This window comes from Schistocerca piceifrons, chromosome 4 (assembly GCF_021461385.2).
Source record: "Schistocerca piceifrons isolate TAMUIC-IGC-003096 chromosome 4, iqSchPice1.1, whole genome shotgun sequence".
In the NCBI taxonomy this organism is placed as follows: domain Eukaryota; kingdom Metazoa; phylum Arthropoda; class Insecta; order Orthoptera; family Acrididae; genus Schistocerca; species Schistocerca piceifrons.
In genome coordinates, this window is record NC_060141.1 from 794,872,576 (window position 1) to 795,160,933 (window position 288,358).

The 288,358-nt window shown below is 43.0% G+C and overlaps 1 protein-coding gene and 1 pseudogene across 2 annotated transcripts; both read left to right on the plus strand.

Annotated features, from left to right (window-relative positions):
• The first annotated feature begins 30,255 nt into the window (after positions 1 to 30,255).
• Positions 30,256 to 30,373, plus strand: LOC124796899 (annotated as a pseudogene).
• Positions 30,374 to 78,412: 48,039 nt separating this feature from the next.
• LOC124796302 (FK506-binding protein 2) lies at positions 78,413 to 219,049 on the plus strand. Of its 2 annotated transcripts, XM_047260427.1 has the most exons (5): positions 78,413 to 78,631; positions 207,363 to 207,526; positions 215,824 to 215,936; positions 216,181 to 216,270; positions 218,543 to 219,049. In XM_047260427.1, the coding sequence occupies exons 1-5, from the start codon at positions 78,438 to 78,440 to the stop codon at positions 218,723 to 218,725; spliced, it is 744 nt and encodes a 247-aa protein (XP_047116383.1). In that variant the 5' UTR covers positions 78,413 to 78,437; the 3' UTR covers positions 218,726 to 219,049. The 2 variants fall into 2 exon arrangements, with proteins under 2 accessions (XP_047116383.1, XP_047116384.1); XM_047260428.1 differs by lacking the exon at positions 216,181 to 216,270.
• The last annotated feature ends 69,309 nt before the right edge of the window (positions 219,050 to 288,358 follow it).

Below are 288,358 nucleotides of genomic sequence, written 5' to 3' on the forward strand. Positions count from 1 at the left end.
TATGCACAATGCTGGTGACTACGTTGAAGGTCAGTAAAACTTTCAATCACGTATCTATTCTGTGCGAGCCGTAAATAAATAGTTGCCACTATTAATGTTCCAACCCTCATATAAAAGACCTTCAAATATCTCATTATCTTCCAAATGTGTAAAAGGGCTAAATATCTGTCGTACGTTGCTATAATTTTGCAGGTACGTTGATTGGTACAAGTGGATACTATCTGCAAAATGTGTTGCGAATAGAGTTAGTAATACAAAAGTAATGAATTAAAACGCAGTGCCTCACGCTGAAGTTTTATAGCTTGAACAGCAAAACTGTAGGAGACGATATTTTTTTCATTATTTTGTGGGGTGTTGGGGGGGAGGGGGGGGATGGAGTGTGCAACTGAGAAAAGGGTTTCAAATGATTCTGAGCACTATGAGACTTAACATCTGAGGCCATCAGTGGCCTAGAACTTAGAACTACTTAAACCTAACTAATCTAAGGACAGCACACACATCCATGCCCGAGGCAGGATTCGAACCTGCGACCGTAGCAGTTGCGCGGTTCCAGACGAAAAACATTTCAAATTATGTGTAAAGTTTGTTAGAAGTTGGTAAGTGCTCTCGTTCTCGAATACTATACGATTATAGTCTTGGTAATCTGCGTAACGTGATTTACTCTGTCTCATTTTCAAAGTAGTTGCCTTGACCTTCAACTTAAGATACCACCAGACAAATAGACACGTTACTACAACAGTGAAAGTGGAACATAAGGAAATACGGCGTACAATGGAGCTCGGAGGCTCCTCTATAAATTTCTCGGACTTTAATATATCTGATTATTTTTATGGAATAAAGCAGATCTTGTTTCTAATTACATACTACACACGCAAATTCAGTTTTTATTGCAAATATAAATTCTTGATTATCAATCTGCTACAAAAGATCCTTTGATTTTTTTTAAATATTACAGATTAATTTTTCATCTTTATGTATCTTATGCTCCATGGAAACGCTCGTGAAAGGTGCAACATTGTTGACAGATTTATCAAAGCTGAAAATCGAATGCGGACGACAAACGTGGCCGGCGACCACTGTACCACAGAACCACGCGGCCCATCGAAAACAACGACTTTGCTTTAGGATATTAAAGACATTCGTAAAAACTGGTAGTCAATTTTCCCGAGAATTTTTTAAATTTGTGTAGAACTGCTTTGGTGAGACTGATATTTGAGTTCTGAACTTCACATACCATAAATGTAAAAAAATACGGAAATCTGATTACCGTGTGGTCTCCTTGCGAGCGTTGTCTCATTACTCTGGGCTTTGTGTTGTTTGTTTTGGCGACTGCATATAACAGGCTTTACATTTCTGAGAAGGTATTTTCACAGGAACAAAAGTTATTTGGGGTAACAAATCGAATAAATCATAATTACGTTTCCTTATAGCAAAATACTCAGAAAATAAACCCGAAATGCCTAATAAATATTGTCGTCTGAATTCAGGGTAGTACATTTCTGGTACGTTGCAGTAGGGCTGCGACATTCGACACTCTCTTACTTCCAGGTGGACCATCACAGGGCACGGAGAGTGGCGGTCAGGTGGGGGTGCGTGGGGACTCCCACGTCGCCCGCCTCTCAGTGTGTAAGGCCGCAGTAAACACGGCAGCAGCGTGACCTTTGTCGGCTGCCATCGCAGCCCGCGGGCAAATACGACGACATAATAGTGCAGCCTAGACACTACTGCTCATCAGACGCTTTCACGCAGAACAAACCAGACAGGGCAGTTATATTTTGAACACCAGTGTCAGTTTACTTTGCCCTTTGTGGTGTTCACTCAGCCGGTGTTGGTTGAAATGGCTCTGAGCACTATGGGACTTAACATCTGAGGTCATCAGTCCCCTAGAACTTAGAACTACTTAAACCTAACTAACCTGAGGACATCACACACATCCATGCCCGAGGCAGGATTCGAACCTGCGACCGTAGCGGTCGCGCGGTTCCAGACTGAAGCGCCTAGAACCTCTCGGCCACACCAGCCAGCTCAGCCGGTGTTATCAGAATTCGAAAAATAATTCGTTAAAATGTGTTCGGGCGTTGACTGGAGAGGTGTAGTGGCTCTGTAGACGTCAGTCGCTACTATTCAAGTTACCGTGCTCCCATGTCCCCATTAATACATTCATTCGTTCATTCATGATATTTTGTGGTATCCTGCCCACTCGTCTCTTACAGGGTGCCTAGGAAGCTGTTTTCTCGGAGAAACAAGCAAATCATATTAATGGAGTTTATTACAGTAACTGAATTGACAATAGTTAACTTTCGTTTCTACGTGATAGGTCGAAAGCAGTTGGCTTCATGCAACTAATCATTGTCCTTTGATAAATACAATTTCCTTGCAAGCTAATCACACAAGTTCATAAGTCACTGCTGTCGGGCCCTTCTAGTGCTCTCTTCTAACCCGGGTCAACTAGTGCGCCCGAGACTAGGTGGCGCCTAGATTTTCTTCGTGTGGATGCCGCTCCTGTCGTGGTGACGTCCTAGTCAGCGTGCTATTGGCTGACGTCGCCTCACAGCCCTCTCTGCTGTATCGCTCTTCAACATCGTGCCGGCGCTTGTCGTTACGCCGGAACAATTTTAATGGTAAACCACACAAGGTTGCAGAGAAGTCTAATGAGGGAACGTTGTTGTAAACAGACTGGCCTTATATTCGGAAGGGTGAAGGCTCCAATCCCATCCATAACACGGATTCCTACACCTTTTTCCCCTCCGCCGGTGTGCCCCAAGGCTCCATCCTCTCCCCCCTTCTGTACCTTTTGTATACGGCGGGCATGCCGCCGCCGTCACCCCCCGTCCACCTTCTCCATTTGCCGATGACACCACCTTCCTTGCCCTCGCCCCCACCCTGCAGCGTTCCCAACACCTTCTCCAATCCCATCTTGACTGGTTCACCGCTTGGTGCAACCAGTGGTTGCTCAAGGTCAATCCCTCCAAAACCCAGGCGATCATTGTAGGCGAAACCACCCCCTTCCTTCCGCCTCCTTGATTTCTGTCTAACCATCTATGGCCATCCTATCGGCCCCACCCCCACCCTTAAGTACCTTGGCGTCACCCTCGACGGTAGTCTCTCCTGGACGCCCCCATCTCCGGACAAACCAAGCCGAGGCACACTCCAGACTCCGTCTCCTCAAGCTCCTTCTTGGCCGTACGTGGGGTCTGGACCCCTCCACCATCCTCCACACCTATAAATCCCTCATCCGCCCTATCCTCTGTTACGCCCATCCTGCCTGGATCTCCACTCCCCCTACCTTTTACAAATCCCTTCAGATCCTTGAACGCCATGCTCTCCGCCTCGCCTATCACATCCGTCTCCCCTCCCCCATGCGGATCCTGTACAACCTCATTCCGTTGCCCCCACCTCCTCCTTTTCCTTGAATGGATATGGATCCTGTACACCTCCCGAAAACTCAATCCTCCTCATTTGCTTGTCTGCCCCATCCTCTCCCACCCCTGTACGCTGCCGCGCCTGTATTCCCACGTCCCACCCGATCTCCATCTCTCCACCCTCCTTACCCTCTCCCAAGGTGGCTTCTGCCAGCTCCCTGATGATGTCCTCCTCCCCTCCATCTACCCCTCCTATCAACTTTCATCCTCCCCTCCAACTTCCTGTGTCTATTCCTTTGGGCACCCTCCCTCTCTTCTCTCTCCTTTTCCCCCCATTCTCCCTTCCTCCACCCCTCTTCCCCTGGGCTTCCCCTCCCCATTCCTCTCCCTTAATCCCTTCCCCCTATCTCCCCTGCCCACGGCATCTCTGCTCTCTCCTCTCCCTCTCCCACCCCCCTCCTCCCCTCTTGGCAGGTCCCTGGACTTGTACATGCTCAGTGGCCATTCACGCGCCGGAGATCATCGCCATCAGTGTCTCGTGTGTGTGCCTTCGTTTTGTGTTTAGTGTTCTTTCGCCGTCACGCCACCACTGTTCACCTGTGCCGTCGCAGTCGTCCGTGTTTTGTGCGCCGTGTCAACAGGTTTTAGTGTTTTTTCTCATAGCGTGAAAGGCTTCATGTTTATTGTTTTTCATGTCTACCGTTTTTGCCCGCCATTTTTATTGTATTATCTGTACCACCTTTCTGTCATATTTATTGTACCACTCGTGGCTGAAGAGCAGCGTACTGTGCTCCTGACAGTCCACCTTTGTATAAGGTGATTAAAATAACAATAAAGAAAAAAAAATGGCTCCAATCTTCATACGGCCAAGCTCATTTAGGTTTTCTGTGTTTTCCCCAAATTATTTCAGGCAAATGCAATGACGGTTCAGACTACTAAAGGCCACTCTCGAGTACCTGTCCCATCCTTATCAGACTAGACCTCAACCTATATAAATGTGTGTATATGTGAATTACGTTATTTCTGCTGTTCTTAAATTGTAATACCAAGACACATTCCTGTAAACGTGGTCTACAGATGAGCACAGCTATTGTCACTACTTCTAAATCACGTCATGAAAAAAGGCCTAAAGGGACGTGGAACAAGGAAGTCTGTACATCAGCATGCAGAAGCATCAGCTGCTGCGGTGATCTACTCACATTGATAATTAAATGAATTGCTTCTATACATGTTCATGTGTATATCTTTTTAAATCTACTTTACCCTTTTACCACTCAACTGCTGGTTTTTTATCAAACAAAGCATATCTGCAAATATTTAAATTTCCCATTTTGATCGAACGCGGGAACGCAGTCGCATGACAGGTTGAGATGAGGAACAAATGTGTCTCTGACTGCAAAACTGATCAGTTTCTTCGCGAAAAATAAAAAAGAAATTGAAGTTCAGTTAGTAGTCAAAAGCAAATTTATTCCTAGCCCAGCAGTTGCGTAACTTCAGACATACCGCTGTCAGCGTCTAGACAGCGTGAGACAGAAAAGTCAGTCCAAACAGACATATTCAGAGTAGATAAATCGAGCTGTGGTTCCCAATAACGAGGAAGACTCGGCAAATGCCATAACCCGATTTCCCAGAAACTTTTCTCAGTGGAAGAGTGGTCAAAATAAGGGAACAAGTGTCTCGGCTTATGCGTAGACACTCGATCGTCTCTGAGAAAATGACGGTCAAAGTTTTCGACATACCTGATGCACCTTTTAGGAAGTAAACAGCGTAATCCAAGCGTTGGCACAGTGGCTAGCTTCCCAGATCCGCACTTTTTTTCCACGTGTTCGAAACCCGATTATCACTTTTAATTTTTGTTCCATTTGCCTACCAATGTCGATAGAAGATTACTGTACGAATGTGTTCCAGTGTACACCGAAATAATGTTGACTTTACTCGTCTACTAATTGTATGTCTGGTGAAGTAATCTTAAGAAAGCAATAAATGAATGAGAAAACTATTTGAAATTGTTTTCGGTGAAATTCATTTAGTGTATCTAGATCAATAATCAAGTTTTGGGAAAAGTGATCCGTTATCCGTGGTTTGCCGTGGACGTATGGCCAATACGTGAAATCTTCAGCAATGTTAACCACGTTCCTCGCCAGAGTCAGATTCATACGAGGAAATATCTTCACGAGATGTTTTTGGTGTTCGGAATTTCTATCCATCGAATGTTTCTACGATCGCTACCGTCCAAGGGAATGCACGAAATCTTCCTGAAGAATAAACGTGAGAATAAAATATAAGAATGAATATAAGAATCGATATAAGAATCAAATATATCGTCACACATCTGTTATACAGGGTGAACGTTAATAAAACCGACAAACTGCAGTGATGGATTCCTGACTGGAAATGTAGGAAAAAAGGGTCTATGAACCTTTGTCCGGAAATACATCGTTGCCACTGTAGAGAGCGCTGGCGAATAAGACCTACTCTCACTACGTGCCGTGTCTGTAGCCCACAGATAACAATTATGCAGGTTAATCATGAAAGTTCTGGTATGCTTCGTGGGTAAAGAGGACGGATGACAAAAATCCCATACTTGTGATGGTCTGGTGCAAAAACCATCGACAAAATCCTTCCTGTAGAGGTAAACCCGCTGCTGATAATCCTGGCACTCGTTGCAGGTGATAGGGATAGTAGCGGTTGTCATGCAGGAAAAACATAATCGTACTTTGGCTTATACTTTGTTGATCTGGCCACTTGCCTGGAGCTTGTACTAGGGTTCGTCTCAACATCTTGTAGAACCCGATCCTCCAAATCTGGTGTACACACAGTCCACCGCCTCCCTCACATTTGTCATTCTGAAGGGACCCATGATCACACACACGTCCAAAAAGGACATGAAATGTTGTGTACTGTGATTTTTGTCTGTGTGGCTACTAGGTTTGGAACAGCCGTGATGCCTCTCGACCGCTTCCACCTGTTTGTCCGTACACAAACACCATTTCGGCCTATTCCCGACATGAATACCGATTTATTCTGCCTCTTACAGTATGCTGCGTCAGTCGGCAAGCCGTGCAACCCTCCAGGAACACACTGCACGTGGTCAGAGGAACTTTCGCTCCTCAGCGCCATCTACCATGGCAACGATGCATTTCCGGTCAGGAATCCGTCCCTGCTGTTTGTCAGTATCATTAATGTTCACACTGTATAAAAAGGTATGACATGGTGAAAACTAGTTGCAGTTTTACAGTTAATGCGACGCCCTTGTATCCCTTAACTTGATATGACGCATTCGTGTAGTAACATTCGACGGACACGGGGTGGGGAAGAAAAAAAAAAAGAAAGAAAAACAGAAAATTAAATAAATATAAACAATAGTAGAGTGTGGAAAATGGGGTGGAAAAGTGACAGGCCGCCACACTGGCCACTGTGCCACCACTGCCCCTGAGAGGAATGCGCTCAAAAAGGCGTCTAAATTACGTCGAAAAATGTGATCGTCATTTTCTCAGAAACGGTCGAGTATTTACGGACAGAGACGCGTGTTCGTTTATTTTTACTCCCCTTCCACTGAGTGAAGTTTCGGGAAAATCGGATTATGATATAGTTGACAATGTGTCGAACGAGCAAGTAATTTATAACATTTACAGCTGTCAAATTATTACACCGACCTTTTCATTTGAATGACATACGTTTTCCTGTGGAATAGCACAGAGCCATCGAAGAGGACTTCAGCGACATAACACGGGTGGAGCTTCACCAAATTCTCTACTGGCCATTAAAATTGCTACACCAAGAAGAAATGCAGATGGTAAACGGGTATTCATTGGACAAATATATTATACTGACATGTGATTACATTTTCACACAATTTGGGTGCATAAATCCTGAGAGATCAGTACCCAGAACAACCACCTCCGGCCGTAATAACGGCCTTGATACGCCTGGGCACTGAGTCAAACAGAGCTTGGATGGCGTGTACAGGTACAGCTGCCCATGCAGCTTCAACACGATACCAAAGTTCATCAAGAGTAGTGACTGGCGTATTGTGACGAGCCAGTTGCTCGGCCACCATTGACCAGACGTTTTCATTTGGTGAGAGATCTGGAGAATGTGCTGGCCAGGGCAGCAGTCGAACATTTTCTGTATCTAGATAGGCCCGTACAGGACCTGCAACATGCGGTCGTGCATTATCCTGCTGAAATGTAGGGTTTCGCAGGGATCGAATTAAGGGTAGAGCCACGGGTCATACCACATCTGAAATGTAACGTCCACTGTTCAAAGTGCCGTCAATACGATCAAGAGACGACCGAGACGAGTAACCAATGGCGCCCATACCATCACGTCGGGTGATGCGCCAGTATGGCGATGACGAATACACGCTTCCAATGTGCGTTCACCGCGATGTCGCCAAACACGGATGCGACCATCATGATGCTGTAAACAGAACCTGGATTCGTCCGAAAAAATGACGTTATGCCATTCGTGCACCCAGGTTCGTCGTTGAGTACACCATCGCAGGCGCTCCTGTCCGTGATGCAACGTCAAGGGTAACCGCAGCCATGGTCTCCGGGCTGATAGTCCATGCTGCTGCAAACGTCGTCGAACTGTTCGTGTAGATGGTTGTTGTCTTGCAAACGTCCCCATATGTTGACCCAGGGATGTGGCTGCACGATCCGTTACAGCCATGCGGATAAGATGCCTGTCATCTCGACTGCTAGTGATACGAGGCCATTGGGATCCAGCACGGCGTTCCGTATTACCCTCCTGAACGCACCGATTCCATATTCTGCTAACAGTCATTGGATCTCGACCAACGCGAGCAGCAATGTCGCGATACGATAAACCGCAATTGCGATAGGCTACAATCCGACCTTTATCAAAGTCGGAAACGTGATGGTACGCATTTCTCCTCCTTAACGAGACATCACAACAACGTTTCACCAGGCAACGCCGGTCAACTGCTGTTTGTGTCTGAGAAATCGGTTGGAAACTTTGCTCATGTCAGCACGTTGTAGGTGTCGCCACCGGCGCCAACCTTGTGTGAATGCTCTGATAAGCTTATCATTTGCATATCACAGCATCTTCTTCCTGTCGGTTAAATTTCGCGTCTGTAGCACGTCATCTTCGTGGTGTAACAATTTTAATGGCCAGTAGTGTAGTAACACGATAACAGCGAAGCAGACTACCCTCCGACCGTCAGGAGAAGACGTCACACGAATATGTCTACCCTACTGCACCAAACTGAAGGAAACTCATAGATCAGATATGGTATGTGTATTTACCTCTGCGCTAGAATCCCCTTAGGTTGTGCGATCAGATAACCTGCTCGTGAAAGTTTCACACTTTCGCAATGTATGCGAGTGCCACAGCGAAAAAGTAAATATGATCTCCTTTAATTCGTAAGTCGCCAGACTGTTACAGTAATGAACTGAGAGATTTTTTATTTATCTACATTTATTATCTGCTGGTTTTGCATACGTCCTTCCTCGTAGACTCTATTACAGGCGTGTTTCACAGCTACTGTTCTTATTAAAATCCACACTGTATTAACAAATCAGAGAAATTGTAGCTCATATAGAGCTATACCGACAGTCATTTTTCCCAACGCCACTTTTGAAGAAACAGGAAAGCGAGTAAAGAAAGTGTTACCAGCAGTTCTCTCCGCCAAGCAGCCTATGCTGGCTTGTAAAGTATAGACGAAAATACAGGTACTGAAAGTTACCCTGATCGTGCCAAGCCCTCACTGTCTGCCCGTTAAAAAGCTGGAAGAATTAAAAATTAAAGTACGCCAACGAAAAACAACAGCGACTAATGAGGGAAGTGCAACTGACATTTACAGCGGTAACACATAATTCACATGTCGCTACAAACCTGCTTGAATATGCGAATGGGACAAGCCAAAGGAGTGTTCTGGGAATATTATATTCCAACTCATTCCATCCTTTCCCCATTTCGTTCCGTCAACAGCTTCATGGCAAGGACCTTCAGAATAAGTTATAGTTGTCCGAATGATACCTACGAAAACTGCAAAGTGATGCACCGATTCTACTAGGGGCCTTCAACAAGTAATGTAACACATTTTTTCTCGGACAATTCCGACTGGAAAATGCGGAATTTGTTGTGGAACATCGTGGAGTATTCCCGTTTCAGCCCCTACATTTTCACGAAGTTCCGATAGATGGTAGCGCTATACGTAGGCTTCAAAATGGAGTCTGTAGGGAAGATGTTAAGTTGATGACAGTTCTTCTTCACGTTGAGGAGAGGGCATTTGATTTGGCAGAACTTAAATCAAAAGTCTTTTGGTGATATGTGGATGACACGTTTGTGGTGTTGCCCCACGGTGAAGAAGAACCGTCACGCTTTTTGCAGCATCTGCATTCTATCCACAAGGATATCATATTTACGATGGAAGAGGAGAAGGGCGGCTGTCTGCCATTTATTGACGTTTTGGTCAGACGGAATGTGGATGGATCATTGTGGCATTCCCTTTACCGTGAGCCCACACATACACACCTGTATTTGCAGGCGTCTCGCTGCCACCATCCATCAGAAACTATGGGCGTCTTTCGAACGTTGATTCGCCGGGCATATGTTGTGTCTGATGGAGATAGCCTTGCACAAGAGCTGAAACACCTGCAATCAGTGTTCAAAGATAATTGCTATTCCCCATATCAAATCATCACAGCTTTAGGGAAGAAAAAACGTGACCACCGACGCCATCAGGAATAGAAAGAGAGGTTCACGTCCATGACTTTCGTTCCGAACGTCGGCAATACTTTGTCGAAATTAGGCAGAATCTGAAGAACACATCAAGTCAAAATAATGTTCCGCCCACTTACAAAGACGTGATTTCTTCTCAGCAAAGGACGATCTGGGATTGCGGAAGGATGGAATCTACAGAATACCTTGCTTGTGCGGCAAGCCTAAACTGATCAGACAACGCGCACAGTGCCCGAAAGATGCGTCTAACATGATCGCCACACTAACATTCCGCAGCCCACTAAGTCAGTCATAGCGGAGCATTGTATCTCCACAGGACATTCCATGCATTTTTCTGCCATGGAAATCGTGGCCTTGACGAGATCTTTCTGGGATTCAGTTACAAAAGAAATAGGTGGAAATAGGTTTAGCGCAAAATGTTATTAATCGTGATGGCGGATTTCAACTGCATAAGGATTGGGACCCGGTGATTCCTTTAATTTTATGTCCAGTGACACGTCTAGTGACAATTAATTTTATTCATTTTGATATCTGAGATTTAACTCAGCGAATGCGTATTCCGACAGTGTGTCTCATTACATAGGCGCCTGTGCGCCATAAATGGAGCAATATTCGAAGATGGCATGTAACTCGACAGAGGTCGCTCTTGTAGCGGCTGTCTTTGGGGATGCGTTTTTGCGCAAATTTGCTGTATAAAGGTAGAGATTTGAAGCAGCAATCTCCAGTGCATCTCCACCTCAAGATGGCTGAATAGTTGTCAGCCGAAATATCGTGTCAAGAAGTCGACGTTACCCGGCTGCGGTCCCGAAACTTCATGGAATAGATCAGGCATTGTTTATAAACCAAGGACAAATCAGTTTTCAAAATATAAACTACTGTTTTGTTGAAAATCGACTGAGTCTGAGAGAAACGGATATAAAACGTCTTTTCGTAGAGTCTGTTATGTACTGAACAGCCATCAGGACATTCAGCTTTTATTTATTCACTTCAGTGAAAGACAGTCTATTTACAGCAGTATTTTCCATTTCATTTTGATGTTTATCTCATGTACACACAATCGATTTCAAGTAAGGACTGGAAGACAAGACAATATTGTCTTTAGATCCATTGTCCATCTGAGAGATAAACGTCAAAATGAAATGAAATATTCAGCCTTAAGGAGACTGACTATTACGGGAATAAACACTGACTTCAGTCTGTTAACATCTGGCACGTGCTTTTCAAGAATCGCTTCGTTGGTCCCTGATTTATTGTTCTAAACAGCCTCAAGTACCTGTACTTCCTAAGAGATTTGATGCCCACTCAATATAAGGCAATCCAGATAGCACCAACATCCTAGATGTCCCGCCCACTCCACACACATAATTATAGTGCGTTTAAAATTAGTTGCGACTTTTGAAGTTTGGCTGACCCGAGGGGAACGAGACTCCGTTGGCGAGCCGACTTTTCCTACAATGCCGCCAGCGGTTCGGCTGGTAAAGCGCCCCTGTTGCACGCATTAGATGCATCAACGTTTGTCAACTCTCGTTGTACAGTCGTATTTTCGCTCACTGAAATGTTCTGTAGCCGTCAGGTATTGTGAACAAGTGTTTTGTGTTGGCTTTGTATTAGTAACAACAGTGTAGTAATCTGAGTACGAGATTTGCAATAAAAATTTTGTCCAAGAACACGTTCACCGGCCGAGAATACAACGTTCTGTTGCAAAACATTTTTCGGAATTCGACAATAGTAATAGACAAAATGCCATGCTACTCTGTACGTCGTTATCAGGAGAAAGAAAACTGGCGTTCTACGGATCGGAGCGTGGAATCTCAGATCCCTTAATAGAGCAGGTAGGTTAGAAAATTTAAAAAGGGAAATGGATAGGTTAAAGTTAGATATAGTAGGAATTAGTGAAGTTCGGTGGCAGGAGGAACAAGACTTTTCGTCAGGCGAATACAGGGTTATAAATACAAAATCAAATAGGGGTAATGCAGGAGTCGGTTTAATAACGAATACCCCCCTGCGGGTTCGGGGGTAAGAATAGGCCCGTGGTATTCCCGCCTGTCGTAAGAGGCGACTAAAAGGAGTCTCAACTGTTTCGGCCTTTAATATGATGGTCCCCTAAGGGGTTTGACCACTACATTTCAAAATTTTCCGTTAGTGAGTACCATTTGCGGAAGGACGCCTTACGTGGTGCTTCTTACATCCATCTTGCCCTAAGATCTGGCACACCCAGTCTTGTCATGGAGTTGGATGTACATCGAGCTTCCGGCCACGTCTGCTGAAGTGTGTTCCGCATAGCATACATTCCCTCCATTGTGCACTTCCATCTTTGCCCTCGTGATGTACATGGATGTTTCGACACCCGACATCCAGCACGGTAGCCAGTCCGTTGTGGTGGGGATGTCATGCACTCTGTTGGTGGTAGCCCCCTGACTACACAGGGATCGCACTGCTGATGCCTGAGCTGCTACCTCCCCACGTATGCCGAGAAGTAGATGCCTATCCCTCTGGGGCATCGGGACTCCCGGCAAAGGCCATCCCGCCAGGTGGTCTTTGCTGTGGCCGGGTGGCGCCCGTGGGGAGAGCCCCTGGTCGGAGTGGGTGGCATCAGGGCAGATGACCCACAATGAAGTGTGGTACATCATCTCTCGCTGGTGGGCCTCCCCCAGCAGTCTCTAAGTGATCGTGGTCTAACCTCAACGGCAAGCAATTCAATCGCCGATCATTTCCCTCCCTGGCCACTCCATGGGAGGAACGCATGGCTAAAGACAGCAGTGGAGATTATTCACCTCGGTACCTTGTCTGTATGCGGGTCGATGGTGAATCTTTTATGCAAACCAAGCCTCAGTTTTTTGTGGAGCATTTAGAGGACAAGTTCGGGGAGGTGGAGGGCTTGTCCAAAATGCGCTCTGGGTCGGTTCTCATCAAAACAGCATCCTCTGCCCAGTCACAGAGGTTGATCACTTGTGACAAGTTGGGGGATGTTTCCGTCACCATCACTCCCCATAAAAGTTTAAACATGATCCAGGGTATTATATTCCACAGGGATCTTCTACTTCAGTCCGACGATGAACTACGTGCCAATCTAGAACGACGGGGTGTTCACTTCGTCTGGCGCGTCCATCGGGGTCTGAGGGATAATCAGGTAGCCACCGGTGCCTTTATCTTGGCCTTCGAAGGTGATGTTTTACCCGAAAAGGTCAAGGTGATGGTTTACCGCTGTGATGTGGAGCCATATATCCCTCCTCCAATGCGGTGTTTTAAATGCTGGAAGTTTGGGCACATGTCATCCCACTGTACTTCCGGCGTCACATGTCGAGATTGTGGACGTCCTTTGCATCCCGATACTCCATGTGCTCCACCTCCCATCTGTGTTAACTGCGGAGAACACCATTCCCCCTGCTCGCTGGACTGTAGGATCTTCCAGAAAGAACGGAAGATAATGGAATATAAAACCCTGGACCGCGTGACCTACTCTGAGGCTAGGCGGAAATATGAGAGGCTCCATCCTGTGCCAATGACGTCAACGTACGCCGCTGCTGCAACGACGGTTCTTCCATCTCCTGTGTCGTCCCGTACGGTTGGTTCTATGATTGGTCAGCATCCAACAGCCCCCTTGATTGTGGGGGGCACTTCACACCCTGTTGCTCCTGCTCCATCTTCTTCAGGAGCAACACCCTCCCAACCATCGGGGACATCAGCTCCCCCTTCCCAGCCGGAGAAGCGTAAGACTTCTTTGGCTACTCTCGCCCGGAAGGGATCCCTTGGGGACCTCCCTTTGCAGGTTCCGACCAGTGGAAAAGTGGACGCCCGCAAGTGGTTGAAACAACCACCAGTCCCTGATCGTAGGGCCTCACGGTCGTCGTCTGTCCCTGAGACTGACCCAGTGAAGCCCATGAAGCCTGAACCACCGAAGGCACAGCGCGACAAGCAGAAGAAGAAGAAAGTCCCCAAGACCAACGATATTGCGGTGGCACCCGTTCCACCGCTTCCTACCAGCTCTGCCTCTCAGGACGAGGTGGAGATTCTGGCGTCCGCTGAGTACCTCGATCTCGCCGGTCCCTCGGATGCACTGGATCGCATTTGCATGGGTGCTCCATTGGAGGCAGCAGGTGACCCAGTGGCGTAATCTGCCTTCCCAGTCCGATCACGCCATTCACAGACATGGAAAATACCATCCTCCAGTGGAACTGCAGCGGTTTCTTCCACCATCTAGCTGAGCTCCGGCAACTTATCAGCCTTCACCCTTTCTTCTGCATTGCTCTTCAGGAAACTTGGTTTCCAGCAATGTGAACCCCCGCCCTCCGCGGCTCTCGGGGTTATTATAAGAACCGAGCAGCTTATGAAAGGGTGTCTGGTGGCTTCTGCATCTATGTCCTTAACTCTCTTCACAGTGAGTCTGTCCCTCTACAAACAGCTTTAGAGGCTGTCGCTGTTAGGGTGTGGACGCCACAGGCTATTACCGTCTGCAGTCTTTACCTTCCACCGGATGGTGATGTCGCGCAGCATGAGCTGGCTGCGCTACTAGCCCAATTGCCGTCACCTTTCTTCTTACTGGGCGACTTCAGCGCCCATAACCCTCTGCGGGGTGGGTCAGTGGCAACAGGTCGAGGCGCCACCATTGAGCATTTATTGGCACAGCTCGATCTTTCACTCTTAAATAATGGCCCCTTCACCCACTTCAGCGTGGCGCATGGCACGTACTCGGCCATCGACCTTTCGATCTGTAGCCCTCGCCTCTTACCGTCTGTCCAATGGATTGTGCATGACGACTTGTGTGGCAGTGACCACTTTCCAATCCTTCTGTCACTGCCACCACGTCACTCTTCTGGTCGCCCCAGCAGATGGGCTATGAATAAGGCTGACTGGGACTTGTTTTCCTCCACTGCCGCTATTGAGCCTCTTTCTAGTGATGACATTGATGCGGTGGTTCAATCGGTCACCACCGGCATCGTTACTGCCGCCGAATCTGCCATTCCCCGTTCTTGTGGGTCCCCTCGGCGGAGGGCTGTGCCTTGGTAGTCGCCTGAGATCGCTGACGCGATTAAAGATCGCCAGTGGGCGCTCCAGCGTCACAAGCGACATCCCTCCATAGACCACCTTATCGCCTTCAAACGGCTGCGTGCGCGGGCCCGCCTCCTTATCCGCCAAGGCAAGAAGGAGTGCTGGGAGCGGTATGTGTCCACCATTGGCCTCCATGACACTCCATCGCAGGTTTGGGCCAAGATTCGACGCGTCTACGGCTGTCGGACACCTGTCAGCGTCCCTGCGCTCTCACTGAATGGAGCAGTTTGTACTGACTCCGACGTCATTGCAAACCACTTAGCAGAGCATTTTGCTATGAGTTCCGCTTCTGCGACTTAACCCCAGTCCTTCCGCTCCATTAAAGAGCGGATGGAACGTCGGAGCCTTTCTTTTCGCACCCACACTTCTGAATCCTACAATGCTCCATTCAGTGAGTGGGAATTTCACAGTGCCCTTGCCACTTGCCCTGATACCGCTCCCAGGCCAGATACCATCCACTGTCAGATGCTGAAACACCTTTCAGTGGACTGCAAGCGACGCCTCCTCGACCTGTACAACTGTCTCTGGGTCGAGGGTGAGTTCCCGTCGCAATGGCGGGAGAGCATTGTCATCCCCGTTTTGAAACCAGGCAAGAGCCCTTTGGTGGTGGACAGCTACCGCCCCATTAGCCTCACCAGCGTTCTTTGCAAGCTTCTCGAATGGATGGTGAGCCAGCGCTTGCATTGGGTACTGGAGTCTCGGGGCCTTCTGGCTCAGTCTCAGGGTGGGTTCCGTAAAGGCCGCTCCGCCGCCGACAATCTGATGAGCCTGGAGTCGGCCATCCGTACTGCCTTTGCCCGCCGTCAGCACCTGGACACTGTCTTTTTCGACATGAGGAAGGCGTACGATACGACATGGCGTCATCACATCCTTTCTACGCTTCATGGATGGGGTTTTTGGGGCCCTCTGACGATCTTTATCAGAAATTTTCTGTCGTATCGTACCTTCTGCGTGCAAGTCGCGGCCTCATATAGTTCCTCCCACGTCCAGGAGACCGGTGTGCCACAGGGTTCTGTTTTAAGTGTCTGCCTGTTTTTAATAGCCATTAACGGGCTCGCTGCGGCCGTGGGAAATTCTGTCTCCGCTTCCATGTATGCTGACGACTTCTGCCTTTACTACAGCTCTACTGGCATTGCAGCTGTTGAACGTCAGCTACAGGGCGCTATCCGCAAGGCGCAGTCTTGGGCTGTAGCTCATGGGTTTCAGTTTTCGCCAGCCAAGACCTGCGTTATGCATTTCTGCTGGCGACGTACTGTCCACCCGGAGCCGCGGCTTTATCTTGCCGGCGAACTTCTTTCAGTGGTGGAATCACACAGGTTTTTGGGGGTGATTTTCGATGCCCGGTTGACTTGGCTGCCTCATATCCGGCAGCTTAAACAGGCGTGTTGGCGGCATCTAAACGCTCTGAGATGCTTGAGCCACACCCGCTGGGGCGCCGACCGATCTACCCTGTTGCGGCTCTACCGGGCGTTAATCCAGTCCCGTCTGGATTATGGGAGCATGGCTTATGGCTCAGCATCCCCATCTGCATTGCGGGTGCTGGACCCAATCCTCCACAGCGGTATACGCCTTGCCACTGGTGCTTTCCGCACCAGCCCTGTGGACAGCATACTAGTGGAGGCAGGTGTCCCTCCACTGCGGTTACGACGCCAACAATTACTGGCTGCTTATGCTGCCCGTGTTTTTAGCTTGCCCGGGCATCCAAATTACCGTGTCCTGTTCCCACAGTCAGTCGTCCATCTGCCAGAACGTCGGCCCCGGTCGGGTTGTCCGATCGCCGTACGCGTCAAAGAGCTCCTCTCTGGGCTTGGGTTTTTCCCTGTTCCACCTCCTTTCTGGGCACATCTGCATACACCCCCATGGTGTGTGCCTCGCCCTTGCCTTCGGCTCGATTTGGCACAGAGCCCGAAGGACTCAGTCCCTCCGGAGGCCTTCCGATGCCATTTTTATTCCATCCTGGCCACGTATCAGGGCTCTGGAGTTGTTTACACCGACGGCTCGATGGTTGCTGGTCGTGTCGGGTATGCGCTAACTCTATGGCACCATTCCGAACAATGTTCCTTGCAGGATGGCTGCAGTGTTTACACTGTTGAGCTGGTTGCCATCTTTCGTGCCCTGGAGTATATCCGCTCCTGCTCAGATGAGTCCTTCGTTATCTGTAGCGATTCCCTGAGCGGTTTACGATCTCTCGACCAGTGTTTCCCTCGTTCTCGTCTGGTGATGGCTATCTATGAGTCCCTGCATACTCTTGCCCGTTGCGGCCGCTCTGTGGTCTTTGTGTGGACCCCCGGTCATGTCGGTATCCCGGGCAATGAACCTGTTGACCGCCTGGCCCAAACAGGCCACCAGTGAACCCACCCTGGACATTGGCCTCCCGGAGACTGATTTGAGGGCAGTCTTCCGCCGCAAAGTTATCTAGCTTTGGGACGCTGAATGGCGCGGTCTGACCACCCCTAACAAACTCCGTGCCATCAAGGAGACGACGACTGTGTGGCACTCCTCCTTGCGAGTCTCTCGCAAGGAGTCTGTCGTCCTCTGCCGACTGTGTATTGGGCACACGCGGATGACCCACGGCTACTTATTGCGCCGTGAGGTCCCTCCTCTCTGTCGCTGCGGCTCGGCATTGACAGTGGTCCACATTTTGTTGGACTGTCCACTTTTATCTGCGCTCAGGCAGACGTTTGCGCTGCCTGACGCGCTCTCTGCGCTTTTACTAGATGACTCTGCCATGGTGGACTTAGTTTTGCGTTTTATTCGGGCAGGGTGTTTTTATAATTTAATATGAGTGTTTATGTTTTATTTTATTGTCTTGTGTTGATTCTGGCCTTCAGCCTACGGTTTTAAACTCAGTTTTTAATGTGTTTTCGGTGGTTGGCTTTTCCTTTTTTTGTTCTAATAGTCGGCCAACCACCGTCACACTCTGTGTGATTTTATTTCGTTTTGTCTGGTCCTTGTTTACGTTTCTTTTGTTCTGTGTCGTCTGTCTCCTATTCTGTTGAACGTTTTTTATTCTCTGTGGGTGTTTTTAGTATTTGGAAAAAGGGACCGATGACCATAGCGGTCTGGTCCCTTTAATCCCACAAACCAAACCTAATAATGAATAAAAAAATAGGAGTGCGGGTAAACTACTACAAACAGTATAGTGAACGCCTTATTGTGACCAAGATAGACACGAAGCCCACGCCTACTACAGTAGTACAAGTTTATGTGCCAACTAGCTCTGCAGATGACGAAGAAATTGAACAAATGTATGATGAAATAAAAGAAATTATTCAGATGGTGAAGGGAGACGATAATTTAATAGTCATGGGTGACTGGAATTCGGTAGCAGGAAAAGGGAGAGAAAGAAACGTAGTAGGTGAATATGGATTGGGGGTAACAAATGAAAGAGGAAGCCGCCTGGTAGAATTTTGCACAGAGCACAACATAATCATAGCTAACACTTGGTTCAAGAATCATAAAAGAAAGTTTTATACATGGAAGAAGCCTGGAGATACTGACAGGTTTCAGATGGATTATATAATGCTAAGACAGAGGTTTAGGAACCAGGTTTTAAATTGTAAGACATTTCCAGGGGCAGATGTGGACTCTGACCACAATCTATTGGTTATGAACTTTAGATTAAAACTGAAGAAACTGCAAAAAGGTGGGAATTTAAGGAGAAGGGACCTGGATAAACTGACTAAACCAGAGGTTGTAGAGAGTTTCAGGGAGAGTATAAGGGAACAATTGACAGAAATGGGGGAAAGAAATACAGTAGAAGAAGAATGGGTAGCTTTGAGACATGAAGTAGTGAAGGCAGCAGAGGATCAAGTAGGTAAAAAGGTGAGGGCTAGTAGAAATCCTTGGGTAACAGATGAAATATTGAATTTAAATTATGAAAGGAGAAAATATAAAAATGCAGTAAATGAAGCAGGCAAAAAGGAATACAAACTTCTCAAAAGTGAGATCGACAGGAAGTGCAAAATGGCCAAGCAGGCATGGCTAGAGGACAAATGTAAGGATGTAGAGGCTAATCTCACTAGGGGTAAGATAGATACTGCCTACAGGAAAATTAAAGAGACCTTTGGAGAAAAGAGAACCACTTGTATGAATATCAAGAGCTCACATGGAAACCCAGTTCTAAGCAAAGAAGGGAAAGCAGAAAGGCGGAAGGAGTATATAGAGGGTCTATACTAGGGCGATGTACTTGAGGACAATATTATGGAAATGGAAGAGAATGTAGATGAAGATGAAATGGGAGATGCGATTCTGTGTGAAGAGTTTGATAGAGCACTGAAAGACCTGAGCCGGAACAAGGCCCGGGAGTAGACAACATTCCATCAGAACTACTGACGGCCTTGGGAGAGTCAGTCCTGACAAAACTCTACCATCTGGTGAGCAAGATGTATGAGACAGGCGAAATACCCCCATACTTCAAGAAGAATATAATAATTCCAATCCTGAAGTAAGCAGGTGTTGACAGAACTGAAAATTACTGAACTATCAGTTTAATAAGGCACAGCTGCAAAATACTAACGCGAATTCTTTACAGACGAATGGAAAAACTAGTAGAAGCCGACCTCGGGGAATATCAGTTTGGATTCCGTAGAAATATTGGAACACGTGAGGCAATACTGACCCTACGACTTATCTTAGAAGAAAGATTAAGGAAAGGCAAACCTACGTTTCTAGCATTTGTAGACTTAGACAAAGCTTTTGACAATGTTGAACGGAATACTCTCTTTCAGATTCTAAAGGTGGCAGGGGTAAAATACAGGGAGCGAAAGGCTATTTACAATTTGTACAGAAACCAGATGGCAGTTATAAGAGTCGAGGGACATGAAAGGGAAGCAGTGGTTGGGAAGGGAGTAAGACAGCGGTGTAGCCTCTCCCCGATGTTATTCAATCTGTATATTGAGCAAGCAATAAAGGAAACAAAAGAAAAATTCTGAGTAAGTATTAAAATGCATGGAGAAGAAATAAAAACTTTGAGGTTCGCCGATGACATTGTAATTCTGTCAGTGACAGCAAAGGACTTGGAAGAGCAGCTAAACGGAATGGACAGTGTCTTGAAAGGAGGATATGAGATGAACATCAACAAAAGCAAAAAGAGGATAATGGAATGTAGTCGAATTAAGTCGGGTGATGCTGAGGGAATTATATTAGGAAATGAGACACTTAAAGTAGTAAAGGAGTCTTGCTATTTGGGGAGCAAAATAACTGATGATGGTCGAAGTAGAGAGGATATAAAATGTAGACTGGCAATGGGAAGGAAAGCGTTTCTGAAGAAGAGAAATCTGTTAACATCGAGTATATATTTAAGGGTCAGGAAGTCGTTTCTGGAAGTATTTGTATGGAGAGTAGCCATGTATGGAAGTGAAACATGGACGATAACTAGTTTGGACAAGAAGTGAGTAGAAGCTTTCGAATGTGGTGCTACAGAAGAATGCTGAAGATTAGATGGGTAGATCATATAACTAATGAGGAGGTATTGAATAGGATTGGGGAGAAGAGAAGTTTGTGGCACAACTTGACTAAAAGAAGGGATCGTTTGGTGGGACATGTTCTGAGGCATCAAGGGATCACCAATTTAGTATTGGAGGGCAGAGTGGAGGGTAAAAATCGTAGAGGGAGACCAAGAGATGAATATACTAAACTGATACAGAAGGATGTAGGTTGCAGTAGGTACTGGGAGATGAAGAAGCTTGCATAGGATAGATTAGCATAGAGAGCTGCATCAAAGCAGTCTCAGGACTGAAGACAACAACAACAACAACAACAACAACAACAACAACAACATCAATCTGTTGTGATGCATAAAGCTCCAGCAGTGCAATGGAGTAAAGCTGATTTTTTGTTCTGGGTACAAGGGAATGTCCCATGAGATAAAATTTAATCTAGCGTGTATAAGGCGAAGTTAATGGATCTTGTAGTGTTGTACAAGTCAAAACTCCACGGTACCAGGTCGATGAACTCGCTACCGGTAAAGGGCATAGTTTAATCAAGCTTCCCCCGTATCGTGTTCATTTAAACACGGCTGAGAGTATATGGGTCTGGATGAAATAGAAGTATTCATCTCATTAACATTTTAATGCAGTTGAAATTGCGACAGAATCCTGAAATAGTGAATTATTAAACTAAGAACTGAGTGCAAGTCATGTCAATAGTTTACGAAAGAGCACATTCTCAGTATAAAAATAAACGTGTAACTTCATCACTTACATTGTTACAAAAACCACAGCAGTTCTTGTTTCACAGGCTATCGATCGCCCTCAATAATTACATTATTTGATCGAAAAATATCTGTAGTCTCTTAAATATCACGGTAGATTGGAAGTTTCGCATATTAATCATATGGCAAAACACTGTCGTCTTTGCGCGCTATCATTTGCCAAAATCTTGTTTCGATATCTCAAAACATTTATAAGATACGAAGAATTTATGAAGAGCTCATTCTAACTTTTTCACTGACGCATGAGTTCGTGACGGAGCACTTTACATCTATTCCATTTTCTTGAGATTAGAAGTAGACACCTGTATCCTTCCAAATTATGTAAATGTCGTGTGACTAGGGCCTCCCGCCGAGTAGGCCGTTCGCCGGGTCCAAGTCTTTCGATTTCACGCCACTTCGGCGACTTGCGCGTCGATGGGAATGAAAGGATGATGATTAGGACAACACAACACCCAGTGCCTGAGCGGAGAAAATCTCCGACCTAGCCGGAAATCGAACGCGGGCCCTTAGTGTGGTGTCACCGCCAGACACCACACTTGCTAGGTGGTAGCTTTAAATCGGCCGCGGTCCATTAGTGCATGTCGGACCCGCGTGTCGCCACCGTCAGTGATCGCAGACCGAGCGCCACCACACGGCAGATCTCGAGAGACGGACTAGCACTCGCCCCAGTTGTACGGACGACGTAGCTAGCGATGCACACTGACGAAGCCTCGCTCATTTGCAGAGCAGATAGTTAGAATAGCCTTCAGCTAAGTCAATGGCTACGACCTAGCAATGCGCCATTAGTAGTTTATTGCCTGAATATACAGAGTCTCAATTGTATCGTCAATAGCGATGTACAACAAGGATGGATTAAAGTTAAGTATTGCAGCAGCTACGTACTTTTCTTTATAGCATTCATTACGTATCCTGTTTCAAGACACTCTTAATCATTCCAGACCTATCTCTAGCCTGCGTGAGTTAACGCGTGCCTTTTGGCTACTTCCGAGTGGCGTGGCTGTTAATCTACGCCACAACACTTAGGACTGACATTCTGTCGCGCTGACCACTCAGCTACCGGGGGCGCACATCCTTTCAAGTTTAAAGAATAGTTCAATATATTACCTACATATAATCCGCAGCAACATCTAACCTAACACGCACCGAACACAAATCAATAGCAACACCTTTTTTTACATTGTAAAGCAAGAATTTCTTGGATTAGTTTATCTATTATCGAAACATCGCAATGACTATGACCGTTAACGCAATGATAGGCCGTTCATCACGAAGCTGACGAATTTAACTATAAAATTGAAACGTCCCCTTAGAAAAATTAATGAGTTACTGTGCTGGTAAACCCCCTACGTTATTTGATTTTCAAACAGCTGAGCAGAACTGAACGTACTCAGAGATTTCGCTCTTTGCTTATTCTGATCAACACTAAACTGACACACAATATTTCTAGTGCAACGCAATCTGACTTTCAAAAATCCCTACAAAAGAATGGCCCTCATTAACAATAACGTATACCTTTCATGAATCACTTACCTCACAAAAATCTTCGTTACTCGAACTACTGCAATACAGTGAGCGCCACTACTGCCAGCTAAATAAAAGATTCTAACTACTGAACGGACTAACTACTGATAGGCATAGTTAGCAAATGAAAGATTTTGATAGAGAACAAACAATGTATTTACCTTAATAGTGTTCAAAGGTGATTATATATATATATATATCAGTTCATGACATCCAGTCTTACAAACTGACTGTCTCTGATGGATACACGTCCAGATCATCCGCTCTCAAAACTCCGCCATCTCTCTGACCACGTCCACCACTGCTGGCGGCTCACCTCCAACTGCGCAACGCTACGTGCTGTTAACAGCCAACTGCCCAACACTACAATAGCAAATTCCAACAATGCAAACCAGCCACAGACTGCACACAGCACAGTCAGTGATTTTCATATAGAGCGCTACATGGCGTTACCAACATAAAAACCTAAACAGCCTACTTACAAAACGTGCGAGAGTGAGAGACAACTACCGAATAGTTTTTTTAAAATCGTTTCAAAAAAAATCGCAGATCGACCGGCTTGCTGTTCACGCAGGCAAGCGATCCAGCCAGATTCTGCGCCGAATAGGAGTGACATTATACTGTGGTCACCTGCTGACGATCGCAGTACACGGTGGCAACTACACTTCCCTCCATCGCACTGTACTGAGCCGTCAAAAGTCGAAACTTTTTTTAAACGCACTACACATATCTTCTCAGCACAACATTTGGAGGTCGTTCGAGAAATAAAAAACAGCCTAAAGGTTCTCCAAAAATTAACAGTACTGAATTTTTAATTACGAAGAAAATTAAAACAAGAGGTCTACAACGAAACGCGAACGAGGACTCGCGCGCATCCGTCGTTCTCCAAAGCAGTCACGACTCCTAAGCCCAAATATACAAGGATGAACCAAAAAAAAATGGATCTGAGCACTATGGGACTCAACATCTTAGGTCATAAGTCCCCAAGAACTTAGAACTACTTAAACCTAGAATGATATTTTCACTCTGCAGCGGAGTATGCGCTGATATGAAACTTCCTGGCAGATTAAAACTGTGTGCCCGACCGAGACTCGAACTCGGGACCTTTGCCTTTCGCGGGCAAGTGCTCTACCAACTGAGCTACCGAAGCACGACTCACGCCCGGTACTCACAGCTTTACTTCTGCCAGTACCTCGTCTCCTACCTTCCAAACTTTACAGAAGCTCTCCTGCGAAACTTGCAGAACTAGCACTCCTGAAAGAAAGGATATTGCGGAGACATGGCTTAGCCACAGCCTGGGGGATGTTTCCAGAATGAGATTTTCACTCTGCAGGAGAGCTTCTGTAAAGTTTGGAAGGTAGGAGACGAGGTACTGGCAGAAGTAAAGCTGTGAGTACCGGGCGTGAGTCGTGCTTCGGTAGCTCAGTTGGTAGAGCACTTGCCCGCGAAAGGCAAAGGTCCCGAGTTCGAGTCTCGGTCGGGCACACAGTTTTAATCTGCCAGGAAGTTTCATATCAGCGCACACTCCGCTGCAGAGTGAAAATCTCATTCTGGAAACATCCCCCAGGCTGTGGCTAAGCCATGTCTCCGCAATATCCTTTCTTTCAGGAGTGCTAGTTCTGCAAGTTTCGCAGGAGAGCTTCTGTAAAGTTTGGAAGGTAGGAGACGAGGTACTGGCAGAAGTAAAGCTGTGAGTACCGGGCGTGAGTCGTGCTTCGGTAGCTCAGTTGGTAGAGCACTTGCCCGCGAAAGGCAAAGGTCCCGAGTTCGAGTCTCGGTCGGGCACACAGTTTTAATCTGCCAGGAAGTTTCATACTTAAACCTAACTAACCTAAGAACATCACACACACCCATGCCCGAGGCAGGATTCGAACCTGCGACCGTAGCAGTCCCACGGTTCCGGACTGCAGCGCCAGAACCGCACGGCCACCGCGGCCGGCCGGATGATGAACCAAAACATTACGACCACCATCTTAATATCGTGTTGGTCCACATTTGGAACGGAATATAGTTGCAATTCTACGTGACATGTACTCGACAAGTCCTTGATTAGTTTCCAGAGGTATATGGTGCAAGACGTTTACGAAAAACCACGCAATCCATGTGAATTACGGTTGTGGTCGTGGGAGCCGAGCTGGCGCCCCACAGTGTCCGAGATGTGCTCCATCGGATTCAGATCAGACGAATTTGATGCCCAAGGCATCAAGTTGAGTGAAGTACCGTGCTCCTCAGGATTATTCTCGCCTTGCGACATCGGTAGTTATCCTACTGGAAGGCCGGCCGGCGTGGCCGAGCGGTTCTAGGCGCTACAGTCGGGAACCGCGCGACCGCTACGACTGCAGGTTCGAATCCTGTCTCGAGTACGGATGCGTGTGATGTCCTAAGGTTAGTTAGGTTTAAGTAGTTCTACGTTCCATGGGACTGTTGACCTTAGAAGTTAAGTACCGTAGTGCTCAGAGCCATTTGAACCTACTGGAAGATGCTATCATCGTTGGAAAAGATATCAAGCATGAAGCGACTCAGATGGTCCGGAATGAGGTTCACGTAGCCCACAACTGTTACTAAGTGTCCCATTCATACCACAGGTGCCATAGATGCTAAGGTGAATGTTCCCGGTAGGATAATACTGCCTCCACCGTCCTGCGTTAAGTAGCGTCGTGCACGTTTCCAGCAATCAACGCCTGGATGACGGCGTGTCCGAACACGACCATCGATCTTGTATAACAAGAAACTTGAGTCTCCTGACCAGGCGACATGTCTCCACTGATCCATTGTCCGATGTTTATAATCCCATGCTCGTGGGAACACTTCACGCATTAAAATAAACCAATATGTGATGATATGATGTATTCATTGCCATACTTTATAAAACATCAAGATGTTCAGAATGCTTAACTGGAATTTTTATATGTCTTGATGAAGCTGTTAGCAGATTAATAACATCTGAAGACGGCAATCAAGTGCCGAAACCGGTAATGTGAATACTGTTATAAGTTTCAGTGAGCTTAGTACTGTTCTCCTGGGGTGGTCACGAATTTGAAGTTTGTAAATGCCACGTATTGATAATTATTGTATGAATAGCTGGCGATGTATGCCAGAGAGTACACAAATAGATTATGTTGCAATGTATGCCTTGATGAATATTCCATGGACATCTGAGATGCTGCATCTGAACTTTCTATTCTGATCGACTTTTTCTGTTCTTGGACTATAAGAGGAAAGAACGATTATCTGACTTCATCGTGCTGTAACAGTCTATGTAAGTTGTAAAAGAAATTAAAATATAGTTGTTCATGGCTTCAGACTTGTGTATGATACATAATTATTTGTAAACCTAAACCGTGCTTGTCCAGAGTAGACGTGGCCTTAACGGAACATTCACCATTGTTAGGGGCCATACTAGAAAATAATTAATAATTTTCTTTCAGCTCATCTTCGAGACGTGCCCCTGGTTAGGACACTAAACTTTCTTTCAGATTCCACGAGCTACGCGGCAGCTTGGAATATTTCAATATATTTCACTTTCAGATTTTCTCAAGGTTGCGAGATAACATACCAGGCAGATAGGCCTGGTCACTCGATTCTAGTTCTAGTATAAGATTTCATCTGCCAAAGATTATGCTTGTTATCTTATATTGGTATTCCAGACGAAACCACGATCTGGAGTTACGGGTTTTATTACTTCACATTGAACTGACTACGAAATATTATGTGGCGTTACAAGTATATGAGTTTTAACTATACTTTTGGTATATATTGAGGAATATCTGAGATAATTCAAGAGAGAAACAAGTATTTATAATCCCGTAACCACCCTGAGTACTGAGCTAGTTTGCCGATTGCTGATCAGCGTCGGGCTAATAGTAATGTTGCGTTATTAATCATTGAGAGACTTAGTGCATAATTATTTAACAGAACTATAATCATAGTATTATTAGAGTTATTTCTCTTTTGTTTTGACGTCACTTTATTACAAGCTATCAAAGCATATTCACCGTTTCCAGTCAACGTGCTTAGGGAGTCAACTCTCATTCACACTAGAAAACTAATTTCAAGGACAATACATAATTAATTGATAAGTCGTACATCTAGCCTCTCTGGCAAAGAAAGAATTACTATTATTAATATTCAAATAATAATTATTAATACATTTTTTTAAATTACTATTATATATATATATATATATATATATATATATATATATATTATTAAGTTACACTACAGCCTGGGCTTTATAAGATATTATATAAACATCAAAAGGTCGACAACTTACGTATGGGAATATGTCAAATTCTAGTAAAAGTACCCATCGTAGGTGATGCTGGAAACCGTGATTCAGATGCACCAGTCGGTTAGAGTCACATGTACGCGCATGCGCATCGTCCGCATGCTCTGCCGTATCATTACGTTTGAGTGGGTGAGAGAAGCAGGAGTGTTTAGTGAACAGCTGAATGGAACACAAAATGCTGCTCACGATAAGACACCACGATTTTATTGCCAAGTATTACGCGAAGCACAGTTCATGGAAAACGTGTGCAGAACTGTTTGCGCAAGAGTTTAAGACTTGAAATGTTTTTGCAAAACCTTCAGCAACGTCTGCAATGCAAAACTTAGTGGCAGCCGGCCGTTGTGGCCGAGAGGTTCTAGGCGCTTCAGTCCGGAACCGCGCTACTGCTACGGTCGCAGGTTCAAATCCTGCCTCGACATGGATGTGTGTGATGTCCTTAGATTAGTTAGCTTTAGGCAGTTCTAGGTCTAGGGGACTGCTGACCTCCGATGTTAAGTCCCATAGTGCTTAGAGCCATTTGAACCATTTGAACTTAGTGGCAAAATGACGAGAAACTAACGATGCTGAAGTGAGTTCGAATACCAGAAAACAATGGTCGAGTGAAGGGAAGCCTGATAGGAAGTCCGACAAAAGCTCGACGCCGTCCGCTTGTGCAAGCGGGAATTAAGAGATCACCATGTCGAGACATTATCAAAAAGGAAGTGCATCTGTCTCCTTGCAAATTTACTGTTGTGACTGAGTTTAAGCGTCCAGACGAACTTTCGTATAGTGATTTCCGCCGGTGCTTTCTGAGTGAAGTGGAATCAGAACAATTGGGTCCTCATTTTTTTCGTTCTTCAGATAAGGCCATTACGAATCAGAAAATCCCCAACAGGCTTTCGAAGAGGCGCAGGACAATATTAAAATTCATGTTTGGTGCATAATGTCTCTTGTACGCATAGTAACACGATTGTTTCATCAAACTGTTAATACTAGCCGGTTATCTCCGGTAAGTGTTCAATCCGTGTATCAACTCATGGAAGAAAACTACTATATGGATATTTTCAGCAAGACGGAATAACAGCACTGTCTTCCCTGACGACCTTGTCACTAGTGAACGAGGTATTCAGTGAAGAGAGTATAATCAGCAGAGATGTACAATCTTTTGGCCATCTCAATAGACTTATCTCTCTCCCTACGGTTTTTACGTGTGGGTCAAATTGGAGCGTCAAGTGTACTTAAACAATCGTCACGCACTGGAAGAGCTACAGCAGAACCTTGAAAACGCCACTGCTGCTGTCCCTCAGGCAAAGTTGCTGCGCGTGTCTCAGTTTGATAAATGGAGCACTGCGCTACACTGAAGTCAACGGTGGAGACATCTCGCATCTTCTATCAACATCCCGCAACAATCTTATTGTAAATAGTTTCCAAGCCAGTTCTATTTTGCCCATCCTGTAGCGTAAGTAGGAAATATCGCCTTCTTTCAAGAAAAAGGACATATGGTGTTACATAGTTTCCCCTCTCCCAAAAGTGTTTCCTTTGTAGCAACAAAGTACAAAATTATACCGAACTCAGCGCCCTATGCAGTCTAATGCTCTCTCAACATCCGAAAGAATGGCGTCGTATTTCATCTCCGGATAGTTAGAGAACAGTGTTCGAAGTTCTGTGTCCAAAATCGCCTCTCAGTATCAGGCAAATTTTCAACAGCGTCTGCCGCCATGCTGGTAGTATTGAGTTGTATACGGGAGAGAGCCTGACAGAGGAGGAACAGTAGGGGATAATAGAAATAGGGGATTCACAGAACTTGTAGATTAGAGCTCAGCTACCCGGGCACATAGCTTAGTGAAAAGCACTACTCGTGGAAACCAGACGTTCAGTTTTAGTCACTGTCCGGCACACAATTGTAATATAGGACGCCAATTTCATTAAACGACGGGACTACTACTCATGTTAATGCGACAGTGAAAGCAAGTCTTTCTTTCTCTCACACAAATGCACACAAGTAAAAGCACAGATCACAAAGATAGGCATGTTTCCTTTCCACGCCGCGTTTACGTCGATCCATTATCTGTATAGGACACTAAGTTAGAAGTCACTGGTTCTTTACTTATGCGCCATTCTTTGCTTCCGCCTTCATCGTGCCGTATTGTTATCATTTTCACCGCCAAATTAATTGCGTTATACACTGAAGAGCCAAAGCAACTGGTTTACCTGCCTAATACCGTGTAGGGCTACAGCGTGCACGCATAAGTGCCGCTATACGACGTGGTATGGACTCGACTGGTGTTTGTTGAAGTAGTGCTCGAGTGAACTGACACCATGAATCCTGCAGGGCTGTCCATAAATCCGTAATACTACGATGAGGTGAAGGTCTCTTCCGAACAGCACGTTCCAAAGCATCCCAGACATGGTCAATAATGTTCATGTCTGGGAAGTCTGACAGCCAGCAGAAGTGTTCAAACTCAGAAGAGTATTCATGGAGCCACTCTGTAGCAATTTTGGACGTAGGGGGTGTCACATTGTCCTGTTGGAATTGCCAAAGTACGTCGGAATGCACAATGGAGATGAATGGATGCAGGTGATCAGACAGGATGCTTACGTACGTGTCACCTGTGAGAGTCTTATCTCGATGTATCAGGGTTCCCATATCAATCCAACTGCACACGCCCCATACCATTACAAAACCTCCTCCAGCTTGAACAGTTCCCTGCTGACATGCAGGGTCCGTGGATTCAAGAGGTAGTCTCCATACCCGTACATGTCCGTTCACTAGATACAATTTGAAACGAAACTCGTCCGACCTCGCAACATGTTTCCAGTCATCAACAGTCCAATGTCGGTGTTGACGGGCCCAGGCGAGGAGTAAAGCTTTGTGTTGTGCAGTCATCAAGGGTACACGAGTGGGCCTTCAGCTCCGAAAGCCCATAACTATGATGCTTCGTTGAATGGTTCGCACGCTGACACTCGTTGATGGGCCAACACTGAAATCTGCAGTAATTTGCGGAAGGGTTGCACTTCCGTCACGTTGAACGATTGTCTTCAGTCGTCATTGGTCCCGTTCTTGCAAGATCTTTTTCCGGCCGCAGCGCTGTCGGAGATTTGATGTTTTACCAGATTCTTGATATGCACCGTAGGGCAACGGCCTTTCCGCAGTGGTCACACCGGTTCCCGTGAGATCACCGAAGTTAAGCGCTGTCGGGCGTGGTCGGTGCTTGGATGGGTGACCATCCAGGCTGCCATGCGCTGTTGCCATTTTTCGGGGTGCACTCAGCCTCGTGATGCCAATTGAGGAGCTACTCGACCGACTAGTAGCGGCTTCGGTCAAGAATACCATCATAACGACCGGCAGAGCGGTGTACTGACCCCATGCACCTCTTATCCGCATCCTCCTTGGATGACACGGCGGTCGAATAGTCCCGACGGGCCGCTTGCGGCCTGTAGACGGAGTGGTGGTTGATATGCACCGTATACTCGTGAAATGGCTGTACGGGAAAATCCCCACTTCATCACTACCTCAGAGATACTGTGTCTCATCGTTCCTGCGCAAACTATAACACCATGTTCAAACTCACTTAAATCTTGATAATCTGTCATTGTATCAGCAGCAACAGATCTAACAACTGCGCCAGACACTTGTTGTCTTATATAGGCGTTGCTGACCGTAATGCCGTATTCTGCCTGTTTACATATCTCTGTATTTCAACATGCATGCCTAGACCAGTTTCTTTGGCGCTTCAGTGTATTTTGTTGGAGCTTGCCCGCTCGTCGCTTATAGGGTGCCTAAGGGATGCTGCATTCTCAGAATGCTATACTACAGTTCAAGGAAATGACATTAATTGTTTTATTTCTATAAAGCAGATTAACAATGCTTAACTTCGGAGTTACATCGGTGTGGCAAGTGACATGCAAACAGTAATAATGTTCGCTATAGACAAAGTCAAAGTAATCACTTGATACAGATCACTGCAATCAGATCTGCGAGTGCCTGTCTACAACCGTCCACTAATGTCCGTATAAGGAGCCGATCTGAGCACTATGTCCGGTGGAGGTGGCAGGGGCGGCGCTTATATTCACTTCTTGCAGATGTCGCTGTCGGTCCTTGTCAGCGGGCTACTGGGTGACGTTTGGTCACCGCCTTCTCTGGTATTCCATCCTTCATCTACGTTCCGGCGCTTACGGTTACGCCAGAACGTACTTGTTCACTTAACTGTCTATGTAACTGTTACTTCTTTGGAGACAATCTATATCAGTAAATGGCTAACCCGGTGTGCAGTGCACGGTCCCAGTTCCAAGTTATCCATCTAACGGCTTTCAGGGGAAACAAAAATTCGATTTTCGGTATTTCATATAATTATTGATAGCGTTTAAAAATATAAAGACCTCCCACAATCTACTCACTATTAGGTATAGACTAATGGGATTTAACACAGTAAGCCAAGTATTACAGTTAGAAACTGTTTCTGTGCCTTGACGCAACATAACTCAAGGCAGGCAAATTTCTCAAACTATATTGGTCCAGTATTTTGAGAATCAGAGCACTGAGCAATTTTTAACAAACTTTACAATAACTTTAAACCCTTACGAAACATTTTCTTGCTGACGCGCTCCTCAAAAAAGTGAAAGGAGAAGAGTTTATCGTTTACCAGGGTCATGAATGACGTTTTAATTGCCTGCTTCTTGATTACTAACGCTATTCGCAACACATTTTGCAGACAGTATCCACATAAACCACTGAATGTCTCTGCAAAATTATATCATTGTACGACTCATAGTTCAGGAGATATTACGTCATAAACACTGAGATGCGTGAAAAACTGGCTTTTGCTTAAAACGGTGCTCACATTACTCTCACTATAATCACCCAGCGCATGATAATGAGAGCGCGTAGTCACTTCTATTAAACATAGTTTCAAACCTTCTCTAAACTTTTCTCGCCAACATGCTTCAAGTCAATATAAAGTTATCAGATCTTCTATACCTGTGAGTTCGATTCTTTAAAGAATTGGGGTTGGGATAGTGTAGGAATACCGATATATAATACATAATACACTACTGGCCATTAAAACTGCTACACAACGAAGATAACGTGCTACAGACGCGAAATTTAACCGACAGGAAGAAGATGCTGTGCTATGCAAATGATTACCTTTTCAGAGCATTCACACAAGGTTGGCGCCGGTGGGGAAACTCTCCAACCGATTTCTCATACACAAACAGCAGTTGACCGGCGTTGCCTGGTGAAACGTTGTTGTGATGCCTCGGGTAAGGAGGAGAAATGTGTACCATCACGTTTCCGACTTTGATGAAGGTCGGATTGTAGCCTATCCCGATTGCGGTTTATCGTACCGCGACATTGCTGCTCGCGTTGGTCGAGGTTCAATGTCTGTTAGCAGAATACGGAATCGGTGCGTTCAGGAGGGTAATACGGAACGGCGTGCTGCATCCCAACGGCCTCGGATCACTAGCAGTCGAGATGACAGGCATCTAATCCGCATGGCTGTAACGGATCGTGCAGCCACGTCTCGATCCCTGAGTCAACAGATGGGGACGTTTGCAAGACGACTACCACCTGCACGAACAGGTCGACGACATTTGCAGCAGCATGGACTGTCAGCTCGGAGACCATGGCTGCGGTTACCCTTCACGCTGCATCACAGACAGGAGCGCCTGCGATGGTGTACTCAACGACGAATCTGGGTGCAAGAATGGCAAAACGTCATTTTTTTCGGATGAATCCAGGTTCTGTTTACAGCATCATGATGGTCACATCCGTGTTTGGAGATATCGCAGGGAACGCACATTGGAAGCGTGTATTCGTCATCGCCATAGTGGCATATCACCCGGCCTGGTGGTATGGGGTGCCATTGGTTACACGCCCCGGTCAGCTCTTGTTCGCATTGACGGCACTTTGAACAGTGGACTTAACATTTCAGATGTGTTACTACCCGTGGCTCTACCTTTCATTGTACCCCGACGAAATCCTACATTTCAGCAGGATAATGCACGACCGCATGTTGAACGTCCTGGACGGGCCTTTCTGAATACAGAAAATGTTAGACTGCTGCCCTGGCCAGCACATACTCCAGATCTCTCACCAATTGAAAACGTCTCGTCAATGGTCACCGAGCAACTGGCTCGTTACAATACGCCAGTCACTACTCTTGATGAACTGTGGCATCGTCTTGCAGCTGCATGGGCAGCTGTACCTGTACACGCCATCCAAGCTCTGTTCGACTCAATGCCCAGGCGTATCAAGGCCGTTATTACGGCCAGAGGTGGTTGTTCTGGGTACTGATTTCTCAGGATTTATGCACCCAAATTGCGTGAAAATGTAATCACATGTCAGTTCTAGTATAATATATTTGTCCAATGAATACCCGTTCATCATCTGCATTTCGTCTTGGTGTAGCAATTTTTTACGCCAATAGTGCAGAAATTCGGTATTTCATCGTGGTCTGCATTACAAGCTAGACTTTGAATCTGCCATTGTACGGGCGAGTAAACTACAGTGATGTGCAAAACTTGTGGACGAATGCAACTTTCACATGATGTCTCACTGCAAAGTAATACAGCTCGATGAAAGATGGAACTGCTACAGTATAATACAGAAGATAACTGAAAGAAATACCCAATGAGACGAATAGAAACGACACCTTCACTCAAAGAAAACAAGTCACCACGATTTTTGATGGTCACCTGGACGTTACAAAAGCCTGGACTTTGCCCTTAAAGCGGGCAGTGGTGGCCGAGCGGTTCTAGGCCTTCAGTCTGGAACCGCACGACCGCTACGGTCGCAGGTTCGAATCCTGCCTCGGGCATGGGTGTGTGTGATGTCCTTAGGTCAGTTAGGTTTAAGTAGTTCTACGTTCTAGGGCACAGAAGACCTCAGATGTTAAGTTTCATAGTGCTCAGAGCCATTTGAACCATTTTTTGAACATGACCCTTAAAATGGTGTGCGATCACCAAGGACGGCAGTGCGTGCTCTACAACGTGTTCCCACACTGGCCTCAAGGTTGGTTAGGAGTTCTTGTGGTAGGGCGCAGTTCAACTGTTGAGTGGTCGTTGTCTCATGACGACGTGTTGCAACCGCCTCCCCAACGCTTCCCACACGTGCTCGGTGGATTTAAGTCGGGGGAACAGGTAGGGCAGTCCGTTCGTCCAACTGCGCTCCTACACGGCGTCACCCCTTAGACGCAGCGGCAGTACTCCACGGCATTCTCGAGTGCCGCAACCATAATCTCATACACATATTCGATACGCGCCCGTCAAATGAAGTATAAGCTGAACCACAGAAGCTGACTGCACCTGAGAATATTAGGCTGACTTCGGAATTTACAGGCATGTCACAATTGACTGATGACCAGAGAATGCTAGACACACTCGTGGCTACACCTTCTGCAAGTCACAGCAATTAAATATATGTTGGGCTATCCAGGCTGGTTACACTTCAAAATTTTAGGTTGCCACCGGAATTTACAGACCTGTCTAAATTAATGGATAATAAAGGTTCTATGATGACCATCGAATTTTAGTCAGGCACTCGCAGCAGAGGCCTGCAACAGTCCTTACACTTTCCAATACTTCTGCCAAGTTAATTATGGTCCCCTGTACTTCAAATCTGCATACCTGTCTGACCAAGATAATATATAACTCGAAAATTTTAGGTACCCATCCCCCTCCGCTAACGTCAAGGGATCACCAAGATGACGGCCAAGGTGGTGGAAGGTCAAAGCGTCACAAAGATAGTGGGATCTGCCTTCAAGATCAACCCCCCTGCAGACACCCATATAATTGATGATCAAGATCAAAATGGTTAAAATGGCTCTGAGCACTATGAAACTTAACATCTGAGGTCATCAGTCCCCTAGAACTTAGAACTACTTAAACCTAACTAACCTAAGGACATCACACACACCCATGCCCGAGGCAGGATTCGAACCTGCGACCGTAGCAGTCTCGCGCTTCCGGACTGAAGCGCCTAGAACCGCTCGGTCATAGCGGCCGGCTGATCGAGATCCCATCAAGACCTCTGCTCATTGATAGTTGTGCAATGTACAGTAATATTACACCTCGTCATTTACCGTAGCAATAATGATTTTATACACTGGTTAGTATGTTTTGAATAATGTCTTTAGATGAAACAGGGCGTAGAGCACGCACTGACACATCTTCTACAATCATTAAGGGCGAAATATCGTGACTGTTGTCCACTTTGGAAGAAACAGTGACTACCTCATGTGCAAGGACGTGTAAAACACTGCGGGGAAGACGAACCATATACTGCAGTTTCCTGGGAGAACACTTAAATGATGCAACTACTAAAAGAGGCTGCCTACATCACAGCTCTTCGTTCTATTCTAGAGTATTGCTGCATAGTAAGGGATCATTACCAGGTAGTGGACATTTAAACAGTTCAAAGGAGAATAGCTTATTTTGTATTATCCCGAATCTGACGAGAGAGTTTCACGGACATGGTGCGTGACTTGGGAAGACAATCTTTTCCCATGTAGGCCTACATCCCATTCAGTGGATGATTTGCTTGATCGTACTGGACTGTTTAGCGTCAAAAATACACTCTTTGGGTCAGATATATGAACTGATTCTCTAACTTTCTAGTAGACAGAAAGAGTGCCACAGTGTTAGTTGCTGTACTTCGAAACGGCTCTATCGATTCTGATGAAACTTTACATGTATATTCGGTAGGTCTGCGAGTCGGTCGTAATCTATTTTTCATACCCCCAAGTGATAAGGGTGATCCACCCCAAAAATTTTTCTTCTTTTTTGGACAGAACTTTTTATTTATTTTTTTATGTTGTGGGATTAAAAAATACACACAGCCCTAAATTTTCACCCTTCTACCACCAACCCCTATTTTTAATAGCGATTTTAGTAATTTAATAATTTTCAATCCCGGTCGATAACCATCAATTATCACTTGATGAACGGCTCGATCGATTCTGATGAAATTATACATGTGTATTCGGTAAGTCTGAGAATCGGTCGTAATCTATTTTTCATACCCCTAACTGATAAGGGTGGTCCACCCCCCAAAAAAATTTTCTTTTTCTTCGGACAGAACTTTTTATTTTTATTTTTTTATGATGTGGCATTACAAAATACACGCAACTCTTAATTTTCATCCTTCTACCACCAACCCCTATTTTTTAATAGCGATATTAGTAATGTAATAATTTTCAACCACGGTTGATAACTCATGAGTTATCCCCGCCAGGTTTCTACCGGTGATAGTCTTTCACTATTCGATAGATAGGTAATTGAAGAAAACGTACCAAAAGCAACGACTCGAATATCCCTCTTTGAATCTACGTAACTAGACCGAGAAGTTTAACTAGGTAGCCAAACCCACATTTAGGCCTAGCGCACACGCATCAGTTATTATCGTACGGAAATATATCGTACGATCAAATTCTTTTAGTGGAACAAAGAAGTTCCTATGCTCTCCTTTGTTCCTCTAAAAGAATTTAATTGTACAATATTTTTACGTATGATAAAAAATCGATGCGTGTGCGCTGGGCCTTATTCATAATGCTGGCGAGCACGTTTCGACACAAAATTGCCGCTATGTTTGTATGCTCATGGACGAGCCGTGTATCGGCTGCAATTGTTAAATCCGCGCGATCCAACGTAGAAATGCTAGAGCTAGTAGTGGCCGATACTGCCGGACTTCCCCCTAAGCCTTTTCTCACTCCCTACACAGTTTCGGGCCATTATTATTGAGTCACGAGCTCCCGCCAACAACGGCTATTGTGTTACACGTATACATTGTGCTACACGTATACATTATTCTTATAGACTAGAGATAGTTTTATGGCAAAACGTTTGCCGGGTCAGCTATAACATGTAAAGATTTTCAGAGGCGGAACGAAGTTCGCCGGGTATAGCTTGTATATCTATACATACTTCGAGGCAGACTATTGTTGTAGGCTTCGTTACTGTTAACCGTACGGCCTTCCCAGACAATATTATTGTTTATACAAAGACTGTATCGAAAAGCAGTTGCACAACACAGATTTCATCCATTCCATTAAGAGTACAGTATACCCCCTTGTCACTCGTGGATTGTGTAGTGATTTCTCCATCTGAGTTAATACTAATTATGCATCATTTAGGGGTTTTCATATTCTAAGTAACATCAATTTTTGAACGACAATGACACAGATAGGAAGCATGTCACTCGGTAACCCTCGTGATGCGACAGCACCATCCCTTTAGACGGAAAGCTGTTTCGACCTCATTCTGCCACTGACTATGTAGGTCACTATCACAGCGAGAAAGTAAACTGATAAAACTACATATACAAACATCACAGCCACAGTGACACAGTTCCATAAACACAACGCACGTGCACATGCAGACAGGCAACCAGTAAACAGATAGAGGCTAAACAAACACCTATACTTCGAGAATAATGGATAACGAATAAAACCAAGTCTAATTACAAAACTTTTTCATCGTGCAGTTGCTATAACTCAAAGACACACATAAGAATAGGATGGTGTATACGACTTACGATTAACTAGTACCACTATAATAACAACCGCACAATTGCATGATAATTTCTGTAACATGCACGTTGCAACAATTAGGGGCTAAAGAAATTTATGAAGGGAGTAGCACACGCAGTGGGTTCCACTTCACTCATACGTGTCTCTTCCATAACTGAATCGTTGACTGACTGGCGAAGTGCCTCGAGGTGGCGCACTCATTACAATATGGAAGCTGTGTGGAATTTTGGCTCACAGACCCGTGTTCTGGGCTATGTAGCATATTTAAAAAAGGTTGTTGTGCAATGCCTTACAAGAATCAATGTAAACCATTCCCAATTTAACATTTATGGACTATTGGCACCCTGCGACTAATTCTTTTGCTTATAAAAGCAGTAATAACTCTGTCTTTTAAAGGAAGATGTTGGCGTTGAGTTTTTTCTTAAAAATTCATGCACTTACCGTCCCTATGTAGTTTCCAGACAACATACAACAACGCAGTTGTAATTTTCAAAGGTTATAGCATTCTACAAGAAAACCCTAAGGTTTTCAACCTAAGATTTTACTGCCAAAACGTAGGAGATCCACAGAATTGCCAGACAAGTTATGGTAAATGTCGGTGGAGCTACTTCAGCACAATTTCGATGCTTGTAGGCGTTTAATACACGTGAACAGCCTTCCAAAGGGTTACAATCAGCATTTTTTTCTTCTGTAGAGTAATATCCTTAAGACATTTTAGGACGGTAAAAGTGCCTAGCGATACAGGATAGTTCAAATACATATGACATTCAGCTCGCTCGGATTCAGAAAGAATACTGCACCATTTAGAATCCAATTAATACGCATCTGACAGAGGCAGCTTGTACACTTCAAATCAGAATCCACTAACAGCGGCAAGAAAAGGACTTGAGGGAATAGGCCATGGGGCAATTTGTTAGAATGTTGCTGTAAACAGGTGACGTACGGGTCAAAATGACAAGTAGTCTCCTTTGTACGACAGTGTAAATTAGCAGCAGGTGACAAACGTTTTATTGTGCAAGGCGATTTTTTCTCCTTGGCATGGAAGTCACTACAACATATGGTTGACTTTGATGTCGTTTTTAACCAAACTAAGACGAGTTTTTGACAAAAAATATAGAAAATGTAGATTTGGTAATAACCTTCTCTTACTTTACTACGAATATCAAACTATTCTCGTCTACAGGTGCACTTTAAGCTGCAAGTTAGATCAACATTACTGCCGTGCTATGTATATTTTGTAATGCTGCAAAGAATAATACAAACAATTTCTTCATTTCTGTAATGTGTTATTCACAGATCAAACTAAGATCAAAAACAAGTGTGGCTTAACCTTTAAGTTGTACCAGTAGTGTCAATATGTGAGTCATGTGTAGTTTTTTACTGTTACAGAACAATTAAGTTAGAACAGTAGTGCTATACGTGTGTTTTGTACTCAAAATCTTACATATTTTGAGAAATAATACAAACAATTTTTATTTTGGATGCAGGACTGAATTTTTTCGTTTGTGATCAGAGATCTATAATCATATTTGCATATTATGATAAGCAACCAGCATGTGTTTTGTATGTACACTATTACTCTTTACCCGAAAACATCTACATAGGAGGGATTTAGGATTTACTTATCTATATTTTTTATATATATTAAAGCACATATCAAAAAATGAAATGTTTTAAAAATTATTGCTTTTAATTGTAGACTGTGTAGAACTAGGGACAGTACATGGCAGCCTACTAAATTTGTGGGACATAGCTGGAAGTGACGTCACGAACACATGACCAAAAGTGCTCTTATCCCGGACCATAAAGTATGTGAGAAACCTCGATAGATGCTCTCAAAGTCTGCGTCCGAACTGCACCCGACCAGCAACGTGCAGATGGTTAAGTGAGCGCTGACAGAGGGAGGGGAGAGGGGGGAGCTGAATTCTGTCTTGCTGGCGGTGTGGCGCTGCCCGCTCTTTCTATTGGTGCATGTGTCAGTGCCTCGTTGATGCTGTTTCGCGGCGCTGCGCTGGTCGGTGTGCAGTCGATGATGTACAATTGCACATCCCTCCCCGTCCCCCCCCCCCCCTCCCCACAAAATGCCGCACTTTTGTAGTGTAGGGAGCCATCTTGTGACGACGGGGGGAGGGGGAGGGAGGGAATTCAGGAAGCTGTGTGGCGTGAGGGGCCAGGAGCCGCAACTGGGACCGATGTCGAGCTTCCATCTACGCCCCGACATCTGTCCTGCACTCCGAGGGGAGCATCTCGAAAGGCGCTCACCCTCTTCCTGAGCCGGTTCGACGAAAAATGGAGAGGGGAGACGGCGGCGACGACGACGATGCCGGCAGCGGAGACGGTTCGGGCTCCGGGAAGTTCAGCTGCTGCGGGGGTGAAGGCGATGTGTCCAGCTCCATCGGTTCCACAGGCGGTGCCGAAGAGGTATCCGGGGCCGCCCAAGCCGGCCGCAAGATCCCGGGAGAATGCGAATCTGGGGGCGGAAAATCTGCGGGAGAATCTCGCAGTCGACAAACTCGAGTCCTGTTCTGATGGTGGCGCAGCAACCCAGCAGGAGTTCAAATTAAATACACCGTGCGTCCAAATTTTTAGAATCGTTCCTCTCTTCCAGCGCCTGGCGCGACCAAAAAACTCTGAAAATAATAGAATCGTTGGGCGCAAAGCGGAGCAGGGGAGGCGCCGCGCGCTGCGATGGGTGCAGCAACTGGAGCAGCGTACGGTGGCGCCAGCCACGAACGACTAGAAGCCAGGATGGACCGTCGAGGGGGCGTTCGCAGTACGTTGCGAGCAAGAGCAGCAGCGCTTGCCCCCGTGTGTGGGACGCAAGTAGTGTACTCACCTGTTGCTTGAGCGTCCACACCTATCGTTCAGCTTCTCCTTTGGACTGACGATGAAACGGAGCACTGGTAAGGTGAGTGATACTATTGGCTGTACAAAACTGTTCAACGTCCTGACCGTAAACTGTGGGCCGTTGTCTACCAACACTTCAGGCAAACCTTCAAAACTACTAAGCAAAAAATACACGACAGAACCTGAATGGTACTACTTGACATAGTCGAGCTCATGCGCGCTTTAACGAATATTTGCTACAAGAGTCCTCAATAAAAAGTCGACGAGTGTTCCAAAAGGGACCAGAAAAGTCAATATGCACTCATTGCACACGGCGATTGAGACTCTGGCCACGATTTTCAGCAGCAGCGCGACACTGTAAAAGCGGTGGCTCGTTTTTATTTCACAGGTTACTATTCCTTGCTGTAGGTGCTGCGGTTTTTGATATTTTGTCTAAACCAGCAAGGTGAAATAGAGGCCACTACTTCCACCACATCAAGTGGATTTAGTGCTCACGTACTCACACTGAGCCGTGAACACTTCCCAGTTTGCGAATGGGGAATAATTGAACAAGATTACTACTGTTGTTATCGGTGCCATGCGTACAATGGTCGTGCCAGGCGTGAGATATGGAATCTTTATACTATCATTAGTGACGCGAGACCTGCACGACCTTATAGCAACCGTTATAGTTCTGCATTATTCTGCTACACTAGGGGAGATTTCACGTAATGGAAGAGAGAGAATGTAAGATTAAAGGACTCATTTATTAAACAGTTGAAAATTAAACAATAATACAACCAAATGGGGGTGGGGAGAAGAAAGATTCGAGTTCAACAGCCTGCCCCAACGTACTTTCATAACAAGCCACGAGAGCAGGAGAAAAGGAATTTTAGTAACGATCGCCGTATTATCAAACAGAATCCCATTTAGTAAAGGAAGGGGTTGCGGGCGTGCAACGACCACCACCGGGAATTAGCCAAGACTAAGACGATGCTACTGTGCGTGAATCGCTCGGTAGCATCCCGTACTAAAGCAATAAAACCCGCAAGACGCGAAACTATTCACAATGACCTATAAGGTTCCCTCTGGGCCGCAGGGCGCGTATCTACAGTGCACGTCGGCGCTCATGCTTACCGAACTTCATCTCCTGGAAGCGGCACCTCCGGCCTCAGGCACGGTCACACTAGGACTGACTACTGCCCCTTCGTCCACCATCCACCCGCGGAGGGCGGTTGGCGCCCGCCCGCGAAAAACGGGCGCGTACCTGAACTGGCCAATCAGAGGGCCGGAATCTCACAGGGAGGTGACCTCGCGACGTTAAAATCGAGCAGAAATAACAGTTACAAGGTTGGTAAGACAGACTGTTGAACTGAGGACAGGAGAAACTTTGACCACTACTGAACTTTCAAACGGCACCACGTGCTACTCTGGCGATCGGAAAAAGGATGGGAAACGGGAAGCCATCATGGCTGCTAGGAGGACTGCTGCCCTCGCCCATAAATAAAGAAAATTCATGGCACCAAGCTCCTCTCACAGATCAGTGTGAGACAAGCTGTAAAAATCGTCAAATAAATCAGGCAAATCACAGAAATTATTAATATTGCCTGAATTATTATTTTACCGAATATCAGAATGCTGGGATTAGAAATATGAAATACGAGCACTGAATGGTGAATGAGGTGCGCGTCTTTCAACTGTGACGTTCTCTGTTCAATGTGGGCGTCCATGCCCGACCAAGTACACCGCAGACGCACTAGTTGTTTTGTGCGTACAGTTCGCCAATGTCCTTGGTGTAGCAATCGCAACACATCTCTTTACAACACTTTAGGAATAAGCACACGCCATTATCCGGAGTCATTTTGCAATAACATCACACCGTGCTGGACGGAGAGGCTATGCCGACGGCGCTCAGAAGAATTCTGAATATTTTTCACTGAACGAGGCCAAGCAGTAAGGATGTAGTGCAACAAAAGGTTCAAATCGGGGTCTGATTCCGTAGCCTGTGCTATTTTTCTATGGTACAAAGGAAAAGTCTTTAGAACTTCAGTGTCCTGCGCAACGATCTGACAGCAAGATGCGGCGGCGGCATCGAATTCAGAATCAGGATCAGAAGGAAGGCGAGAAAGGGCGTCAGCATTTTCATGCTCCGACGTAGGTCGATACAATATTTCGTACCGATACTGGGACAACAGCAAAGTCCAGTGTTGCAGTTTCTGAGGCGTGACTGGGAGAACAGGTTTGAAAGATGAAACAAAGACTGAAGTGACTTCTGGTACGTCACTAGTTAAAACTTCCGGCTAAACAAATAATGGTTCAAATGGCTTTGAGCTCTATGGGACTTAACAGCAATGGTCATCAGTCCCCTAGAACTTAGAACTACTTAAACATAACTAACCTAAGGACAGCACACAACACCCAGTCATCACGAGGCAGAGAAAATCCCTGACCCCGCCGGGAATCGAACACGGGAACCCGGGCGTGGGAAGCGACAACGCTACCGCACGACCACGAGCCACAGGTAATAGCGAGCGCTTCCTTCTCGATTTCGGAATAGCTACATTGAGGCATGGGAAATAACTTGGACACGAAAGCAGTCGGCCTGTCCGGTGAACCAAATCTGTGAAAGAACACAGCTCCGATTCCGTACGAAGAAGCGCCCACTGCCAAAACCCCAGGCATAGCGGGATCGAGAAGAAAAAGGCACCTGTCACTTGGCAAGGCATTTTTAAGATCCTGGAATGCATCCTGACACTCTTTGTTCCAACCAAAAGCCACATTCGCCCGGCGCAGACGATGCAACGGACCTGCGACCTCGTCTGCGTTGGGTATAAACCGGATGTAATATGTCAGCTTCCTGAGAAGTGGCTGCAATTCCGTCACGTTCCGCGGGGCACGGAGATCCCGGATGGCCAGCACTTGGGTGAGTGAAGGGGATGAACACCATGTCTATTAAGCACATGGCCTAAGAACTGAAATCCAATCTGAAAATAGGCGCATTTATCCAGGCACTTCAATCCTGCAGCTGAAAGTACTTGATGAAGCGTACGAAAGCTACTGATATGTTTCTCCGGTGTACATCCTGACACCACAATATCGTACAAGAAATTTGAACAGAATGGAACTTATGCAGTAAGCCGTTCTAAACAGAGTTGGAATATGGCAGGCATGGAAGCGCTGCCAAAGGGTAAGCGGAAGGATTTAAACCCCACATGTGTGTTGACCACAAACACTGCAAGAGGTCGCTTCCTTTATCATAAATATACGTCCAAGTGATGCTAAATGTTGTTGTCTTCATATGTAGAAAAGTGTTATCTTCTCAAAAATCTTCAAATCGTGAGCTTCACCCTCAATTATTATAAATGAAATTAGTGAATTTACTCATGGCACTTTTGTTGACATTGTCTCCGATCACTTTCAGAACTCAAATTAATCATCAAGTTACCTAATTTAGTAGCAGTGCATTCTGAACTGCCGGTGTGTCCAAGTATCACCACAATGAAATAAAAACACCGAATAGCTGGGGGGAGTGTGAACGAGAAGAGTGGCGTATTTCTACATCCACATCTACATTGATACTCTGCAAATCACATTTAAGCGCCTAGCAGAGGTTTCATCGAACCACCTTCACAATTCTCTATTATTCCAATCTCGTATAACGCGCGGAAAGAATGCCTATATCTTTCCGTACAAGCTCTGATTTCCCTTATTTTATCGTGGTGATCGTTCCTCCGTATGTAGGTCGGTGTCAACAAAATATTTTCGTATTCGAAGGAGAAAGTTGGTGATTGGAATTTCGTGAGGTTCCGTCGCAATGAAAAACGCCTTTCTTTTAATGATTTCCAGCACAAATCCTGTATTTCTGTGACACTCTCTCCCATATTTCGCGACAATACAAAACGTGCTGCCTTTCTTTGAACTTTTTCAATGTACTCCGTCAGTCTTATCTGATAAGGATCCCACACCAGGCAGCAGTATTCTAAAAGAGGACCGACAAGCGTAGTGTAGGCAATCTCCTTAGTAGGTCTGTTACATTTTCTAAGTGTCCTGCCAATAAAACGCAGCCTTTGGTTTGCCTTCCCCACAACATTTTCTATGTGTTCTTTCCAATTTAAGTTGTTCGTAACTGTAATACCCAGGTATTTAGTTGAATTTACGGTTTTAGGTTAGACTGATTTATCGTGTAACCGAAGTTTAACGAGTTCCTTGTAGCACTCATGTTGATGACCTCACACTTTTCGTTATTTAGGGTTAACTGCCACTTTTCGCACCATTCAGAAATTAAGTTTACAAAAATAGTGATAAGTTTTCATTCATCCTTTTATAACTACAAATGAGCTGATAAACCTTTAAAAAATGACAAACGTAAATCAGGAAAGGAAGAGTGCATTAATTGGGGTGGAAACTATACAAGTTTTCCCCTGGATTAATCCCTTTTATAACTCAATCAGACTTGGTTTACATGAGTCCATTGTGAGGCCAAATTCTATTCAAATGGAATCAACTACGACCAGACACACCACAAACTATGGTTCACGATGAACAGGGAGCTGTGAATATCATTTAACAGCCCTACGCCGCGCCGGTGCAGGTATACATTACTCTTTCACCTTGATTCAGGTGTCAGCAGAAAACAGGACTCTATGGGCGAGGAGCGGAGCACAGCGGCAGCTGTAATGTACTGACACGTCCACGAAAACTACGCGGACTGGCGTTCCTATTATAAGAACGCAGGAAAATTCCCTATCAGAGCCCAGAAATCGCGACAGATATCAATGTGAGGTGCACCAATTCGTTGGTCTGGCCAAACCAATTCGACTCGCAGGCAAGATAGCACATGCTGGGGTTGTCAAACGCCAGACGGCCGACTCGGGTGTAATAAGTTCACCCTCATGACACACAACGTGTCCAAGATGATATGCAGTTCCACCGTCGGTACAGTTGGAAACTGCTATTGGCTCTTAGTCGACCACAAGTTGCATACAACTAGTCTCACCCACTAGGGAAACACCTGGGGGGACCGGAAGACGAAGAAGGCAAAGAATCACAATCACTTTCCACCAAGGCTCTAGCGGGAGCCGAATTAGCAGAAAAAAACCTGCCTCCATGTTGTACAAACCAATCGAACTATCCTCCACTCATTGAATCTCCCCTCTTGACTGTTCTGCTGGTCTGGTAGCCAATTCAGACACAGCACAGGGGTTCCCACGCTGGGGGAGCAAGTGTCTGCTCTGCATATCCTGAGCGGAGCCTACTAGTGACTAGAAATCTCTTTTGTCCGGAAAAAGACTAGGGACGCGTCGTTCTCATGGTAAGCACGGCCATGTTTCAGCAAAAAGCATCTACCTAGATTATACCACAGTCCCTGATTTACAAAGAGATATTCCAGGTTGACCATGTATGATTTCTGGAAGTTGGCTGGTAAGCCTTCCAGATAGTCGTGCCTGTGCAATACGTGTGTTTTTTTCCACTCTCTAAAAGAAATTGGTGAATTTCTGGCATCAGGATAGTCTTGCCTCCACTAAACACGTACTGCAGCCACTCCGATCGTATCGGCCCAGCTTCTAACATGAGAACGCTTATAGTTTTATGACTGTCCTGCCTTTTGCACATAAGCTCAGATTACAGCAGTCTCTCTTCAATGGCTTCCTTCACCCACTTTCCACCATCTGACGACGTTTGCAGTGGACTGTCACCTGGCCCAAGTAAAATGTTTTGCGAGCCGAAACTGCAGCAGTTTGCTGCAACGCTACACATAAGCTCCGGTATTGATACTTCCAGGTATCCACAGACAAATTCCAGTTTGTATACTGGTAGCAATGACTCGTGTAATACTGTACTGTACTGAGCAATCCATGTCTTCAGGTGTAATGAGCTGTAATTTTCTTTGTAAACATGAAAATTCTGAATTGAGAGAAAAATGTTTTATGTCAAACTATTCGTAACTTTGTACCCCTGAACTTTCTCTAAATTCCAGCACGCATGCGCCGACCAATCCCTGTATGCTGTTGTACCCTCACTTCGTGTCATCAGAATCATGTGGCAATGTTTCTGTACGTCTGTGTCGTGCGCAATTGTGGTCTGGATCAGTGCTTTGTGTACTATGCGCCGTTGACTGTGCACGCTCGGAGGAGCATTGTACCCCGTTAAGTGGACGCTCCTGCTGTATATCGGCCCGAGTGGTAGTTGTGGCTCCACGTTGTCTTTCTCTCTTTTGTCTTTGACAACGATCTCACGGCGACGAGCTGTTGCTTCCGGCAGAATTTCTACATGAGCGTCCCGTTCGCACATTTGTCTCATCTCATCTGCCAGCTTATTCTGCTGGGTAGTGAGACGTCTATGCTCGTCTTTGATTTGTAGCATTTCTTCCTGTGACTTTTCAGCTACTCTCTGTCCCTGTTTTTTAAGAGCAGAAATAGCCTCCTTGGTTGTGCTCACTTCGATCTTTGCTAGCACTGCCTGATCTCGCGCAATTTGGGCATTTTTCCGCACGTCTCATACAACTAATCTGGCTGTCTTAGCCTCACGTCTGAAATTTACCGCTATTTCTCGCATCTCATCCGACGTTTTCCTAATGCCTTCAACCTCTGCTTTTACACCCTTTACTTCATTTCTGGCCTCGTTTGAATTTCCTAAATTTGCTTCATTACTTCGTCCTGTCTCTCTTCCTCCTTGTCTTGTCGCTTCTGAATTTCCCTAATCTCATTAATGTGGATCTTTTCTTGTCTTTCCTGTCTCTGTTTTTCGTCCTCCTGTCCTCTTCTCTGTCTCTTGTACAAACTGAATGATCGATTCTACAGAAAAGCGCCAAAGAAACTGGTATAGAAATGTATATTCAAATGCAGAGATATGTAAACATGCAGAATACGGCGCTGGGGTCGGCAACGCCTATATAAAAGAACAAGTGTCTGGCGGCGCAGTTATTAGATCGGTTACTAGTGCTACAAATGGCTCTGAGCACTATGGGACTTAACATCTGAGGTCATCAGTCCCCTAGAACTTTGTACTACTTAAACCTGCTAACCTAAGGACATCAAACACATCCATGCCCGAGGCAGGATTCAAACCTGCGACTGTAGCAGTCGCGCGGTTCCGAACTGAAGCGCCTATAACCGCTCGGCCACAGCGGCCGGCACTGTTGCTACAGTGACAGGTTATCAAGATTTAAGCGAGTCTGAACGTGGTGTTATAGTCGGCGCATGAGCGCTGGGACATAGCATCTCCGAGGTAGTGATGAAGTGGGGATTTCCCCGTACAACCATTTCAAGAGTCTACCTTGAATATCAGATCTCCGACATTGCTGCGGCCGGAAAAGATCCTGCAAGGACAGGACCAACGATGACTGAAGAGAATCGTTCTACGTGACAGAAGTGCAACACTTCTGCAAACTGCTACAGATTTAAATGCTGGGCCATCAAAAAGTGTCAGCGTGTGAACCAATCAACGAAACATCATCGAATGGGCTTTTGGAGCCGAAGGCCCACTCGCGTACCCTTGACGACTGCACGACACAGAGCTTTACGCCTCGCCTGGGCCTGTCAACAGTGACATTGGACTGTTGATAACTTTACATGTCGCCTGGTCGGACGAAGCTCCTTTCAAATTCTATCGAGTGGATGAACGTGTACGGGTATGAAGGCAACCTCATGAATACATAGACACTGAATGTTCAAGCTGGTGGAGGCGTGTGCAGTTTGAGTGATATGAGACCCCTGATAAGTCTAGATACGACTCTGACAAGTGGCACGTATGTAAGCATCCTGTCTGATCACCTGCAGCCATTCATGTCCAATGTGCATTCCGACAGAGTTGGGCAATTCCAGAAGGACAATGCGACACCTCAGACGTCCAGAATCGCTACAGAGTGGGTTCAGAAACACGCTTCTGAGTTTAAACACTTCCGCTGGCCGCCAAACTCCTCATACATGAACATTATTGAGCTTATTTGAGATGCCTTGCAACGTGCTGTTCAGACGAGATCTCCACTTACTCGTACTCTTAGACATATGACCGCTCTGCAAGATTGATGGTGTCAGTGCCCTCCAGCACTACTTCAGACATTAGACGAGGCCATGCCATGCCGTGTTGCGGCACTTCTGCGTGCTCGCGGGGGCCCTACGCGATAGCAGGCAGGTATACCAGTTTCTTTGGCTCTTAAGTGTAATTGTGTGCTTCCAGTAATGTCGCCAGGACTAGACACTCGCGACTCAGCTACTCTATGGCGCACTGCCTGTGAAATCGGATGTTACTTTCCCTGACTACTTGTCTCCTTATTTACACACCCTACACGACTTGCAAGCTTGGCATCGTTATTGTTGTGACTTGGCAAAACAGCCAAGCCACTAGGAGGTGAAGCCGAAAGGCACGCGTTTAAGCTCACGCAGGCTGGCGTGAGGTCTGGAACAGTTAAAGGATTTGTGTCTAGCAAATAAAGTACGTAGCTGTTGGAATACTTAACTTTAATCCATAATTGGTGAACATCGGTCTGACGGTACATGCATCACAAGATAAATAGCAAATGATAATGGCGCCTTGCTAGGTCGTAGCAAATGACGTAGCTGAAGGCTATGCTAACTATCGTCTCGGTAAATGAGAGCGTAATTTGTCAGTCAACCATCGCTAGCAAAGTCGGCTGTACATCTGGGGCGAGTGCTAGGAAGTGTCTCTAGCCCTGCCTTGTGGCGGCGCTCGGTCTGCAATCACTGACAGTGGCGACACGCGGGTCCGACGTATACTAGCGGACCGCGGACGATTTAAAGGCTACCACCTAGCAAGTGTGGTGTCCGGCGGTGACACCACAGTTATCACCTTCATTTCCTGATTGAACTGAACTCTCGTCATTTGAATATTCTGCATTTGACATTTGAATCCCATTTGTAGAGTGATTTAAATAAACTTCTTTTTCTTTCCTTTCTTGTTCTGCTTCAATGACTGGCTCGTGTTCTACTTTTGACGACAATAGTGCACAGTCTTTCTCACTACACTCACAGGCTTTGCATCTTGTAAGTATTCAGATAAACTGCTATTTCTGCAAGCTTCCGACTAAAATGCATCATGTGCCACAACTCTACTTTGACCTTTACTCAAATAATGCACACATTTATGCCTAATCCCATGAAATAAAACCTACTCTTAAATACAGTACACCTTCCTATCAACAAATTTGTTCCACAAAAGCTTGCACAGTGCTGTTACCGATGACGCATCAGACAAGAAGCACAGAAGTCACAGACAAGACACAATGAAAAGCAAAATAGATGATGCAGACAATACATATACTGAAATAAAAAGACTACAGCATACAACAAATTACTGAGATACAACACACAGCGCCACAATCGAGTCCAAATCTTCTCAGTGAATCATAGTTTCACTTTGAAAAAAAGAAAAATATGTGCTTGTTCCACAAAATAACATGCTAACTGCCTCACAAAAGTGCCATAAATCGAGATCCTGGCAGGGTCGCCAGTTGCAACTGGTAACTTGCTTTATCAAGATTATTTGTCCAAGTGATGCTAGCTGGCCGCTGTGACCGAGCGGTTTTAGGTGCTTCAGTCTAGAACTGTGCTGCTACTACAGTTGCAGGTTCGAATCATGCCTTGGGCATGTGTGTGATGTCCTTAGGCTAGTTGGGTTTAAGTAGTTCTAAGTCTAGGGGACCGATGACCTCAGATGTTAAGTCCCATAGTGCTTAGAGCCATTTGAACCAAGTGATGCTAAATGTTATTATCTTTACATACAGATAGGTATTATATTGTCAACACTCTTCAAATGTTGGGCTGCACCCTCAATTTTTATGTCTGAAATGAGTGAATTTACTCATGGCACTTCTGTTTCCATTGTCTGCAGTCTTTCAGACCTCAAAGTAATCATCAAGTTACCTAATTTAGTAGGAGTGCATTCTGAATTTCTGGTGTATCCATGTATCACCACAATAAAATAAAAACACTGAATAGATGGGGGAGTATGAATAAGAAGAGTGGCGTATTTAAGTTTAAAAAAATAGTGATAAGTTTTCATTCATCATTTTAGAACTACAAATGAACTGATAAACCTTTAAAAAATGGCAAACAAATGAGGAAAAGAATAGTGCATTCATTGGGGTGGAAACAATACAAGTTCTCCCCTGAATTAATCCCTTTTATAACGCAATCAGTCTTCGTTTACATGAATCCACTGTGAGGCCAAATTCTATTCAAATGGAATCAACTACGACCAGGCACACCACAAACTATGGTTCACGGAGAACAGGGGGCTGTGAATATTATTTAACAACCCTACGCGGGTGCAGGAATACTTGACCCTTTCGTCTTGATTCAGGCAACAGCAGAAAACAGCATGCTGTGTGCGATGGGTGGAGCGCGGCCGCTGAAATGTTCTGAGATGTACATGAAATCTTGCAAACTACGCAGACTAGCTATCAGAGCCCTTCAATCCCAGCAGATATCAGGATGATGTGCACCCGTTTCTTGTTCTGGCCAACCAATTCGCCTCACAGCCATGATGGCACATGCTGGAATTGTCATACGTTAGATGGCTGGCTCTTAGGCCACCACAAGTTGCATGCAACAAGTCCCACCCACTAGGGATACACCTGAAGTTCTCCATCAGGGGAGGACCAGAAGACGAAGAAGGCAAAGAATCACAGTTTCCACCAAGCCTCTTACAGGAGCCGAATTAGCAGAAAAAAACCTGCCTTCATGTTGTACAAACCAATCGAACTATCCTCCACTCGTTGAACTCCCCTCTTTTCTTCTGGCCGGGTAGCCAATCCAGACACAGCACCGGGTTTACCACGCTGGGGGAGCAAGTGTCTGCTTTGCATATCCCGAGGGAAGTCATCAGCGACTCAAAATCTCTCTCGTCTGGAAAAAGGAGATTTTACGTGAGGGAGGTGTCGTTCTGATGGTAATCATGGCCACTTTTCGGCGAAAAGCATCTACCTAGACGGGACCGCAGTCCCTCATTTACAGAGAGATTTGATATTTCCAGGCCGACCATTTCCTGTTTCTGAAAGATGGCTGTTAAGCTTCCCAGACAGTCGTGCCTGTGAAATATGTTTTTCTTTTTCCCGCTCGTTACAAGAGCCTGGAGACCTCCTGGTATCAGGGAAGTCACAGTCTTGCATCCATTAAACATGTGCACCAGCTCTCTGCTTCTAACATGAGAATGCTAATAGTTTTATGACTGTCCTGCCTTTTGCACAAAAGCTCAGATTATAGCAGTCTCTCTTAAATGGCTTCCTCCACCTACTTTCCGCCAACTGGCCGCCTTCGCGACATTCTTCTTTCTGCGTATTCCCCGTCGCCTCCACTACGACCCCTCTGGTACAAGTTCTGTACAGGCTACACAGGCAGTTATGAGAACGTTCTGCTCACAATGTCCTCATGTAAAAAAGCCATAAGCCAGACATACCAAGTGTAATATTGGGGAATACGAAGATCATGACCTAAATATGAATATTAATCCGACCAAAGACAGATTGACTTGCCACCTTTCAACACTTTCTGAGACTTCTCATGTAGCCTAAGTTGCGATTATACACCGCGTATGGCAGTTTTTGAGAAACACCCAGCTGCACCAAGCCTGTTCATTAATTTCACAGGACGAGGCAAAGGATAAGTATCAATTATTGATTGAGCATTCACAGTGGATTTATAGTCAACACAAAGACGAAGTCTTCCAGAAGGCTTTGGTAAGATTACTAAGTGAGAACCCCATTGACTAGCTTGTATAGGAGCAATAACACCATTGTCTTCCCATTCTTTAAGTTCACTTGCAACTTTGTCTCTAAGTCCATGTTGGAGGTGACGTGCCCGAGAAAACTAGGGCGCACATTCTCCTTCATTGCCATATGCGCCACAAAATTATTTGCTTTGCCGGGTTCTTCAGAAAATAAATCAGCAAGCTCCTCAGTCAGTTGAGTAACACTGTACTTTAGGTTGAAAGACAAAACAGCAAGTACATTGTCCTGAACACTAAGACCAAACAAATAAAATAAATCTAACCGAAAAATATTTTCACAGAGTCGCGAACCCAAAATTATAAATGTCATTGTTCTGTTGTGAGACTGGAATGTGGCAGGCAAACTACAAGTACCAAGCTTTGGAATGTCCTGACCCTTACACACAGTAAGTTGAGTGCAAGATTTTGTCAACTGTGGCAAGCCCAACTGTTTGTAAGCAATGTAACAGAGGAGCCAGTGTCTATCTCAAGTCGCACGCAGCGTCGGTAACGAAGTTCACAAACAGTTTGTTTGACATTGCACAGCACTCGGGCGGGGTGAAGGCTCATCCTGAATTTGGTCATAGTACCGGTAGCCGGTTAAAAAAAAGAACTGCATTCACTGAGTGAGAAGGTAGAACGCTTACGAGAGCCAACGTGGGTAGAGTTCTTTTACTGTTGCAAGCACACAGATTGTGCATGACCTGGCTTTCCACAAGCAAGGCGGGTTGCATTCCGCGAAAGGCAATGTTGTCTTTTATGCATTGAAAAACAGTGGGGACATGATTTCACAGCAGACACATGCGTTGACACTTGTTTACTCTGGCCACGGTTCAGCAGCCCGTTTGCACGCGGCGGTCGGTCACAAGGCGGTACTGTTTGTGGCTTTGCGTTACACTGCAAATGGGAGCTACTTCAGAGTTTTCTGCGGCGCCATCAAACGAGCCCTGAAGTTCACTTATTTATAACACTTGTTTCAAGGTCGTATCACAAAGTTTGAGAATTTGTTCACAAATCCTACTGTCTGACACACTGTAAGTAATTACATCAAGGATCGTTGCGTCACTATAGTACTGTCCACAGCTACATTGAAACGACTCTGTCGTGTCACACCCTGAAGTCCAGTGACCCCCTGACGGTATGTGTGTTCTGGCTTTTTCCGCGGTCAAAGAACTTTTAACAGGCTGCAACAACCTGTACCTGAGCCTCGTAATACTTAGTGAGGGCGGAAAAAAATCTTCAAAATCTAGCAACTCAGGCTGTAAGTAGGCTGTTTAGGTTTTTATGTTGGTAACGCCACGTAGTGCTCTGTATTAAAATCGCTGACTGCACTGTGGGCAGTCTGTGGCTGGTTGGACTCATTGTTGGAATATTCGCTTGTGTAGTGTTGGGCAGTTGGATGTGAACAGCGCGTAGCGTTGTGCAGTTGGAGGTGAGCCGCCAGCAGTGATGGATGTGGGGAGAGAGATGCCAGAGTTTTGAGAACGGACGATCTGGAAGTGTGTCCTCCAGAAAAAGGAAATTTGTAAAGATGGATGTCATGAATTGATAGATATATAAATGATGACTTTTGAACACTATTAAGGTAAATACATTGTTTGTTCTCTATCAAAATCTTTCATTTGCTAACTATGCCTATCAGTAGTTAGTGCCTTCAGTAGTTAGAGTATTTTATTTAGCTGGCAGTATTGGCACTCGCTGTATTGCAGTAGTTCGAGTAACGAAGATTTTTGTGAGGTAAGTGATTCAGGAAAGGTATAGGTTATTGTTAGGGATTATTGAAAGTCAGATTGCGTTGCGCTAAAAAATTATTGTGTGTCAGTTTAGTGATGATCAGAATAAGTAAAGAGAGAAATGTCTGAGTACGTTCAGTTTTGCTCAGCTGTTTGAAAAACAAATAACGTAAGAGGTTTACCAGCACAGTAATTCATAATTTTCCAAAGAGGACGTTTCATAAGGCCTACTAGTCGCAAATAACGTCTGAGCCAGGCGGTAAACTCCAGTGCTGGCCGTTGACAAGAAATAAGAAAGCTTCCACTTGATGTGCAGCACAATAAGCGTCGAACTGAGCTCGTTCCACTCCGCTTGTTGTTCATCGAAAGCTCGGAAAGATGTGTTACAGTGGATGTGTCTGGCGGTTGTGGCGGAGCTGATGCAGCAGCGGCTTGTGCTTTACTGACCTGATGGACTGCCGTCATCAAATGCGACATTTGGTGGTTCTGAAATGGATAAAGTGCGTTAGATCAAAGCCATCAGCAACCGCAGGCTGAGGCGCAGGTGGTGTAGGAGGCGGCTTAGAGGTCATTTTAATGAGAGGAGCGCCGCAACAAAGTAATTATACACAAACAGCGGAAGCGTTGCGGCCACTCTGCAATAAAGAACACAATCAGTAGGAATGCGCCTCTGAAAGAAAATGGAGATATATTAGTGACGCACTGTGGCGGAGGGCCCAAGAGTGAAGCAGCGTTGGTTCTGGACTCCTCGTACCGAAATGTTGCGTCGGCTAATGTGGGAATCAGCATCGAAACAAACAAGGAAAGAGAGAAGTTCCGATGGCCGGCGGCAAGAATCCAAAATCATCTGTAAAAAAAACACTTTCTAATGAATAGAAAACTTTATTTCAATTAAGGGAACGACATAAGTTGATTCCTATGCTTTCTGTGCCTTCTGCATACAATTCCTTTATTCTCTATTATCACTCGCAGAATGCAAAGTAACGTCTTCCTATTACGCAATACTGATACTCTCGAAGTCTACGACCGAAGTGGGTCTGACCAGCGATGGGCGGCTGGTTAAGTCACCGCTGGCAGGGAGCGCTGAGCTCTTGTCTTCCTGGGGGTGTGGCGCTGTACCTCTTTCCATTCGCGCGCGGGTCAGCGCCTTCTCGATGCCGTTTCCCAGCACTGCGCTCGACGGTGTGCAGTCGATACTTTGGGACTGCTTAGTGCCTACTAGCAGGTGTCCAGGTACTATGCATGATGTCGATCACGCAGTGCACTTACTGCAGATGAAAGGGGAGCAACTTCATTGTTACTGGAGTACTGACGACTCTAGGTATCAGAGGATTCTACGCTGTAAATCAAAACACAAATGTCCCCTTTCTGGCATTAATTTATACACCAGTAACAGATTAACACTCTGCTCACAAAGACACCTTCATTGGAATGAAATGTAAATAACTGACTTCTTTATAAAATGATTTTTATGTTACTTCCTCCCATACACATCTCGCGAAATGGCCACAATGGAAAACAAAAGGTATTATATGGGTTTACAATCAGACATTCTTCCCATCCATCATTCGCAAAATGATGAGGGATGGATGTTAAATAATGGTAGTAGTTTAAGTTCCGTGTTCGGAACTTAATGTAAGTAATGGACTTGTCTATAAAATAACTTCTAGCACTGCTGGAGACCCATGGCCTTGATGGAGGTACCTATGTCGTTACTGAACAGGAGTTAAATGACTGTTTTGAAGTTCACAAGCAAAGTGTGTGTGTGTGTGTGTGTGTGTGTGTGTGTGTGTGTGTGTGTGTGTGTATATGTGTGTGTATAGCTCGACACTGGGGAACTTTTTCAGGGATTGTATGTCAGGGTGATGGAATGTTGATGCATCTAATGCAACTGCCATGTAGTGCGCTCCACTAAGATAAAGTGGAAGGCTCTGCAACTCAAAATTGTCTGTGGCAGGTGCCCTTCAATGTCTGTTTGTTTAACACATATTCACATTAAGTGAGTTGCGAGCTACAAATGACAGTATTCGAAGCCAGTTCATATCTGACTGTACCACAATGTCATTGGCATAACAGTCATTACTTATTTAAATATAGTACATCTGACGTTAAAATTTTTTCTGTGCAGGACTTCCCATGAAGAAAATATGTCACTGTGATTGAAGGTTAATAACGTCTAATTTCTGGAAATATCTCCAACAGTGAAGAAGCCGAGCTGTAAAATTATAGTGCGTTTGTGACTGAAGCCCACTAACTGTGAATACATACAGTGTTCAAAGTGGACACTGCCTCATGACTAGCGGGCAGTGGGCAGGAATAAGTGTTATCTAGTCTCTGGTGTTGGAGTGGGGGCTTAATTGTTTGTACACACGTGGTCCCCCACCTGCTCCTGCATGTACTGGGCCACTGTACGCTGGTTGCAACATGACGTAGGTGCCTAGATATCTTTTTCACATAGTGTACGCAGAATGCAGATCAAGCTAAAAGCTGCTAGGAAGAAAACAACTTCGCACAGCACACTGCTCAAATAAGTAATTAGAAATGGTTTTGTTATACACTCCTGGAAATGGAAAAAAGAACACATTGACACCGGTGTGTCAGACCCACCATACTTGCTCCGGACACTGCGAGAGGGCTGTACAAGCAATGATCACATGCACGGCACAGCGGACACACCAGGAACCGCGGTGTTGGCCGTCGAATGGCGCTAGCTGCGCAGCATTTGTGCACCGCCGCCGTCAGTGTCAGCCAGTTTGCCGTGGCATACGGAGCTCCAACGTAGTCTTTAACACTGGTAGCATGCCGCGACAGCGTGGACGTGAACCGTATGTGCAGTTGACGGACTTTGAGCGAGGGCGTATAGTGGGCATGCGGGAGGCCGGGTGGACGTACCGCCGAATTGCTCAACACGTGGGGCGTGAGGTCTCCACAGTACATCGATGTTGTCGCCAGTGGTCGGCGGAAGGTGCACGTGCCCGTCGACCTGGGACCGGACCGCAGCGACGCACGGATGCACGCCAAGACCGTAGGATCCTACGCAGTGCCGTAGGGGACCGCACCGCCACTTCCCAGCAAATTAGGGACACTGTTGCTCCTGGGGTATCAGCGAGGACCATTCGCAACCGTCTCCATGAAGCTGGGCTACGGTCCCGCACACCGTTAGGCCGTCTTCCGCTCACGCCCCAACATCGTGCAGCCCGCCTCCAGTGGTGTCGCGACAGGCGTGAATGGAGGGACGAATGGAGATGTGACGTCTTCAGCGACGAGAGTCGCTTCTGCCTTGGTGCCAATGATGGTCGTATGCGTGTTTGGCGCCGTGCAGATGAGTGCCACAATCAGGACTGCATACGACCGAGGCACACAGGGCCAACACCCGGCATCATGGTGTGGGGAGCGATCTCCTACACTGGCCGTACACCACTGGTGATCGTCGAGGGGACACTGAATAGTGCACAGTACATCCAAACCGTCATCGAACCCATCGTTCTACCATTCCTAGACCAGCAAGGGAACTTGCTGTTCCAACAGGACAATGCACGTCCGCATGTATCCCGTGCCACCCAACGTGCTCTAGAAGGTGTAAGTCAACTACCCTGGCCAGCAAGATCTCTGGATCTGTCCCCCATTGAGCATGTTTGGGACTGGATGAAGCGTCATCTCACGCGGTCTGCACGTCCAGCACGAACGCTGGTCCAACTGAGGCGCCAGGTGGAAATGGCATGGCAAGCCGTTCCACAGGACTACATCCAGCATCTCTACGATCGTCTCCATGGGAGAATAGCAGCCTGCATTGCTGCGAAAGGTGGATATACACTGTACTAGTGCGGACATTGTGCATGCTCTGTTGCCTGTGTCTATGTGCCTGTGGTTCTGTCAGTGTGATCATGTGATGTATCTGACCCTAGGAATGTGTCAATAAAGTTTCCCCTTCCTGGGACAATGAATTCACGGTGTTCTTATTTCAATTTCCAGGAGTGTATGTCATTCTGGAAGTACCAGCCTTTGTTTAGATACTGCCCTGGACAGTACTGTGTACTAGGATAACGGGCTATCTGTTATAACTATTGCTGGATGGAGTGAGGCAACATATTTCTTTACTCGTCATGTGTCTGCCAACACTGGCCTTTCGGCATGCATATATTTGCACTTCTGGCTGTATAATAGTGCTTGTTGCAGAAGGATAACGGCCATAGCACGGAGGAGCTATGGCGCTATGCACGTAGAATGCACGTAGCTGACCATGGAAGAAACTTCCGCTCAAATTTTTGGTTGTTTGTAGTAATGATGTTATTCGTGTCTTATGTCAATAGACTGTGGAAATTTGTTTAAAATATGTGATATTAATATTAATTGTACATAGACAGACTATATCGTTCAACATTAAAATTCTCATATTTATGTGTATTTAGATGTCGATCCTGAGAAGTGGGTATTGGACTATTTGCAGAAAATTGGCAACACATTGCCCCGAAACTGTAACTAATTCCCCCAAAACTGTATATATAGCAATGGAAAGTTGTCATACATTGGAAAGCGAGATATAATCGTCAAAATTGCAACACATCGCCCCAGAATTGTGACTAATTGCCCCAAAATTGCAAATATAGAAGTGGAATGTAATCATATGTTGGTGTGACAGAAAAAATCAGCAAAACTGCAACATATTTCCCAATATTGTAACTAACTGCCCAAAAACTCTAAATACTAAAATGAGAGGTGCTCATACAATCCAGAAAATGTCGTTGCGTAGTCACAATATTATTTTGGGGTTATAAATTATAATAATTAATATAAGAGTGATTTAAATACAAAGATATCCATATTTTGATAGTTGTCATAAATAATAGTAAAATAATATTAAGATAAGAATAACATACTGGGTCATAATTTACCGTGATAAACTTATTGGGCGATAAATCGTAATAACTTCAGCAATAATTCAACCAATAAGATAATGCTCCACCATTTTTCACACATCCACTGTACTTTAAAAGTGTCTGACATCATAATTCATAATAACTCAGGCTACCATGTCATTTCTATGCCACTCAAGTGTCCTACAGAAGAGTGGGTAGGGTGGGGGGGGGGGGGGGGGGTTCGGAAGGAGAGGGAGGAGGGAGCAACTTGAAAGGCCTCAGATAGAAAAACATCTGGGACTTCAATAAAAAAGCATTGAGAGCCGAAGTGAATGGTTTGTTTACATTTTCACAAATTACGCTTGCATAAACATAACAGCGATCTCTTTGTTTACATTAGGAAGAGCATACATGTGATTTGTTTCCATAAGAGTCAAGGCCAAATGAAATTATTGTTTACATAAGGTGAATAATGGATCCCTTGGTGCAGTATGCAGTTAACCCCTCTACTGATAGGACCATAAACACCTGGTCTTCCTCTTTTTGTTTTGCTAAAAAAACATGTAATAGATTTGACCTCAAAATTAATCAACTAGGAGTAAACTCGCGTTACTCATATATTGATTTTTAACAATACGAGACCATGTACATTGGTCTGACATATCAATTAACCTGCAGTTATGCCAAATCCCAAGCTAGTGGTGACTGGCAAAATACTAGAAATTGTGCCTCAGATTTATAGCTCTGAAGAAATTATTGGAATGCTGACTGTGTATGGGGTTCTCAGTACACTGCATCTGTGGTGAATGTTTGAGCTCTGCATACATGCTGTAATATCGATGACTGGTTTGTTGAATACATGTGAGAGTGGTAGAGGAGCTCTGGTTCAAAATTCTTCTGAGCGCTATGGGACTTAACTTCTGAGGTCATCAGTCCCCTAGAACTTGGAACTACTTAAACCTGACTAACCTAAGGACATCACACACATCCATGCCCGAGGCAGGATTCGAACCTGCGATCGTAGCAGTCGCGTGGTTCCAGACTGTAGCGCCTAGAACCGGTCGGCCAGAGCGGAGCTCTGGAAAAAGAAAGTTACAACAATGGTGCAAAAATATTCTGGAGTTGATATATCGTGCTAGAGTTTTACCCCTTATGGTTTTCGTTACTGTTTCCAGGTGCGTTTAATGTGCCACCTTTAATTATGTGTGCCGGCCGCGGTGTCCTAGCGGTTCTAGGCGCTCAGTCCGGAACCGCGGGACTGCTACGGTCGCAGGTTCGCATCCTGCCTCGGGCATGGATGTGTGTGATGTCCTTAGGTTAGTTAGGTTTAATTAGTTCTAAGTTCTAGGGGACTGATGACCACAGATGTTAAGTCCCATAGTGCTCAGAGCCATTTAATTATGTGGATGGCTATGTAGAGGTGCTTGCGTAGTTGAGATTTCTGTGTGTCCAATTTAGTGCGTCGCATTTCCTTTCAAAAAGAAAAATTATGCCCATTTATCATGATACCGGCTTCAGTAAGACAGACAGCTTTGGAGTGGATGTACGACCACATCCATTGTGAAGCGAATGCTACAGGACCCTATCGAAGAGAGGGCAATGATACACACTCCTAGGACTCTCCGGAGATTTGGAAGCTACAATGGCTGAAGTGCTGTTCGTGATTCTTGGCGTACGTCCAGGCTGTGAGATTCATTGTTACATCGTGTTTGCTATGGCGAAAAGACGTTAACAGGGTCTACGAAATTACTGATTCTAGAATCATGGACGAAGGAAGCTTAAGACTCTAACGTCAGACCATGAAATATACTCATCAGTGTGCAAAACTACATGCAGAGTTTTCAAAATACAGCCCATAACATCCTTTCTTAATTCTTGTTAGTGTTATACGTTTGTTTATATCTGTTATCTGAATGTATTTGTTTGTTTTACATAGTTATAAGTAGGATCTACAATGTAGTACTTGAATTAGAATGTCGGCAGTACACACGGGTTTACGAAGACTCGCACCAGAATACACGGAGTTGATTAGATGTACCATAGTCAGATAGGCTAGGATGCAATTAGCAAGGCTCACTGTCTCTGCGAGATAGCCATGCAACCTGTAACATGTATGGAATAGAAACAAAGCAGTAGTATACAGTTGTAGTATAGTTCCATATCTTTAGTTGATAGTCGGTTATACCACTTTCGTTTTACTCGGTTTTCCTCTAATCATTATGCTACGTTAGACATTTTGTCTTTGTACAGATAACTATATCATTGTCATTTTAACAATAGTGCCACTTGTGAGTGAGGCGGTTCAGGGAGGCAGATCACGATTAAACAGCAATAAATGATTGCCTGTAGCAAATCTTGCGCTCTGAGTGTGAATTAGAGGGGTAGGACTGACAAGAGCGATCTGTAACATGGCTCAGTCGGCTGGCCGAAGGAAAGCCGCCACGCTGCCCTGCTTCGTCCTGTGCCCTAAGACAAAATTGGATGCCGGTATTAGAGGGGAATGTGGTTAGCAAAACGTCCTCACGGCCCTTACTGTCGGCTTTCGAAACCACCGCCGCTATTTCTCCTCTACGTAGCTTGTCGATTGTTCTAATCAGGTTGCGAGGCTGAGAGCACCCCCTGCCACATCTCTTACAGACGTGCCCAGGATCCAACTAGGGTCCTCCTTGTGCCAAGAAGACACGGTGACATTTCAGACTGTAGCTGTAACTAAAGAGCATTGGCAGTAGAGTTCTTGAAACGCTATTAGAACTCCATAGGAACGAAAAACATAAGCATTATACTCTTCTCTTCATCAAACAGTAGTGAAATATATGATCTCAGTTATCCTAATTGTACAGCACAGTAATAATGAATTATCGTTCATAATAGCTACAATTCGTGAATTACAAATACTTGCAGCTAGTTGACAATCCACTTGAATCAATAAAATTACATCCTCTTTATCCTTTTTATATCCTTCGAAATCGTCTGCTAGATTAAACTGTTTTCGGTTGGTGCATGTTTGCACAACTACTTTCAATGCATTATGGCCACATAAAATATACACATCATCAACACTCCGTCTTTCATGGTTGAAAGATGGTGATTCATGAGACAGTTCTCTTATCAGTCTGTCTCCATTTTTCCTGCTCTTCTGCATCTCGGAGTAGCTGACCCATGTTTCGTGTGTCTTCTACTTTACCTGAGCTATCCATTGTCTCGGGGTCTTCGCTGCAATCTTTTCCCTTTGACCTTGCCTCGGATTATGAACTTTTCCAAGTTATCCTCGTTTCGTCGAACTGTGTGGCCAAAGAACAGCAGGATTCGCTAGAAACAAATACTGATCAACCTCTTCTCCACCATGAATTCTTTTAGGATTGATTTGTTAGTCCGTTTGTCCGTCCATGATATTCTCAGCAACCTCCGATACACTGAGGTGACAAAAGTCACGGGATATCTCCTCATATCGTGTCGTACCTTCGTTTGTCCGGCCTAGTGCAGCAACTCGACATGACATGGACGCAACAAGTCGCTGCAAGCCCCATGACAAAATAATGGGCCATGCTGCCTCTACAGCCGCCCGTAATTGCGAAAGAATTGTCGGTGCAGGATTTTGTGCACAAACTGACCAGTTGATTATGTCCCATAACCTTTCGATGGGACTCATGTCGCGCGATCTACGGGGCCAAATTATTCGCTCGAACTGTCCAAAATGTTCTTCAAACCAATCACGCACAATTCTTGCCCAGTGACATGGTGCATTGTAATGCATAAAATTTCCAGCGTTTTTTGGGTACATGAAGTTCATGAATAGCTGCAAATGGTCTCCAAGTAGCCGATCACAGTCATTTACAGGTAATGAACGGTTCAGCTGGACCAGAGGATCCAGTCCATTCCATGTAAAATAGCCCACACCATTACGGAGGCAGCAACAGCGTGCACAGTGCCTTGTCGCCAACTTGGGTTCACGAGATCGGCGGCACATTCCAAACATACCAACTGGAATCACGACTCGTCTGACCAGGCCACGATATTCCTGTCGCCTAGGGTCTAATCGATATGGTCAGGAGCCCAGGACAGGCACTATCAGCAGAAGCACTTGCGTCGATCGACTACTACCGTAGCCAATTAACTCGAAATTTCGCCGCACTGTCCTAAAGAATAGGTTCGTCATACACCTGACGTTGATTTCTGCGATTATTTCACGCAGTGTTGCTGTCCGTTACCACTGACAACTCTTCCCAAACACCGCTGCGCTCGGCTGTTATTGAAGGCCGTCGGCTACTGTGTTGTCTGTTGGTGAGACGTAATGCCTGAAATTTGGATTCTCGACAGACTCGACGCCGTGGATCATAGAATGTTGAATTCTCTAATGATTTCCGAAATGGAATGTGTCATGTGTCTAGCTCCAACTACCATTCCGCATTCCGAGCCTATTAATTCCCCTTGACGTCGGAAACCTTTTGGCACGAGTTATCTGAGTGCAAATGACAGCTCCGCCAACGCACAACCCTCGTATACCTTGCATACGCGATATTACCGCCATCTGTGTGCGTGCATATGGCTGGATCGTGATTTTTGTCACCTCAGTGTATGTTCACATCTCAAAAGCATCATTTCTTTTGCGGTCCCCTTTAGTTGTTGTCCATGTTTCAGCGCCATACAGGAAAATTGGAGACACCAGAGATTTCACCACTCTCAATTTACACTACTCGCCATTAAAATTGCTACACCAAGAAGAAATGCAGATGATAAATGGGAATTCATTGGACAAATATATTATACTAGAACTCACATGTGATTACATTTTCACGCAATTTGGGAGCATAGATCCTGAGAATTCAGTACCCAGAACAATGCCCTCTGGCCGTAATAACGGCCTTGATACGCCTGGGCATTGAGTCAAATAGAGCTTGGATGGAGTGTGCAGATACAGCTGCCCATGCAGCTTCAACACGATTCCGCAGTTCATAAAGAGTAGCGACTGGCGTATTGTGACGTGCCAGTTGCTCGGCCACCATTGACCAGACGTTTTCAATTGGTGACAGATCTGGAGAATATGCTGGCCAGGGCAGCAGTCGAACATTTCTGTATCCAGAAAGGCCCGTTCAGGACCTGCAACATGTGGTCATTCATTATCCTGTTGGGATGTGGAGTTTCGCAGTCAAACATTTTCTGTATCCAGAAAGGCCCGTACAGGACCTGCAACATGCGGTTGTGCATTATCCTGCTGAAATGTAGGGTTTCTCAGGACTCGAATGAAGGGTAGAGCCACGGGTCGTAACACATCTGAAATGTAACGTCCACTGTTCAAAATGCCGGCAATGCGAACAAGAGGTGACCGAGACGTGTAACCAATGGCACCTCATTCCATCACGCCGGGTGACACGCGAGTATGGTGATGACGAATACACGCTTCCAATGTGCGTTCACCGCGATCTCGCCAAACACGGATGCAACCATCGTAATGCTGTAAACAGAACCTGGATTCATCCGAAAAAATGACGTTTTGCCATTCGTACTCCCAGGTTCGCCATTGAGTACACCATCGCAGGCGCTCCCGTCTGTGATGCAGCGTCAGTGGTAACTGGAACCATGGTCTCCGGGTTGATAGTCCTAGCTGCTGCAAACGTCGCCGAACTGTTTGTTCAGATGGTTGTTGTCTTGCAAACGTCCGCATCTGTTGACTCAGAGATCGAGACGTGGCTGCACGATCCGTTACAGCCATGCGGATAAGATGCGTGTCATCTCGATTGCTAGTGATACGAGGCCGTTGAGATCCAGCACGGCGTTCCGCATTACCCTCCTGAACCCACTTATTCCATATTCTGCTAACAGTCATTGGATCTCGACCAAACGCAGCAATGTCGCGTTACGATAAACCGCAATCGCGATAGGCTACAATCCGACCTTTATCAAAGTCGGAAACGTGATGGTACGCATTTCTCCTCCTTACACGAGGCATCACAACAACGTTTCACCAGGCAACGCCGGTCAAGTGCTGTTTGTGTATGAGAAATCGGTTGGGAACTTTCCTCATGTCAGCACGTTGTAGGTGTCGCCAGCGGCGCCAACATTGTGTGAATGCTCTGAAAAGCTAATCATGTGCATATCACAGCATCTTCTTCCTGTAGGTTAAATTTCGCGTATGTAGCACGCCATCTTTGTGGTGTAGCAATTTTAATGGTCAGTGGTGCAGTATGCCTGATTAGGACTCGGTCTTTCCAAGTCACTGTCAGCTTCGGTGCAGCATCCCGACCCAGAACAATTCTACGTCATATTTCGTGTGTAGGGCCACCCTCTTTCTGAATCACTGAGCCCAGATAGGCAAAATGCTCAACTTCTTCATATTCTGATGGTACTTCTGTTGATGGTAGTGACTCATCTCTGACAGTTGTTATGGTCTCGGGCTTTTTATTATTAAACGACAATCCAAGTTTCTAGCTTTCTGTCTTGAGTCTATCCAGTAGGGCCTTCATTTCCACTTGTAATTCTGCGCACAGTGTGGTGTCAGCAGCGAAGCTTAAATTACTGGTTCTTCGACCGCCATTTAGGGTCCCACCAGTCTAGTCATGAAGACATTTTATGATCACATATTCTCCATAGATGTTAAATAGAATCGGTGATGGAATACGCCCCTGTCTAACTCCTTTACATGGTTCAAAAGGTCCTGAAATAGTTTAGTCTAGTCTGATTATTGCCTTAATATCAGAGTAGAGATTTCTGCTAAGGATAATAAGATGAACAGGAACGCCTATTTCTGCTAGCGTCCTCCGCAGTTCTTTCTATCGACAGCAGTAGAAATCCTAATCATAGTCCAAGAAACGAAGAACTAATGACGTACTGAATTACCTATATTTTTCAATTAGCTACTGATTGATAAATGAAAAGCGCAGACCGAGCGAGGTGGCGCAGTGGTTAGCACACTGGACTCGCATTCGGGAGGACGACGGTTCAATCCCGTCTCCGGCCATCCTGATTTAGGTTTTCCGTGATTTCCCTAAATCGTTTCAGGCAAATGCCGGGATGGTTCCTTTGAAAGGGCACGGCCGATTTCCTTCCCCATCCTTCCCTAGCCCGAGCTTGCGCTCCGTCTCTAATGACCTCGTTGTCGACGGGACGTTAAACACCACTAACCTAACCTAACCTAACCTAACCATGAAAAGCGCTACTTTGCTTTTGCTATACAGGAATAATTTATTGTGTTAATGGGTTTTCGCCTTACAAGGCCATCATCCAACATTTATTATAATGTTGTTCTACCAAGAACCGACGGAAGATTCAGTTAGCTGTCTGACACTGAGGATCTACTCTTGTGTACCTGTATTATGCACAAACCTAGCTTGCTCTGGTGGTGTTTCTTTACCTAAGTAAGTTATCAGGCGTTCATGAACGACATTTAGAACAATCCTGCTGGCATGTGAAGTTAGTGAAATCGTTCTGTGGTCCTCACAACGCTGTGTGTATCCTTTCTTATGAAACGGAATCATTACCGACATGGTCCAGTCCTCTAAACACGTTCCGCTATTACATATACTGTTACACATCTCATTCATGATTTCCAAACTAAAATTTCAGCGGTAATAATATAAGGTCGGGGCGTTTCATTATTTTTCAATTTACGTACAGCTTTGCGGACTTCTTCTTTTAAGATATTAGGTTCCTCCTCTACTGGAATGTTTGCACGACCAAGTTTTCCATTTTTATGCTTGTATAACTCGTTGCAGTATGTTCTCCACCGGAGTGACCACAGTCCCTTTCTCCCCCCGTAATACACTACTGGCCATTAAAATTGCTACACCACGAAGATGACGTGCTACAGACGCAAAATTTAACCAACAGGAAGAAGATGCTGTGATACGCAAATGACTAGCTTTTCAGAGTATTCACACAAGGTTGGCGCCGGTGGCGACATCTACAACGCGCTGACATGAGCAAAGTTCCCAACCGATTTCTCATAACACAAACAGAAGTTGACCGGTGTTGCCTGGTGAAACCTTGTTGTGATGCCTCGTGTAAGGAGAAGAAATGCGTACCATCACGTTTCCGACTTTGATAAAGGTCGGATTGTAGCCTATCGCGATTGCGGTTTATCGTATCGCGACATTGCTGCTCGCATTGGTCGAGATCCAATGACTGTTAGCAGAATATGGAATCGGTGGGTTCAGGAGGGTAATAAGGAACGCCATGCTGGATCCCAACGGCCTCGTATCACTAGCAGTCGAGATGACAGGCATCTTATCCGCATGGCTGTTACGGATCGTGCACCAACGTCTCGATCCCTGAGTCGACAGATGCGGACGTTTGCAAGACAAAAACCATCTGCACGAACAGTTCGACGACATTTGCAGCAGCATGGACATTTCAGCAGGATAATGCACGACCGCATGTTGCGGGTCCTGTACGTGCTTTTGTGGATATAGAAAATGTTCGACTGCTACCCTGGCCAGCATATTCTCCAGATCTCTCACCAATTGAAAACGTCTCGTCAATAGTGGCCGAGCAACTGGCTCTTCACAATACGCCAGTCACTACTCTTGCTGAACTGTGGCACCGTGTTGAAGCTGCATGGGCAGCTGTACCTGTACACGGCATCCAAGCTCTGTTTGACTCAATACCCAGGCGTATCAAGGCCGTTATTACGGCCAGAGGTGGTTGTTCTGGGTACTGATTTCTCAGGATCTTTGCACCAAAATTGCGTGAAAATGTAATCACCTGTCAGTTCTAGTATAATATATTTGTCCAATGAATACCCGTTTATCATCTGCATTTCTTCTTGGTGTGGCAATTTTAATGGCCAGTAGTGTATAACAACATGGCATGCTATCTGTGTGTCGATGCTGTAAGTGAGTCCGAGTCTGTGTCAGTATGGGTTAAAGGTGCTCTTAATTGTAGTAAGAGTGAAGATGTTGATGATGTCACACATTATCATAGAAATTGAAATCGCTTTCTGTGTAGGGATTAAATGCGATGGAGCGGAAGGGGAAGATACTCGGCGAATCGTCTCTCCTGGCCGCCCGATTTAAGTTCCATCGAACACGCGTCGGATTCGTTGTCGAGATATAGTACTGCATCACGTACACACACACACCAACGACCGTCTAACAGTTGTCAACAGTGCTGGTGTAGGAACGGAACGACGTCAATGCGAACAAGAGGTGACCGAGACGTGTAACCAATGGCTCCCCATAACATTACGCCGGGTGACACGCCAGTATGGCGATGACGAATACACTCTTCCAATGTGCGTTCACCGCGATGTCGCCACACGAGGATGGGCCATCATGATGCTGGAAACAGACCCTGAATTCATCCGAAAAAATGACGTTTTGCCATTCGTGCACCCAGGTTCGTCGTTGAGTACACCATCGCAGGCGCTCCTGTCTGTGATGCAGCGTCAAGGGTAACCGCAGCCGTGGTCTCCGAGCTGATAGTCCGTGCTGCTGCAAACGTCGTCGAACTGTTTGTGCAGATGGTTGTTGTCTTGCAAACGTCCCCATCTGTTGACTCAGGGATCGAGACGTGGCTGCAAGATCCGCTACAGCCATGCGGATAAGATGCCTGTCATGTCGACTGCTAGTGATACGAGGTCGTTGGGGTACAGCACGGCGTTCCGTATTACCTTCCTGAACCCACCGATTCCATGCTAACAGTCATTGGATCTCGACCAACGCGAGCAGCAATGTCGCGATACGATAAATCGCAATCGCAGTAGGCTACAATCCGACCTTTATCAAAGTCGGAAACGTGATGGTAAGCATTTCTCCTCCTTACACGAAGCATCATAACAACGTTTCACCAGGCAACGCCGGTCAACTGCTGTTTGTGTATGAGAAATCGGTTGGAAACTTTGCTCATGTCAGCACGTTGTAGGTGTCGCCACCGGCGCCGACCTTGTGTGAATGCTCTGAAAAGCTAATCATTTGCATATCACTGCATCTTCTTCCTGTCGGTTAAATTTCGCGTCTGTATCACGTCATCTTCGTGGTGTAGCAATTTTAACGGCCAGTAGTGTAGGACGATAAGGCTTTCGCGTCTGACAGTGTATAAAGCTGTCGATAATGTTGCCCAAGAGATTTTGCCTGGACCTTCAGTGTTTTGCGGATGTGTTCTGAATTTTACGCTTACGAACGCAGACCGAATCGATATGGTAATGGTTGTGTTATTGTGGCTGTAGTACGTGGTCCTAAAATAGACATTGTAGCAGGGCTTGAGACTTTTAACAGTCGAGAGATTATTGCTTTATCGGACATTTCGGCGGATTTGTGGGTTTGCAACAGAGATATGGGTACATCTTATTATATATCTACAATGACGTTGGTTCGAAGGATGAGGAATCATCTCAAAATAAATGAGTCCGAATCTGTGTCAAGTATGGGTTAAAGGTGCTCTTAATTGCGATAAGGCTGAAGTTTTTAGTGATGTCAGACATTATTATAGAAATTCAAAACGCTGTCTGTGTAGGGCTTCAATGTATTTTAAAAGACAAATTGTATTAAAATAATAGCATACATCAGAAAAAGAGCCCTTTTGGGTCGTGGTTAACGACCCATCCCATACATCCCATTAATGATTCACCAGAACATACTGATTGATAGACAAATACAGGAGGAGAACCCATCACAGGGAAGCGGTGGGCTTGCCCCCGTCTTCGATTATACATACGTGTGTTTCACATATCTTTACATATAATCTTCGATAAAACGGTATACTATGTATACGTATGATATGTTAAAATATAAGCTTCCAATGCAGTTGCGCATTGCCGTCCATAAAAATGAAGTTAAGGATGAATGCATCCCCGAAAGGCGCACACATAGAAGGAGTACAGTGTCACAATAGCGTTGGCCGATAAGCGTACCGCGTTCAAAGATTTGGACGTCAGTACACCAAATGACACATTATGCTTCTCCACACCATAGCACTTGGACCACGAAAACGAGTACGCTCGACAATGTTCCTGGGTGCATTACCTGTTCCCACCTCTCGATATATGTACTGCGCCCAGGATCATTGTCGAACACTATCGTTCTCGTGGTCCAGGTGTTATGAAAGGGAGGGGAGGGGGGCGCTCTGACCTCGAAACTTTTGACCACGCTGCACTCACCAGTCATCATCATTGTAGCATTGCAACAGTACTCCTGATCCATGTTCATCTATTTGGGGGTGCATTCAAAGATGACTTCATTTTTGCGGATGACAATGCACGACCGCATCGAACAGCGCACATGTACGAAATCTTGGGACGAGAAGATATTTGACATTTGACTCGCCTGCCCATTCCCTCGACTTTTTTTTTTTAGTACATTTAAAATTAGTTGTGACTTTTGACGTTTGGCTCGCCGGAGGGGACGCGACGCCGTTGCCGGGTAACAAAAATGGCGAGCCGGCTTTCCCCACCACGCCGCCAGCAATTCGCCGTCGAGAAACAGAACCATGACGTGTCGCGCGATGAGTGCACCTTCATCAGAACTCATTGTAAAGTAGTATTTTCTGGCGCTGAAGTAATCTGCGGTCATTAGGTACTGTGAAGAAGTGTTTTGTGTTGGCGCTACATTATAATAACAGTGCAGCACAAGTGAACACTAAATTAAAGAAAATTGGCCGTCCAACAACACGTTCACCAGATGTGAAGATAATATTACTCCGAATTCCAAATAGTAAGAGACAATGCGCCGTACGACCCTGTTGTGACGTACAGAACTACAACGATGCAGTGAACGAAACCGCATTTTTGCTCTTGTTGGAAAGAAATGTTCTAATGGGTAAGGTTGAACGTATCATGTATAACGAAGGCTTAGTGGAACTCGTAGTGCTGTAGAAGGCAAAAACTCCACAGTACCAGGTCGACAAACTGGCCGACGCTAAAGGACATAGTTTAAATCAGGTTTCCTCCGCATCGCGCTCATTTAAAACGGCCTGAGAGTATATAGGCCTAGGCGAAAAGTAATGTCGCGAAAAATACACCACTGGCAATTAGAATTGCTCTACCACGAAGATGACATGCTGCAGACGTGAAATTTAACTGACAGGAAGAAGATGCTGTGATATGCACATGATTAGCTTTTCAGAGCATTCACACAAGGTTGGCGCCGGTGTCGACACCTACAACGTGCTGACATGAGGAAAGTTTCCAACCGATTTCTCGTACACAAACAGCAGCTGACCGGCGTTGCCTGGTGAAACGTTGTTGTGAGGCCTCGTGTAAGGAGGAGAAATGCGTACCATCACGTTTCCGACTTTGATAAAGGTCGGATTGTAGCCTATCCCGATTGAGGTTTATCGTATTGCGACATTTCTGTTCGCGTTGGTCGAGATCCAATGACTGTTAGCAGAATATGGAATCGGTGGGCTCAGGAGGGTAATACGGAACGCTGTGCTGGATCCCAACGGCCTCGTATCACTAGCAGTCAACATGACAGGCATCTTATCCACATGGCTGTAACGGATCGTGCAGCCACGTCTCGATCCCTGAGTCAACAGATGGCGACGTTTGCAAGACAACAACCATCTTCAACAACAATTCGTCGACGTTTGCAGCAGCATGGACTATCAGCTCGGAGACCTTGGCTGCGGTTACCCTTGACGCTGCATCACAGACAGCGGCGCCTGCGATTGTGTACTCAACGACGAACCTGGGTGCACGAATGGCAAAACGTCATTTTTTCGGATGAATTCAGGTTCTGTTTACAGCATCATGATGGTCGCATCCGTGTTTGGCGACATCGCGGTGAACGCACATTGGAAGCGTGTATTCGTCATCGCCATACTGGCGTATCACCCAGCGTGATGGTATGGGGTGCCATTGGTTACACGTCTCGGTCACCTCTTGTCGTATTGACGGCACTTTCAACAGTGGGCGTTACATTTCAGATGTGTTACGACCCGTGGCTCTACACTTCAGTCGATCCCTGCGAAACCATACATTTCAGCAGGACAATGCACGACCGCATGTTGCAGGTCCTGTACGGGCTTTTCTGGATACAGAAAATGTTCGACTGCTGCCCTGGGCAGCACATTCTCCAGATCTCTCACCAATTGGTCCACTGGTGACCGACCAACTGGCTCGTCAGAATACGCCAGTCACTACTCTTGATGAACTGTGGTATCGTGTTGAATCTGCATGGGCAGCTGTACCTGTACACGCCATCCGAGGTCTGTTTGACTCAGTGCCGAGGCGTATCAAGGCCGTTATTACGGCCAGAGGTGGTTGTTATGAGTACTGATTTCTCAGGATCTATGCACCCAAATTGCGTGAAAATGTAATCACATGTCAGTTCTAGTATAATATATTTGTCCAATGAATACCCGTTTATCATCTGCACTTATTCTTGGTGTAGCAATTTTAATGGCCAGTAGTGTAACTAGAAGTTTACGCTCAGTGAGGTTGAAAAGCTGACGGTAAAAGTCATTGCAAACGTTACACCATAGGACAGGTCTCGAGTTGGCAGCCATACCAGGAAGGTGGTTGAGGAGACATGGAGTCATGAAGGACTCAAAGCAGTTTCGAGTAATATGTAACTTCTCCTGTTGCCATGTTAAAAATTGCTTCTTTCGCCAAAACATAGCAGAATTTACAAATATTCATCACATTAATATCCTAATGCAGTAGAAATTGCTTCAAAATCCGGAAACACTGTGTTATTAAACTAGCAACTGAGGGCAAGATAGGTCAATTGTTCACGAAAAAGTCCATTCGAGGGAATAAAAATAAACGTGTCACTTCACTTATAGTGTAGCAAACGCGCAGAAATTCTCGTTCCATCGGCAATCGATGACCCATAAAAACTGCATTATTTCACTGGAAAAAAAATGTAGATGCTTGAACACCTCGGTAGATAATGAAGTTTCGCATATTAATCATATTGCAAAATACTCTCATCTTTGTGCGCTACCATTGGCCAACATTTTGTTTCAGTACCTCAAATCATTTACGAGAACGAGGGTTCAAATGGCTCTGAGCACTATGGGACTTGACATCTGAGGTCATCAGTCCCCTAGAACTTAGAACTACTTAAACCTAACTAACCTAATGACAACACACACATCCATGCCCGAGGCAGGATTCGAACCTGCGTCCGAAGTGTCACGCGGTTCCAGACTGAAGCGCCTAGAACCGCACGGCCACACACGCCGACCGAGAACGAAGGATTTATGAACCTTTTTATATTGGCTTTTTTCCTGGCGCGTGAGCTTGTGATTGAAAGTTTTACAGAAATTCCATTTTCTCGAGATTAGAGGCAGATAGCGATATCCTTCCAAATTTAAAGCATAATTCAATATGTCACCTACATTTTATAAGCACAACAAATGAAACGCAAATTCATAGCGACCCCTATTTTTGACTCCAAGCTTTAAGCATTTCTTGTTGTAGTTGACAGAATACGGAAATATCGAGGTAACTATGACAATTAAAGAAATGGTAGGCTGTTCATCATGAAGCTGACGAATTAAGCTATAACATGTGCGGGAATCAGAGTTTATTAGTGAGTTGTTCCTTTAAAATCGTTTGAGAAAGACTGTAGACTTGCGCGACTTGTATTTGACGCAGACAAGCAAGGCTGCAAGATGGCGGCATTATCATCACCTGATGACGCGCTTATCACACGCTGGCAACTGCGCTTTCTTCCACTCACTTCGGACTGAACTGTCAAAAGTCGCAACTAATTTTCAGCGCACTATAAATCCTATCGAGTGCGTGTGGCATGCGTTGGGGAGACGGACTGAAGCACCACCACATGTGCCAACGATTATCCAGCTCTGATTGAGGAATGGAATGCTCTACCACAAGACCTCCCCCTTTCCCCCCTCCCCCCCCCCCCCTCCAAACGAACTTTGTGGCCATCATGGGAGCACGTTACAGAACTTGCACTGCTGCACTGCTGATCACACGGCCTAAACCATGTTCCACCTTTTTTAATGTCCATGGGACTATCATGAATCGAGGTGACTTCAACCTATTTATTGTCTTCGAATAAAAGAATCACTTCTGTTCCTCTCGTTGAGTGTTTCTTTCAGTTACGTTCTGTCCTACACTGTAGCAGTTCTTTCTATGTACGTCTAAGATTCATCGAGCTATGTTACTTGGCAGTAACGCATCACGTGAAAGTTAGTTTCCTACTTAAGTGTTGCACACCAGCGAATAGCACTGACGGTAACTGTACAGCGAATGGCTTTTGACTAGAGTTATATAATTACAGTGTGTACGAAACCAGTGGCGTTAGGGTGTGGTCCACCGAAAATCGAGACAATCAAGTTCTCTTTCTGTCTAGATTGGATCTTTCACTGTTCTTGACTATTTGTAGATCAGAGCAGGGCAGCAATCGTCAAACGTATCTGCCCAAGAGCGGACGCCGATATCGGACGGTTTGGAGAGGGGGAGGGCGGGGGATGAGCACACAGGGCCGCATGTCTTCCGATCTCATTATTAATTGTTGAACTACACAAATTCGTGTTTTATGAGCCCCCAATAGACCACCTATAGTGAAGAAGTGATAAAGATGGCCGCCGCTTTCCTGGTACCGATCGTTACAAAGTCGGCACCGTCCGCAACACTTGATGGCTACTTTGTAGTGCAGATTGCTGCCTCACTAGACGATCTCAAAGTTGTGAGACTGTAACAGCCTGACGAAGTGCTGTGTTGTCTGTGCCAGCGGATGATTGACTGATTAATAACAGTAATTGTACTTATATGTAAATACATTAAGCGATACAAGAAACGGTCTCAAATGTCTATTAAAAGTTTTGAATGTGATTTTTGTTCTATTCATTGCCTTTCACTACAACTGTTGTAGTGTAATTTAGTATTCCGTGCTACAAATATGTATCGCATCCGAACATGGCTGTGTCTGTAGTGCGCATTCACGTATCAATATTATTTCCGTTTGAAGTTTGCCGGCCGAAGTGGCCGTGCGGTTATAGGCGCTGCAGTCTGGAACCGCAAGACCTCTACGGTCGCAGGTTCGAATCCTGCCTCGGGCATGGATGTTTGTGATGTCCTTAGGTTAGTTAGGTTTAAGTAGTTCTAAGTTCTAGGGGACTAATGACCTCAGTAGTTGAGTCCCATAGTGCTCAGAGCCATTTGAACCGTTTGAAGTTTATACCACAGCATGTGATCTGCACGAGTGGCGCACGCCTTTGAATTGCCAATACTAGAAGACAGACTATGAAACATTACCCCTCTCACATCCTCTAATCCCGCAAGGGACGCACAACCCACCCCTCTGCCCCTAAGGTAAGAAGAACTTTACATAATTCACGGACGAATCACCAACGCCAATTAAAATTAAGCACATCTTCAAGTATTACTCTCTGTGTAAGTATTTTTGTTTATTTACTGACCAGGGAAACTAAATTCTGAAGAAGATGTTGGCGTTGGTTGACGTTTTCGGATTTGACTGTTAATTGCCAGATGCACATTGTTGTAAAATACGGATGAGAAGCGAGGGCCGCATAAATACTTGAATCGGGCCGCAGGGAAGCACTTCGACGACCAATGGAGTAGAGGAATCCAGTAAGTAAAGGCGTTTAGAACTACTGTAGCCCCGTCTGAAACTTATCTACTACATGGTACGACTTCCATTGAAACATTGTAGAACAGTATCTACCAGAGGCTTTTCATTCCTCTCATCATTAAGGTGGTCCTCCTTATTTCCTCCTTACGCTAATATTTTCGACTCTACGTGCCAAACTCCGCAGCTCGTGGTCTCGCGGTCGCGTTATCGCTTCCCGAGCATGGGGTTCCGGGTTCGACCCCCGGCGGGGTCAGGGATTTTCACTTGCCTCGAGATGACTGCGTGTTTGTGTTGTCCTCGTCATTTCATCATCATTCATGAAGGGGGCGAGATTGGGCTGAGCAAAGGTTGGGAATTTGTATGGGCGCTGATAACCGTGCAGTTGAGTGCCCCACAAACCCAACATCATCATCGTCTACATGCCCAAACTACCTAACGCTCTTATTTTCCTACATTCGTCTTTATCTTCCCCTACAATTCCTACCCCCCCCCCCTTCACATTTCTTAAATGAGCCTGCCGTTGTGACCGAGCGGTTCTAGGCGCTTCAGTCTGGAACCGCGCGACCGCAACGGTTTTAACTGCTTCTAAATCTCTATGCCCGATTACTCTGCCTCCTCGTCTGGCCAAAGCAGTGGAAACATGCCATTCTTCTTCTGTTCCCTAATACCACATTCAAAGCTTAGTGAATGGTTCATCCCATGGAAAAATTCTTTGAAGCCTTCCACACTTCCAGTCACGATTATGTCACCTGTTAACATTACCATTGACATCTGGTTAGTGTTCTGGATTTTTCTTTCACGTGCTGCATTGCTTCTTCGAAATTCATGATAAACGGCAGTGATGACAAATAGCAACTCTTCCTTACAGCTCTATTAAGAAGAATTCATTGCCATTCATTTTATATTGTTTTAATGTAGATTATTTGTTATGTCTACATTTCATTTCTAATTCTTGTTGGAATTTTGAACATCTAAAGCCACCTTACATCGTCGAGTGCTCTCTGTAGGTCCGTAAATACCATTAAGATGTCTTCGGTTTTCTTTACCCGCACATCTATAATAGTACAGAAGGATAAAAACGCCCATCTAGTACCTTTACATTTTCTAGGAGTAACTAATCTTCAAACGGGTATCATAGGGAATATCATTTTGTCTTGTGCAGAAAACTAATATCAGAAATTTTTTTTCGTAATCACAGGCTACATTGTTGATGACATCGAGGATTATCAATCGAGTGGTAATGTCATTTTGAAGTGAGTTTTCCACTCGTCGTTTTCAAGATAAGACGATGAGCAGGAAATTCGTTCGAAAGCAGCTTTAAGCCAACACTACCAGTGGGCTAATAATATGAGAAGATTTCATCCGTGAAATGCCCCGAGAAACGTACCTAGACTGCTACGACGTTTATTAAGATCATTACACTTTTTTATCTTCCATCAACAGACATCGGTAAATAAATCTTACCATTGTGACTCCTGTAGACCTGCAACGAGGTGATTTCGAAATGATAGAATGTTGGCTTAGAGAGCCAGAGATGGTTTTATTGACAAATCACAAAGAGATCCAGCGGAAAACCGCCAGGGTTTAATCGTCCAAGGAGAGTGTGAACCAGGCTAAACAGGATAAGAACGAACCGCAGAAGATGTGCAGACTCCAAGTGTAAATGGCATGTAGTTACTTCTCCTGAGTGATTTCGGTGCTGAAAGACATGCCCTATTAGAAGGCAACTCTAACTGCCGATTTCCTGAAGGCGACCAAGAGGACACGCCGGCGCGGTAGCTCAGCGTGTTCGGTCAGAGGGGTAGTTGCCCTCTGTAATAAAAGAAACTGAGTTAATGGATCAAAAACGAACTGAAACAGGTGTCTTTCGACGTCCGCCCAGAGCAGATAAAACGAACAAAATAAGATTAAAAGTGTGGTGTCACCGCCAGACACCACACTTGCTAGGTGGTAGTTTTAAATCGGCCGCGGTCCATAAGTACATATCGGACCCGCGTGTCGCCACTGTGTGATCGCAGACCGAGCGCCACCACTAGGCAGGTCTCGAGATACGGACTAGCACTCGCCCCAGTTGTACGGACGACGTAGCTAGCGATGCACACTGACGAAGCCTCGCTCATTTGCAGAGCAGATAGTTAGAATAGCCTTCAGCTAAGTCAATGGCTACGACCTAGCAAGGCGCCATTAGTAACATTGCATGTATCTAAAGAGTCTCACTTGTATCGCCACAATCTCCAGATGTACCAAAAGGATGGATTAAAGTTAAGTATTCCAGAAGCTACGTACTTTTCTTTATAGCATTCATTACGTATCCTGTTTCAGACCTCACGCCATCCTGCTTTAGCTTGGCGCGTGCCTTTCGGCTACTTCCGTGGCGTGGCTGTCTTGCTACGCCACAACAAAAAGAAAAAAAAAAGTGGTTAGCGTTTAAGTCCCGTAATCGCTGGGTGGCTGGATCGAGTCCCACTAGTCAGTTAAAAAAATAAAATAAAAAGAGGACATCGATTATGTTAGTAATATGGACGTATGTTCGCCATGTGCATCTTATTTTGTTATAGACTAAGGCATGTGCCTTCATACGCATATTTATATCTTTATTTATACTTATTTTTATATTTTTCTTTGTATATTTGTAATCTGTTCGTAACTTTTATTTGTATTCTTCTTGGCTATTTACGAAATTATGTACTTTTATGCTGCCCTTTATAAACTGTGGTTTGTGCTATACACTAAATAAATAAAATAAATATTTTCTATTCACGTAATCCAAAGATGATTTTACTGGAAGTTTTGCTCACAGCAACGTTGAAGCAACAAATGTAGTACGTTTGCGTTTACCCGCTTTATCATGACAAGTATTAGCAACTATGGAATAAGAACAAGAGGTTGCCATCTCCCTGCGGCGCGTATATCTTCACATGTTTCTTTAGCCAGTGTAAATATTACGGAGCACTACGAGCAGCCGCGTCAGGGAGAGGTTCCGGCTGTGAAACAGCTGAAAGAAAGCGGCGCCCGACGCAGGAGAAATCTTTCTGGGAAGCGGCGTGCCGCCTGCTAGGGAGTTTGGGCCCGCGCTGTTGGCAGCGCCGGGGCGCGGCTGGAGGCCGCGTGGCAGCAGGGATCGCTGGCGCCTCGTGTCTCAGTCTTCCGGCGACATGCAGCGAGTGAGCGTGCTGAGTTTTGCGTTGCTGGGGGCCCTGCTGGCCGTGGGCTGCCGCGCCAAGGAGTCAGACCTCAAAGTGGAGAAACTGTTCGTGCCCGATGAGTGCACCGAGAAGTCCAAGACGGGCGACATGCTCACCATGCACTACCGTGGCACGCTGGACGACGGCAAGCAGTTCGACTCCAGGTCAGTTCTTGTCCCAACATATGCGCTAAGCCGTCGGTCGTATCTTTGAAGCGTCAATGAGCAACGCAGCGGCCATCACGATTACAGGATGTACAGACAGCAGTACTTTCATTTACCTCTGAACAGTCACAATTTGTTCAGTTACTCGAAACGGGCATAAAAACATTAGAGGGTTTACTTGTTTTAGTTTAGTCAATCCAATGTCAAAATTTGTTTTAGGAAGAGCAATCTGAAGTACTGCCTGAAGCTACAAGTATGGAACACGTATCTTTCAAATGGAATGAAGAACTCGCAAGATACTGCTAACAGCTACCTGTAGCACCTTCTTCCATCGTCACAAATGGTTTCGATCCATGGCGGGTTATTGCTTTCCACACACAACATAAGATTCTTACTTATTTCCTCGTAAGGCGCGTTGTTCATTAATTTACCCTCAGGTTTAATACTTCGACTACATAACTTCACAGGTTCAGGTTAGTATTTGCACGTGGTGATGTTTTCGTGCAATATGACAAAGCTTTAGAAGCGTAACAGTGGAGAGGCTCGTGCACCGATAGCTAATTGTTAATTAGAAATAAGTTTAGTAATAAGTGTTTAATATACATTCACCAGTGAAAACTTGTTTTAGGCGCGCAAATGATGCGAACCAGTGCCGTAAATGTGTTAATACCACATTATCTGCGTCTCTGTGGAGCAATGGATGTAAGATAGCAAACTAAAACGCGGCCGATGACGACGTATTGTTGTCGATTCCCGACGATCTGAAACAACGAACGAACTTCAGTAGTGACGTATGCAATTCGATGCTCGTGAGTGCATATCCAAATTGAATACGAAAATGTTAAAAGTGATGCCTTCTCTTATTCGCAGCAGGTTTACCTGACAGTGTGTAAACTCGACCGCCATCGTTCGTGACATCGTGTGTTCTAGCTACAGCATAGGTGGGAAGTACGAGAACCGGAAATGCAACTAAAATGTCATTATTGTCTTTGTGATTTCAGTACATGTACACGTATTTCATTGTTTGGTGGCCATTGTTGCTCGCTACCAACCCGTATTGGTTCGGAACTTCAGTGGAACTTGCTGTTTGCCGGCCTCGATGGCCGAGCGGTTCTAGGCGCTACAGTCCAGAACCGCGCGACTCCTACGGTCGCAGGTTCGAATCCAGCCTCGGGCATTGATGTGTGTGATGTCCTTAGGTTAGTTAGGTTTAAGTAGTTCTAGGGGACTGATGACCTCAGATGTCAAGTCCCATAGTGCTCAGAGCTATTTGAACTTGCTATTTGATAAGTACAGAACCTTCATTTCGTGATAGTGTCAGTGTTAATATTTTACGAATGTCTCGAGTAAACAGTACCACACTAAAGTCGTCCCATTTTCTTTTTGCATCTTTCAGGTTAGAACAAATGTAATTCCGCAGGTAGTAATAGTCAGGCATTGTTGACCGCATGACGTCTGTTGCGAAAGGTACCGCTGGAACATAACAGTATTGTCAAGCCACTTACAATTTAGTGTTGTCAGATGTTATAACCCTGTAACGGACGAATCTTGAGTTCGGCAAAAAAAAAACGGAATTTCATTTTTTTTACCCGGGACAAATGAATCACCTAAATTATTTTATGTGATTTATTGATCTTTATTGAATGTTAATGAATGTGTCGGTTTTTAAATGCTTTGTTTAATTTTTACATACTCCATCCAGTTATAATCATAGTCGAAATTGGTCATTAACTTTTTATCAAATTCGGGGTACATTTATTTGGTGCATCAGTCCATTTTAATGCTATCTGTGAAGTAAACACTTTATTATAAAGCAGTTGGAACTAGGGGTACTAAAGATGCACCATAAGACATGAAAAATGTTACATACTTATTTCATTCTTGGAAAACTCTTTCCTTCCATTTCTCAATCGCACCCTTATTTTTGTCATTAAAAGCCCGTGCCATGTCCAGACTTGTTTTAATTATTTGAAGTTCTTCGTGTAAGGAGTCCACATCCACTTGATCGGTTCTTAAAAGCATTTTAAAAATGGTCGTAATGTAGTGGTGATTTTAAGTTTAAAAAAATAACGTAATGGACAGGTTGTTATTTGCTGAGAAATCTTATCGCAGTAACAAGTATCCTACATAACTGGTGTAGAACTGTAGAAATTCGTCCCGAATATATCTTTTGCATTAGTGCTTATTCACCCATTATTTCTCTAGTCTTACTTTCGAAAAAGTTATTTTATTCTGTGCTCAGTCTTCTCGCGAATCCCGTGCATTTCAGCATGCATCTCAACAATTGACAATCTGATTCAATTTTCTTTATTCTTGTTTCTACCGAAAACATTACGTTATGCAGAAACGACGAAAGCGCCAAAGTTTTTTCTCTGCCTCTCCACATGTGATTAATTTTTCTAACACGCGAGGACATTCATTGCAGAATTGCATCCAGAAAATGAGATATAAGTGCACGCCATATTTTTAATACTCTTTAAACAGCCGGACCAAGAAATAAAAATCTCGTGACGGAATGTTTTATTATTTCTTCGCATTGCATCTCATTCGCTTCAATTTGGAGTTGAAAGTCCGCCCTTCGTTTTCCAGGTCTACTGAAGTGACTGCATGTTTTCAGTATCGTAATTTCAACATCCGCTTCTAGTTTTAACAGTAGTGTATTTTGCAGCATTGTGGAGAATACGGACGGGGCAACTAGCTTTGACAATCTTATCATTTTCAGGTAATAGAAGTGTATAAATGGGATGGTTTCTGCCGAAATTTACAAAAGCCCTTAACGCACGAGGTGTGGTCTCAAACAGCGCGAAAATGTTCGAACTCGCTATCCAAGGTCTGTTCTGGAGGAGTGCTGCTATACCCCCCCTTCCCATCTTAAATTGCCAAGCCTACGATGTTTTGTTGTCGGTTGCGTTATCGCCTTCTGTGTTTATTGTTGACACGTTTTATCGATAGGTGTTGCGAGTCTCCTAGACATGCTATCGAACAAGAGGAACTTCAGAAAAGTTGTGATGGGGATCAGCCTCCTTCGTCAATGAAATTCGTAGTGTCTGTTAAAATCTAACGTGTTCTGATTGGTGGTAAAAATATAGCTCCCAGCAATGCGAATTTGACACTTTCTTTTTGTACCTATCGGGTGGAATTTGTATGCGCAAATTTAAACCCTGGAATTTATTTTACTTTGAAATTTCTTTGCTACAGAGATCGTATAATTTTTCAGAATGTAAAATTCAGTACTCAAACTGCCCGTTTGTGTCTACTATTTACAAGAATCACACAAAATTATATGCTTTTGTGTGATTGATAGTAAAATGCTGCAGGCTTTGTTCAGTCCAATAAATAAACGAGAAGCATTTAAAAACGCTTAAATAATTCTAAAAATAAATGTTATATAGCATTAATTAAAAATTTCACATGATTTTTGCCTTAAATCTCGGTTTACACATAGGGGTCTTAGAGACCCCACCTCGTGGTATACGTTACTGAGAAGTCACCTCGTGAGTCAGGAGTTAAGTGTTATCAGCAACGAATGTCGAGACTTCATTTAAAGACAATCTATTCTTCTCCAATTTGTCTCTTAATAACTTCGAAACTTGATATGCCCATTCATCGTTACATTCAGCAAAGAATCTTAAGCAAATTGGAAACATTTTTCCGTTTTTTTTTTTTTGTTAGGCCTAATTGCATCTGGCGCTACAGAAAAGTATAGTTTTTTCCTTGGATCGTCTTTAAAATACTTATAGCAAATTCTTTGGCCACTACTTCGCATAGCGTAGTTTCCGCTTTTGCTCTTCCGCAGCTAAAACTTTTGAGTGATTTAAAAATCACTGCAAATATATGGTAATAATTGGTGTGAACAGTCCATTCCATTGTAAGTAACAGAAGGCTCTGCCGTGTGATAAACAGATAAGAGTTCTCAAGCTTAATCTTATCTGTCTCCTAGGCAGATGGTTCAGGCTTCGAGAAATATTTCAATAAGGTACTTGGTGTTCTGTTGCTAGCAACAGTCACGCTTGATTTGGCAGATGCTTGTTTTACTTCAGGAACGTCTCTATGAGCACACGAGAAATCTTCATTGCACAGGTGACAGTACGTCTTTTACGAGTTGTTTTATATATGTCTCAGCCAGGAATAACTATTTTCCCAGTTCAGATTATACTTAAGTCTTTTGGCTTTCTTAGAAGGTATTCCACCGCTTCTAGACGAATTATCTGTGTCACTATCATTTAAATCACTCATTTTGTCAATAGTTTTAGAAATAATTCGCAAGCATAACACGTTCAAAACTCAGCAGTTCTCCCAAAACAATGAACGCAGTTTTAAACTAGAATGACGATCAAGAAAGAATTTAATGCTACCAGTTTAACAGGCGTTGACATACCATATAAACCAGTTAGCAAACGAACGTAAATGGAACACACAAAATCGTAGAAAGGAAGTGAGATGGACAGTAAACAAGTAGAAGAATGTAAAACACAGAGCGGCGCGGCGCGAGAGGGTGGGAATCGGTGAATATCGGCCCCGCCCGGCACTATGATAAGGCAGACAGCCGAGCTAGTCGCATCTTCATGCGGTACGTGCGTTGGTAATAGGCAACGGCCCAACTGTGGCGCGACAGATTGCGTAATGATGGTCGAACAAGGTGTAAGTACGGGACAGAGCGTGTTTCGGTGGGACATTTAAAATTATGCCGGAAACACGGGACGTCTGGCAACAATAGTCAAATATCAAAAAACATTTCAGCGTTCCTAGAATTCGTCTGTGAAAAAAAAAAAAGTTCGTGAACAGCAAATAAGTTAAGTGTATTTTTTGTAAATATCATTGCTCTGCGTTAAGAAGATATCAGTATTACAATACTGGATATAACGCCGCAATGGTTTTTCGGCATTTGGGCTGGATAAACATTTCTGCAGTGTTTTCTTGCCCATATCAACCAATATTAAGCAAATCATGTGCAGCTTGGTTTTCTTGGGCCGTATGGTGTCACCCCTATTTGTCTCCAGTGGATATAAGAACTTCCAGTTAAGGATCCTTCATTATGCTGCAGAAATCATCGAGAAGTACCCATTGTTGCAAGTCTGTGGATATCAAACGATCTTATGGCATTAGTGGGGTTGTGTCGGCCGCCTATGCAAGCAGGGGCAAGTGAACAGTTGCGTATATTAAATGCGCAATTACAGACGTACTTGTCGTCTGATGCAGCAGCCTTTTAAAGTTTCTTCTCGTCTGTAACCTGCTTATAGAACACTGAGCAGCTCGTATTTTGTTCGAACAAGAAGTTCATTGCGCTTTGCTCACAGGAATAGAAAAAACAAATTTCAGCATCCTTTATAAGTTTGGGACTGCAGTTTTACTAAAGAAATGAACCCATTTTTGGTCTGTTGCTGTATCGAAATTTTAAAACTTTAAGTGACGCTTCTTAGCACTATGAACTCATTCTACAATTCGTAAATTTTTATACTACGGTCATTTACAGTATTTATAAGGCTATGAGAGGTCATCTCGTCTTTCATCCTCAGGACAGCGAAATCCTTAAAAAGGGAAGTCTTCGGAATTAAACTATTGATTTACATATGAATCAGACATCAGAAAGCTGCACTTCACTCGGTCATTCCATAAATACAACTGCCTCTTCAACATAACTGTTATCAATACGGGGCGACGAAATAATTAACTTCGAAACTTTTTGTTTTCGTAACAGATTGGCTTTGCCTAACATGAATGAGATGATGAACTTAATTATGCGAAATTAAAGTTATGTAGTATGATAAAAAAGTAAAACTCTTAAATTAAACCAAGAAAGTAGGGGTTGGAGGGTGTCCCGTTATACTCACGTAGGGAGACGGGACAATTATAGAAGAGTAGGAACGATTTCGATAAAATGGGGATACCTGGTAGCCGTAGATGCAGATATTTCTGTTTGACGCCATTTTAGTGATTTGGGCGCCGTACTGATGGATATGAGATGCAGTGAGTAGGGCAGCAGAAAACACCCAGTCCGTGAGCGAAGGAAAATTGACCCGGTCGTGAATGGAATTTGGGACCACGAGCTGTGGACATTGTGGGGCTGGATACTGCGTGATGGTTCCAGGGCACAGAAAGTATTTGTCTTCTGCCATGTCGTCGCTGTTTGGCATTGTAACGAAAAAGATCTGGTAAAGATAAACATCAAAACTATTGTCCATTGTGGGTTGATGTCTACAGTATCAGATACGTAAGATTTGCTGTATAGGCTTGAGGTGTGGTGGTTTCTTCAAGGTTGGTGTGAACTAAAATCTCAATCTCAAATGTAAGGAGGTTTTTCGAAAAACTCAGGTGTAAACATTAGCAGCTTTTTATGAATGTTTCATTGTTGTATACCTGACCGGTGCCTGCGTTTTACACGCATTGGTCAGAAGTATCAGGATAACGACCTGAAAACTCAATTCGGTTTGGTTGAAGAGTGGCGATTGTTATGGAAAACCTGGAATTCTCGGGTTATTACATTTTACCTAGAATTAACGTTGCACCGAAACTGAATTTTGAGTTTTATAAATCACAAATTTTGAAGTACGTAATATTTAAAGTGTGTTAATTATATGAATATTATTTCACATAAATTATTGTTTACAAACTGCGGTTAAACCACTACTAATGGCTAATATATAACTTAGCTGAGAGGAAAGAAGTCATTATTGTGGTATGCTGCCTCTTTCCCACCATCCACCCCCCCCCCCTCCTGCTCACCATTTATTTCTATAACTTATCAGGAACTTCTTGACACCGTCTTCTGAGATTTGAAACTATCGGGGACTTCTTTTTTTCCAAGTTTGAGTAACCCTCCTGTGTTGTCACGTAGTAACGTCCCTTATAAAACAGTGTTAGTCTAGTTACTTTAGCGAACGTAGTGGTAATCAGATGGCGATAGGTTTCTCACTTCCTTTGAAGAGTTACGTCGACGTTTTGATGTGGTTCTGTATGGCCTGTCACAAGCTGTTTATAACCGTTCAGTCGGTGCCAGAACCAGGCCCCTAGCAGGAAGCTCATTACTGGCAAGTTTGACGCGAAACCACTTCTCAGCAGACCCTAACGGCCGTTGGATGGCCGCGCTGCCATGTTCAGTCAAGCATTCCTCTACGGTAGTGGCTCCCAACCTGGGGAATATTACCCCCTGAGGGTTAGAATGAAATTTTCTGAGGGATAAAAAAAGGGTCTAGTAATGTTAACCTCGAAACTGAACTATTTTCAAAAAAATCATTATCACTATTTCGTAAAACTGTAATACTGATTACATTACCAAATTTACATTATTTTTTTTTTTAAATTTCAAGTACTAGCGTTAACGCGTGAAACAATGTGGTGTAGGTTACAGCTTCTGAAACGAATGTATGAAGACCTATCTTGTTCCTCACAGAGTCCAGCTACTGCACATATACTTAATATCGCCCACCTGTGACAGTAAAATTCATACATATATGCTTAAGTATCTCATGAAAATGCTTTCTGAGTTGCATGTCGTTCCCACAGCGGAGCAGAAACTGCTTCATTATCCACTTCGCTACAATAAGCGAGCTACTTGAAATCACAGCGCAGTAGTAATTATGTAATGGCTACATTCGTATACTACAGTGGTCAGACGCAGAGGATTGGCAGCCTGAAGTCTTGCGATTTGTGCCATTTCAAGGGTAAGGATACCAGGAATGTAGTGGTAGACAAGCAGTAAGTATACTGTACCCCGTTTGACTTGGTATCATCACTGTGGATAATCAGCTTTCTTTTCCGGGGAGGAGCTGTAGGTAGCACTCGCGATGCACTGAGAATTACTTCATCTTTGTATAAATATAAATAGAGTGTTGTTAGAATTAAGCTGTATCAGTTGTCTCATTGACTTGTTATTTTAAACAACGGAAAATACAGGGTGGAATTTAACAATATTATGAAAAGGATAGTTCCTACTGACCATTACAGCGGAGATGTTGAGTCGCAGATAGGCACAACAAAAAGACTGTCGCAAAATAAGCTTTCGGCCAACATACGTTTGCAGCTTATAAATATTTTCATCTAATCTAAAACGAACCCATCTTCTATTTACTCTAAAACGTTCTCATTAATTGGCTGTGTGTAACTTTTTCTCATCTCATCAGGTATTGACACGTGTCTTCACTTCTCAATAAATGATTTGAATCCACCTTGTGGATTGGAATTCCTACTAGATTAATGCCATGGTAAGATGAGCACTGAACTCATTCCACAACCGCTGCTTTTCACATTCTGAAACGAAGGCATGTATCACAGTAATTTGCTGAGGTTTCGACTTGTAAAATTCAGTGTTCTTTAAATATGTGTTTGTTCTGGCTGCTTTAAATTTACGTTTGTTTTGGACGTTCTGGTTTATACTGTTTCTTTCATGCTAGTCATCGATTGCAATATATGTACATTTAGAGCAGAATGATGCGAATGGCTTCGATAAATTAAGTGTTGAATTCTTCAGAATGTGAACACAATGTCTCCTCAACCTTCAGCATGACTTTATTGTGAAAAATTCGCTCTGATAAAGCAGTGACATGGCCAACAAAGCGGTACGCAAGTCGATAGATTGTAATCGTTAAATCCATGCCAGCACTAACTGAATTTAAATTTCAACTGTTGGCAGCATCATTCTTTATATCTTGACTGTTGTTGCTGAGGTTGACCATTGTTGCCAGGGATATGAATAATTACTGGTGTATTCCATAAATTATACTTAAACATTTATTGATAATGGTTGACTTCTGATAAAACAATCTTAAAATCCTGTTCTAGAAAAGAAAAAAATTGTCAAATCTATTAAAAGCCCAGATAAAAATGAGGAGAAAGTTGCTTGAGCATAGAATAGAAGGAAAAAGGTGCAAAATGTAGTAATCTCACAAAAATGTGCCTATTTTGCTTAATTCATGCCCTCAGATGCATATATTGATCTGCCTGTGTGAAAAATAGTTATGTTTTTAGTGATTAATAATTTCGCACAACGTTGTACCATAGTCTATGGCTGTCACTTTGCCTACCGCTTGATTTAGCCTGGAAGAATCTAACGGTGTGATAACTGTTCACCATTGGAATAGAACTCCCTCTACTCCCTGCGTTATGGATTCAGTAGCCAGGTCTACGTCTAAAGTTCATATTTAACGGACCCTGACTTTGGGGATCTTGTTTTAAAATGGTTTGAGGACGGTTTAGGAAGTGATGCTGGATCAGACAGTGACAAAGAAATTGAAAGTGAACATAGTACAGTATAGGACCAGTGCGAAAGTAAAGAAAAAAAACACACACACAGTGTGTATTGATAATTCTTTACTTAAGACCCCGACAACCACTGCGCCACCTCGCTTTGTCTGGAAAGTCAGGTGAAATAGTGGGTTCATCGCGAGACTTCTGCCATCGTAAATAGTCTTAAGTTAATAGATTCCCGTATCATCAGTCAAGTTCCTGCTGCGACCATCTCAACCTTTGAGTTTTCCTCCCGAGAAATAAACTTTCATCCATGGCTGAACTCACCGATAAACCACCCCATGCACCGGGGTTGTTTGTCAGTAGAGGGACTTCTATTCCAATGGTGAACAGTTATAACACCGTTAGATTCTTCTCAGCTAAATCAAGCGGTAGGCAAAGTGACAGCCATAGACAATGGTACAACGTTGTGCGAAATTATGAATCACTAAAAACATAACTATTTTTCACACAGGCAGATCAATATACGCATTTGAGGACATGAATTAAGCAAAATACTCACAGCTTGTTGCACATTTTTGTGAGACTACTATATTTTGCACCTTTTCCCTTCTATTCTATGCTCAAGCATCTTTCTCCTCATTTTTATCTGGGCTTTTAATAGATTTGACAATTTGTTTTTCTTTTCTAGAACAGGATTTTAAGATTGTTTAATCATAAGTTTACCACTATCAATAAACGTTTAAGTATAATTTATGGAATACACCAGTAACTATTCATATCCCTGGCAACAATAGTTAACCTCAGCAACAACAGTCAAAATATACAGTATGATGCTGCATCAGTTGAAACTTAAATTCGGTTAGTGTTGGCATGGACTTAATGATTACTATCTATCGACTTGCGTACCGCCTTGTTGGCCGTGTCACTGCTTTATCAGAACGGATTTTTCCACAATAAAGTCATGCTGAAGGTTGAGGAGGAGACATTGTATTCTTACAGATCTCTAGCACGAAAGCAGTAATAGTATAGATCCATGTCATATGCGAGCGACTACTGACAAAGGAAACCACGACATCTCCGGGAAAGAGCAACTACACAACTTTGTAACCTCCTAGCCCACCGTTATCCATTATCAACAGAGTAACAATAAACGCTAGCGGTCTGTGAGATCGCACCTGGGACATTAAGGGTTAAAGGAAACTGGTTTTCGTCAACTCTCTTTGCATGCTGCATGCATACGACATTGTTCTAATAGCCATCTTACCTTCATGCACTATCAGTTGGAGTGGGTGATAGAATATTTATTGAGGACAATGCCTCAGCATTGTGTCCTTGTAGGACCCAAAGGGACATGCGTTCCAATTTCATGCTTACTGATGAAAACTGATTTGCTCCTGATCTTAACCTGTTATCGGGCATGCCGTGATTTTGGTCCTTTTATCTATCATTGAACCAGAAGTGGAAAACATGCGGCCACTGAAAGAACTTCCAGTTGCCTGAATGACTGTGGAGCACGAGAAACGCACGGTCTACGGCCGTTGGTGTGCAGCCTGCGATAAGCCAGATAAGACTATCAGCGGGAGCGGAAGCTCTCGAGTAGCGGTAAAATGAGGCGGCTCATCACAGTTCTTGCAGGAGCCTAGCGACCGAGCACCTGGTTTGGCTTGGGGGTCTTACTCAGTGCTGCGCTGTTTTCACGAATTGTACGACATAACTCACTCACTGTTTTAATTACCCAGTATGTCCTTATTTCACCAAAAGTTAATTACTGGAAATTTGTAATAATCACACAAACAAAACTTTGCTTTGATATGGTCAGTGTTAGGTCCTCTCCAGCGTAGGTTAACACATCATAATCAGGTTAAAGAGAAGACATTCACATCCCCCACTAGATTGTCAGTTAATGGGCTTGCTTAAGTTAGCCTTCGAACTAACTTCTAGAGAAGAGCTGGAGTGATCAGTTATAAAGTTGAAGAAGTAGTTAGATGGGAAACCGCGACACATAGTCCGCCCTCTTCATACGAACGATTCCTTTACACGCACGCGTGAGCTCCTTTTGCCAAATATTGTTTTTGTTGTGTCTAGACAAGACAGCCTAGACACAATGAGAGGAAGCCGAAAGGCACGCGCTTAAACTCACGCAGGCTGGCGTGAGGTCTGAAACAGGATGCGTAATGAATGCTATAAAGAAAAGTACGTAGCTTCTGGAGTACTTAACTTTAATCCATAATTGTAGAACATCTCTTGTTACGGTACATGCTTCATAATATTAATCATCAATTGAATACCGCGCCTTGCTAGGCCGTAGCAAATGTAGCTGAAGACTATGCTAACTATCGTCTCGGCAAATGAGAGCGTATTTGTCAGTCATCCATCTCTGGCAAAGTCGACTGTACAACTGGGGCGAGTGCTAGGAAGTCTCTCTAGACCTGCCGTGTGGTGACGCTCGGTCTGCGATCACTGACAGTGGCGACACGCGGGTCCGTCGTATACTAGCGGACCGCGGCCGATTTAAAAAGGCTACCACCTAGCAAGTGTGGTGTCTGGCGGTGACACCACAGTTTTCAATTAGGGGTCTTGAGCGAAGATCACTCTTAACAATTTGTGTATTGTTGGGTGTGTGCTAACGAAGGTGTGGGCAAGGTAAAACTTGGTACCGCCATGGAACTCCGTATACATATTTTGAGATGTCAGTACTGGGATGTCTCCTGTTTCGGGAAGCGTAGGTTTCCTTCTCATAGCACAGTGCGTACCAGTCGCGGTTTTCTGACATCTAGCTGTTTTAACGGTTCGCAGCAGCGTTGGCTTGATTTCAAGCTTTCCAAGTTGTTGGTGCGAGAACTTCCGAATATAGGTCTTACTGAATTATGATTTTGCTGCTCTTAATTTAGATTGCTCCACTGCAGTTGCACTCCGAAAAAATTCCTCACATTTTAAATAATTGTGCATTTATGCATTTAGGCATACATGCTGTCAAGAAGCTAATTTCATTTCGTCTCAAATCTTATTCGAGCTCGGAAACGTCCCTGAAAGATTCCTAAACGTTTGTAATAAATGTGCTTGTTGATAATTGAAACTTGAGTGCCGCTTTACACCAAAACAAGATATAAGCGAGGCGTAGTACTAGTGTAAGTTGTGAAAGGTAAGTTTTTTATCGCATGAATGAAAAAGGAATCTTGTTAAGGTGTCAGTAAAATCCGAAATAAGACGACGAGGGTAGACTTTCTCAGAGTGGTAGTGAAAGACTTGTTTCTTTAAGGTAAAACAAAGCATATTTCGACGTAGTGTTGAAGACACTACCGTCAATGTTTTTCCAACGAGTAGATTCCATTCCTGAATTAAGATTCTGGGAGACATGCAAAATAGCCATCTACAGTTCCCATAAACTTATTTAGCTCAAAACGTTCTCCCAACAACAAATTTGTTTAGGTGTGGAAATTGGTGGAACTCATTGTCAGATCAGGAACCGCGCTGCTGCTACGTTCGCAGGTTCCAATCCTGCCTCGCGCATGGATGTGTTTGATGTCCTTAGGTTAGTTAGTTTTAATTAGTTCCAAGTTCTAGGCGACTGATGACCTCAGAAGTTAAGTCGCATAGTGCTCAGGGCCATTTTTTTAATGACCTCCGGTGTTAAGTCCCATAGTGCTTACAGCCATTTGAATCGTCATTGTCAGATCCGGTCAATTAGGGGTGAATGCTGCGACAGTTATACTTAAAAGATACCTTTGTTTTCTGATTGCCAAAGTACGTTGTTGCAAGTGCTTCGCCCTGGTAAAAAATTAACCCTTTGCGAATCTGGAATCTATTTGCGTATATAAGATTCACTAGTTATTAGTTTGATCTGGCTTAATTTATGGCGTAGTATTGGACTTGCATCTAATTTACATTAACACACTCGGTAGTTGCATTCTAGCCGTTGGTAGAGCGTCCGTCGCAATGAAAACATGCAGCATGACTTACGGCCGTTTGAGTTCGCAACCGTTTGTAGCTGTGCATGTACAGTTAAAGTGTGGCTGTGGTTCAATACAGTCCGTTGTAGCTGTTCGCCGTTATGGCAAAAATTAAGAAAAAAGAAGCGGAGGTGAGGGTTTAATGTCCCGTCAACGACTTAACACAGACTCGGATTGGGGAAAATGAGGGAAAGGAACAGCCGTTTCCTTTCCAAAGGAAACACTTGGGCATTTGCCGCAAGAGATTTAGTGAAACTGCTGAAAATACCAAGTCAAGAGCTGTAGTCCTGGAGCAAAAAGTTCTAATTTTTTGTTAAGTGGCTTCTCGTTTCATGACCGTACAGCCAACCACAGTTTGTGCAGATAAGAACTGTCAGTTTTGACTATTATTTACGTACAGAATTGAAATCTATTTCTAGTAAAAAAAAAAAACAGCGTAAGTTTTATAAAATTTGTAAATATACACTCTGCTAATCTATGTACAAAAATTAAATTACGTTGTTATAACAGACGGAGTATTATTTTCGGAAAACTAACATATGTACGAAACACTGTGTCGGATGGGTGTTCTCACGTGTTAGGCAGTTGGAGTCGGAAAGAAAAGTTGTCTAGCTGTTGCGTCAGATTCCGGCTAAACTGCAAGCTTCAACGATAACTTCCATTTTCCTCGTCAGGAGCTAAGTCTGTCTCGAATTTAACTACAGACGATGATGACGACGAAGGCTATACTTGAAATCTGACGCGGAAAGTTATCCAAATCTGGGTCGCCAGATGGGAATTAAACCCACAGGCATCACCAAAAAAATGGTTCAAATGTCTCTGAGCACTATGGGACTAAACATCTGTGGTCATCAGTCCCCTAGAACTTAGAACTAATTAAACCTAACTAACCTAAGGAATCACACACATCCAAGCCCGAGGCAGGATTCGAACCTGCGACCGTAGCAGTCGCGCGGTTCCGGACTGAGCGCCTAGAACCGCTAGACCACCGCGGCCGGCAGGCATCACCACGCCATCTCGCTTGGTAGATACGAACAAAGCAGAATGTTGTAATAAAAAAAGAATCGTGACATTGTTCCTCGGATCGGGGCGATTGCCCAGTCTGGCACAGTGGGCCACCTCTTGATTGAAAGGGCTAGGCGTAAACCGAATCCAAATCATCTAGAAGCGGAAGATACATAACAAATTATGCCCATGACAGGTGTATTGGCGAACGAAACAAATGAGACAAAATGGTACGGATTGTCGTTTGGGACCAAGTGATGCCTGCGGCGCCGCACGCGGGACGTCCTTGGGGTGCAGCCGGCCGGGCTGCTGGAGATCTGGCAGAGAAGCGAACAGAACAGCTGCCGATCGCTGGCCGCTGGGCGGGGGCCGTCCTTGTGGAAGGTCGGCGAGCGGTGGCGAGGTCAGCAGGTCTGACCAGGGGAAAGCTGCTCCCCTTTCTGCCCGCGCCACGCTTTCCAAACCTTCCCACTCGACGGTATACTGCTGGAGAAGACACTAATAACCCCGCGGTCCACATCTCTACTTCGCAAGCCAAAAGGCTAAGGCAAAGCGTTCTTCATCTACCACTATTACTCCTCGTTTCCTCTTCCAGCAGTGAATAGTGCGCGATAAGAACGACTACTGGCAAGTTGTTGTTGTTGTGGTGGTGGTGGTCTTCAGTCCTGAGACTGGTTTGATGCAGCTATCCATGCCATACAGTAAAGCTGGATGCCCTCGAAAAATTACGGCTGTAGTTTCCCCTTGCTTTCAACTGTTTGCAGTACCAGCGCAGTAAGGCCGGTTTGGTTAGTGTTAAATCAGGAAGCACATGTTTGTCTGGTCTCTCTCCCTCCGTTGTGGTTGCACCTACGGTACGGCCATCTGTATCGCTGACACACGCAAGCCTCCCCACCAACGGCAAGGTCCATGGTTCACGGGGGTGGGGGGGGGGGGTTACTGGTAAGACTCCGTTCGAAATCGGCCTCACTAATTTAACCTTCATGGTGCAGACACCAGAAATTCTTTCCAACATATTCTTAACTTTGTTGAAGTTTTGGGACGAATTCCACCTCTGAAAGTTTCGTCGGAATTCGGGTTCACCCTAAATTTACAGAAGAATTGAAAAGTTTGACAAACTGATCTCGGGGAAGATCAGTTCGGTTTCCGGAGAGTTGGAGGAACACGAGAGGTAGAGCTAACCCCGTCGTCTTATAAGACAGGTGAAGAATGGCAAACCTACACGCATAACGTTTGTAGATTTACAGAGAGCTTTTGGTAATGTTGGACTACTCTTTCAAATTCAGAACGCAGTAAGTATAAAATACAGGGATTGAAAGCTTGTTTACAACTTGTTGAGAGACCAGACTGCAGTTTTAAGAATCCAGCATCATGAAAGGAAACATTAGCTGAGAAGGGCGTACGACAGGGATACAGCCTACCCCGGTTTTATTCAATTTGTATCCTGAGCAAGCAGCGAAGGAAGCCATGGAGAAATGTGGAAAGTGAATTAAAGGTCAGGGAGAGGAAATAACAACGCGTGATTTGCCGATGATATTGTAATTCTGTTAAAAATGGCTATAACACAATAAATCAAGAGGCTGCAAGCTGCTATGCACAAGAAATCAAGAACCGTTTTTTCTCCCCCTAGAGTTATTGTTCACAAGGAAAAACGGTAGCCATTTAACGAGACACTATAAAACCTTAACATCTGGACATGGCCGCGCGGGATTAGCCGAGCGGTCTCAGGCGCTGCAGTCATAGACTGTGCGGCTGATCACGGCGGAGGTTCGAGTCCTCCCTCGGGCATGGGTGTGTGTGTTTGTCCTTTTAAGTCCCATAAGATTTCACACACATACATCTGGACGTGTTATTGTTCCACAAGCGTATTGCATGACATTTCAGTCCTGATTTGTAATCTGGGAATGCTAGGAATTTTTACTTCATAGTAAATATGTTACTCTCCCACACACACACAACTTGAAAACAACCCTGATTTGTATCAGCCAATGCTAGGAATTCGTGCTTCTTCTATCTAGAGAAGACCTGTGACAGATTAAAATGGGCTACAAAATGATGGAAATTCTAAAATTGAAGTTGGTGAACTGGAAGAATAGGATACTAATTGAAGCAGTTGCAGAGGGCAGAGCAACCATGAAACTAAGAAATCGTATGACAGTTTGAAAATGGAAGAGGAGTAAGAGAAAGTTGTGTTTCAGCAACTCTGACAGGGTGATGACGCTAGAAGGAAGGAGTAACGTTGGGAGGGCGGAAGATCAGAGTTGCTGATGACCAGTTACTACTTGCAGATAAAAACTCTCCTCAGAAAACAGTATCCGGGCTTGAAACAAACAGATAAGTGATGGGAGTACGTGACAAAGAAGATATGAAAGTGAAAAAGGTCAAATTTAACAGGTTGTACAGTACAGATATTTGGGGAGCGTGTTAAGTGTTAACTGGACTGCTGAAACAGAAATAAGATCAAGGTTTGCAATGGCAAACTCTCCAGAAAAATAAATGCTTATTATGAAAAGCTGGCGTTGGAGTTAAGAAAAAGATAGTTTAGATGCTTCGTATGGCGTGTTTTTGTGTACTGCTGTGAAAGCTGGATATTGATGAAAAGAGGGAGAACTGAAGCATCAGAGAGGTGGGTTTCGAGGAAACTGGAGGAAATAAAATGAGTTGTTAAAATGAAGATCAGTAGAGTACAGTGAAGGGTAAAGTAGCAAGGAACTTATTTAAACCTAGTTAAGAAAATAACAGGATAAAGATGGAGAACGCAATGATTTCACGACCCAGCTAATAGACAGAACACTTTACGAAGTTGAGCGCTAGGGAGATACGGGGGACATTCAGATAAATTAAGAGGCCTGAGCGTCGCCGACAGTGGGTGTACAGTTTCGTGCCATGTCATGTTGGAGCCGAACGCGGAAAGAGTGGCTGCTCCTTGGTTTAAGGAAAACTGTTGTTTGCAACACGACCAAATCTCGCCGCTTTTTCCTCCGGTCTTACATAAGCTCACCGCAACACTCGAAAGTTCTGTTCATATTTCTAGATTCCAAGAAACGCAGTTCCATTGTAGGAAGTTTTGCGTTTATAGCTCGCTGTTAACACTGCACAAATTTTCTCACCATAGGTGTTGACGATCGTCAGAAACTCCGTGAGGCTGAATGCAGTTCACACTGCTGTATTATCTACGAAAGCTGGAACCACAGTAAACCATAGCGAAATGCTGGAAGACCAGCAAATGATAAACTTTATGCGGCGAGTGACCATCATAAATTAATTTATTGCAAACAAATAGATGAAAGAGCAGTTAGCGTTAATTGTGCTGATGTCGTCGCCAGTGAAGGCTGGTCTGCTGCAGCTCTCGGCAAGCTTCATCATCTCTGCGTATGTCAGTCTATATTCATTCGAAACTGCGCAGTGCAATCAAGTCTTGGTGTCCTCTACAGTATATACTACTCAGTTACGCAGTTGCCAAGTTGTCAATTCCTTGACGTCTCAAAGTGTCCTGTCAACCAAGACCTTCTTTTAGTCAAATTTTGCCGTGAACATCATTTCTCCCTAGTTCGATTCATTACGTACACGATAAATCATTGGAACAGTCACAACCGTAAAAGTTATAGGTACCCATCTGTATCGATCTAAAGTGGAACTACTACTTAAAACTGTCGGAAAGGCAGATGCAAGACATATTCAGTGGAAGATTTCGAAGAAAATGAGTGCCCTTTTAACCTATAAAGTGTGAAATTAAGATATCTATCCTAAAAGTAAAGTATTAAAAGAAAAATGTTTCAAAAATAACTGTATTGTGTTCTAATTCATAACTTATAAATGAAGAAACAATCAATCGCCGCCTTCTTGGAGTCAGGTAACAGAAATGTGCTAGGAACCCTGTGGTTTCTTACACATAACCACGACGGTCAACTTTGAGAATATAATTTGCGACATTTTGCACCCAAATACAAAACCGAAGTGGGTCCCTGTCATTCGTTTTCAGTGTCTCGATGTATTTCGGACATATAGAGAGATTTATCTGCAGGTGAGACATTGATAACGTATTTTTATCTTCCACGTCAGTTCAGCCTGTAATATAACGTCCATTCTTGTACTGCAAGACTATAGATACGGAAATGAGAGGTTTGCCAGAGATGTACATGAATTAGCTCACTGACGTGGCACAACTGTCTTGATGTACCACCTTCACATGCAGATATCTCACAGAACTGTACTGTGAATATTAAAACCATCTCAGAGGTGACTGTTCGCTGTTTTATTTGAAATGCCAGCGGCAGACAGTCCAGTTGTTGAAAGGCAAAGCCGCGAGACCTCCTGGTGGCTGTAAAACTGCTGGAAACAGGTAACAGCTGTTCTGAGATAGTATCAGTCATTAACCAGTGTGCCGTGCTGCCCACATAAAATTTCCAAGTCTTCACTCGTTACACTGCACGGAATGTGTGAACGGTACGGGTCGCTGACAGTCTGTGCGGAGCCTTCATCCCAATCAATACCTGTACAGACATCTTCGTTTTATGCAGACGCGTTTGTTCATATTTCATTATGGTTGTTGCCCGCTGTGTTCGATTAAAAAAAACCACACACACACACACACACACACACACACACACACACACACACACACAATGTATATATGCATATCCTACATCACACGAGAGAGGGGGGTGGGGGGAAGAGGCTGTTTAGACCATGGTCAACTAAACCTCACTTTATGCAACAATAGTTATTGCCGTTAAATTATCCCATGTCAAAAAAAACCGCTAATATGGCAAAAATGGTATTTCAACTTACAGCGTGTCCACATAACTCAAGTCGAGCGACTATTATTCGATGGAACTACCAAAAACTTAAAAGTTAGTGCGTATGTAAATAAACATCCTGAGGTACGGAAAATCGACAATGATTAAATACAAAATTGGAGCTCTGGGTTTTCATGAGGTTATAAATGCGCAAATATTTTGCAATAGCGTAATTTATATAATCGTAAAATGGTTGTGATTTAGTATTTCCTATCCAACCAAAAATAATTTTAGTGATGTCCGGAACTGAATCTAGCACAAAACACAGTATACTGTATTAGAAAACCGTATTCTGTTAAATGCTGGCGTCAAAACGCTGTTCTTTGCGCCACTTTGCTTCGACCGGCAACATGTGCTGGACGATTTCTGCCATGGACGTTGACCTAAAAATTGGACAGTTTTCTCAATCTTCCTTCGCACATAGTCGGTATTTTCGTCCATAATAACGTTGTGGGTTCTGTCAGCTTTAAGACTTTTAGGTCAGTAACACGGTTATAAAGAAAAGACCGTGAATGATAAAATGGTTCATTTGACTGTATGGTAAGATACGGAAGTGAATTCTAAAATTTTGAGAGACTGTATCCCCCCGTCTCCATCCACGATTTAGGAGCTGCAGAATTATTCTGCAGTCACCTACGCGAGCGTCGTGCTCACTTCTAGGAACCCTCATTTGAGTTTACCAATCATCTCCAATACTCGCGCGTTGATCGAATCTACCGATAACAAATATAGCAGCACGCTTCTGAATTTCTTTGAGTCATGCTTTAATCCGATCTGGCGATGATGCCAAACACTCCAGCAGTTTTCAAAAATGGATCGCAGAAGTGTTCTGTAACGCGATGTCCATTGTAGATGGGCTTTACTGGCCTGAAACTGCCCCATAAACCGAAGTCGACCATGAGCCCTGTTCTCTCTTCTGTGCTCGTTCCATTTCATATCGCTTTGCAGCGCTTTAACTAGATATTTAATCGACATCATTTTTCCAAGTTGCACATCACTAATGTACTATATTGGAACGTTTGGATTGTCTGCGTTGTCTTCTTTCTACATTTAGAGAAAGCTATCATTCGTCACACCACATAGAAATTCTGTCTGTCATCCTGTATCGTCCGGCAGTCTGTCAGCTACGGTACTTTGCTATATACATTATTGTGTGACGAAGTATTGTCATGTGATCACTAGCATGCCTTGACGCAACGTTGTTCGAATTCAATGTTAAACTGTATCCCCCCCCCCCAAGCTATAACTAACGAAGCTCGAAGGCAGCAGCATACCACCAGCAATAGAACCATGCCTAGTAGCACCGATATTCAGTACAATCTAAAAGTGAACAACAGACATCCTTTTTATGCCACGTATTATTTATATTCCCCGAGAGTAACCCTAAAGTTCTGCTGAGAATATCCTTTTCTGGCATACTGAACACACAATTAAAAATAACGTTGCACTTAGTAATAAGTAACTTGGAAAAGAAAGCTCCACAAACTTTGCAAATTTTATTCGACAGCCGCAGCCCTCAACGAGATTGCATAGAATCCAGCATAATTTCCGGTACTCTTTCCTACTTATGATCTGGAGGGAAGGGGAGTACTGCACGCATTATGTTAGATAAGATACGTGAATGAAAAGTGGGCAGATTGTCCGTTGGAGAAAACCGGTACTGCTGAAATATCGGTTTTTTTTTTTTTTTTTTTTTTTTACTGCAGTGATAACCGGTCTCACATATCATCTTTGATCAGTAGTACTGGTAGTTTCAGAGCAACTAGTGGATTTCGGGTATTACACTCGGCGTTAATACTCGTAAATCATCAAAGTGTAGCACCTGAAATGAACTGGTTGCTGCGCAACTACTGTAACGGAACAAGACTTGTTTTTATTGTGGAAAAGCTGACTGAAATATGGGATAACGAGAAAAATGAAAACCTGAAATGTGCCCAGCCCTAGGGATACGGTATCGAACGAAAAGTATCGACATACTAGCCATAAATAGTGAGAAAGATATGGATACCTTCATGTATCGTTGCGGCATCTTTTTCTCTCTTACCTTGTTAAGTAAATAATTTTACCTTGCTGTTCTGGTGGGGTGTTTTCTTAAATGGTGCATTTCCCGAATACTTCGGCAATTTTTTTTAAACCGGTGTTGCATCTCACGTCATTGTTATCAATTTTATCAAAATACAGCCAAGTTTCACTTTTGGCAGGCGCCATTCTGTCAGCTGATTCAGTATTTCGTGCACTTAAAACTGTTCAAATAATAAAACAAAGATAAACAAGTCAGTCAGTCGCGTAAACAAAGGGATCCAGATGAACGAACTGCGAACGAAACGTTGACGAAGCGTGGCAAGTGGTTTTTTTTAATATTCTGTCACTCGTACGCAAAGTGCTCATCTAGTTGATAGCGTGGGAACTGCGCTGCCGAAATTTTGGGATAAACGATAAAAATGCAATGAATCGTTATTAGGCTCATTCGTATGATACTACAAAGTACTGATACGAGTGAAAGTGTCAGTTGAAAAGTATAGAGTAAAAAAAGTGTGTGTTTCGAAATGAAATTACCCGATACCAGGAAGTATCGTTATTTTTTCCCTGTCCGTACCCTAGCTACACGGCACATTAAGACTGTTGTATGGATATTATTAGACTAATGAAAACTGTCTTTCAGCGATATTATAGTCAGCCTTTAGCTTGGAACATTCGAGCTCGACGTAATGTTACAGAATCGCCGTCGTACACGGTACATCTCGGATCATTTGCAGGCAGTAACTGAATTACACGGCTCTGCTGCATGAAAACCAGTTGTAGGAGTGAAGCTGGAGCTGGAGGCACAAGCTCTGGACAGCGAGGCGAGGAAACCGAGCACCACTTTGCGGCCGGCACAGCGGAAACAAGTGGCGCGGTCGCTTTGATCTCCCCAGCGGAAGGGGTGGCTGTGTGTGTGTGGGGGGGGGGGGGGGGGGAGGGAATGGTCAGACGAGGTCGTGCCGCACCCTCCCCCACAGTCCCGCCGGTCTCTCCTGGAAAGGGCTCCCACTCTGGAGTATCCAGGGCGCGTTTCTTCACCTCTGCTTTTTATTTTCGTTACACCTCTCAAACCTACGGACAGGTAGTGGGAGGTACAGCTGGTTCCTGACTCCAAGGTAGGTAGCGGAGTTAACACGGGTTTTAAGCGTGTCAGATAAATGAGGGAAATTCGGGAAAATATCCCAGTGGAAAATATCGTTTTTGGCTCAACGGTTGAAATTGTTTACGGAGACGCCACGCATCGTCGCCGGCACACAACTTAGCTGTTTACTTACGCTTCAGTTCATAAATCGTAAATTTGCTGTTTTGAAATGAGCTAAAAGTACCTTCAGAAATACAGAATTCCTTATATTTATCAACAGCTGTTCCTTACGCTTCAGAACTTAAAACTGACCAAGGAAATCAGGGAACTGTGAGACAACTTCACTGTGGGAAACTTGTGGCAGTCTGTGTATCTTAGCAGATACACGGAATTTGTTGAGTAAATTGACCGACGAGGGGGCCTACCCCTACATTGACCTGAAAGGTGTTAGGGATACCACGGGAAACTTAGATCTAGTCGCCGGAACGGGGATTTGAACCCTTCTCCTACCGCATAAAAGGCTAGTTCAAAATGGTTCAAATGGCTCGGAGCACTATGGGACTTAACATCTGTGGTCATCAGTCCCCTAGAACTTAAAACTACTTAAACCTAACTAACCTACGGGCATCACACACATCCATGCCCGAGGCAGGATTCGAACCTGCAACCGTAGCAGTTGCGCGGTTCCGGACTGAGCGCATAAAAGGCTAGTGCTTGCACCAGTCTACACAGGGCAGGAAACAAGTATTTCTATTTTTTGACTTCTGTCGTTTAGCATTAAAGTGCCAAATTGCGGATCCAAAGGTCAATGGTTCAGTCTGCGGTCACCCCAGGCTATTTGCCTATTATTTCTGTCACGTCTGGTAACGTGGAAAATGCCGACTTGGACCGTGGTTGGTAATTCACGTTAAACTTCGTTACCCTTCAAACTGGCTTGGTAAGTCAGTACACGGATCGGGGAAAAGCAGCGGCGTATCGCTTCTGAACCTAGCCGATAGTCGGCGAAAGGAGGTCCCTGACAGTTGTAATGGGTTTGTCACCGGCGGCTTTCCGCCTCTACCTCAGTCGTACACTTATCGCGATTTTACAGTCTATGGCAACACATCACTGCTATCAGCTGTCAGGGATCTCCTCAAAAAAATGTTCAAATGTGTGTGAAATCTTATGGGATTTAACTGCTAAGGTCATCAGTCCCTAAGCTTACACATCTGAAAAATTATCCGTAATGAAAATAAACATCGCTTGGTATAACATTTGTATTATTCTGTTCAAAATGTATGAAGAATGCTACCCCCTCTATTACAGATATATTTTAAAGACAAGAGCTCGACAAAATTGGATCCAATAGTATCCACCGCTTTTACCAAAAGAAAATATACATTAGACTCGCGCTAATCCGGCCTCTCAGTAATCCGGCGCACATCCAAAACCACGTCCACAATGAATTATCGTGCACAACAATGCTTAGTTAAACAATGCTTTACATACTGTATTTGAAATTGTAACTTTCTTTACAGTTCGGGATCATGTCTTCTAAAAGGAAACTCGTTACGCTAGACCTCAAGCAGAAACTCGAAATTCTAGATACGTTAAATCGAGGATCTTCGCAGAAAGCCATTGCTGCTGGGTTCAGTGTTGGACGAGCTACTATTTATGACATCAAAAAGAAAGATGTTATTCGACAATGAGTTGAGAAAACGGAAGGTTATGCGAAAGGGCGAGGGTGAGAATGGAGAACTGGACGTACCTGTTTATAGGTGGTTCTTACAACAACGCAATAAAAGAATTCGTCAGTGGCCCGATTATAAAGGAAAAACCAGCTGCATTTAAAAAAAAATCAGCTTGGCGGTAGTAGCTCGTTTGCAGCGAGCGAAGGTTGGCTATCAAATTGGAAGAAATGACATGGCATTCGGCAGCTGACGGTCACCGGGGAAAGTCGCTCAGCTAACGATAAGAATGCTGATGAGTTTGTAAGCATGATATGAAAGGTAATAGAGGAAGAAGATTTAACTGCTGATGTATAATGCTGATGAAACAGGACTCTTTTAGAAGATGCTTCCTTTAGCTGCCAAGAACGAGAAGGAATCTCGTGGTTACAAGCAACAGAAGCAGCGCGTAACATTAATGGCGTGTTGTAATGCAAATGAGTCATAAACTACCGCTTATGGTGAGCGGAAAATCCCAACACCCACTTTGTTTTCAACGCACTGACATAAATAATCTACCTGTACAGTATCGCGCTCAGAAGAAAGCATGGATGGACAGAAAAAATATTCTCTCGGTGGTTCCATGAAACACTTGTACCAGCAGTGAGAAAAGAGCTAAAGAAGAAAAGGCTTCCACTGAAAGCTATTCCCATAATTTACAGTGCTCCCAGTCATCCTTCAGATGTTTCTCTAAAGTCCGATGGTATACGTGTAGAAGCACTCTTTCTCGCACCCAATGTCAGCCCTAATTCAGCCCATAGACCAGGGAATTTTGGAATCAGTTAAACATCATTATCGACATTCACTTCTCATCTCCTTGCTGAAGGCGTAGAAAGCAATTAACATACCTGATGTTTTCAAAGCAGCCGAAGCATGGGATAAAATGGAGAGAGGTACCATAATGGAGAGCTAGAGAAAATTGATGGCCAGTTGGATCCAGTAGTAAGTGACAGCTTTGAGCCAGTCAATTTGGGATTATCAATTACTTTGTACACTGACATGTTCCACAACCTTCCAGGAGGAGAAGAAATTGATGGTGAAGATGTTACTAAGTGGCTGAATGAGGTAAACTGTGATAAGGACCAAACTTCAACAGACGAAGAAATATGTAATCAAAAGCGTGCAACAAAGTAATGATGAAAGTGATGAAGGAGACACAGTAGGAAAGAGCATGGAGATTTCTCACACTGCTGGTACTGAAGCTGCCGAGGTCTTCCTGGAGTATATTATGCAACAACCAGATACATGCAGTACCGATTTAATGCGTGTAAAGCGGTTGCGTGATAAAGCATGCCACCGTCGTGTATCATCATTGCGACAATTAAAAATAAGGGACATGTTTCAGAGCGAGTGATACGACTGTATAATTATGCATTGTATACACCCAAGGACTAAGTTTTATTTGAAAATTAATGTATTTCTGGATTTAATAAAATACATCCTCTGTTTTAAAATTGTATGCTTCGGTTTAATAAAGTACCCCTACGTTTACAAAATAAATAAAAAACAAAATAAATGAGTAAAATAAATTTCTGACTGTTAGTAATCCGGCAACCATATGTGCCAGGAAGGAGACGAGAAGTGAAGAGTCGATACCTTAAGGTATTGACACTTCTTCGATAATTTTGAGTTAAATACGTTTTAATTTCCTTTGATATCTTGTCCGTAAATACGCCAACTAGCTCCACTTCTTAGGAAAAAGTCCTGTGGTGATATAACGAAATTCCTGTTCTGAGAGCAGACATAAATACAGATGTACTAATATAATTTTCTAGGAAGATGCAACATTTCAATTAGTGAATCGCTTCAAAACAATACATTGTTTACAAACCAAAAACAATGCGTACTTTCATCCTCGGTGAACATTGCGTGGAATATGTGTAATATGCTTCAGGGAGTAGATTCTCTGATACTCAGTATTTTAGCAGTTTCAGCAGTCATCCGTAACTGTCTTTCAGGTAACAACCCACTACAATATATAGGTATTGGGCGAAGCGTACCGTTACAGCATGAAGGCACTGTATGGTGTGTGGCGAAGGATACTTCCGGCACCGTTGTAAAGCTTATACTTTCACGGCCGCAAATGTCACACTTGTTAGAATACTCTGGGCTATTACGCCGTGGTGGAATGAATTTCTGGGAGAAACTCAACGCTTTGCCCCCATCTGCAGAGGACATACGCAGTTGGTCAGGGTGTAAATCAGACTCATAGTAGCTACCATCCCATGGGGATGAAACCTTCGGACTCTTCAAGAAATTCTTTCGACCACAGCATAATAACCCAGAGTATTAAAACAAGTGTGACTTTCGGGTACTACTGTTACTTCTTCCGGCCCCTATCAATTGACAATGGTGCGTGGAGTGAAAAGCTGAACTAACCTTTAATATCTCAAGATTTTCTCCTCATCATTTTGCAAGACGTGTGTGACTGGAGGAAGTATGCTGGAAGAATCTTTTCATCTTACACTGTAGGCTAGCTCTTTCGTCAGTTCACCACAGTGAGGGTTTCATACTGACGAGCAGCACACAGAATCGGTCGAATAGTATTTAGTAAGCATTTCATTCGTGGGTGAATTACATTTCCTGAAGATTCTTTCGACCAATCTCAACCTTTTTTTCTGTAGCTAGTTTTATGCCCACTCGCATAAGTTTTCCGTCCCGTGATTGTAGGGCTGATAAAGCGAAGCTTCAGGCCGTACTTGGCGCACGAGTGATGGAGAACCGCTGTTGTAGCCTGTCGGTGACCGCGAACCGCAGAAAAAACCGCAGGGTCGTGGCTGCGCGGCACCACCACGGCCATTGAACACGACGCTCTGAGCGGAACCACCAGCCACCGGAATGCGCCGGCCGAGGGGACGACAAACTGCTCTCGTGGGTTTTATTTTCCCTCCACTTCGAGAAGTAGGGCAGGCTGTTTTAGATCCAGCCCATCAGTGAGTCACGGGTCCCTTCAGCCAGCACCAGATGTCATGGTAGTGGAACAGATGTGTTCCAGTCGGGAATAGATAGGTGTTCCACCTGACAACCAGTGGCAAATTGAAACTACAGGGCTATTACAAATGATTGAAGCGATTTCATAAATTCACTGTAGCTCCATTCATTGACATATGGTCATGACACCCTACAGATACGTAGAAAAACTCATAAAGTTTTGTTCGGCTGAAGCCGCACTTCAGGTTTCTGCCGCCAGAGCGCTCGAGAGCACAGTGAGACAAAATGGCGACAGGAGCCGAGAAAGCGTATGTCGTGCTTGAAATGCACTCACATCAGTCAGTCATAACAGTGCAACGACACTTCAGGACGAAGTTCAACAAAGATCCACCAACTGCTAACTCCATTCGGCGATGGTATGCGCAGTTTAAAGCTTCTGGATGCCTCTGTAAGGGGAAATCAACGGGTCGGCCTGCAATGAGCGAAGAGACGGTTTAACGCGAGCGGGCAAGTTTCACACGTAGCCCGCGGAAGTCGACGAATAAAGCAAGCAGGGAGCTAAACGTACCACAGCCGACGGTTTGGAGAATCTTACGGAAAAGGCTAAAGCAGAAGCCTTACCGTTTACAGTTGCTACAAGCCCTGACACCCAATGACAAAGTCAAACGCTTTGAATTTTCGGCGCGGTTGCAACAGCTCATGGAAGAGGATGCGTTCAGTGCGAAACTTGTTTTCAGTGATGGAGCAACATTTTTTCTTAATGGTGAAGTGAACAGACACAATGTGCGAATCTGGGCGGTAGAGAATCCTCACGCATTCGTGCAGCAAATTCGCAATTCACCAAAAGTTATCGTGTTTTGTGCAATCTCATGGTTTAAAGTTTACGGCCCCTTTTTCTTCTGCGAAAAAAAACGTTACAGGACACGTGTATCTGGACATGCTGGAAAATTGGCTCATGCCACAACTGGAGGCCGACAGCGCCGACTTCATCTTTCAACAGGATGGTGCTCCACCGCACTTCCATCATGATGTTCGGCATTTCTTAAACAGGAGATTGGAAAACCGATGGATCGGTCGTGGTGGAGATCACGATTAGCAATTCATGTCATGGCCTCCACGCTCTCCCGACTTAACCCCATGCGATTTCTTTCTGTGGGGTTATGTGAAAGATTCAGTGTTTAAACCTCCTCTACCAAGAAACGTACCAGAACTACGAGCTCGCATCAACGATGCTTTCGAACTCATTGATGGGGACATGCTGCGCCGAGTGTGGTAGGAACTTGATTGTCGGCTTGATGTCTGCCGAATCACATATCAGGGGCACAGGGGCACATATCGAACATTTGCGAATGCCTAAAAAACCTTTTTGAGTTTTTGTATGTGTGTGAAAAGCATTGTGAAAATATCTCAAATAATTAAGTTATTGTAGAGCTGTGAAATCGCTTCAATCATTTGTAATAACCCTGTATTTTATTTCTGTAACAGATTTCCTTCATTGTCCCAGAGAAAAATTAAAATGTTGTGTATATACATTGTGAATGTATATTGTCATGTGTGATGGTGTACATGGTGCCTCTTATGCTGCACAGCCCAACTCTAAAAAAAAAAAAAAAAAAAAAAAAAAAAAAAAAAAAAAAAAAAAAAAACTGGTCATCATTCACAGTATTTAGAAAGGCTGTGATGTGGAGTACTGTCAAGTGGGGGGGGGGGGGGGTGCCCCAGGGATCAGTGTTAGGGCCACTCCTGTTCCTTATTTATATAAATGATATGCCCTCTAGTATTACGGTTAACTCTAAAATATTTCTGCTTGCTGATAACACTAGCTTGATAGTAAAGGATGTTATGTGCAACATTGGCTCCGCTTCAGATAGTGCAGTTCATGAGCTAAATTCAAACGGCTCTGAGCACTATGGGTTGGTTGGTTGGTTGGTTGTTTTGGGGAAGACCAGACAGCGAGGTCATCAGTCTCATCGGATTAGGGAAGGACAGGTAGGGAATTCGGCCGTGCCCTTTGAAAGGAACCATCCCGGCATTTGCCTGGAGCGACTTAGGGAAATCACGGAAAACCTAAATCAGGATGGCCGGACGCGGGGTTGAACCGTCGTCCTCCCGAATGCGAGTCCAGTGTCGAACCACTGCGCCACCTCGCTCGGTAGCACTATGGGACTTCTGAGGTTATCAGCCCCCTAGAACTTAGAACTACTTAAACCTAACTAACCTAAGGACATCACACACATCCATGCCCGAGGCAAGATTCGAACCTGCGAGCGTAGCGGTCGCGCGGTTCCAGACTGTAGCGCCAAGAACCGCTCGGCTACACCGACCGGCTGCATGAGCTAAGTTCATGGCTTGTAGAAAATAAACTAACATTAAATCACAGTATGAATCAGTTTTTACAGTTTCTAACACGCAATTCAACAAAACCTGACGTTTTAATTTCACAGAATGGGCATATGATTAGTGAAACCGAACAGTTCAAATTTCGAGGTGTTCAGATTGATAGTAAACTGTCGTGGAAAACCCACGTTCAGGATTTTGTTCAAAGGCTTAATACTTCCATTTTTCCTATTCGAACGGTATCTGAAGTGAGAGGTCGTTCGACACGAAAATTAGTCTTTTGCTTATTTTCATTCGCTTATGTCGTATGGTATTATATTTCGGGGTACCTCTTCATTCCATTGACACTGGCCTCTATATATTCATTTCTTAGTCAACACTATTAGCTTCTTTCCAAGAATAAGCAGCTTTCACCCAGTCAATACTCGGCAGAAATCAAACCTGCGCTTGGATCGGACTTCCTTAACTCTTGTGCAGAAAGGTGTGCAGTATACTACTGCATCCATTTTCAATAAGCTACCACTAGAATTCAAAAATCTAAGCAGTACTCCACGCGCTTTCAAATCGAAACTCTAGAATTTCCTCATGGGTCATACCTATTCTGTCGAAGAATTTCTTGAAAAATTAAGCTGACTGTTGTTGTATTGTTGATTGATTGCGTTTACTTAAATCTTGACTTTTTTCGGGTTCATAAATATTTTATTTTGATCTGTTATTACTTTAATGTTGTAATTTAATGTACTAACACGTTCCATGACTTTGGAGATTTGCTCCTCAATTTGGTCGTAAGGAACTTGACGTTTAAACAAATATAATAAATAAACTTGATTTAAAAAAATCGGTCAACAGAGGAAGATATACTACACTACAAGGAGGACTACCTATGATTCATCGTTATAACTGCATTCTGCAGTGCTCGACAGATCCTGTCGGTCTGCCTGTCTGGTCTTTATTTCGCAATGGTTGTTTTTTCGATTCTCCGTTTCACTCACATCACCAACAGCTGACTTGGACAGATTTAGAAAGGTTGAAAGGCCCTGATGGATTTTTTTACTTGGACGACATCCAGTGACTAGGCCACGTTCCCCATAAATGTAAATAAATAACAAACATTATGAAAAATTTATTGTTTGTTGAAGCTCACGCCAAAATTTTTTCAGCTTACCATTGATCAGCTGTTCTTGGGCCTCATTTTTTAAAGCGCGAGTCTCTCTAGCCGCAGTTCTAACCTCGACGTTGCTCTAGAACGAGAGGGGTTCCGAAAATTTGAGGCGCTTCTTGCTCCTTTTTGTAGCGAATGATCAAGATATGGTGTCGGTAATGACTCCGAGTTTCATGTTATGCAGGACACCAAAATTAATGAATCCATTGTTTCATCGTTCTGCATATCGACTCAAGGAACCTCTCCCCCAAATTGTCGTCAGTCAGATGATCGTGCACATCAGCAATAGCTTGAGTAATTTCACTCCTCAGTCGTGGCCTGTATCAGAAGGATCCAGTGCCCCGTACATCTTAGCTTGCTTCCATTTACACCAACTTTCAGAACAGCAACCGTGCTGCAGATTGTCATTCGTTGAACTCCTTTGCTAAAGTGTCGCCATAATCTCTTTTTTCATCTCACTTTTGTCTAAAGCATCTATTTGAGACATATCGATGTTTTCTTCAGCCCAGAACGTTAAAATAGCTCTACAAAGAAAAAGATAATAGGAGTCTCAAACTGCACAAGCGCCGAGAGCGACTAGAGTGGCCGATGCACGCTTTCGTTGAAACGTGATTTTCAGGTATAAAGAATTATTCCGCAACAAAATGCTTCTGATCACGTATTCTCCAGACTGAGTCAAAATATGACAAGGAACGAGTTGTTGAAACATCGAGACCGGAAAAGTCCCCTCAAGCAGTTAACTTGCTTCCTCCGCATATCTCGCGAGAAGACTATGACTTCACCGTAAGGTGTCTATTAAAAAAGAGTACGAAATATACAGGACTATTACAAATGATTGAAGCGATTTCATAAATTCACTGTAGCTCCATTCATTGACATATGGTCACGACACACCACAGATACGTAGAAAAACTCATAAAGTTTTGTTCGGCTGAAGCTGCACTTCAGGTTTCTGCCGCCAGAGCGCTCGAGAGCGCAGTGAGACAAAATGGCGACAGGAGCCGAGAAAGCGTATGTCGTGCTTGAAATGCACTCACATCAGTCAGTCATAACAGCGCAACGACACTTCAGGACGAAGTTCAACAAAGATCCACCAACTGCTAACTCCATTCGGCGATGGTATGCGCAGTTTAAAGCTTCTGGATGCCTCTGTAAGGGGAAATCAACGGGTCGGCCTGCAGTGAGCGAAGAATCGGTTGAACACGTGCGGGCAAGTTTCACGCGTAGCCCGCGGAAGTCGACGAATAAAGCAAGCAGGGAGTTAAACGTACCACAGCCGACGGTTTGGAGAATCTTACGGAAAAGGCTAAAGCAGAAGCCTTACCGTTTACAGTTGCTACAAGCCCTGACACCCAATGACAAAGTCAAACGCTTTGAATTTTCGGCGCGGTTGCAACAGCTCATGGAAGAGGATGCGTTCAGTGCGAAACTTGTTTTCAGTGATGAAGCAACATTTTTTCTTAATGGTGAAGTGAACAGACACAATGTGCGAATCTGGGCGGTAGAGAATCCTCACGCATTCGTGCAGCAAATTCGCAATTCACCAAAAGTTAACGTGTTTTGTGCAATCTCACGGTTTAAAGTTTACGGCCCCTTTTTCTTCTGCGAAAAAAAACGTTACAGGACACATGTATCTGGACATGCTGGAAAATTGGCTCATGCCACAACTGGAGACCGACAGCGCCGACTTCATCTTTCAACAGGATGGGGCTCCACCGCACTTCCATCATGATGTTCGGCATTTCTTAAACAGGAGATTGGAAAACCGATGGATCGGTCGTGGTGGAGATCATGATCAGCAATTCATGTCATGGCCTCCACGCTCTCCCGACTTAACCCCATGCGATTTCTTTCTGTGGGGTTATGTGAAAGATTCAGTGTTTAAACCTCCTCTGCCAAGAAACGTGCCAGAACTACGAGCTCGCATCAGCGATGCTTTCGAACTCATTGATGGGGACACGCTGCGCCAAGTGTGGGAGGAACCTGATATCGGCTTGATGTCTGCCGAATCACTAAAGGGGCACATATCGAACATTTGTGAATGCCTAAAAAACCTTTTTGAGTTTTTGTATGTGTGTGCAAAGCATTGTGAAAATATCTCAAATAATTAAGTTATTGTAGAGCTGTGAAATCACTTCAGTCATTTGTAATAACCCTGTAGATGTAGATGAAGTTCTTATGCAGTGTAGTGTTGGGTCAACAGTATATTATAGGTGGTATTGGGAATGAAAGGAAGGGGAAGAAACTCGTTCTCGTAAAGCGCCAACCCGAACTTAATGTTCCTAAAGGATTGATCACCTTCACCAGTATCAGACACACACCATGAGTACCGTAATGAGAGCGGAAGTAGTGGCGTGTACAGTCAGATGATTTGGGATTTGAATACTACCACTGCTGCTTTCGCATGCCAACTTTCGCTTGTACATAGTATCTCAAGGATGTTATTTAATCGAGTAACATGTTAGGGGCATGACGATGCGGGTATTGGTGACATACGTAAAAGAAGTCGACCCTAAAGGAGAAGTCTGCATATCCTTGATTAAGATATCCGATGCTTGTGATTAAAGTAGTGGAAAATTTGTTACAGCTCTTGGCTTTCTAGCGGATGAGCTGGGTTATGGAACACGCCCCCGCGGCATTCCTGCACGAACGGCCCTGTAGGGCACACTTCGCAGATTTAAATATCCTAGTCTTATTTCCCGGCAGGAATTCCCGAGTTGTGAAGCAGCGCGTGGCGGCTGGCGGCGTTTGTCCGCTGTCGCTGTACCCCTGGGAAATCACGTCAGCCGGCGCGCCGCTATACTGCACTTCTCAGAGATATGAAGCCCAACATGGGAAGGTGTAAACGCTGCCCACGACTCGGCCAAGCCGCTGTACAGGCAGCACCAGCGAGACGCTAAATGCAGGACAACTTAAATCTGTAGCTGTCAGCAAGTAAAAAGAGGAAACTGCGGCGTTTAACACGGATAGTGCCAAGACGAATTGTGACAACCGTTACCGTCACACTGATGGAATACCACATGCTACAGATTTCATGCGTCGCGATTAAAACTTGCTGACTATTATATCACACAGGGTGTTTCAAAACGCACTTTACGAACTTGAAAATTCATATAAGTTACTTCGTAGTATCTACAGAGGTGATTATAGTGCCAATTTGTAGGGAAATACACAAAGTTTTGTCTCGCGTGGTTCGCTAATGCCGAATCCTACCGTAAGGAGCGCTAGCGGCAGTTTCGTTGAAGATTGCTGCCTTCACCGGACCCGAGCGTGCTAGCTGTGTGTGTTTTGGTTTGAAGAATCGAAATCGGCGACAACAGTTGAGCTTAATTTCCGTACCATGTAAGTTAAAGATCCTCCTAGTATGCCTACAATTTATGAATGGCATAATGTTTTGTAGAAACAGGGTGCTCGGTAAGAAATGGGAAAACATCAGGTCGTCCAAGCACATCGGACGACGTCGTTGAGCGAGTGAGATAATGTTTTTTTCAGATTCAGATTCTTTATTAGTCATTCAGCATTGTTACATGCAATAGACTTCGTCAGTTCACTTAACTTATTAATTTTACAAAAAAAATTTTTTACACATTTAAGTTGATATTAGGCATTTCTAAAAATTCTTCTAATGAATAGAATGGATTGGTTAACAAGAAGTTATGAACATTGTCTTTAAATAATTTGTCAGGTTTGATTGACCCATTTTTAGACAATTTGTTATATATTTTAATTGCCATATACTTATGACTATTGTTACTTTTGGCTAATCTATTTTGTGGCAACAGCAGAGAAGTACACGTTCTTGTATAGTAGCCATGTCTTTCATTTGTTACACTTAAATTAGGTAGTTCAGCAAGTATGTAGTTAACACTGTCAAGAATATATAAATTAATTACTGTTAAAATTCTATATTTAGTGAACAATGGTTTACAATGTGTTCTATTATCTACCTTAGCCATTACTCTGATTGCTTTCTTCTGGATCACCATAATTTCATTTATTTTTCTGCTGTTTCCCCAGAGTATTAACCCATACCTTAAAACAGATTGAAAAAAGGCAAAGTATGCTGTCCTTACGTACTCAAATGTCACACAACACATCAGTCTCTTCAACAAATATATAACTCTTGACAACCTAACCACTATGTGATCTACATGAGAGTTCCATGTTAGACTGTTGTCAAGTACAATACCTAAAAACTTTGCCTTTTGTTTTTCTATTTTTGCAGACTTTGATAGACTGAACCACATATTCTGGGTCTTTTCCTCATTTAATAGCAGACCATTGGCATTAAACCATGATGTTGCATTTTCTTTTGCCAATTTCATATCACTTACAAGGTTATCAAGTACATGGTTTACAGATAGAAAAGTTGTGTCATCTGCATACATATATGTCTTTACATCTATATTTCCTGGTAAGTCATTTATGTGTACAAGGAAAAGAAGTGGTCCCAATTTAGATCCCTGTGGCACTCCATGTTGAACCTCGAGTATGTTTGACAGATGACTTCCTGAACTCACCACCTGGTTCCTTTTATTGAGGTATGATTTGATGAGTTTTAAACTTTTATCACATATTCCATAGTACTCAAGTTTAGAGAGCAGAAGTGAGTGGTCAACACAGTCAAAAGCTTTGCTCAGATCACATAAGGTTACCTGTGCGTGCGCATGGTCCTCAAATGCTGCTAGAATGTCTCTGACTAAGAGCTCTATGGCATGTATAGCTGACCTTCCTTTTCTGTAACCAAACTGTGATGCACTTAACATACCATTTAGTTCTAGGTACTCATACATCTGCTTATATATTATGCCTTCAAAGACTTTTCCTAGTACTGGAATTAGTGAAATTGGTCTGTAGTTTGCAGGATCTGATTTGACACCCTTCTTAAAGACTGGAGTTACCTTGGATAGTTTGAGAGGATCAGGAAAAAACCCTTCTATGAGACACAGGTTTATAGAATACGTTAATGGTGCTGCAATGTAATGTATGATTTCTTTCAATAGATTGTTTGACATATTAAAAATATCTGTACTGTATGAATTTTTCATTTCTTTGACTATTTTAAGAACTTCATGTTGGCATACCTCTCTGAAGTGTTTCAATGATGATCCGGCCCTATTATGATTTAGGTTTGCTCTCTTCAGATAATCTATATATGTTACATTCGGTTTACTGATCAGCTTTTTGATATCATCAGCACAGCTTACAAAATATTTATTGAATGTATCTGCTGGTATTGGGACTGTCTTGTCGAAGTTTCTGACTTCACCTTTAACAGTATTAATTACTGACCAGGCTGTTTTGCATTGGTTTTTACTATTTTTTTATGAAATTTGTGTTGTATCTTAGTTTCGCTAATTGCAACTCTTTCTTATACAGTTTCTTAGTGATTTTTTCAAGATCCTTAATTTCATTAGAATTGTTTACTTTGGCAAGGCGCTTCAACAGCAGTAGCTTATTTTTTAGATTCTCCAGTTCTTTGGTGTACCAAAATTTACCTTTTCTTGTTTTATGGTATTTCTTTTGAACAAGATGGGCTTTTAAAATACCTGTTAAGTAATTGTGGAATGTTTCATAAACTGTTTGGGCACTGGAATCACAGTTTTGAAATAATTTGTCCCAGTTTGTTATGCTCAACTGGTTTGTTAGTTTTATGAGATTGTGTTTTGTTAATATTAAGGTATTAGATTTTGTTAACTTTTGTCCAGCCTTGCTCTCATCTCCTTTTATAAAATGTCTTAACTTTACTGTTAACATGGAGTGGTCTGAGAAAACAAACTCCTTTACCTTGGTGGAGTACATATCACGAGCACAGTTGACAAAAGCATTATCCAAGCACGCTTGTAGTCTTGTTGGTTCTGAATTTACATGATGGAAGTTGTGCTGCCTCAGCATATTCAGTAACTTATTTACACTGGGTTTGTTACATGTTACATCAAAGCTTGAATTAAAGTCTCCCCCAATTACAGTTACATACTGTTTCCATTTCGTTATGTAGCAGAGTACACTGTCTAAATTATCTAAAAAAGTTTTATCATCTGAGTCAGGGGAATGGTAGATACATACTATGATAAGTTTCATTATATCACATATGATCCCGGTAATTTCAAAGTGTTTCTCTACACATGCCCAACCAAGATCTAGTTCTCTACACTCTATTTCATTTGAAACATAGATAACAGTACCACCATTACGGTACTGAGATCTGCAAAAACTGTTTCCATATTTATAACCTTCTGGTACATAGTATTGTATTTGTTCTGGTTTAAGCCAATGTTCTGATATACATAAGAAAGAATACTTATTCTGTGGCAATGACTCATCCAGAATTTCAACTTTATTTTCAAGACCCTGAATGTTTAAAAATAGGATGTTGTTGTGACTTATCTGTGAGTTAGCAGGCTGGTTTTTCACATTTTTATTTTCTTCTTGGCTTGAAACCATAAAAAATTATCACTGAATGACACAGATGTATTTTTCCTTTGGCTCCTCCTTAAGCATTGCTGTGTTGCTGCTCCAGTCGTTGTTGGTTCTGTTACTGCTGCTGCTTCTGCTGATAATGATGGTGCTGCTGCTGTTTCACTTATTTCTGGTGTTTGTTGTTCCATAACTACTGTGCCTTTCTGTGAATTATTAACATTTGGAGTGTTCACTTGCATTAATAAAATTTCACATTTGTCTTGGTGAGGTGTAGCTTCACTGATAGCAGATTTCACATTGGATTCTACAGGATACACACACTTCCTGTCCATGAGAGGTATGACTTTTCTATCATCACACTGCACATTTGAGATTTTATTTACAAGTTCTAAAATTTTGGTTACTATTACGTTTTTTCCCAGTACATTTAGATGGGAACCATGTGTTGTGTGAAATCTTTTCCCTAAGTTGCTGATGTTCACAAATGTTACATTTTCAAACCGCTTGCAAATATTTTGCATCTCTTTATTTGCAGTTTCAATTTCTTTATTTAGACAAGACCATTCTATCAAGTCGTAACGGTGTGGCACTGAAAAAACAGCCGTACGAAATCGACCCGGCGTGCATCTCGCAAACTGCAAATCCCACACACGATTGTTTGGCGTGTATTGAGAAACCGTTTGCATTTGAAACCGTACAGATTGACAATCGCACAAGCAATAAGACGCTGATAAAATTGCTCGCAAAAACTTATGTGCGGATATTTTATTGCGATTACGTAAAGATGAAGATTTATTGGACAAAATCATCTTTTCTGACGAATCGACTTATCACTTACAAAGTGGCGAGGTTAATACAAACAACTGTAGGATTTGGGGCAGTGATAATCCACATCAAAAAATGCAAATGTTCATGAACTTTTTTTGTGCATTGAGCAAGAACAAAGTGTATGGCCCTTTTTTCGTGAGAGAACGATCAATGGGATAGTGTACCTGGCTATGTTACAACCATTGAAAAAAGAATGAGTAACTTGCTAGACATTTGCGGACTTAAGAGGAAGCAGCGCTTTGAGATGGATGCAGAACTGTGAATACGAACTTTACGCCGATAGGCGAATACTCGAAAAACCAATTTGACATAAAGTAACAACCAACTGTGGCCAATAAATGTAGAACAATTGTAAACTAAGAATAGTTTCACTTCCTGCTGACCATTCTGCATGTAGGAGCATTGAAAACAAAGGCGAAAGTAAAATTCAGGGCATTACAACTCCAAGGGAAATCTGAGCATACTCGTCATAGTGTTAAAGTGCATTAAACTTTAATAAAAGTACCAATGATAGAATATATTCAGTGGAAAGCTACCAGTCAAAACTGGGACATACGGGGAATAGTGAAAGCAATAAAGGAACGGTATAAACTGGAAAACAAAACTGCGAAGGTTTCTATAGGAGTTAAAGCTTAATCAGTTGGGTCATAAGTATAGCGTTTTCTTATGTGCTGTTGTGGATAACATCTGAGAGACCTTGTCACCCAATACAAGTGACAAGTGGAAACAAAAAAAATCAATGAGGAAGTATTAATGTAAATAAAATGAAAGAATTAAGTAAGAAATAAGGAGGTATAAGAAGAAACTTGCTCTAAAAATCCGATAGATTGGTGGGGCATTTGCTGAGAGTTGTTAAGGCGTTAAGCTGTACGGTGTAAATTGACTGTTCTCTTATTGAAGGATTTTTTTAAATTTAGGGTATGACATTAAATGTAAATTTTATATACTAAGATTAATTGCAGTTATCCACTCAAGGCACATGGGTATTGTGACAAAGAACTCCACTGGGCACGCCCTCCGTTCACTTTTCTACGAAAAGGTGGCGGCGGACTGTCTTGGAGCTCCACAGTGACTGTTTGGCGTTCGAAGTTCTTAAACCACTGGTCATTTCCGATGGATCTATTACGTAACAAAGATAGCAGGGAGTAGTTTCATTCCACAGTACGGATCATTTAGGTTTTACATTGAAGCTGCCACCATTGAACTATTGAATAAGTTGCCGGGGCGTAAGTAACCGTGCTACGCTGTGGAAAAATTATTTGGTTACAGAAAAACGGATAGTAAAGGTATTTACCAGTGTGGTCATAATCCGACTTGCAAGCGCTGTGACGTCCTTGTTCTGGCATTGATCAGAGAATAATTCTCGAGGCCTAACTAACTACCAATTGGCACAAGATTTCGCCAAACGATCACATTGTCATCAAGTGTGCCGCTGAAATCACTAATGAAGAGGGAAAGCACGTGTCTTACCTCCACATCGCCCGTTCATTCGCTTTCGGAAACTGGGTACAGGTGTAGGGGACCTTCTATTGTTGCGCCGTCGGATGTATGCGCCCGGGAATGCGTCCAGTGGATAACGTGGTTAGCAGCCAGTTCGTTGATCCTGTGCTGTATCTTTTTTTGCATGTTAATTAATCAAGGAGCGGGCTCCAATGCCTTGCTATGTTTATAACTTGTTCCTGACTCGTATTTCAATCGATTCTTTTGACACAGTTCCAATTGTTCGAAGTCCGTGCCAGATTTTCTTGGCTGTTGTGGCCGACTATGCCGCTGGTGTCGGTGGCGGCGATCTTCAGCTGTGCGTGGCCGTCTGCCCTATATTCGTCATTTTTTGTGGCAATAGCTTGGCGTTTGAAATTCCACGGACTTTCGTAGGCAGTGGTAGTCTTTAACACGTGAAGTAGATCCTGTGTTTTCGTAGGTGGCAGAAAAGTTTTCAGCGTTGTTTCTTTAGAATTCGTCCCCTTTTTTTGTTTTATTATATATACGTGCGGAATTAATCCGGAGAGGACCGCATTGTTTAGAGACTGATACTGAACGGTAACGAAAAAACCTTTATTACTTTATTTAAACGTCATTGAACAATGTAAACATAGGCTTTCGCGGTCATTATCACATTAAATAAAATATTTCCGAGTTTGTGACATTGTCAATATGTAGAGCTACCGACGTTTCGCTCCCTGTTGCAAGCTACCTTCTTCAGGGTGTATTTGTTAAAAAAAATATTGAATGTCGTTGAACAATGTTTCAATATGCAGCGGGAAATAGTTACTTTTGCGACGTGCTTTTTCGAATATTTTTTTTTTTAAGTATAGCTGATAACTAGAGCTCAGATTTAATTTCCGTAAATAAATAGTCAACTTCTTTTCTATTTGCTTACTTACACCTTTTTTCAAACTCTTCAGTGTCCGGAACTTATGCAGAGCGACGTGTTCAGTCACCATTCTTGTCATACAGCTTCACAAGCACAGCGCGATACTGCATTGGGACAGTCATGGCGAACATCGCAGACGCGAAAGGAGGCGTATTTATATCAACGTCAATGGACCGTGCGCATGACTGGTGTTTTCATTTACATACAGCGCCATCTATTGATAAATTTTCACACTACTTTTTCTCTTCTGCCATACGTTTTCCCCCTTCTCCGATGATATTCCGTTGTAATTCGTCGTCATTCTGACCAGTGGTGTTATTCCTATAGCGTTTTGGAAATTATAACTTTTAATTTTAATCACCCTGTATATTTAATATATATGTAATTACCACGGAATTTCTCAGCTCGTACACACCAAAATCCAACAAAATGCCTATGATTATAAAACAGTACGTTATTAGAACCAGCCCAGGGAAGGAGAGGAACTCCAGTAACTTGAAATCTAGAGTTCTCCTCTAGGTATAAAATAATTCTTACAGTTGATTACAATGGTGGTTTTCGCCTTCGACAAGAATACATGTTAGGTGCATTGGTTTTTTCTCATTTCATTATTCTTTGACCCAGATAAATGTACTTGTGCATTTTTAAAACATGCGTTTCTTATGTCGTAATTCCCTCGCGTGGCAACTTGGGAGATTTACCTTGGTGATCGATCGGCGTCTCGCGTCGCGTACAAAGTAGCAGCACAGAATGACGTTTCTCTCGTATTAAATATGGGTCGCAGTAGAAAACTGTATGTTAGTGTTCGTTCTCATCAGCTAAGGTACACGTTGTAATGTTATGATATTCCAAAATACAGCAATAAAACTGAAGTTAGGTATCCATTGAAATGTATCCGCCAGCAATCGAAACAGAGAAATGACAGTATAATGAGCAATAATAAAGATACACTCCAATGGAAAGCTAAAGTAAAAGCTCCAGTATGTTAAAAATCTGCTTAGTCGTGATAGAGCGGTTCATTAGTGCTTCCCAACATCCGCGCCACTACGATATCACACTGATGAAAGCGTGCGAATCTGATACTGTAAATGAGAACACAGATGATGCAAAAAGCTGGGGGCAGGATTTCATTTTGAACCGAATTACTTGGAGACGTATTACCATCCAGCAACAACCTAACACTGCTGGTATTAAAGGTATGCAGCTTCCACTCCTGTTCAATACCGCCGCAGAAGCATGACCATTTTTGACTTGCGGAAGTGTTAGTTAAACGCTTGTCGAAAGTGAGGTCAGCCGATTTCTTCATTTCACACAGAACGTATACTAAAGTGAATTTATTGCAGTAGCTTTTATTTTGGAGATGTTTATAGGATAGGAACGTGTCTACTTTCAGTAAGGTCCATGTTTGCAGTTCGACTTCATCTGCAACAGCCAGATACTAAGACATTGAGGCTAGTTGGTTGAAAAGCTTGGGTAATGGGAGTTAACGTACTTAAGTTGTCCTGTGTAACTACACAGTAGTTAGAAGGCTGGTATTTGCGAGGTTAATGGTGCCCAGAGGTCGTTTCAGTTAACGACTGCCAAGGATAATTAAGTATACCGTAAACTGTTCTCCCAGGTAAATAGATTCATAGGTACTGGTTAAAGCCAAATTACTTGGGAGATGCAGCCAACCACCCTTCACTACAAACTATAGCTTTGCAGATACTTAAAATTCTGCTACGTTGATTGCTTCACTGAACGGATAATTCGAATTGATGGCGACAGATAATATATTCGTAAAGGTGCAGCGCCCACCCCGTCTTAACGTCATCGGAAGTCTGTAGTACATTCGGCCATTTATGCAGAAGTTACATAGAGCCATAAATATGATAGTAATTGCCTCACTAAAACACTCAAACGAGGTAAGATGTGGCAATCGAAGTTAAGTAATTCACGTTGCCCAAATACAACTGCCGAAAGAGTTGTAAAAATTAGTTCGGCACGAATTGGCAATCATGCAAGTCCTCTGACGGCACCAGCCCATCCGTGCACGTCCATAACTGTGGCATGAATGGAAGACGAACTAGAGGTGTGCGTGGCCATAATCCCACTGCTTGTAACCGGTTCGCAACAGTTCGTGGTGGCACGTCTGGGCTCACAAACCCCCTTATCTTTGCTGTGGTAGCTGTACGATGTAGTGTCCTTAAGACACGACGGTCCTAGCAGGCGTCTGTGCCGCGTGGACATTCAGAGCCTCGTGTACGGGTGTCACCACTGATAACAGCATCGTTGCAAAACCGACGCCACACGTCCAACTTGCGTGGCAATTCTTAGAAGGCCACAATTTGACCCCTTTCAGATTCGCTCAGTTGGCTGTAGGAAGCGCTAGTGAATCCATGTGGCATGGTTGTCTGCTCGCTTTACATGTTTGCATCACACTGAGCATTCCCTGTTAAAGGGTAGACACAGACGGCACTCTAGCAGCCGTGCCAGTACGCCATCTGTTCGCGGACGACCTTAAAACCATTACCATTATATCTACTGTCTCCCAGGTGGCATATGCCACCATCAGATCAAAATCAATATCGTATTTCCGTGGGTAACAACTTTTTTTTCGGCAGTGTGTATTGTGAAAAGTAATGGCCCACGCTAGTGGTGTGTAACAAAATGTATTCCCTGTTGGTAAAAGCTCTGGCGTTGCGCTCGTAGTCGTGTCTTCACTTTGATTTAAGCGCTCACAATCTGAAAAGCGTGACCCATGTAGAGAATCCGTAAGTGTTCCTAACAGATGCAAGTCTAAGGACGCCAGGTCTGGGCAGTAAGGTGAATGAAGCAGTGGCGTCCAACCCAATTTGGTGATGTGTTCCCCACTCTTGAGACTTTGTATGTTGGCATGCATGGATTCTTGTCACACCGAACATGCCGGAATTGATTCTCTAGTTTTTCACACATACCTCCGAATTGATGGTGGACGATTTTGGCAAGCCATCTCCGAGAATGAAACAATCACTATCCCAAGAGACTGTCACTATGACTTTAACAGCGCAGGGAGCTGCCTTCGATTTCTTCTTTTTTGGTGATTGCTGTTGGTGCATATCCAGTGACTGCCCATTCTTCCCGCCAAAAGTGATGCATGCACGCTCCGTCTGCTGCAACGATTCGTGACAGAAAGGCCAACATTTCATATCAGTCCTGCCTGTGGTGTGTGGTTAGCATTTTGAGCATACCTTTGTGTATCCAAGTGTCTTGTCTTGCACACTGTGTCGTACAATGATACATTTGTGGAGGTGCATTGAGTGGCATAATTATGTGGATGCTGTCTGCGAAATATGTTGCGAATATAGGTTTTCGTAAAGAAATAATGCATGAAACGGCTGTTTCTTACGCACCTCAGAGTTTATGACGCCATATCTTCTGACTGTGGTAGGTGCTTCTTACCCCACAGTGATTGTCACCTAGCAGTAAGGGATGTGTGTACTAAGATTGCTTAAATTCCCTCCACTGGTTTAGGACCGCACGACCGCTACGGTCGCAGGTTCGAATCCTGCCTCGGGCATGGATGTGAGTGATGTCCTTAGGTTAGTTAGGTTTAAGTAGTTCTAAGTTCTAGGGGATTGATGACCTCAGAAGTTAAGTCCCATAGTGCTCAGAGCCATTTGAAGCCAAGAAATGGGCCATTATTTGTCAATCGACACCTCGTAAAAAATCGAAACAACTGTTTCCCCAATCTTGTATATCCTCTTTAGCCCTTTCAGACCTGAATTTTTTTCTCGAGGAAGGATAATTTTTCTTTGTGCTCTTACGTGATTTTTTAATGATTTTAGATGCAGTATTTATGCAAATATATGTACTCATTTTCAATATGTATTTTGTGTACTTGGTTCTCTTTATGGACTAAAATAATTTTGAAATATTCAGTGTTGTAATAAATACGCCGATAATTCAAAAGTTGCCATGCAAAATAACAAGAATAATAATATTCAATTATACAGTGGAGTATAATTAACCAACAACTTCCGTGAATTCTGGCGGTCATAAGCAGCTGCTGCACTGTTACATTCACTTCCATTATAGAAATGAATTTCCTGCTTTCCGTGTCATTTTAATGTTTGTGTAATTTGCTTTGTTTTTGTGACACACTGAGGAGATTAAATGGAACCCTCTGTTTCTAGTTAGTTGGGTTCCCGGGTTCGATTCCCGGCGGGGTCAGGGATTTTCTCTGCCTCGTGATGGCTGGGTGTTGTGTGCTGTCCTTAGGTTAGTTAGGTTTAAGTAGTTCTAAGGGACTGATGACCATAGCTGTTAAGTCCCATAGTGCTCAGAGCCATTTGAACAATTTTTTTCTAGTTGTTCTCTCCTACAAAAAAGACAAAATACCTGGTTTTAATGGAAATTTCGGCGTATTGGGAGTGTAGGGAATATACCACACGACCTGTGACAAGAACTTTATTATTAATTCTGCTTTGTCTTTCATAAAGGTTGTTACCATTGCTTGTTGGTTGGTTGGTTGGTTGGTTTGTGGGATTGAAGGGACCAGACTACAATGGCCATAGATCTCATTGCTTGTGCCTATATCTCGTTATTATTCACTGAAGAGGCAAAGAAACTGGTACACCTGCCTAATAGCGTGTAGGGCCGCCGTGAGCACGCAGAGGTGCAGTAACACGACGTAACATTAACCCGACTAATTTCTGAAGTAGTGCTGGAGCGAGCTGACACCACGAATCCTGCAGCACTGTCCATAAATATGTAAGAATACGAGGGGGTGGAGATCTCTTCTGAACAGCACGTTGTAAGGCATACTATATATACTCAATAATGTTCATCTGTTTAAACTCAGAAGTGCCACTCTGCAGCAATAATACTGGGCGTGTGAGTTGTCGCATTGTCCTGCTGGAATCGCCCACATACGTCGAAATGGACATGAATGGATGCAGGTGATCAGACAGGATGCTTACGTACGTGTCACCTTTCAGAGTGGTATCTAGACGTATCAGGGATTCCATATGACTTCAATTGCACACGTCCGATACCATTACAGAGCCTCCACCAGCTTCAACAGTCCCCTGATGATATGCAGGGTTCATGGATTCATGAGGTTGTCTCCATACCCGTACACGTCCGTCCGCTCGACACAATTTGAAACGAGACTCGTCCGACCAGGCAACATGTTTCCAGTCATCAACAGTCCAATATCGGTGTTAATGGGGCCAAGCGAGGCGTAAAGCTTTGTGTCGTGGAGTCATCAAGGGTACACGAGTGGGTCTTCGGCTCCGACAGCCCAAATCGATGATGTTTCGTTGTGTTCACTGCGGCCCAGCATTGAAATCTGCAGCAATATGCGGAAGGAGTAGAAGAAAAGGTTACAGGAGAATATGGGCTTGGGACAAGGAATGAAAGAGGAGAAAGACTAATTGAGTTCTGTAACAAGTTTCAGCTAGTAATAGCGAATACCCTGTTACAGAATCAGAAGCGGAGGAGGTATACTTGGAAAACGCCGGGAGATACGGGAAGATTTCAATTAGATTACATCATGGTCAGACAGAGATTCCGAAATAAGATACTGGATTGTAAGGCGTACCCAGGAGCAGATATACACTCAGATCATAATATAGTAGTGATGAAGAGTAGGCTGCAGTTCAAGACATTAGTCAGGAAGAATCAATACGCAAAGAAGTGGGATACGGAAGTACTAAGGAATGAGTAGATTCGTTTGAAGTTCTCTAACGCTACAGATACAGCAATAAGGAATAGCGCAGTAGGCAGTACAGTTGAAGAGGAATGGACATCTCTAAAAAGGGCCACTACAGAAGTTGGGAAGGAAAACATAGGCACAAAGAAGGTAGCTGCGAAGAAACCATAGGTAACAGAAGATTTCAATTAGATTACATCATGGTCAGACAGAGATTCCGAAATAAGATACTGGATTGTAAGGCGTACCCAGGAGCAGATATACACTCAGATCATAATATAGTAGTGATGAAGAGTAGGCTGCAGTTCAAGACATTAGTCAGGAAGAATCAATACGCAAAGAAGTGGGATACGGAAGTACTAAGGAATGAGTAGATTCGTTTGAAGTTCTCTAACGCTACAGATACAGCAATAAGGAATAGCGCAGTAGGCAGTACAGTTGAAGAGGAATGGACATCTCTAAAAAGGGCCACTACAGAAGTTGGGAAGGAAAACATAGGCACAAAGAAGGTAGCTGCGAAGAAACCATAGGTAACAGAAGAAATACTTCAGTTGATTGATGAAAGGAGGAAGTATAAATATGTTCCGGGAAGATCAGGAATACAGAAATACAAGTCGCTGAGGAATGAAATAAATAGCAAGTGCAGGGAAGCTAAGATGAAATGGCTGCAGGAAAAATGTGAAGACATCGAAAAAGATATGATTGTCGGAAGGACAGACTCAGCATACAGGAAAGTCAAAACAACCTTTGGTGACATTAAAAGCAACGGTGGTAACATTAGGAGTGCAACGGGAATTCCACTGTTAATTGTAGAGGAGAGAGCGGATATGTGGAAAGAATACATTGAAATAGGGGATCCAGTATTGGAATTTAAAAGAGCTTTGGAGGACTTACGGTCAAATAAGGCAGAAGGGATAGATAACATTCCATCAGAATTTCTAAAATCATTGGGGGAAGTGGCAACAAAACGACTATTCACGTTGGTGTGTAGAATATATGAGTCTGGCGATATACCATCTGACTTTCGGAAAAGCATCATCCACACAATTCCGAAGACGGCAAGAGCTGACAAGTGCGAGAATTATCGCACAATCAGCTTAACAGCTCATGCATCGAAGCTGCTTAGAAGACTAATATACAGAAGAATGGAAAATATAATTGAGAATGCGCTAGGTGACGATCAGTTTGGTTTTAGGAAAAGTAAAGGGACGAGAGAGGCAATTCTGACGTTACGGCTAATAATGGAAGCAAGGCTAAAGAAAAATCAAGACACGTTCATAGGATTTGTCGACCTGGAAAAAGCGTTCGACAATATGAAATGGTGCAAGCCGTTCGAGATTCTGAAAAAAGTACGGGTAAGCTATAGGGAGAGACGGGTCATATACAATACGTACAACAACCAAGAGGGAATAATAAGAGTGGACGATCAAGAACGAAGTGCTCGTATTAAGAAGGGTGTAAGACAAGGCTGTAGCCTTTCGCCCCTACTCTTCAATCTGTGCATCGAGGAAGAAATGATGGAAATAAAAGAAAGGTTCAGGAGTGGAATTAAAATGCAGGGTGAAAGGATATCAATGATACGATTCGCTGATGACATTGCTATACTGAGTGAAAGTGAAGAAGAATTAAATGATCTGCTGAATGGAATGAACAGTCTAATAAGTACATAGTATGGTTTGAGAGTAAATCGGAGAAAGACGAAGGTAATGAGAAGTAGTAGAAATGAGCTCAGCGAGAAACTTAACATCAGGATTGATGGCCACGAAGTCAATGAAGTTAAGGAATTCTGCTACCTAGGCAGTAAAATAACCAATGACGGACGGAGCAAGGAGGACATCAAAAGCAGACTCGCTATGGCAAAAAAGACATTTCTGGCCAAGAGAAGCCCACTAATATCAGATACCGGCCTTAATTTGAGGAAGAAATTTCTGAGGATGTACGTCTGGAGTACAGCATTGTATGGTAGTGAAACATGGACTGTGGGAAAACCGGAACAGAAGAGAATCGAAGCATTTGAGATGTGGTGCTATAGACGAAAGTTGAAAATTAAATGGACTGATAAGGTAAGGAATGAGGAGGTTCTACGCAGAATCGGAGAGGAAAGGAATATGTGGAAAACACGGATATGGAGAAGGGACAGGATGATAGGACATCTGCTAAGACATGAGGGAATGACTTCCATGGTACTAGAGGGAGCTGTAGAGGGCAAAAACTGTAGAGGAAGACAGAGATTGGAATACGTCAAGCAAATAATTGAGGACGTAGGTTGCAAGTGCTACTCTCAGATGAAGAGGTTAGCACAGGAAAGGAATTTGTGGCGGACCGCATCAAACCAGTCAGTAGACTGATGAACTTTTTCCGGCCGCAGCGATGTCGGAATTTGATGTTTTACCGGGTTCGTCCAGTCGTGAAATGGTCGTACTGGAAAATCCCCACTTCATCGCTATCTCTGAGATGCCGTGTCCCATCGCTCGTACGTCGACTATAACACAACGTTGAAACTCACTTAAATATTGAAAACCTGCCATTGTAGCAGCAGTGACAGATCTAACAACTGTGCCAGACCGGCTGCTGTGACTGAGCGGTTCTAGGCGCTTCAGTTCGGAACCGCACTGCTACTGCGGTCGCAAGTTCGATTCCTGCCTCGGGCATGGATGTGTGTGATGTCCTTACAGGGTGTATACTACCTGGGACAACCGGGAGATCTGGAAAAAGCCCGGGAATTTTTTAGAATTCCGGGAATTTTTCGTTGTTTCAGTTTTCAGTTAATTTTTTTTAATTTTGACTGGTAAGAACGGATACTCTAACAAAGGATATTACTGTATCCCGCTACTGCAGAATAATACTGCAGTATTAAAACATGAATAAGAGGAAAAAACGAAAATAAACCTTAAATTGCATTATAAAATAACGCAGTCCTCGTACAAGCGTCTGCCAACAGCAAAATGTGTCAAAGGCTTTCGGAAGACTATACAATGCTGCATAACAACAAATTGCCCTCAATGAGCGTGACGTCACAACTGTTTACATTTGATTCATTTAATCAGTTACGAGCGGGCTCGTGCTCACGCGCAGTTGAGTCGCGTATGAGTAGTAGCCTACCTTCTCCCGCTTCTGGCTACAGAAATGTGACTTGGCTTTGTAAGCAGCAGTAGCAGCAACCAACCACATGGTACCCGGAAAAATTTTACTGGCGCGCCCAAGCTGCCAGATTCACGGTTGTGCGGCAGGCCCGGATCTAGTGGCGTGTGGGGGCAAACCAGGGTATCTGAACCAGGTGGCAATTTCGGTGGGAGGGGGCAAATTCATATTCTTGAGGAAAAAAACCGTGTTTCACAAAGCACCTAGCATCCAGCTCACATCCGTCTATCGATTATTCATATGATTTTCAAACGCACCCCTGCCGGTTTTTGAACACATTCTAAGTTGATTTCTGAATGAATTATAAGATGATTTTCGAATGCGTGCATAGTGTACGTGATGTCTCTCCCAGATGAATCTTCGTCACATCTAGAAATAAACTTTCCTGCAGACAAAATGGGGCGGGGCTATACGAGCTGAGCGGAATAAAGCCGAACCGGTGGACGCCAACTGCTGCTTGTTTATGTGGTTGATTCGGTTTGCGAATGTTCAGCGTTGTTATAATTACTAACGAAATCCATAGATTTAGACTACCAGAGTGGAAATAAACGACTAACAGAAATAACAGGTATGAAAGGTTACGTATTATCTTCTCGGTGTATCCAAGAAAGTGAAATTTTGACAGAAAATTTTTGCCCAGATCGCTACACTGCACAGGGCGGAGAATAATCGCTGGATAACTAAACCGGTGATTGTGGCAGGATTAGTAGAGTTAACCGGAGAATCAGTTTTGTCAGTGGTAGGAATAGTTACAGAATTAGTGATGAAAAGAATACTTGTTAGAACGAGGAAGGAGAAGAAACGGGGACATCACACAAATTATGGAAGAATATGACGATTCCAGATTAATACAAAAATTTCGTTCTACTACTTTTCGGTCTCGTGCATGAGAAACTGGAGCGTATGAATGAAATGTGAAACTATTTCCGAACGTAAAGCTTTTTGCTTGTAGTAGGCCAAATAGGTATTTCGTATTGGTACTTCGTGAATTATATTCTGTCGTTTTACAAAAATGATCATTATTGCCAAGACAGTCTCTCTTATTTGGTGTGTTACAATTGCTGCAATATTAGAAAGGCCTATTTTGTTTTATCCAGCACACAGTGACAAAATAGATGTAATTAGATCGAGAAACCACACCAATCTTGGGTACTGTTTGTATCAACAGCTTTTTCAGTATTAGACAACGGCATTTCTATTTTTCATGTAGCAAAACGTTTGACGAAATTTGATAAGGTAATAGTTCTTTCGCAGACGGAAAGCACGCCATGTAAAGCTGCAGCAAGGTTAGAGAGAAAATTCGCTAGGAATTAAGGCTTGAAGAAATGTGTACTGTCTTGCCAGTCTCTTGTCATTACTGGTTTTAAGTATCCTATATTTAATTTGTCACACAGAAGAGCAAGTTAGTAGCTAATAGGCAGTAAAGAGTCCAGATTTTCTGAAGAGTTCTTGTTCTCCTGGTTACTAATAATCCTATCCAGTATTAATTGCGAGGGTTAAAAAAACGGGGGGGGGGGCAGGATGTCCAACCGACCGACTGGGAGCAGGAGTGGCCCTACAGGACATTTTAATTTCCACTGTCCTGAAATAGTTTCATGGCATCCATCACAAAATGTACACGTTTGAATTCCGCAGAGGGAAATACCGTGACGTGCGGTGTAACAATGTTTGAAGATGCGTCGCACTGCCTTGCACACTTAAGACCAAATAACGTGTCTTATATTTCCTCGAAGATATATGTTTTATGTATCAGACTCTTCAGAAAGATGTGCGCTACAAAATGAACTTCTTTTTGAAAAGTTTTTGTAAGTTTTTGACGTTCTGATGCGCAGAGCTGTCTGAGTTATAGTGGGAGGGGGTCTCCACGTGACCCGTTTTTACATTTAGTGATTTCTATGTTTCCTCTTCGTTTACTGCTCTCACGTCAAATGAAAAGACGGATTTCTGTGGCTGGGAGCTATCAAGTGAATTGAAATACGTTCACATAATCACAGAAGGCTAAAATATGTTACTAGTTTCAGATTTCATTTTATTTCCACTTTTCTGACAGGCAAGCACTAATCACCTTGTAGAACAATAAAGTTATTTTTGTCGGTTTGCTAAATACATTTGGCTTTTATTAAGCTTTCCTGCTGAGGCAGTCAATTTATTCTACACTATTGGCTAGTTTCAAAAATGGTTCAAATGGCTCTGAGCACTATGGGACTCAACTGCTGTGGTCATAAGTCCCCTAGAACTTAGAACTACTTAAACCTAACTAACCTAAGGACAGCACACAACACCCAGCCATCACGAGGCAGAGAAAATCCCTGACCCCGCCGGGAATCGAACCCGGGAACCCAGGCGTGGGTAGCGAGAACGCTACCGCACGACCACAAGATGCGGGCTTGGCTAGTTTCAACTGTTAGCTGCATTTCCGGTGCAGATTTTCATCTTCTAGCGCGTTTGGCATTACGCCATAAAAAAGAACCAAACAAGAGACAACACAGTACTGGTACTCAAAGAACATGTACGTCCCGAAAACCACACTGGAAAGCTTCACATCTAGTGGAGGGCTACGTCATTGGGACTCTGGACATACGAATGTGCACTGTAAGGCGAACTATGCATTTTAGTATGGTTAACGAAATTCCGACGCTCTTGGATAATCCTCTGATGTCTTGTTTCTTTTATGACATAATGTAAAATCTTTTAATGTTTTGAAAGTACGAACATACGGGCTTCCTACGTCACCGTAGCTGCGCAGCCGCGGTGACGCCTATTATCTGGCAACTGGTGAAATGAATCTAACAGGTCACGGGAAAATATTGCGAATTGTTCGAAAAGCGTTATTTTCAAAGTAAATTTCCTTTTACGCTAGATGAACTATGTGCGGGAATGTACGATGAATTTCTTAAATCACGGAGCGTTTGCTCTCTTTTAAAAATCAACTCTTTGATGACGAGCCATTTAGAAGAATTTCTAGCCCAGAAGATCAGAGATTTATGTTGGTATTAAAAATTTTACTGGCGTATTTGTGTGGTGTATCTTAAGGGGAGACGGTGGCAGAAATAATCACAAATTTACAAATTATTTTTATTTGCTTATTCGATAGTAAATATAATTGAGATTATTATCCCAAGTTTTTTCCTTGAAATTGGAACTACAAACGGCGTAAAAAAATTAAAACACTAAGCAGCGTAATGCGCCAAGCCCGCTTTTCAATGTATCAAATGGAGGAAACATTTTATTGCAGAATTTGGCCTGTGAACCTAGAAAATATAGCTTTAGAAGGCTGTGATTTTTTGTATACACAACAGCAGTGTTGTAAAGAAGGCTGTGGAGCCATTTTCTGGTTCAGTCAGTGTGGTATAAAAGGCTGTGGAGTGTTGTAAACAAGTTTCGTGCTGTTCAGTGGAATTCGAGTGCCGCTTGATTTATTGTGCCATTCTTTGTGCAAGGTTGAATCTGTTGATCCCTTTTTACAATGCCTAGGCCTGGTAAAGTATTTAAAAAATATAGTAAGTCCCATATTTCCAATATAAAGCGAAAAACTGACATTGAGATTAGGGTCGGGCCTGCAGATGCAAACATTAGCTTGTCTCCAAAATGGCACAGATATGGAGTTACAAAAATATCTGTGCAAGACTGCCACCGTCTCCCCTTAAAGTGTAACATGCGCTAAACAGATCAACATTATATGTAAAAGCTTAGCTTCTCTTGCAGCTTATTATCTTCGAGACAAATATTATATGCGAAAGCTTTTCTTTTCTTTTAGCAACACTAATATGTCTAGAGGACCGATGACCTCAGATGTTAAGTTCAGTAGTGCTCAGAGCCATTTGACCATTTAACTGCACCAAGACACTGGTTGTCTTAAATAGCCGTTGCCGATTGCGGCACCGTATTCTGCGTGTATTCTCTCTGTATTTGCATACGCATGTCTATGTATACCAGTTTGTTTGGCGCTTCAGTGTATTTAGATTTTTTTGTAACGAGGATAGCCCTTCATAACCTCACTTACACATTTCAGGTGCCAAACTGCACAAGATACCGCTCTCAATTTGACGCTAACGTGAAACGAAAACGACCACTCGCAACAGGCGGGACTTAGTATCGGAATAAAACGCCAGGAGCGCTGCAGTAGACCTGCTTGTCCTCTTCTCGGCTAGTCAATTGAGACAGACAGCCGATCGGTGCTGCAGATAGGACGGCCGTTGCTTGCTTGCTGGCGGCGGCATCGGCTCGGTGGCTGCACGCCGAGGTCAGGGCTGCGGCCACGTGTTTGCCGCCAGCGCGCACGCCGGCTGCAGGCGTAATTAAATCTGCGCGCGACTCTGCCGCCGCCGTAATGAAACGCGCTGCAGCCGGCCTCCTGTAATTCGCGCGAAATTGGCGCGCCCACGCCACGCCGGACCAATCGCCGACGCCTGCTGTACGTGAATCCCACTGCAGTCGTCACGCGCCCCGCGGGAGACAACATGTTACCCTACCCTTAGCGTTAAAAACAGCTTCCAGTCGTCCCTGAATGAATAAATACGAGTCCTGTACGATTTTCAAGGGAATCGTATACCATTATTCGTGCAAAATAGTGGCAACTATAGGTAACGACGATGGTGGATAACGATCTCGCAACCTTGTGTCCGAAGTAGACCACAAAGGCTCAGTAATATTGATATCCGATCATTAGCGGCCATGGAAGATGCTACAGTTTATCCTCGAGCTCGCAGAACGAGTCCTCAAGCGACCCCTGTGAACAGCTGCCCCGTCGTCAGTTGTCACCATTGGGGAACAACTGTGGTATGGATTTAATCTACCAAAACTAACAACATAATTGTAGGTAGTATTGCGACCCTGCAGAGACCATAGAATACCACGATGTGGCTGCCCAAATAACAACCGATCCCCTGCCATGTTTCTCTCTTGGTAGCAAGCAGTCTGCTTCGTAAGTTTCGGACGGCTTAAGTCAGACGTAAACTAGACCAAGCTGTGGAAACAGTCGTCCGACGAAATGACTCTTCCAATGCTCCACAGTTCAGGTTTTATTGCTTCGGTGCCACGTTTTCCCGTTAGCTTGTTGGAGGCATTTAATCAGTGATATTACAACACCCTCAATGGCATTGTAGCGAGAAGGAAGTGCTTCTCTGGGCGGTATCACTAATCTGGCGTCTTGCTGCTTCGGTAAGTGTCTCGTCGCGCAGTAGAAGCGCTCAGTCGCCAGGTTCCATGTAGGTGGTGATCCTGCTGAAGTTGAGTGTTTTGGGATGCCATTTGTTAATTGTCAACAACGTTTGTACTAGTTTTAATACAGAAATGGCTTTCTCACACACATCACAATATGGTGGTTCTGGACTACGCCGTTATATTCGACTCTTTACACCCATTAACACAGTTCACTGACTTTACATAATGATACACTGCTCACGACACGCGGCGTTCTCAATACTAATAACTTAGCTTTCTAGCTTGTTTAACAGCTGAGATATGCACTCGCGGCCGTTTTTTATAGCCGCCCCGGTTACTCGACCGTGCGTTTTGAGTGGCTCCTCGTGACTAAATCGCCCTGTCTATCCGAAGGACAAGAGAGAACACCCCTTTCTCCCTCAGCCAATAAGGACACTTCTCTCGTTTCCTACACCCTAATATAATCTCCAAAGCCGGCCGGAGTGGCCGAGCGGTTAAAGGCGCTACAGTCTGAACCGTACGACCACTACGGTCGCAGGTTCGAATCCTGCCTCGGGCATGGATGTGTGTGATGTCCTTAGGTTAGTTAGGTTTAAGTAGTTCTAAGTCTAGGGGACTGATGACCTCAGAAGTTAAGTCCCATAGTGCTCAGAGCCATTCACCAGTCCTCCAGTTCTCTCCATTTCTTGATGCCGAAGGATGTCCTGCTAACCGAACCCTTCCTTTGGTCGTGTTGTACTCTGTTAATTGTTCTCCCATTATCCATTCCGTTCAATTGCTTTTTCATATGCTTTACAGTTCGTCGTCGGAAATCCTTAAAGATTTTATTTCTTCTCCTAGAATTGTAATTCCCTACCTAAATTTCTCCTTGGTAACCGTCACATCTTGCTCATTGTTCAGACAACCCTGCTTCACTCTTCTCAGCTACCTTCTACCTTTCACGTCCTTCCACTCTTAATGACTGCGTCCTGTTCGAAAAACTTTTCGTTCCTCCAATTTTGCACCCATCTCCCGCCCCCTCCCCTTACGTTCTGAATTTCAAAGAGTATATTCTATTAAACATTGTCAAGAACATTCTCCCAATCTACAAAGCGTAAAAATGTAGGTTCCCCCATTCGTCAGTCTGTGTTCGAAGATAAGTCGAGTGCTCCTACACATGCTTGTAAACTGATTTTTTCATAACAAATAACTGCCTGCAGCCTGTCGTACCGATCTTGAAAAGCGAATACACAATTCTCCCTGATGTGTCCACCATGCAGGTTACCACTGTTTACAGTTCATGAAATTAGCTCGTCCCCTGAGTTTACAGTGATCCGGGAAAGCTACCGAGAGTTTGTTAGTGAGTCGCTCGAGAGCACGGATGGCAGAAGCTGGAGAATTCGTTCATAATGAATGTTTATACAGGATAAAGTTTCACCCAGGCCATGACAAAATGTTTCAAATGGCTCTGAGCACTATGGGACTTAACATCTATCGTCATCAGACCCCTAGAACTTAGAACTACTTAAACCTAACTAACCTAAGGACATCACACACATTCATGACCGAAACAGGATTCGAACCTGCGACCGTAGCGATCACGCGGTTCCAGACTGAAGCGCCTAGAACCGCACGGCCACACGGGCCGGCAGCTTTTGTGAAATGTGCAGCCTTTGAGCTTGATGCAGTGTAAAAAAAATAGTTTTTGTACCACGTGGTACAGGAAAACAGCCGGTCGGGACGGAGAACTAGTAAGGAAAAGACAAATCGTTACACAGAAATATACGTGTGTCTTGAAAGTGTAAGTAAATTCAATTTACTGATGTTTACAAGGTGGTCTGGTCCTTACTTTAGAATAGTTTAAAAAATATTTCTCACTTATTTTTGAAGTCATTCTTTTGATATCTTTACCACAGATAACATTTACCAGAAAAGCCAGTAGTCAGCCGTAATTTTCACACCATGTCTCAGTATTTCCCCATGATTTTCGCTGCCCCAGAAGAAACTGATCAGACAGATATGCTTGAAACAACTGGTGTCCTCCAACGACAGTTTGACATATTAAATCTGGTGTTTTCTTGAGTCACCTGCGCACAGATTTAGTAAATACGAATTCATATTGCCGTTTATCCTACTTGCATTTATCGCATCCATTTATCAAATTTTAATAAACAGTGCGATATGTAAGCTCCTGTGTACTCGTTGAATACTAAATTTACGTAATTCTTTGAGTGGTTGCTGTTTTACTTGTTCATGAACGTACACTAGATGCGTAATAATCATTTGTTCACAAAGATTTTCTAAATATTTCAGTGTCAGGACTTTGATGCAAGAGCCTTCAAACACCGAAAGTCTCATTTTTAACACACATTTATTTTCAGTTTTTTTATTTATTAATGTTTTTTTAAGAATCTCATACCTATGAAACTGAAAATGCAGCATTATTCATCTACAACAACCAAATCTACTCTGTCCAGGATGTGTCTCTGAAATTTTTTTAGTTGCCCAATTATTTGCAACCTAGAAAAGTGCTGAAAATATGCAATTATATGAGCGATTTTGGTTGTGTATGTAGTAGAAAAAACAAGATTTATCAGGATAAGTGTTACAGTACGTTCAGAGGAAGGTACAGGTACCACCAACCATGAATTGTATTAAGAACTTCACAGAATTTGTCAAGTTATACAGAATGTCATGAGCACTATGACTCGGTTCTTACAACGGGTGTCGGAGGCAACAAGTCTGAGGAGGAAAAACGTTCAAAACGTTCGACCATGAAATAATAATTTCAATAAACTATGCGCTGTCTACTATACGGCGCTCGTCGAAAAATAAATGCAAAGCTAACGCAGGTATTTTCATCAAAATGACGCAATATCAGTGAATCATCCTGATTTTGAATCGGTTATTGAAACCTGTCGTATCGTATGGGGTCAGAACTCGGCCGCAACCTGCGGGACTTCAAAGATTACAGCGTGTTTTAACTCACAGTTCGACTTGGAGGACGTCTGTTCACTGCGTGAGGGGTTTTCTTTAAAATTTGGATCCTCCTCCCCACTTGATGAGATGTTATTTGATTTCCCCCCTCCCCCCCCCCTCCCCCCGCGCGCCCCTCCCCCCGCGCGCCCCTCAATCTCCCACAAGTGAGGTTTACCCGATGGTCTGAGAAAAATGAAATTTAATAAAAACTGTTTTAAAACGTGATTAAAAACACGGTTTTAAACATGCCAATGCTGAGTATATTCGGATAGACACAGATAAGGACAAAAAGGCTGAAAAACTGAAATTTTAACCTTTAGTTACTTTGCAAATGAAAGACAACATTGTTTGTACTTTCCTTTAAACCGTATGATTACGTACCTTGGATTTTATGATGCTGTCGTTGAACTTCAGCTTAGCTTCCTTCCGCAAACAATTAACTTCTTGCTCGCACGCGTATTTAGACATGTCGGTATGCTGCTGAACAAACGCATTGTAAAAGTTTTTATACAAATTCATGTTAAACGTAACATCAGCTTTATAGGCGTTGCAAAATATCACGACTTACTGACACGCAGTGATTTCGAACAGCCTGGGAGGGGACTCCCTGAAATCTGCCACTTGTTTCAAATCGGGGAATCCCGGGCATGCACACATGAAAAAAAAAAAAAAAAATGTTCAGTTAGGCCATGTAGATTGGTGGGCACTCTAATATTGTCTATACTCGGGATTAATTAGGTAAAACATAATGTTACCGTTACGATAGCGTACATTCCCTGAAATAAAAAGTTGATGTGATGTTTTCGTAGCTCGCTTCCCTAAATGAGACTTTGTGAGATTTTGGCGGACCTGCCCATTATGAGCTCACGTTATTAGTGGACGTCCTGTGTCCCCTTGGCGCGGCAGCGGCTCGGTGACGTCACGCGGGCTACCTGTCAGCTGTCGCAGGCCGTGGGAGACGAGGGCAGGGAGCAGCCAGCTACAGCTTGCTAGCAGCGGCCGTGGCCGGTGTGGCTCTCATCTCCGCGGTCAGCCGAGGCGGAGGCGAGAACAACGCCTGCGTATCGACCCACTTTCTGCAGCCGCCGTAGCGCGATACACCCACACAGCACGTGACGCGCCAGCAAGCACGCGTTTTAATAATTGCTCAGGTGTTGCGCCAGAACGGTACGAAAACATCTCACCTGCAAAAACACCTTTTCTCTAATCACCGTATTTGACTTCTCACGTTCTGTGTTACCTGTTGTTCGTGCCTCTGAATTACCGACAGGGCAGACTAAAGTTCCGACCAGGTTGCACGCACAACCGACAAAGCGAGACACGCACGCAGCGACAGCGTACGCCCCCAGTAATCTTGCAAACAGATCAGTCACGCCCAAAATGACACGACGTTCCGTCATTTGCCAGCCGAAGTGGCCGTGCGGTTCTAGGCGCTACAGTCCGGAACCAAGCGACCGCTACGGTCGCAGTAGCGGTCGCAGGTTCGAATCCTGTCTCGGGTATGGATGTGTGTACTGTCCTTACGTTAGTTAGGTTTAGTTAGTTCTAAGTTCTAGGCGACTAATGACCTCAGAAGTTAAGTCGCACGCTGCTCCGAGCCATTAGCCATCCAACGTCATTTATATACAACAACACGCCGCTCACTCCATTACTTGGCAGATTTACACTACTGTCCATTAAGATTGCTACACCAAGAAAAAATACAGACGATAAACGGGTATTCATTGGACAAATATAGTAGAACTGACATGTGATTACATTTTCACGCAATTTGGGTGCATAGATCCTGAGAAATCAGTACCCAGAACAACCACCTCTGGCCGTAATAACGGCCTTGCTACGCCTGGGCATTGAGTCAAACAGAGCTTGGATGGCGTGTACAGGTACAGCTGCCCATGCAGCTTCAACACGACACCACAGTTCACCAAGAGTAGTGACTGGCGTATTGTGACGAGCCAGTTGCTCGGCCACCATTGGCCAGACTTTTCAATTGGTGAGAGATCTGGAGAATCTGCTGGCCAGGGCAGCAGTCAAACATTTTCTGTATCCAGAAAGGCCCGTACAGGACCTGCAACATGCGGTCGTGCATTATCCTGCTGAAATGTATGGTTTCGCAGGGATCTAATGAAGGGTAGAGCCACGGATCGTAACACATCTGAAATGTAACGTCCACTGTTCAAAGTGCCGTCAATGCGAACAAGAGGTGACCGAGACGTGCCACCAACGGCACCCCATACCATCACGCTGGGTGATACGCCAGTATGGCGTTGACGAATTCCCGCTTCCAATGTGCGTTCACCGCGATGTCGCCAAACACGGATGCGACCATCATGATGCTGTAAACAGAACCTGAATTCATCCGAAAACAATGACGTTTTGTCATTCGTGCACCCAGGTTCGTCGTTGAGTACACCATCGCAGGCGGTCCTGTCTATGATGCAGCGTCAAGGCTAACCGCAGCCATGGTCTCAGAGCTGCTGCAAACGTCGTCGAACTGTTCGTGCAGATGATTGTTGTCTTGAAACGTCCCCATGACTGCTAGTCATGCGAGGCCATTGGGATCCAGCACAGCGTTCCGTATTACCCTCCTGAACCCACCGATTCCATATTCTGCTAACAAGTCATTGGATCTCGACCGACGTGAGCCGCAATGTCGCGGTACGGTGAACTGAAATCGCGATAGGCTACAATCCGACCTTTATCAAAGTCGGAAACGTGATGGTACGCATTTCTCCTTACACGAGGCATCACAACAACGTTTCACCAGGCAACGCCGGTCAATTGCTGTTTGTGTATGAGAAATAGGTTGGAAACTTTCCTCAGCACGTTGTAGGGGTCGCCACCGGCGCCAGCCTTGTGTGAATGCTCTGAAAAGCTAATCATTTGCGTATCACAGCATCTTCTTCCTGTCGGTTAAATTTCGCGTCTGTAGCACGTCATCTTCTTGGTGTAGCACTTTTAATGGCCAGTAGTGTAGTTATTCTGCAGAGAACTGTAATGGAAATAAGTATTCATACACTAGAACGTGGAAAAGTAAACTGCCTTTATTGACAATACGAAACCAAAAACACTAATTGGATATGCACTGTACATATTGGCCAGTCGGCAATGCAGCAATGCTGGTATATAGAACGAGAATGAAAAAGCCTTTACAAAAAAAAAAAAAAAAAAAAAAAAAATACATAAACGTCTACCAAATTCTCTACTGCGCTGGGAATTAAGTATTCATACACCAACAGAAAATGACACTTCTAACAAATGCAGAACATGTTTCATACTTCGTATGCCTACGCTTCCGATGTGTTACTTCTCGCAACCTCCGTGGCATGGAATGGACCAATTTTCTTGTAGTTTCCGACGTGATACCTTCCCATTGTCGAAGGAGAGCCTTACTACGGATGTCGTGTTTTCTCACTCGTGTTTCCAGCTCACTCCACAAGTGTTCGATGGGATTCAGGTCCGAACTCTGATCTGGTGTTTTAAGAGTGTGTAGAATGTTGTTGAGCAACCACAACTGGACAATTTGCGCCGTATGTTTGGGATCATTGTCCTGTTGGAAGTAATAATTTCTAGGAAGACCCAAGGCGTCAACACTCTGTTGTAAGTTCTGGTTGAGAATGTTCATATACACAAATCTGCCCATGATACCTTCCACAAACACTAATTTCCCGACACCGGAGGCTGACATACAGCCCCATACCATCACTCCATCACCTCCGTGCTTCACCCTGGGTTGAATGTTGTTTCGGTCGAGGTCTGTATTCGGTCTTCTCCAGACCAAGATCCTACCGTCACTGTGCACGATATTAAATTTGCTTTCATCACTAAACAATACAGTATCCCAGAAGTCTGCTGTCTTGGATACATGCTGTTTCGCGAATTCCATCCGCCACTTCCTGTTCTTTTTGCTGATGTAGGGCTTTCGTCTCGGGACCCTGGCTCTGTAGCCCGAACGATTGAGAATGGTACGAACTGCCCTTGGAGTGATCTCCTTTCGGAAGTGGTCATGTACATATGCGGATAGTACCGACGCTGTCGTTTTCGAGTTTTTCTTGATGATTTTTAGTAGCATTCTCGGATCTCTTGTTGTAAGCTTCTATGGACGACCGTGTCGTTCACTGTTTATTACTACATTTCTGTCCTTATACTGTTTAATGATAGATTGCACAGTCGCTCGGCTTCGTCTTATGATGATCGCAATTTCGGCATACGACTTGTGTTGAAGATATTGGGCGACAACGATGTTTCGTTCCTCAGTGGTCGTCTCCTTCCCCTTGCGGCCCATTCTGCTGTTCCACGGTAGCCACGTCCGACGTGCTGTTGCTTCACGGCCGCCGCACGACTACACAAGTGTGGCATGCACTCCGGGGCTGCGTCAGCCGTTTGTTTGGTTGAAAGTAGTCCGCTGTATGAATACATTTTGCCCTGCCGTAGACCGTGCGGAGTGTAACATATTTTATTTTCCCAGAATAAGATTCATGGCATACGGGAAGCTTCATTACCAAGAACATGGTTGTCTGACGCTATATCATCGTACTTGTTCGTATCGGCGCTGTGGGTGATTTACTACCCTATCGTAGTTTGTCACCACCTACTGTGTGACTACTTATTTCCATGACTGCATGTGGATCTACGTAATTAATTAACTTGGCATTTGAATTCCGACGGATCTTTTCTTCACGAAAAGACAAGAGTAATGTCCGCTATTTTATTATGGTTCTCGCCGCTCTTTCGATTTGACACATTTCAACACGAAATTCCCTATAATGTTTCCTGGAGCGTTTCCTTGTCGATCAGTTGTGCCAGAATTAGTGTATTCTCCTTACAGCGTTTGCAGTGTCGCAAGAAATTCCTTCGTAATAACACAGTCAGTGGATGCTAGGGTGAAAACTGAGCACAGTAAGTATCCTTTCAAGCAAACAAGAAAGTACTCGTGAAGAGTAAAAGTAAAAATAAAAAATTGATAGACACAATATGTGGAAATCATGGCCTGGTAACGAAGCTTGTGCTGGGCGGAAGCAGCCCACAGTGGTGGCGCTGTCTGTACTCGCTTAGTGGCTTCGTTACGCTCGGCCTCCGTCGCTGACTCACCAGGAACATTCCACGGTATTTTCCTCCAGACAGGGCGCACCTGCTTCTCGCTCGAGAGTCCGGTGCTGCTTACTTTCACGATGTTGCATTAGGCAGGGCTATCCTCTTACACAGGACTGAAATTAGATACCGATGCGCAGCTAGGCATATTCCAGAATTCAAGATCCTGGCATAGCTCCTAGCGAGACATACCGCAGTCTTGCACGGTAGATAGCGTTACTCCGACACGTGATGGACAGTATACGTGTTCTGCATGTGTTCGTTGTTTGCTTACTGCTCGTGAGGTGCAGATAGGAAACCAGATCAGCATCTACCTAGACAAATGAGGGAAATGACTCGTTGACGTGCGTATATTGCCTAATTTGACCTAAACGGTATTGCCAGTTGAACAAAACATGACGGAGACTTGCTAGCAACACAGTAAAACGTCGTAGCCATCCTCTGCCACAAAGTGCCGCCTTGCATAGCGGAAGGAAGGGAAATGCCGGTCTAATGCGCCGTCGATGCCAAGGTCATTACAGATACATTGCACGCTCGTATTAGAGATGGAAAAGGACGGAAATGGGTTCATATGGTTCAAATGGTTCTGAGCACTATGGGACTTAACATCTGAGGTCATCAGTCCCCTAGAACTTAGAACTACGTAAACCTAACTAACCTAAGGACATCACACACGTCGATGCCCGAGGCAGGATTTACGTAAACGTAACTAACCTAAGGACATCACACATATCCATGCGCGATGCAGGATTCGAACCTGCGGCCGTAGCAGCCGCGCGGTTCCGGACTGAAGCGCCTAGAACCGCTCTGCCACCGCGACGGAAATGGGCCTTAAAAGGACATACCGGCCTTCACCTTAAGCTATTTAGAGAAATAATGCAAAATCTAATTCCAGGGGATTTCAACCACCTTTCTCCCGAATGGGAATGCCGTGCCTTGCGACTGCGACATGTTGCTCGGTTTTTTGGTAGAGCCGGCTTGAGTTGTCGAACATCGCTTACCTAGCAAACCGTCCGATGGGAACAGGTAATGTGATCCGATAAAGCAGTTTCCTGTCGAAAGACGTGCTCATGTAGAGAAAGCGTATGTAAAGACGTGCCATCTGAGAAACGTGGCAAAGGTTACGTAATATTTTGGCTGTCGTGAATGGATTGTAAGGCCACAGTGACACACAAGTTAACTTGTAAGGTCTATAAAATTTGCTCAAAGAGGGAAATTGGAAGACTGTTATTTTCTAACTCTCACGAATGAAAGTCAGATTTGTTCGGTTATGGAATATCGAGCATTCTATCGCTTTCTGAATCTTCAGCTTTTAATTTGATCAGGGCCTCATGTACCCTCCCTCATCTTTTTCCCTCCATAATTGTAGGATTTGTAATTTAGTGCTCGTAATTGTTCCCGAAAACAGTACGACGCAGTTACGCAAAAAGTGAAGAAATCACCCTTGAAAATCAGATTTCCATCAGCTGTAGACTATACGACATCTAAAGCATCTTAAGTTTCCGGTACTTATGCAGCGTAAAAGCCTAGTTGTCACAAAGTCATTGGGTCTAATCTCGTGGGTAGAAACTATTTTTTACTCTTGGTTAAAATTTCATAGTTTATTTTTAACAAATAGAGAATTAAAAATACTGAATCGTACATTTTGGTAAAAATAATATCTTTCTATTTTTAATAACTAACTGTATGAAACTTACGGGTATTCACAAAAAACTGCTCCCTGCAATGGGCGGCCTTTGCATGAATGTTGTGTGTTCCATATTGAATTACCGTTTGGTGTGAGGTGTCATGACAATGATGGGAGTACATTGTAATGTAAATACTGTTTACAGTGTAAAAGCGCCCCCCCCCCACACACACACACACGCGCGCGTTCGCGCATGAGAGAGAGAGAGAGAGAGGGGGGGGGGGGGGGGCGGACTCAGTATGTATCGGAGGCTTGGTGGGGTGGCAGAACAAAAGAGAAAATAAGGAAAAGGACGCGTGATGTGCATGTGTAGCTCGTGCTGCAGCACTCCTCTTGTGAAGCTTGGCACGCACAGTGGTGATGCATTCTTTGTCTTAGACCCTTGATGGCACACTGCTTCGCCGCGCAACACGTTTGACTAAACGAAGGCAGAAAGCTGAAACTTACCTGCTGCAATGTTCAAAGAATGCTGCATGTAAACGAAACAAAGTTGCTGAAGTAGATTTCTGGAAAACGTTCTACTTGTTGCCTAAAGCAGGCCGCTGTGGCCGAGCGGTTCTAGGTGGTTCAGTCCGGAACCGCGCTGCTGCTACGGTCGCAGGTTCGAATCCTGCCTCAGGCATGATTGTGTGTGATGTACTTAGGTTAGTTAGGTTTAAGTACTTCTAAGTCTAGGGCACTGATGACCGCAGATGATAAGTCCCACAGTGCTTAGAGCCATTTTGTTGCCTAAAAGAAAAACAGCACATTTTCGATTAGCATGTTTTTTCCCTACGCTGTAATTGTTGTCAAACGATTGCTTAAAAATGGTTCAAATGACTCTGAGCGCTATGGGACTTAACATCTGTGAACTAAGAACTACTTAAACCTAACTAACCTAAGGACGTCACACGCATCCATGCTCGAGGCAGGTTTCGAACCTTCGACCGTAGCGGTCGCGCGGTTCCAGACTGAAGCGACTAGAACCGCTCGGCCACACAGGCCGGCACGATTGCTTAAAAATATTTGATTATTTCAGATTGTAAGTCTCATATGCCAGCCTGATGATGTGATTATCTTTCCGTTGTTGGTTGAATTTATTACGAAACTTCTAAGTTTAGTAACTCAGTGCCCGACGTTCGAAGAATTATCAGGTAATTGAGTGTTGATTTCGAAATGCGTATGTGCATTGAGGTGAATGCTACGTCAAAAAGCACGACATCATAGGGATTGGATACCAAACTCTAGGTTTCCAGCCACAATTTATACCTCTAAATAGATCACCAGAACAGATGCGAAATACATTCCATTACTACGTTCTCGTGGTACAGGTGCTATCTCGACTTACGTCGGCTGTTCGCTAGATGGCAGTGGCATCGTTTTCACAACTTAAATTCGTCGTATTCAGACAGTTTCTACGAAATATTTATAAATTATATACAAGACCCATCCCCGTGAATCAATGAATCTACGAAACTATTAAATCCAATGAAACGAAGATTTAAATCTGATAAAACAGAGGCGCGTTCCGAATCGTATTACCTTCTTCCGAGTAATGTATAAAACATTATTCCCTCATTTACACCTATCACCATAAGCACACAGCTATGTCAAAGAGCTTTAAATATTTTGTACTTAACAGAGGTCGGCATAAAAAAAAGCGTCTTGCAGCTTGAGTAAATTGATGTCAAAGTGCTGACCTTCAAATCGTTTGAATATGAATGAAATCGAAGAAGGCAGAGCATTCCGTAAGGTCCCGTTCAGTGTCAGACAGTGGTCTGGACCATAGTGATTGCTTCACGGGATGGCTGTGACAGCTCTTTCGGCACGGATGTCTCCCCGTTCTGGGACACGTTTCGTCGCCAGCCTGCTTGCGCGTGGTGTGACGCACGCGTTCGGGTCACAGGTGCTGCGTGGGCCTCGGGTGTTGTCTCGCCGCACCGCACCCAGCTTAGCGGCTTCGGCTTAGCTCGGCAGCAGGGACTGCTTAGCGCCGTAGCGCGAGGTCGCACCCACCTGCGTCTGGCCCGGCATACGTCTCGCAGGGCGCTCCGAAGCCTATTACCCACACCCGTAATAGCGCGCAGGCAAAACACAGCATCGCAGACAATACCTCTCCATATTTCTCTATTGCATTCGGCCTCCAGGCTTCATCTTACACCAAGTTAGACACTGTAATAGCATTGTGGTTCAAATGGCTCTGAGCACTATGGGGCCTAACTTCTGAGGTCATCAGTCCCCTAGAACTTAGAACTACTTAAACCTAACTAACCTAAGGACATCACACACATCCACGCCCGAGGCAGGATTCGAACCTGCGACCGTAGCGGCCGCGCGGTTCCAGACTGTAGCGCCTAGAACCGCTCGGCCTCCCCAGCCGGCCCCTTGGGACAATGTAGCTTGCGGGCTACGGATAAAATGGAAACAGACATATGTGGAGGCTAGAGTGAATTTAAATGTAGAAAATCGTAGAATTGACCTTTGAAAATTGAGAGAGTAAATAAACTTTTTCTATACCTCCGAAAGGTGTGCTGCTTTCGCCAATTGAAGATATGTTCGTAATCTAGACGGTTATCACAAGAATGGTTGCTATTGCGTGTAGTTCGAAATGAATTCTTCCCAACACCAAGAGTATTAGATGCTTTGGTCGTGTGCAAAGATTTTTTCATCAAACTCTGAGATCTACAGTCTTTTGCACTAGTTTGTAGTCTCTTTAACTCAAGTACCAGGTGCAAACATAGGGATAAACAGACAACCTTCTTTCTTTTCTTTTTTCCTGGGCCCCTACGGGGTTGCCATTGCTATACATTGGTTATGGTAGAGTTTCACCACCTCCGCCCGGAAGGAATCTGTGTACCACATTTTTTCTGCATCTAATGTAGATCTCACGTTCAGGCGTAGCGCGAAATATGGGACACACAGTGCAGTGGTTTGAGAGAGAGAGTGTAAGATTTTGGTTGTTTTTTTTTTTTTTTTTTTGGGGGGGGGGGGGGGGGAACAGTTTGCATGAACGTCGTTTCGCTGACAGTAGCGAGAATGATACGCGCCTGCGTGTAGTATGACAGGTCAGTGTCGATAAGCGGCTCGGCTGTCAGTGGGCGTGCGCGCGGCCGCGGCTGCACATCACTTATTTACGGCTACAGGCAGCCCGGCCAGCCTGTGGCGCGTCTGTCAGCGTTGTCACCGGCCTCCCACAGACCGGTAAACGCTCACCTGTTGACGGCGCTCGTCAATCTTCCACGTCCACGTACTGTTCTTCAGCAAGCAGGCGGCGCAGATCACACGCTAGCGTCCTTGTTTGTTTCGCGCGTCCTGTCCTGAAGGGGATCCGGAACTCTGGTCAGGCGTACTAAAATTGGTATTTCAGCGTTGAAGTTGAAGAACTGAAGCAACCTGCTGACAAGGGGACTAAGCGAGAAACATTTCACGGGTAGACAAATACCAAACACTTCATTAGAAATAAAGTAAGAGAAACTTTTCGTTAGACCACAGTGGCTGCAGTGAATTAAACCTCAAACGCAAGGCTACTGTGATCAAACTGTCAAACAGTAAGTGACTTGTGTGAAATTGAAGGTTAGTAGTGGAACATATCACTGTGGGCCTAATACGCTAGTAGGGTATATATTGTGTGTATACGGACGACTGTTAGGATGGCTGTCCAAAAGTTACCATCACAGAAGTAAAAGGCCATTGGGTCAGCTTCAACTGGCTTGGCTGTTTTTTCCACAACGGGAGCGGCCTGACAACGGACAGAAACCGCTCTTCATCCAAAGGTTATATATAAATCGTGTTCAAAGATAATTAAAATATACAAAAGGTGACAATAACAAATGATTTTGTTTGGGTGGACGATATTTACGGGTTTCACGCAAAAACAAGCGTCAATAAACGAGGATTTGTCAAATGCGCAGAAATTGAAAATACCGATGATTTTTAAAAGTCGTTTGATGAGTTTATATTGCAGTGAAAATACAGTCACTAATGAATGTGAAGCGCATTAAAAATTGTCTTGATGAAGCTATGGTGATGAGTATGTCTATGGGGCCCTGCAGAACCGCAGGTTGCGACTACAAGTCAGCAAGCTGGAGGAAGGGGGAAGAAGAAAATTGAAGGATGATGTGAGATGGAGCGATTTGGTTAGGGTTGGAAGACGGGTATATCTCGGGACGGATTGCATTGTTGGGGAGTGCGAGTTGGTTAAAATTCCGGTGGGAGAGGATGGGTAGATCGACTATGGATGCAGTGGCGCAGTAGGGTAACTGAACTGGTTATTAGTGGTTGGGAAATTGGGTGCTGGGACTGGGTTTTGCGATGAATGTACCGGATCGTAAGATGATCTAGGAGGAGGAGAAGGTGCAGGAAATGGATGAGTTGGTACAGGACGCGAGTTGAGCAAGGTAGGCGGACGCGGAAGGCGAGCTGGAACGTATGTCTTTCCAAAATTTCAAAGGAATTACAGAATTTAGCCAAGGCAGAGATCCAGACAACGCTGGCGATTAGAATGGGGCAGATGAGGGATGTGTTGGGAGGCGGTGGGGAGGGGAGGGGTTACGTTGTCCACTGACAACGAGCTGTTCTTTTTGTCATATTGCGGATTTTTTTACCCCTTCCCTCACAATGCCGTGGCACCTATAATGCCGCCTTTCGGCCACCCCTCTCACTGGCCCGTTATGCTGGTGGACTAGACGTTCCCGACACAGCTGCAATGTTACACGTACAGCGCATTGTACAAAATTCCGCAACATTCATCTTAGTTAATACTCGCCACCAACGCACACTTCTGTGTTGGCGATCGACGCAGAAAGTTGCCGGTTCGAATCCTGGTGGTGGATGAAATTTTCGGACATTTTGTGAGAGCAGTACGATCAGGTCTCGAACCCAGGTACGCCCTCTTCGCTGGCAGTGCAGGTGATTTTGACAGAAACCAGTGACCAGTTGAAGATAGTGCTGCAGTTTGTCAGATACATTCTTGATACCTACTTGTTCATGAAAAGTGCACTGTACTCTAACTTTCTGACATATCTAAGACGACAGCTATTTCTTACACCTTTATTCGTCGGTAGTGCAATATCGTATTTTGCATTCCCTCGATGTTTCCATTTGTGGCTGTAACGCCGCGCGTGATTAGCCGAGCGGTCTTGGGCGCTGCAGTCGTGGACTGTGAGGCTGGTCCCGGCGGAGGTTCGAGTCCTCCCTCGGGCATGGGTGTGTGTGTTTGTCCTTAGGATAATTTAGGTTAAGTAGTGTTTAAGCTTAGGGACTGATGACCTTAGCACTTAAGTCCCATAAGATTTCACACAAGTGGCTGTAGCTCCGTGGTCAACTGGATTAACATAAAGAGAAGCACTCCATGTTTAAATCAAGTTTCCAAATTGTTGAAAATGTAGAATCAGGTCGTCTTGTGTAACTTCTCTAACTTTGGTAGTATTTCATTTGGCGATTTTTCGTAACTGAACGGCATAGAATTTTATCCATCTGGACTAAAATACACAATACGACAACTCTGAATGCCTACAAAGAAAACTATTCCACTTATCAAAATTATGTTAGTAACAAAGTTGTCGAGTGCTCCAAACTCAACAAAAATTCGTGTTAACGCTTGACTTGTGTTATAGCACTCGGATATCAACAAAATTTCATTGATATCCAACACGTACTCCGTCAGGCAAAGGAATTTCTCACTGCCCAGTCAGTAGCCAGCTGTGTTAAACTTCTTACCATCAGGAGTCTGTTACCTAAAGCGTTATTTTGTGCAAATAATTTCAGAGGCGTTACACAGTAAAACCAAAGTAGGTACAACCTGTTGGTAGCGTTCGGTTGGACTTGAACGAGACATTGGATACTCGCTTCCGGCCGTGTTTGGATAGTGCAGCAGCAGCAGCACCCCCACAAACACGCGACTGCTCAAATTTCCTGCTGAGGTGGTCTGTTGCTCCATATATTCCCGGCCGCAGCTACCTGCTTCACAAAGCAGGATGCAAAGTAATCAGGAAATCATTTGCAAATCAGTACATGGAGGCCTTTTGTTTCGTGTTAACGGAAACCGTCATACTATCTTGCACAAGCAAACACTACATGTCATTAAAATATAAACTTTGGTATCCTGCTATATCACTCGGATGCTTTAATGTAGTCACCCCCTCCCCTCCCACTTGTTAAAAATTATATCTTTGAATTTGGGATTCTGAGTTCGTTTCCAGTTGCATGTCCATTCAGTGCTGTAACACTTAATTTGTATTGCTGACGTCGTACTTTCACTGCTGTGTGTCTTCTTTTGACCATTTAGCGTTCATGTTGTATATCAATGACCTTGCAGACAATATTAATGATAACTTCGGACTGTTCGCAGATGGTGCAGTCATAATAAGAGTACTGTCTGGGAAATAAGCACAAATATCGAGTAAGTTCCTGATAAGATTCAAGCTTGTGCAAAGATAGGCAACTTTCTTGTAAATGTTTTCAAATGTAGAATTGCGCAGTTCTTAAAATTCAGAAAAGTAGTGGGTACAAGACTAATAAGTCAAAATTGGACTCATACAAATGCGAGGTGACGATTATTGGACAATATGAAATCGTCACAACTTCTGAATGAGTGGTTTGCGTTAGGACATTCAAACTGCACGGTTGGTCGCGGGGCATGCATGCGCATGCATGGGTTTGGTTTAGCGACGAAGCCCACTTTCATTTGGATGGATTCGTCAATAAGCAAAATTGGCGCATTTGGAGGACTGAGTATCTGCGTGAAGGTTTTGGAATATGTGACCTAATTTCGACGAGATGTGGTTCATGCAAGACGGAGCTCGACCCCATCGAAGCAGGAGAGTGTTTGATGTCCCGAAGGAGCTCTTTAGGGACTGCATTGCGGCTCTGGGGTAACCAGATGCCACTGGCACGAGCCTCGATTGGTCGCCATATTCTCCGGATCTGTATACATGCGACTCCTTTTTGTGGAGCTATATTGAATACAAGGTGTACAGAAGTAACCCCAAAACCATTGCTGAGCTGAAAACAGCCATTCAGGAGGTCATAGACAGCATCGATGTTCCAAAACTTCAGCGGGCCATGCAGACTGTCGGTATTCGTCTGCGCCACGTCAATCGCCAACAATGTCAGGCACATCGAACATGTCATAACCTAAATCCGAATACTTTTAGTGACATTTACATGTTGAATAAAGTGTGTGCACGCTGTGGTTTCTAAATAATTTACGTTTGTTTTCGTACAGTTCAATAATTGTCACCGTGTACTTTGTGTAACAAATAGTAGAGATATGAAACGGAGTGATCACATGATCAGTCGTAGGTGAGGTGATGCAGGTGACACACTTCATTTCTTTGGCAGGACACTAAAAATGTAAGTACAGTGAGTTTGCAAAGAAGACTGTTTGTGAAACACAGGTGTGCGTGTGCTGCTGCTGCCCGAGTCGTACCAAGTAGTACCAGCAGGCTAGATTGATATTGGTGCCGTAAGGGATGCGGAGACAAGATAGGCGAATTATAGCAGCTTGTTAAAGCGTTCATTCTTCCCGCACTACAGACGCCCATGGAACGGGAAGAAACCTTAACATCTGATACAATGCTGATTATAGTATGAAAGCTTTCACGACCGGATGACATATCTTCTGGTAAACCTTCCGGGATGTAAGGTCGTGGTCCATGAAACTCTTCAGCTCCTAACGTTTCGTCCAGAGCTCCGCTGGACATCTTCAGAGGGGTGTTTCTCCTCCGGTGAGTCTTGCCGACTGACGGGTCGGACGTCTGAGAGCGACTTATATATCATAGAAAGTGGGCGTGACCAGAGTTACACGTGATATGCAGAGATAATCTTTGTCAAAGATAAAACTTAACTATCGATCGTAATCTCGTCACGGATAAAACTGTCTAGCAATTCTGTAGTGCTACTGCCCTAATATCACTAAGTTTCATGGTCTCTTCTTTCCGATTAAAATTATCCCTATGTTTATATATTTCAATTGCTTCTCTACAAAGCCGTGGGTAATAGTTCGTCGTCGTAGATAAAATTTTTGTTTCGGAAAACTTCACTTGATGATTTCCTGGCTGAAAAGCGTGTTCTGCTACAGCCGATTTATCTGTTTTTCCTAATCGGCAAAGACTTTTGTGTTCTTTTAACCGTGTATTTACGCTTCTTTTTGTTGTTCCAACATAAACTTTACCACATGTACACGGAATTTTATATTCGCCACTGGCTGATAGAGGAGCGCGTTTATCTTTTACAGACCGAAGAACATGACAAATTTTCTTCGTTGGTCGAAAAACAGGTCTAATATCATGTTTACTTAAAATCTTTCCAATCTGATCCGTTACTTTCTTTATAAAAGGGAGAGAGACTATATTCTTTTTTTTCGGACTTGTCCTTAAGCTTTTTGTTGTTTAGGTGCAGAATTCTGCTTACTTCTTTCTTTGAGTAGCCATTTTTCTCAAAAGCGTGCTTCAGGTGTTTTAATTCGTCGTCTAAATACTCCGGCGTGCAAATCCGTCTGGCTCTGTCAACGAGACTTGTAATCACACCTCTCTTTTGTTTTGGATGGTGGTTAGAGTTTTCATGTAAGTATCTGTCTGTGTGCGTTATTTTTCTAAAAATCTGTTGTTTCAATCTTCCATCTGTCTGTCTCATAACTAAAACATCCAAAAACGGTATTTTGTTATCATTTTCTCTCTCCATGGTAAACTGGATTCTTGGATTTATATTATTAAGGTAATCAAAAAATTCGCCTAAGGCTTCTCTACCATGTGGCCAGACCACAAATGTATCGTCTACATACCGATACCAGCGAGATGGTTTCTTATCTACTTTTTAAGTTTTATCTTTGACAAAGATTATCTCTGCATATCACGTGTAACTCTGGTCACGCCCACTTTCTACGATATATAATTCGCTCTCAGACGTCCGACCCGTCAGTCGGCAAGACTCACCGGAGGAGAAACCCCCCTCTGAAGATGTCCAGCGCAGCTCTGGACGAAACGTTAGGAGCTGAAGAGTTTCATGGACCACGACCTTACATCCCGGAAGGTTTACCAGAAGACATTGCTGATTATCCTCTACTGTGCGTCTTGCTGTGGTTTGCAGAGTCTCGTTGTTATAAACGGCCAACCCTTTAGACGCGCTGGTCTGCTGTCTTACGGCTACTTGACATGCAGATGTGAAACTAGTGATTTAGAGACGTAATAATGAAAGTAATTTTCGGAAATACAAGGAAATTCTGTTCCAGTTACGATAAAGAAACATTTTCACCGTAGTTCTGATCACAAGCCGGTTGAAGTTAGAAATCTTCATGTGGATTGCAATTACTACCAATGTTTGCTATCCAACAGTATCGTAATTATGTTACCTACATTACATACATACTCCACAATTAACCGTACGGTGCGTGGCAGAGGGTACGCTTTACCACAAGTAGTAATGTACTTTCCTGTTACACTCGCAGATAGAGCGAGGGAAAAACGACTGTCTACATGCCTCCTCAAAAGCCCTCGTATCTTTTCTTCGTGGGCTCTACGCAAAATGTATGTTGGTAGCAGTAGAATCGTTCAGCAGTCAGCTTCAAATGCCGATTCTCTAAACTTTTTCAGTAGTGTTCTTGGAAATAAATGTTTTCTTTCCTCCAGGTATTCGGACTTGAGCTCCCGAAGCATATCCATAACACTTGCACGCTGATCGAACCTATCGGTAACAAATCTAGCAGTTCGCCTTTGAATTGTTCGATATCTTCTTTCAATCCGACCTGTTACGGATCCCAAATACTCGAGCAGTAGTCACGAATAGGTAGCACTTGCTGTCTCTTTTACAGATGAACCACACTTAACTAAAATTCTCCCAATAAGCCGAAGTCGACCACGTGCCTTCCCTACCACAATCCTCACATGCCCGTTCCATTTCATATCGCTTCGCAACGTTACGCCCAGATATTTAAACGACGTGACTGTGTCAAGCAGTACACTGATAAAGCTGTATCCTAACATTACGGGTTTATTTTTCCTACTCATCCGTATTACCTTAAATTTTTCTACATTAAGAGCCAGCTGCCACTCATCAAACCGACTACAAATATAACTAGTTTACTTTGATACCATATACACTGCTAAAAGTAAGAACAACATTTGAACATGGCCGTCTCTATAATGGGGTTCCACGAAATCTTGTTACTTTCTACCACAGCGGCTGATTGGTACAAATCAAGATGTGTTAGTACCAGACGCTAGGGTGGAAGCAGCTTCCTTGCCCTTCGTCGCCCCGCAGCGGTCATTATGCTCATTCCGTTCACACCCCACCCGCAGCACAGGAAGTTCTTTATAACGTGGTTGTACTGTACTGTCTGGCCGCAACAACTTGGCCCACGGCTCTGGTCGGCACTTGTAGGTGGACGTCGAAATCATTAGCGCTGCATTATTAACAGCGTGTTTTATTAAATTGTGACTCAAGATGAGAAACCACAAGTGAAGGTCAGTCGCTATCTGTAACTTCAATGAGGTCTCATACGCCTTTTATTCACAGCTAGGCCCTTAAAGTAATACAGAATGTGGCAAAATATTGCGGCAAGAAAAAAAAAAAAATTTAGAGCATTGCAATCTTTGACACAGCGTATGGTAGAATACACTGAATGTATGTAGCAGCAAAATGAAATAAAGTATTCGGCAGTGTCACCTGGCAAGAAGAGACGAGCTTTAATTCAACTGCCGGCCGCTGGTGGCCGAGCGGTTCTGGCGCTACAGTCTGGAACCGCGCGACCGCTACGGTCGCAGGTTCGAATCCTGCCTCGGGCATGGATGTGTGTGTTGTCCTTAGGTTACTTAGGTTTAAGTAGTTCTAAGTTCTAGGGGACTTATGACCTCAGCAGTTGAGTCCCATAGTGCTCAGAGCCATTTTTTTTTTTTAATTCAACTCAATTTCTTCATTCGACATTCATCATCTTCGTTTCCCCTCTATCCAACATCTGGTCGAGTTGTGGTATCAATGGTACTTCCCCACTTGACTCGGTCTTTTCCACCATTCTTCTTCCACAATTTGGTTCCGTAGCAGGTTTCTCCTCCTTCAACTCATCTTTATTGTATCAATCCATCTTGTTCTCAGTCTTCCTTTTGGCCTCAGTCTTAAATTTCATCTTTCTTTTCTTGGTATTCTTCCCTCTCCCATCCTCTTCACATGCTCAAACCATTTTAATCTATTCTTTTCAGTTTTCTCAGTCAACTTCTCCACTCCCAATATCCTTCCTAGCATCTTCGTTTTTCACTCTCTCCCCTCGTCTTCCCTAGCATACTTCTCAGAAACTTCATTTCACTGGATTGTATCCTACTTCTCAGAAACTTCATTTCACTGGATTGTATCCTACTCTCCTCTCTTCTAGTCATAGTCCAAGTATCTGAGCCGTAAGTTAGTATGGGTGTGAAGTAAGTCTTGTATAGCACCAGCTTGCACCTCATTGGCACTCCCCTTCCCCACACCAAGCCCCTCACACACAGGTAAAATGTACTTCTGTGTTGTATTCTTTTGCTAATTTCTGTCTCCAAACGAGCATTCCCGATTAATACACTTCAAAAATATTTAAAGTTGTCCACTATTTCAACATCCTGTCCATTAATATGAATTTGTCCCTTGCCCTCTCTATCCCCTCTGGTTACCAACATGGTCGTGCTTTTCTCCACACTACATTTCATTCCGTATTTCTCGACCTTATCGTTTAGGATGTCTCTTTGTTTTTGTACCACCTTACTGCTTGTTCCCCACACCACAATATCATCACCAAATAGTAACAACTTCATCTCCCTTCCTCTGTGGGTTTCTTTTGTCTCCTTTAATCCATTCATCACCATTATAAATAGTAGTGGTAGTATCACACTTCGCCGGCCTGAGTGGCCGAGCGGTTCTAGGCGCTACAGTCTGGAGCCGCGCGACCACTACGATCGCAGGTTCGAGTCCTGCCTCGGGCATGAATGTGTGTGATGTCCTTAGGTTAGTTAGGTTTAAGTAGCTCTAAGTTCTAGGGGACTGATGACCTTAGACGTTAAGTCCCATAGTGCTCAGAGCCATTTGATATCACACTTCCTTGTCTTAGTCCCGTAACATTCTTAAACCATTCGGTTCCTCCAACTGGTGTCTGAACACAACTAGAGCTTTTTTCATACATTGCCTGGATGATGTTAAGTGTCATTCGACATTGCAACCTGGTATTGTTACATTTGTTTCCCAAATTCAGAGTCAAATGTCACATTAATTCTGTGATTTGTAATTATTTATATTTATAATTATTAATGAAATCTCAAATATGACAAATTAATTCCGTCTTGCTTTTTTAGAATAATGAATCAGCAATTCTAAACTATTAAAATTTATTAAATATCTACGCCCGACCGTCCCTACTATATTTTTCAGTGTTAAGTATTTTATGTGGAGCCCAAAAATACTAGTCTTCTTCCAATGTGGCCTAAGTAAGCGTAAATGTGGGACACCTTTCGTCTGGAGTTGAGTCCAATAAAGTGCATTCCTATTCCTGAGTAAAGCGTGTGAGGTGTCACTGTGAAGGGACAGAATGAGCAATAGACGCTGGTTCACTGAAGAATTCAGTTACACAGTTTCTCCGTCTTCCCCTAGTCTAAATTACAATTGAACGCTAAGACGCCACTGTCGGCTGGATCTTATCCGCGAAAACATTTCATTGTTTTGGAAACAAAGCGGCTTTTTCCTTCCTTTCAGAATTAACTTTACATGCTGTACATAATCATGCTGAGGGGACAGTACAACAGAATTTACAAGTTCTTCATTATGCAAATAAAGGCTTACTTATGAATATCCTAGAAGAAATCGAGATATATGCTCATTCGAAAACCAAATCATCAATGCTGCTCAGTGAACAATTAGATTTTCGCGAAAAATATTATTACGACCTTTTTGACGAAATTTTATAATAAAAGCATCTACTCTTTTGTTTTTTAAAAATATAAGACTAGTTATACCCATGGCAAAAGCAATGTATGTAAAATATGCTGCACAACATTAAAAAAATTATTAAATTGACATTGATTATTATAAAAACTATTAGATCGATGATTTTAAAAAATTTAATCAGCAGTCTCATCAGTTATTCAGATATACATAATGTGGAACGTACTCTTCGCTGATACCCTACTGCTATAAAGAATATTGCTATAAAAACTACAGTTAAAATAAGACGATTCTGCAGCATCCAACAAAGATGCAATTGTGATGTAGGGGACTCGGTATAATCGATACATACCACAACGCCAAGGACTTTCACATCTTTGATGTAACTGGCACTGTAATAGTATTAAGGTTGCCCATAGAGGGCACAACGGTTACACATCGTAGTTCACTGTTTTTATCCAAAATATAAATAGGCTGTAGACATACTATCTGTTAATCAGACATTTAAATGAATCAATTTTATGTTATTAGTGTATTTCCTACTTTTATACTTTGACGATGGCGTCATATTATGAACGCTGATTGGCAGTTGTGAAGTAGTGTGACAGGAAGTAGGCGGAGCCTCTGCGTATTTAAGCTCGTGCTCAGCACTCATAACCATCAGTTGACTGCGTAGCAGCGAGGAGAGCTCCGCCTACCATCCTAAGGGAGCCATGGGTATAATTAATTTTATTTTATCTTGTTAAATTTTGACATCATTAGACACTTTCATATTATTTAAAGATTGGTATCTAGTATTTCTTAAAATTTATCCACAGGTCTGATGATGGTTTTGTAGAAAGAACCGAAACCGGTTACCTATATCATTAAAACATACATGATGTGATCAAGACTGAACTTTAGTCAAAATATAACTGTACATGATTTGCCTTCTGCCCGGAAATAATAACCTTAATTTGTGGAAAAGAAAATTAAAACTTTGTTTAGACAGGCCACCTGACACAGAAAAAAGTCTTCTGGACAATGTTGTGGCTACCGAAACTAAAGTTTTCGTGTCGGATTTAGGAGGAGTGGTTTTGGTGTCGACGTGACGTCAGATAACAAACGACGACTGTTGTGGACTAGGAAGCGGTCTGGCGTACGTGGACTTGGTGCCCTGCTCTCGTAGAGTAGCGTGGGAAGCTCTTTTCTGTACGTCATCAGTTATTGAACATTTTGATGCAGTCGCGTCTAACGCAGTTCGCAGGCTTTACTCCAGCCTGTTGTTCAACCAGGCTGTTCAGTAGACAAAAAGTTTAGAAATGGTTGATTACCAGAGAATCGACAGCTAAAAAGATACAAATTTACTGTGTTGCTAATGCGTCACATGCATGTTACACCTTTTTAAAAAATCAAAATTCGTGCCCATGTTTTTACGGTATAATTTTACATTCATTTTAATTTAGCAGGATAATGCGGTCTGTCAGAGCTCATTCTATCGCACCGCTGTCGCCATTTTCACGGAAACCGAGCGGTAAGTGAATTACGATGACCCCAGCGTTGTGTCAACTCTGCCGCGCAACCGTAATGTTTGCATATTTACCCAAAGAGAACTCCAGAATAATTCTCGAACAATCCCGTTGTGTAGAAAATTATGGACGTTGCATCTGAAATCAGTTTCTGGTCACCATCGGTTACGCGTCTGTTCATCTGATTGCCGGTAGTTTAACGATCCCTCTGGCATCGATTGAATCGCACACATTTCGTATTACCGCTAAAGGTCGCACGCTGCTAACGGATGTTTGTCTGCTGTGGAGAACGGAATTCAGCGTACACATTCGGTGTTTATACAGTGAGATATCGTCTCCAGTAGTGTTTCGTTACACTTGAATTCACAATGACGTTTGATTGATTGTGGAACAGATACCTGCTTTGCAGTGCTCTTTCTCCAGTTGACAAAGCGAAAAGAGTGTACTTCAGCGTGGTTGGACAAAGCGTAGAACATTGACGAGGAGGTGATTCATCAAGTGAAGAGGTGGCAACATACTGCCAACCAAGTTATTAGTCCTGCTTCGTCTGATTTAGAAAGATCTAAAGAGTTGACGTAGAGCTAAATATTAGTGATCCGGTGCATTAGTCGGAGGATAGTAGAACAAAGCAGTAGCTCAGTCAAGATCAAGGCAATGGCACGAATGTGAGAATTCTGTATTTTTATGCAGTTGTCACACATCTGGAACGCTGTCGACCGCCAACTCCTCACCCACAAACTGACGGTGCGTAGTTAAGTGTAGTGAGTGCGCTTAGAAACAGTGTTATGTAATTTATAGCATAACTCACTTTCATAACATTTGGATGGGATTGTTTTGTTTTAGTATGAAATGAAATTGTTTTGCGATATTATGAACGGAGTAGTTCGGACGTCTGTCGTAGGCTATACGGTTGAGAGACTACTTACCGACGCACGTAAGAGGGTGGTCCAGTAAGTATCCGAGCCAACAAAGAAAACACAAAAATTCTGAAAAAAAATATTTATTTTTCAGCATAATCTCCTTTCAGCTCTGTACACTTCTGCCAGCGATGTTCAATAACTTCGATACCCTTTTTGTAATGAGAACTGTTAAACTCCTCGTAAAGCCATTAACTGCCGACATCACGTCTTCGCTTGTTGCAAATCTTCGATCACGGAGCCATTTTTTTTCGATTTTGGGAACAGAAAATAATCCGAGGGGGCTAAATCTGGCGAAGAGGGTGCATGAGATAGCAATTCGTACTTTAATTCATTAATTTTGGCCATTGCAATGACGGACTTGTGAGCTGGTGCATTGTCCTGAAGAAACACTTTCTTCTTGGCCAAATGTTGCCGTTTTTGCTTGATTTCTTCGCCTAAACGTTATAATAAGTTCCCCATAATACTTTTCGTTGATTTTCCTTTTTCAAGGTAGTCAATGAAAATTGTCCCACGCGCATCCCAAAAAACCAACGCCATGACTTTGCCTGTAGATGAAACGGTCTTCGCCTTCTCTTATTGATTGTTCTTTTGTCTCGGGAGTGAAGTGGTGTACCCATGTTTCATCCGTGGCTGTGAAACAGCGCAAAAAGTCAGCTTTGTTGCTGCGAAACTTCGTTAACACTCAATCTTCACGACACTGTTTTTGCTAGAGTGTGAGCAAACGCGGCACAAACCTTGCACTGTTTCCTCATGTCCAAATTTTCAGATAATATGCGATGTACCACACTTTTTGAGATGCCTACTATGTCTGCTAGCTCGCGCACTTCCAGTCGACTATCATCCAGTACCGCTTTGTGGATTTTCTTCACCATTTCTGGAGTCGTCACCTCATTTGGTCGACCACTGCGATGCTCGTCTTTTCAGCTCGTACGGCCCCGTTTAAAGTCAGCTACTCAGTATTTTACTGTTGTCAACGAAGGAGCAGACCCTCCCAAAGCATAATCTAGATCAGCTGCGCTGAGGCCTTAAAAAAAATGTGTATCGCATAACGATGACCAGTTTTCTCCATTTTCACGAGTTCACTCACACGTTCACTATTGATTGCTGCCAAACAAATACTAAACAGTGTGGCATCTTCAAACGTGAAACACATGCTCCATTGATCGTATGCTTTCTAATCCAGAGATATTTTTCGACGACGACTGTCATATCTCGGTCAGGTCGGGTACTTATGGGACCACCGGCGCACCGTGGGATAAATTTCCCCCTCAAGGAACTGGCTAATCTAGGTGTCCGATGTCTTTAAAAATATCAAACGGCCAGACTGAAACATTTCCAAGGGGTGCTGCTCACACGTTTCACTGTGGGTATTAGGTGAAACACGACACGGAAAAAGACTACTTTTGTTCGGCTACTTGGAGAACATTTGTAGCCATTCGTGGACTTCTGTTCCCGAAGGATGGAATTTTTATGGATTACAGTGCGGCATGTTACAGGGCTATAGTTGATCCAGACTGATTTGAAGAATATTCTGGAAAGTTCGAGCGAATTGTTTGATCACCAAAATCGCCCGATACGTATCCCATTGAACGTTCATGGAGGAACATAATAGAGAGGTCAGTTCGTGCACAAAATCCTGCGCCGGCAGCGCCTTCGCAAATTTGGATGGCACAGGCCTGCCAACATGTTCATACCACAGGTTCCTGCTATTCTGCAAAGTCTAGCATCCGTGGACGGTGGTTTGTTACGAGGGCCTATGAGCTGGTTTGTTCACTATCCCACACCACATGTTTACACTCCATGAACGCAGACGTTTCACCAGACGAAGCCAACGAGGATTGTCAACAGCAAATGGTGCATGTTTTATGACGATTTACAGGTGGGCTATGATTCGTAAATGTGGCTTCATCACTAAACACAATACATCTGGTGTATCCTGTCGTAATGCTCGTATATAGAAGTTAACACGATTCCGATAATCGTTTCAGTGAAGCTCTTAATGGAGAGATGTGATTCGGATGGAACCTTTGTCGACAGTGAATGCGTAGGACACTCTTCTGACTCACGCGACACCCTCGTGAGATTGCGCAGGAGCTAACGCGCTGATCAACTGCAACAGCACCAAGAACATTAATTTCTCCCTCTTGTGCCGACACTTGTTTCCTTCTGTTGCGTTGCCTGGGTGTTGCACTATTCGGTTTCACGTAACTGGTTGAAGAGGTTGATAAATATGTGCCCAGATGGTCGCACCTGTTGGGATATCTTCCTCATATACTGTACAAGCAAGAGCTCTCCATACACCATGAGAATGTTGGCTTTTTCTGCATTGGTAGATCCCATCGTCCACTCGCGACCTACTGCTTGGACTGCAACAAGTCGCAGTACACTCTAGGAATCACGCAAGCACATTCTAAGCAAACGTAACTGCATCGTGCCTAGCAACTACGCAGGTTAAATGACACAATTATCGGGGTGGAAACTCTGCACAATATGATAGCTCGTACACCCAAATAGCTAACAGATTGTACAGTACAGAGAGGACTCCTGCGCAGTTTCGCTAAACTCCCCTACATCACGCCAAGCAGTGAGGTCTACCGAACAGACAAGATAGAACCATTCCCAAGCTAGACTGGTCGAGCTACGAGCACGATACGGCACAAACACACAGAACAAAAGGCTCGCCAAGGAAGACATCTCCCCGAATCACAGCACCGACGAAAACCCAAATTCAAGTATATAATCGCATTCAAGTATATATATATATATATATATATATATATATATATATATATATATATATATACACACACACACTCCTGGAAATGGAAAAAAGAACACATTGACACCGGTGTGTCAGACCCACCATACTTGCTCCGGACACTGCGAGAGGGCTGTACAAGCAATGATCACACGCACGGCACAGCGGACACACCAGGAACCGCGGTGTTGGCCGTCGAATGGCGCTAGCTGCGCAGCATTTGTGCACCGCCGCCGTCAGTGTCAGCCGGTTTGCCGTGGCATACGGAGCTCCATCGCAGTCTTTAACACTGGTAGCATGCCGCGACAGCGTGGACGTGAACCGTATGTGCAGTTGACGGACTTTGAGCGAGGGCGTATAGTGGGCATGCGGGAGGCCGGGTGGACGTACCGCCGAATTGCTCAACACGTGGGGCGTGAGGTCTCCACAGTACATCGATGTTGTCGCCAGTGGTCGGCGGAAGGTGCACGTGCCCGTCGACCTGGGACCGGACCGCACGGATGCACGCCAAGACCGTAGGATCCTACGCAGTGCCGTAGGGGACCGCACCGCCACTTCCCAGCAAATTAGGGACACTGTTGCTCCTGGGGTATCGGCGAGGACCATTCGCAACCGTCTCCATGAAGCTGGGCTACGGTCCCGCACACCGTTAGGCCGTCTTCCGCTCACGCCCCAACATCGTGCAGCCCGCCTCCAGTGGTGTCGCGACAGGCGTGAATGGAGGGACGAATGGAGACGTGTCGTCTTCAGCGATGAGAGTCGCTTCTGCCTTGGTGCCAATGATGGTCGTATGCGTGTTTGGCGCCGTGCAGGTGAGCGCCACAATCAGGACTGCATACGACCGAGGCACACAGGGCCAACACCCGGCATCATGGTGTGGGGAGCGATCTCCTACACTGGCCGTACACCACTGGTGATCGTCGAGGGGACACTGAATAGTGCACGGTACATCCAAACCGTCATCGAACCCATCGTTCTACCATTCCTAGACCGGCAAGGGAACTTGCTGTTCCAACAGGACAATGCACGTCCGCATGTATCCCGTGCCACCCAACGTGCTCTAGAAGGTGTAAGTCAACTACCCTGGCCAGCAAGATCTCCGGATCTGTCCCACATTGAGCATGTTTGGGACTGGATGAAGCGTCGTCTCACGCGATCTGCACGTGCAGCACGAACGCTGGTCCAACTGAGGCGCCAGGTGGAAATGGCATGGCAAGCCGTTCCACAGGACTACATCCAGCATCTCTACGATCGTCTCCATGGGAGAATAGCAGCCTGCATTGCTGCGAAAGGTGGATATACACTGTACTAGTGCCGACATTGTTCATGCTCTGTTGCCTGTGTCTATGTGCCTGTGGTTCTGTCAGTGTGATCATGTGATGTATCTGACCCCAGGAATGTGTCAATAAAGTTTCCCCTTCCTGGGACAATGAATTCACGGTGTTCTTATTTCAATTTGCAGGAGTGTAATTACTTGAACCAACACAGTACCACGACCCTCTCAAGGAGCTCCTGCTTGCTCTTTATAACAGCACATTGTAAATAGTAATGAAGACTCTACTCGTCAATGTGTATCACTCTCCCTACATTAGGCATAAGTTCACCTCAGCCTTCCCTCTGCCTATCGCTCTCCATCCTCTCCAGACTACCATTTGTAATACCCAAATGGAATATGCACTAAAAAAAAAAAACGGCTCGCATTAGAATCCTGCAACAAACACCAGTGACATGCTAATGTTTACTAATTTTAGTTTTTTATGTCAATAAGCATTGTTCCACATAAAAAGTATGTTTGCACAACAAATACACTTTTTAAGTATTATTACAATCTGTTGATTGGCTAACACTACCAGCTCCTGACTACCAATCCATTTCCATAATATTTGTGGCGCAAGTTTTAGGTGGTTCACCACACACACACACACACACACACACACACACACACACACACACACACACACACGAGACTGGCGCCCGGTTATTTAACATTGGGACTGGGTGAAATACGAGCCAGAATTTTTGTTGATTGTGTTTGAGTATTCAGCCTTGAGTTGCACTTACGTTTAGGTAAAATCACGATTAAATAAAAACACAGTAGGGTTAAACAGAAAGAGTAAGGAGCATTACGAAGAATAGGGTGGCCGGCTTCGGTTACCATCTTCGGACCTCTACGCCGACGGCTTACTTCGCCCTCCTCAACGTTGTCATTGCCAGATACACTCAGAAAGGTGTTGTGAGATCGCAGATCTTTGTCGCAGTGACACTGCTTCTGAGGAAACGCTTGATTCATTAAAGGCACACCATCATATTCATCGCCTTAAAGTATCGTACCGTACTTTGTTGTTGTAGCAGATCCCTTACGGGTTCAGGAGCGTCTTTCAGTTGGATAACTGTTGGAGAAGACACGGCAATTGTTCTTGACGAAATCTTTTTACTCCTTTCCTGTTGGTGATATTTTACCACTCACCGCGCCCTTTTACTTCGGTCATTTAGTTACTTTAATTCCAAGATAAAAAATTCCTGCGCTGTATTACGTGCATTTAAGACAAGCTTTTTGTGGAAGTTAGTATAAGCACTGTAATAACTTTATCGTTGTGCTAATGGTGTTTCTTTATTTGCAGGTAAGGAAACGGGATCATCTTGTCTGCATGAGACAGCGGCGGCGGCAGCGCGAGGTTAGTAGCAAACGAGCACGCCGAAATTCCAGTGGGAGGGGAGATTTTGGGCTCGACATGCGCCGCGCTCCTGCCGGCCGCTAGCAGAGGGACGCGAGAATACCACGAAGCCGCAGCGTCGCGTCCCCCGCCTTCGTAGCGTCTTCGTGAAACTGGCTGGTAGCTGCTACAGCACCTCGGCGACCGTTATAAGCCCGCCGAACATCGGCTTACAAGGAGCGTGAAACACATTAACCACTGACCGCTGTTATCCAGAACTAGGCCTGCCCACCCCGTACAAAGACTTCCAAAATCGCGGACACTTGGCTCAAATTGGATTATTTTCACGGACACGTAGTATGTTGGCGTCATTCGCGTATTGGCCCTCTTGCATCCGGAAACAAGAAATAGGCTGTTGTTACTGGGGTTCAAGGCGCTAAAAAATGTGAATACTAGCACACCTACGGTTAAAATAAATAGACAAGAGATACATATAAAACCACGGCGAGCTAAAAAATTTTAACGAACATGAAAGGTTAAAACTAACTTGAGACGCTGTACTGCAATATCTAAATACGGTTGCGACACGGATGTGTGGAGTGAAACGCACTCTTGCACAATCGACTGCTTGCTCAGCATTGTCTGGCTGGCGCGTCGGCAGCGTGGTGCATGTGATCTTCGACTGTTTGTTTGATGTAGGAAAAATACGTGTATAGGAGAGCGTATAAGTGCGGTTTGATGCTTTTTTTTTTAATATAAAACGAACGAAACTCTCAACACGCCAGTTCTCATGTAGTGAATTTTAAATTCCGTCCGAACAGGCCTTGGAAGGTATCGACCGGCCGCCGTGTCATCCTCAGCCCACAGGCGTCACTGGATGCGGATGTGGATGGGCATGTGGTCAGCACACCGCTCTCCCGGCCGTATGTCAGTTTACGCGACCGGAGACGCTACTTCTCAATCAAGTAGCTCCTCAGTTTGCTTCAAAAGGGCTGAGTGCACCCCGCTTGCCAACAGCGCTCGACAGACAGGATGGTGACCCATCCAAGTGCTAGCCCAGCCCGACAGTATTTTCTCGCGTCAGAGTAGCAAATTTGCTGTGATTTCATTTGTCCACCTGGCAAGAAATAACTGTAGAGGCACCTGGAACACGATGATGTCGGTGCTGGAACGGCGCGGCAGGTCCACGCTGCGCCGCCGAGGTGAGCGATATTAGAGCGCCCACGTAGTCTCTCTAAGCGATATGTGAAGACCGCGCCACTCATGGTGAGACGGGCGCGGAGTAAACTCCCAGGAGTCGTGTGATTCAGAAGGCCGCAACGGTCGCATAAAAATCACCACATTCAAAGTATTTTTACTATATACTTTCTTGCCAGGTCGGTTAAGGATTTATATTACTGAAATTGTCCTCTGCATATTGATAGCTTACGAGCTAGAAAGTACTCTCTCTCGTTTTGGCGTCTTTTCTCACAAGTCCATTATTTCACCATCAGTAAATGCTCCATTCCTTAACGAATCGAACTCCCGTATATAAAACAGCTTCAGACGCCTGCTTACTATAGAGATGAATTACTGTCTTAAATATTTACCCTTAAGCGTGTAAGCGGGAGGAAGGTTAGAAAAGGTTTGAAATTACTAACAGAACTGGGCAATACCCGTTCCACAGGGTTACAAGCTAGAAGTAAACCAGCATGCTGTTCAGTATCCCTAGTGTTATGTTTCGTAATAAGTTATTGTCATAAGGTGTCTGCGCTGTTTGTCTTGTGACTTAATCTTTGGCTAAAAAAACTGCTTCCATAAAACTTCCTAATCAGTGTGCACAGCGCACTTCTACTAAAGTTTTCGGCACAGATTAAAGTTACCAAAATTAATATTGTCAAATATAAGAAAAGTGTATTAATACACCGAACGTACTGCATTGCTGTAAGTAAAGAGAACACGCAATATCAACTCTTAGTGTTAACTTAACGCTGTCAGTTTTCTTGGCATGTCATACTGTGTTGGTACGTCCATGCTTCCTAACTGTATGCCCTTGCCTACTGACAACTTTTTGACCGACTGTGCTGCAGCTTGCCACTCTACGCATAAACATACCGTTTCCAGAGGTGAATGAGGCAATAAGCATAAGAAAAAAATCTTGCGCTCCATTTAATAACTGTTAGTCTGTGGTTTCATTGAGTTCTCTGACTATATAAGTCGTGTATCGCAACCGTATGAATGATATTTTGATTGAGAGTAGCTATTGGTTTACAGGTTGTTACATGTGACGTAATTAGCATTCATTAGAATAATTTTCTTAAATTTCTTTACTTTCAAACAACGTGGCTGCGTTTCAGCAACGATTAGAGACTGTAAATGAATCCAGAGCAGCCAGTCTGTTGCAATAAAAGGTGGTTTTAATCAACCTTTGACCGTGGTTTCTACAGATGTAAAAACGTCAAATGGCTCTGAGCACTATGTGACTTAACTTCTGAGGAGGTCATCAGTCGCCTAGAACTTAGAACTAATTAAACCTAACTAACCTAAGGACATCACACACATCCATGCCCGAGGCAGGATTCGAACCTGCGACCGTAGCGGTCACGCGGTTCCAGACTGAAGCTCCTAGAACCGCACGGCCACACCGGCCGGTTTAAAAACGTCAGATCGCTTCATTATTTGGTGTTTTTCCAATATGAAATTTTACTTACATGGACTCCTGAAGGTGGCGGCTTTCAATTCTTTGAAACCGGGTCAAAACTTGAATAAAACACTTTTTCCCCCAAATGGCTGGCTGCTTTCGATCCATCTAGTTTATCACTCTGTCATCTAAGCAGATCTCTTAAAATTAATGTAAAAGGAAAAGTACAGTTTGTCTGCTTATTACACTGTAAGATATTCTCCGTCTAGGCGAACGTATTGAATTAAAATTTTATCGCTAAATTTGTTTCACGCGACTTCGGTCATAAAGCGACAAAAGAAGATACCGAACTGGTCATTGGGCGTACGACGAACTTTGAGTTTCGTAACTAAAAGTTTAGCAGACGTGTTTTTGTCTTTGACTGTAATGGAATTATAAAGAATTTACATATTTAGTTGCAGTCCACTGAATCATGATCGAAGATCCGAAAGCCATAGTGTTGACTATTTTTAGTGGGTGACTTTATGCGAGTCGTTTCAGTTAAAGTTATTTTTCTGTAAGTCACAGTGATACTACAGTATCAATATGGCAGCAAATTTGGTAGGGTTTCCACCTATAATTTTGCCTAACTTATTCGCGTCCGTAACTGCCTACGACAAACATAACAGTGTGTTATAAAGTATTTCCTTTATAAGCATTCTTTGGCGGGAGAGATTCACGATAACTGGTAGGTGTGGAGTATGATTTCGATGCCTTCAGTGATTATTTTACGCATAACCTTCCGGGTGTACATTTCTTACCGACCGTGTTTGTGCGAACCAAATCGGAAACCTTGTCTCAATTGCCAGCGTACATCATACTAGCTAAAGCAGACTTGGGACTTCCCAGATCGACTTTAGCAAAATTCGTGTTTTATCATGTGCTTACCTACTAAGAGCCTCGATACAAAATTTTTAATATAACACGTTTTAAAAAAGAACTCTAAAATAGTTTTACTTAGTCCCGTATTGATTCCTAACCGCATACATAATCCTGACAATTTATGATTGTGTATTTTTAATAGCTATGACAATCATTGACAGTAGTTGTAAGTATGCAATACATAATTGGTGCAAGAATAGTTCACCTTGTGGCTATCATCTGTTGCGTGCACCCCACGTTTTTCGTTATAAATCTTAAAAGTATTGCCGTAGCTGTTAAAAATTCACAAGCATAGATTTTGAGGACCATTCGCTTGGGGTTAGGAATCTGTATATGGGGCTAGGATAAATTATTTTATACTTTTTACTAAAATTTAAAAATGTGTTCTATTAAAAATTTAGCTTATTTAAATAATTTCTGCTTTTTAATCTTCTGTGTGTGTAGAAAATTCGAAATGAATCTTACACATTTTGAGATTATATTCACTAACTTTTTATCCACAGCAACATCTGCTGATGCGTGTCACATAATGATGCTCACATCTTCCCCCCCACCCCCTCTGGGTTCATTCGGAAGGACGACTATTCAATCCCGCGTCCGGCCATCCTGATTTAGGTTTTCCGTGATTTCCCTAAATCGCCCCAGGCAAATGCGGGATGGTTCCTTTCAAAGGGCACGGCCGACTTCCTTCCCCATCCTTCCCTAATCCGATGAGACGGATGACCTCGCTGTCTGGTCTCCTTCCCCCAAAAACAACAACCACCACCCTTTGGGTTCATCTCCTCTTCCCCCCTATACCTACTCAGCTGTGTCCATCCATTCGCATACCGCCTGGAACATACTCCGATACTACCCACACAGCACAACGGCCCTGCAGTGCAACTAAAGTGTCGGGTACTCCTAACCTTTTTCACCCCCCCCGTCCTCCTATAGCACACAGAGCGACAAAAAAAGCCAGATAATAAATTTACAGTCTCTTGCTCATCATGAAATTAGCACAAAATCAGTTGCAAAACTCGTACCGATCAGACTAATAAAAACGTGTTAAAAATGTCACCATACACTGCTGAAGGAAGACGGGACTTTCGGATAGCCGCTGTGATCAACACATAACCAGCTATCACTCCTTCACCCTCGTAAAGCACAAATTTAATGAAAGGAAGAGATGTAGAACATGTCATGCAGGTCCAGGGTTCCCCATTACACAGGTGTCTCTTGGTATTGTTTACCATTGGTGTAGTTATTACGCTGTAGAACTACCAACAGCAACTGAGCAGCTGTAAGACGGTGTATTCTTGGAAGTCACGAGAGTGAGGGGAAGGTAATGTTTGCGCTATGGCTTCAGCACTTAACTGTGGGAGCGCCATTTAATTGGAAAAGGAACTCCGGGAGCGCCATTTAATTGGAAAAGCAGCCCTGCTACCTAGTGGCTAGAGTAGCTGCCGGAGTATTCAATCTCACATCTCAGCATGTTTCTTCGAGCGGACTTCTTTCATTATGTACAAAGAAATTGTCATAATGCCATATTCAGAACTGTGTTAACTTTCAATACACGTTATTCGGTGGAACCAAAGGACTTTAGGGTGTGGTAGCAGTTTTTACCGCTCACAGCATAGGGAATTACATTTTACGTGGAAAAAGCAGGGAATTTCATAATATCACAGGGAATTCTGCGTTTTAAACGTAGCATTGAAACTTGAGTTTTGTAGATTACATATTTTGAAATAATGGTTCAAAGAGTGCTAATTTTAATTATTATTCCATGTAAACTACCTATGTTTAAATGCTGTGGTTAAACTACTACATATGATTGGTATATAGCTCAGCTGAGAGGAAAGGAAAGTCATTATTACGTATGCCGCCTCCCCACCCCTGAACATTAATTTCCATTCATTTATGAAGAGTTTCTTGACACCATCTTCCTCCTCCACACCTGGAATTCTCAGGGTTTTTTCTCGTTTTCCTCCAAATTTGAGTACCCACCCTGGTGTATGAAAATGTTCTTAAAATGATAGCAAACTGAATGGAGACGATCAAACACCATCTTCGGCTGCTGAACTGGGTGCTTCCCCGTAAATCGCGCCACGAGGGGCAGTGTAAAATAGCACATATGAACACCAGTCGTGGAGAGACATTTCAAATGTTCCGATCCGGCTCTGTAAATCAGCGCACACTGGTCCAGCCATTATCGACAGGAGGTTGACATTTCGAATCCTACTCTAGAAAAATATTTGACTGCTAAGGAGAAATGTCAGTATTTGAGTGCTTAGGAGAAGTGTCAGCGTGCAGTTTGATAAAACCCCTGTGCAGTGCTTCATGTGGCACTGTAAATCTATCTGGCATGACTACGTTTATGAATTCCTTCTCCATTTCGTTCATCTGCAACCACACTCCGCAAGTTCATTGCAGAGATTACTTTACAGTGTGCCATTTATTATGGCTTCTTCCATCCGCGTATTGCGCGCAGGATGTTTATACGTTTCTATACGCGCTGTAATTGACCTAATATTGCCCTCGTGAAGCCTGCGGGAGTTTAATCACATAAAACTGGTTCTTATGACGTATTTCAATTCGCGTCCACTTCTCTGTATACGTTACAAATCACCCGTTTCTGCGTCAACCCCTGGCAGCTGAATGGTCAGCGCGACGGAATGTCATGCCCGGGTTCGATTCCCGGCTGGGTCGGATATTTTCTCCGCTCAAGGGCTGGGTGTTGTGTTGTCCTTATTTCATCCCCATCTACACGCAAGTCGCCGAAGTGGCGTCAACTCGAAAGACTTGGACCAGGCGAACGGCCTACCCGACGGGAGGCACTAGCCACACATTTCCATTTACCCGTTTGTCCTATTTGGTACACTCACACTCTTCAGCAATATTCTAGAATGAGACGTACGACTGTTTTGTAAGCAATCTCCTTCAGATGGCATTTCCCTGGTATTCTACCAATGAACCGAAGTCTGCCACCTGTCGTCCCTACGACTGGGCCTGTGCGATCGTCACATTTAAAGTCACTACCAGATTGTCACACTCAAATATTTGCAAGAGTTAACCGACTCCCATTTTGAGTCGTTGACATTGTAGTCATGCAATACTATGTGTTTTTTCTTAGATTTGTGAAGTGTAAAATGCCTTTTTTCAACAAAGATGAGCCAAAACATTATGACCACCTGCTCAATAGCTTGTTTGTCCATCACTGATCCGACAGTTTATTGGTAAGTTTGTGGACGTATGTCGCATTAGATGTCTACGGAAAGGTCATGTAATTCGCGTATATAGTAATTCCATCGGATGTACATCAGGCGAACTTGGTCGCCGAGACATCAACGTGAGTTCACCATAATGCTCCTCAGACCACTGTAGGACGGTTCTGGCTCAGAGGCAGGAACAGTTACACTGCCGAAAGATGACATTCTTGTCAGGGAAGACAAAAAGCATAAAGGGATGTAGGTGGTTCGCAACTGCCACTTGTCTTCGAGTACTGCCACAGGTCCCGCGCAAGCGCAGGAGAACGTCTCCCATAGCATAACAATGCTCCCACCGATCTGCGTCCGTGGCGCGCTGCAGTTTCGAGCCGCGGTTCACATCGATGACGGCGTTCATGGAGACAACCATCGATCTAGTGTAGCAGAAACGTGACTCAGAGCCGATACGTTCATATTGTTCGACGGTCGAATCCCGATGGTCCGTTGCCCACTGCAATCTTAATTGACGGTGAACGGTGCGCTCCGAAACACTTGCGTGTGCGTCAGCAGAGTGCGCTTTCGCCAGAGATGCGACAGATCATACTTCGAGAGCAAACAAGCCTCAGAACCCCATGTTCTCTGAAAAGTCGTGAACTTCCATTTAGCGCGCCGTGGTACTTCTGTGCCCTACCTCTTTCCATAGATGCTCAACACAGTAGCACGGGACATTCGACCGACTTCGCCGTTTTCGAGATACTCTTTCACAGACTGCGCAATAATAACTTGCCCTTTGTCGAAGTCGCTTATCTCAGTGTATTTCCCTATTTGCAGCCCGTATCTTCGCTAAGGTGACCCCCTGTCCGTGTCTGCTCCGCTTTACATACTTTTGTTACCGTGTCACGTGATCGCAACGCCACCAAGCGGCATCCAACGTCGCGGTCGGCAGCGGTCATAATGTTTTGGCTGATCAGTGTATCTGACAGTGCTTGACACTTCTGCAACGATGAAGTGCTGGGTGATTTAAGTGGCGCCGCCAGCAATAGTACGGTGCTATTAAAAAATCAAACCACTTTTGTGTTCAGAGTGACCTTACGGGTCGATGTTCTCAGTTTTCTATTTTAATGTACGGTGCAAAGTTCCAGGACAGTTTTTTTCCTTGTTTTTTGGCTTCTGAGCTTGCAATACTACAAAGAAACAAATGTTGTTTTTATGTTACCTAATATGTGTGCTTCCTTGAAATGACCTTGACCATGTTTCCGCGCATACTCACTAGGTGGCAGGGCTGTGCGAAGCAACACACTATTTTGGGTTCTTGGCGCATTAGTTACTATGACACAATTTATGCCGATTGTAAGGAGTGAGTTTGAATGCAATTTTGGGTTAAGCTTGGAAAAGCCGCTAGTGAAATGTGGACAATGATTAAGAAAGCATATGCAGGTGAGGCACTTTCAAGAAGTCGTGTTTTCGATTGACACAAAAGGTGTCGTGTCAACAAGTCGTGTTTTTTATTGAAGGCAGAGCTTCAGTGCAAGATGTTACCAGAACTGGTCGCCCGTCTACAGTGCATACCGATGCAAATGTGGAGCGTGTTAGGCAGTTATTGCAAGAAGACCGTCATGTAGTTGTGCATGGAATATCAGAAGAACTTAATTTGAATCCTGATGTGTGTCATAAGATTTTACAGCGAAGATGTAGGGAAACCGAAGTTAAATGCAAAACTCGCCCCCTCACACACTAATAGACGAACGGATAGAGGAAGGGCATAGAATTTGATCACACATTTCTGTCAAAGATTGCTGCGGATGAAAGTTGGTGCTACCAGTGTGACTTTCACAAGAAGTGTCAAAAGTACTGAATGGCGGAGTCCTGTGCCACCAGCCTCGAAAAGTCATACGACAGCCTTCGAGAACAAGGACAATGTTGATCATATTCCTTGATAGTACACGATTAGTTCGCCATGAGTATGTTCCTCTAGGTCAGTGAACCAAACTCTTTACATCTAAGTCTTGAAACGTTTGCGACAAGCAATTAGTTGCCGGCCAGATTTGTGGTATTCTCACAAGGGAACCTCCCCATCGCACCCCCCTCAGATTAGGCCTTGAAAAACCGAACACAGATCAATCGAGAAAACAGGAAGAAGTTGTGTGGAACTATGAAAAAATAAGCAAAATATACAAACTGAGTAGTGCACGCGAAGATAGGCAACATCATGGACATTCCGAGATAAGGAACGCCGTAGTCCCGTGGTTAGCGTGAGAAGCTGCGGAACGAGAGGTCATTGGTTCAAGTCTCCCCTCAAGCGAAAAATTTTTCTTTATTTTAGCAAAGTTATGATCTATCCATTCGTTCATTGACGTCTCTGTTCACTGTAATAAGTTTAGTGTCTGTGTTTTGCGGCCGCACCGCAAAACCGTGCGATTAGTAGACGAAAGGACGTGCCTCTCCAATGGGAACCGAAAACTTTTGATCGCAAGGTCATAGTTCAACCGATTCCTCCACAGGAAAACACGTCTGATATATTCTATACGACACTGGTGACGGCATGTGCGTCACATGACAGGAATATGATGTCGACCCACCTAACTTGTACACTTGGCGAATGGGTAAAAAGATTCTTCTACGTTGCCCGATTTAGGTTTTCTTGTGGATGTGATAATTACTCCCAAAAAAAGTGATGAAAACATAAGAGTTTGTCACATAAACTACAACAAATGAATCCAAAAGTCTCACACTCGCACACTTTTCCCTGTGCTCTGTCAAAACATATGTTTTTTACGTTTTCAAATTTTTCCGTGTGTAGACCGTCAAATCCTGCATATGTCCAAGCAAATTTGGTCCTGGACTTTTGGAGAGCGAAGCCGATTATGTATGAGTGCCTGAACTTTGGTAATTGTCTGAAAATAAAAAATTAAACTTCTTGCTCGAAGGAAGACTTGAACCAGGGACCTCTCGTTCCGCAGCTGCTCACGCTAACGACGGGACCACGGCACTCCTTATCTCGGAATGTCCATGATGTTGCCTATCTTCGCGTGCACTACTCAGTTTGTATATTTTGCTTATTTTTTCATAGTTACACACAACTTCTTCCTGTTTTCTCGATTGATCTGTGTTCAGTTTTTCAAGGCCTATCCACTGTGCCAACTTATAACTAACTCTGAGGGGGTGCGATGGGGAGGTTCCCTTGTCAGGACTGGTTCTTCTTGCATGACAATGCAAGACCCCATACTGCTTTATCTGTTACAGAGTATGTGGCCAGATATTCTGTTATTGCCATCCCACATCCGCCATATTCGCCCGACCTCTCGCCTGGCGATGTTTTTCTTGTTTCCGCGAGTGAACATGCGATTGAGAGGAAAGCTTAAGCGAAATATTGCAGACATCCAGCAGGCTGTCATATGACCTCCAGGAACGTCGGCAACTGTGCGCAGACAGCGAAGGGGCTACTTCGATAGGAGGATTACTTTGGAAGTGCAATTTTGTATTTTTTTTTCTTTTCTTCAAAGAAACATTCCTGGGAACTTACTGACAAAGAGAGTATTAACGTCTCATACAGACGCACACAAAACTAGCCCGAACCTGAATGCGAACGAGCGTGAGTAGCATTACTAGCTTGTTAGTTTCTTTGCCACCTTCCAACAGCAGTAGCGTGTGAGTAGTTCATACGGAAAGTAGTCGTTATAAACCGTGTACTTCATTGTTGAAGAATATGTGCTGCCTGAATCCATTAAAGTTGTCCGTGACACTTTTCATTAAAAGTTTCCTGAAAGTAATATTCCTTCAAAATCAACGATTCAGGATCTAGTGACGTTCGACAGGCAGTGTTGTTAATTCAAAGAGAAATAAGGCGCAGACTGTACATACACCTGAAGTTGTGGCAAACGTGACGGCACACATCGAAAGAAGCCCCTACAAGTCTTCACGACGATTATCACAGCAACGTGGAATATGTCGCAGGTCATGCAAACGCGTCCTTCATGGCTTAAAAATGAAACCTTACCGTGTGAGTGTTGTTCAGCAAATAAAAGAAGCGGACAAGGATAAGCGTACACACACTACTGTAATTAGTTGCTGGAAAATGTCGCTGGGGGACATCTTTATCCGTTCCTCCTTTTTTTGGACGGATGAAGCTAGGTTTCATCTGTCGGGTTACGTTAATTCACAAAATACAAGACACTGGGCTGCAGAGAACCCCCCTGGCATACTGGAAAAGTCGTTACACGATTTAAAAATTGGTGTATGGTGTGCTGTATCTGGTAAGAGAATTATCGGGCTATTGTTCTTCAACGAAACTGTCAACACATGTGTACTTGCAACTCTACAATGAATTTTGTACCCTGTTACCTCCAAACGAAAAATGTTGTGCATATTTCCAGCAAGATTGGGCAACTTCTCATACGTCGGATTTGTCCTTAGCTCGTATACATATTGATTTTACAGAAGAGAGGACCATTAGTAAGGGCTTGTGGCCACCCCGCTCTCCCGACTTGTTACCATGTGACTTTTACCTCTGGGGATTTCTAAAGGCTAGAGTCTACCGCAACAATCCCAGAACACTTGACACATTAAAAAACAAATATGTGAAGAAATTTCGAACATTCCTCAAAGAGTACTGGAAAGTGTTTTCCTTAACAAACTTCGACATGCACAACTTTGCTTGGATGTTGGCGGAGAACATTTTGAACACAGACTTTAAGTTCCTTTCTAAAATATGCTTATTAAACTAATAAAAGTCAATCTGTTAATTACACTGTTAATTACATAGTTAATAATGAAACTGTACAATAAAAATGTAAGAAAGCTATGATATACGTTGATTTTCTTTATTCGTATTCATTTCAGCGCAGGGACTCGTTTTATGTGCGTCACTAAGTCTTACAAAGGCTTCTCTGAAAGTATTTGGCTGTGGTGTTACGGCATATGTTGGTTAAAAGGAGGGATCAGTCGATGGGACACAGCCCGAGGCATCGAAGAATAGCCAGTCTGCTTATGGAACAGAGTGTGAGGGATAAAAAGTGTGGAGATACGAATACAGTAAGTAGGTTCAAAAGTATGTAGGTTGCAGTAGTTATTCAGAGGTGAAGAGGCTCGCAAGTATAGATCAACTTGTGAGGTGCATAAAACCAGTCTTCGGACTGAAGACCACAACAACAACTACGACAGAAGATAGTACCGTGCATGCGAGAGCTTTGCGCGCGTCTGAAACTCGAGCGAAGCACCGCGCTGTCCAATTGAAGAAAGCAAATATTTGTCCCTGCGAGACGCGCACCAGCTGTGTTCCGCAGCTTAGTCGTTTCCGTCTCCTCGCTTACAAGAGAACGTGGAAGGAGGGCATCCATTCGCTTGAAATCAGAACCAAAATTGCACCATTCAGTCGCTCCACTAACCAGCTAACAGCTCTGCTGGAAACTTAAGTACCCTAGTAATGAAATATACACACAATCTATTTGACTTAGTGGTGATTTAAATTGCAAGACGATGAAATTTCGGTATTCTAGAATGACATTTACTAGTAAATTTGGAGAAAAATTCAGCTATTTCGATGTTTTTAATTTTTTCCTGAGTTGAAATGATCAATGTTGTCCACTGGAAAAAAAAAAAAAAAAAAAAAAATGGCTCTGAGCACTATGGGACTTAACTTCTGAGGTCATCAGTCCCGTAGAACTTAGAACCACTTAAACGTAACTAACCTAAGGACATCACCAACATCCATGCCCGAGGCAGGATTCGAACCTGACCGTAGCGGTCGCGCGGTTCCAGACTGAAGCGCCTAGAACCGCTCTGCCACTCCGGCCGGCTCCACTGAAAAGATGGATCTGGTAGCACATTATCCAGTCAATATTGATTAAGTTTGGAATAAAACTGGTACAGAGGAGAACTATGAAAGTAGTCTGTGGTAATATTTATCCTGTACCCAACATTTCCGTGTGAAGTTGTGCTGCTATTTGGAACAGGACGCAGCGAACCGAAGTAAGTGTGGCAACGCGTTGTCTCGCCGCTACAGAGACCTCCTTTTACGAATTTTCTCTCACAGCCGCTCCTCAGAGTCGTCTGAGAAACGGCGCACGGTGCGCACTAGAGCACTGGTAATCTGAGTGTGGCGTGTCATCAGCTGAAGCCTAAGGCGGTTGCATCGTCGTTCCCATTATTTGACAAGCTATAGTTCCGAAACAAAATATATTTCACTGTCTATGGGGGTTCTCAGTGGTGTGGTGGACACAGTGCTGCCAACTCTACACCACTAGAATGTTTTGTTGCTATATAACCAGATCTCGTATACATAGGACGTAGCGAACTGTGTTGCCACAGTTTTGCTTGTTGAGGTTTGGTGTAGCACCAATCTAGTAAAAACACATTCAACTTTGCACATGCACACATTTTTTTTCCGCAAGTTACGGTACGGCTGTAAGAAAATTGAACTATTCAGGTACCATTTTCATCTTGTTCCTTTCGCAAGTTGTACACACGAATGATCCAGTATCGCCCTGTGTACCCCAAGGGCGCCAAACCAACTAATCATAACCAAGAACTGGTCGAATGAAGAATTTTCTATCATTAGTGAGGATTCGTCTTCGTTTCACTCTGTCAAGCAGCTATGTCTTCTGTGGTTACTGTCCCTGTGTTTTGTCTTATCAGCCGTCAACGAAGCACATTATTTCAGTTGTAGTGCTCAGTGTTCTTTGCCTTGGCATTAACTTAAGCCCTGTATTACCGGACTCGTTTCCTCTTCTGTTCCTTCCTCGCATCAATCCACCTTTTGCTATTATTTCGTTTCCGCATTTGTTCCAAACTAAGGTGCTCTAGGAGTTTCCACTTGAGCTAAATGCTGTTTGGAGACCCTCCCGTGTTGTTCTCCATTTCTCGTAGGTCTTCTTTCATCTCGGTGCATCGCGCCGCGTTAGTATCATCGTTGAGAAAACAGTGGGGGCTCAGATCGCTCATCTCTGTGGGACTCTTCACGGTCACCTGGACTTCTGGATTAACCACTTTATTTGACTGTATGTAAGATTTTGAAGATAGTTCTAATTTCTAGATCAGCTGTCTGGGATTAGGGTGATGTTCTTATTTTTCCTCAATTTATGAAAACCGTTTTTGGACCGTGTTTCGCATTCGTGACAAATGAAGGCGTGCTGAAAAGTAATGCCTTAGAATTTATGTGAAAACTCTTGTTAAATAACACAAATGTTATTCTTCGTGTCTCCGTATGCATTATTCAACAGTCACCCTGGCAACGAAAACATTTCCTCCAACGAGAGACCAGTTTGTTGCTTGCGCCGCTCCGTTACTATCGAAATGAAGTCCTCGAAGGTGTTTTGGGAAGCCATGAACAGTCGGATGGGGCAAGTCGGGACTGTATCGAGAATGATCGATGACAGTGAATCAAAGGCACCGGATTGTTGCAGATGTCTCAGCGCTCGTGTGTGGGCCGGCACTGTCATGCTGATGGACAGGGAGCCCCAAGTGCGGACGGACTCTTCGATACTCGATTACAACATGCTGCTTCTTACGCTCCGATTTAGTTCCTTCAAAACAATGCCGCGTTAAACTGTACAATTCGGAGCCCTTTAGCTGCAGAGGACTGACTACAAGTTTGTAGAAATGAAGAATAAATATTTGGAATGTTAGTGATATTTATTTTATTTAAAAGGCTTTGAGTTTTTGTATTAAAAATTCGGCTTCATTCATTACTTCTCAGCACACCGTCACAGTTGTGGCCGAGTTGGGTTGCCATTTCTGTAGTGAATGTCGTCACTCGTGAGTGGTAGGTTTGGACCTCTCGACGAACCTGACCTTCGAGACTGTAGCCAGTCGCAGTGGGTAGGACGCGGCACAACGAGGCGCGTCCACGGACAGCGCGTGGGCGTCTGTGTGGGCCGACCTTGGCGGACCACCCCAGCCAGCCGGTCCAGCTGGGCGCGCAGCCTAGGAATACCAGTTTTCGGTTTTTTCAACGCCTGTTTAATCTTACTATTAAAACCTCTCAAAATAGCCGGTTTCTGAAGTAACCGATTTTGGAAGAAATATTGAAAAATTTTTACTCCTTCAATTTCATGATACGTAGTATCTAAATTATTAAATAGGCACATAAAAAGAAAACTTAATCCGTCCACTGTTTTTCTCGAAAAGTGGTAAGTGTTGAATACTGTAAAATAATCAGTATTCTATCAGGGTGTATACGACCTGGGAGATTCGGGAAAAACCCGGGAATTTTTTCATCCGGGAGAAAACCGGGAAAAACGCCGGAATTTTTTTGAATTCCGGGAATGTTTCATTCTTTCAGTTTTCAGTTAAATTTTAGTGATTTTGACTGGTAAGAACCAATACTCCAACAAAGGATATTACTGTATCCCGTGTCTCCAGGATAATACTGCAGCAACAAAACACTAATAAGAGGAAGGAAAAAAACGAAAATAAAACGTAAGTCGCAAAGGAAATCCGCCATATACAACAACAAAACACAGTGCTCATTCAAGCGCCTGCCAACAGCAAAGTGTGTCAAAGGCTTTAGAAAGACCTTCTCCCGCTTCTGGCTACGGATGTGTGGCTGGACGCCACTATCTAGTATTGCCCGCTTCGTAGATCCGGGGCTGATGCACAGAGCAGTCAGAGTTGTGGTGGGGAGGTGGGTAGTCTCCACCTGACCTGTGTTTAGGTTTAGCGATTTTGCTGTTTCCTCTTCATTTATTACTCTCATGCCAAATGAAAACAAAACGTATTTCTGTGGCCGGGATCTATCAAATGAATTAAAATACGTTCGGATAATTACGGAAGGCTAAAATATGTTATTATTTCCAGGTTTTATTTTCACCTCTCTGACAGTTAAGCATTAATCACCTTGCAGAACAATGAAATTATTTTTGTCGCTTTCCTAAAGAGATTTGGCTTTTATTAATCTTTTGTGCTGAAGCAGTCAATTTATTTGAAACGAAGTGTTTATTTCACACTGTTGGCTAGTGTCAACTGTTCGCTGCATTTCAAGTGCACGTTTTCCATCTTCTAGCTCGCATGGCATTATGCCATAATAAAGAACCAAACATTAGATAATACAGTACTGGTTCTCAAGAAAATTTACATCCGAATCCGGACAGAGGAATGTGCACTTTAAGCCCAGTTATGCATTTTAGTATGGTTCACGAAATTCCGATGAACTTGAAGTGACATCTGATGTCTTGTTACTTTTGTGACATAGTGCAAGATCTTTTAATGTTTTACACGTACGAACATACGGGCTTCCTGTGTCATCGTAGCTGCGCAAGAGCAATGGCGCCTGTTATCTGGCGCTCTCTGGCAACTGCTGAAACGAATCAGTTTCTAACAGGTCACGGGAAAACATTGCGGGTGGTGGTTTGAAAAGCGTTACTTTCGAAGTAAATTTTCTTTTACACAAGATGAACCGTATGCGAGAATGTTCGATGAATTTCTTAAATCACAGAGCGTTTGACTCTCAATTAAAAATCAACTCTTTGAGCACGACCTAGAAGAATTTCGAGCCCAGATCTGACGTTTTCGTCGTTACTAAAAATTTTACTGGCACATTTGTGTGATATATCTTAAAGCGTAACATTCGCAAAAAAGATCAACTGTTGAGTGGTACTTAAGTAAATAAATTAGTGAAATCAAAGTGAACTAGAAATTAGAATATAAATGGAAAACTTGGTTTAGTTTAGAGAGTTACATACTGGCATTCAGCGGGCAGAACAGAAGAAACAATGACCATATGAAGTCAGCAGTTCCACATAAGCGGGCGCTGTCGATTCAGCCTTCAGGGCATCGCCCGACCGGCTCACGTGTTTCTCAGTTGTCGCATGTGAGCAAAGGCCCTCGCCTACATTCCAAGAGCCAATCACCGACGTCAAGAAGATTCTTCGAGAAGCTTTTCAACGTGACGGAAGAGACAATGACCGGCTCACGTGTTTCTCAGTCGTCACATGCGATCAGAGGCCCCCGCCTACATTCCAAGAGCCAATGACCGAGGTCAAGAAGATTCTTCGAGAAGCTTTTCAACGTGACAGAAGAGGCAATGGCCGTGAAGTCGTTCACCTCCAGTGAACTGAAGTGAATAAATACGCGAGACGCGGTGGGCCCGACAGAGGAAGACAGATGAAGACAGAGGAAGACAGAGGAAGACAGATGAAGACGGGGACGAAGACGAAGACGGAGACGGGAACGGAGACGAAGACGAGAGACTAAGGAAGAAAAGAAGAGTAGCAGTAGTGTTCAGTCAGTTTCGCTGCTGAAGACCGTCATGCAAGAAGAGACTGCTGCATCATGCACAGACGCACCAAGTCCGCCGCTGTAATGGAATAGCAAGCAGCAGCCGCGGCGCCAGAAGACAGAAGTTAAAAGGTATTGGAAGTCTGATTTTTTACATACCCGGGTGACTCGTGAGGACGGGAAGGAGACGGCCTCACATCAGTAGTCACCTGTGAGCTGGGATGAAGACCTGACAGCTGAAGACTGGCAAGCGGGGGTCCGTGGTTCGAGTTCGGGACACTGGCCTTCCCCCGCCGCGCCGCTCCGCTGGTCGACGCACAACACACGCGGCCGCTTAGAGAAGAGAAACACTGGGACGCCACACCCAAGGTATCATCCGATGCACGACTTCGCTCGCAATAGTTAAAACCGGCCACCTCGCGCTGCGCGTCTCCGGTCAGCTGGGCGAGACGGCGACACGAGATACACACCGCTACGCGTAATCAGACGCCGCTGCCGCCGCCGCCGCCGCAGCAGAAGGCTACGCAAACGACACGGCTGCCGCTCTCCGAACCAGAACGTCCCAGTAAGATACAGTTGTACGAAACTTCTATTAAAAGTTATTTTATGTAAAAATGATGTTTCATTCGACCTCATACCCGAGCCAAGGGAGAACCCACCCTGCCCACATGTTGTAAGAGAGAAAAGTTAATTTATTTAATATTTTCACCGTGACAGAATGCTTTAGAATGCTCATCCTGACAATTGACAGCATCAAAAGAGAAAACACAGTTACATTGAGTGACAGAAGTGTCACATTTAGTAACAGAAGTGTTACATTTGATGTCAGAACCCGTTGAAGTTGTTACACAACATTATATGTGGAAGCTTAGCTTCTCTTGCAGCTTATTAATCTTAGAGACTAAGATTATATGTGAAACCTCTGTTTCTCTTGTAGCAACACTATGTATATTAATTTAAACCATCAACTTTTCTTATTTGTGTGCTCGCGCTACTGAAGAGTGATCTTGCTATTGGATGACACATCACGTGTCCTGTGCTGTCATCAGCTGGCGAGATCACATGACTTGAGGTGCGACTGGCTTACAAAGCGCGTCGTAATCTCGATTTCTATGTCTTGTAAAGCAACATGCGGTGTTTGCTGGAATTCTAATTTATATCTTCGTAACACGAAAATGTGCAGCGTACATGTTGCTTCTGCCCATCAAAGATCTTTCTAAAACGTGTCCCCACCCCCCCTCCCCCCACCCCAGAGTTTCGTTTTCTAAAGGGCCGGGAAGTTCTACGTCGGCGTATAAAACTATAAACATTCAAAAGACTGATAAGTTTTACAGCGCCGAGGAAAAATATACTCTCACATAACATGGGGAAAAGTGTATTTTCGACCGAGAAATCTGGGATTTTTTTTTTCCTTGTCCAAGTATACGCCTTGTCTATAGACTGTAATGTTTTGGAACGGAGTTAAAAAAAGTCACGCTGTAATCGAGGGACATACCGCTGTTTGGGCATTACGAATATTCAGTGCTAAAGGGTGAGAACTGAGGTTGAACAATTGCGTTTTTCGTATTAATTTGCCCATTTTCAGGGGCTACAAGCAGATACAGGCATATTATGTGCACAAAGGCAGTAAAGGAAACAAAAGAAAAATTTGGAGTAGGAATTAAAATCCAGGGAGAAGAAATAAAAAATTTGAGGTTCACCAATGACATTGTAATTCTGTCAGAGACAGCAAAGGACCTGGAAGAGCAGTTGAATGGAATGGACAGTGTCTTGAAAGGAAGATATAAGATGAACATCAACAAAGCAAAATGAGGATAATGGAATGTAGTCGAATTAAATTGGGTGATGCTGAGGGAAGTAGATTAGGAAATGACACTTAAAGTAGGTGATGAGTTTTGATACTAGAGAGCAAAATAACTGATGATGGTCGAAGTAGAGAGGATATAAAATGTAGACTGGCAATGGTAAGGAAAGCGTTTCTGATGAAGAGATATTTGTTAACATCGAGTATGGATGTGAGTGTCGGGGGGTCGTTTCTGAAAGTATTTGTGTGGAGTGTAGCCATGTTGTTGTTGTTGTTGTTGTTGTGGTCTTCAGTCCAGAGACTGGTTTGATGCAGCTCTCCATGCTAATCTATCCTGTGCAAGCTCCTTCATCTCCCAGTACCTACTGCAACCTACATCCTTCTGAATCTGCTTAGTGTATTCATCTCTTGGTCTCCCTCTATGATTTTTACTCTCCACACTGCCCTCCAATACTAAATTGGTGATCCCTTGATGCCTCAGGACATGTCCTACCAACTGATCCCTTCTTCTAGTCAAATTGTGCCACAAACTTCTCCCCAATCCTATTCAATACCTCCTCATTAGTTACGTGATCTACCCACCTAATCTTCAACATTCTGCTGTAGCACCACATTTCAAAAGCTTCTATTCTCTTCTTGTCCAAACTATTTATTGTCCATGTTTCACTTCCATACATGGCTACACTCCATACAGGTGCTTTCGGGAGCGACTTCCTGACACTTGGATCTATACCCGATGTTAACAAATGTAGCCATGTATGGAAGTGAAACATGGATGATAAATAGGTTAGACAAGAAGAGAATAGAAGGTTTCAAAATGTGGTGCTACAGAAGAATGCTGAAGATTAGATGGGTATTGAATAGAATTGGGGAGAAGAGAAATTTGTGGCACAACTTGACTAGAAGAAGGGATCGGTTGGGAGCACATGTTCTGAGGCATCAAGGGATCACCAATTTAACATTTGAGGGCAGCGTGGAGCGTAAAAATTGCAGAGGGAGACCAAGAGATGAATACACTACGTAGCTTCAGAAGGATGTAGGTTGCAGTAGGTACTGGGAGATGAAGAATCTTGCACAGGATAGAGTAGCATGGAGAGCTGCATCAAACCAATCTCTGGACTGAAGACCAAAACAACAACAAGGCAGCAGGTCAGCTATTTTCTATTTTTATCGTAAGCTATGAAGGAATGTTAAAAGTTTCATGTTTTTCTCTCATATGATGTCGCAAGTTTGTAGTGCCTTCTCCAGTTTTTAACATTCTAAACCAAATGTAGCTTTGTATTTCATCCATACCGCACTTCGTAAAATAGTTGCAGACTGTGGATGGTGCCATTTGTAATACAACTCATGACCGCGACGTACCAGATGGGACAAGTCTTGCACACTCAATGTTCTCGTAGTCTACACACCTGTCATCTAATAGGCCACGCCACATGATAATAGGTACATTATTGTCTCAGCAACACCGTTCCATTTCTTATGCCATGTGTATGTTGCTCGTCTCTGTCTGCATTATTATTAAAATTCCATTAACTACTTCCTACTTTTTATTATAACGCATTATTTCAAAGCAGTAGAAATTTTGCGAATAAAACATTCTTGTTTTGTAAAGAAGGTTTACTCAACCAAATATCTTGGTTCTGCTGCTATAGCTAATAAATATTTAGTTTTTTTACTCGCTGATTAGTAAAAATTAGAGAATATGTATTACTAACTGTTGCCAAACAAATACCGAAAAATACCTGTTGTTATTCAGAACTAAAATACCGGTATCAGTGTGGACCGGTCGGTTTTCTTCCCATCCCTAACACAGCTGCGCGGCGGGACGGCACGCTAGACACCCCCCTCCCTCCACCACGCACACAGACACACACACACACACACACACACACTCACACACACACACTCCCGCTTCAGACTTCGCCTCGCCCAGCCCTAGCCTGGGCTGAAAATTCCGTCTCGTTTTCTCACCTCTCGACACACACACACACACACACACACACACACACACACACACACACACACACTTGGTTTACACTTCGCCTCGCCCACCCCCAGCGTGGGATGGAAATTCCGTCGCGTTTTCTCCTCACCTCTCGGCGTGCGGCGGTTCCAACTTGTACTCTTTTTAGATCGTAGGCAGGGGAAGGACGACGACGTTGCTTTAACGCTACTGCTGTTAAGGCTATGGAAAATCTATGCAAATAAGACTATGGATAAATTATTACATCAGATTTGAAAACTGAAGTCTATTGCGGGCATCTACCAGGTGACTCTCCTATGGGTCTTCAGGTGCATTTTCTCCAATGTTTGGGCAGATAGTTGTTACAATGTGTGTTTGAATCAGCCCAAACAAATACCGCACATTGAGTCTCTCATGCGAGGCCCATTTTCGGTTGAAAGCGTCCATGTATATCCCGTTACAATCTAAATTATTTTGAAATCGGAATTTTACATATTCATTCGACAAATAGGCCTCAAATTAGTCTAGTGCGATATTCGTTATATCGATATGTGCCCAAAAGTGCGATATTCGTTATATCGATATGTGCCCAAGGGACAGTAAAACCGAAGAAAAGCTGAAACTCCAGCAGCGATGGAGGAGCTCAGCTGCATCGCGGCAGCAGTTAGTGCGGCCCAGAGCGGTGCTGCGATGCTGGTGATCCTTCGTGTTTGGCTATTCCTGTCAACACGTATCGATAAAACGAATATCGCACAAGCCTAATTTGTCGATGGGCATGTAACTTCAGATTCAGATACCGTCTTTTTTTAACGGGCAACAGACAGACGCGTTCCGTCGACATTGAGCGTCGCATGAAAGACGGGACGAGCAGTATTTGTTGGGGCTGACTCCAACTACACTTCGCAAAAACGAAACTTCATATTCCTGCCGAAATGCCAGGTACAATACACCAGAAGACTCTTAGTTGAGACTCGTAGTTGAGACACGCTGTATTACAGAGAGCAGTGTTGGCAAATACACACATCAACAAAAGTTTTGCATCACTCCATTATTTCTAAATTCATGGCACAAGAAACAAAAAATGGCGTTGAATCATGCGTATACAGAGCGGTCCAAAAAAAATGTATCCACTGTTTAAAAATCCGTAAGTGGCAAACTAATTGACGGAGTTGTCTCGTCTTTGGTAGTGTAATAGTTTGTAGTTCCGGCAATCGCCACACAAGCGTTGTATTGCGTTGTTTTATTTTGTCAGATGACAGTCGCCAGATAGTCAGTGTTTTGTTCGCAGTTGTTCTTAGTTACTCGAGTAAACATTGTTGGCGCAAGGCTTACATTCGATGAAAGGAAGTCAATTTTGAAGTAGTTTTTAAGTACGAAAACATTGAGGTTCAATGGGATTGGCGAAATGAGTATCAAACAGAGCCACCGACACGTTTAACGATTCGTTGCATTCGAGACAAATTTGAAGCCGAAGGCTGTGCTGAAGATGTACACAAACAACTATCTGGACGACCTGTAACGGTAACAAGTCCAGCTAACTCCTGTCATGTATTACAACAGTTCACTCGCTCACCACAGAAGTCTGTGAGACAGTGTGCCCGTGAAACTGGAGTGAGTCGCTCAAGTGTTCGGCAAATTTTGAAGACAACAAAGTGGAAGTGCTACATCACACGATTACTACACGCAATGAACGAGGACGACCCTGCTGTAGAATGGAGTACTGCGAGTGGTTTACTAACATGGTGCGCAACGATGAAAGAGTTTGCAGAGATGATTGTGTGGTCTGATGAGGCACAGTTCAAACTCAATGGTAGAGTAAATCGCCACAATTGCATATACTGGGCCGCCGAACGTCCATGTAAACAAAGCCGTGAATTTGCCAGGAGTAAATGTGTCTTACCGGGGCTTGATTGGGCAATTCTTCATTGACGGCACAGTTACCGGTGAGGTGTACCTTCAGAAGCTTCAGACATCCATTTTACCTGCCATCCGAGACTTGTATGGAGACGGAAGAGTTTACTTTCAACAAGATGGTGCCTCAGCCCACTACCAGAATCGTGTTAGGGCGTATCTCGTCGAAAATCTACCAGGAAGATGGATTGGCCGTAGAGGTGCTGTGGAGTATCCACCACGTTCCACAGACCTACTCCTGTGGACTTTTACCAGTGGGGAATACTAAGGGACGTCGTTTATCGACAAAAGCCACGAACATTGGATGAACTTCGAGAATCCATTGTACATTAATGTGCAAATATCCAACTGAACACGTTGCAGTCAGTAGTTTGTGCTGCAGTTCGGCTGCATCGTTCGTTTTAATCGACACCACATATTCGGTTGGGTTCGTGTCTGGGAAACAGACATTCCACTCCGTTCTTGTGATCCTGATATGCTGAAGGAATGTGTTCACAAGAACACCACAATCCGCATGAGTTACCGTCCATCAAAATGACAGCGCAATTTTATACCTGTTCCCCGGAGCAGTGAGATTGCCCTAAACAACCTCGGGAGGTGTAAAAGCCCCATGTAATGCCACACCTTAGAACTACACCACCACCTTCTTGCACATATGGGACGCGGTGTTGGAGGCGTTAGATATTAAAGGGTTGTCTCCAAACACGTTGTCTGCGATCATCAGGGTACAAACAGACTCGAGTGTCGTCCGTAAACAATATGTGGCGTCAAATCCGGTTTATTGCTCATCTTTAACGGAGCTCATGTTGTTGTGGTAATTGCATCATGCAATCGTTTGATGTGATACGGGACGTCCTGCCTAACCCCTTCGAGCGTCGAACTCAGTTCTGGAACACTCAGCTCACGGTTCCTTAGACTGACTCAAATGCAGATACTGATCGTCCTGTACATCAGTAGAGCGTTAACGGCTGTGCGGTGTAAGTCCTCAACACTGTACGTCAGTTGGAACCGATTCCATGTCCGCGGCACACCACTTTTTCTCCTGTGCACGCCATTGGACAACTTCCCTGGTTGCCAAGCCGTCTTCGCGTAACGTGATAAATTGCACCGAATAAATGATCGCGATTGTACTTCGTGGCTTAGTAGATATTCACTACACTGTTCCAGATGCTGTAATATGTCTGCTGGTGCCTTACTTTCAACTGAAATCAGAACTGTTGAATTCTACACATAGGTGGCGGTCGCGATAAATGTTTGTGTGTTTAGAGTCAATGTCTGGAGTACACGATCGTGACAGGAACACTCACAATAGCAACACACCTGCGCGACGTACCGAGGTGATACAGCCCTTTTCTTAATGTGTGTATTTTGGCCGCAATCCAGAATTGATCGCTGAAACTGATGTCGTTGATACGATGATATGTGATTTAGAATTGTAGTCAGTAAATTCGTTTCTTGGGATTACTCCTATAATATTGCAGGTTCCGATTCTTTTCTTCTGTTGGGGACGCCTCGAGTGACATCTTCGCGAATGCCAAAGTCTCGGAGCAGCTCATGAGCAGAGTAGAGACAGTAGTTGCACGCATGCTGCTATTTATGAATGTCGGTCACATGAGCAGACACGCCCTTGTGATGTAGAGATGCATAGCGCTTGAGTGCACTGCAGTCGACCTTTGTGCATCGATTTGACAGTAGAAGCTTCGTGATGCGTGTTAGCTTACTGTTACTGCTAAATCAGATCGATGCGATCACATAATTCCGTGTGGTAGCATGCTTTCTCATTTCTGAGCTCATTGGGAAGTGACTATTGAACTCAGTTCACGTAATTTTCATGTCACCGAGCAGGAACACAGTCGCACTGCGTGTGTACAGAAACGACGACAGAGCGAGGTACCGCAATGTTAGCACGCTAGACTCGCATTCTGGAGGACGACGGTTCAAACCCGCTTCCGGTCATCCTGATTTAGGTTTTCCGTGATTTTCATAAATCGCTTCAAGTAAATGCTGGGATGGTTCCTTTGAAAGAGCACGGCCGATTTCCTTCCCCATCCCTCCCTAATCGGAGTACGTGCTCCGTCTCAATGTCCTCTTTACCGGCCGGAGTGGCCGAGCGGTTCTATGCGGTACAGTCTGGAACCGCGCGACCGCTACGGTCGCAGGTTCGAATACTGCCTCGGGCATGGATGTGTGTGATGTCCTTAGGTAAGTTAGGTTTAAGTAGTTCTAAGTTCTAGGGGACTGATGACCTCAGAAGTTAAGTCCCATAGTGCTCAGAGCCGTTTGAACCATTTTTTTTTTGTCGTCTTTGTCGACGGGACATTAAACACTAATCGCCTTTTTCAGAAACGACAATAATGGATTAGGTAATATTTCACAGAGGCTGGAGATATGTGTTCCAATATTTGTATAACTTACGCAAACACTGCCTAAAATAAACTTAATCCTCGAGTGGGCGCTCAGATTTTCATAACACGAGCGTGCGCGGGGCGTACTTTGTGCACACGTGAAGAACAGCTGGGGGTTGTTTGGGGAAGGATACCAGACAGCGATGTCATTGGTCTCATCGGATTAGGGAAGGACTGGGAAGGAAGTCGGTCACGCCCTTTCAAAGCGACCATCCCGGCAGAGATAAATTCTGCCGAAATTTTTACAAAGGTACAGACGGTGTTTAGAAAGGATAGATTGCATGCAACCGGTGGTGGAGTGTTCATCGCTGTTAGTAGTAGTTTATCCTGTAGTGAAGTAGAAGTGGATAGTTCCTGTGAATTATTATGGGTGGAGGTTACACTAAACAACCGAACTAGGTTAATAATTGGCTCCTTTTACCGACCTCCCGACTCAGCAGCATTAGTGGCAGAACAACTGAGAGAAAATTTGGAATACATTTCACATAAATATTCTCAGCATGTTATAGTCTTAGGTGGAGATTTCAATTTACCAGATATAGACTGGGACACTCAGATGTTTAGGACGGGTGGTAGGGACAGAGCATCGAGTGACATTATACTGAGTGCACTATCCGAAAATTACCTCGAGCAATTAAACAGAGAACCGACTCGTGGAGATAACATATTGGACCTACTGATAACAAACAGACCCGAACTTTTCGAATCTGTATGTACAGAACAGGGAATCAGTGATCATAAGGCCGTTGCAGCATCCCTGAATATGGATGTTAATAGGAATATAAAAAAAGGGAGGAAGGTTTATCTGTTTAGCAAGAGTAATAGAAGGCAGATTTCAGACTACCTAACAGATCAAAACGAAAATTTCTGTTCCGACACTGACAATGTTGAGTGTTTATGGAAAAAGTTCAAGGCAATCGTAAAATGCGTTTTAGACAGGTACGTGCCGAGTAAAACTGTGAGGGACGGGAAAAACCCACCGTGGTACAACAACAAAGTTAGGAAACTACTGCGAAAGCAAAGAGAGCTCCACTCCAAGTTTAAACGCAGCCAAAACCTCTCAGACAAACAGAAGCTAAACGATGTCAAAGTTAGCGTAAGGAGGGCTATGCGTGAAGCGTTCATTGAATTCGAAAGTAAAATTCTATGTACCGATTTGACAGAAAATCCTAGGAAGTTCTGGTCTTACGTTAAATCAGTAAGTGGCTCGAAACAGCATATCCAGACACTACGGGATGATGATGGCATTGAAACAGAGGATGACACGCGTAAAGCTGAAATACTAAACACCTTTTTCCAAAGCTGTTTCACAGAGGAAGACCGCACTGCAGTTCCTTCTCTAAATCCTCGCACAAACGAAAAAATGGCTGACATCGAAATAAGTGTCCAAGGAATAGAAAAGCAACTGGAATCACTCAATAGAGGAAAGTCCACTGGACCTGACGGGATACCAATTCGATTCTACACAGAGTACGCGAAAGAACTTGCCCCCCTTCTAACAGCCGTGTACCGCAAGTCTCTAGAGGAACGGAGGGTTCCAAATGATTGGAAAAGAGCACAGATAGTCCCAGTCTTCAAGAAGGGTCGTCGAGCAGATGCGCAAAACTATAGACCTATATCTCTTACGTCGATCTCTTGTAGAATTTTAGAACATGTTTTTTGCTCGCGTATCATGTCATTTCTGGAAACCCAGAGTCTACTATGTAGGAATCAACATGGATTCCGGAAACAGCGATCATGTGAGACCCAACTCGCCTTATTTGTTCATGAGACCCAGAAAATATTAGATACAGGCTCCCAGGTAGATGCTATTTTTCTTGACTTCCGGAAGGCGTTCGATACAGTTCCGCACTGTCGCCTGATAAACAAAGTAAGAGCCTACGGAATATCAGACCAGCTGTGTGGCTGGATTGAAGAGTTTTTAGCAAACAGAACACAGCATGTTGTTATCAATGGAGAGACGTCTACAGACGTTAAAGTAACCTCTGGCGTGCCACAGGGGAGTGTTATGGGACCATTGCTTTTCACAATATATATAAATGACTTAGTAGATAGTGTCGGAAGTTCCATGCGGCTTTTCGCGGATGATGCTGTAGTATACAGAGAAGTTGCTGCATTAGAAAATTGTAGCAAAATACAGGAAGATCTGCAGCGGATAGGCACTTGGTGCAGGGAGTGGCAACTGACCCTTAACATAGACAAATGTAATGTATTGCGAATACATAGAAAGAAGGATCCTTTATTGTATGATTATATGATAGCGGAACAAACACTGGTAGCAGTTACTTCTGTAAAATATCTGGGAGTATGCGTACGAAACGATTTGAAGTGGAATGATCATATAAAACTAATTGTTGGTAAGGCAGGTACCAGGTTGAGATTCATTGGGAGAGTGCTTAGAAAATGTAGTCCATCAACAAAGGAGGTGGCTTACAAAACACTCGTTCGACCTATACTTGAGTATTGCTCATCAGTGTGGGATCCGTACCAGGTCGGGTTGACAGAGGAGATAGAGAAGATCCAAAGAAGAGCGGCGCGTTTCGTCACTGGGTTATTTGGTAACCGTGATAGCGTTACAGAGATGTTTAATAAACTCAAGTGGCAGACTCTGCAAGAGAGGCGCTCTGCATCGCGGTGTAGCTTGCTCGCCAGGTTTCGAGAGGGTGCGTTTCTGGATGAGGTATCGAATATATTGCTTCCCCCTACTTATACTTCCCGAGGAGATCACGAATGTAAAATCAGAGAGATTAGAGCGCGCACGGAGGCTTTCAGACAGTCGTTCTTCCCGCGAACCATACGCGACTGGAACAGGAAAGGGAGGTAATGACAGTGGCACGTAAAGTGCCCTCCGCCACACACCGTTGGGTGGCTTGCGGAGTATCAATGTAGATGTAGATGTAGATTTGCCTGGAGCGATTTAAGGAAATCACGGAAAACGTAAGTCAGGATGGCCGGACGAGGGATTGAACCGTCGTCCTCCCCAATACGTAAAGAACAGCTGTCTTTATGTTACCAAGGTAAACGTGTGAGAGCAAAATCATAGTTTAGTTTTAGGTTAACCAAACAACGATAAAATAAACTTGCATGAGATGAGGTAAAGTTCTGTTTAATTAAACAGTAACGAAATAAACTTTCATTATATCACACTGTTGCCACGGACACATGCTACCCACAGTAATGACCCGCTGGAAGCATTAAACAGAAAAGTTGCATCAGATCCCAGCCAACCGCTTATTCAATTACTCATTATCTCGTAGACAAATGAGTCATTGTGGGATTGTGCTGCTACCTCGTAATGTGGGCCATTATCTTGCACTGATCGTAATTTTTTTCTGATGTATCTGCATCTCGCGGTTTATTTTACATTACTGCTGCTGACTTGGACGTATGACAGCATGGTTTATCACTTCCAGCAGAAGCAATAATGAAGGAAAAGGTACGAGTTTGCAATTTTGAAACAACAATGGAACGGTGCAAAAATATTTTATTTGTCTTTGGCGCACTTTATACATAGGTGCGCCAGCTCGATGATTAAGTTGTAAATAACTGAAAATCACGGCGCTCGGCTATGGTTCTATATCTCGCGATATTCAGTCCTGAATTGTCTCTAAACTGTAGTAGCGGACTTGCATTCATGAAACCATAAACAGCGCTGCGCACGCTCTGCACAGTTATACGACACTATGATGACTGTTGCTGTTGGAATAACTCAGTAAAACAGGCCACCTAGCGGGAGCGTCGGAACTAACAGTGTTAGGCGGGAGTAGAACTTGAAGAAATGCTGCATTCAGTGCTTCATCAAATATTTCTGTAAGTTATTTACAGTTCTCACAGTGACGGGCGAGTGGGCGCGGAGCTGGCGTCCGATGGCGTCCCACATGTGTTCCCACTGTCTCAAATCAGGCAAAGACCGAAAATGTGAATTTTATCATCATGCACCTCAAACTACTATTGGTCGATTCTGGCTTTTGTCACACGAATAGTTTCCTGCTGGAAGATGCCGTCAGCTTCCGGCAAGACAACGATCACGAACGGGTGCAGGTGGTCCGCAATAATGCTCATCTAATCCGCATCTGCCATAGTGTCTTAGCTTACTCCCACACGTCCCACGGAAGTAGTATAAATACTGCCCCCATTGTCTGCATGCGTAGCGTGGTGTATGTTTCGAGTATCCATTTGCCTGGATAACGGCTTGTGTTTCATCCGACGAGCCGAAAAAAGTACATGGATCCACGGTCCATTTTCGATGATCTCGTGCCCACTGCAGTCGTAGTTGACAACGACGTTCGGTCGTCTGCTGCAGAACCTCGTGTTCAAAACTGTGCCCCGAGATGAGTGTTAGGAAACACTTCTTCCTGCTGCAGCCAAGTGTACCGTGTGTCAACTAACCAACTTTCCGTACAGACGGACAAGTCTGAGACCTGGGCGTTGTGCGATTTAGCGTGCTCATCAAACCCCTTGCACCGTCATTCAGCCATTGTACATACACAATGTGATCAAAAGCATCCGGACACCCCCGAAAACATACGTGCATTGTGCTGCCACCTACTGCCAGGTACTCCATATCAGCGACCTCAGTAGTCATTAGACGTCGTGAGAGAGCAAAATGGAATGCTCCGCGGAGCTCACGGACTTCCAACGTCGTCAGGTGATTGTGTCACTTGTGTCATACGTCTGTACGCTAGATTTCCGCGCTCCTAAACATCCCTAGGTCCACTGCTTCCGATGTGATAGTGAAGTAGATACAAGAGCGGACACCCACAACACAAAAGCGTACCGGCCGAACTCGTCTGCTGACTGGCAGAGATCGACAGTTGAAGAGGGTCGTAATGTGTAATATGCAGACATCTATCCAGACCATCACACAGGAATTCGAAACTGCTTCATGATCCACTGCATGTACTATGACAGTTAGGCGGGAGGTGAGAAAACTTGAATTACAGGATCGAGCGGCTGCTCATAAGCCACACATGAAGCCGGTAAATGCCAAGCGACACCTCGCTTGGTGTAAGGAACGTAGACATTGCACGATTGAACAGTGGAAAAACGTTGTGTGGAGTGACGAATAACGGTACCCAATGTGATCATCCGATGGCGAATGCCCGGTCAACGTCATCTGCAAGCGTCTGTAGAGACAACATTAAAATTCGGAGGCGGTAGTGTTACGGTTTGGTCGTGTTTTTCATGGAGGGGGCTTGCACCCCTTGTTGTTCTGCGTGTCACTATCAGAGCACAGGCGTACATTGCTGTTTTAAGCCCCTTCTTGCTTCCCACTGTTGAAGAGCTACTCGGGGATGGCGATTGCATCTTTCAACACGATCGGGTATCTGTTCATAATCCACGGCCTGTAGCGAAGCGATTACACGACAATAACATCCCTGTAATGGACTGGCCTGCACGGAGTAATGAACTGAATCCTATAGCACACCTCTGGGATGTTTTGGAACGCCGACTTCGTGCCAGACCTCACCGACTGACATCGATACTTCTCCTCAGTGCAGCACTCGGTGAACAATGGGCTGCCATTCCCCAAGAAACCTTCCAGCACCTGATTGAACATATGCCTGCGAGAGTGGAAGCTGTCATCAAGGCTAAGGGTGGACCAACACCATATTGAATTCCAGCATTACCGATGGAGGGCGCCACGAACTTGTAAGTCGTTTTCAGCCAGATGTGCGTATACTTTTGATCACATAGTGTAAGATCGACGTTCCCCTTCCTAAGCACCAGGCCATAAAAATTTGACCTATGTCAAAATTACTTACGTCAGTGGGTTTTCCCATTAGCTGCCCTTATCGTCGCTGGAGTGATTGGCCATTTGCCTATGCTCCGCTTCTGTACTTTACTTAACGCGTCACGTGCTACCAGAGACGGCCTTCAGTATCGTTATGATCAGAGGTCATGTTCTGTCTCACCGGTGTATGTATGACGGGAGCGGACCACACTCAGAACGCTTGTTGGCTTGTAGACTTGTGTAGATCTCGTGATCTTCCGGATGATTCTTTTAATCTCTTCCCGCAGTGTCATTGCGAAGTTTATCTTCCTGTCTATAAGGAACAGTCAAAAGACTGGTAGATGAAGAAAAAGTAAGTAAACTTGTTTATTGTTTCAAAAGTAATCGCTGTAACTATTTGTACCTTTATCCCACTTTGAAATAAGGCGGTCAGTTCCTTTACGGAAAAAAAGATCTGGACTGAGGATGTGTAGGGACGTTCAGTGAACTTCTGCGCCGCAGTCCAAACAACCTTGGCAACATGTAAGCGGGCCTAATTTCTCCCCAAGCGATCTCTATATCTTTGGAGCTCTAACAAGGACTTATTTTACTAAGGTTTGAAGCTCCCCGTGATATTTTTCCGTGTTAGCGATTTGAAAATTGTGTTTTGAAAATCAGCCATAAGCAAACACATTTTTTTTTTTTTTTTTTTTTTTTTTTTTTAATTTTCATATTTACCCAGACATGTTTCGACAAATGTCATCTTCTGTGGGTCATTTTTTTTTTATTTCTGTAAAATATAGTATCAAATTTATTTATCTATTGTAGGCCTAAGAATTCAAATATGTGCATTTTGTTTTGTTTAGACGCCCAGAACTACCACACACAAAAAGCAATAACACAAGGAAAAATAGTCCTGAAAGAAAATACAACACTGTGCAACCAAATAGTGAATTATACAAAGGCACTTCCCCACATAAAACAACATTCAAACAACCCTCTTTCCAGCTCTCTCTCTCTCTCTCTCTCTCTCTCTCTCTCTCTCTCTCCCCCCTCCCCCTGTCATACATTCTGCCCTCTCCCAGCAGCCACACCAAACTAGTTCTGACAAAACGGTCAAAATCAACGCCACAACATATACAGGACAAGCAATGAACAAGTTAGCAGCGACAATAACGTAACACTTCTCACTGCACTGAGTATGGAGTCAGAAATATCTGCTCAGAACAGAACCCTGGATACACCCCTTCCACATAACGTTGCAGCACATATGATTTTATATCACTGCAGGCTATAGATCCTCCAATTAGTGTCCGCAGCTCGTGGTCTAGCGGTCGCGTTCTCGCTTCCCGAGCACGGGGTCCCGGGTTCGATTGCCGGCGGGGTCAGGGATTTTCACCTGCCTCAAGACGACTGCGTGTTTGTCTTGTCCTCATCATTTCATCGTCATTCTTGAAAGTGGCAAGATTGGACTGAGCAAAGGTTGGGAATGTGTACGGGCGCTGATAACCGCGCTTTTGAACGCACCACAAACCAATCATCATTATCCAATTAGAGAAGGTGTCATTTATCCAGATCCTCTTGAGGAGGTGGACAGAGATGTTGTAGCACTGAAGGGGTTATCTATCGTATGGGAAGGGAGACTGGAATCCGCGAGACACGGTCCACACACTCCAGACTGGGCTGCGACGCCGTGATTACGTCCCCGGCGTGTGTATTATTCACGGGCTGGCGCGCTGCGCCACGGCGCTTGCCGACGCCCCGAATAAAAAGTGGCTTTGATTCCGCTGGAAGCGACGTCGTTGCAACCCGCGACAGACACCAGGATAGCGGGCTATGTAGCAAGCAGCTCATTGCGGCAGCTGCTTGCCCTGCCGGTGGCAGCTGCAGTCTTCTCTGTCTGTACTCCGTTAACCTAGTCAAGAAATATTATTCGTCCCCCCAACCACAGCACCTCCCAGTTCTCCGCTTTCTGTCCCATTCACTGGCGACAGACGGGAAGGAGGAATGTCGGCAATGTAACGTTACGAGGGACATGCCAAAATTAGAGAGACAAATTGATGTTGAAATATGAAAGTTTTGTACTTTAATGGCTTCAGGTTGGCATCACTGGGATGAACTGGGAACAGCTGACGGGTTATAAATTGTTTTGTTTATAACCTGAGCATTGCATTTAACGATGACGTGTCTGCTTGAAGTTTCCACGTTAATTGAACAACATTCAATGACCCGTTTTGTACTTTCGGTGGGCGAAAAACTGGCTAAAGTCTTTTCCCGAATGATTTTATAGTTTGGCGAAAAATTGTATCAACCGCGAAAAATATTTTATTATTTTTGAGCTTTTCCTCATTACAGAGGCTTATCTCCAACATAATAATTTACTTGGAAATTACAATACAAACAGTAAACGTTCTTAAATTATATTCTCAAAATATTCCTCCAGGTGTTTCGATCTTGTGTGTCTTCTTCCACTGCGCCCATTCTCCTCATTGTCTGCTGTACATTTTGGAGCCAGGTAGTCATAGGTCGTCCTCTTCTTCTTCTCCCCTCCGGTTCCCACTCCAGTATCAATTTTGGTACTCTGGTTTTCTCCATTCGTCGTACATGCCCGTACCACTGTAATTTCTTCCTATCCATTACGTCATATTCTTTCTTTTATTTCCATTCTCCTTATTATTTCGGTGTTCCTTATTTTTTCTTTCCTGGAGATTCTTGCTGACCTTCTCCAAAAGTCCATCTCTAGAGCTTGTAATTTTTTAATGTGCTTCATGTTAATTGCCCAAGTCTCCGTTCCATACAGAACCACACTCTCTAATACGGATTTGTATATTAATTTTTTAGTTCTGCTCATTACATTCGTGCTCCATAAGACTGAGTTAAGCATCCCAATGATCCTCCGTCCGCTACTAATTCTTTTATTGATTTCTGACCCTGATTTTCCCTCGATTTCTGGAATGGATCCCAAATAACAGAAAGTGTTTATCTTTTTGATTTTCTTTCCTTCAGTGTATAGCTCATCTGAATCATTAGTCAAGTATTCTGATTTTTGGTAATTAATCTTCAAACCCCAAGTTTTGTATGCTACTGCTAGTTGATTGAAAAATATTTAAAAGTCGGTAGAACAGTTCAAGAACAGTCGAATGACAGTGACTTACGGGCGACGTCCTGGCCGGCCTGTCAAAATAGCAACCCCTTCGCTTGAAACCCGCGCTGACGACATTAACGTGAAGACCGACGTGTTATAGTTGAACATACTGGGAAAACAGTTGTATTAAGTATTGGCACAGTAAAAAGCTGAAGCACAGCAGAAAAAGTGCAGGGTGTGACCCGAAAGAGTTAGCGTAACGTCGTCTGGAAACAAGACCCACAGCGTATGCAGACTTGAAAGAATGCTATGAAAGGGAAGGTGGCCCTTTGCTAAACCAAATTTTAACTTGTGATGAAACTTGAGTTCACTATTTTGAACCAGAGTCCAAGCGACAAAACATGGAATGGAAGCACACCATTTCACCTGTCCGAAAGAAATTCAGAACGCAATCATCAACGGGAAAAGTCATGTTGATCGTCTTTCGGTATGCCCAAAGTGTCGTCTCTTGTGATTGTTTGGAAGACCAGAGTACAATAAACAGTGCCTGCTAGTCGCTCATGCTGATCAACAAAGTAAATCGAACAATGAGAGAGAGAGATCTGGAATTCCAAAGAAAAGACCTGGCATTGTGATATTGCTTGCTACGCAATGCTGTCAGAGTCGTATCTAGACGTATCAGGAGTCGCATATTACTCCAACTGCGCACGCCCGACAGCATTACAGAGCCTCCACCAGCTTAAACAGTCCACTGCTGACATGCAGGGTCCATGGATTCATGAGATTTTGTCCATACCCGCAAACGTTCATCCGCTCGATATAATTTGAAACGAGACTCGTCCGACCCGGAAACATATTTCCAGTCGTAAACAGTCCAATGCCGGTGTTGACGGGCCCAGGCGAGGCGTAAAGCTTTGTGTCGCGCACTCATCAGGGCTACACGAGTGGACCTTCGGCTCCGAAAGCCCATATCGATGATGTTTTGTTGAATGGTTCGCACGCAGACACTTGCTGATAATTCAGCATTGAAATCTGCAGCAATTTACGGAAGAACCGCAATTCTGTCACGTTGAACGATTCTCTTCAGTCGTCGTTGGTCCCGTTCTTGCATGATCTTTTTCTGGCCGCAGCGATGTCGGAGATTTGATGTTTTACCGGATTCCTGATGTTCACGGCAATCTCGTGAAATGGTCGTACGGGAAAATCCCCACTTCATCGCTGCCTCGGAGATGCAGTGTCCCATCGCTCGTGCGCCGACTGCAACACCACGTTCAAACTCACTTAAATCTCGATAACCTGCTATTGTAGCAGCAGTGACAGATCTAACAATGGCGCCAGACACTTGTCGTCTTATATAGGCGTTGCCGACCGTAGCGCCGTATTCTGCCTGTTTACATGTATCTGTATTTGAATACGCATGCCTATACCAGTTTCTGTGGCGCTTCAGCGTACACTACCAAGCGACAAAAGATGAAGCGACGTCATAAAGAAATATATTAAGCGATCTAGACGGATTTATTCACAAAATATCCACAACAATCGCGGACTGATAAAGGAAGTAACTTTTTTCTTGCTATAACTAAATGACTGGTTCCAGAATGAAATGTCAGTTGCTTCCGCAGAATAATTCCTCAGTTTACGTTGTTGTTGTTGAAGGATGATGGAGTCCTCTGCTATCCGTTTCAGACAAGTCTCAGATACAGATGGAAGGGCTTTTACTTCCATTATTAGAAACGGCAACCCTGTTTATCATACTGTCAAAGAACGTCGGCGGAACGCGCCAGGTTGCTGGTCGTTATGCACCGATAAAGGTATCTAAACATCACAATTGGGAATTTTGTAGGCAGGTGCGAGGGCACCATAAGCATTGCTTGTGGGCATCAGACAGAGGTTGCCGAACTGTTGCCACTGCACCAACTACGCAACATTAAAATATTTTATTGGTTAAGGAGATAAGTGAACGGTGTAAACTTAATAGGTGGCATTCAGTGGAACAGTGTGCAGGAGTGTTTGCTCACCTCGTAAGTACACGGGGCTTCAAAAAAAAAAAAATCATCCGCTTACACAACTCTTAAATCTTCCACAAAAAGTAGTAATAGGTTCGGCCATTGCTGTCATGATTCTGTTAAAAAATACAATAAAACAACATTAGAAAAAACTAGATAACATTAAGAAACAACTGGATATGTAGATTACTATATACCAACTTTACGAGTGCTTCTTCCAATAATTTGCATCCAGCTAGATGTACAAACCATGCAGAAGTGCTGTCTGAGATAGAAGACCCATAGTTTAATGGAATGTGGCTGCCACTCCGAGGTGCGGTTGGTGGGGCAATAACATTGTTATCCTTAGCATATAATTACACTGAAGCTCAAATTGGTATTGGTATGCGTATTCAAATACGGAGATAACGTAAACAGGCAGAATATGGCGCCACGGTCGGCAACGCCTATGTAAGACAAAGTGTCTGGCGCATTTGTTAGATCGGTTACTGCTGCTACAATGGCAGATTATCGAGATTTAACTGAGTTTTGAACGTGGTATTACAGTCGGCGCACTACTTAAACCTAACTAACCTAAGGACATCACACAACACCCAGTCATCACGAGGCAGAGAAAATCCCTGACCCCGCCGGGAATCGAACCCGGGCGCGGGAAGCGAGAACGCTACCGCACGAGCACGTGCTATGGGACACATTACCTCCGACGTATCGATGAAGTAAGGATTTTCACGTACGACCGTTTCAGGAGTGTACCGTGAACACCAGGAATTCGATAAAACATAGAATCTCAAACATCGCTGCGGCCGAAAATATTCTACAAGAATGTGACCAACGAGGTCTGAAGAGAAGTGTTGAACGTGACAGAAGTGCGAGCAACGCTTCCGCAAATTTCTCCAGATTTCAGTTCCGGGCTATCAGCAAATGTCAGCGTGCGAACCATTCAACGAAACATCATCGATATGGGATTTGGGAGCCAAAGGCCCGCTCGTGTACCCTTGATGACTGCACAACACGCCTCGCCAGGGCCCGTCAACACTGACATTGGGCTGTTGAATCCATGGAGCCTGCATGTCAGCAGGGGACTGTTCAAGGTGGTGGAGGCTCTGTAATGGTGTGGGGCGTGTGCAGTTGGGATCATATGGGACCCCTGATACGTCTAGATACGACTCTTGACAGGTGACACGTACATAAGCATCCTGTCTGATCACCTGCATCCATTCTTGACCATTGTGCGTTCCAGCGGATTTGGGCAATTCCAGCAGAACAATGCGACACCCCACACGTCCAGAATTGCTATAGAGTGGCTCCAGGAGCACACTTCTGAGTTTAAACACTTCCGCTTGCCACCGAACTCCCAAACATGAACATTATTGAGAATATCTGGGATGCATTGTAACGTGCTGTTCAGAAGAGATCTCCACCCCCCGTACTCTTATGAATTTATGGACAGCTGGTAGGATTCATGGTGTCAATTCCTTCCAGCACTACTTTTATTAGTAGAGTCCATGCCACGTCGTGGTGCGGCACTTCTGCGTGCTCGCGGGGGCCCTACACGATGTTAGACAAATGTACCAGTTTCTTTGGCTCTTCAGTGTAAAACAATTAGGTAGCTGTCGTAATATCATTACAGCACAGAACAGTGAATATTAAAATAAGTATGTAATAATGTTGCCAACGGCCTTGCCACAATTGTAACACCAGTTCACTTGGCGCACCCAAGTGCTGTCGGGCTTAACTAGTACTTGTATGGATGACCGTCCGGGCCTGCTAAGCGCAATTGGGAAGTGGGGTGGACTCAGCCCCTGAGAGGCCAATTGAGGAACTACTTGACTGAGAATAGCGGCTCCGTTCACGAAAACTGACAACGGTCGGCAGAGCTGTGTGCTGACCACATACCGCTACATATCCGCTTTTCGATGAGGTTGACACGGCGGTCAGTCGGAACCGTAGCGCCTTCCGAGGCCTGTTCGGAGTTAATTTAATATCTTAAATCTTACTCCGACTATATGCGTGGAGAAGTGACTTTCTGAACACAAAAACATTTCGCCAAAAAGTGTACAGCAAATGAATAAAGTTGTAAATAAACCATTAAACTTCACTGTATATTAGTAGGCATTTCCACGAGTAATTTGTCACGCATTAATTTCCAATGTTTCTCCCCTAGTTTCTTCTCCCTTTTATTTGTATACAAACTAAGAAATAAAGGAAAAGAGAGACGACGTAGAACGAGCAGGTTAATAGGAGGTAATCTGGTGCAACACTACATTTCCCCAATACTTGGCGCCTTCAAAATTAACGCTGCACGCACGATATGGAAAGAGAATCGTTGATGGTCGCTATAAAGAGAATCATAAAGCAGCCTCGTAGAGACACCAACCACCCCTCAGGTCCAGGTGGCTCCTCCACAAGTTTCCGCCGGTGCATCCGATTTCCTGCGACCTATCTTTTCTGCTGAATTCTTTGTCGTATATTTATATATTCTGTGTTAGAAATCTCCTGGGTAAGTGTCAGTTGAGTTAATTACCATTTTGACATTAAAAATTAACTGTGAGCTAAGTTAACGACTATCGTTTTCGCGTCAAGCGTGCAAACAGAAAAAAACCAACAAATATTTTGAAATGATTTGTAAATGAGAATAAAAAAAATTTGATAACCTCCATTAAAATAGGAGTCTACTATGTAGGTAGATTCTCTGTGACCTCTCTTCAGCCGTTCTGTGCTGGGCCACCTGCACTTCGATGAACAGCTGCCAATCGGAGAACGCAGCCGTCCTGTACCTATCAGGACTGTTGATATTTTTAAAAAATCGGAAATCCGCAATATCTACATTTAAAAAGTATTATCATCGGTCCTAACCATCGAAGAAAGTATCGATATATCGATCAAAAAAATATCGACGCACATGCCAGTAAAAATATCGGCTCCACATTGTAAATATGCTGCCAGTTTTAGAGCTTTATATTTAAGTATTGATTTATAATTAGATCAACAGCAGGCTAGCGGCCTGTTGTGTCCCCCTTAGAGCAAGAATTAAAAGGAAAACTATGCACGATGACGCTTGGCGATAATCACATTGCTAACAGGTGTCCAGTAAGTCGGCCGTTCGGTTTCGTCACGCATCTCATTTGTCCGGAACACTCAATGTCGCCTTCCAATGTTTTCATTTCTGCCAACGACAGTGACGTAGCAGTTGTAGTGTGAAAATTGCATAGTGAACTAAACGTTGCAGTTTGTGTCGGTAGTGCCGATTAAGTCAGCATTTCCCCTTACACGTCTCCGCTCACCGCAAAAATCAATCTTGTCACATATTTGAAGAATGTCGATGTGAAGAAATAGCAAAATGGTTCAAATGGCTCTGAACACTATGGTACTTAACATCTGAGGCCATCAGCCTCCTAGAACTTAGAACTACTGAAACATAACTAACCTAAGGACATCACACACATCCATGCCCGAGGCAGGATTCGAAACTGCGACCGTAGCAGTCGCGCGGTTCCGGACTGAAGTGCCTAGAACCGCTCGGCCACAACGGCCGGCGAAGGAATAGCACACCAGTTGCGTTAATAATGGTTTTTTAACGCCACTGGTGTGCTGTTTCTTCACTTCGGAAATAGTGGTATGCCATTCACATAGCCATCGGATTTCTTTTGTACCACGTATACTTGGTTCACACAGTCAAACTGAAAGACCGTACGTGATGAAAGCTCAAAGTAGTAAGTCTCCTGCACATCTTTCAACGAGATATCACCGATGTGGTCCTTCGGAACCCAAGGCCCACTTGTGTACCCTTGATGACTGCACAACACAAAGCTTTATGCCTCGCCTGGTCCCATCAACACCGACATTGAACTGTTGATGGCTGGAAACACGTTGCTAGGGTGGGACGAGTCTCGTTTCAAATTATATCAAGTGGATGGACGTGTACGGGTATGGAGACAAAACCTCATGACTCAATGGACCCTGCATGTCAGCAGGCGAGTGTTCAAGCTGGTGGTGGCTCTGTAATGGTGTGTGGCGTGTTCAGTTGGAGTGACATGGGCCCCTTGAACTTATAGATACGACTCTGACAAGTGACACGTACGTATGCATCCTGTCTGATCACCTGCATCCATTCATGTCCATTGTGCCTTCCGACGGACCTTGGGAATTCCAGCAGGACGATGCGACACCCCACACGTCCAGAATTACTACAGAGTAGCTCCAGGAACACTCTTTTGAGTTTACACACTTCCGCTGGCCACCAAACTCTCCGGACACGAACATTATCGGGCATATCTGCAACGTGCTGTTCAGAAGAGATCTCCACCCCGTCGTACTCTTACGTATTTATGGACAGCCCTGCAGTATTGGTGTCAATTCTCTCCAGCACTTCTCCATACATTAGTCGAGTCCATGCCAAGTCGTGTTGCGGCGCCTCTGCATGCTCGTGGACCTGTGCAAGCAGAGCTGATGTTGCGGGTCCTTGAACATAGTCAAACATTCTACAGTGACAATATCAATAAACTGGTCTCTTGTTGGCAGAAATGTGTTCGTCGCTAGGGTGACTATTTGAGAAATAAATATACAGACACGAAGAATAAAGATGTAGAATGTTAACGTTTGTTTTACTTTAAAAACTTTGAGTTTTCCTATTAATAATTCGAAGTCATCCAATGGTCGCACCTCGGAATCTTCCCTGAAAGTAGTGGGGTAGCTACATTGCTTTCGATTATTCGGTTTGAAGTTGTAAAGTTTAACGCTATTTCGCGGGTCAAAGCGAAGTTGGCGACCAATATGGTGATTTCATAGCGTAGAAGAGCAGATAAGTAATCCGCGTCCGGCAGTAAAGGTTTCCGACCAAATCCGTGGAGCATTAAGTTCTGCAACTTCTCTCGCGCGCCACATCGCTCTGCGTGTTGTGTTTTCTGGCCATAGCCGCGGCCGTGGATGTGACTACGCGCGTCGCCCGCCATTGAAGCTCCTAGCCACGACAAGTGACGTTTCAAAGGCAGTCCAGCGTTTTCATTCCATCGTAAAAATAGGCTCTGTCGAACTCTGCAAAATATTTATTGACTACAACTGTCGCAAATTTCTTTTCAGCAAACCAAAGTTTTAAGTTACGGAACAGGAAGAAGTCATTTGGGGCTAAGTCTGGTGAATAGGGTGGTTGAGGAACCAATTCAAAGCCCAGTTCACGCGCTCATGCTGTTATCGCTGATGTAGGATGATGCATTATCCTGTTGAAAGAGCACTTTTTGCGTGCCAACTATATTTCTTCAGCCATCGCAAGTTACAAACGATCCAACAATGAAGCATAATAAGGTCTAGGCACGGGGATTACTCCTTGGGAATCACACAAAAAACAGCTGACAGAATGGTCGTTGCCTTACCCGCCTTTGTTTTGATTGCCGTTTCAACTCTAGTGTCTAATGATGGATCCAGGTTTTATCAGGAGTCACAGATCGGCGCAAAAATTCTTGCGGATTGCGACTAACATCGCCAGACATTGTATTGAAATGTTGCGCTGAATGCGTTTTCTATCGACTGACCAATCACGGTACCCACCTTGCACACGGCTTCTTCATAGCTACTTCTCCGTATGGATATTATGCATTCGCTCAGTTGAAATGCTTACTCAGTAATCTCAGGAATTTTTATTCAGTGGTCTTGCATTGTCTGCCCTAATTGGACAGACATGGTGAGTCCAGCAAAATTTGGAAGGTTGTTTCGGGATATTTTCTTTGTATTTTGGTATGAGGGACTCATGTTCACTCCTGGCTCACTAGTGTAATTATGTAATTATGATTAAGTTGATACCCCAAATTACCATTTTTTTTTGTGAAAACACCTCCACAATAGTGAATAAACCTAAAATGTAAAGGACGTTGCAGGAGGAATAGTAGATGTTTAAGGAGGTGGTACTACAGACTAATTCGAGTTAAACAATGCAAGTAACATGTGTTCAGTTTTTATTGGTTACAGCAATACAGTTGTTAGAATGCAAGCCAAACAAATACAGATGATGTTAAGTAAAGGCGAATGATTAAGTTCAGAATTGCTATTTCATACATTCCAAATAAAAATGCGCTTCTGAATTCACTTGACAACGCCACATGCAGCCTCTTCTGAGGTCGGCTTGGCGCTCTTTAATGAGGGCAGCGCTATTCGTAATCCAGACGACGAATTTTTCTTTTGCTTTTACCTCCTTGTAGATTTCGCAATTAAACAAGCCCAGAGACAAAAATTTAAATGGGGTGAGGTCCACAGACCTGGGTGGCCAAAAAAATTGTCAACTTGTTGTGATCCATATTCCAGGGAATCTTATGTTTCAATTGTGTATCACCTGATGAATAAAACGGGCTGGAAGAACATGCAATTCTTGTATCCAAGGGAATTTCTTGCAGCAATGGTAGCAGTACATTTTAAGTCTACATAACGAAGCCCTGGAAGAGGGTCTGGTAACACCAACAGGTTCCATCAAATGTAATATCATACCATACCACACTTCTACAGACAAGTGTTCCTGGAAATGACTGCATAAATGCACGTGGATTTCTGCTGTTGGACTATTGATGCGAGTTAAGGCTGTTACTGGTACACGAAATGTATTCACAGTTATAAAATTTGGGGAACCATTAGGTGTATGATGGAATGAAAATAATTTGCGTCAGACGGAGACTCTAACCCGGATTTGCCGCTTATCGCGAGCTGTCGCCTTACCATTAGGCAATCCTAGCTCGCGAGATAATTTGCCTTCATCTACTCCTTAAATGTGTTGAATCTGGTGTAAATGATTAGAATAGAGGCCATGCATACCTAATGTCCACTGTTGCCTTGTATGTGGAACCGTGTTACTTCCAAACCCTGTTCTTTTACGTGTTCTGTTGAAATATGACTTCTGGGCACTACACCAGTATTGAGCAGTTTTGTGAAGACATTAGGGCATTGTCTAGCAAACTCACTGCAAGTAGCATCAGCAGCGTTTCCGTTCCAAAACCTGTACACCATACCATTTCGGCATACTCACCACTTGTAAACACTATACTATTGTCTTGGTGAACAAGTTCGCAGTATTTTTCCGTAAGTTTAATAAGCACAACAGATATACACAACAGAGACTTCGGTCATGAATAATATATTCTCATTGACTATTTACAACAGTCTGCCAATACTAGTGTAACTTTTTGACTCTGCTAATGTAGAAATCACGTGGTTTTGAAGTGAAGAACTTGTCAAGCCATATTCAAGGTGCATTTTCATCCGGAAAGGAAGTTCTTTGCAGGCTGTTAGTGTGTGGTAAAGCTGAAATCAGCTGAAAGTCAGGTGAGTGAGGTGGGTGCAGAATGACTTCCCAAACCAACTCCTGTGTAGTTTTCTTTGTCAATCGAGCAGAATGCGAGTGGGCATTATCATTGAGTAACATTACTGTCTTCCTGGTCATTGTTCTTGGTTTGTATCTGGAAGATGTTTCAGTTGTTGACAGTAAAATAATGTGAGCAGTGATGGCTACACCTTGGGGAAACAGTTCGGAGTACACAACGCCATCACTGTTCCACCGGATGCGTAATATTCCTTTTCGTGGATGCGCCCAAGTTTTTGTAAGGAGAGTTGCTGCTTTGTTTGGGCTCAACTATTTTTTTCTTTTCCCTATGTTAGTTCAAAGACACAATTTCTCTTCACCAGAGTCAATAGAGGATAGGAATGGTCAGTGGTGTTCACGAGCCAATTGATGACGACCGAGCAGATGTGCACATATGGCAACCTGCTGATTTTTGTGATTTTGACTTAGAGCATGCGGTACCCGTGTACCTGATTTTGGAGTCTTACCCATTGCATGCAAATGTCGGACAATGGTGGAATGATCACAGTTCCACATATTTGCCAGTTCTCGAGTACAATCTTGTGGATCATTGTGGATTAATGAATAAATTCTGAAGGTCTCCCTGAATTTGCCAAAATGATCCCCATTAAAATGAGAAAACAATTTTCTTTCGTGCTGTCCAATGGCATTATCCCCATACATGGCACGAATGTTTGTGGCTGGCTCTGTTGCTGTCATCCCTCTGTTGAACTCAAACAGAAGAACGTGTCACGATTCTTCCTCGTGGCACTCCATTTTCTATCGTCCACAGCCCCTCTCACTATGTACAAATGAGAAAATGACAGTATATAAAATCAAATAACAATAGTAACTAAAACATAAAAAATGACAACTGGTAAATAAGCCTGCAGCAACCAGAGTACTAACTCGCAAGACAAAAATGCAACCAACTTACGCACCAATCAAATATAAAATTAGCCTACAAATCGCAAAGTTGTATAATACATTAATATAAAATTAAGCACAACCTGATTATCAAAATAAATCTGACAGTCAATAAATAAATCCACAGCAACTGGAGTACCACCTCACGAAACACACTTACCTATGTAAATAGCTGTATCTCTGTACCAGTAAAAATTGGACACATGCTATATGGAATTCCTCCTGAAACAATCTGTATAGTTGTCAAATCATATAAGGTGTTTTGTAAAATGAGTGAATATTGCTGAATAGGCCCCCACAGTATATCCGTGCTGCAGATCCCACGCCATCTTAACCCTCCCCCTCCCCCTGCCCCCTTCCCCTCAGCTTCCTGTAGCATGATCTATGTAAGATGGCAGTAAGTGAGAATGCCTGGGATTGCCGTGTGTTGCAGCCATGACCGGGACCAGCCATTCTCGTTCCAGCTGGGCGTGGGGCAGGTGATCAAGGGCTGGGACCAGGGCCTGGTGGACATGTGTGTCGGTGAGCGCCGCCGCCTCGTTATCCCGCCTGAGCTGGCGTACGGCGACCGTGGGGCGGGTGCAGTCATCCCAGGAGGTGAGTGCTCTTTCGCTTTTGGCATACCACCTTTAACGGCATGCTGCTTCCAGACAGCTGCGAGAACGAGACGTGGTGACAAAATGCCATGCAGTAATGCCTCTACAGTAATTCCTATTCCTGAAAAGATACTCTGCTCAAAAGAATTAAGGGAACATTACTTTGGCCATCTCTAATACTCCACTGAGCAATAATTGAAGACTGTGTATGTTACCAAATTATACCTTTATCTTTCACAAAGTAAGTACACAACAAAATGTGATTACATTCTCTATAATTTGGATAAAAGAAACTGAAATGTGAGACTGATGTCGAAAACAAAGTGGAAACAATCAATCATCCCATCATCTTGTCTGCTTTTCATTGGACTTAAGAGAGCTTTAGTAACATGTGTGCCTTCTATGAGCAATTTATCACTGTCCAATTCCTACATGGTGTACTCTTTATAAGTCTATGGTGCCAGGGCCACTCCCGTATGCATCTGCTCTGGGGTATCTGGACAACGCCATGGCACAGAGATGTCCAGATGGTCTTCCCGTGGGGCTGTAATGCATCAGCAAACTCTTCCACATCAACTTGTAAATGGAGAGGGATTGGCATATGCAGCAACATGACTGAAAGTCTATCCTTTTTGGCTCAAACACGTAGTGCTTGGCACTTGCATTGCATTAAGACATAGCATTCCATGTGCTTGGCTGAATACAACATCCACAAATGACAACTGGCATCTGAGTACCTCACAGAAAACACTTGGACATTGTTACTCATGTCCTTCTGAGCGGTCACCTGGCAATATATTGCATAACACAGCTAATAGACAGCGAATGATTTTAATTGTTGTCTATGTTGAAAGTAGAGATCTCAAGCTATACAATAAGACTACAGGTATCTCCTCTATCAAAATAATTTACCACCTGGGCATTGATACATCTTTTGATTATTTTGAACAGTGTATCAACGGCCATTTCGACACTGAAGAAGAATGAGGCTCCAGGTCATGATGGAATAGAAGCAGAGGTCCCGAGATATAGTCGGGCCATACCTTACACATTTATATAACGAATACCTACTTTAAACAAAAGTACCAGGTCTTTCGAAGACAGTGGACGTGGTCCATCTGAAAATCTGAGAGGATAATGATCAAGTAATAGAGAAGCCATGTCAGCCAATGCACCACCTAAATGCAACTGGGAATATTACAGAATAATTTTTCACTCTGTAACAGTGTGTGCACTGATTTTTAACATGGTGCGGGACTGAGACACAGCTTCAGTCTGTCAGGAACTTCATAATGGGAAGTTTAAAAAAAACTTTAGTGTGAACAATTGGTAATTTTAAGGACTCTTTCAGGCACAGACTCCAAGCAGTATGGATTTTCAAATGGAAAGATAGACAGAGGACACCAGTAATTATTGGAATTTTGGTGGACTTGCAGTAACATTTGATAATTTATAGTTGCCTGTCTTATCATCAAGAGTGAGGGGCATTAGTTGGATAATGGCCCTGTTTAATTGCCTATGAGATTTCTGTTGTGACAGGAGAGCGAAATTGACTTCCCAGAAAGCGGTTTAAGAAAGAGCTAATCAAATTATATCTGCAAGGCTTTGTTTGCAGCCCCGTGTCTTAGACATTGAAGATGCAAACCAGAAATAATGGCAAACAAATTCTACAAACGCTTTGAGAATGATATGGAGAGAATAAATTTGTGATTGCCACACAAGATAGTTTTCCTAGTGCCTAGAGGGAAGTTGTCGAGAGCAGAAATCCTATAACAAAAATAACTGACGAGTAGCCACAATGACAAGAGGCCATCAGATAACTGGGGTTGCTGTTACATGAGAAATAAAATTTCTCTTCCCATTCAGCATATCTGGAAAAAAAAGAGGCTTTATATAATTAACAAATTAGCAAATATATGACAGAAGAGATTTAACTCAGATTATAAAGTATCACAAAATTAGAAGACCATTCTTTAGCCATTGCAGGTTATGGAGCCAATAGCACTGCAAGTTTGGCTGAAGAAGGGAGACATCCAAATAATTATGGAAATCCTAGAAAAATCTGTGAGAACTAAACAAGAAATAAAAGTGCAGCCTTTCCAAGAATTTTGCCATTCTTGGGACACATCAACAACAGGTACAAGTCTGAGCCCTAAAGGGAAATGATATACTAATTGACAGAACATGGAACTTCATCTGCATCGACATCTATATTCCAATTGAAATCCCTGTGGCGTATGGTGGAGGTTAATTTGTGTACCAATGTCATTTTCCCCTTTTCCTGTTCCAGCCACAAATAGCTCCCGGTAAGAACTATTGATGGTAAGCCTCTGTGTGAGTTCCAGTCCCTCTATTTTTATCTTCATGGTCTTTTCACGAGATATACATAGGAAGAAGAGATATATTGGCTGTCTCATCTAGGAACTTACTTTGTGGGAACAGCAACAGTAAAAAACACCATGATGCAGAATGCCTCTTTTAGCATCTGCCACTGGAATTGGCTAAGCATCTCTGTGACACTTTCGAGATTACTAAATGAAGCTGTAATGAAATTTGCTCCTCTCCTTTGGATTTTTTCTGTTTCCTCTGAATCCTGTTTAGTATGGATCCCAGACTGGGGATCAGCATTAAATTACTGGTTGAACAAGTGTTTTCCAAGCTACTTCATTTGTTGATGGACTAAATTTCTGAGGATTCTACCAGTGAATCTGTCTGCAATCTGCCTTGTCCACTATTAATTTTATGTGTTTGTTCTCCTTCAAATCACTCTGTTCACCTACATTTGGAAGTAAGTGCTTCCACTGGTTGCAATCACATAATCACACAATAAGGAGTCTTTCTGTCTATGTATTTGCAATATGTTAAATTTATTTATGTTGAGCGCCAATTTCCACTCCCTGCAAAAGTGTCATCCTCTGCAAGTTTTCCTGAATTTCGCTTCAATTTTTTAGCATTGCAACTTCTCTGTATACAACAGCATCATCCATAAAAAGCCTTATGGAACTTCTGAAGTTATTCGTAAGGTCATTTATAATTGCTGTGAAAAGGAATGGTCCTCTGACACTCCCCTATGCCATGCCCAAAGTTACTTTTAAGTCTGGACATTTATTTCTTTTCAGAGTAACATATTGTGTCCTCTTTGCTAGAAACCCTTCAATCCAGTCACAAGGTCATTGTGGTATTCCTACTCGAGCTGTTTGGAATAAACGAAAGTCAGTAGGAGTAAAAGAATGCCACATCAGGTGGGAGGGGAATGCATTAGACAGTAGCTACGGATAGAGGGTGACAGGAATTTCTTCCAGTATAATACAGTCTCACTAATACTAAGAGAAAGGGCTGTCGAACAAATTTAACAAAATAACAAAGGATGTTTTTTTATTGAATTAGAAATCACCCAGGAGGAAAGCAGTGTTGGAGTAGCCACAGCAGTAATTCATGCAGGAGACTCATAGGAGCTGGCAAACCAAAACCAACAAAAGTGTGGGAAGATGATACAGTAGTGGCACTATCACAATAAATGAGGAACGCCAACAAAACAGGATACTATGTGAGGACTTCAGAGACATGTTGCTTCTGACTTGCTGCAACGAGGGCCTCTTGTGGAAGGTCATGGAATTGTGGTTCCAGATACCCTGAGTGGCCTCAGCAAGGTGTGGGATGAGTGCTGGAGTTTTATGTGCAGCACCTAAGTAGATCAAACCAGCCACATACAACCCATTTTTGTGTGACTGTCTGTCTCCATCTCCAGGATTCCACTTCGTGTGCCAGAAATGAGTGCACATGCAGGGTGTGGTGCAGCTGTAAGGTGGGGAGGGATATTGAAGACACCTCACATACTGTAGCCAGATTGAAACTTCTGTATACAGGAGAGGTGTGTTCCCAAGAACCAGATGGTGAGAGGTCTGGATAATAAGCGCCAGCTAGCAGGCAACATGCATAATTAGAAACACGGAGTTTGCCGTTATGTTTGTACTCAATGCATTTAATGCAGTGATTCTGAACCTTTCTGAGACCGGTAATCTCTGAACGAGATATGATATCAGCCAATTCCATCAAGAACATTTTAACACTTGAACTAATTTCAGAAGGAAAAAAGGAAGCAACTGAACACATCAACTATTAAAATGATGAAGGATTAATATTTATGAATAAAACTCAGATGGTTCATGCATTCTTTACCAAACCAAGAAATATCAAGTGAATGACAGTCACTGCTGCTTGTTGCTAACAATATAGTTTGAAGTGAGTCACTGAACATCATAAGTTACACTAAGAGCTCATGCTATTCTTAGATTTTGTTTCCATTGTACATAAGTTAGACTAAATGTAATCAGTATTATTAGAACTCCTATTCTGTAAAAAATCTTTTGCATCTTTATGGAGTTGAGGAAGTTGTAGTTTGGCTTCACTTTTTCTGTATGAAAGTTGTAGAATAGTTGCTATAACTGCTGACAAATGCTACAGGATGCACAGTAAAATAAGTAAAGAAACCAGTAAAAACGGGCTGCAATGCTTTTGGCAAACAAAATATTTTTCAGAATGACATTTTCAACATATCTGAAACTGAAAGACCAGACTCAGTGTATATTATCAATTTTGATTTACGACTGAGTGCCCCAGATTATCAGTGTGGAAACTTCACAAAAGGCCACTCAGCGACAGTTCAGAGATGGGAAAACTAGTGGGCTGAGGAGGAGATTGGATTGAGGTGGTTAAGACTTCTATGAAAATAGGTGAGTGATATATGCGGTCAGGTGAGTTGCATACTGATGGCAGTTACAATATTTCAGTTATCACCTCCAGAAATAGTTAAACAATTTATTTTGTGTTTGCAGATACAGGTCAGTATTGAGCAAATTGAAATCCCTGTGACACAGTACCATCACACTCCACTACACAAGCCAAAGCAAAATGGGCAATGAATAGAGTGGGAGCACGACAATATAATTACTTATCTGCATTTGAAGGGTAATCAGCACTGCAAATGGAATTGAGTGGACATGTATTATGGGATGACGCAGTGGTTGGTTTGTGTAGACGCTTCTTGTGTAGTCATGCAAGGCTAAATAACGAACAATGGAGAAGCAGACCATCTGTCTGTGAAGAACTGGGAATCGTAAAAGAAGTGGAGGCACGGTGATACTGGAAAATTGTAAACCATCCTTGAATTGCACAATTTTAAAACATCATGAAGCTCGCCATCAGCTGGGTTCTGCAGCAGCTCACACCTGTTTATAAAGCCCACTGTAGCAGTGTGCAGTGGAACCTTTGCAGTTGTCGTGCCACTCTTAAGTGATTTCTTTATCCATCTGATCATCTTGGAAGAATGCTGTGTGTTTTGTTATGACCCTGAGACAAAGGAGCAAAGCGAATGGTGGGCAAATGTGAATTCACTGCTGCTGAAAACAACAAAATCAGGCTGTGGCACGATGCTAACAGACGGTCCTTGTAAGTGGAAAATCATCAGACGAGCATACTACTGAAATACCCTGACAGTGCTGTGGGAGGTTGTTGAAATGGAGTGTCATGGGATCTTTTGTGGGTTGGCAGGAGAGCCAACACCGGGTTACTAGAGGAAGCCGAAAGGCACGCGTTTTAGCTCATGCAGGCTGGCGCGAGGTCTGGAACAGGACAAGGAAATTAGAATTTAGAAAAAACGGACGTAGCTCATGGAATACTTAACTTTAATCCATTAATGGTGAACATCGCTCTTGACGGTACATTATTCATAATGTCAATAGTAACTGGTAATGGCGCCTTGCTAGGTCGTAGCAATTGACGTAGCTGAAGGCTATGCTAACTATCGTCTCGGCAAATGAGAGCGTATTTTGTCAGTGAACCATTGCTAGCAAAGTTGGTTCTACAACTGGGGCGAGTGCTAGGAAGTCTCTAGACCTGCCGTGTGGCGGTGCTCGGTCTGCAATCACTGATAGTGGTGACACGCGGGTCCGACGTATACTAACGGACCGTGGCCTATTTAAAGGCTACCACCTAGCATGGCCTATTTAAAGGCTACCACCTAGCAAGTGTGGTGTCTGGCGGTGACACCACAGGAACCTGTCCAAGGCAATGTTTTAGCTCCATGACAGGTCATTCTGCACAGGATTCAGTCGCAGATGGTGCTCCTCTGGGCTGTCAGATTTTGTCTCACCCTCTCATTCTACTCGCATGGCAGCCAGTGACCTCCTTATCCTCTCTCCTCTGGTGAAGAACCATTGTATTACACAGACATTTAAAGTATGATGATGACGACATTTTAAAGGTGGATAGTTTCCCTAACAGACAAAATGCTGGCTTTTACACAAGCTCTCTGCCAAGTTATTTGTTTCTGCGAAAAATGTCTCAGTGAAGTCTGAATATGTAGAGGAGGATTAATGTTTCCAAATTTAATGGTCACAGCCTGACTTTTTTATTTTTATTTATTTGTTGATTGATATTATAATTAAAGCTTTGACTACCTCTCATAGAATCATGGGTCAGTAGCGACATAAAATGTGCAAATGTGGCTGAATCGAGCCAACACAATTCCAAAATACTTGGTTATATTTTGTGTTCTTCTTGGGTATTTCAGTGACTTTTTTTCCCCTTCTCTAATCCTGTTGAACCCCAATTGCTCTAATTCAAAGCAGAAAGACTTAACAGTTTACTGATTTCTACAAGATTGCCTGTGATGGCCATGAATTGAATTTGTTGATGCAGTTTTGTTTATACCTTCGGAGTCTTAATCTCTCTTAAGTTTAAAACAAGCAGTAATTTTACTAAATTGAAAGATATGCATTTTAATTTTCAGTGTTTTTTTTTTAAACAAGTGAGAAACCTGTCAACAAAAAAATGTTATCTGCAGTAATTTGGCTGGAGTTCTTTAAAAATGTATCTGTATTTTTTAGTAAAAGTGAGATTTGACTGTGTAGTCTTCATCTGAAGAACTATAATGAAAAACATTTCAGATTCAAAATTCCAGAAACAAAATAAATTAATAATGATAAATAACAGTGTACCTAACATTACAAGTGTTAAAAATGGGTATAACAAGAGGAAAGGTTTCAAACCTAGCGTGTTAGTGGGTACCATAATGGCTTTTCCTCAGATGGTTTGGAATATGCACTGTCCATCAAAAAGTTCTGAGACCAATTTTGTTCCTGGCATACAAAGAACATTAGCACCTTAATAGTGCTGCCACAGCGTGTTCAAAAGTCTTTTCAACTTAATTTTTGAGTTTGTAAAAATATGGTGGTCTGCCTAATTTCTTGTATCAGTGTCACAATCCGCAGTAAATTATTGTTCTTGACCCTTTACTGTTTTATTCCTATTTAATTTGTAGCATCTGAAGTTCTTAATACTCCACAACAGTTTAAAAGAGAGCAAAAAATAAATTAGGCAATGAAATTATGAAGCAATAGGCAACACTATTGTGACCCATTGATAGTGAATGCTGCTGGTGTTTGTTATCCTTACCACATTTGATTAAAAGAGGACAGCGAAGCAATTCAGAAGTTTGGTTCTATATTTGTTAAGCCAAAACACAGATATTACAGAGATGGTTCATCAACTCAAATGGAAATCCCTGAATGAAAGATGATGATGTTTTCATGAAACACTATTGAGAAGATTTTAAGAACATTCACATTTTCCTTGGTCCATTTGCGAGTGGAACAGGAAAGGGAATGATGAAGGGGGAGGGGGGATTGGTGGTGGTGCAAGTTACCTTCCACCATGCACCATATGGTGGCTTTCAGATTATATATTTAGGTGTAGAAAGCAAGGACCACGCCAGTTTGATCCCTTTGCCTGTAAGGTTCTTAAAGGAACATAAAAGCAAAACAATTACTGAAGAGATGTTTGGCATAATAATGTAGGGAGAAAAGTGAGAAAATAGACAAGTTACATCTTTAAGCACTCCTACAGAAATACAGTTTGGAAAAAACGTTAGTATTATTTTTCTGTTCAAGTGAAGGGAAATTGCCTTTGATCCATTCAGTTAAAATTACTGCCTCCTTTCTCTTTCTCTCAAATGCTTAGAATAATTTAAAAAAAAAAAAAATATTCCTGACTGTCAACTTCGCTCTGTTAAATATACAAATTCTATCTAAAGCGACATAGGAAAGTCAGATTGGGACTCGAACTCAGATTTCCCACTTACCACAAGCAATTACATTACCGTTACTCTATCCAATCACACTCCCTGAACTGACCCAAACTTCTGTGTCACACACCTATCTATTTCTTCTCATACATTCATCATCAAACATATAAATTAATGTGTCTGAGTCATGGCTTTGTGAATTTTCTCTGTTTCAGGTGCAACACTGACATTTGAAGTGGAGCTTCTGAGCATTGGCGATTCACCACCGCCAGTGAATGTTTTCAAAGAAATTGATGCAGACAAGGACCAGAATCTTTCAAGGGATGAAGTAAGTAACAAGACAACAAAATCAAAAATCTGTAAAGACTGCATGTGATTATATGGGCAAGGTATTAACAGAATTCAAAAAATAGATACTGCATGTAGGTACACAGTAAGAGATTTTTTGAAGCTTTACTAACATTGGAACTAACAGTGCTGGCTTGATACAAGTTTGTTTTAAGGGATGAACTTGTGTAATAAACAAATAACATGAGTGGGACCTCAAAATTAGCAACTCTATCAAACCCTAGGGGCAGCAGAACAATGCTGATGCAGGTCATGCTGTGAATATCTTCAGGGAAATAGATGCTGATAAAGACGACAATCTTTCAAAAGATGAGGTAAGTGATACTGCAAGCTATGATCCCTTCTTGTTAAGGCACATGAGTAAATGAACTGCTAATCAGTGTAGTTTTGCCACAGTTCATTTTTCTGTTTGCATTATGTAATTTTGGATGTAGAAATATACATAGATATGAAATTAGAGATAGCATACAATGTGTGCTCAGCAGTTTTTTACACACCTGCAAAATATAAGTGGTCTACCTTCCTGTGCAGATAGTATTTGATGATGATGGTGACGATGACAGTTGCACAAGAATGACATCTGTTTTAGTCAGAGGAACTTAAAACTATTTATTCAAAGTAAACATAAAGCTGATTCTTATACCAAAGCAGTTCTTCAGCTCATTTGTTCAAAAGTTGTGAAGACCCCAAACTATGAGGTTAAGTCAATTATTATCCGCAAAGCAGTTATAAAATTTTATTGTAATCAAATAGGAAACTTCCAAGAACATCATTTTTCGACATAGTCTCCTTGTTTTTCAATGCTCTTGGTCCATCATGGTACAAGCTTCCTGATGCCCTCCTAAAAGAAGGTTCTCGGTTGAGGTGCGAGCCAGTATTTCACCGCTTCTTTCACTGCTTCATCCGAGGCAAAACGACGGCCCATTAATGCCTGTTTGAGTGAACCGAACAAGTGATAGTCGGAAGGGGGCAAGATTGGGGACTATATGGAGGATTTCAAATCCTTCAAATTTGAGTTTCTGTAGCATTTCAGCAGTGTGGGCAGCAGTATGCGGACGGGCATTGTCGTGCACAAACACAGTACCTTTTGACAGCAATCCTCGGCATTTGTGTCAAATTGCAGGCTTTAGCCTGGCAGTAAGCATCTGTGTTTATTGTTGTACCCCTTTCCCCATAATGTTCCAGTACTGGACCTTGTGCATCCCAAAAAACTGTAAGCATCAGTTTTCCTGTGGATGGTTGGGTCTTGTAGTTTTTCTTGCATGGCGAATTTGGATGTTTCCATTCCATACTCTGCCATTTACTCTGCAGCTCGTAATGATGGATCCATGTTTCGTCACCAGTAATGATCCTGTCTAAGAAGTTGTCCCCTTCATCACCATAGAGATCCAAATGTGTTTTGCAGATTTCCAAATGTTTGTTTATGCAACTGTGCGAGTTGTTTTGGGACCCATCTTGCACAAACTTTATGAAATACAAGTCTGTTGTGGTAGGTTTCGTAGGCAGAACCATGACTAATTTGCAGACGATGTGCTACTTCGTCAACAGTTAATTGTCTATCCAAAAGAATCATTTCACGTGAACGCTCAATGGTTTCTTCATTTGTGGCAGTAAACGATCGTTCAGCTCCTTCATCGTGCATAACACTTGTGCGACCATTTCGGAATTTTTCGATCCATTTGTAGACACTCCGTTGTGGCAAAACACTGTTCCTGTACTGTACTGCAAGTCTTCAATGATTTTTGGCCCCTGATACGCCTTCTGACCACAAAAAATGGATCACTGAACGTTGCTCTTCTTTGGTGCAAATAGACAGCAGAGCAGCCATGATTAACAGCACAGCAGTGATAACAAAACTGACCTAGGAGCTTGAAAATTGCAAAGATATAACAACAAATAAACAAAGCATATGTCACCAACGTAAAACGACAGTACTAACAAAATAAACAAAATTGCGGATAATAATTGACTTACCCTCGTATATGTAGTTTGGTAGGCTGGAGGTATGCACTTAGTGCAAGTTTCTCTGAAAAAGTAAAAAGGGGAAAGATTTAACCTTTCAACAAATAAACACTTGCTGGAAAGAATAACCAGGGAAGTAGTTTTCAACATTAAGGCAGATATTTTGAAAATTGTGGATGATGTCTCACAATCAGAAATATAGTAGTAACAAGCAGTATATGTAAAAGGAAAATAGTTCTCTGTAGAATTCAACCTTATGCCACATTGATGATGATGATGATGATGCATTGCAAAATTTGAGGTATTTAGATCCAAGTTTTTATTAGAATATAACTTTCTCTTATTTCAAATCAATGAGTTTACTCTTATCATGAAATTGGAAACTGGGAAATGCAAAAAGTCACTTTTTATGTCAAACAGTCCAAATATCAGGTAGAATTGCAGAATATTAGATATCCATTTGCAGTAGATACGTAGACAAGTGTAATAATGTAAACTTACACATTTTTATTTTTTCTTTGCTTTTGACTGCCTGGCTTGTTTACTAATTTTTATTAATGTTTCTTCTGCAACTAGTATTTCACTTTGTCTTCGTTTAACATATTATACGTGGCTTTGTTGTAGGTCAGTGAATACCTGAAGAAACAAATGGTAGCAGCTGAAGAAGGAGGAGACAGTGAAGAAGTGAAACGTATGCTGGAGGACCATGACAAACTTGTTGATGAAATATTCCAACACGAAGACAAGGACAAAAATGGCCTCATATCTCATGATGAGTTCTCTGGTCCAAAACATGATGAACTGTAACACTTTGTGAATACCAACTGTGTGCAAATATGCATTTACTGAAAAAGACTACTGTGTGTGTGTGTGTGTGTGTGTGTGTGTGTGTGTGTGTGTGTGTGTCAAACCTTAAAAGTACATTGCTGTTTAAGAAAGGAAGATATTGTGCGTATGTGTCCTTTCCACATTACTACTACAGAAATTTTTCGATATTAAATTATTGTTCAGTGGTTTATCAGCACAGACAATTTTCAAAAATTAAATTGAACATTGTGAGAGGTTTTTTTTATATAAATATGAGAATACGTTAAAGATTTGTGATGGTTAATAAAAATTCTGGAAAAATAACTTCTTTAATCTTTTACCTTAAGATGTTTAAGATAGATGTCACATATCCTGGATTCATTCCCTGAAAAATTTGTAACGGTAAAGATCATGCAAATGGTATGAAGTCTATATTCAGTTTCAGCACACTTTTTAGATACTATTGACTTGTGGCCTAAGATTATTCTTCCATGCAGATATTTTCTGCTTGTTATTTTTGTTCTTAAGTTGGTTAAGTTAGCAAATGCCCTACTGGTTTGTTTAGTCCACTATGAAAGGGTTTTTAGAAATATTAAGGAAGTTATTTAAACTGTAAGAGCTTTGAAATCACCACAATTAAAATAGGCCAAACAAAACACTTTGGAGATCAATGTTAGTAAAGTGATTTAAATTATGTTTACTGTATTTTTATCGGGCTTCTTATCTACGTATTCATCTTTGGCATAAGATATTAAACAATATATAATTTATATACAAGGCAATGCACACATATAGATAAAAGTAAGATAATACAAATAATGTTATACAATCCACATTTGTCTGTGTACAAATTTAAATTATTATGTGGTATTAAATTAGGAAGCAATACATATATACTTCACATTTGTGAACATTGCAGCAGCAACAGCAGATAATCTATGTAGATGATCTTATGTGTACAATTAGTTTTGCAATTTTGCAATACACTTCATGCTTCTGCCTGTTCAGAAGTGTTTACCTTTGACACCAGAAAAGGTTATGGTATTAGTAAGGTGTCAGTTTTTGTTAGATGTTGTTAGATGTTGTTCTGTGACAGTGTTTGCCTATCTTAAGTGCCCTCAACCCATATAATTTTTATTTGCAGAATTACGGTTTCATCAGAAAATATGGTTATCAGCATCCATGTTTAGCCTTAGACTGTTAATTTAAATAGTTCTGTTAGTGACCCTTCAGAGACACCATATTTAATAAAATTGTTCTCGTAAATATTATATAACTGTTTTAAAATTATCATTAATGTGCTTCATGCTTACTGCTTGGTTAAAATTGCCCTGGAAGGAGCTGATCCAATAGTTTGACAGCGTGGAATGCCATACATTTAAAGCCCAGGACCAGTTATTGAGGGGCTAAAGGCAGAAAATACTTGGGGACGGCAGAATATTAAATCTTAACATGGTTTCAAAAGGATGAATAACAAGGCAAAGAAACTTTTTACATAAACGAAGAAGTGTGAGAATGGTTGGAAGTAGAAATCAGTCAAAAAGAAATCTAGTGTCTTGCCAGAAATTATGTGAGAAGTTGTGTAACAGATGACAAATAAAGCTCTAGATTTGGTCACCTAGGGCGCATCTTTCAAAATAACAAAACTTGCTAGAGACAGTGCTGCCAATTCAGTGTCTACCATGCACCTGACAACAGTTGAAATGTACCTACAGTGGAATTCCAATTATCTGGAGACTCAACACGGTCATTTCTTTAAAATAAAAGACGGAGACTAAATTTGTGTATACATACTAGTGTAATATTAATTTATTACTACAAAACAATGTGGTTTAGATTTTGTACAGTACTGTACTTACATACATTGTCAGTTCTTGAACATACTGTTTATTTATTTGGTTTGCTGTCTTCAGTCATTTTTGTGCAGACAAGTCTTCATAACCCCTTGACAGTGAGCAACCGTATATGGTCACATTAAAGCTGTTGCTCCATTCATGTGAGTTTCAGTGTCAAGACATGGAAATGTCTCACAAGCTGGTCTTGCGTCCTGCTCAGTGACAGTGTCATCCTCCTGGCCATCAGTTTCTTCTCTCACACTTTGAATGATTTCATCACCACTGAGAGTTGATGAACTAAGATTAAATAATCACAAGCAAGCCACAAGCTTTCAACATTTTTGAAAGCCTGGGTTTTTCGATTTTCCGGTCAACAGAAGGGGTATTTTTTCAGCTTTCTTCATAGCTTCCCTCAACAAACTCCTATCCGCATTCTTGAGGGTACACACAGTCATACCAGGTGTACTGGTATGAAATGAGCGTTTATTGTGAAAATGACACTAATTTTGAATTGAAAAGTAAAAACATTTTATTCAAAGTACTGACCATTGCTTTCTCTACATTTTGACCACCTTTCTGGCAATTTGTGGACACCACCCCAATAGAAATGTCCATCTTTCGAAGCAAACCAATCAGACACCCAATTTTCAACTTCTTCGTAGGAATCGAAGTGTTCCTCAGCCAATGTGTGTCTTATTGATGAAAACAAATGGTAGTCGGAAGGGGCCAAGTCTGGTGAATATGGTGGGTGGGGTAGCAGTTCCCAGCCAAGTGTTTTGATTGTATCTTGAACCAGTTTTGCTTTGCATGCAGGTGCATTGTCGTGTAAAAAAAATTACTTTGCCATGTCTTCTGGCCTATTCTGGTCTTTTTTCGATCAATACATAGGTCAAATTGATCATTTGTTGTCTGTAGTGATTAGTATTCGGTTTCACCGGGTTTTAGAAGCTCATGATACACCACACCTTTCTGATCCCACCAAACACAAAGCATTGTCTTCTTGCCGAATCAATCTGGTTTTGCAGTCGATGTTGATGGTTGTCTTGGATTAACTCATGATTTTTCCCGTTTAGGATTCTTAAAATAAATCCATTCTTCATTGCCAGTAACAATTTGATGCAAAATTGATTTTCTTTCATGTCTTTGAAGCAAAATTTGACAAATGGTTTTTCGCTTTTCCATCTGTCTTTCATTCAATTCATATGGCACCCATTTTACACACTTTTGGATCTTTCCCATAGCTTTCAAACGGTCAGAAATTGTTTGTTGTGCAACATTTAGCATTACTGCCATTTGCTTCTGACTTAAAATATCACCTTCATCCAATATTGCTTGCAATTCGGCATCTTCGAACTTTTTTGGTGGTCTTCCATGTTCTTCATTTCTTACATCAAAATTATTATTTCTGAAACGTTGAAACCATCTTTTTCATGTTGCTCCTGATAGAGTATGATCACCATATGCCTCGACAAGCATTCAATGCGACTCTGCAGCACTTTTTTTCAAATGAAAACAAAAAATTAATGCTTTCCACAAATCATCACTTTCTGGTGCAAAATTCGACATTGTTAACACAATGAAAACATATGATGTTGTTTGTTCCATGACTTGATGTATACTAAATATCTTTGACAGATGTCATACCAACCAAACAAAAAAAATTAAGGCTCGTTCACAACATCGACACATTTGTATCTTAACACTCATTTCATACCGGTACACCTGGTACAGTACAAATTTCTTTTTCCTCAAAGCAATTGGGATAATTGGTGATCTGGATAGTTGGAATTCAGATAGTTGGAGTGCTCTTTGAAAGCCCCTGCAACGAAAGACTTCATAATAAATAAATAAATAAATACTAATGTCGATAGCTGATGGCCTTAACAGTTCCTGTACAGCAACGTTCAACACCTTCAGCAACATAGCTGAGAAAACACTTTGTAATAATAAATAAATAAATAAATAAACAATAAGTAAAATATGCACCATAAATGCTTCACTTCTGTTTCAAAGGCTGGTGTCTCATACGTGGCTCTGGTCTTAGATATATTCATGTCTGAAAGAGATGTAAGTGAGATATGTGAAAATAAGATGTCATGGATGAATGGCTTTGTGAAAAACATTGACCCTGTCTGAAAATGCAGTGTTTCGGGGAGGGGGGGGGGGGGGGCTTGAAATTTATGATTCGCAGTGTTAGACTTCTGTTATAAATTTACTGCAATTTTTCCCCCCCTTTTTTCCCTTCTTTTTTCAAATTTAGACAGAATTGTTAGGTTCTCCTTATCTTCAGGAAGTGAAATCCAAGTACTGTGGAACACACATAAGAGTACAAGAAATTTCCTAGCTTTTAGAACTCTTAGTTCCATCCTTGGGGAGGAAAGAGGGATAGATTTGGGAAGGTTATAAATGAAGAGCATGTGACATTGTTTGCAATCTCACATGAATCCCTGTTCCTGGTTGCAGTTTTAATCGTGTGAGCCTCCATTTTTATGGCAGCTGAGTCAAATCACCTCTTATTACTGTAGTGTGTCAATTAAATTTGCAAAATGTTTTAATGGTTTACCACTGCAAGTCCTGAGGTAAGTTGCCTATGAAAGCATCAATTACCATGTCTCATCTGCCTTTAATGCACTTCCCCATTACACCCTGTTAGACGTTTCCAGTTCACTCAGTATTTATTATTGCAACATTGGATATGGAGTACATGGAATTAATACATGTATAGATCAATAGCACAAGTGGTTCTGAGGTACCAGGTTTTGACTCATGCTGAAAAACCCATATTAGTACATGGTGTAGCCTCCCTGGGCGGCAATGCGGGCACTGACTGGCATCCAGTTGATCATACAGGTGGCGGATAGTGTCCTCGGATACATTATTCCATGCCTGCTCAACCTGTTCATGTAGTCCTGTAGAGTTGGTTGATGATTCGCATGAGTCACTTCTTGTCCCATCCTATTCCACTCAGGCTTGATTGGAGACAAGTCCAGAGATTGTTCTGGCCAGGGAAGTTCCTGCACGTATTGTAGAGCACACTGAGTTTCACAAGCGGTGTGTGGGCAAGCATTATCCTGTTGAACAACACATCACCATTCCTGTTGCAAGAATGGCAAAATAATGTGTCCAACAACATTTGCATGTACCATATACTGCTTAGCGTCCCCTCCAGAAACTCAGAAGGTGAAGGGGAGTTGTAGGTTATTGCACCCCAGACCATAAAGCCCAGGTTGGAGCAAGTGTGTCTTGAGCGAATGCACTGTGACAGTGCTCACCAGGTATGTCATATGCATCAAAGACCACAACTTGCAGGCAAGCAGAATCTGCTTTCATCGCTGAAGACCACAGTGTGCCATTCTGTCTTCCAAGTGATTCTCTGATGGCACCAGTCCAGCTGCGCAGGTCAATGCTGTGGTGTGAATGGAAGCGAGACTACAGGTGTGAGTGTCCATAGACCCACTGCTAACAACTGGTTTGCAACAATTCGTGTCGACACATCTGCTCTCGTAAGCCCCTTATCTGGGCTGTTGTGGCTGATCTGCCACTGCTGCCCTTACAGTATGATGATCCTAGCAGTCATCCGTGCTGTGTGGACATCCAGAACCTTGCCTATGGGTGAGAGAATGTTCACATGACCACTGATATTATCATCAATGCTAATTGATACAGCACATGTGCCACTCGAAAAGCAAAAATTTGACCCCTTTCAAACTCGCTCAGATGGTTGCAGGAAGCATGAGTGGATCTACATGGCATGGTCACATGCTTGCTTAACACATTTACACTACCGTATTTACTCGAATCTAAGCTGCACTTTTTTTCCAGTTTTTGTAATCCAAAAACCCGCCTGTGGCTTAGAATAGAGTGCAGAGTAAGCGGAAGTTCTGAAAAATGTTGGTAGGTGCCGCCACAACTAACTTCTGCTGTCGAATTATGTAGCACTACACAGGCATGCTTTGCATTTCAACGTACTGCGAAAATCCGACTGGCAAGATTGTTTGGGATGTTTGTCAATATGGCCAACTCTACATTCTGAATTTTTTCCTACCTGTGACAAGAGATCGTTGCTGATAAGAATTTTTATGAATTGTGAAGCGCATGCAGTATTCTTTTCACCATAAGAATAATACCGTATGAATATAAACATTTTGCCATGTATTCTTTCTCATTTAAATCCTGTCTGCCTAATAAACTACGAAACTAGAATGAGACAGTCAGAAATGAAGCGCGGCAATTGACAAGATTCTTAAATCTAAGATGACTAATTTCTGTGCAGAATGTAATGTACTACGGAGGCATCTGCAAAGATTTTCAACTGGAGAAAAATTTTCACTAAACTCTCGTTCAGAACATCTTCTATCATACGCAGTCTATTATTTGGTTCTTGTTGATCATTATCAAAGAAAGCAGCAGTGTAAGTAACAGCAAATAGCAAGCAGTCTCTTGCCATTGTTTCGCTAATGAGACGATTCCCCTCTCTCTCTCTTTTTTTTTTTTAAACAGAACGGCACTTACCAGATCAAAGAAAAATAAGCAATCAATTGAAACCAGACAAAGCACGTGAAAAAGGAATGGTACCCGTATAAATATGGACGGAGCACCTGACGCATAGCAATGGCTACATGGTAAAGCTTAACTGCTAAGCTTAAGGCTCGAACCAAACTACTGTAGCTGTATCGTCATTCATTCGACCTAAATTGTGTCTCATATTACAGTGCACCAACGTTGTTTCGATTTGGATGTGTGGCCTAAAACTTTTCTCTCCCTTCGAATTTCGAGTCTCAAATTTCAGGTGCGGCTTAGATTCGAGTGCGGCTTATATTCGAGTAAATACGGTACTCTGAGCTCTCCCTATTATAAGCAAGACACAGATGGTGTTCTGCAGCTATGTCACTATGCTAACTTGATAGACATGTCGAAAACATTATCAGCACTTATAATGTCTCCCAGGTGGCATCTGTTATCACCACATCAAAACTGATATCATCTTTTTAGGTGTACTAATTTTTTCCAGCTGTGTATATCTTCATCCAAATTATCTTGCAATTAGAATTTTGAATTACCTTGATAGAAATTATCAAATTCTCTAAAAGCTAAAGCATCTTCTACTCTCCCTGTTAGACTATTTGCTACTGACCATCTGCTGTATTACCTCCACAAACTGCAACCTTCGGATATGGGAGGGGGAGGCATGCGGTCACCACATTGACACACTGCTGTCCCGCCTGTCGTCAGCTTCCCAGATCTTCGAGCCTCCTCAGTTGGCATCAGGAGGCTGAGTGAACCCCACCCCATCCCATCCCTACCACCAAGGAAAATTTGTATCAGTACTGGAAATCGTGCCTGGGTCGTCTGCATAGCAGGCAGACATATTGACCTTTATCTATTGAAGCAGACTATAAAGTTCTCTGTGGCAATAAATCTACCATCATAATTGGCATCTAATCTAATCTTTTTGTGTATAATACAACCAGAATTGGGTCACCTATGCATCATTACAATAACTCTTGACACTTCAACACACATATTTTCTTCTGTTCATTGATAAGCAGTTTTGGGACTCTCTCTGCACACATTTCTCATAGCTAAGTGTCTCTCAAGTGTGAGATAAACATTAGATTTTGACATATTGCAAACCTCTATCATTATGCTGAGAAATCAATCCCCATTCAAAACTTTTTGTACTTTCTCTTTCATTCATTAGGGATGTTGATGGCAACCTGAAGCACCTGTTGTTGTGGTTTTCTTGACCTTCCTGATAACATAGTCTTGTCTGGAACATTGCTTCCTCCTGGAAGGCCGACATCAGAGCTGATTTTTTTTTTTTTTTTAACTAAATTTGGTTGCAAAGAGCTGCTCAATTAACCAGTAAACTTCGAATCTCCATGTGTAATACTATGCTCGAAACATAGCCCTGTGTCACTGCCCACCAAAAGAGAATGAGATAAGTTGCATTTATTAACAAAGACCCCTCACCATATCTCACTGAAAACTACAGCACTATCCTTCTGGTTTGCTGGAGAATTCTATTCTTCAAACTTTTGTGATAAACCCTGTAGGTCTGTCCTTCTTTTCTTCTGCATTAAATATTAAGTAATTTAATGTAAATTACACAACTTATATTTTCTTGCACTTAACACCACATCCCTCCCCCCCCATGAACCATGGACCTTGCCGTTGGTGGGGAGGCTTGCGTGCCTCAGCGATACAGATGGCCGTACCGTAGGTGCAACCACAACGGAGGGGTATCTGTTGAGAGGCCAGACAAACGTGTGGTTCCTGAAGAGGGGCAGCAGTCTGGATGATTGACTGATCTGGCATTGTAACGCTAACCAAAACGGCCTTGCTGTGATGGTACTGCGAACGGCTGAAAGCAAGGGGAAACTACGACCGTAATTTTTCCCGAGGGCATGCAGCTTTACTGTATGGTTAAATGATGATAGCGTCCTCTTGGGTAAAATATTCCGGAGGTAAAATAGTCCCCCATTCGGATCTCTGGGCGGGGACTACTCAAGAGGACGTCATTATCAGGAAAAAGAAAACTGGTGTTCTATGGATCGGAGTGTGGAATGTCAGATCCCTTAATCGGGCAGGTAGGTTAAAAAATTTAAAAAGGGAAATGGATAGGTTAAAGTTAGATATAGTGGGAATTAGAGAAGTTCGGTGGCAGGAGGAACAAGACTTCTGGTCAGGTGAATACAGGGTGAAAAATACAAAATCAAATAGGGGTAATGCAGGAGTAGCTGTAATAATGAATAAAAAAATAGGAGTGCGGGTAAGCTACTACAAACAGCATAGTGAACGCATTATTGTGGCCAAGATATCAGGAAAAAGAAAACTGGTGTTCTATGGATCGGAGTGTGGAATGTCAGATCCCTTAATCGGGCAGGTAGGTTAAAAAATTTAAAAAGGGAAATGGATAGGTTAAAGTTAGATATAATGGGAATTAGAGAAGTTCGGTGGCAGGAGGAACAAGACTTCTGGTCAGGTGAATACAGGGTGAAAAATACAAAATCAAATAGGGGTAATGCAGGAGTAGCTGTAATAATGAATAAAAAAATAGGAGTGCGGGTAAGCTACTACAAACAGCATAGTGAACGCATTATTGTGGCCAAGATAGACACGAAGCCCACGCCTACTACAGTAGTACAAGTTTACATGCCAACTAGCTCTGCAGATGAATAAACTGATGAAATGTATGATGAGATAAAAGAAATTATTAGGTACTGAAAGGAGATGAAAATTTAATAGTCATGGGTGACTGGAATTCGAGAGTAGGAAAAGGAAGAGAAGGAAACGTAGTAGGTGAATATGGATTGGGGCTAAGAAATGAAAGAGGAAGCCACCTGGGAGAGTTTTGCACAGAGCATAACTTAATCATAGCTAACACTTAGTTCAAGAATCATGAAAGAAGGTTGTATACATGGAAGAATCCTGGAGATACTAGAAGGTATCAGATAGATTATATAATGGTAAGACAGAGATTTAGGAACCAGGTTTTAAATTGTTAGCATTTCCAGGGGCAGATGTGGACTCTGAACACAATCTATTGGTTATGAACTGTAGATTAAAACTGAAGAAACTGCAAAAAGGTGGGAATTTAAGGAGATGGGACCTGGATAAACTGAAAGAACCAGAGGTTGTAGAGAGTCTCAGGGAGAGCATAAGGGAACAATTGACAGGAATGGGGGAAAGAAGTACAGTAGAAGAAGAATGGATAGCTCTGAGGGATGAAGCAGTGAAGGCAGCAGAGGATCAAGTAGGTAAAAAGATGAGGGCTAGTAGAAATCCTTGGGTAACAGAAGAAATATTGAATTTAGTTGATGAAAGGAGAAAATATAAAAATGCAGTAAATGAAGCAGGCAAAAAGGAATACAAACATCTCAAAAATGAGATTGACAGGAATTGCAAAATGGCTAAGTAGGGATGGCTAGAGGACAAATGTAAGGATGTAGAGGCTTATCTCACAAGGGGTAAGATAGGTAACGCCTACAGGAAAATTAAAGAGACCTTTGGAGAAAAGAGAACCACTTGCATGAATATCAAGAGCTCCCAGTTCTAAGCAGAGAAGGGAAAGCAGAAAGGTGGAAGGAGTATATAGAGGGTCTATACTAGGGCGATGCACTTGAGGACAATATTATGGAAATGGATGAGGATGTAGATGAAGATGAAATGGGAGATAAGATACTGTGTGAAGAGTTTGACAGAGCACTGAAAGACCTGAGTCAAAACAAGGCCTCGGGAGTAGACAACATTCCATAAGAACTACTGACGGCCTTGGGAGAGCCAGTCCTGACAAAACTCTACCATCTGGTGAGCAATATGTATGCGACAGGCGAAATACCCTCAGACTTCTAGAAGAATATAACAATTCCAATCCCAAAGAAAGCAGGTGTTAACAGATGTGAAAATTACCAAACTATTAGTTTAATAAGTCACAGCTGCAAAATACTAACACAAATTCTTTATAGGCGAATGGAAAAACTGGTAGAAGCCGATCTTGGTAAGATCAGTTTGGATTCCGTAGAAATATTGGAACACATGAGGCAATATTGACCTTATGACTTATCTTAGAAGAAAGATTAAGGAAAGGCAAACCTTCGTCTCTAGCATTTGTAGACTTAGAGAAAACTTTTGACAAGGTTGACTGGAATACTCTCTTTCAAATTCTGAAGGTGGCAGGGGTAATATACAGGGAGCGAAAGGCTATTTACAATTTGTACAGAAACCAGATGGCAGTTATAAAGAGTCGAGGGGCATGAAAGGTTGGTTGGTTGGTTGTTTCGGGGAAGGAGACCAGACAGCGAGGTCATCGGTCTCATCGGATTAGGGAAGGACGGGGAAGGAAGTCGGCCGTGCCCTTTGAAAGGAACCATCCCGGCATTTGCCTGGAGCGATTTAGGGACATCACGGAAAACCTAAATCAGGATTTCCGGATGCGGGATTGAACCGTCGTCCTCCCAAATGCGAGTCCAGTGTCTAACCACTGCGCCACCTCGCTCGGTCGCATGAAAGGGAAGCAGTGGTTGGGAAGGGAGTGAGGCAGGGTTGTAGCCTCTCCCCGATGTTATTCAATCTGTATATTGAGCAAGCAGTAAAGGAAACAAAAGAAAAATTCAGAGTAGGTATTAAAATCCATGGAGAAGAAATAAAAACTTTGAGGTTCACCCATGACATTGTAATTCTATCAGAGACAGCAAAGGACTTGGAAGAGAAGTTGAATGGAATGGACAGTGTCTTGAAAGGAGGATATAAGATGAACATCAACATAAGCAAAACGAGGATAATGGAATGTAGTCGAATTGAGTCAGATGATGCTGAGGGGATTAGATTAGGAAATGAGACGCTTAAAGTAGTAAATGAGTTTTGCTATTTGGGGAGCAAAATAACTGATGATGGTCGAAGTAGAGAGGATATAAAATTTATACTGGCAATGGCAAGGAAAGCGTTTCTGAAGAAGAGGAATTTGTTAACATTGAGAATAGATTTAAGTGTCAGGAAGTCGTTTCTGAAAGTATTTGTATGGAGTGTAGCCATGTATGGAAGTGAAACATGGATGATAAATAGTTTGGACAAGAAGAGAATAGAAGCTTTCGAAATGTGGTGCTACAGAAGAATGCTGAAGATTAGATGGGTAGATCACATAACTAATAATGAAGTATTGAATAGAATTGGGGAGAAGAGGAGTTTGTGGCACAACTTGACAAAAAGAAGGGACCGGTTAGTAGGACATGTTCTGAGGCATCAAGGGATCACTAATTTAGCATTGGAGGGCAGTGTGGAGGGTAAAAATCGTAGAGGGAGACCAAGAGATGGTTACACTAAGCAGATTCAGAAGGATGTAGGTTGCAGTAAGTACTGGGAGATGAAGCAGCTTGCACAGGATAGGGTAGCATGGAGAGCTGCATCAAACCAGTTTCAGGACTGAAGACCACAACAACAACAACACATCATCATTTTCACAGAATGGTCTCCTTACTGATTAACGTGGCTGATCTACTCTTCTCACTAACTGTGGTACATAATTCATCACTGAGTTTAAGGAGGTGTTTTTCTGCATGCCACGCATACGTAACTGCACTAGTAACCACTTCCTGTGTGTAGTACACGCTTGACCATGTAAGGGGAGAGGAGGAGTAAGTCTTACAGTAAATAAGTTTTGAGATAATTGTCAAATGATCTGAGCCTTTATTTCCTCCATTTGAATCAAGTGGAGGACTTGGAAAATCAGCTTTCTCTAAATCTTGGATGAGTTCTTCTGACAAACGTACCAAGTGCACACTGGCCTTTCTTCATTCATTCATTCATTCCTTCCTTTTTGACATGCCAACTATTTCCCTGAGAGCTGCCAGTACCCACCCAACATTATTGGTGCTCCCTCCTGAAACACATATAGTAATATAATATGCCCGGCCTCCATTGCTTCACCACTGGCCAGTTCATGTGCTTTCAAACGTGATGCAACATCAGGAGATTCAAGAGATTGCACAATTTTTGGGATCGGGTGTTCCCTACATCACTGCAGCTCAGTGCAGGAGCCCATAGCACATCGACTGTGGACAGTTATCCTCTGTCCAAACACAAGCAGCACAGGCTCTGCCCATTTCCCAATAAGTACTGATACAAGTAATCTGTGAGTAACTGAAAACAATAAGGCCACAACTATCGCACTGCACATCTCACAATGTGCTGGAACACATCTGTGATTCTGTCAGATGCCAGCTCTGTACCCACAAACCAATGTCTGTAATTTGTAGGGATTACTTGACCTTTGTCGAGACATCTGATACTACACACCTCTGGGAACATATCAAGGACTTCTGAATCCATGTCATGCATAATCACTGCTGTATTACAGTCCAAAGGTGGGCCAACATAGTATTAAGCAGGTGCCCATAATATTTTGGCTTGTCAGTCAGCCAGTCTCTCTCTCTCTCTCTCTCTCTCTCTCTCTCTCTCTCTCTCTCTCTCTCTCTCTCTGTGTGTGTGTGTGTCTGTGCATGCGTGTGCGTTTGTGTGTGCATATGCAAATGAGCACACACCACCAGATTGTGCAATGTGTGTCAGAAGTATTGGGTGTAGGTTAACAGTTCACTGTGAGACGATGTAAAATGGATTGTGACAGGCATAATATCAGCCGCTTCAATGAGTAACCAATAGCCTCCATCAAGTTCTAACGATTCCGTATGAATAGCTGTAGAATTGTATTTTTTTCTTGCTTTTAAATTTACTTTCTTCTGGTTTTATGTATGTGAACTTGAAACAAATTATTTAGGAATAAAGGAGACAACTCGCCGAAAGCCAGAAGTGCTATGTTGTCCGTAGAAACACAAACAAAGGGTAAGGAGCTTGGCTAGCTTTCAGAATGAACCTCCTTTTCTAGCTGTAGGAAACACGCACACACACACACACACACACACACACACACACACACACACACACACACACCCTGTCTCCCTACATTGTGCTCAGTCGAATGCCAGCTCCTGTGGGGACAACTGGTACCATGTACCTTTGGAAACCTATCAAGGACTTCTTAATCCATGTCCTGCATAATTACTGCTTTATTATGGTCCAAAGGTGGAGCAACATAGTATTAAGCAGGAGCTAGCTGTCGACTGAGCAGAATGTAGGGAGACAGGGATGTCCAGTGAGTGAGTGTGTGTGTGTGTGTGTGTGTATTTGTGTGTGTGTGTTTTCCCTACAGCTAGGAAAAGGAAAGTGCTTTCCAAAAGCTGGCGAGGTTCATACCTTTTGTTTGTATTCCCATCAACAACATATTGTTTCTGCCTTTCGGAGAGTTGTCTCCTTTATTTCTAAATAATTTGTAACTTTTAACTAGTATTTTCCATACATTATTGAATATGTAACAAGAAACTGTTACGTAAATATTAATTGAGAGTTGAAATGGTATCTCCGTGTACATATGTATATTCTCTGGGTATTTTTGGAAGTTAGGGTCTGGTAGGAAATATTTGATCTGTTTAACAAAACCTGGTGTACAAGAAAGAAGCAGTTGACAAGCGTAATAATTCAATGTAGAACTCAGTGGCGTTATGACAGCCAGTTGTAGCATGTTTAATTACTGGTAGAAAAGAAATATGATTTTGTAAGGAGATGTGTGTTATCAGAAGTAACGAGCTGCAGGTTCGAAACAGGACCTGAGCATGTTAAGGTTGTTGGGTACGAGAGCGAACTAATGTTGTGAAAAATTAATTAGTTTGTGAAAGGAATAGTTTCAGTACTATCAGAAGGAAGAGAAATTTGGAAGATATCAGGGATAAAGACGAATACTGCACTATTGTTGTTATAATTACTAATACTTCTGGGAAGAGATTTTATTTTGTAGATACAAGTAGGTAAGATAATGGGGAAGAGTCAAGGACCACAAAAAAGGAAGATCTATTTTCAAGATCATCACAGAAAATTTTGGGGGAAGAAGAAACTGAGTATTCCAGAACCAGCAGCGATCACTCAAGGGGAGCACAATTGCAATGTAAATTTATTCACACAAAACTTTACTATTTTGTTCGGTGTTGAAGGCAAACAGAGACAGTAGAGAGAGCGGAAGTTGCTAGATTGGTCAGTGATTTGAACTGTGAAATGTTCGTCAAATTTAGACTAGATAGGTTTAAGCTTCCAAGCATGGTATAACCTCACTAGTGCAAACTCATTTCAGATTGACTTGTGACTAATGGGAAAAAAGCTATTGTCCCCAGCAGGAATACATAATTTATTATGGGTCGTATTATCAGTTAGTACAAATTTTGGTTAAGGCACATTACAAACTCTTTTACAGTCCCTAGCATTTTTAAATTTCATCGTCACACAAACTTCTGATGTTACAGTATTTTAAGGATTAATTTTTTTTAAAAAGTGAATGCAATAAATGTAACTACAAAGCAGACTATGCATTGGTTAACTACAAAGTTAACTACCCATTGTTAATCATTTCTAACATATTGTATATTAGTAGCCACAGTTATCACCTCAATTACCAGTATGTATGTTACATATAAATAATTTTAATGATGTGTACATTAACATTTAGAAACATATTCAATGCCAGGTGTTCTTTTAGTCATAGCCAAATCGATTTAGAATACTGAATAAAAATCTGTGAATGGTAGCACGTGAAACATGGCAAAGAGGAAACATAGTTCTAAGTGTACATGTAAAGCTTAAGGTTCTAGATGAAGTTGACCATGGTACAAAGAAAACAGCAATAGTTTCATGTATTCAAATTTGTGATGAAACAAATAAAGGTTATAAAGAAAATGTGAACGGCTGGTTGCATGAATTCGACCTAGCGAGGGAAAAGCATGCCTCATGTGATGTGTTCAATATGGATGAAACTGGACTTTTCTACAAACTTTTTCCAAATCAAAGGTAAGTGTCACAGTGGAGAACACTGCAAAGAATGTGGAACTTTTGCACTTGCATGTAATGCAGACAGCAGTGAGAAGTTTTGTCCCTGGGTTATCTGTAAATCTGAGAAGCCATGTTGTTTTAAAAACTTGAGTATGTACACTTTATGTAGCGTCTATTCTCACCATAAGAAAGCTTGGATTGATGAGACATTTTGCAAGTAGCTTCTACGTTTCAACAATCGAATAATTGCTCAAAACAGATACGTTGTTTTTAACATTGGACAGATGTACTGCCCATCAGAACCTAACCAACAGAAAGGTTCAGTTTTTTTCCATCAAACGTGACCTCCTGAAAACAATACTGTAACCCCAAATTGGAATCTGCTTGATGTAGAAACGATCGCAGCAGCCTGAACTCTGTGTCTCTGCATAATATACTGAAGTGCTTTAACAGACCTTGGAGACATAGCAACACTGAACATGTACATGAGCTAGACAGTGCCTGGTGTATGGAGAGTCCTGCAAGATGTTGCAAACCCTGGCATTAGCTTTGAGGAATTTGTTAGTGCAGATAACAGTGTTGCTGTATGTGCTTGTGTGGAATCTGATATGCCAAAGCTGTGACTCAAGTGCAAGATGGGCCATCAAAAGAAAGTGCAGAGGATTGGAATACAAAGAACACTCCACCTACCTGTCAGGAGATATTTACTATCTTGGACAGTTTAGAATGATTTGCTGGGTTGATGGATTCTGTAGTTACAGTTGGTTGTGAAATTAAAAGATATTTTCATTCCCATGAACCTCAGCGAAGAATGCTTGAATCATTTCCAAGAAAATTGTGTAATTTGAGAGTACTCATGCTTTTACATTCACTTGATAGCATTATAAGGCTATTGTAATGTAGATAGCATTATAAGGCTGTTGTAATGTAAAGTGATAGATACTGTAATGTATTATACATTACTGTACATGTACATGTATTAAAATTCGCGTTTTTCATTTAACACAAAAATTTTAATATGAACTCTTGATTTTTTTGATCCCCTTGAATTCATGTAGACAAGGTTATATTGGGATTTTGTTTTGAGTAGTTAAGACTCAGTGATGCAGACATCATTGTTGTAAATATAAAATTTACTAATCCAACATGTCCAGTCCCACATCTCAGTTGGAAACAGTTAAAAATTTTATTTGCAGTGTAGTTTACTATTAAGTGGCACATTGAGGCAACAGCCAAGATTAATTTCAGTTTTGATAATTAATTTTGGCAACAAGATCACCATCTTGCAGCAGTTCAGCAATCTTCAATAACAGCAGTGTGTCACCGGCAGAGAACTTCCTTTATGGCAATGCTGACACAAGTCAGACAAGTTAATGTATCAGCGACTTCAAACCCACCACCGTCATTGTTTATATGCTGTTAAAACAGAATCTTTATCCAAAAAATAATTAAATGTGGGCAGTTTACATGAATAGTGATACAATTCCTTTAAGAAGTAATTATCAATGTTACTCTAAACATCAATTAAATTATCAGTACTTAAATTTCTCACACAGTGCGACCTTCACAATCAGGTGTTACAAGCGAGTGGTGTAGGGCTTAACATTAGAGTTAATGGTCACAGCAATCCAGCACTTTAATTTAGTGAAATAATTTTGTTAGCTACATCTGAGAAATTTTATATGCAATTAAAATGACAGTAGTTTGTTCTTGAACATTGTTTACAAACAGGGCTTGTGAAGTATAACAGAAACTCACATTTAACTGACACTAATTACAAATTAGAAACCATGCAGAAATGGCTATTCCATTAACTACATTAATTGCTAATCAGTATTACAATTAATTTAACTCGGGTCAGGATTCACAGTGTCATAAGCAGCCAACCCATACAATAATTTCTGTTTTGTTATTAAAAAACAATCTGAACTTAAGCTACACTATTCTGTTCACACACATCAGTAAAGCAATTCTGTCAAGTTAGTTTGTGCATAACCATCACACGAAACATATCGGTTACTTGCATACATATCCGCTTTTATTAACAAACCATCAGTCAATAGTAACTATCATTACAGTAGACATTTCTAGCCTTTATGTTTTTATATCTATATGTATTTATTTGGATTGTTTTCTGAGAGTATATGCTAATGTATGAATGTGTTACCTTGCTCATCTCAGCAGGGCATAAAGGGAAAGGAAGCCTTAAGATGGTTTCAGAGATTTGGCCGAATTTGAAGCCTCTTTTGTTAAGCTGAGTCTGTCAAGGATCTGTTGCACTCAGAATTTATTTTGGTCAGTAAGATAATGTGTAGGCCATGTCATACACTAAGATATTTAATATTCGTGATTATACTGAACTCTTGTTAGGAGAATGTGGAAGAATACGGAGTTCACTCACATTTCTTAATTACGATCAGAGCTATCAGAGATTATGTCAGTGAGTTACAAGCTCCACGATCCTTTGTAAAACTGCCTCAACCAAACCAGTAACAGTTGTGATAGTCAGGAAGCAGGTGACAATAAAGAAAGGTAGTTATGACCATTTTAGGGTGTACATCAGTGTTTGTTAGAATCTGCAAGTGACAAATTTATTCCCAAAATTTTGACCAATTGTCTTGATTTCATGTGAACTGACATTTCACAACTGATTCCATATTTCTTCAGCTGTTAATAACTGGCAGGAGACATAAGTGTAGCCAGGAAATAAAAGGGCATAGTTGCAAATAGCATGCACTGGTTTTGTCATAGAAAAATCAGCCATGAATGAACAAGTCAGCTGTGGAAAACAGTGTAAGACATATGCACATTATATTTTTGTCTTTGCAGCTGAGATCTCATCGATGAAGATGACAAATAGTAGCACAGCATTTAACACCAAAGTATTCAAAATATATTCTGTGAACAGTGCTGCGTGCCTGCAACATGCTTAAAGAATGGCATCACAAAACACCCCAGGCTGCTGTAATGTGTGTCTGCCGACAACCAGATAGTCCAGTGACCATCTTCATGTCACAGCTATCAGTGCATTAGGTTAAGGGAAGGCTCCCTGTGGCAAGTGCATAATTATCAGATGATACACTTTTGGCAGTACTCAGAATAGGGCAGTGGACTATGAATTTGTACATATGGTGACTTGATGTTCAACACAGATTGCCACAGCAGTCTAAATTAGGACTGCTTCTATTCATTGTACATCTAAACGACTTACCGAGAAGCATGGAAGTAAAGACATATACCCCTGTATGCAGGTGATATAACTTCAGAAGTTTGTAAACCATGTGTTCGATAACCTTATCAGTAGTATGAATTTGACAAAAGAAAATGCAATATCATGGCTTAAATCAAATGGTCTGTTAAATGGGGAAAAGACCCAGAATATGTGTTCCAGTGTATCAAAAACTTTAGAGGTTGAAAAATAAAATACAAAATTTTTAGGTATCGTACTAGACAATAAACTAATGTGGAACTCTCATGTTGAACACACAGTGGTTAGGCTGTCAAGAGTTATGTATGCTGAAGAGACTGATGTGATGTGTTGCATGGCATTTGAATATGCAAAGACAGCGTACTTTGCATTTTTCAATCTGTTTTAAGGTGTAGATCAATACTTTGGGGAAACAGCGAAAAAAAGAAGTGACATTTTGGTGATCCAGGAGAAAGCAATTAGAGTAACGACAAAGGTTGACATTAGGACACATTGTAAACCATTGTTCATTAAATATAGAATATTAACATTTATTAATCTATATATTCTTGATAGCATTAACTGTACACTTGCTGAACTATCAAGTTTAGGTGTAATGAATCAATGGCACGACTGCAATACAAGAGTCTGTACTTCTCTGCTCTGGCCACAAAATAGATTATCAAAAACTAACAATAGCCATAAGAACACAGCAATTAAAATATATAACAAATTGTCTGAACATCCTCAAGCATGCCAATCGAAATATTCAAGAGAAAGTTAGATGACTTCTTGTTAACTAACCCACTGTATTCATTAGAAGAATTTTTAGAAATGCCCAGTAGCAACTTAAAAATGTAAAAATGCATTTTATGATATTAATAGGTTAAGTGAATAGATAGTATATTGCCTGTAACAATGTTGAATGACTAATGAAGAATCTGAATCTGAAGAGGAATATGTATAAGACAATTGACACATGAGACAGAAGTTGCAGCTGAGTTTAATTATGTGCTGGACTTAAGCCTGATATAATGATATGTTACAACCCACAAATGGTCACCAATGACTTGTCTTTGTTTATTTGTTAAAAATCCAGTGTGAAAAGAGAACCATTTAAAGACAATTACCCGAGCAGCTCTGCCAAGTAATTATAGATTTTATTGAGCAGGGGACTCTACCATAAATGACTGGGTGTGGGTCTCCAGGGCCTGCTCAAAGCCACCAGTCCTCTACATCAGTCACCACTGTGAAACATGGCAGAGTTTTGTGTGTCTCAGAGAACAGGTATCTTGCTTAGTCATACAGATAATGACAATGACAATGGGGCAAAATATAAAGAAAAAGAAAGCACCTTGACTGTAATATAAATTGCATGCTGTTGTGACATATGGATGTAGATTAAAAAAAAAATATTAGCAGCAATGTTTGGGGGTTTGATGCACCCCAGCTTTTCAAATTTATCCAAGCAACAGGTAAATATTTTCCTAGTATCTTGCAGAACCAAGTACTGATTATGCAAATGAACTCTTGGCAGTGTATGAAGTTAGATTAACACCCAACCATGTCCTCTTAGGGCTTGACTTTTGTTTTTTGTCAGGTAGTGCATATAGTCATGAGCAGAGGGGGCTAATTGATAAGTCTCATTATATGTACTCGTAAATAACGCTTGGGAAAGTACTATGATGAGTTTGAAATCCGTCAGTGGCGCCCTTTTTTTTTTTTTTGGAGAAAGTGCTACATTTCACCAGGTGATTACACTTTGCAGACCAAGAATCTGAACCAATATTTCACAGTAGTGGATGTTGTAGGAAGGCTTCGGAGTGAACTGATGATCAAAAGCCCTCACATCAGTGTGTTAGAACACTTCACAGATCTGAAACCCACTTTCCTCTACACCTGTCTTCTTACTGCCTGTTGCAAAAACACTGTCGAAACACACACATTGCTGGACATGATTAAGATACAGTGAACTATGATGGGAATAAAATTGGAGGTCTTCTAATTAGCCTGTAAACAAATCCAGACAAAATCTGGTACAGATGCAATTTATTTTTTAAGCTTAGAATCTTTCATACCATACTGAAAATAGATTTGATGCTCTCTTTTGTGGCGGTGTTTGTAGCGACAAACACTTGGCTGTAGAAATGGCTTACGAAGTCACCGCCACACTTTTAATAGCGGGCCGACCGGTCCGCTGGAACAGTAAACAGAAAGATGAAACCCCAAACACTCTGATTAAATAAAAGTCGGTACTTATCTTTTATTAATGAAGATACAGTAACACAGTAGTGAACTCGGTGTCTACAGAGATCTGTCTAGTTCGAGTCGGAGCGGCTAGGTCAGCGTCGGCTGACGACATACAACAACTCTGCTGCGATGAACACACAACTGACTACCAAGTACACAATTCGGAGGCGAGTATACAACTGAGCGGCGAATACAGAACTGTCCTAGCGCTCGCGACTCCAGCGCTTAAGAAACCAGAAGCCAGCGGTGGCGCGCGCAGACTTGCGGCGATTTGCTGTCTCGCTGGCGCTGCTTATGCGGACGGCGTCCGGACTTTGATGCTGCCAACCTTTTGGCAGCGTGCTCGGGTGGCATTACTGGCTAGGACATAACACTCTCTGTGTGACACCTTACCAAAGAAAGAAACTGAACCACAAAATATGAACAAAACACTGCCCAACTCATTGTATAAGATGTGACAGGGCCAATGGAAAATTAACCTTGCAGACACAAGCCTTACACTCTCCCAAAGGTATAAGCTTGTATAAAACTTTGTGGCCAAGTGGGAGTCTTGTAGGAGTTATCACAGTGAAAATTATTCTTGCAGAATTAGGCCCTGTTCACACGAGGGTACTCAAATTAGGTCTACAGCTACCTAACAACCAAGAGACTGGATGACTCGAGCAGCCAATCACACTCACACAGGCACAAAATGAGCTCCCGCAAATAAAAATTAAATAAGTGTCATTGGTTGTGGGCAAAGGTTGTATGTAGCATGCTGTTTTGTGTGCTGTGGTCCCAGTAGTACAGTGGTGACTATTAGTGATGATAAATTATACACTGAAGAGACAAAGAAATTGGTACACCTGCCCAATATCGTGTAGGACCCCGCAAGCATGCAGAATTGCCACAACACGACGTTGCATGGGCTAGACTAATGTCTGAAGTAGTGGTGGAGGGAACTGACACCATGAATACTGCTGGGCTGCCCATAAATCCATAAAAATTACAAGAGGGCGAAGATCTGTTCTGAACAGCACGTTGGAAGGCATCCCTGATATTCCAAATAATGTTCATGTCTGGGGAGTTTGGTGCCCATCAGAAGTGTTTGAACTCGGGAAAGTGTTCCTGGAGCCACTCTGTAGCAATTCTGGACGTATGGTGTGTTGCATGGTCCTGCTGGAATTGCCCAGGTCTGTCGGAATGCACAATGTACACAAATGGATGCAGGTAATCAGACAGGATGCTTACATACGTGTTACTTGCCAAGAGTCGTAGCTACATGTATCAGGGGTCCCATATCACTCCAGCTGCATACGCACCACACCATTACTGAGTCCCCACCAGCTTGAACAGTTCAGGGTCCACGAACTCATGAGGTTGTCTCCATACCCGTACATGTCCATCCGCTCAGTACAATTTGAAATGAGACTCGTCCGACCAAGCAACATGTTTCCAGTAATGAACAGTCCAATATTGGTGTTGACAGACCCAGGCGAGGCATAAAACTCCGAAAGCCCATATCAATGATGTTTTGTTGAATTGTTCACTTTGGCCCAACATTGAAATCTGCAACAATTTGTGGAAGGGTTGCACTTCTATTATATTGAGTGATTCTCTTCAGTCATTGTTGGTTCCGTTCTTGCAGGTTCTTTTTCTGGATGCAGCGATGTCGGAGGTTTGATATTTTACTGGATTCCTGATATTTAAGGTACACTCGTGAAATGGTTGCACAGAAAATTTCCCACTTCATCGCAACCTGGGAGATGGTGTGTCCCATCGCTCATGTGTCAACTATAAAGCCACATTCAAACTCAATTAAATCTTGATAACCTGCCATTGTAGAAGCAGTAACTGACATAAGAGCTGCGCCTGAAGCTTCTTGTCTTATATAAGCATTGCCGACTGCATGCCGTATTCCTCCTATTTATACAACTCTCTATTTGAATACGCATGCCTATAGCAGTTTCTTTGTCACTTCAGTGTTATACAATATTATTATTACTGAAGGTACAGAAGGAGAAAAGTGAGAAAATTGTAGGTTCACCCTTACACTGAGAATAATATAAATTGTAGGTTATGAGTTGTCTAATTGCTTGTGTGCATAGAACAGGAAACATATCTGCATTGAAGAATACCTGGGATGGGTTCGACTAACTTCAGTTATAAACAGTACCACTACACAGTACTGTTGGCATGCATTGGTGCTGACAGTTTATTCATTATCATCAAAACTGATTATGCAGGTAGAAATTGTGAAGGGAAGGATATTTAGTGCTCCAGGAAGATTGAACTTGCCATTGCTTTCTAGATTACCAGGTGATGAAAATGAATACAATTTTCCTTATTACTTTGTAGAATTTGGGGAGCAAAATAACTAATGATGGTTGAAGTAGAGAGGATATAAAATGTAGACTGGCAATGACAAGGAAAGCATTTCTGAAGAAGAGAAATTTGTTAGCACTGAGTACAGATTTAAGTGTCAGGAAGTCATTTCTGAATGTATTTTTGTGAAGTGTAGCCATGTATGGAAGTCAAACATGGACAATAAATAGTTTGGACAAGAAGAGAATAGAAGCTTTCGAAATATGGTGCTATAGAAGAATGCTGAAGATTAGATGGGTAGATCACATAACTAATGAGGAGGTATTGAATAGGATTGGGGAGAAGAGAAGTTTGTGGCACAACTTGACAAGAAGAAGGGATTGGTTGGTAGGACATGTTCTGAGGCATCAACGGAGCACCAATTTAGTATTGGAGGGCAGCGTGGAGGCTAAAAATTGAAGAGGGAGACCAAGAGATGAATACACAAAGCAGATTCAGAAGGATGTAGGTTGCTGTAGGTACTGGGAGATGAAGAAGCTTGCACAGGATAGAGTAGAATGGAGAGCTGCATCAAACCAGTCTCTGGACTGAAGACCCTAACAACAACAACAACAACAACTTTGTAGAAGATGAAGCGTTTCCATTGTCACGCTACTTGATGTGACCATACCCATGAAAAATACTCGATAGTGTGAAGAGAATTTAGTATCATAGATTTAGCACAGGGTGAAAATCTGAGACATCCAGAAGCAAAATGCAGTGAGTGCAGTAGAACATTTTTTTCAGGAAATGCAAAAAACTTCTTAATTACTTCATATGGCAGATATTCGAAATTCCTTTTCATCATAGATTTATGCTTACTTAAGGAGTTTATTTCTGACAATCCCTGAAATATTCGGCATTTATTTTGCTAGTTATTATCTAAAAAAATTTGGATTCTCCGAGTTTTGCCTCTGTTCCATGGATCTACAGAGTTATGCTTCTGTAGAGATGGATGTGCACGTATTATTATTACATAAAAATAAAGACACCTTGATGCTGTTACAAAAGATTTAATGACTTAAACTGCATGTGATAACAAAGTATGTGACATTAAACAATAGTTTGAAAGTATTTTATACAAAGTACATGACATTATACAATAGTTTGAAAGTAGTTAATACCTCAGAAGCTTTCAAGTCCTGTCCCATCCCCTCTAAATTACACTGGCACCTCATTGTCCTCTGGATGAATTTCGAAGTCTGAATCTTCATCTGCATTGTTCCCAGCTGTCTGACAATGGATTACATTCTCGTAGAAAGCAAGATTTTCGTTTTCTTCCCAAGTGTGCCCAAAATGCTTTTTGAGCACGAAATCAATATCCCTCACTTTAGCTTCCTTTAAGGCTCTTCCAATTCTGATAACATTTGGCTCCATGGACGAGTAGGCTTTGTCTCATCTGCATATCCCTCTTCCTTCACCAGCGTCCATTCTATGATCCACTTCACCTCTTACTTGTGCATTTCTTTGTTTACTCCTGGTGATCACAACCCGTTTTACCGGGGCAAACCTGAAGTGCCATTGACGAGGTGGCTTAATGACATCAGCAACTGCATCCTTCCAACACAGATTGTTGACATCTACTCCTAATTGCAAAACTATTCTGTGATCCTCAAACACTTCATTGTATTAACTCTGTGAGGTAATTGTGACTTTAGACCTGAGAACCTTTTCTATTCGGCCAAAAAGTCTGTCGGGTGGTAGAAACGAATGTCGAACCATTGGATAGAATATCTTCACTAGTTTCATGTTGACAGAAGCTTCTTGTGTTAGCTAATAGCATAGCATATCCAACATTGCCTGGTTTTTGTTTTGCCCTCCACAACTGTCTGACATCAGTCGGATGGTATGGAAGTCAGTTAGGTCTGTAGATGTTAACCTGTGATGTACCCAAGACACATTTTCACTGGATCCCTTTCCAAAATCTGTTTCTTTCCATGTGTATATAATGTGTTCTCCTTGTTTTGCTGTGAAGCAGATGGTCCTTGACAGATTGTAAAATTATACACATACATTTAATGCATGTAATAAGCACCTTGATCTTGCAGTTTCGGCAGTGGAAGGTTTTTCTGGCAGTCAAATGTCAAGGTTATTTCACCATTGTCCTCAACTTTCAGTATATCTGTTATATCCTAGCCAGTAATGCCACCCGAGCCCGCTGCCAAAAGGTTGGCAGCATCAAAGTTCGGACACCGTCCGCATAAGCAGCGCCAGCGAGACAGGAAATCGCCGCAAGTCTGTGCGCGCCACCGCTGGCTTCGGGCTTCTTAAGCGCTGGAGTCGCGAGCGCTAGGACAGTTCTGTATTCGCCGCTCAGTTGTATACTCGCCACCGAATTGTGTACTTGCTAGTCAGTTGTGTGTTCATCGCAGCAGAGTTGTTGTTTGTCGTCAGCCGACGCTGACCTAGCCGCTCCGACTCGAACTAGACAGATTTCTGTAGACACGGAGTTCACCACTGTGTTTCTGTATCTTCGTTAATAAAGATAAGTACCGATTTTTATTTAATCAGAGTGTTTGGGTTTTCATCTTTCTGTTCACTGTTCCAGCGGACCGGTTGGCCCGCTATTAAAAGTGTGGCGGTGACTTCGTAAGCCGTTTCTACAGCGAATTGCTTGTCGCTACGAACGCCGCCACAAAACTGGCGACGAGGACTGCCGAACTCGTGTGCAGGGCTGCTTCAACTTGTTTCTGGTTATACTAATTATAGCGATAAAATTTTGGGGGCTGGTTTAATTTGTGTTCACTATGTCTGCCGAATTACAACAGTTGATCTTGTTACAGAGTCAGCAAATACAAAGTCTGGTGGAAGCAATCGCCAAACAAGCGGCTAATCCTCCAACACAAAAGGAACAAGCACAGGCAGCACCACCTTTCCGTGCTTTTGATGCATCAAGAGAAGAATGGCGAGAATATTTCGCGCAGTTGCAGGCGCACATGACAGTCTACAAAATCACAGGCACTGAGCGGCAGCTTTATTTAATTTCCACTGCAGGCGTGGAAGTCTATCGACTACTTTGTAAGTTGTTCCCGGAATCCCAGCCAGAAGCTTTAGACTATGACGTTGTTGTTAACAAGCTTGCTGAGTATTTCGAGTCGCGAGTTCATGTGGCAGCAGCCAGATTCAAGTTCTTCAGATTAAAGAAACTGCCACATCAATCTAATAAACAGTGGTTAACAGATTTACAGGGCCTCACCCGTCAGTGCCGATTTAATTGTATGTGTGGAGCTTCCTACAGTGATGTCATGTTACGAGACGCTATTACTCAAAACATTGCAGATTCTCGTATTCGTGCTGCTATCTTAAAGTTGCCTGACCCGTCATTAGAGACTGTGATGAACATCATTGAAGCCCAAGATACTTTTGACTATGCTGAGTGTGAGTTAGATCAGCCATGTATTTCTCAAATGGCCTGTGCTACGCAAGTTATGTCACGCCCGCGGCCCCACTGGCAGAGTCAGACTGTAAACACTAGCCGGCCGCGTCATGTTAAACACATTCGTCAGCCGCGTGTGCAAAATGATAGAGTTAAGTCTTGCCCTAAGTGTGTTCTTGCTCATCCTCGTGAACGTTGCCCGTTAAGAAACGCGGTTTGTCACTTTTGTCAAAGGAAAGGACACATCCAGACTGTTTGTTTGCGTAAACGCAAGAACAATTCTAGTGCTGCCCAGCCCATGGATATTCATGTTCCTCAAAGCCAGCCCGCCCAGAAGGTCGCGTTTAAAGACTCTTCCACGGTTCGTGTGGGTAATAAACTTGTTCGCAATAAGCCACCCACCCAGCCCTCTGCTATGCGACCCAAGCGTAATTCAAACGCTGTAAAACGTAATGTACAGACTGCAAGTGAAGCGGGAGTTGTTGTTCCACCCGCCCAACCCACGAGTTGTCGTAAGCAGCGAACACGCGCTAAACGCGCTGATTTTGTGTCTTCCGCCTCCACTGCACCGATCCAGAGACAGTGTAATAAACTATTTGTGAAGCTACGCATCCAGGATAAGACCTTCAATTTTCAATTAGACACTGGTGCGTCTGTGACTCTCATAAATAGTGCTACGTACGCGGCTATCGGCCGCCCTAAACTTTCAGCGGCAAAACATTCTTTGGCTACTTATAGTGGAGAACAAATTCCTGTGTTAGGTGTATGTAGCGTGCCAGCCACGTTCCGTGGCAACACAAAAACAGTTTCATTCACAGTGCTCCGCGCTACAGACAGTGTAAACATTTTCGGATTAGACTGTTTTGACTTGTTTGGCCTGTCTATCCAAGACAATGTGTTGCAAATTAATTCTGTTGGTCCTCAAGAAAGCATAACCGATTTGTGTAAACAATACAGTGACATATTTAAAGACGAACTAGGTTGTGCTGCGAACTTTGCCGCTCATATTACGTTAAAAGATAATGCTCAGCCTCGATTTTGTCGTGCTCGTCCAGTGCCTCACGCCCTCCGGGCACCTGTAGAAGATGAACTTCGTCGTTGGCAAAACAACGGTGTTATTCAACCCGTTTCAGCGAGCCAGTGGGCTTCTCCCTTAGTTATTATAAAGAAACCGTCTGGCAAGTTACGTTTGTGTGCTGATTTTAAGTCGACAGTTAATCCTCAGACTGTCATTGATTCTTTTCCTTTGCCTAGACCGGACGAGCTGATGGATAAGTTAAGGGAAGCTCGTTTCTTTTCCAAAATTGATCTCCGTGAAGCATATTTGCAATTGCCCCTCGACGAGCAATCACAACAGTATTTTGTCATAAACACATCGTTGGGGTTGTTCCGTTTTCTGCGTTTGCCTTTTGGTTGTGCGTCAGCTCCAGCTGTTTTTCAGCGTTTTTTGTCACAACTTCTGGCTAATGTGCCATCGTGTTGCAACTATTTAGACGATATTGTTGTGTCCGGTCGGACGCCTGCTGAACATTTCAGTAATTTGGAGTGTTTGTTTAAAGTGTTGTCTCAGGCAGGCCTACATCGATAAATGTTCATTTTTCCTTACGGAGTTGGAGTATCTGGGACATGTTATTAATGCTCAAGGCATTCATCCCTCCCAGTCACATTTAGCAGCTATTCGTGATTTGCCCGCCCCTCGCAATCTGCAGGAATTGCAAGCAGTTCTTGGCAAATTGACATATTATATTAGGTTTATACCTAATGCATCACAGATTGCTGCACCGTTGCATCGTCTCCGCGGTAAGAATGTTCCGTTTGTGTGGTCAGCTGATTGCCAATCAGCCTTTCAGCAGCTTAAAGAGGCTTTATTGAATGATCGTTGTCTGGTCCATTACGACCCTAACAAGCCTCTGGTGTTAGCGTGTGATGCCTCTTCTTTCGGCCTCGGTGCTGTGTTGTCTCACCGAGTCGGTAACACCGAACGTCCTATTGCGTTCGCATCTAAATTGCTAAACAAAGCTCAGTGTAATTATAGCCAATTGGACAAGGAAGCGTTGGCTATTGTGTTCAGTGTCACAAAATTCCATCACTACCTCTATGGTAGACCATTCTATTTAGTAACAGATCACAAGCCCCTGACGTCACTGTTTCATCCGTCTAAACCAATTCCTCAGCGGACAGCTCAGAGACTACAATGTTGGGCTCTTTTGTTATCACAATACCAGTATGAGATACTGTATCGCCCTACAGCTCAGCATGCAAACGCTGACGCGCTTTCTAGATTGCCGATTGCTGCGGATGATGTCTTCGATTCCTCTGACGACTCTTGCCATCAGATTGACGCCGATGAGCATCAATCCCTCCGGGATTTTCCGATTGATTATCGTCAGGTGGCACGTGAGACAGCTACGGATCCTCATCTGAGTTTACTATTACGTTTTGTTCTACGTGGTTGGCCGTCCAAGGCAAAGGACATATCTGATCCTGTGGTTCGTCGCTATTATCCGCAACGTCATCTGTTGTCTGTTCCGCACGGAGTTTTGCTGTTACACACCGAGAATGACCAGCTTCGTGTAGTGGTTCCCCAAGTGCTCCAATCCAAGGTCCTCGACTTGTTGCATCAAGGTCATTGGGGAGTGGTCCGCACCAAGCAGCTTGCCCGCCGTCATTGTACATGGATCGGCATTGATAAGCAGATTACGCAGATGTCTACAGATTGTTCGACGTGTGCCGAACACCAAGCTGCTCCGCCTCAACGCTATTTTGAGTGGGCACGCCCTGCCGGTCCCTGGCAGCGAGTACATATTGATTTCGCTGGTCCATATTGGAATTCTCGTTGGCTCATCGTGATAGATGCATTTAGTAATTTTCCGTTTGTTGTGCCCATGCAGTCTACAACGTCTGCACAAACTATACAGGCGTTGACTTCAATTTCTTGTATTGAGGGTCTTCCAGAAGTTTTAGTGTCTGACAATGGTCCACAATTTACCTCTGCTGAATTTGAAAGTTTTTGTTCTGCCAATGGCATTCGCCATGTTCTTACTCCGCCGTTCCACCCTCAATCGAATGGTGCAGCGGAACGTTTTGTATGCACATTCAAGGATCATATGGACCGCCTTCGTGCTACGCACTCTCGTCAGCAGGCCCTCATCACGTTCCTGTCGTCGTACCGGACCACGCCACGCGATGGCCCTTCGCCTGCGGAGCTTCTCCACGGCCGTCGTCATCGCACCCTACTACGGTTGTTGCACCTCCCGGATCGACCCGCCGCTTCTGAGCATCGCACGCGTTTTCAGCCCAACGACGCCGTTTTTTTCAGAGTTTATCATGGTCGCCGTCGTTGGGAACGTGGTACCGTGTTAAGTGTCCAGGGTCGCGGTTTTTATACTGTTCAAGGTGCTACTGGGGTGCACAGGAGGCATCAGAACCAGTTGCGCCGCGCTGGCCGCCCGGATTCTGCCGCTCGTTCTTTGTCCACAGATTTGGTCTGTGGCGGGTTCCAGCCGCGCCTTCCGACTTCGCTGCCGCCCCCAGGGCAGCAGCAGCAACCGTCGCCGCTACCACGCCAACAGCCCGTCCCGTTGATGCCTCCCGCGCAGCTTCATCCGGGAGCGCCCCAGGTGGTCGCTCCGGCACCTGCGGTCCCTCTTCATTCGCCACCGCCTTCAGAGCTGATGGACGTCGACCCCTCAGCCTTCCCAAGCGGTGGCTGTGCAGCCTGTCCTGCAGCCGCCTTCCTTGGGCGCCCCCAAGGAGTCTGACACCGCAGCACCTTGTCCGGCGCCCACTCAGCAGCCGTTGACGCAGCGTCAGGAGTCGCTGCCTCTCTTCATGGGTCCCGACGCCCCGTCGCGTCCAGTCCCAGAAGCTGCGCCCGTGGTCACAGGCGTGCACCCTGGCCTCGGTTTTCAGTCGGTGTTTCCAGAGGCCCCGCGCAGCCAATGCTGGGGTGCGGACCGGGGACTGCCACCGACAACAGTCTCCGCCCCGGTCTCTTCTGCTACGCCTGCGGCCAGACCCCTCCCCCGCTGTCGACGCTCGCCACGTCATTATTCAACGACGGTGAGGAGTGTTATATCCTAGCCAGTAATGCCACCCGAGCCCGCTGCCAAAAGGTTGGCAGCATCAAAGTTCGGACACCGTCCGCATAAGCAGCGCCAGGGAGACAAGAAATCTCCGCAAGTCTGCGCGTGCCACCGCTGGCTTCGGGCTTCTTAAGCGCTGGAGTCGCGAGCGCTAGGACAGTTCTGTATTCGCCGCTCAGTTGTATACTCGCCACCGAATTGTGTACTTGCTAGTCAGTTGTGTGTTCATCGCAGCAGAGTTGTTGTTTGTCGTCAGCCGACGCTGACCTAGCCGCTCCGACTCGAACTAGACAGATTTCTGTAGACACGGAGTTCACCACTGTGTTTCTGTATCTTCATTAATAAAGATAAGTACCGACTTTTATTTAATCAGAGTGTTTGGGTTTTCATCTTTCTGTTCACTGTTCCAGTGGACCGGTTGGCCCGCTATTAAAAGTGTGGCGGTGACTTCGTACGCCGTTTCTACAGCGAATTTCTTGTCGCTACGAACGCCGCCACAAAAATATCATCAAAAGCATTTGGTTAGCTTTGCGTAAAGCAAGTTGGGTGGTCGATTCCTGTTTCTTCACCTCATCTCCAGTTGTTCAGGTTAATTGCTTTATTTGTTGTTCTAAACTGATGCACACTGAGCAACAGTCAGTTGCTGGGTAAGCGAAACTGATATTATAATCAGATACAAAAATAGATCCGAAAAACTCGTACATAACTCTATCCACAGTTTTCTCTGGATCCGCATTAAACGTTTTCCAAAGCTTTGCAGTTGATAATTCACTGGACATAAAGAGTCTACTAATGTTTTTTCCACGGCAGTAGTGTGATTGCACTGGTTTCAGATTCTCAATAAACTCCTTAACCGCACCCCTCGTTTACCTTGGTAAATATTCATCATTCGGTCTCCATGTCGTCTTTCAATTGGAGCTTCTCCTGTCTGTAAGTACCATCTACAGACTCTTTGTATTCTCGCTGTTGATGTACCAAGAACACTAGCAAACATCTTTTGGCACAGGTGCAATTGCTGAGTTTGGTTTAATGCTTTCAGATGGGGCAAATAATGTCTGATTGAAGTATTTATGTTTTTCCTGGAATCTGCTGCTTCAGTCCAACGCCTCATCGGAGATTCGACTGATGTGTGTATAATTATAAACTCGCCCTGTTTGAATTTGTCTGCAACTTTATAAAAGGCCTGATGTGATCTCCTTATATCCTGCATTGATACTCTTGCACACTGAAATACTGATGAAGCTGCATGCTTGCAGTTGAGATGAACTGGAAACCCACTTGCGGAATATCTACCAAAGAACAGTACTAATAAGGAGAAAGTTAGGATAGTGCACTAAAAAAATTTTATAATTTACTACGTTTTCTTAAACAAATGATTATAAAATAAATGATGCACTGCTCATTCAAGGAAATCGTTCCTGACTACAGCCATATGAAATGACCATAATTTATATTAACATAAATTTAAAACATCACAGTGTAACTTACTGTTTACAGAAATGTTGGTAATGAAGTTCTTATTATTTCCATGCAGTGAAATAGCACAAAATACTAGGGTTGAGGACTAAATCTTACCTCACACGTTTTGCTTTGTTCCTCTTCCAGTCAGAAGGATGCTGATTTTTTATGGCCTTTTTCTCTTGGAACTGAATGTACATGTCTTCCATCAGTAACATCTATGATTATCGAGGAAAGCACTCTTCGTATTTTATCCAACAACAATACCACAAACGCTCTCCATGCGCTCACAAACAAGCCAAGCCAAGAAAAACGCGCCAATTTGGCTAGGCATCAGTTGACGTGCTACTGTTTTTTGTTTCACATTAGTTTGCAGTAGGGACAACTTGACAAACTGCCACCCATAGGCTCAAAAGTAAAGTTTATGAAGCAATAAGCTGGGAAGGCTGCATTATTCGGACAAAATACGTAATGTGTACAAAGCGAGTTTTGCATCTTGAAACCTTTTTAATTATGGCACATGCTAAGGATACACCAAGTTCTGCTTCTTTATCATGCAATGGATTCACTCAGTTTTGCTTTGCAACCAGAAATGGAAAGACAGAGTTTTGCATCTGTAGACAGTTTTCAAGGTACATTTTAGGGCAGAAAAAATCTGTTTTGTTCATGTTTTAAGAGTGTTATCGATAGATGACAGCACAGAACAAAATGGTAGCACCAATTCATTTTTGAGAAAAAGTGGATTTACAGCAGTTTGCATCTGGACGCAGTTGGAATGCTGACACACAAGCTCCAAGTCCTGAACAGTCCTATTCGTTCTTGAATTACAGAAAGAGTGGTGATATAATAAAATCTGTGTGCATACTGCATAATTTCATTCAAAAACATGAAGGTATTCAATACAGTTGTGGTAAATAACAATGCAACAACTCCGATATACAGTCAGAAAACAGCCAAGGAAAGACATTGCACTGCATCCCCAGACTGCCGCTTATGAATTAAAGAATTATTTAGCCAACTACTTTCTGACACATCGTGCTTCCCTCCCATGCCACTGGAAGTACTGCATCAACAATAATCAGGATCTACTATAATTGTCCTTTGTTACAAAATTTTTTATGTTTAGTGTGTATTTCTGTAACATATAAATCAATTCCTGTACATTTTTATCTACTTATTAACATGTAATTAAATACATTTTATTTATGTATTTATTACATATTTTATATTAAAATTTCAATCACTGAAAATGCATTTGGAGACTTAAGTATCCCCATATGAACAGGGCCTTACACACTCCAGAGTTTGCACGTTGCTTTAAAGTGCTTAAAAGTACTTAATTTTTATGTTGTGCAGTAAAAGTCCCTATAAATGCTTATTTTGCCCTTTTTTAAATTACGATCATTGTAAGTCCTTATTTTTGTGCTGTCAGTTATATTCAAACTTAAAAATCGAAGTTAAAAAGCTGAAAACAAAAAAAAAAAAAAAAAAAAAAAAAATACTGCATGTATAGGTCGAAGGCCAAAGCAGTTATGAGGGTCACTCAGCTATGTGACTTTTATGGTGAGAACGGCAAAGGGGCCCTCACACGTTCGATTATATTGTCAAACTGTCAATATATTGACCATCTGAAGGTGTGTATTGACGTATTGTCAGTACTATAAATATTGATGGGCCTCAAAATATTCTTAGTATTGTCAATACATAAATTGAGCGCCTGAGGTGAGCAATTAACCATTAAACAATATTCTGCATTCAGATGTTGACAGAGCTTCAGGAAACGGCCATGCGGCATTAGTGTGCACTGTTTATTTTTTCAATTCGCCATTGTGTATATCATACCTCAGATTCCATTTTTAAGGAGTGTTTTAACACAAGAATTTTAAGAGGCCTCTGCAAGGATAATCTATATCTGTACTTTGCAAACCGTCATGTGATGTATGGCAGAGGATACACCCTATTGAACCAGTTATTATTCTTCTTTTATGTAGGGTTCCTTCCTGTACCATTCTCGTATGGAGTGTGGTAAGAATGATTGTTTGAATGCCTATGTGCATGCAGTGATTATTCTAATTTTATACTTATGATACCTATGTGAGTGATATGTAGGGGGTTGTAGTATATCTCTAGAGTGATCATTTAAAGCCAGTTCTTAGAACTTCGTTAATAGACTTTCTCGAGGTAGTGTACGTTGGTCTTCAAGAGACTGCCAGATCAGTTCCTTCAGTATCTCAGTGAAATACTCCCACAGATTAAACAAACCTGTGCCCATTCGTGTTGCCCTTCTCTGTGAACATTCAATAACCCCTGTTCGTTCTATCTGGTTTGGGTCCCACACACTTAAGCAATATTCTAGAACTGGTCACACAAATGATTTGTAACCAAGCTGTACACTGATTGTACTTCCCTAGTGTTGTGTACATAGTTCCATGTAGTCAGTGCATACACAACTTTCCCACTAGAGCGCGCCCCACTAAGCACAACAGCGCAGGCGCAGCGCTCGTCCGTCTCCGCACTACGAGATGGCGCTGTCTTAGAGACAGACCAAATTCTGCTTTCGCCGATCCACGTATTAATATGTAACGCAGCCAATGAGATTGCTGCTAACGTAGAACCTTTTCTCCTCGCGGATCACACTCGCGCAGTGATACCTGAATGCTTGAGGTATTATAACGAGTGTGCAGACCTCCGATTAATCAGTCTGCATTAGTCTGTACCAGTCTGCATTTGTCTGTACCAGTCTATAGTCAAGTTTCAGTCTGCACCTAATAAGATTATCATACTCCTGTACATAGCCATGAAGATAAATGAATAGACACTTTGTCAAGTATCAGAGATATGTGAGAATAAGACCAAAGGAACTTCAGATTGTCAATTGTAAATAGCATCCAGAACTAAGTTAAGTTATTTTTATGCTTGTTATTATTTTAATAAATGTGTTTAAAAATTAATCAAGTTCTGTTTAAAGTTGGTCACCGTCAATCTGCTACTCTAAGCGTGCAAGTGGCATTTCTATCGTCTGACCAAACGGCAGTAGATAAACACGCCACAATAAGACCACGAGACATATTGCTGACACTCGCCTACTTTGTTAGAGCGACAAGTCAAATAATCTGATGGTGTGTGTACCAAAGGTCTTATAGTACGCACACCACACCTAGCATTCTACTAATAAACAGAAATCTACCACCTGCTTTACCCATGACTGAACCTGTGTGATCATTCCATTTCGTGTCCCTGCAAAGTGTTAACCCAGGTATTTGTATGAGTTGGCCAATTCCAACAGTGACTCACTGATATTATAGCCATATGATACAAGAATTTTTTCATTTGGTGAATTGCAAAATTTTACATTTTTGAAATTTGAGCAAGTTGCCAATCTTTGCACAGTGTTGAAACCTTATCAAGATCTGACTGAATATTTATGCAGCCTCTCGCAGGTAGTACTTCATCGTAGATAAATGCATCATGTGCAAAAAACCTGATTGTACTATTAATATTGTCTGCAAGATCATTAATATAAACATGAACAGTGTGTGTCCCAACTTGGGCTGTTGATAAAATATCGATAATTTTTCCAAGAAATTAGATATATATCAGTTATACTTTCAGCGATGTATCAATATCAAAAAGGTAATAACGAGTACCAAAATTTTTATTTTATATTATATTTTTTCACAATTTTTGGTAACTATTTGAAGTTTTTCTTTTGAAATTGTAGTAGAATATAATTTTACTTTCACTGAGTTAAGAAGGAATCCTATTACTTTTTTCACCACATCCAGTCATTCTCTTTGAAAGCAACTATATGTGGTACAAAAGAAGTCCCATTGCACTGGGAGATAGTGGTGTGAACGGAATAGCAAGATTTCAGATGTGACAAAACAGCATAGCAGTTGCGTAAGAAACAAGAAACGTGTGCTGTTTCTCCACATCGGCATTCTTCAGAAACAGATGCTAAAAAATATGAATAGATATCAAAATGACAAGATTGCTCTTTACGATGGGCAGAGACGTGTAAGGGGAAATGGGAAATGCTGACATCATCAGTGCTCGGCACTACCAACAGAAACTGCACCATTTAACTTCACCATACAATTTCGACACTACAGCCACTAGGTTGATGTTTGCAGGAATGAAAAAAAGGAAAAACGATATGAAGTGTTCTGAACAAATGTGATGTGATGAAACTGAACAACTAACCCATCAGACACATTTTATTTTGCCACTTATGTGCAATTGCCATTGTTAGCAAATTGTTTATCACCAAGCATGTACGTGCATTGATTTCCTTTCAATAGGGGGATAGGCAGGCTGCTAGCCTTTTGATGTACAGAATCTATAATAACAATCAGTACTCAAATATATGGCTCTAAAACTGGCAGTATATGTACAATGTGCAGCCCATATTTTTTTAGGCATGTTGTCGATATTTCTCTGGTCGATATATCGACACATTTTCTCGATATACCTAGAGTTCACTATGGCATGTCGATATATTGGACTCCCATTGTTTTTAAAAATATCAGCAGTCCAAACCCAACACATTTCTCTGGGGCACACCCAAAGTTAACTCTACATCTGACGATGACTCTCCATCCAAGATAACGTGCTGTGTCATTGTATAAGCTGCTTTAGGATGGTTAACAGAGTATTCTCTATGACACTGATTACTTCATTGATTTGATAATGTAGTTTAGATTGTGGTGTTAGACAGCAGTTTTGAAAAATGCTCCCATTTTGAAAAAATGCATCATATATGTGCAATGATTAGTAAGAGGCTTGCCCAATGCATTCATCAAATTATCACGAAGTTTTAAAAAGTGTTTTACGTTAATTGCCTGACAAGGTCCTTATCATATGGATTTAATTGCTTGACAGGTTTCCATATAATTTTACTAACTGTACTTGCTAATAGGACATTTAACTTTGAGCGTTAGAATGACCTGTCTGTCGCCAGACATCTAGAAGTTACTCCTAATCTCTTGTCGAAAGCAATTGCCTCTCTCATTAACGTATTTTCCTTCTCTTTTTTTATCTCATATCAACATTAATAATTTGTTGTACTCATTGGATAATAATTTATAAATTTTTTCTGGTCCGTGATTCTGATTTCAGTCAGTAAGTTAACACGTGACAAATTGCCCCTATTTTCAACCAATCCCAGACCCATTGTCTCTTTTTCATTATTTTCTGTTGCTTGCAAGCTATAGCTAATGAAATGCAGTAGTACACACTTTGTTTTGAGTGTTCTATGTGTGGTTATTGTTGTGTTGGCAGAAGAGCCAACACCGTGTTACTAGTGGAGGCCGAAATGCACGCGTTTTAGCTCACGCAGGCTGGCGTGAGGAGGGAAGGACTATACTGACATGAGGTCTGGAACATGACAAGGAATTAGAATTCAGAAAGCGGACATAATTAGTTTCATACTTAACTTTAATCCATTAATGATGAATGTCGCTCTTGATGGTACATGATTCACAATATTGGCTGTTCAGAATTCAGTCTAATTACTGAATATGGCGCCTTGCTATGTCGTAGCAAATGACGTAGCTGAAGGCTATGCTAAACTATCGTCTCTGCAAATGAGAGCATATTTAGGCAGTGAACCATCACTAGCAAAGTCGGCTGTACAACTGGGGCGAGTGCTAGGAAGTCTCTCTAGACCTGCCGTGTGGCAGCACTCGGTCTGCAATCACTGATAGTGGCGACACGTGGGTCCGACGTATACTAATGGACCGCGGCTAACTTAAAGGCTACCACCTAGCAAGTGTGGTGTCTGGCGGTGACACCACATTTATCATGTAGGATTAGTTGAGAGATAACACACACTAAGTATTCAATACATATTTATTAATAACTCGTATACAACAAATATGGCAGTTGAACATGTTACGCTCTGAAAGTTTACACTGGAACAAAGCTGTCCAAAGAAGCAGAGTCACTGTAGGTGGTGGCCGGTGTGGGAAGTGGGGGCATCGGTGTCGGCGGTGTAGCAGCGCCATGCTTCCAATGGCTGCACAGGCAGAGACGAATCAGCTGAAGGCAGGTCGGCTGCGTCGGGAGGTAGATCGGTGAGTGACCATGCTGGTTTCAGTCGATTAACAGATACTGTCTGTGGCCGTCCATGGAAGTGGATGACAAATGTGTTTATACCTTGACATAGCACGCAGTGAGGGCCTGAATAAGGTGGCTGCAGGGCTGCTCGCACAGTGCTGTCCTGCAGCATAACAGAGTCGCACGTAGCTAGGTTCTTGTGGACGAACACAGGTGGGCTGGTGTGGGGGCGGGGCAAGGGTGGTGTGGAGGTGTGTGACGTGTGTGTACCCACTCTACCAGTGCAGGGAGATCCTCAGATGTGGTTGAAGGTGAATCCTTGACAAACTCAGTGGGGAGAAGGAGAGGCTCGCCATATAGAACCATGGTGAGCGAGACATTAAGATTTTATTTATGGGCTGAGCGAATACCTAGCAGGACCCACAGAAGGGTTTCTGACCATAAGCCTCTGTGGCACATTAGGGCAACCTTGAGTGTGCAGTGTCCACCCCAATAGCTGAGTGGTCAGCGTGACGGATTGCTGTCCTATGGGCCCGGGTTCGATTTCCAGCTGGGTCGGGGATTTTCTCTGCTCAGGGGCTGGGTGTTGTGTTGCCTTCATCATCATTTCATCCCCATCTGGCGCACAGGTTGCCCAATGTGGCATCGAATGTAATAAGACCTGCACCAAGGCAGCCGGACCTGCCCCACAAGGGACCTCCCAGCCAATGACACTAACACTCATTTCCATTTCAGTGTGCGGTGCCATTGCTCGACCAGGCCATTTGCCTGTGGGTGGTAGTCTGTGGTATGAAATTTGGCGACACTGCAAAGTTCGCAGAGGCATGCGAATAGGGTGGACTCAAACTGGCTTCCCTGGTTGCTCATGAGAGATAGAGGACAGCCAAAGGGAGCAACCCATGCTGAGATGAAGGAGCGGGCGACTGTCTCGGCCGTGATGTCAGTAAGGGGGACTGCCACGACCCAGCAGGTCACATGGTCGATGATCAATAAGATGTATCTGTAGCACTCAGAAGGGGGAGGGGACCAGCAACGTTGATAAGGACGTGCGGAAACGCCCCTTCGGAATGTCAAACTTTCCAAATGCAGGTTGAGCGTGCCTGCCGACCTTGCTGCGCTGGCACAGGATGCACGCACAGCTCCAAGTGTGACAGTCATGCTTTACGCCAGGCCAGACGCGCTCCATAACCAGCCGCATTGTGGCTCATGCCCCAGGGTGAGCTAAGCCGTGCAAGGCAGTAAAGACCCTATGACGAAGGTTGGCAGGGACCAGGAGACAGAGTGTGCCCGTTGAGGTGTCACATAGGACAGGGATCGTTGAACCAGGTAGTATATGGGACTGGACAGAGAGCAATGAGTCGTCATCTGATGTTATTCGCTATATATCATTGTTGTCAGCTTGTAGTAGGGTGAGCTCCTCCAGATTCAGCAATGCAGTTAACATGCAGATGTGGAAAGGTAGTGTGCCACAATGTTCTCCCCACCATGGATATAGCATGTGACAGAAGAGTGCTGACAGATGTAGTCCATATGGTGGAAACGCCTCGGCGGAAGGTCCTTAGCCAGATTACAAATAGCATCCATGAGTGGCTTGTGATATGTATAGATCGTGAAGGGTCACCCCTTGAGGTCACTATGGAAATGTTTAACTGCCCCATACACAGCAAGGAGCTCAGTTGAAAGCCAACTACTTGCACTGGCTCTTAGTCAGTTTCCTGGAAAAGAAGCAGAGGGGTTGGGTAGAGTCAGCGGTGTACTGTTGTAAAACAGTACCCACAGGTGAGTCACTGGGAGTCGTGATCGAAACATGGGCCCCAGGGTCTGGGTGGGTGAGTGTGACGGCTTTGGCAAGGGCAGTTTTAAGGTTACCAAAAGTGTCAAGCATTAGTTTGGTCCATTCCAATTTGCGTTTTCCGCTGGTGTTTTTGCCAGAGAGAGCATTGGTCAGGGTCATTTGGACAGAGGCAGCTTGAGGAATATGGTGGTGGTAAAAGTTTGCCATAACCAGACAACAATGCAGCTGAGCATAGTTCACGGGGAGAGAGGAAGGCTAAGTCTGAAGCCATCGGCAGAGACAGAGTGGCCAAGGAAGGTAATGGTTGTGGAACACAGTTGAGATTTATTGTGGTTGATCACCACCTCATTGGTAGGGAGGGCCAAATGCACTGCATCGAGGTGAACTTGATGCTCCTCAGTGGAGGAGAAAAAGATAAGTATATCATCTGAGTCACCATAGGCAAATAGCAGAGGTAGCAAATTGGAATCAATGAACCACTGCCATGTCTGCACAGAATTTTTCAATCTATAAGGCATGTAACAGTATTCAAATAGGCCAAAAGAGTGTGATGATGGCAGTCTTCAGATTATCCGGTGAATGCATGGGAATCTGATGATACATCTTCAAACAATCTAAAACGGAGAAAAGGGTAGAAGAGTAGTTGCGTGAAATCTTGGATATGTGGCATATGATAGTTATAAATAATGGTGCAAACATTAAGGGACCTGTAGTCCCAGCACATGCGTAAGGTGTCGTCCTTTTTGGGAACAAGGTGAATAGGTGAAGACCAGTTGCTATCGGAAGGGCAGAGGACACCCGAAGTCAACAGATCCTGAATGATCTCCCTGGCACAGACGTTTGGAAGTGTTAAGGCGCCTGGCTTTATAACGAACGAACAGGCTGGGTGTTGTGTTGTCTCCATCATCAGTTCATCCCCATCCAGTGCACAGGTCACCCAAGGTGCCGTGAAGGTACATGGCAGGATGTGAGGCCTAAACATGCCCGCTCGTCTTGTCTGGGTAGCACAAGGCATGTGGCGGTTGCAGGTGGCGTCCCTGTAAGTAGCACGGAACCAGATCAGTGGCTAGGCCAGTTGGCACAATGGTGCGGTACAGGAGGGGATGCAGCTAACTGCTTCAGAGCTGGTAGCCAATCGGGTTTCTGCTCGGGAGAGGTCGGCAGTTGTCAGGAGCCTGCAGGAAGTACGTCCTGTAGGTCGCTAGGTGGCAGCTCCTGACAGGCAGGTGGGACACCGATACAAGCGCACTGGCAACAGGGCGCAGAACCAGAGGTGCAGGTGTGTCAACTGAGGGTGATGAAGGAGACATTCGTGACAGGCGGTGGCAGTGCCGAATGATAGTGTAAGCCTGATCCGCCATGCATAACCGAATCTCGAGTGGGTCGGCGACGTGAGGCAGTAGATGAAGTTGCAGATCTGAAGTCATTTTGACCACCTACAATGTCCAAAGTGCAGCGTTAGGTAAAGTTCAATCGTCGATTAATGCACGTAGGCGCCACCAAAGCTGCGAGGGGGTATGGTTGTTGAGATGCTCCTCTTCAATAATGTGATGAATGCCCTCTTCTGGCGTGCAATATAGGTGCTGGATAAGCAGTGCTTTGGCCGTTGAATATTTGTGAGAGACGGGCGGTGAGAAAAGTAAGTCGTTGATCAGATCCTTATGTGTGTGTAGGTGGCTCACCAGGCAGACAAAATGGGCGTCATCATCCAAAATTCTGTAGATGTCCAGTAGGTGGTCCACTAAAGTGAACCAACTTTTTGGGTTGTCTTTTTGTAATGCAGGTAGTTTATGGAACCTGTCAGGTAACGCATGTTGAGGCAGCACCAACAGATGGGGATCGGTGCAGGCAGAGCAGGGTGCCTCCGATGCTGGAAGTGCGGTAGTGGTGTTGCCTGAGGTCTGTGTGGGGGGGTGGCCGCATGCAGCATACGGTGCAGAGTGAGCGGGCGTATTAGTCATTGCGGTGTGTCCAATCTGCAAGCGTGATGAAGATATCAGCGCCAGTGTAATGGCTGGTGCCGTTGCCACAATGGGTGGGGGCGGTCGCAGTGGAGCCATGTTGTGGCTGATCTGGTAACCGCGCAGGTGGAATGGCTAGTGCCATTATGAAGGTAAACAGAAGGTGGTCATGGTGCAACCACAATGCAACGGTCGCGCAAACCAGTGCAGTCGAGGCGACCGGCGTTGTCGAGGCATCATTTGGCGGGGTTGCTGCAACGCCATGTATATTAGAATGTGCTAAACAGCGCATAGAAATGTACAGTTCACAGTTCTGGAACTTTGTTGGCAAGTCAAGCCTTTTGCAAGGTAACGATGTACATGAAGGATAAACCACAATGTCTTTAACTAGAAGTTTGTCCACGTTGTGATTAGGCAGCAGGCACTGTCCATGTTGTGGCTGTCATCGTGCGGCCATCCTCGCCGTGGCTGGGTGTAAATAATTGTTTGTTTTTAACCAAATTCGAAGAAAGTACACTTGTCCACTCACGTTCGCAATTGGCGTAGTTAATGGGGGCCCGTTACACTTGCACTGAAAGACCCTGGTAGATCCATTGTGGCAGGAACAAAGTGGGCTGGCACACGAAGTTCGTAAATGATGAAAACAAGGACAAAATAACTTGCTATGAGACGACGATGGTGTTGGGGTCAAGACTGTGGTTATCATGTAGGATTAGTTGAGACATAGCACACACTAAGTATTCAATACACATTTATTAATAACTCGTATATAACAAATATGGCAGTTGAACATTTTACGTGCCGAAAGTTTACACTGGAACAAAGCAGTCCAAAGAAGCAAAGTCTCAAAGACAGGGCACTCTGCGCTAGAGGTGCCACATACATATTAATGTTGGACAATCACATTGTCAACTGATAATTTTTCTCAGTGTTATTGTCAATGTGAGGTCGCTTCAGTATATATTGATGGTTTCACAAACTAGTTCTGTCAATAAATATTGAATGTTTTCAGACCTCTTTAGGTTATTCTCGCCTCAGGCATGCAGAATAGAGTCGGAGTGTGATTACAAGCAATACTGGCAAGTGACACCACTTTCTGTATGTAACTCATTACTGCAGTGCCACTCGTGGGAGATACTATAGGTTGGCGGTAGTGGCAAGGGGCACGGAAACCTTAACTAAACAGTACACGCACAGTCTTAACATAACAGTCTCGACACTCAATCCCATTTTTGTTGCCCACTGTGATAGCAGTCTGCCACGCGGTCAGAGTGACAGTTCTGTGTGCGATTTCAGACGATTGCGAATACTATGAGTTATATTGATTTGCAAAATAGTTTTTACAATAGAGAGTGTGCCATAAATATCGACAATAAATACAAAATGACATTACATTTGTCATTCTTTAGTTTCTTAAGCATCCTGGGAGGTATGAAACTGTAGATTACAGGACTGTTCCTTTATGATTCCCTTGTAATCTTATGGATGCTTGTTGAACATCATTCTCCTTTAATAACAAAACATTGCCAGTAAACACCAGAAGACCTGACCTTTAACAGAAAGATGTCATAAACCTACTCAACAACTTCCAGCCAACTCTGTGAACATGGAACATAGTAAATCGGAATGAAAGGTAATACCTACATTATTTAACGTAGGTCCTACCAAATAAGCCACCACGCAAATAGCTGAATGGAAAACCACATAGACCTCATAATAAAACATGAAAAAGCAACAAAACTGTTTAGCAAGAGGGAAGAAACCAATTCCAAGTTGTCGCTACATCTGCGCCACAAACAGCAAGAATTTTCAACATATTTGCGTTTGAAGCAAAAATAAATACATGTACAAAAATATTCGCGTATCACAAAGTCAGATGAAGCCCAACAACGAGCAATCATTATACTCCATAAAAGAATTTTTATGTGTCAACGGATGTGCCTGTCACAATAGAACACACAGCAACAGCAATATTTGCTTGTTGGGTGTAAAATATGTATTTATATTCTCTTGTCAGTGAAATAAGCTGCAATTATTCACAAATTCAAAGGTATTTCTTCATGAACAAGTTGCAGCTTACATCACTGAATTGATGAAATTTGGCTGTTTTTAGATTTATTTTACGATAATCCATATCCCTTGGTAATTTAGTAATGCATGGTTCCCAAAAATATAACAATTATTTTGTTACTTAATCAGAAAAATAAATGAAACGTTTATTATCCTTTATGCATGTCACTGTCTGGTTTCTGAATGCTTGGAGCACTGATGTTGATCCAGCTGTCAAACGATAGCAACTTTCACACCACCAAGACTCGCGGCTATATTTTTTAGACAGTGGAACGTCTGTAACAAGAAAATATATCTGTTCTGTGATTTATAGGCCATCCCTAACATGGAAGTAAAAAAAGAAGGGAGGTGGCATTACGTCACAAACGTGAAGCCAATATCCGCCATCTTAACTAGCCCAAATCATTAGTTCACCACATTCATACCCCCATAGTTCATTGTGGTGACACTTGCCCGTGACATCACTCCAACTGTGTCGTATTACTAGTGTTGTGTCTAGGAATCCTGCATACTCTGTTCGCTAGCCAAAAATCAAACAACTTGTATTAATGAGTTTTATTACAAGACAAGTACAAATTCTTAACTTTGATCTAAGAATTCTTGTAGTCCTTTATTCACGATCATTCCTAAGTGTGATTACACACATGTGTTGCAAGCAAAGGGGGACATACAAAATAATCAGTCTTCTTCAGAACAGACAAACACAAGTAACACTTCCTGCAACTGCTACTTACAAAAGTCTGTCAACTGAACTGCAGTGACTGCTGATCTCTAACTGTGTTACATAAAGATTGCCAATGAAGAGGCTACGTTGTGTTGGCTAACGAAGTGGCTAATGTTGAAGCTGCTATCGAAGGGAGCAGCCACCAGTCGGGCAAGGCACTTATGTAGTCTCCACCTAGGGGCTGCTGCTATTGCATTGTCGTCCTGGAGGGAGGTCAGTCAGTGAGCAATTGGCTAGCCTCTCATCACAGCCTACTCATCTCTGTCATTTCTGACTGGCTTGCTGGTGCTGACTCTACACCACAACAACTAGAGCAAATATGCATTAGTGAACAGAGAAACATTCGAAATTGCCCTCCTGACGCTATGTTATTTGCATAAGCTTTATAATTTTTAGTATTTATAACAGTTGTTGCTTCTCTGTGGCTGGCACAGGATGCAGAAATTGCTTTAACCCATACCCATTACATGCAATGGAATATTTGAAGTGTCTACATAGAAGAAAATGAAGTAATTGCCTATGCAAGCACTGTTGTTGTGCTGCAATTGACAATAAACATGTGTTTCTGCAGTCTCCCTGATTTTGAGTGGACTTAATCGGAAATGTGATTGATTTGGATATGAAGTTGACTCTAATTTGCATATAAAATGTGGCTAATTTGCATAATAACATATCACTAGAATGGAAAGGCGAGGCTATATATAGCCCAGCACCAGAGTTATCACACCTCTTGCACAATTGGAAATGAATTTTTCTCCATCGGTCCAAGTAATACTAGAGACAGTAACCAGTTTACAGCTCACAGAGACATGCATATTCACAGAGACACACAGAGACACAGCGGCGTTGCAGATGACACAGAGAGCACCCCAGAGTGCCCAAGGGAGCTACAACAACAAGAAAAATCGCTTCTCAGATTTTGGCAAGATCAATGTGTAGAGTTTTTATTCAAGGTCAACACTTTATTTACAATAATACAGAGTTAAGTCACCAACAAGTGATACATCTTCACAACAACCACATGTTTTACACCAAAAATATATAGCCTTATCGTAATCTACCTTCCTGCAACCACAAGCCATTTTTAAAACTTTGTGGCACATAATGTATTAAAAGAAATCGGTGTGCCCTCACTTCTTCTGTGCATGACCTATGCCCCTCACACTGTGGGAGGCCATAAGGAATGAGCAACATAGACTGAAAGCTTCAGATGTCATTAAACCAGTATCTGCAAGGGAGTGGGCAACACCTTTGGTTATTGTGGAAAAAAAAGTCAGGGAAACTACACCTGTGTGGAAACTTGACAGTCAGTTCCCAGTCAGAGATTGATACATATCCCCTTCTGAAATCAGATACACTTTTCTCTGCACTCACAAGAAGTCAGTATTTTTTGAAAGTCAATCTTTCCAAAACTTTCTTACAACTGTCCCTGTATGAGGAATCACAGAAAGTCCTGGTAGTTAACATGTCACACGGATTACAGTTGGAGACAGTGTTAATGGCTTCTGACGGCGCAGCTCACAAAGAATGCTACAGTGCCAACTTGGGTGAAAGTGCATAGACAGCACCTATGTTACAAACAGCTGCAAATAGTGGAAATTTAACCTACTTTGCTATAGTTTGCTTCGCTGTGCACCACAAACTGTTTCCTGATAAATTTATTAAGTGTACTTAGAAAGTATAAGAACAGAATGTTTATTCAATACTTCCAAGCCATAATGACAAGAAAAGAAACCAGTGACACAGATTCTTGTACTGCGGAATGGCTTCTATAATAAACAGCACCTTAAAGAACACATTACTCCTTTAGTTGCCTCTTACTTTATTAACTAAATGATGAAAGAATCAATTCTAAAATATCCACAGCATGATGAACAGCATTTTAAACTACATTGTATTGTAGTCAGAATAGCAAGATAAATAAAATAAAATTTCCATTACAGAACATAAAATGCTCTGAACTACATTCTACTACATAGGCTGCTTGACAAAAGGTAGATGTTCCATGAAAATTACAAAATAAATTTAGATTCCATTCACTTATCTTTTTATTTGGATGTTTCACTGCCACTGCCTTCTGAACTGCAGTAACTGGATGTGGATACCAGATTAACAATTAACTAATCCATTATTTCATCTCCAACAGCTCCACTCTGGTAATCGTCTTCTTGGAATTTATCAGTGTGACATATGCAAGCTTCCCAATCAGCAATGGTGAAGTTGTCTATTGCTTCATGGATCAGTCTTTCAGTGTTGGCTACTTTAAACATAGTATTTTTATTTGCCACATATCTCTTCATTAATGGCAGTGATAAGAACTATCAGCATGTGATCATGTTGCAGAGTTGTGGAATCAGTTTCATATTTTTCACCATTGCCTTTTGAAATCTTAACCAGCTCCAACAGTTCTGCTCTTGTTTGTGTTTCAGTATGTCATATATTATTACTTTGCAGCCATGAAAGAGAATCACTATTTGTTATTTTTGTAGTGGGATGCCTCTTGGAATAACAGAGCTGTAGCTAGCATTGTACAGAACAGTGACAGAACCTCAATGCAAATAAGGCAACAATTGATTCTGAAACCATTCTGAATTGTTTCTCCATTCATTTTGGAATGGTAGACAGAGTTAGTTTCCGATTTTGATCACACTACAAGTTTACTTTGAGGCACAAATCCCATAGCAGCTGAACCAGCATGACACATTATAATATGCCCTCCTTTCCCCAGTGCAACTTCCAGGCCACCTTGTCTCACTGTTGTTCGCCAAATAAAATTTGTAGTGCAGTTTTGATGAACCCAAGTTTCATCCAAGTAATACACAGTTGAAATTTCTTTTGATCTGACTTCCTGTATTGTTCTTAGAAATGTCACTTTTCTTCATTAAAATTTTACCTAATTTGGCACACTATGTTTCTCCCTGGAAACAGAAAATCCAACATTTCCAGTTGCCTGCTAAGGCAGCCTGACCTCCTGCACAATTCATCTGACAGTTCACACATCAACATTACCACAGGCTGCTGCAGTGCTTTCTTGCACCTTGGCAACCTTGCAGACTGACTTCACCTGAATCTACCTCACAAAACTTCAAAAATAAGATCCCTTGCCTGTTTGTGAAACTCTTGACACTTTCTAGGTGTTTCAAGTATTATGAGAAAGCTTATAGAATACCACAGAAATCAGTCAACTGTAGTTTGACACACATAAAACATGATAGAATGCTCAAATATGATGGAAGTTCACACAGTACAGAGCGTGGAAAGTGACTGCGTGCTGCATGGCTATATGGGCAGCTGTCTGTTGCAAATCCCATCACAGAGACCATCAACACTGTTGTGGACTACAGTTTGTTTCAAATGCTTAGTTTTTGAGGTGGACAGTGACCCAACAATCCTTCCAAGGTTCCTTGAGTAACTGTTGCAGGATGTTCCTGGCTGCATAAATTATCTAGACAACATTGTGGTGATGGGGCCAATGATGGAAGAACACTTAGGAAACTAGTGACAGTAGGTGAAGGTATTAAGCCCGCACAGATGCTTCCTTGTCCAACAAATTTAAAGGGGCTCCACTCCTTCTTGGGGAAAAGTAACTCACTACTGAGAATTTATCCAAGGTGTGACATTGACTGTGCACCTGTTCAGCAACCTGCGGAAGAAGAGAATGCCTTTTTATGGTCACAGAGGCATATGAACAAGTGTAGAACATCAAACAGGCCCTCCTACCAACACTATGTCTCTCCATATTTCAGTTGGGCAGACAGTTACCGGTTGCAGCAGATGCCTCTGAACAGGGCCTGGAGGCTGACCTGACACATCGGGACACAGACAGCTCTGAAAATCTCATCAAATTTGTTCTGAAGGCACTTAATACCATGCAGAAGAGGTATTCACTACTAAAAAAAGAAGCACTCATAGTTATCCTTGTGCTGGAGAAATTTCATGTATTCCTAGTTGGAACAAAGTTTCAACTTATTACAGATCACAAGCTTTTGATCTCCCTCCTTGGTCCTGCAGCAAAGCTACCTCAGAGGTCTGTCCACCAGCTCCAGCGCTGGGCACTCTTTGTCAGCAGGTACATTTATGAAATCCACTTCTACAGTACCACTCACCACACTGATGTGGACGTTCCATCCCATCTTCCAATGTGTCTTGACCTGGAGTTTGACCAAATCTTGTAGTCCTAGTTGGACGAAGATGTTCAACAGGCAGTGGATGCTTTTCCCATTGAGGGGAGGGGCATGTGACTATAGTCATGCCCAGGGACACCATCTTAAAACAGGTATGGTGCTACATACAATGGTGCTGACTGGACCACATTTCTGGTTGGGACTCCAATCCATTGTGGTCTTACTTCCGACTCCGCCACTGGCTGGTCATGGTGGACAGAGCTATCCTACTGACCACAAATTGGTGATCTCCCTGGGTAGTCCTGACAGAACCTCTATGCTGACAGTGTTAATGGCTATAGCACCAAGGCCACCGGCATATCTCAGGGAAAAAACTGCTTGCCCAGTGACATGTGTACTGGCCAGATATGGACTGGCAGGTTGAACACCTTCTCTGCAACTATCATCAGCAAGTGGCTCCCTGCCACATGTTCTCTCCCTGGATGATGCCCTTGGGAGCATGTTTGTGTACTTCACAGGTGCCTTCCTGGATACTACCTAGTTCATTGTCTTCTATGTATGCTCTAACTTCCTGTACATGGTTGCTTGTTGGTGCACAAGATCAGAGGTAGGCTACAATCACAGTGCCCAGCAGAATTTTTGCTACTGAAGAACTTCCTCTCATGTTGGTGTTAGACAATCAACCACAATTTCGCTCACAGGTTTTCAATGAGTTCTTTTGCAGAAATGGTCCTGAAGACCAGCTGTTTCTGCCTTTCCACCCCAGTCAAATGGTGAGACCAAAATACTCATTTAAACTTTTAAAATACAGATGAAGAAATACACAGCCAACGCTTCTACAGAGAAGGTGCTGACACTTTCTTTGATTTCCTAGGTCGACACTGATAGGGCGAGGGGGGGGGGGGGGGGAAGAGTCCAGTGAAACTCCTCCATGGCTGCCAGCCCTGCATGCTCCTCCATCTCATGCAGCCAATGCCTGAGGTGTCCGCAAACTTCCGGCCAGTCACCCACACATAGGCATCAGGCTTCAAACACCAGGACAAGTAGATTTGGTGATCGTCCAGCAGCAGTGGGGACACTGCATGTTCAGCCAGGCATGGGGAATTAGACAGTGAGACGCCATTAAAATTAGCTCCATCTGTGGCAGGGGATCCAGCCACTGCCACCTGCAGGCCCTCCAGTAGACACACATTGTGGTGATGCCACCTTTTGTTTCTCTTTCACCAGACCCTCTCCTACACCTCCTCCTGGTCCTGAGCTGTTCCTGGACTCTGCTTCTGAGCCTTGTTTGCCAGTCCCCCTGTTTGTACAATGACCGTTGCAGTCTGGTCCCTTTAATCCCACAAACCACAACCTGTTGGTAGGTAACCTGCGATGGACAGGATGTCAGAAGAAGATCAGGCTGCAGTACAGGTGTGACCCTCACCACTGAAGCTCCCTTCCATGCCAAGTCTCGATGTTGAGATGGTGTGGCCTCCACTACCAGCATCAGAGCCATAAAGACTCCAAATGCACCACTGAGCAGGTACCTTCCAGCCATACACTCCCATCTGCACTGACCGGGAGCTGGCGCTGGTAAAACCTGAGGGGCTGTTGGACGCTTCCAAAGACATTGCCCTGGTTTGGAGTGAGGCTTAGGTGCCCAACTGAGTATGGGACAACTCCCTGAGATGCTGCTCACTGCTTCCTGATGGAAGAAGAGATGCGGTAACCCGCTGGGCTACCATCTAGACGTTTAGCACCAACCAGTGTCTCCAACTTCAGCCATTGTCACACGACTGGCACATACAATGCAACAGTCATTCCACATCCACTATTGTGAGGCAGGCCACCAGTGGGAGATATCACAGCTGAATGAACATGCATGACAGCTGTGCAGTCCCAGAGGCACCTGCAACATGCTGTCTACATACAAGGGGGTTAAAGCCAAAGTGGTGTAAGTCATGTTTCATGCATTTAGAGAAACAGAAGGTTTTGTGAGAAGCATTATAATAAATTCCACAAGAAATGGTGGTGGTGGTTAGTGTTTAACGTCCCGTCGACAACGAGGTCATTAGAGACGGAGCGCAAGCTCGGGTTAGGGAAGGATGGGGAAGGAAATCGGCCGTGCCCTTTCAAAGGAACCATCTCGGCATTCGCCTGAAACAATTTAGGGAAATCACGGAAAACCTAAATCAGGATGGCCGGAGACGGGATTGAACCGTCGTCCTCACGAATGCGAGTCCAGTGTGCTAACCACTGCGTCACCTCGCTCGGTTCCACAAGAAATCAATACCACTTTTTTGTGTTTTACATCACAGGAAGGTGTCATTGTTTCAATGTGTTCATAATTGAAAACAGTTTAATACAAAATCATGTGTCTTTTGAAGGGCCCAAATTACTTACTCCATTTTGCCTTTAACCAATCTTGTATTTGCAGTAAATTTAAATAAAACCAAAAGGTATTTTTAATGACAAATGATATATTTCAGAAATAACTAAGAGCAGTACAACAAAATATCCTTTCTTAGCTATGACAATGTTCAGTCACGTTCAGTATCAACAACATCCAGCGGGCCTGCATCATCTACTGTTGCTTCAGCTGTTGTAAGTCCCTGGAAGTAAGCATGGTTGATGGGTGGAATGTATGGTAGAAGATCTAGCATGTCCCTTTTCTTTTCCTTGGTTACAGGTCTTGGTCCATGGTATAGGTTTTCCATAGCAATACATCCAAGTGAAACTGGCCTTCCTGGTTTGGCTGGCTTTAGACATAGATCGGAGAATGGAAAATCCTCATTAAGAGTCTCCATGTAATAGAGCATAAAAGGTTCATTCTTCAGTCAACGAATCCACTGCATATTAAGCCACGACACTGGTTTTTTAGTGACATTTTGTTTTCTCCTTGTAATAGCTTGTTCAAGATTCTTCGTAAAGTTGAAGTCTTCACGTGACATTTGCGTAACAATAAAAGCTCTCTTTCTTCTTGATTTTGCGATTATGGAGCACCAATCAGCAGGAACATAAATTGTTTTACCTCTTGCATAGGATTCTATAGATCCAAAATCTGAATCATTAGGGAGATAGGAGTGGCCACTAACCATAAATTTATGGTCCATAATGTTGGTGTTAACACTGGTGTGAAGCAATTTCATGAGACACAATGCAAATTTCAAATTCCTACAAGTGTCACTACACATGACAACATGTTTTGAAGCTGAAGCTCTTGTAGTAATATGTTTTGTAACACAAGAACCTATTTCTTGTGACCCACGTGAGGCCATTGTCTCATCCCATGTGTACATAAAGCCAATATCAGTTGACAGCTCATGACAGCCAAGATTGTATAAGTACATGTTTCTTTTATAATAGGCCACAGAAGTGGTCAGTTTGGGGAATGGTAGAGCTTTCCGCAAGTCAAAAGTGAAGGCATAATACAATTTATCTTTCTGTGACTTTTCTTTATCTAATTTCATGGATATTCTAGCAGCCTCGTCCTTTCGAAGATGAAGTTCGTGTTGTACTTCCACGTTCTTTCTTTCTATTGCATCTTCTAAAGTGGACATCTGTATTTTGTACTTGTCACACTTCACACAGGTATCTTTATGTGGAGCATGAAAGTGCAAGTTGAAGTCATTACTGAAACATCTGCGATAAATGGGCTCTTTAACAGGTAAGATTTTTTTTCTCTTTGCAGTATTCTCTGTGTAAGTTATACATAAGACGTACATTAAGGTCAGGGGATCAATATTTTCTGTTTGGATTTTGAGCGCTTGAATAACGATACTGGTATGAGGGGAATGATGAAATATGCTTCCGGACAATATCCATTCTTTCATCAGAGATTTTGTTCATGGGTATCCCACTTCCTCGTTTGTCCGACCCTGGTTGCTCTCCCATTTTCAACTTTTGTACAGATCTGGTCATCCGCCCATCTGATATTTGGAATGTTTGAAGGAAATATTTCTTGCATACTTTGACACTAGTTCCATCAACTTGAATGTAAAATTGATTGCTGGTTGACTTTGGCAATCTTGACCCATCTCTAGGACGCCTGTGTTGAGGACTTATGTGCTTAGTTAACCCACATAGAAAAGCATTCTGACAGGAAAAAGAACCTAAATTCCAAAATGTTTCGAATGAACTTCTGCGTGCCACTTCTGATATCTTATCCATACATTTTAATCTGCAGTTACAATTTATGTTTGAGAACATCTTTTCAGGACCCTTTCTCCCTTCCTTAGTTTCATATGCCTGACCCAAATTTCTTTTTTCTTTCTTTCCTGCTTCATACTCCCCCTTTTTTGCCTCTTTCTACTTTGATTTGGTAATTCATGTTGTGTTATTTCCACTTCTTCCTCTGCAACCAAACAAACACACATAATTATTTTCCGAATGTTATGCTACGACGTTTTGAGGTTGTGTATCAAGACTGTTATTATTTTTACGAATTGTTTTGCAGAAATTATGCTACATCATTTAGCTCGTGCACCACATTTGCTATTATTTTCAGTGAAATTATGTTTATGGGCCAGTCATTGTTAAACTTCAAAGACATGATAATGTGTTACTAATGTAATTGACCAAATAATAGACTACGTGAGTTAAACTTACCTGAAGAACCAAACATTTCATTCTCTGAAGGATCATAATCATCACTAGATCCTGCATTTTGCAATATACTGGGTTCACTACTTGTGTCTTCATCAAATTGAGGATCCATCTTCACCAAAACATGTAAACTACACAGTACGAAAGCACACCTTAGAAGCGGTTAGAGGAATAATGGCATAAGTCAGACTTACACCACAATGCCTGTAAACAAAGCGGCCGTTTCATTCACAAGTGAAACTGCTAATGCCATCTATGGGGGTAAGAACAAAACTGTGAGTTACACCATTCTTCCATTTAACAGATCTATATTTCAAAATTGTATTGCAGCACTTAAGTCAATAATTTTAAAAACGTGACTTACACCACTTCAGCTTTAACCCCATCATATGCAGTTACTGCTTGGCAAATAGCCCTCAGTCTGCTCTTGTTCATTGTGCTATTTACTACACTAGCCAGAACTGTACTGTATCTATTTTGCCATGTAGCTATGAAACACTGTATTAGTTGTGAACTGTTATCCTGTGAAATCATTAAATATACTGTTCTGGAGGTGTTGTCTTGTGTTTTTTTATGCTGTGAATTACAACAATATGTTTCAATTAGAAACACACATTCCCCCTTAGTAAAAATTATACCTGTGTTCCATGGGGCTCTGTCCTTGTCTCCTTCTTTTCCGTTGTGGCTATGAATGAACTGCCCCATTGTGCACCACAGTCTGTAACCTGCTATGCTGATGGCATAAATTTACTTATTTTACATCACAACATCACAGCTATTCATAAGATTATGCAAGAAACTCTTGACTTGGTATAAAATAGGTTGCAACCAATAAACTTGTTTGTAATCCAGACAGAACCCAAAATCTGACGGTAGGGTTTCTAAGAATATAGAAAAAAAATGTATCACACTCTTAGGAATGTATATTGATGCCAAATTCAATTGGGAAGAGCATTTCAACTGAGTTTGTAAAAAGTTCTCATGAGTGTCATGGACCATGTGAAAACTGAGATGTATGGTCAGTAATTATTATCTCTGTATAACATATTTTGGGCTCTTCCCATCACATATCTCATATGGATACATTCTTCTCATATCAGTAACATCTTAAAAGTACAACAAAATCGTTCTCGTGCTATGCAAGACTGGACCTATAGAGCACTGTTGCCCTCTTTTTTACTAGGCTTTGGATACTAACAGTTGTGAATCTATGTATCTGTGTGTCTGCATTCTTTGTGAGGAACACTGTTAAACAATGTGTTATCAGGGAGGCAATTCACAAACACAATATTACAAAGAAGGCAAACACTGACATTCCAAGACATAGGCTAGCAATAACAAGAAGCTCTCATGAAGCGAATGGTCTCAAAATTTCCTCTTGTTGTTTGATCCTTGCCTTTTAAAAAATTCAAAATAAAGTTATATGACTGGTTAACAAAATATCAATGTTGCAGTATGAAAGAGTTCTATGATATGGATGATGTTGAATTTAAAATTTAAGTTAAAAGCTGTACATCTTCACTTGATATGCATGATGATGATTTTAGTACTTAAGACTGTAGCTGTACTATGTAATTTGATTACACAACTGTTATTTACAAATCAGTGATGCACTTTATGAAAAATGTGTAAGGTTGGCCCCAAAGAAAACTGCCATTCTCCCTTCACTAAGGTCACCTTAGGCACAGACTGACAAATACAGGGAAATCTCACAAAATGAACTCCCTGAAGTTTGTTAATGAATTGTCACATTCTGGTCTAAACACATCTTTAAACAATTTTAACGGGTTCATTAACAATCGATTACACAGCATGACAGAATTATTTGGCATATGTAACGATGAAACAGATATTTCAGATTCTGATTTAAGATCTCCGTAACTCAGTAATATGTGATATTTAATTTGTATATGTAATGTGAACATTAACTTGAATATTTTGTCTGTAACTGTAACATGCTATCACTGAGAAAGCCTTGTCTATTGTATCTGGTCAATGGCAATTAAAGAAAAAAGAGAGAATAAAGAATATGGGGAATAAAGAATAATGGAAAAATTTTAGAAACATAGGTGTGGTGAACTGTACACCAACAAAATTTCAGATTTTGTTAAGGGATATTTCCAGAGTATTTTCCTACAAGGTACCCATGGCCTCTGGCAGTTTATTATAGAATAATAATTTAAAAATGGTTTATTCCATTTGTTTACTTTTGTTTCTCTGAAAATACCTTCATCATAGTGATAAATCCATTACTATTCAATATCAGAATGTACAACACAAGATACAGTAATGCAACAACCTTCAGAAAGATGCAAACATTATGTGATGTGGCTGCTGTTGTTGCAGGAACAGCTCAGCTCAGAGTCACTGAGTTACTCTTTTATTAAATGTAGTAGTAAGACTGCCGCAAAAATAAACCTGAAACAGAACCAAGCAGTACTTAATGCAGGGTTGAGTCGGAAGAGAAAGTAGCTGTTATCAACAACAAGTACCTCAAGTGAATGAAAACTGTTTGTTTCCTAATCAGACACACAGTGCATACTGTCAACATTGTACTAATGTGTAGATATTTTTAGTGCAATACAGATGCAAAGAAAGTGGAGGTAAGAAATAGAACAAAATGAAATATCTCTACAATGAGCCACAGGAGACCATGGGCCTCTTACTCAAAAAATATCTCCAAGCAACCTCTGAGGTTTTGTCAGCAAAGTTCAGTTTCAGCCTGCGTGTACAGGGTGGAGAAAAACTGTGTAACGAAATTTTAACCCTGGGTAGCTGATGCCAGTTTGAACCAAAATTACTAATGTTGTGTAGGTCAACAATGCACCATTTTAAAATTATGGAAACTTGGCACCATGGGCTCTGATTGGCCATGGGGTTGCCCTGTTGCCACCAGTCAGTTGACAGGCAGAGCTATGGTTGTCGATTCACAATACCAACGTCCCTCACCCCATCACATCACAATCTTCAGATGGGAAAGCATTCACGGTCATGCGATATCCAGAGCATCTGGCAATGGGGCAATCCCACGGCCAATTGGAGCATGTGGCGCCAAGTTTCCGTAGTTTAAAAATTGTGCATTGTCGACCTACACAACATCAGTAATTTAGTTTCCTACCAGTATCAGCTATCTAGGGTTAACATTTCGTGATACAATTTTTATCCACCCTGTTTGATGGTTAAAAAACTACATGGTCCCTGAATGGACTATAGTGTTGATAGTTATTGTGAAAACTGTTACATTTATGAGACAGTGCTGATGGACTGTTGTGTATACAAACAACAACCACTCTTCAACTAATACAGAAATTGAGTATGAATGAATAACAGTTGATGGGCCTTAATGCCAAGTGTGCTGCAGAGTTATTATTTCCATGTATTCTGTTTATTTTGTCAGAGTTTGTGTCCACAAATCTGACAAAATAAGGGTATCTGATAATGATACTTTCTTTTGACACTTAACATTTGCTGGCTCATATTGGGAGGTCTAAAATAGGGCATTAGGCTATCCTTCTTTTCATCCTCTTTTTTTCCAAGCAACTTAGAATGTGCACATGCCAATATCCTTTTCTTGATAGGTTTCAGAAACAGGAAAATCATTTCTTGCTAGATGTTTTGAGATTGGTGATTGTCATTGGGTAGGTCATTTTGTTAAAGATATGTTGTTATTAAATTTTAATTCTGTGATACTTCAATGAACACACTCAGCTGAAAAACAAAGAAATTTATAGTTAGTTAGTTTGAGTTTGAACTTAATTTTATAATTAAATTGTATACATTACTGTGTAGGTGATCAAAGAAATTTGTTGCCGAATACCTGTTGTGTGCCACCCTAAAGCTGACAATGAGTGATGGGTAATGTGAGTCATTCCTCCTAATGTTGCAATTATTTTTGAACTGTTATTAATGTTGACAACAAATTTCATAATGGAATTAATGTTCTGTGAGGCTGTTGTCAGTATGAGCAACTGTTTAAAGAGCTATCTACAGGAGGTTCTTGAAGCTTCTGTTACGGTTGCAAGTCAAAATGCAGGATGCCTGAAACAGAAAATGGCACCTTGTATGTTAAAAATACATTAAATTTGCAAGTCTTACCAACATTCATCAGTTTTTATTCTTACACGGAAACTAAACTACAAATGACATACTCAAAATTAAAATATTTAAAAGTTAATGGTGTCTATCTTATATATTCATGAAAATCAGTGGGGCTGGAGCTGGAAATTAAAGACATGTCTGATGTAGCAGCCTTTAGAAGTTTCTTCTTATGTGGAAATTGCTGATTAACTCTGAGCTCATATTATAATTTATTTTAACAAGAAGTTCACTTTCCACAGATTTCATGTTAAGTTTTTGCTGCTTATCAGGACACAAGTTTCAGGGAAAATACTTATGCTATGAGCACACTGCTCACAGGAACAGAAAACACAGATTTCGCTATCTTTAATCAGTTTGGAGCTGCATTTTTACTAAAGAACTAAACCTATTTTTGGTGTGTTGGTAAACATTACATTTTAAAAGTTTTAATGACACTTCTTAATGCTAGGAATTCATTGTACAGTTTGTCACCATTTACTTATATACTATCATCATTTACTATGTCTATAAGGCTAAATTTTTCCTGGTATGAATTGCTCAATCTCTTCATATTTTGAATCACATTTTTTTAAAAATCTTTCAGTCTATATTCAAGGTTTTTCTTCAAGAATTCTAAAATGTCATAAAGATCTGTAGGCTGCGTGTTCTCATTTTCAAGTTGTACAATTGTTGATGTAATGAAATAATGTAGTTATGTATGAACTACATATAAAAAAGAAAAGTGACCGCTGATGTCCTCTTCCATGCCTTTCACAGAAGTCCATATTAAAGAGTCAGTCTCTTTTTCCCCTAGAGAGAGAAAGTACAATCAAATAGCTACCCACTGTCTTAGTAAACTCGCAAGAGCTGGCAACAAGGGCAACCACCAAATAGGAGTATGCCATAAAATTGTTGAATGTTGTTCTTCAACAAAATCAAACATTTTTTTGAGTTGATGAGTTTTCTTACCAGAAGGTAAGAACTCATTGTAGACTTTTAGAACTAGACTATCAACAATGAATTTAATCATTTTTCATGCATTTCTGGCCATATTATGAATAACATGACAGTTATAATTAGCTTCAAGTATATTGCTATTTAAAGATTTATAATTTTGAAAAACTACATGATTTTTCCAAAGTTCACTGCTGCCTTGTCTACACTGAAATTTGATGTGTTAAAAAGTTCCAAACTGCATTCATATAAAATAACTTACACTTTTGGAAAATAGCTTCATCTGTTTCACTGCTACCATCATAGAACCATAGTAATTTCTGCTTCATCCCAGATACACTATGTGATCAAAAGTATCCAGACACCTGGCTGAAAATGATTTACAAGTTCATGGTGCTCTCCATGAGTAATACTAGAATTCCATATGGTGTTAGCCCACCCTTAACCTTGATGACAGCTTCCACTCTCACAGGCACATGCTCAATCAGGTGCTGGAAGGTTTCTTGGGGAATGGCACACCCACGCCCATGACTATCAGATAACAACAGTATCTTGTTTTTATGCTTGATCTGAATCATTTGACTACCAGTAACTGTTTTCGTGCAATTGAAGGACGTTCCACTCCATTCTGTTGTGCCTTTTTTTGCAGAAGTATTGTTTTTTGGTGGAATATTGACGCTAACGGTTGCTGGTTTCAAATTGTGCCCTGTAGGACTATTAGTTACTGCATTTTGTTTTGAATTAGAAAGAAGAGTGCGAGTGTTACGTATTCCAGGTTCACTTTGTAGGTATTATTTCAGTAATGCATCATATTGATGTTTGAGAAGTTGAAACTCATCTAATATCATCAAGATAACTTCATCTTTACTGTTAAACATTTGACCTTTCCCTTGTTTACAGCATCTTCGACATAGCCAGATTTTTTGCTTTTCGCTAACATTCATACAGCTGTTAATGATTAATACATTCTTAACCTCTTTGACAGAACTTGAGGTATTCTAATTGTGATTTTCCTGTATAAGTGTGGCACTGCTTCTTAAATACATTCTAGTGTTTTATAACCTGTCGATTCCAATTTTCTGAACAACTTCTAGGGAGTGCTTGTTAAATACATTGTCTACATGATAGCTGCTATTTATTGTTTGGCTATTTTGTTTAATAACAAAGTCCTCACATTCCTAAACTAATTTCTAGGCCTCTGATATTCAATTTTGTAACTGAATAATTAATTCCAGGCATTGTACAAAGGTTTTTTTATTTTTAATCACTTTCCTCAAGACAATATTTCTTGTAACATGAAATATGACTTACTTCACTGTTTATCATAAACTTTCATACAGTTCAACTTAATTTTCCTTAAATATGGTATTTTGATTTATTTTGTGATCCAAGGCTTTTATGTGTCTTATTTTGCCACACTTAATGTTTTCTTGGTAAAGCAACTGTCAAATATTGATCTAAATCCATCTGTTAATACATTAAATTTGGAAACGACATGTCACGTTATACACACAGCACTCCAGTCATCTTCCTGTAAGCCTGCTTAGAAACTTTCTGTTGTCTGTTTATTATTATTATGTTTTCCATTATACCACTGGAGTGTAATCAGGTAAGCTATTTAGTATGGATGGTTGTACATCATGGTCAGAAAGGACATTCACTACTGAATAAACATTGATATCACTGCAAAAAAATTGTTGATTAGTGTACTGTTCCACTTAGGAATTCTGGTATAAAAATTAATAACAGAACTCAAGTTATACATTTTAAGCAACATTTCCAAATCATTTCTATTATCTGAATCTTTCAAAAATTAATGTTGAAAGCTCCACACGCTATCGTTTCCTGTCTTTTGGCTGTTAGTTAGCATAATAATGACAGATTTTTCCAACAAGTTTTGAAAATTTCTCAGTGGGGCTCATAATATAATATGAGCAAGGTTTCTACGGCTGCCGCTGCCTCTCACATCCCAATCTCCATCGTTCATGGCCATTCCACTCTCCTTCATTAAGACCTCTCGCCACCATTGCTTCATTGACATTGTCTTTCCAGCATCTCGCAGGTCTACCATGCTTTCTTCTTTGTTGTCGAGTCCATTGCCATACCCGTTTTGGCCATCTTGTGTCTGGCATACGCTGCAAGTAACCATACCAGAGTAGGCGATTCATTTCTATGTAGTCTAGGATTGTGCTTTTGACATTCATCCTCTCTGATCCTATCATTTCTAATATGGTCAAGTCTGGAGTATCCACAACTCCGTCTCCAGAAATCCATCTCAACAGCCAGCGGCGATCTTTCTGCCTCTGAGTTAGTTCCCACAACTCTGCACCATATGTTGTGATACTTTCAATAATTGTGTGGTAGATGGTATGTTTTGTTCTGCGAGATATGTTTTTGTTCCAGAGAATACCATTTAGTTGTTTTATGGCTCGCTTGCCCTGGCCTATTTTATTGTTTACATCATCCATACTTCTACCATTGGATGACAGTGTTGCTCCCAAGTACTTATAATTATGACACCCCTTAATAGTATCAGAACCGAGCTGTAAGTCGTTAGCAGTTTTTTCTCCCATTTTCAGATATTCTGTTTTAGATATGTTTATGACAAGAACCCATTTTTCATATTCTTCTTTTAATTTGCGGAGCTCTTTTTAGCATAATAATTACAAATAACTTTTCCACTAACAGGTATTCATGACCGTATGTTTCCAAATGTTGCTCTGAGCTGAAACTACTGGTTTCTACAGATTCGAACTTTTATGTTATTTTTAACACACAGGCTGGTATTCAAATGTTCCCAAAATGTATTATTTGAAATTTTTATGGCTTACTTAGACCTTACTCTACACAGAAGCCTTCAAAGTAGTTGCTTTGGGAGCAAATACATCAGTCTCCCAATATTTGTGCCACTTTTGAAATGCACCCAGAAAGTCTTTCTATGCTAGGATATTTAACACACCCTGTGATTCCACTTGAATCTCTTCCTCAGTATCAAATCTTCACCCTTCACCTTGATTTCCATCTTGGTCATCAGTTGATGTTTGCTTATTTTTGAAATGTTTATACCAGTCTTAAGTCTCTATCTGACACAAAGTGCTGTCCCTGAAAGATTCGACATTAGATGCTTTTCTGTTCAACTTTAAAACGAAAGCTCATACAGATACACTGCTCTTTCTGGTCAGTCATAAGAAAACCACAAATTCCTAGAAATGCAACAATGGAAATATGGTCATCCTGGACTTGGCCCAGCTCTAAAAATACAGAAAAAGTACTCAGTACACAGGTGGAAGTTCCTTTACCATGAAAACAACTAATGTTAAGGATACAGGTACTTTTCTGGCTCAATATCATGTAAAAATCAACACCTATTTCTTTCAGGCACTGTTTATAATGCATATGTTTTACAGATTTTTTGTTGATATCAGGTAATGCCCACACCCCATGAACCATGGACCTTGCCATTGGTGGGGAGGCTTGCATGCCTCAGCGATACGATACCCGTACCGTAGGTGCACCCACAGTGGAGGGGTATCTGTTGAGAGGCCAGACAAACATGTGGTTCGTGAAGAGGGGCAGCAACCTATTCAGTAGCTGCAAGGGCAACAGTCTGGATGATTGACTGAACTGGCCTCGTAACACTAACCAAAATGGCATTTCTGTGCTGGTACAGCGAATGGCTGAAAGCAAGAGGAAGCTACAGCCGTAATTTTTCCCGAGGGCATGCAGCTTTACTGTATGGTTAAATGATGATGGCGTCCTCTTGGGCAAAATATTCTGGAGGTAAAATAGTCCCCCATTCGGATCTCTGGGTGAGGACTACTCAGGAGGACATCATTATCTGAAGGAAGAAAACTGGCATTCTACAGATTGGAGCATGGAATGCCAGATCCCTTAATCGGGCAGGTAGGTTAGAAAATTTAAAAAGGGAAATGGATAGGTTAAAGTTAGATATAGTGGGAATTAGTGAAGTTCGGTGGCAAGAGGAACAAGACTTCTGGTCAGGTGAATACAGGGTTACAAATACAAAAACAAATAGGGATAATGCAGGAGTAGGCATAATAATGAATAAAAAAAACAGGAGTGCGGGTAAGCTACTACAAACAGCACAGTGAACGCATTATTGTGGCCAAGATAGGCACAAAGCCCACACCTACCACAGTAGTACAAGTTTATATGCCAAACAACTCCACAGATAATGAAGAGATTGATAAAATGTGTGATGAGATAAAAGAAATTATTCAGATAGTGAAGGGAGATGAACATTTAATAGTCATGGGTGACTGGAATTCGATAGTATGAAAAGGAAGAGAAGGAAATGTAATTGGTGAATGTGGAATGGGGGTAAGAAATGAAATAGGAAGCTGCCTGGTAGAATTTTGCACAGAGCATAACTTAATCATAGCTAACACTTGGTTCAAGAATCATAAAAGAAGGTTGTATACATGGAAGAGACCTGGAGATACTCAAAGGTTTCAGATAGATTATATAATGGTAAGACAGAAATTTAGGAACCAGGTATTAAACTGTAAGACATTTCCAGGGGCAGACGTGGACTCTGACCACAATCTATTGGTTATGAACTGTAGGTTAGAACTGAAGAAACTGCAAAAAGGTGGGAATTTAAGGAGATGGGATCTGGATAAACACAAAACCAGAGGTTGTAGAGAGTTTCAGGGAGAGCATTAGGGAATGATTGACAGGAATGGGGGAAAGAAATACAGTAGAAGAAGAATGGGTAGCTTTGAGGGATGAAATAGTTAAGGCAGCACAGGATCAAATAGGTAAAATGACGAGAGCTAGTAGAAATCCTTGGGTAACAGAAGACATATTGAATTTAACTGATGAAAGGAGAAAATATAAAAATGTAGTAAATGAAGCAGGCAAAAAGGAATACAAATGTCTCAAAAATGAAATCGACAGGAAGAGCAAAGTGGCTAAGCTGGGATGGCTAGAGGAAAATGTAAGGATGTAGAGGCTTATCTCACTAGGGGGTAAGATAGATAATGCCTACAGGAAAATTAAAGAGACTTTTGGAGGAAAGAGAACCACTTGTATGAATGTCAAGAGCTCCTATGAAAACCCAGTTCTAAGCAAAGAAGAAAAAGCAGAAAGGTGGAAGGAGTATATAAAGCGTCTGTACAAGGGTGATGTACTTGAGGATAATATTATGGAAATGGAAGAGGATGTAGATGAAGATGAAATGGGAGATATGATACTGCGTGAAGAGTTTGACAGAGCACTGAAAGACCTAAGTTAAAACAAGGCCCTGGGAGTAGAAAACATTCCATTAGAACTACTGATAGCCTTGGGAGAGCCAGCCCTGACAGAACTCTACCATCTGGTGAGCAAGATGTATGAGACAGGCGAAATACCCTCAGACTTCAAACTTCAAGAAGAATATAATAATTCCAATCCCAAAGAAAGCAGGTGTTGACAGATGTGAAAATTACCAAACTATCAGTTTAATAAGCCATGGCTGCAAAATACTAACACGAATTCTTTACAGACGAATGGAAAACCTGGTAGAAGCTGACCTCGGGGAAGTTCAGTTTGGATTCTGTAGAAATGTTGGAACACGTGAGCCAATACTGATCCAACAACTTATCTTAGAAAATAGATTAAGGAAAGGCAAACCCATGTTTCTAGCATTTGTAGACTTAGAGAAAACTTTTGACAATGTTGACTGGTATACTCTCTTTCAAATTCTGAAGGTGGCAGGGGTAAAATACAGGGAGCGAAAGGCTATTTACAATTTGTACAGAAACCAGATGGCAGTTATAAGAATCGAGGGGCATGTAAGGGAAGCAGTGGTTGGGAAGGGAGTGAGACAGGGTTGTAGCCTCTCCCCGATGTTATTCAATCTGTATATTGAGCTAGCAGTAAAGGAAACAAAAGAAAAATTTGGAGTAGGAATTAAAATCCATGGAGAAGAAATAAAAACTTTCAGGTTCACTGATGACATTGTAATTCTGTCAGAGACAGCAAAGGACCTGGAAGAGCAGCTGAATGGAATGGACAGTGTCTTGAAAGGAGGATATAAGATGAACATCAACAAAAGCAAAACAAGGATAATGGAATGTAGATGAATTGAATTGGGTGATGCTGAGGGTTTTAGATTAGGAAATGAGATGCTTAAAGTAGTAAATGAGTTTTGCTATTTCGGAAGCAAAATAACTGATGGTGGTCGAAGTAGACAGGATATAAAATGTAGATTGGCAATGGCAAGAAAAGCGTTTCTGAAGAAGAGAAATTTGTTAACATCGAGTATTGATGTAAGTGTCAGGAAGTCGTTTCTGAAAGTATTTGTATGGAGTGTGGCCATGTATGGAAGTGAAACGTGGACGATAAATAGTTTGGACAAGTAGAGAATAGAAGCTTCTAAAATGTCTGGGTAGATCACATAACTAATGAGGAGGTATTGAATAGAATTAGGGAGAAGAGAAATTTGTGGCACACCTTGACTGGAAGATGGGATCGGTTGGTAGGACATGTTCTGAGGCATCAAGGGAGCACCAATTAGTACTGGAGGGCTGCGTGGAGGGTAAAAATCATAGAGGGAGACCAAGAGATGAACACAAGGCTGATTCAGAAGGATGTAGGTTGCAGTAGGTACCGGGAGATGAAGAAGCCTGCACAGGATAGAGTATCATGGAGAGCTACATCAAACCAGTCTCTGGCCTGAAGACCACAACAACAACAACAACAATAACAACATCAGGTAATGCAGCACACTTTTTATACAAATTAGAAGTATTTTGAATATTTTTGAACCTGCTTAGTGCTATTAAAAAAAATTACAAAGAAACTGATGCAATCTTTTTTTCCAAAATGCTTCCTCAAATTGAGGTACCATTTAATCCAATGTTATACATTTGAAGGAGACCAAATTTTTACCAGATATGCATGACATGATGGCTGACGTACTAGACCTATTTAATTCCACATATTATGTATATTACAAGGATAAAAAATATCACATCTTACATTTTAATTTTTATAATTTTTTCCTAGCAAAAATGTTATTTTTTTAATAATTTAGTTCATTCTGCAATAAATTAGGTCTACTACATAAGCACCGACTATTGCAAGTTACAGAAAAAAAAAACTTTAGGAAATATTTGTACCTGAATTCTGAAAAATACAACTTGTGGGAAATGGTGAATGCAGATATGAGTCCAATTAAACTGTGCCTCAGAACATTCCTGAAGCATAGTCTTCATCCTGCAGCATTTATTCATCTTCAAGCTTCCTCTTGGCATTCCTTTCAGCACTTCTTGCTTCTTTGGTAACTTGAAGAGTGAATCTTTCAGCTCGTTACATTCCATCCTGGATTTTCCATTGTTTTAATCTTTCAGCTTCATGCACCCATTGTCTGTCACAAGCAAGCAATTGGTCTTTCATATTAGAGCCACATTTTATGCCTAAATTTCTCAGGACTTCCAACCTTCCTACCACTCTATCATTGAAACACATCACTGCATCTAGTACACCAACTTTTAATGTATTTAGTCCTACAAAAACATTCTCGGGTAATCTTTCCCATATGAAATGGTTGAAACTTTCATTTGTATTCTGAGTGCCCCCATGAAGACATTTACTAAGCAAAATAGGGTCACTGAGGTCTCTAAAAATTGGTTTTACTTCATCCATAACAGGCTCAGCAAAAGAATGCTTCTGATGGTATATTTGACTACATTCTTTTGCTTTTTGGTAACCATACCAAGAATCTGCTCCTTTAGGGCAAAGTCCGTGAACTGGACAACTTCTGAAAGTTGGTGGCCCATACAGCTTTTCTCATTGCTGTAACATCATTCAGAGGTGCAGTTCGTCTAATGTCCAGTTCATAATAACTCTGAAGAAGGTCTTTTTCAGTTTCTGTCACTCTGCCTTGGCCAGACAGAGATTTTCCATCAGATAGCAACTTTCCTTTCATTTCTCTTCGTAGCTTCCTCAATCTAGCACCCATCCTCTTTTGCACTTGTCCACAACACTCCAATTTTGTTATCATAAACATTGAACTCATCAATTTTACTGAAAGCTTTAGAGTTCTCATCGCCTATGTACTTCGTATATCTAACATTATAAACAAGCACTGACCTCTGAAATATTTTTAGAGCTCCATCACACTTCACTCCACTGTAACCATCATAATTCTTAGAACATTGATGTTCAATATGTCCTTCAGTGTTACCATGGAAGGTGTGGCAGTACTTAGATAAGCACTCAACACCAACAACTTTTCCATTCTCCAGAGAAGTAGCACTTACAACACAATTCAAGGAACAATGTCCTAGACATTGCCATGTCCCATCAAGTGCAACAGCTATGTCCCTGGTTCTACTAATATTTGCAGTTTCTTCTACTGCACGTTTCATAGATGCTTTAAACACAACCATCAAGGGACCTAAAAGTATTTTTATGTACTTGCTGAACCTACTGGAAGGAGGAGGAAGGTCCATCAAACCACAAAACGTTTGAGCAGCCTCTTTTCCTTTTCCTATTGGAAGCACTGCATTCACTAACTTCAAATTCAAATCGTAAGAATTATGCACAATGTTTGAAGTCATTTTCAAGGTAGCTTTATTGCAGGATCTACACAGAACAACTAATTTTGACGCTAAACCCTTCCTGCTACTTTGTTGTTCAGTTATTTCCAGACAGCCTATATCATCACATTATTTACATTTCGCCACTTCCTTTATCAAAGAAGATAAGATGCCCACGTCAACAACAACAAATCCCTTACAAACAGCATCATTGTTAACACAAAAATTTGAATCACCAGGAAGCATGCTCAGAACAACCTCTGAAAGACTGCACTGGTGCAAATCTGCAACACACCAGATTACCTTAAAGTAAAAGTTTTAACAATTCACACAAGCACACAAACTATGCACCCCACAGGAAGGATGTAAATGGTACAAAACACTAAAATTAAAAGATCAACTTGCCACCAAAGGTGAAAATTGATTTTAACTTCTAAGAACAGTCTTACGGTGGAAGGGTGGCAACTTTATATACTAAAATGACCATTTAAATAAAACCCTATGAAATGCAATCTTATATAAAATTATACAAGGTTGGCCAAACAAGTTAACATGCTCTACAGTACACATATACCACCTCTCAAGAAGATAGACAATATAAAAACATATTTCAGGAATTAGGCCATTACACTCCAAGCAATAAATTTGTTAACACACCGAATCCGACAAATATGGCAGAGGCAGCTACTAACATATGGTAGATTGATAGGGAGATTGCCGAACAACCTGAACCGCAGGTTGCTCTAACCCACCCCTACTCCACACGGGAAAAACGGACCACCCAATTTATAAACAACCACCTTCCCATGGGTGGGCAAACAGAGAAGAATGGTGGGACGACTCCAAAGCAAAACGGCTGGTGACCTCACCAAGAAAACAAGTAGAATTTAACAAGAGTAAATCAAACAAGATATCACCAATCACTTAACTTCTAATAAACTGCGATTTCTCAAGAAGACCTGGCGCAGCACTCCCAAAGCAATCTCCCGAACCGTCCGCTGCCAGCCGCTTCAACGGATGCAGGAAGGCGCACCAATCTCCCGTCTCATGGCGTCGCAGCTCGCACTGGTGAGACTGATGTCGTGGGTTGACTCCTGTTGCTCTCATGTTGACCGCGAACTCACTACCCCTCGCCATACGCCGCGGTCCACTGGACTCACGTGGCGACCTCACATGCACTGACACTCAAGGCAGACAAGTCATCTTGTGTCTCACGCACAGAGTCAGATGTAGCAACTAAGTCCCGACCGGGTGACTACTCGCTGAGTTCTCTTACTGGCAGAGTGGAAAGACTTTCATTTATCCAGCTTTAAAGATTGATCCAAACGAAAGACATACTAACACTCCAGACGACAAACAGACACTAACCGCCCCACAAATTCAGACGAGAGACAGACTAGCAAGCTGGGGACGAGAGACTGACCCAGACTGACCGACTGGCGAGCTCATAGTGCCCCTTAAGTGCTTGTGAACAGGCAATCTTACCCTTTTCCCACCAGAGGGGAGACACCAAAGCTGCGATTGCCACAGCAGCATCACCGCCAGAAACGGAGGGCGACTGCTTCACACAACGCGATGTGGCACGATCTTCAAAACAGCAATTTTTACCACAGACCAACCTCCTCCTCTCAAACTAGAACAGGCTCCCGAACTCAGAGATTTCACCTGGCTCAAATGGACTCAATATTCCCTACCGGTCTGATCATGTCTGACTAACAGGTTAACCGGCCCCAACACATGGAGCACTGTGCATGGACCTATAAAGTGGGGTGTGAACATCCCTGCTCAGCACTCCATCCTTCCTCGACCCTGAACATTCTTAATATAGACTTGATCCCCCAGTTTACCCTGATAAGGACTCCTATTGCGGTTGTACCCCACGGCTTGATGACCATGGGCAGCCGCTATATTCCAACGAGCCCAATTCCAGTTCTTTCTAATTAACCCCGGGGATACCCGCTCATGAAGTAAGTCTTGGATGCGCCATCAATTAGACAAAAAGACGAATTGATAGGATAGGCTGGAGTAGTCTTCAGTGCCTCATGAGCCACAGAGTTGAATGCAAAATTAATCGGTTTAACTTGATGGTAAATTATTAAAGCTGATTTTAGGTTGCGATTCACACGTTCAGCAAAGGACCCCTGAGGGTAATACGGTGTTGTGTTTATGTGCTTGATGCCAACAAAAGGCCTTAAACTTGTCTGACACAAAAGCAGGGGCATTATTACTAACCAAGCTCTTAGGAGGCCCAAAGATCGAAAAGATGTTAGTAAGGTGAGAAATAGTTACGTTGGTAGTACTACTTCTACTCAGAATAAGCCAAGTAAAGCGAGAAAAGGCATCAATTACCGCCAAAATATACATATTCCCTCTACTGGAATGTGGCAACAGACTCACATAATCAATATAAAGATGATCCATCGGATAATTTTCACATTCTGAAGATAATAGACCTTGCTGTAGGGCATTGCTAGGTTTCACGGCCCGGCACAAATGACAACCGGCTACTAATTTCTAAACGTCACGCTCAAGATGAGGCCAGGTCACGTACTGCTTAATTTTCTGAATCATTTTATATGTGCCTAAGTGACCTCCCATCAAAGAGCAATGATAATACTGGAATATTGGCTGGATTAATATTTGTGGCAGACAAGTTTGGATGTGGCGCTCTCGACCCACTGCCTTACACAGAATACCTCTCCTCCAGCTGTAGCCTCCAACTACATCACCCGACCTAATCCGGTGTTTGATGGAACCTAATTCAACATCCTGTTCCTGGTTTTCTTTGAGATTACTAAACACTTGGGGTACTTCCCCCAAAACCAAAAGCTGACCC

Bases quoted from the DNA above. Each gene is read 5' to 3' on its own strand.
- LOC124796302 (XM_047260427.1), top strand. From the start codon at position 78,438: ATGCAGCGAGTGAGCGTGCTGAGTTTTGCGTTGCTGGGGGCCCTGCTG. The intron at 215,937-216,180 runs GTAAGTAACAAG...ATCAAACCCTAG, and splicing joins AGAATCTTTCAAGGGATGAA to GGGCAGCAGAACAATGCTGA. The intron at 216,271-218,542 runs GTAAGTGATACT...GCTTTGTTGTAG, and splicing joins ACAATCTTTCAAAAGATGAG to GTCAGTGAATACCTGAAGAA.